The sequence below is a fragment of the Leucoraja erinacea genome, chromosome 18 (assembly GCF_028641065.1).
Source record: "Leucoraja erinacea ecotype New England chromosome 18, Leri_hhj_1, whole genome shotgun sequence".
NCBI classification, from domain to species: Eukaryota; Metazoa; Chordata; class Chondrichthyes; order Rajiformes; family Rajidae; genus Leucoraja; species Leucoraja erinaceus.
Genome location: NC_073394.1, coordinates 34,062,479 through 34,289,212, shown reverse-complemented (window position 1 = coordinate 34,289,212; position 226,734 = coordinate 34,062,479). Strand labels below are relative to the sequence as shown.

At 44.8% G+C, this 226,734-nt stretch overlaps 2 protein-coding genes and 1 pseudogene across 7 annotated transcripts in view; 1 reads left to right on the top strand and 2 right to left on the bottom strand.

The window, feature by feature from the left end:
- LOC129705896 (hatching enzyme 1.2-like) overlaps positions 1–25,328 on the bottom strand; it is a 117,893-nt gene extending 92,565 nt beyond the window's left edge. The window contains exons 1-3 of one of the 5 annotated variants that reach the window (XM_055649797.1): positions 25,168–25,328; positions 8,335–8,428; positions 8,221–8,251 (exon numbers count right to left, since the gene is read on the bottom strand). In XM_055649797.1, coding sequence (XP_055505772.1) covers positions 8,221–8,251; positions 8,335–8,403 — 100 coding nt within the window. In that variant the 5' untranslated portion in view covers positions 8,404–8,428; positions 25,168–25,328. The remainder of the gene's footprint in view (positions 1–8,220; positions 8,252–8,334; positions 8,429–25,167) is intronic. The other 4 variants (XM_055649795.1, XM_055649794.1, XM_055649793.1 and 1 more) reach the window with 4 other exon arrangements.
- Positions 25,329–54,011: 28,683 nt separating this feature from the next.
- LOC129705895 (astacin-like metalloendopeptidase) lies at positions 54,012–219,433 on the bottom strand. Of its 2 annotated transcripts, XM_055649791.1 has the most exons (15): positions 219,285–219,433; positions 197,779–197,880; positions 194,342–194,475; positions 194,187–194,265; positions 184,093–184,170; positions 173,996–174,145; positions 165,753–165,870; positions 132,315–132,493; positions 108,977–109,058; positions 90,795–90,922; positions 83,275–83,396; positions 72,307–72,529; positions 72,099–72,214; positions 69,651–69,882; positions 54,012–54,878 (listed from the first exon to the last, which is right to left on the bottom strand). In XM_055649791.1, exons 3-15 carry the CDS (start codon positions 194,408–194,410, stop codon positions 54,754–54,756), a joined length of 1,701 nt encoding a protein of 566 aa, XP_055505766.1. In that variant the 5' UTR covers positions 194,411–194,475; positions 197,779–197,880; positions 219,285–219,433; the 3' UTR covers positions 54,012–54,753. The 2 variants fall into 2 exon arrangements, with proteins under 2 accessions (XP_055505766.1, XP_055505767.1); XM_055649792.1 differs by lacking the exon at positions 173,996–174,145.
- Positions 201,863–201,976, top strand: LOC129706012 (U2 spliceosomal RNA; annotated as a pseudogene).
- Positions 219,434–226,734: the final 7,301 nt, after the last annotated feature.

Genomic DNA, 226,734 nt, shown 5'->3' with positions numbered 1-226,734 from the left:
GAGTCTGTGTGTGAGTGTCTGTGTGAGGTGGAGGGTGTGTGTGATCAACAAATAGTACAAACTAGCACAACAGAAAGCCCCCCCCCCCCCACTGGCCATTGGTGGAGGTGGAATATTGCGTTGGGTGACCAGCCCTCCCGTGTGATGCTGGGACCCAACGGGTCCCACTCAGTCTAGTATTCCCTAAACACCAATGAGTGTGCAGCTAAATTTGGCTCTAACTCCATCTATAAGTTTGCAAAATAATACCACTGTGGTAGGCTGTATCACGAAAAATGACGAGAGGTAGCACAGGAAGGAGATAGAGAATTTAGTAACATTGTGTTAGGACAATAATGTCTCCCTCAATGTCAGCAAGACAAAGGAGCTAGTTATTGACTTTTCAAGAAGCATGGTGCAGAACATGCCCCAATCAGCATCTCAAAGGTGCTGAAGTGTAAATGGTTTCAAGTTCCTTAGCATTAATAATACCAACAATTTGCCATGGACCAACCATACTGATGCAATTGCCAAGGTGGTACACTAATACCTCTACTTCCTCATAAGAGTGAAGAAATGCATGAAAATAATTATTCTTATCTGCTTTGAAAGAGGCACCACAGAGAGCAGATTGATGGATTGCATCATAGCCTGGTTGAGGAACAGTTCTGCTTAAGACTGCAAGAAATTTCATGTTACCCCAGGAGCAGCTATTCCCCTATTATCAGGCTTCAGAAGAGTCCTTCCATAAGCCAGGGTACTATCCAATTCACCTCCACCCCATTGTGGACATTGGACTTTGTCTATGGAACCGATGCGCTACAATGAGGAGACTTACATTTTGCACTCTGCATCTTCTCCTCTGTTCAGTCTATTGTACTTGAGTTTGTTTATTTTTAATTTTTAAAAGTTTTTTTATTTATTAGAAGTAATGTACATTACAGTGATATAAGCCAAAAATAACACAACACATTTCCTGTACCACTTCTTGTTTTAAACTTTAAAAAGAAGGAAAGTAGAGAGAGTTAGATAGGATAGTAAGTGCATGAAAGAGTGATCAAGAGAGACCCGTAGAAACGTAAAACACGAAAAAGAGATAAAAAGAAATCCAAAAAAAAATAGAGAACAGAAGATATAAGAAAGTAAAATAAGGTAAAAGGGATATACCTACTTCATATATTTACACACCTCTCACCAGGTCCTGAAACCATTTATTTTCAAAGTTATGTTGCACCCTATACTTGTAATAAGTCGATAAATGGAGACCAAATATTTTGGAAATGGTCTGGTTTGCCTGTTAGGAGGAATCTCATGTCTTCCAGATGTAAAATTTTGGACATATTTGAAATCCACATTTTTATCGTATATACAATATACAATACAATACCTTTATTTGTCATTTGAACCTCACATGAGGTTCAAACGAAATGTAGTTTCTGCAGCCATACAATAAAAGAACCAAAACACACACCAACACTATTCACATAAACATCCATCACAGTGGCTCTCCTCCTCACTGTGATGGAAGGCAAGTTCTTGTCTCTCCCCTGCATTCCATTTCCCTCCCGAAGTCGAGGTCAAAGCCCCCGGCTGGCGCTAGTCCGCGGCAAATTAAGGCCGCGCCGGGCATTGTAGGGCCCCCCTCCAGGTCACTCTCAACCCCGCAATTCGGGCGGGAGAAGTCGCAGCTGCCGGTGCCCTGCAAAGCAGCCTCCCACCGGGGATCCGTGAGCTCCCGGTGTCACCATTCACCGGAGCCGGGCCGCAGCAACGCGCCACCGCCGCTCTCCACGCCCCGAAGCCGGCCAGCTCCACGGAGGTAAGTCCGCAGCAGCTCCACAGCAGCTCCACAGGCTCCGCGGCTCCACAACAGCTCCCCAGCTCCACAGGCTCCGTGGCTCCACAGCAGCTCCCCAGCTCCACAGGGCTCCGCTCCACAGGCTCCACAGCAGCTCCCCAGCTCCACAGGCTCCGTGGCTCCACAGCAGCTCCACAGGCTCCGTGGCTCCACAGCAGCTCCCCAGCTCCACAGGCTCCGTGACTTGAGCCTCCAGGTCGTTCCGGTGGAGGCCGCTCCACGGCGCTAGGCCCCAACGGCAACGGAGACCCGACAGGGAAAAGGTCGGGTCTCCATGCAGGGAAGAGATTAAAAGTTTCTCCCACCCCCCACACATACACATTTAAAACAAAAACCGCTAAACCGCTACAAACTGAACCCTCAACAGGACAAAAAAAAACAAAAAAACACAGACAGACTGCAGAGGCCGCTGCGACACCGGTCGCGCCGCCCACAACACCATCGTTGGTGTAGGAGCGTTTTTCCAGAATTTAAGTATACGTTTCTTTGCCATTATTAAGCCGTAATTAAGGAAGCTCTTTTGGAACGAAGTCAGCTCAAAGCTGGCTTCCATTGTTCCAAAAATAATCAATTCTGCGTTGGATTTCAGTTTTATTTTAAATAATTTTGTAAAGATTTCAAAGATTTCATTCCAAAATGTTTGGATTTTTATACAAAAAATAAAGGAATGTGCTATAGTTGCTTCTTGGAATAGACATTTATCACAGATGGGTGAGACATTTGGAAAAAGTTTACTTATTTTAGTTTTTGAGTAATATAGTCTATGTAAAGTTTTAAATTGGATTAGAATATGTCATACATTGATCCAGCATTTGTGTACATAGAGCAAGTGTTTATCCCACCACTTTTTCGTAATTTTTATAGCTAGTTCTTGTTCCCAATCTCATCCAATTTAATATCATACTTGTATAATATCATCCAAAATATAGAAGTACTTGAGTTTGATGTGTGTATTTATGTATAGTATTATCTGATCTGATTGGATAGCATACAAAACAAAGCTTCTCACTTTACCTCAGTACACAAGATAACAATAAACCTAAACCTACTATTGGTTCAGATTATTTTTCTCCACCAACACTGCCTGGACATTTCCTGCAGTTCTGACCCATCTTTCACAAATATTACATTCCCCTTTGTTTTCCTCTTAGTAATAGCCCCCATTAACCTATTAATCAGATGGTTTTGTCAACAATTTCAATTGCTTACCAGCGTGCCTCACCGTAGAAAAGATATTCCTATCCCTCCTACATCCTTCTCTGAATTTAAAACTAATTTGATTTCTCTTTCCAAATTTTGACAAAGCATCTTCAACCTGAAATGATTACTGCTTCTATCCACAGATCCTGGTTGGCCTGCTCAGTGTTTCTTACATTTTCTTTTTAATTTCAGCTGTCCAGCATCTGCAGATTTTTTTACTTTAATAATCCAAGTCTAAAAGGCTTTGATCTGGAAAGCTACTGTGCGTCAGACCACAGCATATTTTACACAATTCAATAGAAAAGCTAACTTGGAGAAACGTGTAGAAGAATATTGGGAGACGTGGGGGCAAACTGGGGTTAATATAAAAGATGGTACATAGAAAAGAAAGGAACCATATGATTGTTTTAACTACAAATGTTTATAATCATATGGGGCAGTTTAATTAAACAAGTTACAATTAAGGATAATATAATGGCAGACCACTGCACACAATTTGAACATATAATATCTGCAAACTTGAATTTGAAATTAAAAGGGTAAAGGAAAGGGGGTGAAAATGCTCACCCCCACTGCCACCTATTTGAACAACTACAATTTAAAGCAAAAGCATACATATACACATACAAATTAGGACCACATGGGCCAAATGAACGCTGGAATCTGCTATACTATTCATTAAGATTATAATTAATCTAACTAATCAAATAGTATGAACAGATAAACTCTTCATTTCTTAAAATCAACAACGTTTTTTTTAATGAGATTAAGGTTTATTGATCACTAGACAAGTGAGACCCGTGGGGTCCGTCACACGGGAGGCCTGGTCCCCCAACGCAACGCACCAGAGGGGGGGAGAGGAGGGGGGGGGGGGGAGAGAGGGGGGGGGGAGGGGGGGAGAGAGGGAGGGGGGGAGGGGAGGGGGGGGGAGGGGAGAAGGGGAGAGGAGGGGAGGGGGGAGAGGAGAGGGGGGGGGGGGGCGGAGCGGGGGGGGGGGAGAGGGGGGGAGGAGGGGGGAGGAGGAGGGGGCGAGAGGGGGGGAGGAGAGAGGAGGAGAGAGAGAGGAGGGGGGGGAGAGAGGCAAGGGGGGTGGGAGGGGGGGAGGGGGAGGAGAGGAGAGAGGAGAGAGAGAGGGGGGAGAGGAGAGGCAGGAGAGGAGAGGGGGGAGAGGAGGGGGGGGGGAGGAGAGGGGAGAGGGGGGGAGAAAGAGGGGGACGAGAGAGAGGGGCAAGAGAGGAGAGGGGGGCAGAGGGCAGATGGGGAGAGGGAGGGGAGGGAGAGGGGAGGGAGAGAGGGGAGGAGAGAGAGGGGAGGAGAGGAGAGGAGAGGAGAGGAGATGAGAGGAGATGAGGGGGGAGGGGAGGAGGGGGGGGGAGAGGAGGGGGGGGGGAGAGGAGAGGGGGAGAGTGAGAGAGAAATGGAGAGAGACAGGGGGAGAGAGAGAGAAAGAGAGAGGGATGGGGAAGAGAGAGGTGCCTTTTTACTTCAATCCAAACCCAAACATCCATTTGCAGGCAGTGCCTTTTTACTTCAAACTAACCATATATTCATTTTCAAACCACATTAAGGGTACTCGCAGTGAAGTAAACATTTGTTCAGTGTCATTCAGAGCTCAGAGTGACAGAGACTAATTGACAGAGCTCCATCTTGCAGAGACTATTTGAGGCACACCACTTCCTGGTTTGATAGTCCCTCCCCCTCCAGCAGGGGCAGCAGAATGGTGAATTTTGTAAAAACATTAATATCTCTGTCATTATTTCAACGACGGAAAAATCCTCGACACACATGCGGCAGACGAGAGCTCTGAGCGAGGTGGCCAAAAATGACGGCCGTAGGTGGCGGCGTTCTCTCGGAAATCGCAGCACAGACGGCCAAAAGTGGTCAAGAACAGAGATTTAGTAATATAGACTAGACCAAGTGGGACCCGTTGGGTCCCGTCCCCTCAAAGCAAGGTTGCGGAAGGGCGGGAGCGGCCAGCATCGTCACACACACACACACTAACCACACACACACTCACCACCACCCCCCCCGACACACACACTAACCACCCCCATTGATATTATATTAATATTATTTATTCATTCCTTTTACCCCATCCCCTGCCCTATCCACTCACGCATAGCCCCCAACTCGCAGGCACGGCTAGAGAGGGAGGGGGAAAAGAGAGACACACACAGAGGCACAGAGAGGGACACAGAGGTGCACGGAGGCAGAGGGAGGGACACAGAGGCTCAGGGAGGGACACAGAGGCACAGGGAGGGACACAGGGGCACATAGTGGGACACAGAGGCACAGAGTGGGACGCAGAGGCACAGAGAGGGACACAGAGGCACAAAGAGGGACACAGATGCACAGAGAGGGACACAGAGGCACAGAGAGAGACACAGAGAGGGATACAGAGAGGGATGCACAGAGAGGGACACAGAGGCACAGAGAGGGACACAGAGGGAGGCACAGAGAGGGACACAGAGGCACAGAGAGGGACACAGAGGCACAGAGAGGGACACAGAGGCACAGAGAGGGACACAGAGGCACAGAGAAGGACACAGAGGCACAGAGAGGGACACAGAGGTACAGAGAGGGACACAGAAGCACAGAGAGGGACACAGAGGCACAGAGAGGGACACAGAGGCACAGAGAGGGACACAGAGGCACAGAGAGAGACACAGAGGCACAGAGAGGGACACAGAGGCACAGAGAGGGACACAGAGGCACAGAGAGGGACACAGAGGCACAGAGAGGGACACAGAGGCACAGGGAGGGACACAGAGGCACAGAGTGGGACGAGAGCGGGCGGTGCCGTGAGCGTGAGAGGGGGTGGAGAAGGAGGGATGGAGAAGGGGGGGGGGGGGGGGGGGGGAAGGGGGTGGGAGAGGGGGGGGGGGGGGAAAGGGGTGGTGGAGAAGGGGGGAGGAGAGGGGGGGTTGTTACCGAACTGAATTCACTGTGGAATGAATCCATTAACGGAGCCACTCTGCTGCCGGATTCCATGTTGGCCCTGCCTTCCCTCTGGAAGCCTCCTCCTTGTCCCCATCAGATGCCGAGTTCCCAGAGCCCTGGTTAAATGCGGGGGCCGTTCACGGTTAAGTCTGTGAAAGCTGCCCCATCAGAGACTGTGAGCAGCAGCAGGGTTCACTATAGGAAGGACCATTGCGCCAATTGTAGCGGGTGGCTGCTCGTTCCGTCACACCCCGGCCTTTACCCCGCCCGCCTGTCACCTTATCTCTTCTCCCCTGAAGCAGGTCGGTCGGGCACAGTTGCCAGCAGCTGAAAACTAAATATTGCAGCGGGAAAACTGCGGCTGCAGTTCTGGAAACAGCCGGCGTTCTGCTCTGTCTGGGGGAGAGGGTGAGTGGGGGTGAAGGGGGGGAGAGGAAGGCGAGGATAGGGGAGAGAGATGAAGGGGGGGGGGGGGGGGGGGGGTTGGAGTGAGCGTGTAGGCGGGAGTTCAGCTGCGGGAGGCGTGGCGCGAGCGTACTTGGAGGCATACTGGAGGCAGGTGGGCCTGGATTGGTCTGCATGTGGGCATTGTGATGTCAGCATCTGCTGATTTAAAGAAAACAGTAAGTTTTGTGAAGGATTTTATTGAAAATGTGTACAGAAAAATGACCAAATTTAATGAGGAGTGGATATGCGAATGTAAAAGTAAAATCGCTAGTGAAATGGTAAAAATCTCAGCGTTTTTGCGTCTGGTTTTCGCGGACTAACGAATCAAAGGCAAAATCAAAATGACATACATCCACGCACACAGAGGCTTAAAAGTATATAGATATATGATATGAAATAAGAGTCTTAGGTTGGAAGTTCTAAATGAGGTTAGGAGAAGAAAAGGCCAGGGTTTGAAGTTGGAGATGAAAAAAATGGTGAGTGGTGGCCCAAGCATAGCAATGAGATAATGATAGGGGTAGATTGCATTTCAAAGCCTTAATTAGGATTCTCTAGGCTCTGGTGAGTCAAGTGATCAAGACTTGGCCAGCAAAAGTAAGAATGAAAGTGGGATATTAGATGAGAATGATAGGAGGATATTAGGTGAGAAGTGAAGGTTAATAGCATGGATAATTTAAGTAAGGGTAAGAGTATTTGAACCACCTTTGAACCGGGAAGACCTTGGTACCTCAGACCTTCAATGCAAAATAAATTAATTCAGAAGAAAATGTGATGTTAATATAGTTACACATCTGCCTAATAATAAGTCTCTGCAACTTATGACATTTGTTATTGAGACATGTTTCTTATTTCTGCGCATTAAATTTTCTTCACATTCTTCTACTTTGCAAATTCTCCTGAAGGTTCTTACAACCTTTCCTCTATCGAAGTATAGATTATTTTTGTGTTGCTGTTAACTTTGCTATTGTATTCCTTTGCGCAAATCTAGAATAGTTTAAAATAGTTGTTGAGTGTAATGGCATTAGCATTAATTCCTCAGACAGACCTTTAATGTAAAATAAATTCATTAACACAATTAACTTTCTATTCCTTAAGGGCCTGTCCCACTGTACGAGGTAATTCAAGAGTTCTCCTGTGTTAAAAAAAAACAAACTCGTGGTAAGCACGTAGAATGTACGTAACGCTAACGGCTGGTACTCGGGAAACGCGGAAAGCTCGTGATGACTCGTGAAGATTTTTCAACATGTTGAAAAATGTCCACGATAGCTCCTGAGTACCTACGAGTGGCTATTACCGTAATTCTCCGAGTTCGAATCAGGGGAAACTCGGGAGAACTCTTGAATTAGCTCGTACAGTGGCAGGCCCATTAAACTAATCCATGCCACGGCAGTTCTTTTGATAATAACCAATGATCACAATCATTAACACAATATCTGCAAACCTCTTATGTAGCTGGCCACTTGCAAGAAATGAAGTTCCACTTATTTTTTAATAACTAAAATATGAATTTAAACCTTTTGTATGTAAAATGCTTCTGATAAATTGGAAAAGTATGTTACATTTTTAATTCACGATGAACCTTTTCCCATGGCAGATTTTTGATTTTATTATTTGTCACTAAACGAAAGGGTCATTAAAACAATTAGAAAATTGAACATACTGTCGTGCAATAACAATTGCTTTCATAATTAGTTCACTGGAGTGAAAAATAAATTATGATTTTACCATTATTTTTAGATTAAGCACGCATCACATTTCAAAATACTTAAAATTGAAATTTTATAGTAGAAACATACCTTTAAATAATTGTTTCAACAATTCTTCTCCCTGCATTAAAATAATAACAGGTTACAGAGGTCGTAAAAATTATGCTGATCTGTAACAATATTGCCATCACATTTTCTTCTTACCACAACTGCACTGCTCCACAAAGCACTCAATAGCGAGAAAGCCAACATTATTCCAGAGGTAAAGTTCATCTTCTGCTGTTAGCTGCACATCTACCTTATATGAAGAGACACCAAGATGTGAAACATTTATAGACTACTTCCTACATACTGTAACACTATTTTTGAAGAATTAGAATGTCAAACATACTGAATTATACAAGATGTTACAATTATCACATAAATTATCATCTTATTTTATTGCAACTTAACATGAGCATTGTAGTTTTTATGTAGGTCTGTTTAAATAAACGTAACGGTTATAGTCAAACTCATCGTTGTTTTTCAAACTGAGTCAATGATACAGGAAAGAAATGGGCCCTTCAGCCTCAGACCCCACTGAATCCACATCAATCCTCAGATACCCATATTTATAAACCTACTCCAACCCACTTTATTCTCTCCTCATGTCGAAGAATGAAAAGATTGAAATATAAATCATCATTTTTACTTTAAAAATAATGTAAATGAGAAAAACATCTGGAATAGTGTTTATTTTGAAAAATGAAGAACACATAATAAGAAATCATCCACAGAAGACATTGTCCCAATAAGACGCTTTAAAAGATATAAAATGCATTACTACAAATTTCCAGGTAACAATAGACCATAGGTGCAGGAGTAGGCCATTCGGCCCTTCGAGCCTGCACCGCGATTCAATGTGATCATGGCTGATCATCCCCAATCAGTATCCCGTTCCTGCCTTCTCCCCATATCCCCAGACTCCGCTATTTTTAAGAGCCCTATCTCGCTCTCCCTTGAAGGCATCCAGAGAACCTGCCTCCACCACCCTCTGAGGCAGAGAATTCCACAGACTCCCACTCTCTGTGAGAAAAAGTGTTTCCTTGTCTCTGTTCTAAATGGCTTACTCCTTATTCTTAAACTGTGGCCCCTGGTTCTGGACTCCCCCAACATCGGGAAATGTTTCCTGCCTCTAGCATGTCCAAGCCCTTAACATTCCTTTCTCTTCAGGTAGAGATACATTGGGTCAAGTCCATTCACTGTGAGATGAAGGATCTCAATCAATTTGCATGCTCAACATTGAAAACGTACTTCTCAAAAAAAGTAATCATTATGTGGTAAGTCAAACTTGATGTTTTGGATGAAAATGATCCAATTCACAAAATTAATTTTGGCACCTCCAATCCTTGTGTGCGCAAGATACCTGGCATGATATCATCAAAGTTCCTTTAGGCCATTTGTAAATGTAGTTGGGGCAAACTGTTATTTGTTATCACTGGTCACTCAAAAATTATGTTTTCATAGCACACAATACCAGCTGTGCTAGTTTGAGCTATTCAGCAATTCTATGATAATGCAATATACCATGAGAAACTGCCATTGCAATTTAGGCTTATGTTGGTTCCACTGTATGTGCCACTTAAGCTGGAGGTACAGGACAGGCATGAAAAGTAGGGTTTCATGCCTGGAGACCCTGAGGAAGATGGGAAAGATGTCATGTCCATACCACCCTATCCTTAAGAACATTCAGTGACCCAGGCTGCAAGATGCAGTTCTCAAAGCTTGAGGTTATCAAGCCAACTGACGTGGGGAAGGCTTATCTCTATTATAGGATCAGCCTATCCTCGACAGTACTCAACAAGGCACACACCCATCTGAAGATTTCCATGAAGCAGATTTTCTGCAGTTTATCCTCTATGAATGCAATCAAAGATGTGTACTTGAGCCCGCAGCATTTCAGTCACAGGTGGCCTGACAGAGGTCTGGCTGAAACTCTGCACAGCTAATCTTAAGATTAAGTTCACACTGCTGTCACCCTAATATTCTACTCAAAAGGGCACTGTTTCTTTAGCACATAGATCCTTCTGGTGCACGCAGATTTTTGAGGTATGTATAGTTTAGAGATACAGTGCAGAAACAGGTCTTTTGGCCCACGAGGTCCATGCTGATCAGCAATCCCCATACAGTAGCACTAGGGACAATTTACAATATGCAGAAGCCAATTAACCTACAAATCTGCATATTTTGGGAGTGTGGGAGGAAACCGGAGCACCTGGAGAAAACCCATGCTGTCACAGGGAGAACGTATAGACAGCACCCATAGTCAGGATCAATTCCGAGCCTCTGGTGCTGTAAGGCAGCAACTCTGTGACACCTATATCCCGTGGGATTATCAAAAGTATGCCCAGCCCCCTATCAGTTAATGCTCCTCTTAAGCAGGGCTTTGGAGTCGGAGTCGCGGAGTCGGAGCAATTTTGGTGCTGCTGGAGTCGGAGTCGGTAAAAAAGTCCCGACTCCAATCTCAACAAAAATTTCAGAGACTACATAAATCTCTGCCTTATCCACTGACTTGGCCTCCACCACCCTATGTGGCAAAGAATTCCACAGATTCACCACCCTCTGACTAAAGAAATTCTTCCTCATCTCATTCCTAAAGGAACGTCCTTTAATTTTGATGCTATGACCTCTAGTCCTAGACTCTCCCACAAGTAGGAGCAGACTTATGGGCCTGTCCCACTTAGGCGATTTTCCAGATGACTGCCGGCAATAGTCAAGTTGTCGGCAGTCGCCTGAAAACCGGCAACTGGAACGGCGACTGTCAGAGTGGAACACACACACACACACACCGCTTCCTTCACCAGCCCGTTATGGAAGGCATTTAAAGACTGCATGGATGAACTACAACAATTGTTCATCCCAGTTTGGCAAAAGAATAAATCAGGGAAGGTAGTGCATCCGTGGATAACAAGGGAAATCAGGGATAGTATCAAAACAAAAGATGAAGCATACAAATTAGCCAGAAAAAGCAGCCTACCAGGGGACTGGGAGAAATTCAGAGTCCAGCAGAGGAGGACAAAGGGCTTAATTAGGAAAGGGGAAATAGATTATGAAAGAAAACTGGCAGGGAACATAAAAACTGACTGCAAAAGTTGTTATAGATATGTGAAGAGGAAACGATTAGTGAAAACAAATGTAGGTCCCTAGCAGTCAGAAACAGGCGAATTGATCATGGGGAACAAGGACATGGCAGACCAATTGAATAACTACTTTGGTTCTGTCTTCACTAAGGAAGTATTACATAATCTGCCGGAAATAACAGGGGACCGGGGGGGTCAAATGAGATGGAAGAACTGAGTGAAATCCAGATTAGCCGGGAAGTGGTATTAGGTAAATTGAATGGATTAAAGGCCGATAAATTCCCAGGGCCAGATAAGTTGCATCCCAGAGTACTTAAGGAAGTAGCCCCAGAAATAGTGGATGCATTAGTGGTAATTTTTCAAACCTCTTTAGATTTTGTAGTAGTTCCTGAGGATTGGAGGGTAGCTAATGTAACCCCACTTTTTAAAAAGGGAGGGAGAGAGAAAACGGGGAATTACAGACCAGTTAATCTAACATCGGCAGTGGTGAAAATGCTAGTCAGTTATTAAAGATGGGTTAGCAGCACATTTGGAAAGTGGTGAATTCATTGGACAAAGTCAACATGGATTTATGAAAGGTAAATCATGTCTCACGAATCTTATAGAATTTTTCAAGGATGTAACTAGTAGAGTGGTTAAGGGAGAACCAGTGGATGTGTTATATCTGGACTTTCAGAAGGCTTTCGACATGGTCCCACATAAGAGATTAGTATGTAAACTTAAAGCACATGGTATTGGGGGTTCAGTATTGATGTGGATAGAGAACTGGCTGGCAGACAGGAAGCAAAGAGTAGGAGCAAACGGGTCCTTTTCACAATGGCAGGCATTGACTAGTGGAGTACCGCAAGGCTCAGTGCTGGGACCCCAGCTATTTACAATATATATTAATGACCTGGATGAGGGAATTGAATGAAACATCTCCAACTTTGCGGATGACACGAAGCTGGGGGGCAGTGTTAGCTGTGAGGAGGATGCTAGGAGGCTGCAAGGTGACTTGGATAGGTTGGGTGAGTGGGCAAATACATGGCAGATGCAGTACAATGTGGATAAATGTGAGGTTATCTACTTTGGTGGCAAAAACAGGAAAGTAGACTATTATCTGAATTGTGGCTGATTAGGAAAAGAGGTGATGCAACGAGACCAGGGTGTCATGGTACACCAGTCATTGAAAGTAGGCATGCAGGTGCAGCAGGAAGTGAAGAAAGCGAATGGTATGTTAGCATTCATAGCAAAAGGATTTGAGTATAAGAGCAGGGAGGTTCTACTGCAGTTGTACGGGGTATTGGTGAGACCACACCTGGAGTATTGCGTACAGTTTTGGTCTCCTAATCTGAGGAAAGACATTCTTGCCATAGAGGGAGTACAGAAAAGGTTCACCAGACTGATTCCTGGGATGGCAGGACTTTCATATGAAGAAAGACTGGATAGACTCGGCTTGTACTCGCTAGAATTTAGAAGATTGAGGGGGATTCTTATAGAAACTTACAAAATTCTTAAGGGGTTGGACAGGCTAGATGCAGGAAGATTATTCCCGATGTTGGGGAAGTCCAGAACAAGGGGTCACAGTTTAAGGATAAGGGGGAAGTCTTTTAGGACCGAGATGAGAAAATCATTTTTTTACAGAGAGTGGTGAATCTGTGGAATTCTGCCACAGATGGTAGTTGAGGCCAGTTCATTGGCTATATTTAAGAGTGGCCCTTGTGGCTAAAGGGATCAGGGGGTATGGAGAGAAGGCAGGTACAGGATACTGAGTTGGATGATCAGCCATGATCTTATTGAATGGCGGTGCAGGCTCGAAGGGCCGCATGGCCTACTCCTGCACCTATTTTCTATGTTTCTATGTTATGCAGGTGGGGGACAGGGCAAGCGGGGGGAGCGCTGTGTGAGTGAAATTCACACGGTGCAAAGCCAAGGTGACACAGACACACAACGCGATGAACAGGAAGGTTGGCGCTGTAATTAAGATGGCTAAAGCACAATACGGTAAGTCCTTTAAAAGAAGGGGGGGAGGGGGAAGGAGTGGAGCCAACTTTTAAGATGCCAGAGACACACGGCTGAGAAGTTCGTCGGACATTAACATTACCAGTCAGTTATCCTTGGTTCTGAAAACTACTGCTTACATTTTTTTCCCCAATGAGCCAATGAAATTCACCAGTCAGCACCGGCTACAACCTACGAGAACCTTCAACCTCCTGGCAATACGCTAGGACGTCCTGGCGACCCACCTACGGCACGAGAATTCTCGCTATTCTCCATGGCGGCTTCATTCTAGTCGCCGCTAGTTTTTCAACATATTGAAAAATTTGCGGCAACCATAATGAGGCCGCGACTAGGTCCCAGAATGCGGGAACTCCTCACGACCATGAAGATGACTCTCCGACAACCACCCGCGAACATGTGCCGACCATGATGCGACTGCATAGTCTCCTGCAGTTGTCTAAGTGGGGCAGGCCCATTAGGCCATTTGGCCCATCAAGTCTATACCACCATTCAATCATGACTGATCTATCACTCCCTCCTAACCCAATGCTCCTGCCTTCTCCCCATAACCTCTGACACTGTACTAACCAATTTCACTTTAGTACCATCTGCAAATTTGCTAATCATACCGTGTATGTTCTCAAAATGAATATATGGTAATAAAACTAAACTGAACAGAATCAGGCCATGCTGACCATATGTCTCGGTCCACATGACAATAAACTAAACTCTCCCCAGAAAAAGAAATAAGTTCAGCAAACATTAAGAAATTGCAGCGAATTGTGGACGCAGCCTAGACCATCACACAAACCAACCTCCCTTCCATTTACTCCATTTATACCTCACGCTGCCTGACTAAGGCAAGACTAAGAGCATAATCAAGGATGAGTCTCACCCTGACCACTCCCTCTTCTCCCCTCTCCCATCAGGCAAAAAGCACAGAAGTGTGAAAACGCACACCTCCAGATTCAGGGACAGTTTCTTCCCAGCTGTTATCAGGCAACTGAACCATCCTGGAGAACTGGATATTTTTAGTGCCTTCCCTCACAGTGAATTCTGCTGTGGGGGGACGTTTCTTGTTGATTTCTATAGTGTACTGTTCTGTGTCTTTTTTTCTTTTTCTCTTTTTTGTTTTGTATGGATTTATTGACATTTAATCTGTTCAATTAGTTTAATCAATCTCTGTAAAGCACTTTGGTTCAAATTGATTTTGTTGAAAAGTGCTATATAAATAAACATTATTATCCTACCACAACCAGAGAGCACTGCTGAACTACTATCTACCACTATGGTGACCCTCAGACTATCCTTGATTGGACTTTGCTGGCTTTACCTTGCACTAAACGTTATCCCTTTATCATGTATCTGTACACTGTAAATGGCTCAATTATAATCATGTATTGTCTTTCCGCTGACTAGTTAGCAAGCAAAAACATTTTTTCATTGTACCTCGGTACACGTGACAATAAACTAAACTGAACTGAAACTGAAGATAGACACAAAATGCTGGAGCAACAACGGGACAGGCAGCATCTCTGGAGAGAAAGGAGTCTGAAGAAGGGTCTCGACCCGAAATGTCACCCATTCCTTCCATCCAGAGATACTATCTGTCCCAGCATTACTCCAGTATTTTGTGTCTATCTTCGGTTTAAACCAGCATCTGCAGTTCCTTCCTACACATAAATTGAAACTGAACTGAACTACTGGAAACTTTACAAATCCCAGCTAGTTCAGTAAGGACGTTCGGGCTAAGCCTCAGCAGTGAAATCTGCACCCTGTTAGTTAGGAGTAGATCATAAATGCCAATGACACCATCACCAACCCCACAAATGATGACATCTTTAAAATATGCCCAACCTCTGGCGTCTAATCTCACACATTGCCATGCCGATAAAACCCTGTTGCTGCAAAGCAGCTACACAGAGAGAGAACTTCAGCACATAGGCTCTGTAAGGCGCTGGCTGGTAAAGCTTCATTTGGAGTTTTGTGAGAAATTTTGGGCACTATATCTGAGGAAGGATGTGCTGGCTCTGGAGAGGGTCCAGAAGAGGTTTACAAGGATGATCCCAGGAATTAGTATGTTGATCTATGATGAGTGTTTGTCGGCACTGAGCCTGTACTCGCTGGAGTTTAGAACTCATTGAAACATACAGAATAGTGAAAGGCTTGGGTAGAGTGGATGTGGAGAGGATGTTTCCACTAGGAGAGTCTAGGACTAGAGGTCATAGCCTTAGAATTAAAGGACTTTCTTTAAGGAAGTAGATGAGGTGGAATTTCTTTAGTCAGAGGGTGGTGAATCTGTGGTATTTATTGCCACAGAAGGCTGTGGAGGCCAAGTCGGTGGATATTTTTAAGGCGATAGATAGATTCCCGACTAGTGCGGATGTCAGGGGTTATGGGGAGAAGGCATAGATCAGCCATGATTGAATGGCAGAGTGGACATGTTGGGCCGAATGGCCTAATTCTATTCCTATCACTTATGACCTTAATGCATATATTGATGCATAAGAATATAAATATCATAGTTATTATAGCACAGACTATCACATATTGTTGTAGAATTTGGCTTTTGTTATGGAATAGAATAGAGCATAGAACAGTCCGGCACCGGAACTGGCCCTTCGGCCCAGTGTCCGTGTTGAACATGATGCAAATAACATCCAATTTCTTCATTTTATTCAATGTTTTTTCTTAGTCATAAAGCATGGAAAGATGCCATTCGGCCCACCTTGCCCACCCTTTCCAGCAACATCTTTCCTATAATACGGTGACCAAAACCGAACACAATACTCTATACTCAATGCTCTGACTGATGAAGGCCAATGCACTGAAAGCTTTCTTGACCACCCTGTCTACCTGTGACACCACTTTCAAGAAGCTATGTACCTGCAATGGAATTTCGATCACAAAAATAACCTGTTTTTAAAAACACAGTAGGCATCTTCTCCCACACACAACATTTAGGCCAATTATCCACAATAATAGGTAGAATGGGCAAGTGACTGTGCATCTACACAATCTATTCCTCCTATGATTTTACTCATCACCCCTCATCCTCCTGCGCTCCAAGGAATAGAGTCATAGCCAACACAAGCTCACCCTATAGTTCAGACCTTCTAGTCCTGGCAACATCCTTGTAAATCTTCTCTGTGCCCTTTCCAGTTTGATGACATCGTTCCGATAACATAGTGACCAAAATTGAACACAAAACTCTAAATGTGGCCTCACCATCTGCAAAATGACCGCCCAACTTCTATACTCTGACTGATAAAGGCCAATGTGCCAAAAGCCTTTTTGACCACCTTATCTACCTGTGATGCCACTTTCAATGAACTATGTTCCTGTACTCCTAGATCCTTCTGCTCGACAATACTACCCAGAGGCCTACCATTCACTGTGTAGGTCCGGACCATGTTGGACTTCACAAAATGCAACACCTCACATTTCTCTGTATTAAATTCCATCAACCATTCCTCAGCCCACCTGGCCAAGCGATCCAGATCCTGCTGCAATTTTTCAATCCATCTTCACTATCTGCAAAACTACCCACTTTTGTATCATCAGCAAACTTTCTAATCTTGCCCTGTGTGTTCTCATCCAAATCATTGATGTTGATGAATAGCAGTAACGAACCCAGCACTGAATCGTGACGCACACCACTAGTAACAGGCCTCCAGTCCGAGAAGCAGCCTTCCACCATCACCCTCTGCTTCCGTCCTTGAAGCCAATTTTCTATCCATTCAGCTATATTTCCTTGGGTATGTACCAACAGTAAAACAATTACATTTTTACAGTGCAGATTTACAGGCCTATTAACCCAATATACATAGATACCATGCAATAAACAAACATTCAATAAATTAATAACACCAATACTATTGCATAAAAGCCCTACAAGTGCATAACATGTTGAGGGGGATAGTGAACAGTGTGGATGGGGCATAGAAACATAGAAAATAGGTGCAGGAGGCCATTTGGCCCTTCGAGCCAGCACCGCCATTCATTGTGATCATGGCTGATCATCCACAATCAGTAACCCGTGCCTGCCTTCTTCCTATACCCCTCGATTCTGCTAAGCCCAAGAGCTCCATCTAACTCTCTTTCAAATTCATCCAGTGAATTGGCCTCCACTGCCTTCTGTGGCAGAGAATTCCACAAATTCTCAACTGTCTGGGAAGAAAACGTTTTTTCTCATCTCAGTTTAAAATGGCCTCACCTTTATTCTTAGACTGTGGCCCCTGGTTCTGGAATCCCCCAACATTGGGAACATTTTTCCTACATCTAGCTTGTTCAGTCCTTTTATAATTTTATATGTTTCTATAAGATCCCCCTCATCCTAAATTCCAGTGAATACAAGCTGTCTTTCCAATCTTTCCTCATATGACAGTTCTGCCATCCCAAGGATTAACCTCATGAACCTACGCTGCACTGCCTCAAATTAGGAGACCAAAACTGCATACAATACTCCAGATGTCGTCTCACCAGGGCCCTGTACAACTGCAGGAGGACCTCTTTACTCCTATACTGAAATCCTCTTGTTATGAAGGCCAACCCATTAGTTTTCTTCACTGCCTGCTGTACCTGCATGTTTACTTCCAGTGACTGGTGTACAAGGACACCCAGGTCTCGTTGCACTTCCCTTTTTCCTAATCTATCACCATTGAGATAATAATCTGCCTCCTTGTTCTTGCCGCTAAAGTGGATAACCTCACATTTATCCACATTATGGGGAGGTTGCACGCAGTTGAGGTTCACGACCCATGACCCGCACTGTTGCCAAGCAACGCCAACTGGAGTACACGCGATGAACTGCAGGTAAGCATTTACTATGGCTGCCAGCACAGCGGGCCCTTATTCTGGCCCAGCATCCGGACTGGTTGCACACTCGCGGACCCCGGGCCGTCTATCCCCGCGGGGGGGGGGGGGGGGGGGGGTGGGCGGGGGAAGGAAGAGGTCAGGGGTGTCGGTGCAGCGCGGATAGTGACTCTGGGTGGGCGGAGGGAGCAGACTGCCCCTAACTTTGCTGCAGCTGACGTTGCCCAGAGCCGCGGCCCACCTCACCCGGCCCCGCTCCACCCGGCGCCACTTCAGCTGGCCCCGCTCCATCCGGCCCCATGTGTGGGCGCTGCTGACCCACAGCCCGACAGTGCGGCCCACAGGGGGAGACGGGGAGGAGTGCGGCCATGGCCGGACTGCGCTGACCCCAGGGGGGGGGGGGGGGGGGGGGGGGAGAGAGTGGGGGCTGTCCAGAGGGATGCGCTCCTTCGGCCGCTTACACGTTGGTGCTCGGGTTCAGAGCAAAGATACTAGAGCATTTGGTTCTGAGCGCTCAGTAACCTAAAAAAAACCACCGACATTATTGCAATCAAATTGTTCTAACTTTTGAGTTTGCTTTATTTAGCGAAGGCTTATCGAGATGGTTCTGGCTCTCTGGACACGACAATGAATGCGGCTATTAGTCGCGGATTGTAAAAGACGCTACACCATGAGATAACACCAGTTTAAACACGATACCTCCCCGCTTTCAATGACAGCACCCACAATTATTACAGCGCAAAAAATGATAATTTCGGCGTTTTTTAACAGGAAAGAAAGCACGCGTTTCGTGCGTTAACAGTGTATACCGAGGCCGCCATGTCCTCCACATGGATTGAGCTGCTCCGTGCGTCATGCCCTTTGACACGATGACCGTACGTGCAACCCCCTATACTGCACCTGCCCACTCACTCAACCTGTCCAAGTCACCCTGCAACCTCCTAGCATCCTCTTCGCAGTTCACACTGCCACCCAGCTTTGTGTGATCTGTAAATATGCCGGTGTTACTTTTAACACCATCATCTAAATCATTAATATATTTATTGTAAATAGTTGTAGCCCCAGCACCGAGCCTTGCGGCACTCCACTCGCCACTGCCTGCCATTCTGACAGGGACCCGTTTATTCCTACTCTTTGTTTCCTGTCATCATAGCAGATTTAGAATTATTATACCTAGGAGTCAGGGTTGGAGTCGGATACACAAGAAATCAAGGAGTCGTAGTCGGAGGTTTTGGGTATCGACTCCACAGCTCTGCTCTTAAGAACACAGAACTCTATGTGCACAGCTTGCAAATGACCATAAGAAAGTAACATTTTATTATGATGTAAATAAGGAATGTGTATGCCTTTTATTGATATATAATCTGCCTTATTGTTGTTCAACATGAAAATCTAGATCATAGTATATAGATAAACATTTCTTCATCTTGTGGAAACCGTGTTGTAGTTTGCAGAAATCCTCCATAGCCTCCCTCTGCAGAATGGCAATGGAGGAAGAGATCAAGATCTTATGGGGAGACTGTCAACAGACAAAATTGAAGTGAGTACCTACCTGGATGCAATGTTGACTACTCCCTTCCCAAACCCATTCCAGGAATAAACTGGTAACTTGGAAATTGATGAGCTGCTTTTATATCACCTGATCTTGATGTTCAATATCCAAAATTTGATTTTAAGAAATACCCACAGTAGGATCCAGACCAAAGTAGAATTCATCTAGTCATTTCAGAAAACCATAACTGAAATCTTCCTTCAAAATTGTAGTTAGCTTGCAGAGCTGGCAATGACCTGAATAAGAGCCATTAAAAGTCACAATTCATCAAACAGCTGTGGTTGAGATAAACCAAAAGCTCTGATTACAATGGAGAACAGAACAATGAAATTCTTACTGCCAGCAGCTTAACAGATCTGCAAACAGAATACACAAAAAATATATATTTTAAATCAATAAATAACATAATACTAGGTAGTCCATAGTACAATCAAAGCCAGTCCACAGAAGTTTGTAGTTGCTGAGGTTAGTGTGTAATGTTGAAGAACCTGATGGTTGCTGGAAAGAAGCTCTTCTTGAACCTGGTAGTCAGTTTTCAGTACCCTCTTCGCCACGGCAGGAACAAAATGAGTTTGTGGTCAGGGTGGTGTGGGTCTATGATAATATTGACTGCCTTTTTGAGGCAGCACTTCCTGTGGACCTCTCCGATGACGGGGAGGTCAGTACCTGCGATAGACTGGACAGTATCTGCCACTCTCTGTAATCTCCTTTGTGCCTTGGTATTCAAGTTCAAGAGAGTATTCATTAATATACCGAATATCTTCAATCTTCCAAGGAGGTAGTGGTGTTATGAGCTTTCTTTGAGAATGCTTGGCCCAGCACAGATCTTCAGAGTTATGCACGCCCAGGGACTTGAAGTTTTTGACTCAATCCACTGCTGTTCCGTCAATGAGGACAGGTTTGTGGATCCTCAGACTTTTCCTCCTCAACTCCATCAGCACCTTGGTCTTGCTGATTTTGAGAGTGACATTCAATCCGAATTTCAGTCTCTTTCCTGTACTCTGAGTCATCATTTATCCAACAATAGTGGTATTGTCGGAAAATTTAAAATGCCGTTGGAAATATGTCCGACACAGAACAAGTGAAGCAGGGGACTGAGCACACAGACTTGAGGTGCCACAGTGTTGATTGTTATCAAGGAGGAAGTGTTGTTGCCAATTTGTACAGATTGTGGTTGCCGATGAGGATGTGTAGGATCCAGATTCATAGGAATGAGCAGAGACCCAGTTCTGCGTCTGATGATAGGTTTGGAGGGGACAATGTTGCTGTGCACTGAGCTGTGGTCAATAAATAGTAATTTGCCATTCTTATTGTCCAAGCGGCCCAGTGCAGTTTTACCCACAGCATTGTGCTTAAGGATTTTTCAACATACCCAGAGAAATCCTCGCCAAATATGTCCCATGGATAGGTCACACAATCCCCATAGCTTTCAGTCAAATTTTCACAGCACTCCATCACATCTGTTTATATTCTGTCCTAATAGAATGACCAGTGACAAATTGGTATAAAGGAATAGGACAATACATGGGACTTTTAAAGATGACTCTGGACTTTAAATCTCACGGGAAAGGGACAATTATCAGTTAAGAAATCTACTGCCAACTTCTATTAGGTGTCACTACTCGACATCGAACAACCAGTGGCAGTTGCATCTGCAGGAAGTAGACAGGAGGGGACCTTCAATGCCTATACTGATCCCCTCATGCATCCTGTACTGATCCCCTCATTCATCCCGTACTGATCCCCCATTCATCCTATACTGATCCCCCCCATTCATCCTGTACTGATCCCCCCAATTCATCCTGTGCTGATCCCTCCCCCCATCCATCCTGTGTTGATCCCTCCCCCCATCCATCCTGTGCTGATCCCTCCATCCATCCATCCTGTACTAATCCCCCCATTCAAGAAGAACAGTCTGAAGAAGGGTCTCGACCCGAAATGTTGCCTATTTCCTTAGCTCCATAGATGCTGCCTCACCCGCTGAACTTCTACCGCATTTTTGTTTACCCCCATTCATCCTGTACTGAACCACCCATTCATCCTGTACCGATCTATCCCCCCCATCCTTCCTGTACTGATCCCCCCATTCAACACCACTGACATCCCCCGTGCTCTCCCATCACAAATTTACATACTCCAACCAACACGTACTAATTCATCTGCCTCAATCCATCCATTCCTTCACAGATTGCCCCCCCCCCCCCCCCGCCATCTACCCACCCCGCACTGATTCACACACCACACCCTTGCGGTCCCTATTTCCCTGAAAATGTCTTCAGAGCGAACATTGATTATGTTTGGTAACGGAATGCAATCAAATGTGTTTTAATTCCCAATGTTATTCTTTGTTTTGACTCCTTTAAACATATACCAAAAGAATATTTGCTGCAGTTATGTCCTTTGGCCATCTCTTGTCAGTTAGTGTAATGTTTAACCTGTCAGATGGGTATAGTCGGTTTTAACAGCTATTATCATAAAATGCCTTTAGAAATTTCCTTGCAACCTGTATATTTTGTTATGGATAAATTATGTGGTAAGCGAGAGTGTTTCTGTGCCAATAGCAATAACGACCCATGCTATGGCCATGTCATGGTAATTTTCAGTCCTTCACAGAAAACATGCTTGCATCAATCTGTAGTGTGCATGGTTAAGCATATATGTTACCATGGTCCAGGATTTATTGACACAGGCTGATCATATGCTGAATAATCCAACCACACTTTTGTTTGGAAGTGGAAAGAACTAATATAAATTGCATTAATTGCAATGTGTAAAAAGAGTTAAGATATGGTATTATAATTTTGCTGCATGTCATTGTGGTATATATCATGTCTTGATTGGTGAATATGTTTAGTGTGTGAGTTATTTGAAGCAGAAATAATATGTGAAGGTAGACAAAAGTGCTGGAGAAACTCAGCGGATGCGGCAGCATCTATGGAGCGAAGGAAACAGGCAACGTTTCGCTCCATAGATGCTGCTGCACCCGCTGAATTTCTCCAGCACTTTTGTCTACCTTCGATTTTCCAGCATCTGCAGTTCCTTCTTGAACATAATATGTGAATGCTTCATTGAGCATAATTCCGACTGGTAACTACGCACTTCGTCCGAGCACATTATCGTACGCGTCATGCAAACCATTTTAAATGACCACCTAAACTGTCATTTGGCAACCTAAAAAGCTGTCAAGGTTGCCCGGCTGGCAACAGGGAAAAAAAGTTAAGCGAGAGCCCTGTTCTCCATCATATAATTTCAGCATCATTGATGCTGACTAGTGCATATACAACTCCCTGTTTTCTGAAGTCTTGCTGACATTAAGTGAGGCACTGTTGTCCTGACCCCTTGGTAGTAAGCTCTCTATCTCCACCTTGTACTGTGTATCATCTTTGTTTGAGATCAGGACCAGTACAATGGTGTCTTCTGAAGCTTGTAAATGGATTTAGATCAGAATTTGGTTACACAATGATGGGTGCATATGGCGCATAGTAAGGAGCAGAGAACGCATCCTTGCAGGGCATCAGATTGAGAATAATCGTTGATATTTTGCTGCCTATCCTCACTGATTGTTGTCTATAGGTCACAATGGCAAGGATCCAGTGGCAGGAGCGAGATACTGATTCCTAGGTCCAGGAGTTTAGAGATAAGTTCAATAGTCCTTTATTGTCACGGGCACCATTTAAGGTACAGTGACATTTGATTTAGCATACAGTCATGCCAGAAAAAAAGCAACAAGACACACAACTACATTAAAGTTAACATAAACATCCACAACAGCGGTTCCCTCACATTCCTCACTGTGATGGAAGGCAATCTTCTTTCTTTCCATCACAGTGAGGAATGTGTGGAATCCATTGTGGTGGATGTTTTTACGTAGTTGTGTGTTAAGGGCTTGGACAAGCTAGAGGCAGGAAACATGTTCCCGATGTTGAGGGAGTCCAGAACCAGGGGGCACATTTTAAGAATAAGGAGTAAGCCATTTAGAACGGAGACAAGGAAACAATTTTTCCTCACAGAGAGCGGTGAGTCTGTGGAATTCTCTGCCTCAGAGGGCGTTGGAGGGAGGTTCTCTGGATGCTGTCAAGAGAGAGCTAGATAGGGCTCTTAAAAATAGTGGAGTCTGGTGATATGGGGAGAAGGCAGGGACGGGGTACTGATTAGGGATGATCAGCCATGATCACATTGAATGGCAGTGCTGGCTCGAAGGGCCGAATGGCCTACTCCTGCACCTATTGTCTATTATCTTGTTGCTTTTTTTGGTATGGCTGTAAGATAAATTGAATATCACTCTACTTTAATTAATACACGAGACAATAAAATACATTTGATACTTCTACGGTTTAGAATATGGTGTTGAAGGCAGAGCTTTAATCCATAGACAGATCTTGTTTACCCATATATAGATATTATCCATACACTGATATGTGTAGGTAAAAATGAGGAGCCAATCTGCTAACATTGCAACATACAATGCACGTCATAGGCATACAAGATAGAATGGGACAGTTTTGTTCACCATTCATTTATACCAATCCTGCGCTAATTCCACTTTATTTCCCCCCCAATTCCATCAACACCCCCCTGGGGTAATTTACAATGGACAATGAACCTACCAACTTGCACATCTTTGGGATGTGGGAGGAAACCCGAGCACCCGTAGGGAACCCACATGGTTCACATGCAGAATATGCAAACTCTACATAGGCAGCATCACAGATGAGGATTAAATCCAAGACACTGGAACTGAGAGGCAGCAGCTCTATTAGCTATACCACTGTGCCACCTTGGAAAGGTAGCATGCAATAAAGTGAACTGCATGATCCCATAATCAACACCTGGATCAAAGCAAAATCCTATTAACCTGTCAGCGAGACAGGATCCCGATGCATTATTTAATGCTTTTGCCAACATTCTCTATTTAGCCAACAATCCCTAACATCTCATTCTCATTTGTGAACTCTCAATACTCATAAAATGGTTTTCATGCCAGCCTGTGTAACAGAGATAGTGGGCATTCAAACTACTGTTGTTTTCAAGGTACAAACAAATATGCTTTGTGGTAAGGAGATAAAAGAGGCTGCAGACACTGGAATCTGAAACAAAAATAAGAATCCAGGAAAAAGTTGGAGGCAAAAGGTGTACATTTGCAGATCGGGTAGAGACCATACAGAAGGCCTGAGACTGAATAGGGAAAAATGCCAGTGTCTAGGGAAGTGGGATAGAAGTGGGTACGTGACAGGTGGAACCAGATGGGGAGGTTCTGATGGAACCAGGTGGGGGAGATGTGAAAGGAGAACAAAAGCAGGAAGGCAGTCGCGTGTGGGTTACAGACATGGGTGGGTTGCCTGAAACAGTGTTGCTATCATCGGGCTGTAAACGGCTCAAGTCTGAGCTTGGAGATCCAGCGAAGAAACACGCTTGCAACCACAACGAGTCGGCCGCATGCTAGCGAGCCGTCGGCTCTGTCTGGTTGCAACGGCACCGAGTCAGCCCGGGCCCTTGGGACGGGAAGGGCTGCGCCTCGACCCGCGGCACCATCTCCCGCTGCACCGATTTCGATGGCACTGCCCTCCTTACCGATGGTGCTTCGCCAACACCCAGAACCTTCCTTCCTTCCTTCCTTCCCTCCTGCCTGCCTGCCGAGAGGATCCACCCCCCTCGCGCGCACGCGTCCTGGCGGCGTCTTCTACCCGCTCCACCCGCCGCTACCGGTACGCGCGGGCTCCTTTCAAACCGTCTCCCCCTTGCCGCGCGCGCGCTCCTTTCAAACCGCCTCCTCTCGGCACTAGCGTGTCATCGGCCAAACCAAAGAATGGTCCAACCCGCCCCGCGAGCACCCGCCAAGAGCAGGGGCCGCTCATCAGGGGCCAGAACCAAAGATCATGGCCAGAACTCTATGATCTTTGGCCAGAACAGCGCCCGGCCCTCCTCACACTCGCTGGACAGAGGCGAGCCCTCCCTCTCATTAAACTCATAGCATCAGAAAAAATGTCTCAACAGAAGCAAATTAAGAATTTCACTCTTCACAAGAATAAAAAGGTGTAGGCACTGGAAATAGACACAAAAAGCTGAAGTAATTCCGTGGGACAGGCAGCATCTCTGGAGAGAAAGAATGGGTTTTGGCGGCCTGAAGAACGACAACTGGGGTTTCCAACAGATCTTTATAGCAATGTTACAAAATTTTGAGATTTAAAAAATCAAGTCTGCAATTTATCCCATCAGATAAAGCATAACAATAAGTTTAATTTGACGCCTAATTCACTTTCATATCTCAAGTAATAAAAAGGTTATGGCCATTTTCATACACGGAAATTAGCATCTTGTTCCCTATTGATTTTCTATGGACATAACAAAAAAGCTGTGATTGTGGACAGTCAAAAGCCCATAACCTTCTTAAAAATTAAGAGAACTGAATGAAATTTTCAGTTATCATAGATTGAAGCATTCTGAAACAAATATCAAATAATCTTACTTGGATGACCTGAAATTAAAGCATATAATTATTTAGTTACCCAAGTGTAGCTAATTTCAAACTTCAATCACTAGATCTAAACATCTATCCATTTCTTAATAAATGATTAACATTTTTAAATAGCCCAAGTGTCCAAATAATATTCACAAATAATTCACAATAAAACATGATTTTTAAATCTCATTTACATCAATTTATAGGCCAAATGGAAGGAATTTAGTGTTCATTTGCTGTAAATTAAAGTCAATTTAAATCGGCTTTCTAGTGGGTTCCTGTGAACGCGCTGGTTTAGAACGTTCACATTGCGCTGGATTTGTGCCCTCAAGTGCCCAGAAAAATACTGCGGGATATAAAGAGCCCAAAATGAACTACTCGCTATAGAAAACTTTATATACAGGGTTATATACAAGCCCCATTTAATGTAAAAATAAGGTACATACCTTTAATTGTTTGCTTTATAAAACCCTGGGGCTGCGAGAGGTTGCGGAGTGAGAGAGTGATTTTTAAACTACTATAAATATTATACAAGGCCATAAAAACTAATAATACCTTTTGCGATGGGGTCTTTCAGCGATTTTCCGTTAATGATTTACTAGGCTGAACATTTTCAATTGGAACAGCCTAGTAAAAATCGCGTTTTAAACCCGCCCCCTCTAAACAGCGCCAAAATCACACACACGGGGTAGGGCAGATGCTCAGCCACGATTCAGGTAGGTTTTGTAACATACCTAATCTTTATTCAAAAGTTCATTTTCCAGTATACAGGTTCTTCGAACACGTCTGCCCACAAGGGTGGTCATAGGCCTTTCTCACGGGGCGACTTGACGCAAGATGTAACCAGAGTGAAGTGGTCGTGGTTTAGCACGATATCACACGATATAAGGGGGGGGGGGGGGGGGGGGGGGGGGGTAGACAAAGAGTTCCCACGGTACTCGGCATTTCTGTTATTTGTGCGAGTTACTTGTTCGTCTCCCGAGCTTTCCCGTTAAATCTTGAATGACATTGTAAACTGTCAAGTGTAATTAAATCATCACTTGGCACAAATTATGTAACTTTTTTTTCACACACTATAAATATCCTCCCTTGGTTGAATTGGCTCATTTGGAGACATGTCTGTACTAATGCTGTGACTTTACTGCAGGAAGATGCCACATTACTTAGGAGAGAGGGGGAGAGAGACAGAGAGAGAGGCACAGAGGCAGTGTGATGTACTTCGGGGTGACTGGCGGAAGAGCGCACATGACCTTGGTCTATCTGTGTGTGTGGGAGCGAAGAGAGACTAAGCAGAATACATCGGTCTTATTGTGTGTGGGGGGAGAAAGATAGAGGTGGGGGAGGGGAAGAAAGAGAGGAGGTGGGGGAGGGGGAGAAAGAGAGAGGTGGGGGGGGGGGGGAGAAAGAGAGGGGTGGGGGGGGAGAGAGAGAAATGAGGGGAGACGTATATACACACACAAAGCAGAGTTTTACTGTGTATGTGGGAGACACAGATGGACTGAGCACAGTACCTCGGTCTTACTGTGTGAGGGAGAGGGGGAGAAAGACGTACACTCACAAAGGCAGAGTCTCAGCCTGTGTGAGAGGGAGGGAGGGAGAGAGAGAGAGAGAGGCACACAAAAGGTGGATGTGAAATCTCACCTGCCTGTTTCAGTGACACCCGCCGCCAGTAAATGAAGACACCCCCATCTGTCTCCCCCTCCTCTCCCTCGACTCCCCCACCTTTCCCCCCCAACTCCAGTCCCATCCCGACCCCCTGGGAAACTGAAGGGAGCAACAATTAACTGCTGCCTGCCCGCTGAGTTAAAGAGTTCCCACGGTAGTAAGACGATGTTAGTTGCGCCCAAGTTTAAATTTCCAATGTGTGTTTCAGAGTAAAGAGTCAGCGCAGAATCCTTGATAATCAAAAACTGTCTGAATCAACAAGTTAGACACAAAATGCTGGAGTAACTCAGCGGGCCAAGCAGCATCTCTGGAAGAAAGGAATAGGTGGCGATTCGAATCGGAACCCTTCTTCAGACATCCTAATCGGAATTGAGTCTGAAGATGTGTCTCATCCTGAAACATCACCTATTTTTCTCCAGAGATGCTGCTTGACTCGCTGAGTTACTCCAGCTTTTTGTGTCTGTCTTCGTTTTAAACCAGCATGTGCAGTTCACTCCTTTACATGGGTCTCTGGAGAACATTGATTGGTAGCGTTCCGGACCCTGCTTCGGAAAGGCATCGATCGCTGGTCGGCGAGGACTCCGAGCTGTATCTCTCAAAGAAGTACATGTGAAAAATTTCTCACGGACCATAAAAATGCGGGACCTTTCAGTAAAGTCCCTTTTAAACATTATAGTTATTTTCTTGAATCTCATTAACATAACTCATGAATAAGTTGATGTCCATATGCGGATGCAAATCTTTATTTTTTAAATTTAATCCCACAGAAGACAATTTTTACTCACCTTCTGTCCCCTCTGTCCAGCTTCCGGGTTCACTGTTCGCAGGAGTTCCCACGGTACACGCAAGAGTCAGTACGGATATCGCACTGGCCACTACGTGCATATAATGTTTCAATGTTCAACCACAAGTGTACAAGTCACTCTTGGAGAAATTCAAGCTTGTTTGAATTTTCTCCCGAATCACCAAGTTACACGAGTACCTGCCGTTAGCGCCACGGTGGTCCACGAATGCCGTACGGTTATCGCAAGAGGTTCCCACGATGTTCAACTCTGGTTAACTCTTGCATCAAGTCGCCCCATGAGAAAGGGGTTTCAGCGCAGAAATAACTCGCGCAAGCAAAAACAAGCGGCCCCTCCCGAGTCACGTGACTGTGGCTTCCGAACGCCGGGTTCGATCTCTGCGTACGCCAGCAGGCGCCGCTACATGGCCCCCTCCCCAGAATCCGCGGAAACGCACGGGTAAACGGACGGTTCGACCAGAACGCGCAGTGCGATGTCGCGGGGCGAGTGTAACAGTAGGGGCCAGCAGAACAGGACCGGAGGGGTGCGAAAAACATGAACGAGGGACGGGCGTAACAGAGGGGACCGGCGAAACATGACCGGGGGTAACAGGTGCGGAGGGCGGTAAAACGGGTGGTGGACATTCTCGACACCGCGGAGTAGCCACTGTCACTGGGCTATCCTCATCGACGTGTGCTGGCTTAAGGCGGCTCATGGAGATGAACTCCTCCTTGCCACCCATGTCCAACGTGAACGTCGAGACACCACTACTGAGCACCTTGTATGGACCCTCGTACACCCGCTGTAACGGCGAGCGATGAGCATCGCTACGGAGAAAAACATAAGCACAATCCCATAACATAGTAGGCACATGCACCGAAGACGAACCATGCCGGGAAGTGGGAACCGGTACCAACGCGCGCGCCCGCTTGCGAAGGTCCGCTAACAACGCTGAAACCTGGACCTTATGGCAATAAGCCATAAACCAACTCGGCCTAGGAGGCTTTGAGATCCTCCTTAGGTGCTGTTCTGATGCCTAGGAGGACCCAAGGTAACTGGGCGACCAAATCTCAGCTGGTGAGTCGAGCTTTCAACGCCGACATGAGGTGCCTGTGGAAACGCTCAACCAACCCGTTGGACTCTGGGTGATAAGCCGTAGTCTGATGCAGCTTCATGCCAAACAGCTGTGCCATACCACAGCACAGGGAGAACGTGAACTGGGCCCCACGATTGGTAGTAATATCCGAGGGGACCCCGAAATGAGCGATTTAATTTGAGACAATGACCCTCGCGCATGCCTCAGCGGAGGTATCCGTTAACGGTATTGCCTCCGCCCACCTGGTAAACGTGTCCACGATAGTCAGCAAGAGAGTAGCCCCGTGCGAACACGGCAAGGGACTTACCAGGTCAACATGGATGTGCAGGAGGATGTTCATCCTGGGGGCATGAACATCGAATTCTCCCAATTTTGTTAGTCCTTGCTGTCTCCTCCCCTTCCTCAGTCCCCCTGCTGTCTCCTCCCATCCCCCAGCCTTCGGGCTCCTCCTCTTTTTTCCTTTCTTGTCCCCGCCCACGATCAGTCTGAAGAAGGGTTTCTGCCCGAAACGTTGCCTATTTCCTTCGCTCAGCCCAAACTGAGATGCTGCTGCACCCGCTGAGTTTCTCCAGCTTTTTTGTGTACCTATGGATGTGCAGGAACCTGCCATCCGGGGCGGCAAAATACTGGACCGGCGGGTGCATGTCTCTGCACCTTGGAGGTCTGGCATGGGATGCAAGAACGAGTCAATGCAGTGACCTGCTTCCTTAACCCGTGCCAGACGAACTTTGCCACGACCAAGGCAGACGTGGCGCAAATGGACGGGTGCGCTAGGCTGTGGATAGTGTCGAAAGTCCGCCACCGCCAAGCGACTGGGACAATGGGACGGGCTTTGCCCGTGGAGATATCGCAATGGATTAGCACGCCAGCGGCGCCACAGGGCACCTTAACCAGCTTGAGCCCTGATTCAGCATTGTGGTAAACCTCCATGCCGGCATCTGTCTGTTGGGCAGCGGCCAGCTCCTCATAATCGACGCCTAGGCTAAGCGCTGAGACTTTGGGCAGCGCTGGACAGGATAACGCATCAGCCACAACGTTCAGCTTCCCTGCCACATGCCGAATATCGGACGTGAATTCGGAAATGTAGGCGAGGTGCCGTTGCTGTCTGGCAGACCAGGGATCAGACACCTTGGTCAAAGCGAACTTAGTGGCTTGTGATCTGTGAATGCAGTGAAAGCGCGCGCCTCCAGAAAATAGCGATAATGGCAGATTGCTAGGTAAATTGTGAGGAGCTCCCGAACGAAAGCGCTATACTTCAGGGGCTCGCAGCTGCCTGCTAAAAAATGCCAGAGGCACCCAGTGACTGTGACACGCTGTTCGAGGACGGCGCCTAATGTGACGTCGGAAGCGTCTACAGTGAGGGCCATTTGGGCTGACGTCCTAGGGTGTTCCCGCATAGTGGCGGTGGCCATTGCGGTTTTAGCCCCCTCAATCGCCTTCTGTGCCTCCTTAGACCAGACCAGGTCTTTGCGCAACCCTGGGAAGTCGGTGAGAAGGGCTGCGAAAGGTTGCTGGATCTCAACTACCTCGTCGAATTGCTGTAGGGGCGTTGACAGATTGCGTGGCTTGGCAGGGCATGGGTCCAACACATGGACCATGTGTCCACCTCGCACATCGACTAACAGGGAGAATGCGCGCAAGAAATCGGCCCCCAGGATCGGTTGGGCAACGTCAGCAACGATAAACTTCCACCTGTACTGGCGGGAGTCGAAACTTAGGTTCGTGGTCCGCATACCGTAAGTGCGAATATCGCTCCAGTTAACAGCTGAGAGGATAGGTCCTACATTACCGGCGCAAATTTTTCAGGCGCTCGGAGGCAGGATACTGGCGGAGTCCACCAGGAAACAGTGGCCGGAATGGGGATCGCGGACGTAGATGCGTTCGTTTGGGCCGATTGCGTTCGCCTCTATGGACGATCGGCCGGGTCGTTTCCCGGATACGAGCAGGGGCTCCGACATCTTCGGGCTTCGGGTCCGTATCGTTGGTGGTAGTAGCACCATCTGCGTTGACTGTAGACCACAGGCCACGGCGATTCTTCTTCGGCGCTGGGCTTCTTCCTCCTCTCCTCGATGTTGGCTCGGCTGCACCTGTTGTGTGACCAGGGGGCGGGCGGGCGAAAGCGATAACGTTCCACCGCCTGTGCGCCCACAGTTCGTCAACTCTCTCCTCACGTTGTTGCGGGTCGCTGAAATCAGCTCTGGCGAGCATTAGCTGGACTTCGTCAGGCATCTGCTCCAGGAACGCCTGTTCGAAAAGCCGACATGGGCGGTGCCCGTTCATCAGGGCTAACATTTTCGCCATGATGGTGGATGGCCGCTGGTCGCCGACACAGTCCATGTGCAGCAGCCTCGCTGCGCTGTCTCTGCGGCTGAGATTGTAAGCGTGGAACAGCAGGGCCTTCAGCCCTTCGTATTTGCCGATGGACGGTGGGTCCCTGATGTAGGGCAACAACCTCAAGGCACAGTCCTGCGGCAAAGCCCCCACCACATGGAAATACATTGCGTCGTCTGTCACGATGCGATGAAGATGGAACTGTGCCTCAACATGGGCGAACCACACCTGAGGTTGACCAGGCCAAAAGCCTGGCAGTTTGAAGGACGGTGAGCCATGCCTCGTGCTGGCCGATTCTGCAGGAACACTCTCTTCCTGCATAATTCTTCTTGTTTAATGACGGCTAGATAGGTCGGGGTCATCAATTTGGCGGTCTGAAGAACGACAACTGGGGTTTCCAACAAATCTTTATTGAAAAGTTTGATTTCCAGTATACAGGTTCTTCGGACATGTCTGTGATCGCGGCTTCCGAACGCCGGGTTCGATCTCTGCGTACGCCAGCAGGCGCCGATACAGGGTGACGTTTCGGATCGAGACCCTTCAGTGGTTAGAGATAAGGGAAACGAGAGATTTAGACCAAAGATCCTATCGGTGTTGTGGAGAGATAAAGAACAATGAATGAAAGATATGCAAAAAAGTAACGATGATAAAGGAAACAGGCTGTAAGCTGTTTATAGGGTGAAAATGAAAAGCTAATGCGACCTGGATGGGGGAGGGATAGCGAGAATGCAGGGGCTACCTGAAGTGAGAGAAATCATTATTCATACCATTGGGCTGTAAGCACTGGAAATCTGAAATAAAACCAGAACATCTGGAAATATTCCGTAGAATATTTAAATAGGCAGAATATTAATATGGGATAATAATAGAATAAGGTAATAATTGAATATATTAAAATAGGCTGCATCGGTGGAAAGAAAAACAATGGAAAGAGAAATAGTTTATCATTTTGTGGTCTGGGACATTTCATCAGAACAAGCCAATTCGGTATTCTGAAAAACGCAAGAAATCATGGGATGTCAAAGGTCGTTCGAGAATCAAAAAAAAGTGAACGGGGTGCCTGGTAGTGGGGCAGAGCGGGGTGTAACAGCGAGCGAGAAGGAGGCAGATGCGAGTGGGAGACTGGCAGAGACGGTGAGAGGTGGGGGGGAGAGGTTTCAGTTAGACAGACAACCACTGGTAAAGCCGTTGATCGTTGCTTCTTGGAGAGTCGAGAAATTGTGCTTAATCGAGAGAATGCAACTTCAGAACCTCCTCGTCTCGACCACGCTGGAGATTTCCGAGCACAAGGAACAAATTACCTAAAGTTTGCATTGAGTGAACTGAGTGTTCTTACCATCCTCGTCGTACACAGGCGTTTTGTGAGAGTGGTTGGATCCCGGGATCGAGGAGCCAGCGCCCGACAGGTCAGCGGCCCTCGGTAGCTGGTGCCCTCGCTGCTCGCTGCTGGAAGAGCTGACACCTCTACTCTCCGGGTCGAACGCTGCCTCCTCGACCCCGCTGCTCGGCGGCGGCCGACTAGGATTCCTCACATCAGCTCCTGATCCCCCCAGATAATGTGACCGACATTGGTTGAACTGAAGCTGGGATCCAACCACTCTTGCCAGCCCGGGACCACCCCGGACGGGACACTCGGGAGGGGACGGGGACGGCCCAGCAGTGGCCGGTTAGGGACGAGGCACAGGTCTGCACCCATGCAGCGGAACGGCCGCCGAAAGTTTTATCCCGAGCGACCCTGTGCATGTGCAGTCGGAATACCAAACTGGCTTACTGCGTTCGGACTTTCAGCCAGGTGAAGAAACATATTAGTGGAACAGAACTTGCTCAGCCTCTGTTCCAGAATTGAACCTTTAAACCATCCTTAAGTGTGATGGAGGTGTGGAAAGACTGAATGACCATGGTGAAGATGAACTGGTTAGGACAAGGGAATTGTTGGACCCAGTTAAGATGTATGGCCCTGGAGCCATAATTTTAATTGCCCCTTGACAGCTACTATCTGATGTCAAAGAGTTCTACAGGTATGCCAAAGACAGCAATAACATCCATGGCAAGGATCCCTCCAAAGGTTATGCCCAGTTGCAACAGGAGCTGCAGAAGCCTGTAAATCACCTGGCACTCCGACTCCACAGAACCTACAGAAGTCTGAAATAAATCAGAACAACATTTCAGATTGGCATCAACCTAAAGTCAATGCAGTCATTTACCCGGACTGGGGGAATCAAGAACCAGGGGATATAGTTTTGAGGTGAGAGAGGAAAAATGTTTTAGGAACCTGAGGGGAATCTTTTTCACACAGAGGGTGGTGGGTGTATTGAATGAGCGGCGGAGGAGAAGGTTGAGGCCGCCGAGAACAAGGACCCAGCAGGCCGCCCACATTCACGGTTCACTGATGCGATGGGCCAGGTGGGCTGCTGCCTGCAGGGGAAAGCTCAGAAGCTCCGAAGGCCAGAGAGTCAGGCACGCTGGCTGAGACAGACACGAGGAGTGGGCTGGTAGGCGAGGGACCAACTGGGGTATTGTCTCCGGTGTCTTCAAGGTCGGCTACAGGCTTCACTGGAGCGGAGTGCCCCAGTACTTCCAACATGTGGACCGGACTTTAGACTTTGGGCAGTTTCTTTGTAAACGGCACCAAAATATGGCGACTTTGCATTTGTGGGTTGTGCAAAATAATTTCACTGTGCTGTGCATATGTGACAATAACGAATCATTGAACCATTGTGTTATGACAACTTTTAAAAGATATTTAGACAGGATAGGAAAGCTTTCGAGAGATGTAGGTCAAACATGGTTTGGTGGGTAAGTGTAGATGGGCCATCTTGGTTGGCATGGGCAAGTTGGGCTGAAGGGTCTGTTTCCATGCTGCATGACCCTCAAAGTAAAATTAATTTGAACAAAGATAGCTATATGTGGCAGTTAGAAGGTAACTTTGCAAAGGAATGGGATTTTAGGATTATCACCAGCAGTCCGGAATACTCCCAGTCGAACGGGCTGGCTGAGCGAGCTGTCCGCAGTGCAAAGGAGCTCATGGAGAAGTCCAGCAGGGCCAGGTCGGATGTGTTTTTGGATCTTCTCAATCTCCGCAACATACCACGTGATCCCACTTCTGACACCATGTGCAAAGTACTTATGATACAGTCATTATATATCATAACATGTACTTTATTTTGTATACATACAGAGATGAGTACTGTAGGCTCCGAATCATAAGTTAAAACTAAAACACAACATGGCTGCCCACTTGCATGAGGTGGTAGTGGTGTGGGGAATCTGACATGGATTATAGATCAGGTCATCAGCAGCAAAACCAGAGATGGTTCAAATCAGCAATACTGTTTGATCTACAGTTAGAAGGTAGGACTACTTTTGGGATAAGCAAGATATGATGAGGGAAGGAAAGCAGGTGGACTTCTTGACTATAAGAAGGATGAGGGAACTCTTATCAGGCTAATCTTGTACAAATCAATAATTAAGTATCACAATCCCCATTTAAAAACAGGATCTTGATGATTTATGGTGAGATTGTAGAATCTGTACAGAACTATTTTTATCTTAGAGACACAGTGCGGAAACAGGTCCTTTGGCCCACCTAGTCCGCACCGACCAGCGATCCCCGCATATTAACACTATCCTACACACATTAGGGACACTATCCTACACACATTAGACCCACATACACCAAGCCAATCAACCTACATACCTGTACGTCTTTGGAGTGTGGGAGGAAACCAAAGATCTCAGAGAAAACCCACGCGGTCACGGGGAGAAGGTACAAACTTCGTACAGACAACACGCATAGTCAGGATCGAACCCAGGTCTCCGGCGCTACAAGTGCTGAAGGGCAGCAACTCTGTTCGAAGACAAGCTTTTTCAAAAGTAATTCCTGTGCATGCGCGGAACCCCCTGCGCATGCGCGGACTTTATTAAGTTGTTAAAGGCACATTACACATATCATAACACCCCCCGTTTCCAAAAGCGAAAAACGTACTGATGTACAAAGTATGTTCAATTGGCATATATCTGTCCAAGTGAGAAAAGAACACTTTTATTTTAAAGTAAAGTTCCTTTCCTTCTCATTATCTTATTTACATAAACTTGGTTATCATACTTGCAACCTCATACAGGCATAACAATTGATAATGGTAAAATCAATGTGTCACATAGTCTCTGAGATACTTAAGCGGTCTCACAGCTTGACCTGAGCAAGTTTTCACAGTTTTGTTTATGTCAATGTCATTGTTTTTGTCAGTTCGCCCAGTAGCTGTTTTCTCTTCAGTATGCGATGGCTGCTGTTTCAATGCCTGTGTCGCGTTAGTTGTGGTCAGTGTTGTAGACGCTCACTGGTGGTCTGGTCGTGCTTCACGTGTTAGCGTGTGACTAGCTCGTCTGGTGGATTTTCGCAGGTCTTATGGGTAGTTTACACGGGGCGACTTGACGCAAGATGTAGCCAGAGTGGAGTGGTCGTGGTCTAGCACGATATCACACGATATAACGGGGGGGGTAGACCAAGAGTTCCCACGGTACTCGGCAATTCTGTCATTTGTGCGAGTGACTTGTCCGTCTCCCGATCTTTCCCGAATGAACATCGTGGACTGTAGTGTAGTTAATCACGTGGCACAAATGATGTTACTTTGTTGTCACACACTCTATTCGTTTTTTTCACCCGAGCTCTTTAATGAGCTGAAGAATAATCTGTTTTTTTAGACAAATGTTGTTTGGTGTGATGCACCTTCTCTCAATATGTGCAAGAAGTCGTCTTTTTATTTTGTCAAATATGAATAAAGACTGTATCTCACATTGACCGTGATTATTGTGTTATTTTATGATCTACTGAGAGGTGAAACTTTCAGTCTGAAGAAACTTTCAGCCCGAAACGCCACCCGTTCCTTCTCTCCAGAGATGCTGCCTGTCCCGCTGAGTTGCTCCAAGCAACTGGTGTCTATCTTCAAAGGACTGACCAGGACTGCCTCTCTCTCTCTCTCTCTCTCTCTCTCTCTCTCTCTCTCTCTCTCCCCCTCCCTCTCTCTCTCTCACACAGGCATGAATGGATGAACTCCGCGGGCCAGGCAGCATCTACAGAGAGAAATGGACAGACGACCCATTCTTCAGGCTGCCTTATGTCTCTCTCCCCCCCCCTCACCCCAACTCCCACCCACACACGCGAATGCTGGAGAAACTCAGCGGGTGCAGCGGTGCCGAAACGTTGTCTATTTCCTTCGTTCCATAGATGTTGCTGCACCCGCTGAGTTTCTCCAGCATTTCTCTCTGTAGATGCTGCCTGGCCCGCGGAGTTCATCCATTCACGCCTGTGTGAGAGGGAGGGAGGGGAGAGAGAGAGAGAGAGAGAGAGAGAGACAGTCCTGGTCAGTCCTTTGAAGATAGACACCAGTTGCTTGGAGCAACTCAGCGGGACAGGCAGCATCTCTGGAGAGAAGGAACGGGTGGCGTTTCGGGTCGAGAGCCTTCTTCACACTCTCCCTCCCTCACTCTCACACAGGCATGAATGGAGGAACTCCGCGGGCCAGGCAGCATTTACGTTCCTTCTCTCCAGAGATGCGGCCCGTCCCGCTGAGTTGCTCCAAGCAACTGGTGTCTATCTTCAAAGGACTGACCAGGACTGCCTCGCTCTCTCTCTCTCTCTCTCGTCTGTCCATTTCTCTCTGTAGATGCTGCCTGGCCCGCGGAGTTCATCCATTCACGCCTGTGTGAGAGGGAGAGAGAGAGAGAGAGAGAGAGAGAGACGCACACACAAGGTGGATGCGAAATCTTACCTGCCTGTTTCAGTGACAGACACCCACCGCCAGTAAATGAAGACACCCCCATCTTTCAGACAAAAAGAGACACACTGACATTAATGAAATGCTTAGCTAGTTTTATTAGATTTGTATGTAAATAGCAAACTGGCTGGATTCACTCTATCCAACTTCCGGGTTCACCGTTGGCAGGAGTTCCCACGGTGACCGCAAGAGTTACTACCGATATCGCACGGGACACTTTGTTCATAAAATGTTGCAATGCTTAACCACAAGTGCACAAGACACTCTTGGACAAATTCAAACATGTTTGAATTTTCTCCCGAGTACCCAAGGTACACGATTAACTGCCGTTAGCGCCACGGTGGTCCACGAATGCCGTATTGTTACCGCACGAGGTTCCCACGATGTCAAACTCTGGTTACCTCTTGCGTCAAGTCGCACCGTGAAAAGGGGGTTTCACGGAGATGTACACAATTGCGATGGTATATGCCAGATGGGCTCTGAACCACGTATGAACGCTCATCAAGCTGGCGAGAAACAGTGGCTTTCTCCCAACTATTCTTTCCCTGCACAAGGGGTTGCACTCGCACTGTATCCACTTTGTGAAGTGTGGAAAGGTCTTTAGCTGACTTATTGTAATTGTCAGCTTGCTGCTGAACGCGCTGCTTCATGCGTTCATGATCGTACACTGCTCTGGGTTTGAGTAGTCTCGCTGTCGTCGGCAAAAGTGTAGGGTGCGACAATTCGTGAGGCTCTGAGCGGGACTTGTGCTCAGTCCTTGTGAAGGCGTATTACGATGATCCAACATCGCTAGCTAGTCAAGTCAAGAGTCAAGTCATGAGATTTTTATTGTCATGTGTCCCAGATAGGACAATGAAATTCTTGTTTGCTGCAGCACAACAGAATATGTAAACATAATACAGAATAGGAGATAAACGTTCAGTGTGTCTATATACCAAAGACCATATATCAAGGCCATATATATACACAATAAATTCATTCAAGGCCATAAAGAAGCCAAGATTAAAAAAATAGCTGATGCTCCAGAGATAAGTAATAACCTGCTATTGGATGAGCTTGATTTGGACCCAGATTTTCTTATAGAAACATAGAAAATAGGTGCAGGAGTAGGCCATTCGGCCCTTCGAGCCTGCACTGCCATTCAATATGATCATGGCTGATCATCCACTCAGTATCCTGTACCTGCCTTCTCTCCATACCCCCTGATTCTACTTGCTAGAATTTAGAAGATTGAGGGGGATCTTATAGAAACTTACAAAATTCTTAAGGGGTTGGACAGGCGAGATGCAGGAAGATTGTTCCCGATGTTGGGGAAGTCCAGGACAAGGGGTCACAGTTTAAGGATAAAGGGGAAATCCTTTAGGACCGAGATGAGAAAAAAAATTTTCACACAGAGAGTGGTGAATCTCTGGAACTTTCTGCCACAGAAGGTAGTTGAGGCCAGTTCGTTGGCTACATTTAAGAGGGAGTTAGATATGGCCCTTGTGGCTAAAGGGATCGGGGGTATGGAGAGAAGGCAGGTACGGCATACTTAGTTGAATGATCAGCCATGATCATATTGAATGGCGGTGCAGGCTCGAAGGGCCGAATGGCCTACTCCTGCACCTATTTTCTATGTTTCTATCCCTTTAGCCACATTGATGACTGCATCGATGCTACCTCCTGCACACATGCAGACCTCATGGGCTTCACCAACTTCAACACCAATTTTCATCATGCACTTAAATTTACTTGGACCATCTCTGCCACCTCCCTCCCCTTTCTTGATCTCACAGTCTCCATCACAGGAAATAGACTAATTGACTGATGTCTATTACAAATCCACTGACACCCACAACTATCTCGACTACACTTGTTCCCACCCTGCTTCCTGCAAAGACTCTATCCCCTACTTCCAATTCTTCTGTCTACGCCGCATCTGCGCCCAAGATGAGATGTTCTATAATAGGCCATCCGAGATATCCTCATTCTTTAGGGAATGGGGTTCCCCTCTCCCATCACAGATGAGGCCCACACTCGTGTCTCCTCGGTACCCCGCAGCTCCGCCCTTGCTCCCCTCCCCCTAGTCGCAACAGAGACAGAATCCCCCTAATCCAGTGGTTCTTAACCTTTTTGTCACCAGTACATGCATACGCGAACAAAATACTGTATGTGGTATGTACCTTTGTTCCTAAACATGGGCTGAACAAATTGATATGTTATTTGTGTCCCATTCATGACACCAAGTAAAGCCCCAAACAACCCCCATTGGGGGCCACGACCCCCAGGTTAAAAACCACTGCCCTAGTCCTTACCTTCCACCCCATCAGCCATCCCATACAACGCAAAATCCTCCGAAATTTCCACTACCTCCAACGGGATCCCAACACTAGTCACACTTTCCCATCTCCACCTCTTTCCACCTTCCGTAGAGACCGTTCCTTCCGCAACTCCCTGGTTAACTCATCCCTTGCCACCCAAACCACACCCTCCCCTGGTACCTTCCCCTACAACCGCAGAAGATGCAAACCCGGTCGCTATACCTCCTCCCACCAGTCTGTCCAGGGACCAGCCATTCCTTTCAGGTTAGGCAGAGGTTCACTTGCACCTCCTCCAACCTCATCTACTGTATCCGTTGTTCAAGATGTGGACTCTTATACATCGACGAGACCAAATGCAGTCTGGGTGATTGTTTCACGGAACACCTTCGCTCAGCCCGCGTGAACCAACCTGATCTCCCAGTTGCTGGACACTTAAAAAACTCATCAAGAAGACTGGCTCTGTCCTGTGGGCGGAGTTGGATTCATGGGAGATGGTGTTGGAGGAGAGGATGCTCCTCATACTGTGGAGCATCTTGGACAACACAGCTCACCCCCTCCATGACATACCAGTGAACCTGAGGAGTACCTTCAGCAACAGACTGATTCCACCAAGATGCAGTACAGAACACCAGATTTTTCTTCCCTGTGGTTATAATGTACAACTCCTCACCCTTCTGTCATGGGGTAGACTGACTGACCCCCCCCCCCCCCCCCCCCACCCCCCCCCAACCCTCAACCCTCCCTCCCCCCCCCCTATGCCCATCCCCAATGCTTTTTGTCCCTTTAATTTCATGCTTCATATATTTTGTGTTTCATGACTGTTGGCAGATCAATTTCCCTCCTGAGATAAATAAAGTTCTATCGTATCCTATCTTCATTCTAGCCTGTCTTTTGCCCTATTACAGATCTTTCCTTTTCTATTTTCTGCCATTTCCCATCCCTCCTACCTATACCTCTGTATCTCTAACTTTTTCCATTTTCGACGAAACATGAGTTATGACCACCGATGAAGCATGATTTGCGGAATATTTCCAGTATCTTTTTGTTTTAATTTCAAATTGCTAATCAGCATTTTGTTTGCAATGTGCAAGTTGGCCCAATTTCTAAGCAGCTATGATTATCAATTTAAGTGTTCCCCTAGATAAATTCAAAGACGTTTACTTGGGGTATGGGCCACTTTCTTCAGCCATGGCTTATGATCACCCAAAATACCTGAGCACATAAGTTTAATAAGAAGGTAGACAAAAATGCTGGAGAAATTCAGCGGGTGAGGCATCTATGAAGCGAAGGAATAGACAACATTTCGGGTCGAGACCCTTGAGTCTCGACCCGAAACATCGCCTATTCCTACGCTCCATAGATGCTGCCACACCCACTGAGTTTCTCCAGCATTTTTGTCTACCATCGATTTTTCCAGCATCTGCAGTTCTTTCTTAAACATTAACTTGAATAAGAGTTATGCTCAGATAATAAGCAGCATTAAGCATCACCCTGCAGGATTGCTTAGAGTTTCTCAGTAAATTCAGGGGCCTTCCTTCAATGATCCCTAGCCAGGATCTTGTGAATACCTGGCAGAAATTCTGCACAACATCAACTGGGTGTGTAGAACACAGATTAGCAAAATGACATATGAATATGTGAAGAACAAATGAAGCTACGGTAAGAGCAGCAGAGGAAAATGCCTATCAGAGATGTTTAGATTATGCAGTTTTGGTGAACAGCTCTTTTCAGTAAAAATAAAACTGGCAGTTAATATTGGTCTTGATAAGCCCAGCTCCAACCCTCCATCACACTTTCTGTAACACTAAACACTCAGCCAACTTTTACATAAATTCCTCATAACAAATCAAGCTGAGATGTTCTATAAACACTGCATATCAAGATGCTTGAAGTGTTATATATTGTAATGTGCATTCTAAAGCAGTTACTTTACTTTAAATCATTGTGCATCCAAGTGTCAATACACAGGTCTAATTTAAAATATAATGATAGTTACTTAACCCATTACTTTTACAAGATGTTCTGTCAGCTGCTTCACAAAAGTGTAATGAGGCAGTGATGGATAACATGTAGACCCTACACACGGGCACTCTCCTCTGGTACTGTGAGGCTGCAAGGACATAGCTAGAGACCATGGGTCCTCTGCTGTTGGAAGAGTTACCAGGTCTAGGCAGTTTTCAGTTACCTTGCTGGATATTGACTGCCAAAATATATGGCTCCTGAAGTTCCAAAAGAAGTGGCAGCAAGAAAGCGGACATGTTGACACTGATCTTCAAAAATTCCTGCAATACCACCAAGAAAGGATGGGAGCAATATTAGGGAATGGTGCAGTAGTGGTCTGACATCAATGTCAGGACAACGATGGAGTTTATCATTAAGGAAGTAGGAAAAAAGGTACTTGCAAGATCATAGTATAATTAGGCAGAATTGACATGAATTTAGGAGTGGACTACCATGTCTCAATAAATTACCCATCTGCTATTATGAATATAAGAAGGAAGACAACGTCAATGGAAACTAGTGGCTGCTGTATGTTTTTTTATCAGGGTGGAAGAGACTTAAAGAGTTGGGGTAACATACACTCGTGGATAGAAAATGGACCAGAGTACAGAAAATTAATTCTGTATGGTACAATGAAAATCTTGCTTGCAACAGCACAGGCACATAGACTCAACAAAACAAAAACATAAGTCATACATTCCGTAAGACAATACAATACAAAAAATGAACAGGATATTAGGGCAAAACACAATTGGAAAAAAGTGTCCATGATAGTGCAAGAGGTAATCTGTAGTGTTTTGTTGTCAAGGTAGGATTAGAGTTGTGTGGGTTGGTTCAAAAACCTCAGGTCTGCAGGAAAATAGCTGTTACTGTCCCTGTAGTGACTTCAGGCTTCTGTGCTTCCTGCCTGATGGTAGCAGTGATAAGAGGGGTTGGCTCTGTTAGTGGGATCCTTGATGATAGTTGCCACCTTGAAACAGCACCTCATGTAGAAGCTTTCGAAAATGGGGAGAGCTGTGTCCACAATGGATCAAGCTGAGTTCATCACTTTCACCGTCTTACATTGGAATTGCCTTAGCCGGACATATTGCAATCTGGTATGGAAACTTTCAGGTTAACAGAATCTTATCAGTGGGCTGTCATAAGGATCAGGGTCATCAGTTGCTATGATCCATAGTAATAAACAGATGAAAGAATCTCAAGCAATTTTAACGTTGCTAATGAAGCAAATCTAGGTGGAAGTGCCAGGTATGGGCAGATATGATGCAAATAGATATAAACAGAATGAATTTGGTCTACAATTGTCCAAGCTCGCTCATCATTTGGACCACTGTTTGTTCCAATGGGATCTGGCTACAACCTTTCCTTGTAAGATTGTCTCCCAGCTGACCAGTGAGACATTGTGTGGTGAAAGCTGTTTCCATTCCTCAGTGGCTCAAACGTGTGGCGTGGCCCCCACCTGAGGCTGTCTGGCTGTCCACATTGTGTGGATCTGAAGCTCACAGTTGCACTGCAACAAAAGCGTGGTCCATCATCCAGCTGTTTACACTGCAGGCATATTACTGAATACATATTATACAGTTTACTCCAACTTCTACGAATTTGTCCTTTACAAGTCCCAATCCTGAGACAATCGAAAGCCTGACCACTACAAATGCTCCTATATTCCAATTTACAAATAGTAACATTCACCTCAGGGTTTAGCAGAAGTCGTTACAAGATGTCTACCAACATCTTGATGTCTTCTGCCTATTCAAGTTCAGCTCCAAATGACTCTCTGACATACCTGTAAGTAATTGATGATTATTTTAAAGAGTGCAGGTGCAATGTTGCTTCCTACCATTCAGGTATGTTTTTCTGTGTGTGCCAGGCATTGAATGATTTTTGCATACGTATAAATTACAAGCATACAAGAGATGTTAATTGTGTGTGTACAAGTATTAACATTACCCCTATGTACTCTGTTTGTGTTTATAATGCATTTAGAACCATTCGGTTGAAAGTTACATCATGCTGTTGTTGTTGAACAATTTTATGGATATTATTAAGCCTCTTCATGCATAAATATCATGGGCCGCAGCACTGAATTTCCAGGTCCTTTCGTTCACTAATTATATGAAGCCAATCCTCTCCCTTTAACGTCACATTCCATGAATATTTTCTCATGCAACTTCTTCTTAGACAGACCCGAGGGTGCAAGGATGACTTCCTTCCACTCCTAAGGTGGCTAATGTTGTTAACATGCAAACAGCAGACTTCCACAGCTTGGTACATAAAGTTCCTAATGGGGTAAGTGGATGGGTAGTGTTGTGAGGTAATGCACTCTCTTTGCTGATAACCTTGGGCTTCTGAATTTTGTTGTGCCCAGCTGTAGTCCTTTGCTTCACATGTCACATATGGTGTTGTTCGACATTTGTTTAATGAGTCTCAACTTCACTGGTATTCATTGAATATCAGTTTGAGAATGCTGTACTCTAAGTAGGATGGTTGCACTTACAGCCTCTTGCTTTCCTTCTGAGTTGTCACCTAAAATTTCAGAATTCTGTGAAGCTGTATGCTGCACAAAAACTCATCCACATTATAAATTATCCCTCAATCAAATGATAAGATTATCTTTTTTAAATATGTATGCACAACGGTTTACAAAGAGGAGAAAAAGACAGGTATACATTTTTTAATATTCAACAAATTAGGATGTTTGATGAACTGCTGGGATTTTACTTCGGAGTCACGTGAGTGACTTCGTGAAGAACCCGCTTACAACGCATGCGTGTCATTACGCTAACGCATTGCAACTCGTCATTGTCGGGAGGAAGGACGTTCCTCCCAAACGGCGGGGTTTTCGAACCTGCAACAGTAAGGTAAGTGAACATCGTTCTTTGCTTACCTTTTTTCTACAGAAGGCTGTTGGAAGCTGGCGGGGGAGAAGTCTGCAAGCAGCAGGCAGCCAGCTAACGGCCGGTGGCACGACAGTCTCCCTTAGCGGGAGTTTCGTGCGACTTCAGCTCCGGGAAGGAAATACCGACAAGGGAGCACTCCGGAGCCGACACAGCCCCAAAGACCGACGCTACATGGGCCTGGGGCTGTGGAACAGGTAAGAAAATTCCTTACCTTTTCTTATTTTTTCCAGGAAGGCTGACGAGCTGCCGTTTCTACAGCAGCAGTCAGCCAGCAACGGAAGTCGGCACCACTGTCTCCCATAACGGGAGCGAGTGCCGACTTCACCCCATACGGGGTGGAGGGAAAAACAGAGCCAACAACCCACAAAACAGTGGGTTGTATTAGGGCTCTGGCACTTTTTAAAATTAGCGGAGAAGGACCAGCCCGTAAACAGGGTGGGTCCGAGCGGCTCGAACCCGACACGGAGGGAACGACGTTCACCAGGGGTGAAATTAAGAAGTCGGGAAACAGCAGGTAAGAGACTCTGCGTTTTCCTTCCACTTACCCTTTAGGTGTAGACATGGACGGGGTCCATGTCAGCTGCAGAAAGACCGCGGAGTGCAGGCAGCCGGCAGGAGAACAGCAACGGCAGCCAGCTGGGGCAGGAGCAGCGGCAGGTGCAGCAGCGGCAGCCGACAATGGCAGGAGCAGCAAAGGCACTTCGATTCCCGGAGGGGAAAACAACTGTGCCCGACTTTGCTCCCGCAACAGGGGGCAAATTCATTTCTGGGGCAGTATGCCAATCTCGCTTTGGAAGCGATTCTGGCTTGAAGGAGCGCCGAGGCCAAGGACATTGCAGTGCAGTTGACTGGCTGCAATCCACCGTGAGGGACCAGTAATGTGAGTAACGGGGTCGGTCCCAGCGGGTTTTTTTTAGTTACAGGTATCGCTTCTTGGGCCTTTTTGACTAAGATCAACTATATTGGCTGTTATTATCAACTTTAATATTTTAGATGTCCCTTATCTAAGTACCATATAAGTAGGAGTGCCCAGTACTGAGGGCATTAGAGTGGGGTTGACCGGCTGCAACGACCGCAAGGGACCAGTACCGTCAGTACGGTGGTCGGTCCCAGGGGTCTGAGATAAAGGAGCAGCCAGGAGCGCTGAGAGCGTTGGAGCCGGGTTAAAGAAATGGAATAGATGGAATCAGCTCCAGATGTCCTCCACACCGGCCATATCCACTCCACGGAAGGAAGGACAAAGCTGAAGAAGGAGGACTGTGGAACAGCGGGCAGCCAGCAGCAGCCAGTGGCACTTGGATCAACCATAGTGGGATCAGCTGTGCCCGATGTCGGCCCCGCTCGGGCCAGATCCATGCGGCCGAGCGGTAAGGCTAGACTCAAAACAAACAAGGTCGTGGACTCAGAAGGGTCCGACTTTGCATAACCGCCGGCAACCAGCGCCCGAGAGCGCTGGAGCGGGAAGAAGCGGTGTATGGAGCCTTGCTCCAACGTGATAAACCCACAGCAGTACCTCTTTGAGGGCTGCACAATGCTTCTACCCCATCAGAGGGGAGCACTGTGGGTCAGTTCTGGGCTGACCTGCAAGAGGGGTCCGCAGAACAAAAGACAAGTGGGCAGCAGTTAAGCCCCACATGGGTACCCCGTGCGGGACCCTAGAGATCTCTAACTCTATAAAAAAGAGTAGGCAGGACTCTGATGGGCCAGAGCCTGGTAATACAGCATCCCATGATCCTAACACGGCAGGGACTCTGCTGGACATGGTGGCTGATTACTTTAACCAAGTCAAACATGGGTAGACTTGGATCCAGGATGGCAATAGTATTACTATATGTCTGGCCACAAACGCCAACAAGAAATATTTACAGAGACTGGCCAGACATCTGCCACCTGGCAACGGTGAGGCATTACAGGTGCCCAGTGTAAACCAATGCATTTGGCAGCATATGGGGACGAACATCAGGAACCAGGACCTCAAGATCCAGAGAACCTTAAAGGAATTGACGGAAGGCATCATAGCATACACCCGCACCCTGGACTAAAACGTAGGTAACCAAAGACCATCAAGACGCACTAGCTCTGTTTAGTAAGATGCAATATGACCGGAACTACATGTGGAAGGCTGCCATTCAGCCAGCACTGGGACCCCAAAAATGCTACCATTTGCAAACAAAGAGCCATGTGTGGACGAAGCCAAGACACTGGGGCTCATCAAGGCCAGCACAAGGGCCTATTTTGGAGCATGATACCAGCCACAGGCAAGGCCATAAAAAATGTGGCGCATACCAGTGGCAGTGCCAGAAATCCATATAACCCACAGGATCCTTTTTTAGGGTATGGCCAGGGCGGCCACCCGGGAAGATGCGGAAGCCTCAACCTCCCACACAACCCCGAACAAGAGATATCAAACCAGGACCAAGGAAATAACACTACCACCAGTAACCATGGAGATAGGTGGGGGTGGTTTTTCTGTTAAAAAGGGACCTACGATGGTGGGGGAGGGGAGGTTTGCAACACTACAGTCAGGTATGGTATATAATCACTACAGATTCATATAATCTCAGCAGTATTTAGGGTTATCTGATAGGATTTACTCATCCCAATAACCACAGTACAACATACACCAGAAGGGCATTTTGTACTTACATAAACCAAACAATCTAAAAACCCACATGGTGCTATAAAATTGTACACAAAAGGTGTGATTGAGCATACTTTCCATGGAACATTAGAATTTGTATCAAACATATTTATTAAAAATAAAATGGAGTGGGGTTGCAGGATTATCTTTGATTTTCAACCCTAAACACATTCGTTCAAGATATTCATTTTAAGATGGATACTCTTATTACTGATAAAGACTTGGTGTCAGCTGGGGTTTTTCTATATGGCAGGCATTGACTCAAAAGAGGAACTTTGGTAATATAGAGCTTACAATAGGGGCAATCATCAGCCCCAATATTATTTTCTAAAATTCTAAAACCAGCTTGGCATTGTTATGTAAACAAAGCCATAGGGTGATGTATTTCCCCCGTTCGGCCCCATCAATGGGGTACTAGGGAAAATTCAACTACACTCGGCATCTGGAACTCTCAGAGTACCCGACTGACCTACTAAATCATGGTATTCGGTCATACAGGGGATGGTGTTAGAACCATGTTCCCTAATGAACATAGCCAAAAATTATGAACATTCTGGCCGTATTGGAATTTTAACAAGCCTCCATTATGATAATCAATGGAGCTACAGTGCCATCAATAGTGCCACAAGTGCACTCTCCAATTACCTATCACAAGGAACGGAGCGGCACGCGGTGGGAACGCACCCCTGGTAAGAAAACCAGGTACTCCGAAATCTGGGACGTGGGTGTCGTTTCTCAACACGCTGAGGAGCTTGTAGCTCATAACAGCATTGTCACTTCAGCAACGGACCAGGAAGATGGTTATGCTCATGGTGTTATTTTCCGCACAACAAGTCCAGCCATTAAGCAAGCTGAGCCTGGACTCCCTGATCATCTCACCCGAGAAACTGGTGTTTGTCATACAGGGTTTAATAAAAGAAAACAGACCAGGTTCATCGGGTCAAGTGTTTGAATTTATGGTATACCCATATGACAAACGACGGTGTATAGCAAGACACATCTAACAATACATAGAATATACTAAGAGCATTCGAGGTCGGGGAATGGCGTTGTTTATCTCTTTCAAGAAACCGCATGAAAGGTTCACGACTCAAACTATATCAAGGTGGCTAAAATATGTCCTAAAGATGGCAGGAATAGACGCTAATGTTTTTTAACTCTCATTCCACTAGGGCTGCAGCAACATCCGCAGCAAAAATTGTACAGGTACCCACAGACCAAATCCTCAGAATCGCAGGATGGTCATCCATAAAGGGTTTTCCACAGGTTTTATAATAAACCAGTTATTTTTTGGAGCCATCATTGTATTCAGAAAACATTTTACGTTCAATATAATTTGCCCGAAAGGTTACAGGGCTATGATTCTCCATGTAAAAAATGTATATATTTTTTCGTTATACCACACAACTTTTTGTATAAGTGTGTTTTTAAACTTACTAATTATGCTCTCTCCCAATAGCCAAGGCAGTTGTGAAGCATGGACTCGTTCCACGGCATGAGGTCACAGAGCTTTGAAATCTTCACGAAGTCACTCACGTGACTCCGAAGTAAAATAGTAAGATTAAACGAGAACTTACCAGTTTGAAGTTTGATCTGTATTTTATGAGGAGTTACGATGAGGGATTTCGTGCCCTCCGCTCCCACCCTCTAATGATCATATCACAAACTGGTATATCTTTGATAATCTTACTATGTTAGATCATTATAGGTTCCTGTGACCTCACACCGCTGCTTTGAAGAATGACACGCATGCGTTGTAAGCGGGTTCTTCACGAAATCCCTCATCGTAACTCCTCATAAAATACAGATCAAACTTCAAACTGGTAAGTTCTCGTTTAATCTTACTATTATATACTGCATCCGGTTGGCTTTGTACTTCAAAATTACATGTAGGATGTGTTGTGAAACCTGACTAACCATGTATTGCACAAACAATTCAGCACCTGAGTTTTATGCCTGCAGTTGGATTAACTTCTTTAGGAAGTAACATGCATGTGATTTAAAGAATTATATTCCCTTGTGTTCAGATGCCTCAACGTTCCCTTGTGGCAATTGAGAGGAGGAGAGTACAGGTGGATTCAGTAAGCATCAGGACTGTGAGTGTAGGAATTAATTTTGTTCGTGAGGGAAAGGTAGAGGAGGGAAGTTTGCAGATAGGTATGAGTCAGGCCAGTTACAGGGACTCAATGATTGGGTGATGCGGGTAGATTTAGGATGAAAGTTGTTGTTCCGCAGGAAATAATTACTACTAGTTTGACGCCTGATATAGTGTTATGGTCAGTTAGTCAGCAGATAGTGCATTTTATAGAACTAATGGTGCTTTGTGGGAACATAGAGGCTAATGAAAGGAAAAGGCTTAGATATGTAGAGTTGGCAGCAGAAGAGGATGGAGGGCAAGAGTACATCTGGTTGAGGTGGGTTGTATAGTGAGTAAAGGTTTCATAGTGAGATCGATCATGTCGCTATTTGGAGAGCAAAGAATTTGCAGACAGAGTTTGTGTCAGGCTGTAAAGCAAATGTCAGAGGCAGCAGAGCAAAGCAGTATATGGATTTGGTGGAGAAGAAATAGTGTAAGTTGGGGGCAGAAAGGAAACATATGACATGTATTTCTTTATAATGGTAGTCTGTGCAAGTGTATCCCGATCTTATGCAAGGCGGATATTTGTGGTGTTACAAGCTAAATGATGGGTTAGGATTAGTGGAAGATAGGATGCAGATGTTTAGCATTTGTTAGTGTGAGCTAATTGACCAGCTTCCTTTATTTAGGTGATACATAGGTGGTGGGAGCAGGTATTGAGTTGGGTGGTTTGTGGTTCTGGTTCTGGTTCTGGTTCTGGTTTGTCAGAACCAACTGTTGAGCTTTCCTGAGGTGTTGTGGGCCTAAATGATACAAAAGTTGATAATCTTGCAGATAGTGGAGATGGTTGTGTAGATTACAGCAGGATCTGGATCGATTGGCCAGCTGAGCGGAGGAATGGTTTATGGAATTTAATACAGAGAAGTGTGAGGTGTTGCATTTTGGGATGTCGAACAAGGGCAGGACCTGCACAATGAATGGTAGGCCTCTGGGGAGTGTTGTAGAGCAGAGGGATCTAGGAGTACAGGTGCATGGTTCCTTGAAGGTTGAGTCGCAGGTAGATAAGGAGGTCAAAAAGGCTTTTGGTACTTTGGCCTTCATCAGTCAGAGTATTGAGTATAGAAGTTGGGAGGTCATGTTGCAGTTGTATAAGATGTTGGTGAGGCTGCATTTAGAATATTGTGTTCAGTTCTGGGCACCATGTTATAGGAAAGACATTGTCAAGCTTGAAATAGTTCAGAAAAGATTTATGAGGATGTTGCCAGGAATAGAGGGAGTGAGCTATAGGGAGAGGTTGAGTATGGAGTGCAGGAGGATGAGGGGGGATCTTATAAAGGTATACAAAATCATGAGAGGAATAGATCGGGTAGATGCACAGAGTCTTTAGCCCAGAGTAGGCGAATCAAGGACCAGAGGACATAGGTTCAAGGTGAAAGAGAAAAGATTTAATAGGAATCCAAGTGGTAACTTTTTCACACAATGGGTGGTGGGTGTATGGAACAAGCTGCCAGAGGAGGTAGTTGAGACTGGGACTATCCCATTGTTTAAGAAACAGTTAGACAGATACATGGATCGGACAGGTTTGGAGGGATATGGACCAAGCGCAGGCAAGTAAGACTAGTATAGCTGGGACATTGTTGGGCGAATTGGGCCAAAGGGCATGTTTCCACACTGTATCACTCTATGACTCTAAATCAATGAAACACCAATGAAGGGAGGTGCCCACTTGATAACCCCAATGATATACTTGCATCTACAGGATTAGTTTTTGTTTTAAAGAGCTAATTGAAATGTAGGTAGCTTTTTTTTTGCATATGGAGTCATTTATTGTGAGTTGGTGTATTTAGTTAGATAATACTTTGGTTTTGGGCTTAGCTTTCTTAGTTGAGTGCTTTTCCAGAAGTTATAGCACAAGTACTTTGTGTTTTAACTGTAACTAGACCAAGTGAGACCCGTTGGGTCCCTGCCACATTGGAGGCCTGGTGCCCCAACGCAATATTCCACCACTCACCCATAGCCCCCAACTGCGTAGGCACGGCTCATTTCCCCTCATCCCCAGCACACTTTCCCACTTCCTCTTCACCCTCCCTCTTCTTTCCCCTCTCCTCCTCCCTTCCCCCAATCCCTCCCTCCCTCTCCTTTCCCCTACCCTCCTTCTCTCCATCCATAACTCCTCTCCCCTCCTCATATCCCTCTATATCCACTCCTCACCTCCCCTATCCCCCCCACTATCCCTCCTCACCTCCCCCACTGCCCCCCCTCTCCCTCTATTCCCCGCTCCCTACCACCCCCCACATGACCCCCACTCCCCTCCCTCTATTTCCCCCCTCCTCCCCCACTCTCCCTCCTCACCTCCTCCCTCTTCTTTCCCTCTATTCCTACCCTCCCCCCTAACTCTCCTTTCTCTCACCCTCAGTCACTCCCTCCCTCTCCCTACCCCATCCTCCCCCTCCTTCCACACTCTCCCTCCTCACCTCCTCCACTTTCCCCTCCCTCTCCCTACATACCCCCTCCTCCCACTCAATCCCTCCCAGTCTCTCTGCTCACCTCCCCCACTTTCCCGCTTCTCCCTCCTCTCCCTCCACCCCCCCCTCCCTCCTCACCGCCACAGGATCTCAAGGTTGCCGCTCTTCTCCCTTCTTGCGTGCCCCAGAGGAGCATCTGCTGTTGCCGCCCTCAGAGCCAGGCTCAGCAGCCAGGCCTCGTGTCCTCGGCGCGGACCTGGAGGAGCATCAGCCGTCGGCGCCCTCAGAGCTAGGCTCAGTGCCCAGGCCTCGGGATCCTCGGCGTGGCCACAAAGCAGCAGCAGCTACGGCCGCGCACTGGCAGAGGCGTGCCGGTGCCGGTGACTGACAACGGACGCAACCTATCAGTGAGGCAATGGTGCAGGAAGGGGCGTCACTGTCCTGGCGGTGAAAGACAGGAGAGGAGACCAATCCGCGCATGTGTGGTTTTTAAGATTTTAAAATCTGAATAACTTTTAAAATATACCACCGATCGGAACAAAACTTGTTGCACTTGCAGCACAGAAGAATGGTAAGGTGACGAAAAATCATAGCGCTATCATGTACCGTTTTTGCACAAATGTAAAAAAACACACAAATCAGAAGATAGCAAGATGAGATTTTTAGTTATATATATATATAATAGATAGATATAGATTTAATTGTGTGCACTTTGTATGAGATTAATGGGATAGATTATATTTTTTCATTTATCTTTTATATTTACAAAGCAAAATGTGCTTGAAGTCTTACTTTATTAAAATAACATTTGATGACAATTAATTTCATGTAAATATTACAATGAGTTTACCAGCATAGTGAGAATAGTAAAAATAATATTACCTCGATTAACAAACTAAAATTAGTGATTTGATTCTAAACAATTAATTCCTTGGAGCTAATCACCATGTTCAGTTTGGAGTCAAAGTCACTTGGAAAAATTGATCAACCTCTTCTTTCCTTAACAGTCAACAAATAAAATAACTTAAAAACATATAGGTTAGAAATTCAGATGCATTATTGGTCACCAGAATATAGCATGGGCAGTGAATCCCTGATTACACCAACATTCATTGTCAGATTATTTTATAATGCAGTCAAATCAAAATCTCAAATTGGAGCAGCTGACTGAAAGATCATGGTTGCTAATGTTGCAGTGAAATTTGTGCATCTGGAGTCACATTGGAGGTAGGTATCAGGACTGTGGCTGCAAAAGAAAGTCGAGGTTAGGATCTAAAGAGTGACCATGTTCCAGTCTGCAGTTCAAGGTTCAAAAGGCTGCTATTGAGGAGAACAGTATCAGCTGTTGGGGGAAGAGGTTGTGGGAAGAAATGGGTGGTGCTGGTGGTGGTAGTTGGGAATGCTAGTGATCATGTCAAAATGAAGGGTGGTTAAATATGCGTGGAAGACGCTCTCTATCTTCTCTTAGCTACATCTTAGCTGGTGTATAATTCCTCGGGAGAAAGCCTGTCTGGAATTGAGGTCTCTTATTAGTACTCGGGGGGCTGCGGAACCTTTATGAAAGTGGGGGAGCTGAGCGATCACTGATCACGGGCCTCTGGGGTATCCGGTGAGGGAGCGGAATGACCGAGTGGGGGGGATGGTGTGGGAGGGTGACACAATTATTATTTTTTGTTGGGGGATAAAACTGGGGAATAATACAGGCCATCCCCCAAATCAAAAAGTGGGGTGCTATATTCCCCATTCTCTCTCTCTCTCTCTCTCTCTCTCTCTCCCTCTCCCTCTCCCTCTCCCTCTCCCTCCTCCCTCTCCCTCCCCCTCTCCCTCCCCCTCCCCCGCCATCTCTACCTCTCTGGGCCGACTCTCCCTCTCCCCCCCCCTCCTTCTCCCTCCCTTCAGCTCGGCGGCTAATCACACCGCTTCGTTCACTGCCCCATACCTTGACTGTGAATTGGCCTTTGAGCGGAGGAGAGGAAGGGTTTTGTTGAGGCAGTCGATTTCTGCCCTCGCTGGTCGTGGTTTTGCCACGCTCACTGTGCGCTTATTCTGAGATTCTGGATGTCGGAGGTCCTCAGAAAAAGAGAAAAATACGCCTGCGGGCTGGATAATTTCGGGTTATGAAGCGTGTCTTGCTAAAAAAGCGGAGGGGCTGCATGCCCCCCAGCCCCTGGTTCCGCGGCCCATAGTACTGTATATGGGCTAATGCCTGCTTTTGTGAGGAAAGATATAACTTTTCACCTTCCTAGCATGCTTCCTGCCAGAGTTCTGGATCCTCAGGAGGCCAGCCAGTACGGTAAACATGAATGTTGGAGAGCTGATCTTTTGAGCTGCATTAACAATTTTTGTTTTCTATCTCGACTTATTAAAATTAAAGAAAACAAAAGTAAATAATAATAAGCAGGAATATTTTGCTCTAGGATAAAACAATTAATGAAGCAGATAAAGCGCCAGATTTGTTCCAATATCAGGTATGCTTCTCTGTTTGATTCAAAGAGTTAATTGTTTTGTTTAAATAGAAGAGACTGATGTAATGAAAGTGTGATGTGCTTGTTCGTTCATACCGGAACATTAATTCCAAATTTATCTTAAATGCTTTTGGAACATATGTATACCTTTAGTTGTACAAAACAGATGGACTAAATTTCCATGGACAGATGTCAAAATTTTAGAAGTAGGGAAAAATGCAGAAATAAAGGATTGCAGAAGTTAGCAAGATGGGCGGCACTACTGCAAAACTGTTCTGGCAATTCCCGCCACTCATGTAAGTAATAACCGTAGGAGGATTTTTATCTGCAAAAAGAAAGGAAAATAAAACATAGTAATTTTCTAAAACTCCAAGAATCAAATTATAGCACAGATATAACAAAAGGTTTTGCTAAAAACCGAAAACAAAAATACATTTTCTAGAATTATTTTTCTCTTTTTGATGGTTTGGCATTCTCTGGTGGGGCTGTACTCTTGGAAATTACTTCAGTAGATATCCCTTCCTGTTGCCTTGTCAGCATTTGACTGGAGAGTCACTTGCTCGCCCATTGGCAGACCCCTGAGGAACCAGGTAATCTATTATCAATTGGTCTACTAAGATCTTCACTGTAACATATGATATCATGGGCACCCTACTGCTCCTATGGTCAACCGTTCTTCAGTTTTCATCACAACAGTCACCAATTCACATTGTTAACTCTCTCTCTCCACAAATTCTACTTAACCTGCTGATTATTTCTGGAGTTTTCTGTTATTATTTCAGATTTCCAACATCTGCAGTTTTATTGTCTTTTGATTCTTGGTTGAATTTACTTGAACAGTGACTCTCAGTATGTGCCACAGCTATTATGCATCTTGATATTAAAAGGTTCTGTCTTACTGCCATAAAATGAAAGATAGACATATTATTGGTCTCCTTCCGATGCATACAGGCAATTAACTGAGTGAAGCACTAAATATATGCAAAAATCATGATAAAGACATGACAGCACAAAGTTGGCTTGTGCTGGATTCCACTTCGTGGTCGTGGAATTGTTAATCATGCTCACTGCATCCATTTTATTGAGCTATTTTGAGAACCTGACTCTTCTTGGAATGACATCTATATTAACAATAAAATGCACTGGGTCCAAAATATGGCGTTAGAACATGCCTGCACATTGCCCATAAGATGTTTTCATTTGTGATCAAAATACAACAAAGTGGGTATGTTTTTCTTTAACAACAAGGAAATCTATGACAGGCAAGGTCATACGATCATAAGATCATGTGATAAGAGCAGAATTAGGCCATTCGGTCCATCAAGTCCACTCTGCCATTCAAACATGGCTATCTCTCCCTCCTAACCCCATTCTCCTGCCTTCTCCCCATAACCTCGGACTTCTGTACACAGCAAGAATCTATCTATCTCTGCCTTAAATATATCCACTGGCAGCCTCCACAGCCTTCTATGGCAAATAATTCCACATATTCACCACCCTCTGACTAAAGAAATTCCTCCTCATCTTCTTCAAGAAGAACATCCATTAATTCTGAGGCTATGACATCTAGTCCTCAAATCTTCCACTAGTGGAAAATCTTCTCCACATCTACACTATCCAAGCCAAGAAGTTAGATGTTATTTCATTAGCAAAAGGTTTATTTTAATTACTGCATATAAAGTTAAAGGCTGCATGTTACATTGTTCAACAAAGTATCATTGCACAAATGTCAATAGAAGCGATTACTAGTCAATTTCAATGCCAATTCTGGTTAAAGTAGCAGCCTTGTTCTTAACAGCCCATGGTGTGATTACTGCAGGGAGGTTAAAAGGAAATATATTTCCCCTACACTGTTAGTTAACCAACAAACCTTTCTTTGTTTGTCAATTTCCAAAGTCATTTTTAGTTACTAATTCCCACTTGTCCTCGGGTTCCCGATGAAATTGCATGATAATCTATTCAACACACTAAATGCAAATAGGTTTCCTGAATTTGTCACTCATAGTATATACAATTTGAATTATGGAAACACACATTATAGTAGAACTGCCTGCACTTAATGTAATATGTCACCTTCCCAATTCTCAAAGATTCAAAAAAGAGAATTAATCAAATGCTATTTATTTTCTAGAAGCCTGACCTAGTCTCAATCCGAGCCTTAACCCAGACCTAATACTGGTATAAAGGCAAAGTATTAATAATAATAATAATAAACTTTATCACAGACTCGAGGTCCAGACAAGGGGCAACATTACATAAATATGCATTGCATATTAAAAATATCATATAAAGTACATATAAAATCTTAGTATATCACTTATAAAAGCATCATAAATTATATATATTAAAAAAAACTGGGTGCCACCACAGAGACTGGAATACAACATTCGAGAGTGACATTGCAGTGAAGGTGTATTACATGGTTGGAGGGAGGCATATATCACCTTTCTGACATATATCTCTTGGCAGAGTTAAACCCCTGTCTCACGGTGCAAGTCCACCCACGAGTGATCCCAAGTTAAAAACAAATCAAACACATGGTAATCACATAGAATTAACATAGTGGGAACTCCGGAACTCGTGGACGTGGTCGTAACGCTAACGGCAGGTACTCACGAAACTTGTTAACTCGTGAACGTTTTTCAACATGTTGAAAGATTTCCACGAGTCAAATTTACTCTTGAAGGAAAAATATGAAACTTTTAAACTCATTGTAATACCGTAGTAGCCCATGAGTTTACCGTAGTAACTCATGGGTTTGGCCTGAGTGTCAGGTGAAATGCTGAAGATTAAGTCAGATCTTAATGGAAAATTTTACAGTGATTTAACAATTCATTTTCAGTGAGTAATGCCTTTCAATGATTGATGCCAGACCTTGAACAAATGCAGTTCAAATGGACACCTGTTGCCTTAGCACAGCATGGCTTTTGGTATTACTAACTCCAAGGGAAGGGCACGGATCAGTTAGTGATGCACCTCAATCAAACCAAACATTCAATGCAGGACAATGTTGAGTTGATGCAGCTTCATTGAGTTGTCCTGGTTTTCTTAGTAAAACGAGTTAAGCCTTTCTCAGATGCAATCTTAATGTGGTTCATCTCAAGTTAAAGAGGCTAATGCAACAAGTTTGAGCAATTTTGGAAGGATTGTTTCTTGAAACAAACTGCTCTAAAAGTTTGAAGGAAGGAATTGTTTAAACCAAAGATAGACATAAAATGATGGACTAACTCAGCTGGTCAGGCAGCATCTCTGGAGAAATGAAATAGGTGATGTTTCGGGTCGAGATCGTTCTTCAGGCTGGGTCTTAGCCGAAACGTCGCCTACTCGTTTTCTCAAGAGATGTTGCCTGGCCCGTGGAGTTACTCGAGCATTTTGTGTCTATCTTTGGTTTAAACTAGCATCTGCAATTCCTTCCTTCCAAACTTCCTTCCTTCAAATGTCACCGATTCCTTTTCTCCAGAAATGTTGCGTGACCCGTTGAGTTAACTCGGCAGCTGGACAGAGAAAAAAAAGGTCCGTAAAAAAAGGTTTGCCAAGTCTGCCTGTCAGGATCCCCTGATGCTGGAGACGCCTATGGGAATCTCACCTTGGCCTTTGGAATAGAGCGACCAACAACCAATATTTCCAGATTTCCAAGGGCAGGTCACTTCCCTTGTTTATGTGCCTTTCACATTACTGCTTCAGAGGTTTGATGTGTTATGTGGGGCGGGGAGGGGGAGTGAATGCATTCCTGTTTGAATAAGTGTAGGAAGGAACTGCAGATGGTGGTTTACACCGAAGACAGGCACCAAAAGCTGGAGTAGCTCAGCAGGTCATGCAGCATCGCTGAAAAAAAGAGTCTCGACCCGAAGCGTCACCTATTCCTTTTCTCCGGATATGCCGTCTGACCCGCTGAGTTACTCCAGCGTTTTGTGTCCCTCTCTTGTTTGAATAAGATTATTTGAAAATGAAATGATCCACACCAAATCTTAAAAATAAATCGCCTTTATGTGAAAAATATACCAATTGCAAAACTTTGCCAACACGAAGGGGAATATCCTTTGGGGTCATTCGCTACCACCGGCAGTCACGGATAAAACAGTGCAGGACATGATAACGTGGCCAATGATACAGGTGTGAGGCGAGATCCCCGAAATACAATCTGCCGAGCCATGAATAAACAGGGATGAGAAATGTACTAACCGTCAGCCTATATATTGAAAAATCCCAAAACTCGGGTTCAGTGAGTTTAAAAAAGTACATTAGACAAGAAACCTTTACAAATAAAGCAGAAAATAAAGCAGTGGATGTTGTCTATATGGACTTTAGTAAGGCCTTTGACAAGGTTTCTCATGGAAGGTTGGTTAAGAAGGTTCAACTGTTGGGTATAAATGCAGGAATAGCAAGATGGATTCAACAGTGGCTGAATGGGAGAAGCCAGAGGGTAATGGTGGATGGCTGTTTATCGGGTTGGAGGCAGGTGACTAGTGGGGTGCCTCAGGGATCTGTGTTGGGTCCTTTGTTGTTTGTCATGTACATCAATGATCTGGATGAAGGTGTGGTAAATTGGATTAGTAAGTATGCAGATGATACCAAGATAGGGGGTGTTGTGGATAATGAAGAGGATTTCCAAAGTCTACAGAGTGATTTAGGCCATTTGGAAAAATGGGCTGAAAGATGGCAGATGGAGTTTAATGCTGATAAATGTGAGGTGCTACACCTTGGCAGGACAAATCAAAATAGGACGTACATGGTAAATGGTAGGGAATTGAAGAATACAGTTGAACAGAGGGATCTGGGTATAACCGTGCATAGTTCCTTGAAGGTGGAATCTCATATAGATAGGGTGGTAAAGAAAGCTTTTGGTATGCTAGCCTTTATAAATCAGAGCATTGAGTATAGAAGCTGGGATGTAATGTTAAAATTGTACAAGGCATTGGTGAGGCCAAATCTGGAATATGGTGTACAATTTTGGTCGCCAAATTATAGGAAGGATGTCAACAAAATAGAGAGAGTACAGAGGAGATTTACTAGAATGTTGCCTGGGTTTCAACAACTAAGTTACAGAGAAAGGTTGAACAAGTTAGGTCTTTATTCTTTGGAGCGCAGAAGGTTAAGGGGGGACCTGATAGAGGTCTTTAAAATGATGAGAGGGATAGACAGAGTTGATGTGGACAAGCTTTTCCCTTTGAGAATAGGGAAGATTCAAACAAGAGGACATGACTTCAGAATTAAGGGACAGAAGTTTAGGGGTAATATGAGGGGGAACTTCTTTACGCAGAGAGTGGTGGCGGTGTGGAATGAGCTCCCAGTGGAAGTGGTGGAGGCAGGTTCATTGGTATCATTTAAAAATAAATTGGATAGGCATATGGATGAGAAGGGAATGGAGGGTTATGGTACGAGTGCAGGCAGGTGGGACTAAGGGGAAAAAAATTTGTTCGGCATGGACTTGTAGGGCCGAGATGGCCTGTTTCCGTGCTGTAATTGTTATATGGTTATATGGTTAAATAGCGAAGCTTCGCATATGGCAGTGCACGCACCTGGTGAAAATGTCCCAAAGGGCGGAAACAGGCTCTTCGGCCCACTGAGCCAGCCTTCAAACACTCATTTACCTCAAACTCATTTCTGCCCGCATTCACATCAATTTCCCACCTGAGCCCCATTCGACCACTCATCGACACATTGGGGGAAGGTGATTGTCCTTCAGGTGTTTTTGCCATTAATTTCTCATCGAGTCATTGGTTCATACAACACAGCAGGTGTTGCGGGGAGCATTCATACAACAAAACAGCGTGCGGGGAGCGAAAGGGAGCACTTGGGGGAAACTCCATCAAATAGTACCGGAGGTTAGAATCGATCCCGGGTCCCTAGAGCAGTGACACAAGCTGCTCAAGTGAACGTATAATGAAATGAATGAGGCCAGACAATAATAGATTAATTGAACTCATCAAAGGGCGTAGATTTAACATGAGCAGCAAGCGGAAAAGAGGGCATCTGATGATTTTTTTCTCAACCCAGTAAGTAGTCGTAATCTGAGAACGTGACGGAGGCAGGTTTACAAAGTATATGGGCCAGAACTCGAATAACGGTCAGGAAGGCTATGGTTGGAATGGACATGGTGGGCGGAGGAGCCTGTTTCTGTGTTGTATGAACCCATGACTCGATGAGAAATGAGTGGCAAAAACACCTGAAGGATTGTGAGATAATGATCATGGATGACTTAATGGAAAGTCCACACATACAGATGGACAGCCAAGAAGAACTTCATATCTACACTCAGATGGACTGGCAGATGGAGGAGATAGGAGTTGGGGAAAGAGAGGAAAAGCCCAAGAGAAATACAGGGAAAGGGATATTGGAAAAGACAAATGCTGGAATCCTGAAATGCATGTCAAAATATTTAAAAGGCATAAACACATAGCAAATAGGTGCAGAAGTAGGCCATTCGGCCCTTCGAGCCAGCATTGCCATTCAATATGATCATGGCTGATCATCCAAAATCAGTACCCTGTTTCTGCTTTCTCCCCATATCCCTTGATTCCGTAACCCTAAGAAATTTAAACATGGGAGGCTTTTTTGTACTTCCGGTGGCGCTGGTGTCAGCAGCCTCCACCTCCATCTTTTTGTTTTTTTGTTTATTTAGTTATGAAAAAGTGTGTTTTTTTGGTGTTTTTATGTGGGGGAAGAGGGCACGGTGGCCTACCTACCTGGATTGGCGCGGCCTTTCCTGCCGGGATCGACCGGAGCTCCAGCAGCGGCGGGACAGCGCTGGAACATCGTGGGGCTGGCGATGCCTTACCGGGGGTCGCCGTCTGGAGCCTGGTGCGCTGGACCTGCTGCACCGACATCCTGGAGCTGCGGTTTGCGGAGCTCCCAACGCGGGCGGCGCTGACGGACAGCGCGGGGTCCTGTGACTCTGCCCGGCTCGGCCTGTGGACCCAGGAGCTGCAGACTCCAGCAGCGGGAGGCGGCTGATCGGGAGGTCCGCGCCGCTGACGAGGAGGACGTTCACCGTCGGGGTTCGGCGTCGGCGTTCCACCAGCCCGGCGTGAGGGCCTGAACATCGGGCCACTCGGGGTGGCGACTGCAGGTGCTCGGAAGGCCCCGACCATGGATGAACACGGAGGGGAGGCTGGCTGGACTATGGTGCCGTCCTCACCTTGGTGCCATTTATGTTATGTTGTGTCGTGGACTTTCTGTGTTTGAGCTTTTTTTTTTTTTATTTTTAATGTTTTATTATTTTTTAAAATTTTTTTATGATTTTTATTTTTTATTTTTATTTTTTTAATGATACTGACTGTAAGGGAAATTCATTTCGTTGTCTCAAATTGAGACAATGACAATAAATTTGAATACAATACAATACAATTTTTATAGTGAAAAAGAAATTGCATGACTTCATTTTTACCATGTGATGATTTTTCCACACGTCGGTAGTCGTTGTTGGCTCAAGAGTAACTCGGGAGAGGAACTTGGTACATCGCAGAAATTAGAAGTAAACGGCAAATTTAGACATACACGTGGGAACTCGTTTAAACTCGTGAACATAAACTTGGAATCTCGTAGAAAACCACGAGTTTGATTTTTTCTTTCACTCAGGATCACTCGTAGGTGGACTCGCACCGTGAGACAGGGCTTATTAGACAGCAGCATAAATTGGCTACAACAGTGACTACATTTTAAAAGTACTTCATTCGCTCCAAAATGCTTTGAGGTACATGCAAGGATTGTGAATGGTGTTATGGAAGCATTTCTTCACTCAAGGAATGGTGCACAGGGATCAGGAAAAGGTGATTTGTGGCTGCTATTCCTTAAGAAATAAGTTCACACGTAAAGTCCCCAGATTGTGAATTAATTACTTTTACTTGTATTGTTGAAAACTAAAGGGGCTGTCCCACTGCGGTGACCTAAATGGCGAGTTTAGAAGAGTTTAGGAGAGTTTGAAAAAAAGTAATGTTGAAGACCTCCTTCGACTATGTAGAAGACCTCCTTCAACCTCCTTCGACTATGTTGAAGACTAGCTTCGACTAGCTTCGGGAAAATTGGACACCGAAAAGTGGAGAGTGGAGACGACCTCCTTTGATCTCCTTCGACCTCCCTTCGACTATGTTGAAGACTATCTACGACTACCTTTGACTACCTTTGATTACCTTCGACTACCCTCGATTACCTACGAATAACATGCCGACCTGCTACGACCTACTTCGACTTAACCTACGAGTAAAAAAAGTATCTATTTTTTCCATGGCGACCTTTTTTTACTCGCGGGCATTTTGTCAACATGTTGAAAAATACGCCGCGAACTAGCTGAGGCCTCGAGTACGCGGGGACTACTCTCGAGCATGAAGGAAAGTTACAAAGACCTCCGAGGACCTTGTGTCGACCATGCTGCGAGTATGAGTCGAGGGCAAACTTGTCTGAACTCAAGGATTAGGTCGCCGCAGTGGGACAGCCCCTTCAGGCATAATAAAGTTTAAATTACGACTTATATCTGCCCTAATATAAAAATCAGCAAACTCAACTTTAAAGATGCTCCTTTGTTCCATTGCAACCAGAAAGCCATCCTTGCCTACAGAGAAGATGAGGTGGAGCTGATCTCCAGGAATAAGACACTTGTAAAGTATCATAATGTCAAGCAATATGGGGAGCAATTTGAGAAGAGGGAGGGGAATACAGAACTGAAGGTGTTATATTTAAATGTATGCAGTATACAAAACACAAGCTCATAGCACAGTTAGAAATTGGCAGGTACGACATGTGGGCATCACAGAACCATTGCTGAAAGAGCTGAACAACAAAGTATGCACATCCTATTGAAAAGAGGCAGGTGGGCAGTGACGATGCAGTGGTTCTAGTGGTAAAGAATGAAATTCAATCCTTAACAAGAAATGACATAGGATCAGAAGATATAAAAGCTTTATGGGTAGACTTAAGAAACTACATGGGTAAGAAGACATTGATGGGAGATATTTTAGCCTTCAAAGAGTAGCCAGGATGTAGGATAGAAATTACCTCAAGAGACAGAAAAGGCATGTAAGAATGGCAATGTTACAGTGATTCAATGGTGCTTTATTGTCACGTGTACCGAGGTACAGAGAAATTTGATTTACCAGTCATACCAAAAAAGCAACAAGATACAAAAACTACATAAAGATTAAACATAAATAGCCACCACAGTGGCTTGTGAGAATCCCCAGGGCACACAGCATAAGCAGAGACCCGCTGTCATTCTCTCTGCAGTCCCTGTCCGCCCGAACAGTCAGAAAGCCATCTACACTCGCTCTAGACTCTGGGATGTCCTCATGGCGCGATGTCCCCGCAAACAGAGATCTGCACTCACAGCACTCCCTCCGAGTCCTCATCAGCGCAGGCAGCATGTCCATCTTGTTTTTTGGCCCCCTCACATTCCCCACTGTGATGGAAGGCAAATAACTTTTACCTTCTTCCTCCTTTTCTCCCGTGGTTGGGGCAATCGAAACATCGAAGCGCTCGCAGTCGGCGATCAAAGCCCACGCATCAGGTTGGTCGAAGCTCCTGCGGTTGGAGCTCCTGAAGTCGATCCCTAACAAAGGGACTGCTAGCTCCATGATGCTAGGCCGCAGTGCGGACGGAGATACGATACAGAAAAAGTCACATCTCCGTCGAGGGAAAAGAATAAAAATGCTTCCCCCCACCCCCGAGATAATACAAAACTAAAGATATACTAAAACATACAAGTAAAACAGACTAAAAACAACAAAAGAAGAAAGGGACAAGACAGGCTGCTGGCGAGGCTGCCACTGACCACGCCACCCAGTGGTCATGGAGGATTTCAATATGCAGGCAGGCAGCACCCCTACAAGCGGTTTGCTGAAACCGGGTCCGGTCAAGGACCAAGCCAGCCATTCAATGTGCGCAGCTGGCGCACTCCAGCAGGAGCACGGGCAAACAAACCCTTTCCACTCATGCATAACCCCCAACTGCACATGTTACAGGGCGGTTGGAGGAGAGAGGCTTCAAGGGGGATGAAATGACCAAAAGTAGACACCCCGGGGGAAGCCGGGTGAACTATGCCATCTGGAGTCATATGGGGTAGGAGAGAGGGGGGTAGAGAGCTGCTTTCGAGACGGCGTTCGCCAGGTCGGTGGATGATGGGCTCCTGTCTGATGTTGCGGCTCTCATGTCACGATAAACTGCCTGAGGGCTCCTTTCTCGAACTGCTATAGCCCAGGAACATCCACCATCTCAGACCTCGCAAAAATGAAGGAGCTGGATGACGAGGCAAGAACGGTCGGGCTCATTAAGGCACCAATGACCAGCCCTCGGAGGAGAGCGGTTTGCTGAAACGGGTCCGGGGGGCCAGCCATTCAAGAGCTGGCGGAGGAGGGGCAAACAAACCCTTTCCACTCATGCATAACCCCCAACTGCACATGCGCGGTTAGAGAGAGGTGGGCGTGGAAAGAGAGGGGAAGGGGGTAGAGAGGGAGAGAGAGGGGGTAGAGATAGAGAGGTGGAGGTTGCGGCATCACGGAGAGGGCTATTTCTCGAACGCTATACTCCACCACTCAGCCATAGATCCCAATATTCACCACTCCCTAGAGAGGGACGGGGGGCAGAGAGGGAGGGGGCCAGAGGGGGAGGGGAGGGGAGAGGAGGGAGGGGCAGAGAGGACGGGGGGCAGAGAGGAAGGGCCCCTTCTCCTCCTCCCCTCCTCCCCCCCCTCTCCTCCCCCCACTCTCCCCCCCCCTCTCCCCCCCCCCCCTCCATCAACCCCATCTCTCCCTCACCCTTGCCCCTCCCCCATTTCCCCCTCCTCTCTCTCTTTTTCTGGGGTAGAGAGGAAGGGGGAGGGGGTAGAGGCAGCACCTACCCAGGTCATAGAGCTCTTTGCGACGTCATCACTCGGATGCTCCTCAGGTTATTTCGGGTTCTGTCGGGAAACCTGAGCCCAGGCGCGAGCGTGCTTCGTGTTCAGTGGCTGGGCTGTTGGCGGGGCTGGGCGCTGCGCTGCGGGAGCTGAGGCGCGAGAGTACTTCTTGTTGAGCGGCTGGGCTGTGGACGGGGCTGGGCGCAGCGCTGTGGATGGCTGGGTGATGGCTAGATCTCACGGTGCGACCTGATGCAAGATCTCTCCCGAGTGAAGTGGTCGTGGTCCAGTAAGAGTTCCGCAAGAGTTCCGCACGATATAGCGGGAGGTAGATAAAGAGTTCCCACGGTACTCTGCAATTCTGTCATTTTTGCGAGTGACTTGTCCGTCTCCCGATCATTCCCGTTATCTGAATGAACATCGTGGACTGTAGTGTAGTTAATCACGTGGCACAATTGATGTTACTTTGTGTCACACACTATATTGGTTTTTTCCACCCGAGCCCTTTAATGAGCTGAAGAATAATCTGTGTTTTTTTAGACAAATGTTGTTTGGTGTGATGCACCTTCTCTCAATATGTGCAAGAAGTCGTCTTTTTATTTTGTCAAATATGAATAAAGACTGTGTCTCACATTGACCGTGATGATTGTGTTATTTTATGATCTACTGAGAGGTGAAACTTTCAGTCTGAAGAAGGCTCTCGACCCGAAACGCCACCCGTTCCTTCTCTCCAGAGATGCTGCCTGTCCCGCTGAGTTGCTCCAAGCAACTGGTGTCTATCTTCAAAGGACTGACCACCAGGCTGGTTGTCGGGGCTGGCGTGTTGCGTTTCACAGACCGAACTTGGGACGGGACTGGAGTTGGGAGGGAAGGGTGGGGGAGTCGAGGGAGAGGAGGGGGAGACAGATGGGGGTGTCTTCATTTAGTGGCGGTGGGTGTCTGTCACTGAAACAGGCAGGTGAGATTTCACATTCACCTTGTGTGTGCCTCTCTCTCTCCTCTCTCTCTCTCCCTCCCTCCCTCCCTCTCACACAGGCATGAATGGATGAACTCAGCGGGCCAGGCAGCATCTACGGAGGGAAATGGACAGGCGACCCATTCTTCAGGCTGCCTTATGTCTCTCTCTCCCCCCCCCCCCCCCCCCCAACCCAACTCCCACCCACACACACAAATACTGGAGAAAATCAGCGGGTGCAGCGGGTGCAGCGGGGCCGAAACGTTGTCTATTTCCTTTGTTCCATAGATGCTGCTGCACCAGCTGAGTTTCTCCAGCATTCGCATGTGTGGGTGGAAGTTGGGGGGGGGGGGGAGAGACATAAGGCAGCCTGAAGAATGGGTCGCCTGTCCATTTCCCTCCGTAGATGCTGCCTGGCCTGCGGGGTTCATCCATTCATGCCTGTGTGAGAGGGAGGGAGGGAGGGAGAGAGAGAGAGAGGCACACACAAGGTGAATGTGAAATCTCACCTGCCTGTTTCAGTGACAGACACCCACCGCCACTAAATGAAGACACCCCCATCTGTCTCCCCCTCCTCTCCCTCGACTCCCCCACCTTTCCCTCCCAACTCCAGTCCCGTCCCGACCCCCTGGGAAACTGAAGGTTTCCCGCTGTAATTAAAGACTTCCCACGGTAGACTGTAAAACTGGGACCCTGGTTCTGGACTCCCCCAACATCGGGAACATTCTTCCTCCATCTAGCCTGTACAATCCTGTAGATACGATTAGACAGGTATCTAGTTATTTAATTCAATTAATGATTTCTATCGCCCAGCCTCTCATCTTTCAATCGGGTTCGGCCAGGGAGGATCTGCAGATGCTGGATTAAAACGAAGATAGACACAACATGTAGCTCAGCGGGACAAGCAGCATATCAGAAGGGTCTCGACCCGAAATGTCACCCATTCCTTCTCCCAAAAGATGCTGCCTGCCGTCGAGTTACTCATTCTCTTTAAACCCGCATCTGCTGTTCCTTCCGACACATGCACAAGAAATAGGCAACTTTTCGGGCCGAAACGTTGCCTATTTCCTTCGTTCCATAGATGCTGCTGCACCCGCTGAGTTTCTCCAGCATTTGTGTGTGTGGGGTGGCAGTTGGGGGGAGGGGGTGGAGGGGTGTGTGTAGAGAGATAAGGCAGCCTGAGGAAAGGCTCGCCTGTCAATTTCCCTCCGTAGATGCTGCCTGGCCCGCGGAGTTCCTCCAGTTAGAAACTGCTTTCAGACAAAAAGAGACACAAACTGCTGGAGTACAATAGCTCAACAAGTGAGAGTATAATCGCTCAGCAACACTAAAAAATGAAAAAGAATAAAAATGTGATTATTTCACCTCCCTTCAACTATTTTGTGGTTCAGCATGAGAGGGATTATAACATTAGAGACATTCCTCTTGTAGTGATGTGTTAATGAAGAGTTGCAGACATCAATCTGATAGTAAAAAATATATTTATTTAACCTCACCTTATGCCCCTTCTGTCAAGCTTCCGGGTTTGCCATTTGCAGGAGTTCCCACGGTACTCGTAAGAGTCATTACGGATATCGCAAGGATATCGCACTGGCATCTGCACTCATACAATGTTGCAACGCTGCTCAAGACACTCTTGGAGAAATTCAAAAATGTTTGAATTTTCTCCCGACCTTACCAAGTCACACGACTGCCTGCCGTCAGCGCCACGGAGGTCCTCGGTGGTCCACGAATGCCGTACAGCTATCGCAGAAGGTTCCCACGATGTTACACTCTTGTTAGGTCTTGCTTCAGGTCGCACCGTGAGATCGCCCTTTAAGTGCTAGTCGACAGCGAGTCGGGAGGCGACAAAATGACAGTGATTCGGGGGGGGTTAACGTGACTCATTAGCTGCTTTAATCCAGAGCCGGGGGGGGGGGGGGGGGGGGGGGGGGGGGGGGAGCCATTGTAATGTCATCCAGCATTTCACCATTACCAGGGTCGGGTTTTCGAGGAGATTTGATTCAAAGGAAAAGTTCAAGCAAGCATCTCCCACAAGCGATTCCGCCGCTTGTAACTTTGCACGAGGACTTTGTACAGTCCATCCGGTGAAGGGAGAAGCCCTTGTGCTGAATGGCAGTCAGGTATGTCAGGGGTGAACCACATCTCTGTGAAACAGAGCACACAGCAGTCTCTCATTTCTTTGAGGTAAATCATTCTAGCTTAATTCATCTAGCTTAATTTCAATGGATTGCATGTTAGTCAATTGTATGCTGGGAAGGGGGGACTTCAATCCCCGTCGTTTTATCCTTACTTGCTGTCCGGCGCGCTTACCGCATAAGTTCTTTGTGCTGCTGTGGCTTTCACTATACCAGTGCTCATCGTTAGTGGTTGAAGAATGCACAAGTAAGGAGGAAAACGATTTCATGTTCCAATAACCATACTTCAGGGCCCTGTGACCCCAGAAAGATGTTTAGCAGCTGTGACTGCAAACCCTCTCTAATCTTTCAACAATACATTCGTATAAACCTCCAAAACCTCTGGTTGATTCCACCCTTTAAATCTGTCGTCTCAAATAATCTTGCATCTTGTACTGTGTCAATCACAGATAAGACCATCTCTGATCACTTTCTTGCACTACTCCTCACCCACATTCTCCCTTCCCCTTACAAACTTTATGTCTTTCCTTGGAACAAAATTTCCACCAGATTATGCAAACTACGTTCAAATTTACAACTCACTAAAAAACTACTTTAAAAAGATTTAAAAAAATTCCCTGTCAGATTTTCCATACGGATTCAATAGTTGATAATTATATTCTTTTTTATTCTTGTGCCTAAAGGGTCCAGTTTATCTTTTGAAATTCTTGCAAATTTGAACAATTAGGTGAAACACTCAATCTGAAGGTGTGGCCGTTTTGTGGGTAAAGCAAAGTTTAACATGAAAACAGCAAAATCCAGTCAGATTGCATTCAGTGCACACATTATGCCAAATATTGGGCAAACAGTATGGTAAAATGGCACAATTGAGCTTAAACTCCATGCTGCCAAATGTAGTACACAAATTAATACAAATAAATTGCATTGCAGCAGCCAAACCCGTGGTAATTCTACTGAATTACATCAATAATGGTCCTCATGAAGTTCATGAAGTTTAGCTTTTCTGGTATAGATTTGAAATTAGGTTTGTGCATTTACGATTTCTTAGTTGGACAATAAGACTAGGTATCAGCACGATTTTACAAGCATGTTATCATATATTATTAAAAGATCAAATGTTTGACTTTATAGGTTCCTGTAAGAAAAATATTTTTGTGACATGTGTTTTTCAGTACTCACTTTTAATAGATTTGTATTCAGCTGAAAATCCCCATCCAAGGTTTGCTTGTACATGAGCTAATTCTATTACAACAGTCCGTCCAGTTGAGGTAAAAGTGATTGGCGCATCTAACGATTCACAATATTTTGCAAAGGGTTTAGCTGGAATAGCAGCAGTGTCATAGATGGCCAAGTAGCTGTTTTCACAATTTTGAGTTGTGTCCAGGTTCACCATAGTTAATGTGAGGACTATCTGTAAAATGATTTAATGATAAAAAATAAGCTTATGAATGAAAAGCGAAAATGTTTAAAGCGAACATTTTCCGAGCATTATTTCTTTACATGGAAAATCAGCTCACAATCATAAATTAAAGTTAGTTTATACCAGAGATTATATTTGAAACACCTACTGATAACAAAAATAATATAAAACAACCTTTATTAAATGGTCTAGTGTTAATGCCTCTGACCAACCTTATAATGTACAAAGTTTACCTTTTAAAATTCTTGTGTATGCATGTGTATTCATTTATGCACCTACTAACTCCAATTGATTGTTTTGAATATTATATAATGAGTGCATGCACATTTCTGTGTTATTGGATATCTGAAAAGCACTGCAGACAACTCAAAAGTTCAACAGATATCAGAGGCATATTTGCTGTGCCATCTGCCACTGTGCTACTTAGACTTCACATAAGTATCATTACAACTCACAATATTACACATTTACAGGAATGGATAGACACAAAAAGCTGGAGTAACTCAGCGGGACAGGCAGCATCTCTGGAGAGAAGAAAAGGGTGATGTTTTGGGTTGAGAGACCGCCTCGTCCCGAAACGTTACCCATTCCTTCTCTCCAGAGATGCTGCCTGTCCAGCTGAGTTACTCCAGCTTTTTGTGTCTATCTTCGGTTTAAACCAGCATCTGCAATTCCTTCTTATGCATTTACAGGAAAGGAACTGAAATCACATTCTTAGTGAATCTCCTCTCATCATTTTTTATCCAACACCACCAACATGTCCTCCCTCTATTCCTTTCACCCTCAGGTACTTACCTTGCTTTCCATGAAATGCATCCATACTTTTCACATCAACTATTTTAGTATAGTTCAACACTTTAGCTACTGCTTGGTGAAGAGGTTTCCATCGAAAGCCCAACTGGAGTTTTTGTGGCTGTAATGTCTATGGTACCTGATTCTCAACTTCAATTAAACATTTCCATTTGCAGATATGTCTGCCTGTGAAACTTTTTCACTTTTGCCCTGTGAAAATAGGGTATGAATACTACACCAAGGGCTTTTGAACATGATGAGCACAAGGAGATAATAGCCCCAATACCAGAGCTGATATCTGCCATTGAATTTTCAGAATGTGGACAGATTTGTAGTCACAACTGGGAGGAAGGAGTGTGGGTGGATGCGTGACCTTCAGAACTAAGGTACAGGAATAAGGTTAGTTTTACAAATGGTGTCAAAGTATAGGATTGTGGACAATTCTGTGCGAGAGCTAGAAAAAATGAACATGGGCTTATATGGCCAGAAAGAGAAGACACAACACAAGTAGATTTGTGGCCTCAGCAAGGGACTGAGACTGTGAAGCCAGAGCTGGTGTTTGCCTATATGGTCAAGGTGTGCTGTTGGGAGTGGGAGGGGGTGGGGATGTGGAAGATCTCCAACTAACACTGGGGATCAGCGATACATATACATTTAAGGCCAGGATTGATAGTTTGATTAAAAGCAGTTTAAATAACTTACCTAATGTGAAAATATGTGAATCTAGTGGCACAGCAGGAGTGTGGGGAAATGGCTGAGAGGCAAGGTGGGAGGAAGTGGGTGCAGGCTCCTCTATATTTGCATGTTTGTTGGCAGGTACATGTGTGCATTAAGCAATCTTTCATTTAGCAAAATAATAAGTAAAATGTGTTTAAATAATGAAACAGCTCATTGCAATATTGTAAAACCTATATAATTAACAAGATTTGAACTTACTGTAACATTAATGCCACATTAATTGTATGCGTTTGTTATATCTTAATTAATTATGAAGGCATATATACCATTGCCAAGAAGCTTAAATATCCTAACTAATGTCAAAACAATGGCTGCAACAAGTATGTTGTGTATTTGTTCATGTGGTGAATGGCCGAAAAGAAGTGTGCTGGAACTCGGGTCACAGCTGAGAAGTTCAACAATACTCAAGAAGCTTAATATGCTGCGGGAAAAAAGGATCCTTTTGGGTGGTATACCAGCCACTGACTATAGAGCAACACGGTCACAGCATCTTCAAAACGCATGGGTCAACTTACTATTTATCCAAGAGAATTGTGTTGATATAAAATAATTCAGCAGCACCCCAGAATATTTGATATACATTTACTTGAGGATTCCTATATTTAAAACAGATATCAGTCTGCCATCTCTTTCCCATAAATGTACAGTATTGTTTTGTTTTTACAGAGCATTCATACCTTAAATGCTCTTGGTACTAGCAGCACCCACACACATTTTAACTCTGTCCCGTCGTTCTTCCAAGCTCTAAAATCAACTTCATCCTTTTTGTTTGTCTTTGTAGAACCACATTCAACTAGAAGGGAAAAATATATTTATTAAACAGCATATTGAAAAATATATATACAATCAAAAAATATATAATTTCTAACTGGATGAGAGTATTACCAAACTCAAATTTGGCACTGAAACCCTGCGCCCTCTGTGAACGTGAAGTGAAAAATTCAACTAATAAAGCTGCTCCAGATGATATTACTGCTGGATTCTCTGCACCACAATTTGGTCCATCAAGGACATGTGACAATGAATTGTCACCATCATAAATTACTACGTGATCAGAATAACAGTTTGTAAACTGTTCTACTTGAAATGTAGTAAACTGCAAGAAAATCTGTAAAAAAAACATAATCAAATCAGACTGGTTATGATTCAAATATACAATAACAGAACCAGAAACAATAAGCAGAATAATGTAAGGGCAACCTTTTAAAGAAGAAATGCTAGGATATCTTTATCATTGGAAGATTTGTGTCTTCAAATTGTCTGAAGTTAAAATATAATTGGAAATTCAGGCTTGTTCAATGGTTCTGGCCTTTCAAATAAATGTCTCCTCTCCACTTGTCTGGTTGGGTGCAGCTAAGATAATACAAAAGTTCATATGAAACAAAACAAGCAGACACTTGGTCAGCAGCCCATCAATCTCCAAAAATATCAATTTGCTCCACCACTAATGTACGGTTTATATTAAAAAACTCCAGCACCTCACCACAACCTTTTGGATAGCATCTCCCACAACTAATACTTTTACATTTATTAGCTCCCTAGGACATATTACAACATTAAGTGTTTCATATTTCATGAACACTTGAGAGTATTCTAATGATGAAGGGTAAATAAATCAGATGTTGTGGTCCACACAATTACCAACAATAATGGTAAAAACAGGGAGGAGATCCTGAAATTTGAATTCAGGAAGCTAAATCACTGTTTAACGAGTAGCACCTCTAAAGGCATAATCTCTAGATTACCTCTGTTGCCTTAAGAGTAGAGTGAGTAGAGAAATAAGAGGATGTTTCAGATGAATGTATGCTTAGAGAATTGGTACAGGAGGGAGGGTTTTAGATTTCTGGATCACTGGGACCGTATTATGGGAAGATGATGGCCTGTACAAGATAGACAAGTTGCACTTAATCTGAAATGCGTTCAATGTCCTTGCTGGGAGATTTGCTGGTGCGTTGGAAAGTGTCTCAACTTATTTGGTTCGGGAATAGGTTACAAAGCATATGACAGTTGGCATGGGCGAGGGTGAGTCAGTCTAGTTGGTAGAACAAACAGGGGCATGAAAAGGGCACATGGATGGAATGCAGGTTAAACTGATCCCATTTTAATGCAAGGCTAACTAGTAAGGCCAATGAACTGAAAGAATCAACCCGCACATGAGACTACAAAGCCAGGGATGAGAAAACAGCTAGATTGGCAACTTAGCATTCCAGTTTATAGAATATTCAAGTGTGATGAAGTTGGGGTACATAAGTAAGGAAGAGGCATTGCAATATTGATTAAGGTCTGGAACAATGAGGAAGGGTTGCAATATCATAAGGGAGGACCTGACCAAAGTAGACAAGGAACAGTTACTTGTTGGTCGACTTATATCTGATAAATGGGAGACATTCTTCAGAAGCTAAAACAAAGGAAATTCTGGGCCAATGTATTCCCAAAAACATAAAGAGTAAGGATAGCCAGTACAATTAACTCTGATATCAGATAAAGTAATAAAGGAGGGCCAGATAAAGTAATCAAAGGAATCATATGACAGATATAGAACACTGAAAACGGGTATAAAAAATGCAGAGAACAGATGGCCAAGAGGGAGGAAAATATATTACCGGCTAACAGGATTAGGGCAAATAAAATACTTTTCTAGTATTTTATAAGAGTCTACAATCAAGAAAGAAACAGTTATGTTCAAAAAGATTTAACATCCATCTAAGTGAGCATGGTTTTATGAAAGGTGACACATGTTTGATAACGTTGCTAGAGTTCTTTGAGTAGATAGCATGTACAGTTGATAGAAAGAAACTTGCAGATGTAGTGTATTTGGATTTCTGGATAAATACAGAAATCACAGTAGTATCACAAAGAAAACAATCAGAATAAATATTATTTACTATTTATATGAATGATCTGGAGAAGGCAGCAGAAACGTTAATTGGGAGGGCTCCTATTGAGAAATGGAGAAAGATTGCAGATGTGAAGTACAGAGGAATCCAAGTAACCCTGCGGAGACACGAGAGACTGCAGATGCTGGTTAACAAAAAATGACACAAAGTGCTGGAATATATTTTTGGGCCAGGCAGCATCTCTGAAGAACATGGATAGGTGACATTTTTCAGTGGTAATCAGGGGTAATGGGGAAAAGGCAGGAGAATTGGTTAAGAGGGAAAGATAGATAAGCGATGATTGAATGGCATAGATTTGATGGGCCGAATGGCCTAGTTCTGCTTGTATCACTTATGAACTTATGAATCTTGACCAAAAAATATGTACTGGAGGAACTCAGCAGCCCAGGCAACATCTGCGGAGGCAAATGCAAAGACGATGTTTGGGTTGGGACCCTTCTTCAGATTGATGGAGCGGAGGAGAAAAAATGGGTGAGAAAACCAAGGGGAAGGAGTGGGGCAAGTAACCAAGGAAGGGAGTGAATTGGAGACAAAATGGACAGATGTGGAATCTAATAAGGAAGAAAGATGGGGAGTGAAATGTAGAACCTGGAAGGGGGTGATAGGGATAAAGGAAAATGGGATTCGGCGAAGGGAGATGAGCAGATGGAGGAGGGGAAAGGTGCGTTCAGAGGTGGGGGAGGGAATTGGTTAGTTGATGGGGGGGGGGAGGGTGGGGAGACGTTTACCTGAAATTGAAAAATTCAATGTTCATGCCATTGGGTTGTGGCAAGTGGAGGCTGAGGGCAGAAAGGTTGGTATGGGAATGGGAAATGGAACTGAAACAACTAGAAACTGTGAGTTACAGCAGACCCTGGCGGACAGAGCACGGAGGTTTGGCGAAACAGTTGCCTAGTTTACTTCAAAAGCATCAAATGTAATGGACGAGGCGTTGCTGACAATTGTAGCTGTTACTGATAAAGACAAATGGCATATTGGCCTTAATTGGAATAAGATTGGAGTTTAGAAGTGAGGACGTTTTTTTTTTACAATTGTATAGGGTACTGGTGAGAATATACCTGCAGTATCGTACGTAATTTTGGGACCCTTATTTTAAGAAAGATTATACTGACATTTGAGCCAGTCAAAAATAAATGTTCTGTTTATTCCTGGGATGAGAAGAATGTTCAATAATGCACTGCTAAATAAATTAGATCCATATTCTTTGATGCTTGAAAAATGATAGGGTAAATGTAGGTATGTTACAAAACCTACCTGAATCGTCATTAGGAATCTGCCCTCAGCCAGGCCCGCGATTTTGGCGCTGTTTGGAGGGGGCGGGTTTAAAACGCGATTTTTACTAGGCTGTACTAATCGCACATGTTCAGCCTAGTAAATCATTAACGAAAAATCGCTGCAAGACCCGGTCGCAAAAGGTATTATTAGTTTTATAGGCCTCGATAATATAGTTATTAATAGTTTAAAATTACTGTTTCATCTCGCAACCTCTCGCAGCCCCAGGGTTTTATAGAGCAAACAATTAAAGGTATGTACCTTATTTTTACATTAAATGGGGCATATATATAACCCTATATATCAAATTATCTATAACGAATAGCTCATTTTGGGCTTTTTATATCCCGCAGTATTTTTCTCGGCACTTGAGGGCACTAATCCAGCGCGATGTCAACGTTCTAAACCGGCGCGTTCCACATGAACCCACTAGAAAGCCGATTTAAATGGGCATTTATTTACAGCAATTGAACACTAAATTCCTTCCATTTGGCCTATAAATTAATGTAAATTAGATATAAAAATCATGTTATATTGTGAATTATTTGTGAATAATCTTTGGACACTTAGGCTATTTAAAAATGTTAATCTTTCCTTAAGAAATGAGCGTTTGATTATCCAAGATCACAGCTTTTTTGTAATGTCCATTGAAAATCAATAGGGAACAAGATGCTAATTTCCGAGTATGAAAATGGTCATAACTTTTTTAATACTTGAGATATGAAAGTGAATTTGGTGTCAAATTAAACTTATTGTTATGCTTTATCTGATGGGATAAATTGCAGACTTGATTTTTTAAATCTCAAAATTTTGTAACATTGCTAGTAAATGTTAAGATGCTTTCACAGTGGTAGGATCTTGATTGCAGAGGCAAGATCAAGAGCAAGAGTGTTGTATTTTCATATGTCCCACATAGAACATTGAATTTCTTATTTGCATACACATTAAAAAAAACCAATAATAGTGCAAAAACACAAAACCAATGCACCCAAGTCTAAGTAGTTCAGATCTTATTGGAGGTTGTACTGATCAGTGGATAACCCTTTAAAACTGACATTTATGGGAACTTTTTACTGCAGAAGGTGGTGAGTCTTTGGAATTCACTAACCTGGAGAGTTGTGGTGGCTAGATCAGATGCAGTATTTAAGAGGAAGTATATACATTTGCTGACTGGATAGCATGCAACAAAAGCTTTTCACTGTACCTCTGTACATGTGACAATAAACTAAACTGAAACTGAACTGAATGTGGAATTGGCATAGATGAGAAGATGAAGCTTGAGGCAGAAGAGCCATAATTACATTGAATGGCAGGGTAAACTTGTCCTGCTCAAGGTTTATTTTGTTTTTAAGTACATTAAGGACAGGAGGGAGACAAATTAAAGTGTAGGGTCCATTTGGAAAACATGGAGCCAGAAGGTATTGGATCGGTCTAAAATAAATACATCTCATTTGTATTTGCTAACAAGGATTTTGAAGATGGAGAATTTGGGGTGAGGGGTGATGAAATTCTCAAATACATTATTATTAAAAAGGAGGGCAACATGTAATTGCTGGCTTCAAGCTAGACACATTCCCAGGGCTAAATAAGATATATCCTAGCTGCTATGAGAGATGAGGGGAGAGATTGCTGGGTGCCTGCGGAGAAGTTTATGTCTCCACTGCCACATGTAAGGTGTCAGATGACTGGAGACCAGCAAATTAGGTTCCTTTATACAAAAATGACAACAGTGATAAGTCAGGTAATTGTGGGTCTATTCATCCAATGTTACTGGTAAAATTCTGAGGAACAGGATTAAGACAGTACATACCTGGAAGGGCAGAGATTAACTAAAGATAATTAATACAGTTTTGTTCTGCGGAAGTCTTGTCTGATCAAATTTATGGAAATACTTTCAGTGGGAATAAAGTGTATTGATAAAGGCAGAATGGCTGATGTGATCTACATTAAAAGCAAAGTTCCACGTGGATAATTAGTCCAATAAGTTAGAACCTATGAGATCCATCAAATCCAAGGATCTCTGATTGTGCCAGCAGAGATAGATAAGATGGTGAAAAGGGCATATGGGATACTTGCCCTCATTAGACAAGGCACAGAATGTAAGGAGATTATGGGACAACGTAATAAGACATGGGTTACGTCACAGCTGGAGTGCTGTGTACAATTCTGTTTGCCAAACAATATGAAGAATGTAATTGCCCACGAAGATGCAGATAAGATTAACAAGGATGTTGCCTGTAATGGTCATGAAGGGTAAATGGCCTTTTTCTGTGCTGTATAACTCTATGGCTCTGACAATATTAAAACCAAACATCAGGTTGGCTGCTTAACCACTGATGTACAGGTAAATAACACTTTTAGTACTTCTATAAATTAACTCTTCCTTGAAATACTTTCCTTTATTGAATATGGAGATATCTGTAGAAAGTAATTTTATTTTCATCAGGGCAAAGTATATTTGTTTAATTGTCAAAACCAAGAGCATATTCCATTAAATGATTCATTTATTTGTAACTTCATTGGAGGTCATTTTATAATTTTAATTAACTCTTTGACTTGGGACATTACACTTCCTTAATTATTTTAAAGTAGCTCTTTGATGAAACCATTGCCTTTCTGTCATAGGAAGCTTGCAAATATGTTGTTTGGGGCAAATGACTATAATCAAGTAATTAAGGGTGTGTTATAGTACACCATAACATTATTACAAAATGAATGGAGGCTATTCAGTCCATTGAAAAAATACTGGTTCTATGGAAAAGCTGTCCAATTGGTTGTATTCCCTGTCCTATCCCCAATGCCCTGCAAATACTCTTCTTTCAGATAATTACCTAGTTCCTTTTTGGTTGCATAACTGAATTTGATTCTGCTACTATCGGTACTGTAATTCTGATCCTAACTAGCTACCGAATGAAAGTACTTACATCATGATTCTTTTGCCAGTCATCTTCAATCTATGTCACATCAGCCACTGTGAATCCTTTTATCTCTATCTGCCCCATCCTACAATCCTCATCATTTTAAATACCTCTGTTTAACATCTTTGCAATCAGCCTTGTTTCAAGGAAAGCAACCACAACATTTAGTCTATCAGTGTAACTTGTTCCTTATCCCCAAAATCTCTTCTGCGCTCTCCCCAAAGTGTTTACATTTTTCCTAATATGTCATAACTAGAACTGAACACAATACTTCAAATGTGGCAAATCGGTGTTTTATAAAAATCCATTGACTTCCTTGCAGGGCTTTTGTCAAATAGAATTCCCAGTTTATGCAAAAATATTACAATCAACATACAGTTTTTATAATCAATAAATGTGTGGCCGCTTATCAAAGATGGCATTCTGAATGTCCAAATACAATAATTAACTGGTTTGCCCTGATCTATTCAGCAAATTAAACTTCAAAACACCGATACAGAATTGTCAGGTATAATTTTATTTTCATAAATCCATGTTGTTTCTTCGAAATTATTTTAAATGTTGTTATAATTACATTTAATAATTTTAATAGGAAGGAATATTGCCAGACTATTGATGTCGGGCTAATTTGTCAATGTTTTCTGTGATTTTTCTCTCTGCTTTTTTTCATAAATGGTGGAGTTATACATGGTTCCTTTCCATCTGAAGGAACCACATTGGAATCTATGAGATTTTGGAAGAATTCACTGCAGCATAGAAACATAGAAAATAGGTGCAGGAGTAGGCCATTCGGCCCTTCGAGCCTGCACCGCCATTCAATATGATCATGGCCGATCATCAAACTCAATATCCTGTTCCTGCCTTCTCTCCATACCCCCTGATCCCTTTAGCCACACAGGCCACATCTAACTCCCTCTTAAATATAGCCAATGAACTGGCCTCAACTACATTCTGCGGCAGAGAATTCCAGAGATTCACCACTCTCTGTGTGAAAAAAGTTTTCCTCATCTCGGTCCTAAAAGATTTCCCCCTTATCCTTAAACTATGACCCCTTGTTCTGGATAATAAGTAAGCTAAAGGTCAATGAGAGGAAACATATTTACATTTTTATTCAGAGATATTAAAAAATGAAAAGGTAATTAAGATAAATTAATACAAATTTCCATAAGGGGAGTAATACATTTTTTGTAAGAAAAGAACAAGAGTTGATGATGATTTTGATGTAATTTGCCACCATTACATCTTGAAAGTGGCCGCAAGAATATGGCATGCATAATTAACTGGAATATCAAATTTTTTTGTCAGTGAGTCTCTTCAGATACAGATATTACTAAGGTCTTCAGCATAATATTCAAAGATCAATTCAATGGGTTTATTAAATCAACCTATTTTTACAACTTCATGGCCTTAAATAAGTTACATTTATAGAATGTATTACCCTGAAATGAATATTTCAGAATCTCATAGATATTTTTGAGCTTTGTGATATTTCACCTTGTATGTTCATGTTGATTTAGCCACCTTGAAATCATTTTTAAAAGTTTACAAAGTTAGTTGATTGGTTGTGTGTCTATGTTCTATTTATGTTCTGTGAAGATACCTCAATAAAATTGACTGGTTGGCATTGCTGTTGTTAGATGCTAAAGATTTACCTTCGTAATAGATGAGAGTAACTTTGCCAAAACACCACAAAGATATCTTGTGGGAAGGTTATTTGAAGTTATCATGAGTGTTCTCACTTTACTATAGACTGAAATATCTGAATACATATATTTAAAATTCTGTCCCAGTTCTGCTCTCTATGTTATACAAGGTTTATTATATATTAAAGATTAACATGGATGAATTCGGAACAGAATGTCCATACCTATCAGGAAAGATTAAACCTGTTTTCTTTCTTCTTGGCAACTTAATGCCCCCCCTCACCCCCACTCTTTTAAAGGACTTACCTGTAAGTGACCCTTCCCGTACACTGCTTTCACCATCTTAATTACAGCGCCAACCTTCCTGTACATCGTGGTGTGTGTCTGTATCACATTGGCTTTGCACCGTGTGAATTTAACTCAGACAGCGCTCCCCCCCTGCTTGCCCTGTCCCTCGCCTGCATAAAGGGCTGGTGAAGGAAGCGATGTGTGTGTGTGTGTGTGTTTCACTCTGACAGTCGCCGTTCCAATTGCCGTTTTTTCAGGCAACTTCCAGCGACTTGACTGTCAGACTTGGCACGGAATAGCCATACTTAATGGTATTTTTCTGTATTGGTGCACTATGCAATAATGATGCACATTGTTACCATGCTGTTAATATTTCAACAAATTTTTGTATCGATTATTGATTGATTATTCAGATTTCCATTTGATGTTACATCTCCTAATATATAGCAAGGACAATCCTTTTCCTAGATCCACAAACATCAGAATAACATTAATATCATTTGAAATAATTTTCTGAATTATTAATTAAATATTCTATATCACTATATTTTTTCATTCACATAAGCTATCTGTTTATGAATTTCCACAGCAACACACATAGTGAAGATCAATCTTTATTCCATAGGCAAACAGGAACATTCAATCTTCCAGCCATTCTCATCTAGCTCTGCTGGCTTGTGAGAGAGAGCAAGCGAGCTGGCTGACCTTGCTTGTGTAAAGCTGTGTAGTACCGTAATACCATGTAAAGGGTGGCATGCACATATGTGTAGTGGAGATTATAAATGGCATATATTAATAATGGTTAATCTACACTACCTGACTTTGCAATGCACGAGATATACTTTTCATGAGGTTCTGAAATATTCATTTGCAAAATGTCATCCTAACATATTGTGTTCTTAACTTTCACAATTTTTCCTTCAAAGCTCAAACTAATCTAATGCCAATTGTTTAAAAATGTTCTAAAATAAGCTTTTGGGTTTTTTTAATCAAGAGTTGACTGTCAAAAGGTTAGGATTGAGTTCCAACCAATACCAGAAAAAAATGAAAGTCATCACACTATTATTGGTTAAAACAAAAACCAATAAGAGCTTTAATTTGATACTGGCCAATGGGATAGAAAACCAGATTTTCAATGTTTTTAATGATATAATTTGATGATGTTGTACATGATGTCAAATATGCTATTGTATGCCAAAGTATTATTAATAGATTAAGAGAATATGTGAACTATGGCATATGGATTTCAATATAAGGAAAAAATACATTGTTCCTTTATTTAAGAAGGGAAATAGAGAGAATCCAGGGAATTTTAAGTTGGCGAACCTCACTTCAGTGGTGGGGAATCTATTGGAGATGATTCTTTGGGATACAAAGGCAGGGGACTGCATCCCAGCAAGCTCACCCCCCCCTTTGGGAACAAAGCGCTAACAACCATAGATAATAAATGATCATGCAATCATATTCAGTGTAGACATTGTCGGCTGAAGGGCCTGTTCTTGCTCCGTTCTATAAAGCATCTACTTTCAAGTGATATCTGGAACTCACTGCCAAAGTATGTGGTGTAATTAGATACAGTACATTCACTATGTTTAACAGTCATTTGGACAGACACTTAAATAGGTAGGGCATGGAATGATATGGACTTTGTGTGGGTAAATGAGTTTATTGTAGGGGGTAAAAAGATTGTGGTGGATGTGGCCGGCTCAAGGACCCATTACCGTGCTGTACAATTCTATAACTCTATAAGGGTGGCACGGTAGACTTGCTGCCTTGCAGCACCAGAGACCCAGGTACGATCCTGACTACGGGTGCTGTCTGCATGGAGTTTGTATGTTTTCCGTGTCACCTGCGTGTTTTTTTTCTGGCAGCACCAGTTTCCTCCCACACTCCAGAGATATACAGGTTTGTAGGTTAATTGGCTTGGTATAATTGTAAATTGTCCCTTGTGTATGTAGGATAGTGTTAGTGTGCGGGGTTTGCTGGTCGGCATGAGCCGAAGGGCCTGTTTTCACGCTGTATCTCAAAACTAAACTAAACTAAGCTTAGAAATAATGAAATTGATGGTGAACAATCAGAAATGCAGTTATTGAAAAATACTTTGTCCAAGTACAATAAATACTTTGTCCAATATCATATTGGAGATAATCATTATGGTTTATGGTAAAGTTTATAAACAAGATGGTAAAAACACATGCTATGAATGTACTAAGCCTTGGCAAGACCATGCTGGTAATACTGTGATCAATTTAGAAACTTCCAATTTATGAGGGATATATTAGCCTTGGATTGAATTCTTGATGAAAATGACACCAAGCAGAAATTTCACAAACCATGTGAGAATTTGTTGAGCTGAATGGTGAGTTGATTGAAATTTTCAAGATACTGACAACCGAAGGTAGATAAATAAAAACAATTTCCGATCAAAAATCTAATACCAGGGTAGATCATCTAATCATTAGAGCCAGTGCTTACAGGAGTCAACCTAGGAATAATTTCAATGCACATAAGTTAGAAGAAGTTTGAAACTCTCCTCCATCAACAACTGACTAATTTAAAACCGGAGCCAATGATGATAAGTAAAATTGGACTTTAGTTTTAGATTTTTGTATTTGGCGTGTATTTTTACATTTTGTGGGATTAATTAGCATTCAGACATCATTAATTATTACTTCTGATAATGTTTAATGATGGATGAAAATCATAATATAGTCTTTCTCAGTTCACTATTTACTAGAAATAAAGTAGAATTTTAAGATCTCAGGTGACATTCCACATGGACCTAATCATTTCTGTCACCAGTGGTTGACAATATATTGTTGTGGAATTACTTACTTGATTGCTGTAATCTGGTGTTCTAATTAGCCATTTGCAATTAAGATTATTTGGATATAATTGTGGAAATCCGGGAGAATTGAGTAGTCCATTATCCTCCATTAACAGTCCTCCACACTTATCTATAAAATTAAATTAAATATTATGAGGTTGAAAGTAATTTATCACAGATGCACTGCACCATTGTGACTACATCAATTATTTTAAGTTAGAATTCTTGGTAGCCATGTTAACATAATAGTTATATTACTGGATTAGTAATCAAGGGACTGGACAGATGATCTACAAGTGTGAATTCAAATCCAAATGTGGCTGCGGAAGCAATTATACTTAGTCAGAAATCAACATTCTGGGAACTTTATTGTATGGTATATAAATAATAAGCCAGGACCAACACTTGTTCATTAAAGTGGAGTAGTCTGTGCAAGAGCAGCACTAACTTTAACTAAGAATAAGACATCAACCTGATAGAGGTGAAAGAAAGGACAGCATGTCTACTAAGCATCAGAAGTACCATGTTACAGAGCTATGCAATAGCAAATTGGACTGAAGGTCTATTGATTATTGTGTGAACAATTAAACAACTAAGTCACAAACAGTTAATGATTAGAGTTCAGTGTGCAATTCTACTTGGAACTCCTCAGATAATGAAATGGCTTGTTCCTGCATATAGGAAAACATGGACAATACACCTTGGTTTAATAAATGGGCATGTGGCAATTGCATCACACATTGTCATATGTTGACAATGCCAATGAAAGTGTTTAATCATCTCGGTGTGACATTCACCTACCATCAATTCCCTCATGCTCACCACTGATCAGAAACTTAATTGGACCAGTGAAATAAAATCTACAGCCGCAAGGGCAGAAAACAATTATACTCCGTGAAAAGTGATTCGTTTTTTTAATTTGAAAAACGGCATGCCATTTATATTACATATTTTCTTGAATTCGGGTCTGGTGTCACTGCCCTTGTCAGTATTTCTGGCCCGTGCATTATTACCCTGAAGGTAATGATGAATCACTTTCTTAAACAGCTGCTGTACTTTTATAAGTGTACTCCAGTGTCAATGAAGAACTGGTGATTTATTTCCATGTCAGCATGATGTGCGACTTGGAGAGGAGGGGCCGCGGAGCGTTTTTGAAAGTGGGGGGGGCTGAGCGATCATTGATCACTGGCCTCGTGCATGAGTGTGTGTGCATGAGTGTGTGTGCATGAGTGTGTGTGCGTGTGTGGGGGGGGGGGGGGGGGTGCCCTGTCCTATCCTATCCTCACCCAGCATCCCGTGTGCGTATTCGCAGCCAACAAGTGTGTATCCAGATTCCAGCCTTCGCCACCCCGCGGCCACAGGGGTCGCTAAATGTTTCACCTGGCCGACAAGGAGGTCTGGTGCCGGCAGAATGTCTGGAGCTGTGGGCAGGTGTCTGGCATCAAGAGTGTGGCCGGCATTGTGGATCCCAGTCTGGGATAGAGGGGAGAGGCGGTCGGGAGCGTTCGGGGGAGATTGAGGATCGCTCCCGATCTGTAGGGCAGATATCTGGGTGACAGGGCGTGTTGGCGACCAGGGCTCCGGCTCTGGGACATGGGTGGGCAGGATGCTCCATATCTGAAGGACAGCGGTCTGGGACAATGTCCGGGGTAGCGATAACGGCGAAGCTGCTAGTTACTGTGAACGGGTCTCCCAATCCTCAACGTGAAGCAATCATGTACAATAATTATTTAAACACCAAACAGCGGCCTCGCAAGCCTGCGGGCAATCGATTGATCACTAATTATTGCATCGATATCTTACTCGTTGCCAATTTATAAGGCAGCTCCTCAAGCGGGAATATGTCACACCTCCCAAACCATGAGTTATTCTTGCTTTTCTCAATCGTTCTTGGATTGTCGGCGATGCAAAAGAAAAACAAACGTTTGTTCTTGTGGTCTTGAATGGAGCTGTTCACAAACCACACTGTGATGCTTCACAATAAAATACTTTCTTTGGCGCATCTGTAGAAGTTGATGAGAGTTGTTGGGGACATGCCGAACTTCTGAAGCCTTCTAAGGAAAGAGTTGTTAGTGTACTTTCTTGGCCAATGGTTCAATTTGGGTGGTCCAGGAGACGTTGTTGCTGATATTTACTCCTAGGAATTTGAAGTTTTAAACCATTGCTACTTCAGCGCCGTCTATGCAAACTGCAGTATAAGTACTACCTTGCTTCCTGGTGTCGAACACGATCTCTTTTGTTTTGCTGACATTGTGAGAAAGGTTGTTGTCTCATCACTAGGTCACGAGGTACTCCATCTCCTTCCTGTACTGTGTCTCATCATTATTTGATATCCAGCCCACAATGGTGGTGCTGTCTGCAAATTTATACATTTAATGGAAGTCACTGTGTGGCTGCTCCAGTTGAGTTTCTGGACAATGGAGACCTCCCCAGGACATGATGAGAGACTCAATGATGGTGAAGGAAAAGCAAATGGTTATGCTCTCTCTTGTTAGAGATGGTCATCATCTGAAACATGTGGCACAAAATGTAACTTTGCCACTTATCATGCACTGATCAGCCCATGCCTGAACATTGACCAGGTCATGTTGCATGCAGATGTGGACTAGTTTAAATCTTAAACCTGAAGAACTTCTGTAACACTGTCCTGGGGCTAGGATGGCTTATCTCTAACAGCCATTATCCTTTACTTTGTGAGAAATGACTCCTCCACTGACTTCCATATATAATATAATTGTGAATGGCTAATTGCCAGGAATTGATTCCACCCTACTGGCCTTTGACATCTTAGTGCTGCAAAAGGCATATTTCATCATTTAGCTTGGTCTAAAGGGATACAATAGGTCAAGGCAGACAATGAGTTAAAGTGGACCAATGGCTAAGGCAAATAAACCCAAGAACTCAAGGCAGGGCGAAGGACCTCACAGAGACCTCATTGAAACTGGATTATACCATTCTCAGTGAAGAAAGGAATGGCTATGTGACACCGGGTTGGGACCCTTCTTCAGACTGCTTGGTGTAAGGGGGAGAAAACTGGAAAAAATATGGGAGCGGGGCATGGATGTTCAGTAACTCTACACCTCCACCCCCCACCAGGAAGGTCTCAAAGCCCTCCGTTTCTTCCTCAACCATAGAGCCAGCCAATTTTCCACTACTAACAATCTCCCCTGCCTAGCAAAGCTGGCCCTCACTCCCACTCCTTCCAAATGAAAGACGTAGCTCTGGGAACTCGCATTGGAGCCAGCTATGCCTACCTCTTTGTAGGGTACTTTGAACATTCCCTATTCCAGGCCCTATCCCCGAACTCTATCTCCGTTACATATATAACTGCATCGGCGCTGCCTCCTGCACCCATACGGAACTTATGGACTTCATTAACTTCACTACCAATTTCCATCCTGAACTCAAATTCACTCAGACCATCTCTGACACTTCCTCTCCCCTTTTTTGATCTCACTGTCTCCATCACAAGAGATAGACTTTTGACTGGTATTTATTATAAACCTACTGACTCCCACAACTACCGAGATTACACCTTCCCACTTTACCTCCTGCAAAGACTCGATCCTCTACTCCTACTTCCTCAGTGTACGCCGCACCTGCGCCCAAAATTAGGGGTTCCATATCAGGACATCCAAGATGTCCTCATTCTTTAGATAACGGGGGTTCCCCTCTTCTATCATAGACGAGGCCCACTTGCGTGTCTCCATGGTACTCCATGGCTCTGTTCTTGCTTCCCCTCGCCCCAGTCACAATAGGGACAGAGTCCTCATCCCCAAAGTCCCCACCTTTCACCCCATCAGCCGTATCATACAACACATAATCCTCTGGCGTTTTCACCACCTCAAATGGGATCCACCACTAATCACATCTTCCCATCTCCACCCCTTTCTGCAGAGACCATTCACTCCGCAACTCCCTGGTTAACTCATGCCTTCACACCCAAACTACCCCATTCCCAGATACCTTCCCTGTGAACTACAGAAGCAACACCTGTCCCTACACCTCATCTGTCGGCTCTGTCTTGGTCTGTTCAGGTTAGCAGAGGTTCACTTGCACCTCCTTAAACCTCATCTACTGTATCTGTTGTTCCAGGTGTAGACTCTTATAGATCGGTGAGACCAAGCGTAGACTGGGCAATCATTTTGCTGAACAGCTTTGCTCAGTCGACCTTGGCCTATGTGATCTCCCGGTTGCCAAATTGGAGGAATGGCATCTCACATTTCGTTCAGGCAGCTTACAACCCAGCGGTATGAATATTGATTTCTCTATCTTCAAGTAACCCTTGCATCCACTTGTTCTTTTTCCCTCTCCCACCCGAGTCGTTGTACTAGTTTCACTGTTGTCTTGGTGAGTTTCATTATTTGCATAACTTGTTATCACTGAGCTCGTAGCCAACAATGGACTGTTTCTTTGATCATGGTTAGTTTTATTTGCATATCTTTCATTCATTTGTTCTATATTCCTTCTTTCCCTTTTTCCAGATATGCTGCCTGACCCGCTGAGTTACTAGTTTTTTTGTCTATTTAAGGGCAGGACAAAGCCAGGTAAGTGATGGGTGGATTCAGGTGAAGGTGGGTTGATTGGCAGTTGGGTGACAAAGGCTAGCGATGCAAATACACAAAAGGGTGTCAGATTAGGAGAGGAGTGAACAGTAAAAAGCCAGAGGGAGGGATATAGATAGAAGGGGACTGGGGGAAGAGGAGGGATAGTGGGTGAAATAGGTAGTCATGGGGGGAGGTGCAGGAAATAGAGGGGAAAGGGAGATTGTGTTTCTTATTGGAGAATTCAATGTTCATACCATTGGCTTGTAAGCTACCCAAGTTGATTCATGAAAGTTCATCCCAGTTTGGCAAAGTAATAAATCGGGGAAGGTAGTGCATCTGTGGATAACAAGGGAAATCAGAGATAGTATCAAAACAAAAGATGAAGCATACAAATTAGCCAGAAAAAGCAGCCTACCAGAGGACTGGGAGAAATTCAGAGTCCAGCAGAGGAGGACAAAGGGCTTAATTAGGAAAGGGAAAATAGATTATGAAAGAAAACTGGCAGGAAACATAAAAACCGACTGCAATAGCTTTTATAGATATGTGAAGAGAAAAGGATTGTTTAAAACAAATGTAGGTCCCCTGCAGTCAGAAACAGGTGAATTGATCATGGGAAACAAAGACATGGCAGACCAATTGAATAACTACTTTGGTTCTGTCTTCACTAAGGCAGACTTAAATAATCTGCCGGAAATAGCAGGGGACCGGCGGTCAAATGAGATGGAGGAACTGAATGAAATCCAGGTTAGCCGGGAAGTGGTGTTAGGTAAATTGAATGGGTCAAAGGCTGATAAATCCCCAGGGCCAGATAGGCTGCATCCCAGAGTACTTAAGGAAGTAGCCACAGAAATAGTGGATGCATTAGTGATAATTTTTCAAACCTCTTTAGATTCTGGAGTAGTTCCTGAGAATTGGAGGGTAGCTAATGTAACCCCACTTTTTAAAAAGGGAGGGAGCGAGAAAATGGGGAATTACAGACCAGTTAGTCTAACATCGGTAGTGGGGAAACTGCTAGTGTTAGTTATTAAAGATGGGATAGCAGCACATTTGGAAAGTGGTGAAATCATTGGACAAAGTCAGCATGGATTTATGAAAGGTAAATCATGTCTGACGAATATTATAGAATTTTTCGCGGATTTAACTAGTAGAGTGGATAAGGGAGAACCAGTGGATGTGTTATATCTGGACTTTCAGAAGGCTTTCGACAAGGTCCCACATAAGAGATTAGTATACAAACTTAAAGCACACGGTATTGGGGGTTCAGTATTGATGTGGATAGAGAACTGGCTGGCAGACAGGAAGCAAAGAGTAGGAGTAAGCGGGTCCTTTTCAGAATGGCAGGCAGTGACTAGTGGGGCACCACAAGGCTCAGTACTGGGACCCCAGCTATTTACAATATATATTAATGATTTGGACGAGGGAATTGATTGCAACATCTCCAAGTTTGCAGATGACACGAAGCTGGGGGGCAGTGTTAGCTGAGAGGAGGATGCTAGGAGGCTGCAAGGTAACTTGGATAGGCTGGGTGAGTGGGCAAATGCATGGCAGATGCAGTATAATGTGGATAAATGTGAGGTTATCCACTTTGGTGGCAAAAACAGGAAAGTAGACTATTATCTTGAATGGTGTCCGATTAGGAAAAGGGGAGATGCAATGAGACCTGGGTGTCATGGTACACCAGTCATTGAAAGTAGGCATGCAGGTGCAGCAGGCAGTGAAGAAAGCGAATGGTATGTTAGCATTCATAGCAAAAGGATATGAGTATAGCAGCAGGGAGGTTCTACTGCGGTTGTACAGGGTCTTGGTGAGACCACACCTTGAATATTGCGTACAGTTTTGGTCCCCTAATCTGAGGAAGGGCATTCTTGCCATAGAGGGAGTACAGAGAAGGTTCACCAGTGATTCCTGGGATGTCAGGACTTTCATATGAAGAAAGTCTGGATAGACTCGGCTTGTACTCGCTAGAATTTAGAAGATTGAGGGGGTATCTTATAGAAACTTACAAAATTCTTAAGGGGCTGGACAGGCTAGATGCAGGAAGATTGTTCGCGATGTTGGGGAAGTCCAGAACAAGGGGTCACAGTTTAAGGATAAAGGGGAAATATTTTAGGACTGAGATGAGAAAAACATTTTTTACACAGAGAGTGGAGAATCTCTGGAATTCTCTGCCACAGAATGTAGTTGAGGCCAGTTCATTGGGAGTTAGATGTGGCCCTTGTGGCTAAAGGGATCAGGAGGTATGGCGAGAAGGCAGGTACAGGATACTGAGTTGGATGATCAGCTATGATCATATTGAATGGCGGTGCTGGCTCGAAGGGCCGAATGGCCTATTCCTGCACCTATTTTCTATGTTTCTAAGGTCTACAGTCGGTTCTTATTCACTATTTCACTGTCATCCAAGGGAATCAGTCATAGTACCCAGCTATCCTGAACTTCTACCACAAATTTTGAAACATATTTTTGTGCTCTATGATAAAGCATTGGTAAACATCAGGAATGATACAGAATATTGAATGAAATTGCTTCCTTTCTGGAAGCTTCAACTATCAAAGCCAAATGCTGTACAATTCCCACCCTAAATACCTCTGCCTACATTATGTTCTTCTGTGCATTAAAACAGTTCTTAAAACCTATTCTGAAAAATGTTTAGTTACTTGCCCTAACATCTCCTTATGTGGTTCAGTATAAATTTTCTTTTATATTTAACTCTCCTATTCTCCACTTGAGTAAATTATGTTACAAGTGTTTCACGTCAATAATAATCTTGACAACTAACAGGGAACTAAGTGTAAAACCTCTATTTTGTATACATCTTGATTTTGATCAGCAACATAATTAATGTAAATTCAAGGGTTAATTATCAATTTATAGTAGAATGTTAATTTGCTATTCAGCAGGATAAACTTAGTTTATTTCGTTGTTAGGTACAAAAAAGTCTCTAGGTTCATAAAATGTTCTCAAAAAGCAAAGTTTACACTTACTGCAATTATACAGCTTGTTAACCTTATTGACATCTAGAGTGGACAATCCAAAACGTTGTCCAATAACTGCTTGTGAATCTGGTTTGGGCACAATGGTGCTGCTCTGGCCATCTTTAGAAAAAGCATATCTGCAAATAGAAAGACAACTATTTCAGCATTTATTTGGTATATGATTCAGATTTACTGTTAAAAATCAAAATGTGCTGGAAGAACAGCCAACTTGATTTTCAACTAGGTTGAGTGCTGAGGAAATTAAAAATTCTAATCTAATTTACCTCAACTACATCAGTAGACACAATTGGCATTGGCAGTGATAATAGTAAGATTAAACGAGAACTTACCAGTTTGAAGTTTGATCGTTATTTTATGAGGAGTAACGTTGAGGGAATACGTGAAGAACCCCGCCAGGACGCATGCGTGTCATTCTTCAAAGCAGCGGTGTGAAATCACAGATAACTGTAATGACTAAACATATTAAGATTAGAGAAGAGATACCAGTTGAGTATATGATCAAGGATGGGAGCAGAGGGCACGTATTCCCTCAACGTTACTCCTCATAAAATAACGATCAAACTTCAAACTGGTAAGTTCTCGTTTAACCTTACTATTTTACTTCGGAGTCACGTAAGTGACTACGTGAAGATATTAAAGCTCTGTGATTTCATGCCGTGGAAACGGGTCCATGCATCACATCTGCCTTGATTATGGGGAGAATAGAGTTAACATCATTAGACATCAATACGATATTGAAACCCAACGATAAATATATTAACACCAATTATTGCCCCTATTTATGGGGTAAATTATATTACAGAACTTAAATTTGTTTCTGCAAATGTTCCAGGTTCAATGACTGGTTTGTTATAAAGTCGTTGGAAAGTTTCCTCCGTTGACCATCCTGCTGTCTTGAGGATTTGGTCCATAGGAACGTCCAACTTCATAGCTGCTGATGTAGCTGCAGCCCTGGTGGAGTGAGATTTAAAAATGCTAGTGTCTACTCCAGCCTTTATTAGGACCTGTTTTAGCCATCTAGAGATGGTCTGGACTGTCACTGTTTTGAGTGGCTGTTTGTAGCTGATTAAAGTGACATTTCTTTCCCTCTGATGATCTTAGTATACTCCATATATAATAGTAAGTGTGTTACAATACAGAGACGACCATCTGTCGGGTAGGCCCTGAATTCTGTTTTTAGGCCTGCTGACCCCTGTCTGTTCTGTTTGACTATTTCATTGATGTGAAAAGTTAAATTTCCAGATGAAATAATCATGTTGTCCAGCCTTAGTTTCTGTAGTGACTGGACCCTTTGTGCCGTGACCAAGGCCATCAGCATGACTGTTTTCATAGTCAGTTTCTGTAGGGACAGAGCTGTAGCTGGAGGCCAGTTTCTTAACATGGTCAGTACAATGCTCACATCCCATATTTGGGAGTACCTGGTTCTTGGGGATTAACATTAAAATGCCCCTCATGAGTTTGGTTACCAGGGTGTGTCCCAACAGAATGCCGCTCTGTTCCTTGCCACAGGTATGTTGACAGAGCACTTCTGGCGCAGTTGATAGCACTATGACTGAGCCTCTCATCGTAATGGAGGTTTGCCAGGAATTCCAGAACAGATGGGATGTTCATAGATCTGTGGGTGATGTTTATTGTTGTGACAGTACTTCCCATTTCTTGAAGACACCAAGTACTGTTTTTTGGTGGACTGTTTGTGGGCCGCTGAAATAATATCCACTGTTCGGTCCGTCAGTCCCAGGTGTAGTAGAGGTGCTTTCAACTCTATAAATTAATAGGTTTATATAATTATGACATGGGTAACTACCCTATGTTGCGGGAAGAACCAGTAAATTAGGTCTATGATGGATGGTGATGCATGGTTCTAAAACCATGTCGTGTATCACCGGGACCCATGGTTGAGTAGGCCAATCGGGTACTATCAAAATATCAGACGCGGTCTACTGTATATTCCTAAATACCCGACTGATGAGGCAGAAGGAGGGAATGCATAAATAAATAATCCCCCAATGCAGCGAAAATGCATCTGTAGCCACTGCCCCAGGTTCTGGTTCCCATGAACATAATTCGATAACTGGTGAGAGCATGGATGCGAATAGGTCGATATCTGGTGTTCCAAACCATGCTGTAATTTCAGCAATACATTTTTTATCCAACATCCATTCAGTGTTTTTCATAGAATTAGCGTGACCTGTTGTCTGCCAATAAATCCAGTTTACCTGGTAAGTAGGTAGCTGATATCCAAATATCTCTCTGGATACACTATTGCCAAATTGTGTTGGCCAGATTGTCACACGATTTCGATATGTTTCCACCCATATGGTTGATATATGCTACTACGGTGGTGTTGTCAATTTGTAGTCTAACATGCTGGTGATATAACCCAGAACAATATGACTTAAAGCCATGGAATGCACTCAACATTCCCAGATAGTTTATGCCCAGTGTTTGTAACAATGATGCCTCCTGTGCATTCCATCTCCGCCACAGCTGGAGATGGAATTGGTAGCATCCCATCCAAGTGCATTGGCATCAGTATGTAGTTCCATAGACGGGTAGCTGATAATGTTTGGATCGGAAAAATGCCTAATGTTACGTTTCCACCATTTTAGTTCCATTGTGGCTTCTGCTGGTAGCTTCATTGGTCTGTCAGAATGACCCCCATAATTTTTGAGTGCACGAATGTTTGCCCTCTGTAATTTTTGATAATGTAAAGGTCTGATTTGTGTGGCTGGAAACGCAGCCACTATAATGCCAATTATTCTTGCTACCAGTCTGATGGATGGTTTGGTTTTGTTTTGCTGCAAGCCTCCATTAAGGCTGTAACCTTTTCTTTCGGCAAAGTCATTGACATGTGAACTGTGTTAAGGGTGAACCACAGATGATCCATTGTGTTAAATAACATCTGTGGTCACCTCTAATGGATACTGTATAGTAAGCATTTTTTTAATACGATGCTTGCCATGTAGTAACCTAGGAATCAATTGCTTAGCAGTAACAAAGGTTCCCATCTAGTAATGAATATAAAGTACGAAAGTATTCAAATTAGTCAAATCTATGATGATGTGGCAACCACCATCTATTTTATGATAAAGATGTTGGACACGAATTCCTGTGATTCGTGTTGGATATCCTCCATTACTCCTTTTTTATATGGGCACTGTAGTTCAGTATGCGCTTTTGATTTTTTCTTTGCCTGTAAGCACGAACATTCGGTTCGGTACATGCTGAACTGGAGGATTATGTTTTGTATAAATTCTATGGTATAACCCTATAGTTCTGAAAATATAAGTGTCGGTAGTTAATTTATTCCATGCATCCAGATAGAATTGTAATCTCCCACCAACCTCGTAAGGAACCAGAACCACCTTTCTCCATGGTTACTATTAGTAGGTTTGTTACTTTTTCGGCATCCTCCATGGACGTTGAGGTGCCGGTGTCTGTATCTGTAGTTGGGTCGGTGTTGAGGGTTAGCGCATTCCCCAGGAAGTAGTTTTGAGACGTTGCTTTAATGAGCCCCAGGGTTTTACCCTCTTTGTCAAGTTCTTTTACCTGTTTTGATAAGTTGCCTCCAAATAGTAATATTGGTGGTTTGGAGGTTCCATGTTTGCATAGGCCTGCAAATTAGGGTCTAAAGCCGGTTGGATGGCACTTCTTCCTAATGCTGTTTACTCGTATTGGTAGTTGCAAAATAAAGCCAGTGCATCCTGGTGATCTTGTGTCATGTCTTTTTTGTTTATTGTGCGGGCGAAACCCGTAATTCCCGCTGTTAGGACTTTCAGAACTTTCTATTGTTTCAAGTCCCTGGCCCTGCCATGTTTTCAAATACACTGGTTAATACTGGGAACATTCAGTGTTTTGCAGTTCCCTGATGATAAGTGTCTTCCAATAGGTTTTCTTGCACCCCATGTGCACTAGGGGTATGTTATGCACCCCTATTCAGGTTCAGCCCAGAATTGACCCCTATACTCCCCTCTGATGAGGGAGAAACACTGTGCAGCCCTACAAGAGGTACTGCTGTAGGACTTACTAGCTGCCCCCTGTGACTAGTCTCCATCTCCTGGAGCCTGCCACTTACCTGCTCCAACAGCCGCTCCAACTGGCTCCGATGCTATCGGGCACTGGCCACCTCATGGTCACTGGCCGTCGCGGCTGCTCCTGAAGCCGCTACTCCTGAAGCCGCTCCTGCTCCAGTTCCTGCAGCCGCTCCAACCGGCTCCAATGCTCATGGGCACTGGCCGTCGCGGCTGCTCCTGAAGCCGCTCCTGCTCCAGCCCCTGCAGTCAGCCCAGGATTGACCCTCCGTGCTCCCCTCTGATGAGGGAGAACACTGTGCAGCCCCACAAGAGGTACTGCTGTGGGGCTTACTAACTGCCCACTGTGGCTAGCCTCCATCTCCCGGAGCCTGCCACTTTGGAGTATTTCCTCCAGCAGCCGCTCCAACCGGCTCCAATGCTCACGGGCACTGGCTGTCGCGGCTGCTTGAAGCTGTTCCTCCTGCAGCCGCTCCAACCGGCTCCAATGCTCACGGGCACTGGCCGTCGCGGCTGCTTTGTTCCCCGCTCCCAGCTGCTCCAACCGGCTCCAATGTGCACGGGCACTGGCCGCTCGCGGCTGCTCCTAAAGCCGCTCCAACCGGCCCCAATGCGCACGGGCACTGGCCGCTCGCGGCTATTCAGAGTCGGACTCATCGGAGTCAACGACTCTGTTAGTTTTTTGCTTCGCTCTACCGCCCGGCCGTGGCCGGTGCGGGAGCGAAGTCGGGCACAGCTGTTCCCATTACGGGAGATTGGCGTGCCGTTGGCTGCTGCTGCCGGCTGCCCGCAACTCCGCGGTTCTCCCCCGCCAGCTTTTCCGCAGCCTTCGTGGATCTGGTCCATGTCTCCACCTGTAAGGTAAGTGGAAGGAACGCAGAGTCTCCTTACCTGCTGTTCCCGGCTTTCAAATTCTGGAACGCAGAGTCTCCTTACCTGCTGTTCCCGGCTTTCAAATTTTGCCGCTAAGGGGAACGTTGTTCCCCCTGCTGTGACTCGTTGCAATGCGTGTAGCGATATGGCACGCATGCATCCTGGCGGGGTTCTTCACGTAGTCACTCACGTGACTCTGAAGTAAAATTACATTAAAGGAAGTTATGAAGACAAATTTTCCAAGAAAATCTGCATAATGAAATAAGGATTCCCAAGGCAATTACTTATGGCCTTGGCAATACACCATTTTTGGTTATATTTCCTTCCTAACGAAATATGTATTTTCCATAGAGAAAGGTTCACGAGGATGGCTCCAGAGGTGGCACCTTTGTCATATGAGGAAAGATTGTGTGGACCAGGCTTGTGTTCTCTGGAGTTTTGAAGAATGAGTGGTGACCTCATTGAAATTTACAAAATGTTTGCAGGGCTCGACAGACTGGATACAGGAAGTATATTTCCACTGGCTAAGTAAAAAAAACAGGAATCACAGTCTCAGAATAAATAATTAACATTTAAAAATGAGATGTGGTATGATGAATACTTAGACTTCCCTAATCCAAAGGGCTGTGGAAGCTCAGTCATTCAAAACAAAAATCAATGGACTTTTGTACATTGAACAATATTTGGGATATGTAGGAAAATAACTTTACAAGTTGAAAAATTAGACAGAATATTCGTGAATGGAGAAAATTTAAAGAGCTAAATTACCTTCTCTTATTTATTACAGTGTTATGGAAGAGAGAGGCAGTCTAGTGATCCACCTGAATAGTGTATACAAAAATCAATTGATCATGAGGGTGACACCACCACTGGTGAGGGTGACAGAACCACCTTTAAGGTTTGTGGAACTAAACCTTTCTCTGCAAAGTGCAAGACAATTGCAAATTTGGTAGAATTTAAAAGTCATAGGGCCAGATTTTTCTGCTTTTAACTTGAGACACATGCATGCAGTGTTTTCTGGGACAAGGTAAGAAATAGCCGTGAACTTACTGGAGAAAAAAAAGAAGATTCAGAAGTGATAGTCAATCATCATAAGACATAAGATCAGAATTAGGTCATTTAGCCCATCGAGTCTGCTCCACCATTTGATCAAAGCTGATCTGTTTCCTTGTCAATTGCATTCTCCTATCTTCTCCCCATAATCTTTTACATCCTTACTAATTATGAATCGTCTTTAAAAATAACCAATGACTTGGCTTGCACAGCTGTCTGTGGTAATGAATTCCAGATTCACCACCTTCTAGCTAAAGAAATTCCTCCTAATTTCCATCCTGGATTTCCATGAGGAGGATTCGTGGGGGAGACGGGGCGGAGGGCTCCCCCCCCCATGTTTTGAGAGGTGGGGGACAATCCCCCCATGTACTTTGTGAAACATGTTGTAGCAAAACAGAAGCCTCTGAAGTTGAGTCGCAGCCACAACGCCACAAGTCAGCCAGCTCCGTGATGGTAAGTCCACAGGCTCTGCGACCGGAGACCTCAAGGTCGATTCCAGTTGGAGGCCGCAGGCTTCTAGAATCTAGCGGCCCGGGACCAGCTGCGGTTCCCAGGTCAGCTCGCCCGCCCTGGGACTGGCTGTAGCACCCAGGTCGGCTCGCTTGCCCCAGGACTAGCTGTAGCACCCAGGTTACCGGCGTGCCCCGGGATTGGCTGCAGTTCCCAGGTCAGCTCGCCTGCCCTGGGACTGGCTGTAGCACCCAGGTCGGCTCGCTTGCCCCAGGACTAGCTGTAGCACCCAGGTCACCAGATTCAGATTCAGATTCAATTTTAATTGTCATTGTCAGTGTACAGTACAGAGACAACGAAATGCATTTAGCATCTCCCTGGAAGAGCGACATAGCAAATGATTTGAATAAATAATAATAAGTGTCCGGGGGGGGGGTGGTGATTGGCAGTCACCGAGGTACGTTGTTGAGTAGAGTGACAGCCGCCGGGAAGAAGCTGTTCCTCGACCTGCTGGTTCGGCAAAGGAGAGACCTGTAGCGCCTCCCGGATGGTAGGAGGGTAAACAGTCCATGGTTGGGGTGGGAGCAGTCCTTGGCGATGCTGAGCGCCCTCCGCAGACAACGCTTGCTTTGGACAGACTCAATGGAGGGGAGTGAGGAACTGGTGATGCATTGGGCAATTTTCACCACCCTCTGCAATGCCTTCCGGTCGGAGACAGAGCAGTTGCCATACCATACTGTGATGCACCAGCGTGCCCCGGGACTGGCTGCAGTTCCCAGGTCGCAAAAACGAATTGAAAACAAATACGCCTGTGGGCCAGATGATTTCGGGTTACGGGCCGGATGCGGCCCGTGGGCCGTAGGTTGCCGACCCTTGCCCTAGATTTTAGGCCTCATTGTGCCCCGCCTCCATGTTTTAAAAGCGATTTCCACCCATGAAAGGTGTGTCCTTTTATTCTGTGTCTGTGCTGTCTGGTCCTAGATTCTCTCACTACGCAAAATATCCATTCTGAGTGAAAGGACATATTAAGAGACTTGATGAAGAAAGAGGCTTCAGATTTTTGGGACAGGGAATAGTTGTCTAGTCATACATCAGGGAAATGGGTCCATCGGTCCAATCTTATCCATGCCAATCAAGATGCCCATCTACACTAGTCCCACCTGCCTGATTTTGTCCCATATCCCTCTAAACCGCCTCCTCTGGCTGTTTGTTCCATGAACCACCAGCTCTGTGTGAAAAAGTTATCGCTTAGATTCCCATTACATTTTTCCCCTCTCACCTTAAACCTTTGTCCTATGGATCTTGATTCCCCTACTCTGGGAAAAAGACTGGGCATTCACCCTATCTCATGATTTTATACACCTCTGTAAGATCGCCCCTCAACCTCCTGTGGTCCAAATAATATTTTCTAGCCTGCCCAACCTCTTCCAGGAGCTCAGCCACTCAATTCCTGGCAACATCCTCATAAATCTTCTCGACACTCTTTCCAGTTTAATATGGTTCAAGGTTCACATTTATTTGTCACATGCACCAATTAAGGTACAGTGAAATGAGTTACCATGCAGTCATACAATTAAAAAGAAAACAATAAACAATAGAATTTAACATAAACATCCACCACAGCATTCTTCACTGTGATGGAAGGCAATAAAGTTCTTTATTCTTCCAAATCGTTATATATATGGTAAACAGTTGCGACCCCAATACCGAGCCTTGTGGCACTCCACTCGCCACTGCCTGCCATTCTGAAAAGGATCCGTTCACTCCTACTCTTTGCTTCCGATCTGCCAACCAATTTTCTATCCATGTCAACACCCTGCCCCCAATACCATGTGCTCTAATTTTAGTCACCAGTCTCCCGTGCGGGACCTTATCAAAGGCTTTCTATTCTATTAAGATAAAGATTCTATTCTATTCTATTCTATTCTTCTGAAAGTCTAGATACACTACATCCACTGGCACCCCTTCATCCATTTTACTTGTCACCTCCTCAAAAAATTCCAGAAGATTAGTCAAGCATGTTTTCCCTTTCATAAATCCATGTTGACTTGGACTAATCCTTTTACTGCTATCCAAATGCCCCATTATTACCTCTTTAATAATTGACTCCTGCATCTTTCCCACCACTGAAGTCAGGCTAACTGGTCTGTAATTCCCCGTTTTCTCTCTTGCTCCTTTCTTGAAGTTCCTGAGGACCCTGGGATGCAGACCATCAGGCCCAGGGGATTTATCATCCTTCAGTCCCATTAGCCTACCCAATACTATTTCTCGCCTAATGAAAATTTATTTCAGTTCCTCTACCCCCTTAGATCCTCTGTCCTCCAGTACATCTGGGAGATTGTTTGTGTCTTCCTTAGTGAAGACAGATCCGAAGTACCTATTCAACTCTTCTGCCATTTCCTTGTTGCCCATAATAATTTCACCCATGTCTGCCTTCAAGGGACCCACATTTGAATGTGCTACTCTTTTTCCCTTAACATATCTAAAGAAGCTTTTACTGTCCTTCTTTATATTCCTGGCCAGTTGCCCTTCATACTTCATCTTTCAGTTGCCCGTTTTGTTTCCTTCTGTTGTCCTATGAAAGTTTCCCAATCCTCTGGCTTCCGGCTACTCTTTGCTCATACATCTTTTCTTTTAGTTTTATTCTATCCCTAACTTCTCTTGTCAGCCACGGTTGCCTCCTACTCCCCTTAGAATCTTTCTTCCTTTTCGGAATGAAATGATCCTGTGTCTTCCGGATTATGCCCAAAAATTCCTGCCATTGCTGTTCCACCGTCATTCCTGCTAGGATCCCTATCCAGTCTACTTTGGCCAGCTCCCCTCTCATGCCTTCATAGTCCCCTTTGTTCTACTGCATCACTGCCACTTCCGATTTAACGTTCTCCTTCTCAAATTGCAGATTAAAGTTTGGTTTTAATGCTTGGAGATAATAGGAAGGGTATTATATAATAATAATGTAATAATCATATATTATGTAATTATATTATATATGCAAATAATCATTATATAATAATAATAATGGTTGAAGAAGGGCCGACCTGATACATTACCTATCCATTTTCTCCAGAGATGCTGCCTGACCCGCATAGTTACTCCAGCATTTTGTGCCTATCTGGGGTGTTATATAATGTTATTTTCTTTCTACTGATTTGGTATGCTATACTTGCAGCATTGGTCACCATTCAGATCATCATATGACCATGACCCCTGTCTTTTTAAGTCCCAGGGATAAAGATATGATGGATAGTCTGTTCTGCATTCTTTATTTGATCTGGATGCACCACATTAGATGCTATTGTACTTTTTGCTCTTTTCACTTAGGAAACAGAAATAGAATTAAACATTTGCACCTGTTCTGCCGTCCAAAGATATCATGGTTAATCTTTTTATCTCCGCTGTAACTTTTGAGAAGGATGTAGAGCTAATAGGACTTGATGTTTCAATCCCTGTAATAAGTCAGCACTCTTGCTATTTACAGTGGGATTGGAGTGGTGAAAGGTAGGGTCGGTACGTCATCGGGGTCGTCAGGTGGGCACCCTCCTTCTTTGACGTTTCATTGATAAGCCCACAACATCTCCAGAGGGCACAACGGTGATACCTGGCGTCCCAGTTACACCCCCCTCAATTCTATACCCTCCTGTCTTCATCTTGCAGCCCAATTGTTATCTCTCCTTTTGAACCAAATCCAATTGCTGCTTTTTTCTGCAGAATTTGATGATTGCTTGATGGAGGGAGCGACTCCTCACCCCCATTTTCTTTAATAGCCTGGTCATAGATGTAGCAACAAATTCCCTGCATCCCATTTTGACAGGGAAAATCTTGGTCTTCCAGCCATTCTGGGAAGCTTCAGTTGACAGTTCAGAGTACTTGGCCTTTTTCCTCATAAGCTCCTTCAACACCATCTGTTCGAACAACAGTATCTTCCGATTCAGTGAGGGTCATGACCAACCTTGCTTTAGTGCATTTTAACTCTTCTACAAGCCCTGCAATGGGCAATTCCAATTAGTCACTCCCATACAGTGCGACAGCACTTAAGCATCGTGGAAGTCCAAGCCACTGTTTCACATGTGTGCTGATCATTCTTTCCAGCTTTTCCACTTTGTTGATGGGGATTTCATACATAGTTAAAGGCCACATGATTCTTGGTAGTATGCCAAATTGGAAGCACCACAGCTTGAGTTTTCCTGGTAGCAAGGTCTTTTCTGATGCGAGCTATGTGCATGATGGTATCCTTTTTCAGTTGTTCAAACTGCTCAGTGTCCTTGAGCTTTGCATCATACCATCGGCCCAAACTCTTCACTGGCATTTCTGAAACAGTTGGAACAGGTATTCCGTCAATATGAAATCTTTGATCCTTGACTTGACCTTTGACAATGGAGATGCTTCTGCACTTTCTGGGTTTAATCTTCATCCTTGCCCATGTGATGTTTTGATGAAGTTTTTCCAGAAATCTCTTGGTGCAGGGGATAGTTGTTAGTGTTGTTATATCGTCCATATAGGCTTGTATTGGTGGCAATCACTGACCACACTGTAGTCATTTTCCTCCCACAACCCATTTTGATGCTCTGATAATGACCTCCATTGCCATAGTGAAGGTCAATGGGGAGATGGTGCACCCCGCCATGATGCCTACTTCCAGTGGTTGCCACGCTGTGGTAAAGTCTGATATTGTGAGACAAAATTGCAGATCCTGGAAGTTGTTTTTTACCAGATTTGTAATTGTTGCAGGCCCCTGAAAGAATTCAAAAGCAGTCCACAGTAGTGAATGAGGAACTGATCCAGAGGCGTTGGCCAGATCAAGGAACAAGACATGCAGATTATTTTGTTCTTTCATAGCAGTCTGGATTTGATGTCATATGATGCTGGTATGTTCAAGGCATCCCGAGAATCCTGCTATGCCAGCCTTTTGGATTGACTTATCAATGAAATGGTTTTGTTTCAGATACTTTGTAAGTCTTTTCACCACCACACTGAAAAAGATCTTGCCCTCTATGTTAAGAAGGTTTATTTGCTGAAACTGTTCAATGGTGAAAGAATTTTTTTCTTTTGGGATCAGCATTCTCCCCGCTCTCCCTGCCGTTAACAAGTCTTCCCGAGTACCTGCCGTTAGCGTTACGAGCCGCTAAGAGACGTTCCCGAGCTCCGACATACCCGCTACGTTCATTCTCCGTGCTTACCACGAGTTTGAATTTTTTTTAACTCGGGAGAGCTCTTGGAATGAACTCGTACTGTGGGAAAGGGCTCTAACCAGTTATAATTCGTTTTCCCTCTCCATCCTATCATAAATAGTGGAATTCCGTTTGCTATCTTTCAATTGCGAGAACCATGCTAGTTTCTGGAATTTTAGATGAACACAATTACTACCTAAACACACATTCAAGTCAAGACAACAACCTCTTCCCCAATGTCAGCAAGACAAAGGACATTGTGTTCAACTTCAGGAAGTGAAGCGATGCATTTACCCCGCTATGCATTGATGGTGCTGAAGTACAGATGGTTGAAAGCTTCAAGTTCTTAGGAATACAGATCCCCAGCCACATCAAAGCTATGGTCAAGTAAACACACCAATGCCTCCACTACCTTAGAAGACTTAGGAAGTTTGGCATGCCTCCAATAACCCTCACCAACTTCAACAGAGGCGCATAGAAAGCATTTTATCAGGATGCATGACAGCATGGTTTGGGAACAGGTCCATCCAAGACTACAAGAAATTGCAGAGAGTTTGGACGTAGCTCAGGCCGTCACACAAAACCACCTCCGTTCCATCAACACACTGCCTCGGCAAGGTGACCGGCACACAAAAAAAAAATGGCGCGGCCCTGTCCAGTCGCCGTTGTGGCAGCTCCGCGAAAATTGTGTGTGTTTTTAACTTTTAAGTTCCTTTTTAACTTATTTCTAAGTTCTAACTCCCTAGTACTAACAAAGTATGACAAAGAAACCCTCTTAAATCTAAACTCCAGGGCAAACGGAGACTTTTTAAACTCTGTACTTACTGATCCAGCATGGCCAGCAAAATCCCGTTTGATCCGTATTTATTAAATTGTTAATATAATTATTTAGCCTTCTAGCTAGAATCTTTGCTAAAATTTTCTGATCCGTATTTAGAAGTGAAATAGCTCTATAAGAACTCGGTTCATCTAAATCTTTATCTTTTTTTGGTATAAGCGTTATTGTTGCTTCTGCTAGGGTTTCTGGTAGTTTATTTTCAGTATAAGCCTGCGTGTATAAATTGAATAATCTTGGTACAATTGACTCCTGAAATCTTTTATAAAATTCATTACTAAAACCGTCTGGTCCTGGGGTCTCCCCTTTTTCAGTGAGTTTATTATTTGTTTTATTTCTTCACTAGTAATCCGTGCTCCTAATTGCTCTTGTTCTAAACTATCCAATTTTGGGAGCTTGCAATTATCTAAAAAATTTGTAATTTCGTATGTGTATGTGACAAATAAACTTGACTTGACTTGACTTGATAATCAAGGATCAGTCTCACCTTGGTCACTCCCTCCTTTCTGCTCTTCCATCAGGCAAGAGGCACTGGTTTGGAAACACATAGTTCCAGATTCAGGGACAATTTCTTCCCAGCTGTTATCAGGCAACTGAACCATCCTCTCACCAACTAGAGAATGGCCCTGACCTCACATCTACCTCATTGGAAACGTTTGAACCATCTTTAATCACACTTTACTGGACTTTATCTTGCACTAAATTATATACCCTTTATCCTGTAACTGTACGCTAGCTGGCTTGATTGTAATAATGTATAGTCTTTTTGCTGACTGGATAGTATGCAACAAAAAGCTTTTCACAATACCTCGGTACATGTGACACTAATTTACTAAACTAAAAGTTGTTATTTCCTGAGCATTTAACATGTTTCAATCGCATTAATTTTTCAAATACTCATTTTTGACTAATGTTAAATAAAAATAAAGAAAAACGATATATGTTAAAATTCTGAAATAAAATCACAAAATGCTGGAAATTCTCAGCAAGTCTAGGCAGCATCTCAGAAAGAGAAATGGAGTTAAAGTTTCAGGTCATTCACAGCCTGAAGTCTCTGATTTTTACAGCCTTCACCACCACCAAGCTTGATAACATGAGGAGACTTCCCTGATCCCAATCATTGATATTATTCATGAGACGTAGATGTACTTTGTGAGCATTCCAGTACTGTCTCCTCAGGCACCCTACTGGTCACAGGATACCAGTCTGAAAATAACCAATTTATCAATATTTTCCCAATTTTCAATCTATTCATCATTTCTCGATCCATGCCAGTATAATGCCTCCAATAATATGCACTTTAATTTTATTTGGTAATCTCTTCTGTAGCAGTTTATTGAAGGTCTTCTGAAAAACCAAGAATAAAAAATCTACTGCCCCACCTTAACGAATTTGAAAATTATAATCTCAGAAAATTAACAGATTTGTCAAACATGATTTCCTTTTCAAAAACCCACATTGATTCTGCATAATCCATTTATTATTTTCAAATTTTTCTATTATCACTTTCTTAATAATAGAATCCAGCGAATTTGTTTAGTGATGTCAAGCTAAAAGCCCTGTCCCACGGTACGAGTTTATTCAAAGATTTCTTCGGAGTTTGCCCTGATTTGAACTCGGAGATTGACGCTGGCTGGCTTGATTGTAATAATGTATAGTCTTTTTGCTGACTGGATAATATGCAACAAAAAGCTTTTCACTACACCTCAGTACATGTGACACTAATTTACTAAACAAAAAGTTGTTATTTCCTGAGCATTTAACATGTTTCAATCGCATTAATTTTTGACAAAGTTAAATAAAAATAAAGAAAAACGATAGATGTTAAAATTCTGAAATAAAATCACAAAATTCTCAGAGTCTAGGCAGCACCTCAGAAAGAGAAATGCAGTTAAAGTTTCAGGCCAATCAAAATTGGTAAGAAAACAGTGTGGTGCCATCTGGTGGTTGGGCCACTGGTTAATCAAACCCTCGTTCATAATGTGGTAAGAGGCACGTGACTGAGGGGCGGGGGTTAGAAAGGAAGTAGAGGGTGTGCCCTACTGCAGCGACACGCAGTTACTCAGGGCTCAGCAACACTGCTCTTGTTTTTGATTTATTTTTTGTTTAATAAAGCTCGTCCTTGAGTTCACACGTCTGACTCCTTTATCATGCTTTATTGGTGACCTCCATGTTTTCCAAACTGTAGTTTTGGATTGCACAAAGGAAACAGCTAACAGCCCGCCCCGCCCAATGCAGTCGCTGGCGGCCGCGGCTGGTCAGAAGAATCGCCTCTACGCCTGGGACCGTCATTCGGGATGGCGATTATTGGCTGACACTGGTGCGGAGGGCAACGTTTTGCCCGCAGTGGAAGTCGACACTCGATCCAGTAAGCGAGGACGCACTCTTATCGCAGTTAATGGGAGCTCCATCCGTACGTAAGGTTTTCGCACAGTCCCGCTTATTTTCAGCTCCTGTCATTTTACATGGAGTTTCACTGTGGCTGACATGTCCCAGCCGTTGCTGGGTGCCAATTTTTTACGGGCACAAGCCCTGTTGCGAGGGCAGCGTCTTGTGCATTCTGGCACTTTTGAGTCAATTTCTCTTCACCCCGCACCAGTTCCTCTGCCTCGTCTCGACCCAATTTCTGCTGTTGACAATATATACGTCCAGATATTGGCGGAGTTTCCTGCCATTCTTACCCCTCAGTTTCAGTCAGTCGTTTCCAAACATAGGGTTTTGCATCATATTGCTATCAATGGACTGCCATTTCACGCTCGTGTACACCGGTTGCGTCCTGACAAGCCAAGGATGAGTTCCGCCAGATGGAGGTGATGGGGATTATGCGTGGTTCTGATAGCCCGTGGGCCTCTCCACTGCACATGGTTCCTAAGGCAAATGAGGGCTTGAGGCCTTGTGGGGATTATCACAATGATGTCACGGTGGCTGATCGATATCCTGTTCGGAATATCCAAGACTTCACGGCCCATTTGAATGGGGCCAAATTTTTTTCGAAGATCAACCTGATGAGGGGCAACCATCAAATTCCAGTTCATCCGGTTGACATTCCCAAAACTGCTATCATTACCCCTATTGGGCTTTTTGAGTTAATCCCCACACCTTTCGGTCTCAAGAACGCCACGCAGGCTTTCCAGTGCCTCATGGACATGGTGGGTCGTGGTTGCGATTTTTTGTTTATATATTTAGACGATATCCTCATAGCCAGTCGCTCTCACCAGGAGCACTGTGCCCACCTCCGTGTGCTCTGTCAGCATCTCAGTGAATATGGACTGGCCGTCAACCTCGAAAAAGTGTCAGTTTGGTCTGAGTTCCATCACTTTTCTGGGGCATCATGTGGTGCTTCTCCCGAGTAAGGTTGAGGCCATTCGGCAGTTTCCTCAATGATCCACGGTGCGTGGACTGCAGGAGTTTGTCGGGATGGTCAATTTTTACCATCGTTTCGTGCCCGCGGCTGCTCGGCTTATGCGGCCATTGTTTAAGTTCCTGTCCAGCAAGCAGCGTGACCTGGTGTGGGATGATGAGGCCATGGCTGCGTTTGAGGGCGTGAAGGAGGCGCTGGTGAAGGCGACGATGTTGGTCCATCCGCGAGCTGATGCTCCGATTGTGCTGAGGTTGACGCCTCTGACACTGCTGTTGGGAGCGTATGCGAGCAGCTGAATGATGGACACTGGCGGCCTCTCACTTTTTCAGTTGGCACCTGAGTGCAATTGAACGGAAGTACAGTGCGTCTCATCGGGAGCTCCTTGCACTTTACTGGCCGTTCGCCATTTCTGGTATTTTCTTGAGGGCAGGGATTTTACCGCTTTCTTGGATCACAAGCCTCTTACTTTCGCTTTCGCAAAGATCTCGGATCCCTGGTCAGCACTGCGGCAGCGCCATTTGGCTTACATTTCGGAATACACGACTTGCGTCCGGCACATTGCGGGGAAGAGCAACCTCGTTGCGGATGAGTTGTCCCGCACCGACTTCCATGCCGTCCATGAGGTGGCTCCGGGTATTGATTAAACTGCTCTGGCGGCAGCACAGCGTGACGATGATGAGGTGCTCGCCTACCGCACCACTATTTCTGGATTGGTGTTGGACGATGTGTGTTTTGGTCCTGCTGGTGCCACGGTCCTCTGTGATGTGACAACTGGTCAACCGAAACCCATCCTTCCTACAGCTTAGCATCGCCGGGTATTTGATCTTGTTCATGGTTTGGCTCATCCATCCGTCCAGGCAACGATTGCATTGGTGGCGGTCAAGTTTATGTGGCATGGTCTGTGTAAGCAGGTTGGTCACTGGGCCAGAACATTTATCTCCTGTCAGACGTCTAATATCCATAGTCATGTCAGGGCGCCCGTGCAGCGTTTTGCTCTGCCCCAGCACCCTTTTGACCATATCCATGTTGATATTGTGGGTCCATTGCCCCCGTCTAGAGGGGTTACTCATTTGTTATCTATAGTTGATCGCTTCACTCGATAGCCAGAGGCTGTTCCGGTTGCTGATACCTCTGCTGGTACGTGCGCTCATCTCCTCGACGCCCATTGGATCGCTCGTTTTGGTGTGCTGGTGGACATTTAATCTGACAGTGGTGCACAGTTCAGCTCAGACTTGTGGTCTGCCATGGCCCGGCTGTTGGGGACTCAGTTGCATCACATCACGGCCTACCAGCAGCAACCCAACGGGTTCGTCGAGCGTTTCCAACGCCGTCTCAAGGATGCTTTGAAAGCATGGCTCACAGGTCCGGATTGGGCTGATGAGTTAACGTGGGTGTTGTTGGGAATTCGTACTGCCCCCAAGGAGGATCTGGCTACGTCCTCTGCTGAATTAGTGCATGGTACACCGCTTACGGTTCCTGGTGACTTCATTCGGCTGCGCGGGAGCAGTAGGAGCTGCCCTCCTCTGTGCTGTTGTGTCTTCGGGAGCAGGTGGGCACACTTTCTCAAGATGCTTATCATACACTGTTGCAACGCATGTATGTAGGCCCATTCCGGATGTTGCAGCACGGTATTTCGACTTTTGTGTTGGATGTGGGTGGAAAACCTGAGATTGTATCGGTGGCGTTTCTTAAGCTGGCTCATGTGAACATGTGAGCAGGTGGCTCAGCCTCACCGTTGGTGGCGTCTACCGTCTCAGCCCTTGTCGCCCGTGCCTGTGAGGTGGCCGAATGCGGATCTTGCGGTTACAAGATCAGGCCGTTGCATTCGTCCACCTTTTCGTGTTTGTTCCTCCGGTTCTGGGGGTGGGGAGGGGGTTGTCTGGCGCCATCTGGTGGTCGGGCCACTGATTAATCGAACCCTCATTCATCATGTAGTAAGAGGCACGTGACTGAGGGGCTGGGGTTAGAAAGGAAGTAGAGGGTGTGCCCTGCTGCAGCAACAGACAGTTACTCTGGGCTCAGCAACATTGTTCTTGTTTTCATTTCTTTTTTGTTTAATAAAGCTTGTCCTTGAGTTCGCAACGTCTGATTCCTTTATCACGCTTGAACATCTTGTTTTAAGTGAGAGGAAGGGAAGAGTGGGAAAAAACAAGGCATTTAGCTATGAAATGTGCAGAACAAAATAATCCAGGTGATAGTGCTTTCAAAGCCATCTAGATAATAGACGAATAAGGGAAAAGAGAAATAAACTTGCTGGAATGAAGAAGAGAGCAGTTGTTGGAAAGCGACAACAACAAATTTGAAGGATGTACTGAGTAATCACAGTGTCCGTAGATTGAATTAATGTTACAGATTTTATCAACATTCCCTGATCATGCCTCAGCATTCTAATCAATTACCTGCCGTAATGCATGACTGAATTATAATCGTATGGCATTCCCAGGTTATTGGTGTTCAATTTGAGAAAATTGTATCTTGCTTCTGTAAAATGAAACAGAAAGAAATAACTAAAATAAACTTTTTTCTCTTGTCAATTTAATATACTGATTTACATTCTTAATTTCCAGGCAAGCCGTTTAACTCACTGATAGTAATGTTAATTGTGGCTATCAATCCAGACAATGTTGTCCATTATACTTTGGAGCTGCTTTCTTTTCCATTAAATGTGATATATAACGCTGAAGTTGAATTTCATCCTCTCCACTTTAAACTGAGTAATGAATTCTCAGTTTTTGCCATTTTTAGAGTGCTGATATATATCTTATTTCAAATTATAATGCTACTTTTTGCTTATTTAAAACTGTTTGATTGACCTAGTAAGCATATTCCATTTATCAGTCTGAAGAAGGGTCCCAAAGGTCTTTCCATTTCCCTCCAACATAGAATAGTGATAAAATGTGGAAACAGGCCCTTCGGCCCAACATGTCCCAGCTACACTAGTCCCACCTGCCCGTGTTTGGTCCATATCCCTCCAAACCTTCCCGATCCATGTACCTGTCTAACTGTTTCTTAAATGTCGGGATAGTCTCAGCCTCAACTACCCTCCTCTGGCAGCTTGTTCCATACACTCACCACCCTTTGTGTGAAAACATTACCCCTCAGATTCCGAATAAATCTTTTCTCCTTTACCTTAAACCTATGTCCTCTGGTCCTCGATGCCCCTATTCTGGTCAAGAGACTGTGCATCTACCCGATCTATTCCTTTCATGATTTTATACACCAATAAGATCACCCCTCATCCTTCTGCGCCCCAAGGAATAGAGTCCCAGCCTCTTCAACCTCTCCCTATAGCTCAGACCCTCTAGCCCTGGCAACATCCTTGTAAACCTTCTTTGTACCCCTTCCAGCTTGACAACATCTTTTCTATAACATGGTGCCCAGAACTGAACACAATACTCTAAATGTGGCCTCACCAACATTTTATACAACTGCAACACGACCTCTCAACTTCTATACTCATTTTTGTTTTTTGCTCAGTATTCTAGCATCTGCAATCTCTTATGTCTGGATTTGGTCAAATACAACATGCCTTATCAACGATATAGGTCATTTGATGAAGGTAGAGACGTTGATGAGGAAAATACAGTTGATGTGTCATATGTAGACTTGCAAAAAATAGTTGACAAACTTATGTGTCATCAAAGTTGAAGCCCTTGGAATATCAGAGATTATAGCAACATGGAAGCAAAATTGGCTCAGTAACACAGAAACTGAGTGACGATGAAAGGTTGTTTTTCCAACTAGAAGAATGTACACAGTGGGGTTTGAAACAAGAATCATTGCTTTTATCTTATAATAATAATTAGTATTTGAATGTGCAGGACACAATTTGCAAATCTGTAAATTACATAATTTGGAGGTGTTGTGAATTATAGTACAGGTGCACAACCTTTTATCCGAAAGCCTTGGGACCAGACACTTGTCGGATTTCGGACATTTTCGGATTTCAGAATGGAAGATTTTTAGCGTAGATTAGGTAGGTAGCGCGGGCGGCTTGAAAAGTCTGGAGCAGCTGCCTCCTCCCCGGAGACCGGGAGAATCATTGCATAAATGTTAGTCAGTTAGTTTGGATGGATTTTATGTGGTGGTGGTGGTGTAGGGGTGAAGGGGGAAACTTTAATTCTTAGTCCCCTACCTACCTGGTCGGCGACTCCCAACCTCGCGGAGCTGGGGGCTCCGTCCGGCCGCGGGCGGCGCCGGTTGTAGCTCCGACCCCGGCAACTCTACCCCTGGCTGCGAGGCGCTCCAAATCCAGCGCGGCCCGCGGCCGGACGCCCCAGCTCCAGCGCGGCCCGCAGGCCGGACGCCCCAGCTCCGGAGCGCTGTGGCCACCTTCTTCCAACATTCGCGGAGCGTCGCTGGATTTGGAGCCGCGGAGCTGGGGGCTCCGTCCGGCCGCGGGCGGCGCCGGTTGGAGCTCCGACCCCGGCAACTCTACCCCTGGCTGCGCGGCTCCAAATCCAGCGACGCTCCGCGATGTTGTGTGTCGGCGGCCACAGCGCTCCGGAGCTTGCCGCACGGCGACCCGGTAAGGCATTGCCCGCACCCCGCTGGTATCCCAGCGCTGCGACGCCGCCGACTCCCGACATTCGCGGAGCTGGGGCGTCCGGCCGCGGGCCGCGCTGGATTTGGAGCGCCTCGCAGCCAGGGGTAGAGTTGCCGGGGTCGGAGCTACAACCGCCGCCGCCCGCGGCCCCACTGGCCACAGCGCTGCGGAGCTTACTGCACAGCGACCCGGTAAGGCATTGACCGCTCCCCGCCTCTCCGACCAGGTAGGGGACTAAGAATTAAAGTTTACCCCTTCACCCCCCTTCACATAAAAGCCCTCCAAACTAACTGACTAACATTTAAGCAATGATTTACAGATGTTTAAGCGTCTCCCGTTCTCCAGGGAGGAGGCAGCCGCTACAGTAGTACAGACCTGGGTTGACCGTGGGTCGTTTTGGGTCAGGTTTGGCGCCAAACGCGAGCTTTGGTGCGCAGACGACATCTGGAAAAAATGGCCGGTTTTCGGAGCTTTTCGGTTTCTGGAACACCGGATAAAAGGTTGTGCACCTGTAATACATTTATAGATAGACTACTGGAATGAGCCAAAGAAATTTAGTGTCAAGAGACAAGACTGTTTACTTGTCATATGCACTGTGACCAAATTTATGATATTCTTACTTGCTTTACAGGCAAATTAAATGCAATAATGCAACAATTTCTTGAAAATGGCATCGCAGGTAGTTAGGATGGTCAAGAAGGTTTTCAGATCATTGGCCTTCGTCATTAAGAGTATTAAGTATAGAAATGGGAGGTCATGTTACAGTTGTACAAGGCATTGGGGAAGCCACATTTAGAGTATTGTGTTCAGTTTTAGTCACCCTGTTGTAGGAAATACGTTGGTAAGCTGGAAAGGTTTCGAGGGATATTGGCAAAACGTAGGCAGGTGGGACTAGTGTAGATGGGGCATGATGTTTGGCTTCGGGAAGTTGGGCCGAAGGGCCTGTTCCATACTGTATGACCCTAAATAAATATTTTTATATTTAAGGCAGAGAAGTGGGAAGTGTTAGATTTTGGTAGAGAGAATAAAAGGTTGCAATACAAGTTAGAGGACACAGAACAAGATAAATGTTCACATAATACCCATTAAGCCACTATTGCAGAATCGTGTCAAGTTCTGTGTGCCACACTTAAGGATGGGTATAAAACCATTAAGAAGATTGCAGATGAGATTCAAGGGATGAGGAATCTTAATTATGTGGAAAGACTGGAGAAGCTCGGTGGTACTTTTTTAAGCAATGGCAAAAATGTTAAAATTAACATGTGGGAAAAAAGTCAGAAATACACTGCCAAAGGTAGCTGTGGAGGGTGGTTCAACTGAATCGCTTTGAATGGAAACTCACATCAGAAATTAAAGAATTTGTATGGCTATGGGTAAAAGGCAGAGATATGGAACTGGCGATATTGCTCTCGAACATATGAATTTGATAAAGTGAATGGCTTCCTTTAGTGTTGTAACTGATCTATTTATACCACGATTAGATCCCCTTGCAACCCCAATTAAAATAAATTACTGATCTAAAGTAAGGTAGCATGATAGCATCAAGCATATAAATCACTATCAATACTTTATAGGGAGGGGGAAAGTATATTAAGCCGAAGGAAAACTAGTGCAATGCTGGAAATCTGAATTAAAATAAAAAATGGTAAAAAATACTCAGTAGGTCAAGCCACATTCATACAGAGACAAACAGAATTTTACTTCGGAGTCACGTGAGTGATTCCGTGAAGACCCCAGCCCAGTGCGCAGGTGCGGCATAATCGCACAGCTGTGCAACACGCGGCCAGCGGGAGTCGGGCGCTCCCGCAACCAAGGAACGTGAGGTAAGTACTTACCTTAATCGGGCCTTGTGGTTTTTGCTCCAGGGGGAGCAAAGCAGCAGAGGAAGCGGCCCCCGTTCGACTCCAGCGAAGGAGCCGACAGTGGAGGGGGATAGGCGCAAACGGGACCGCACACGCTGCGGACCGCTGACAGGGAGCTGCGCTGATGCCGGTCCGCTGAACAGCTGTTTGGTAACAGCAGCGGACCGGAGGGAAATTTAAAAACCCGACCGGCAGCCCTGCAGACTCCTGACAAGGAGAATCGCCGCCCGGGAACCGCTACAATGCCGCCTGAAAAACGGCAGGCAGCCTCTAACTACAGGTAAGACAAAAACCTTACCAAAATTACAGGTTCTACAGGAATCAACTTCCTCCAACACTGGAACAGGTGGAGACAGCAAAAATAAGTATGTCTGTCTCCCCAAGCCAGAGGAGGTCATGGAGTTCAAAACCTCCAGGGAAAACGAGGGGTCACTGGCTGAATGCCAAGGGAGCTGACACTCCTACCCCAGTGCTATTGCACTAGCCATCTCCCTTGTCGAGGGATTGATGCAACAACGGAGTTTGAGCTATGCCTCCTCCAATTTATAGCACACCCTTTTGCTCCCTCTTTTGAGGCTAGCTAAGGAGGCCAGGGCTGGGCTGGCTTAAACGCTGGGCAGGCGGACGAGAACAGCAGTATGCCAGGGGAGCAGGATCAGGAAGAGCTACTGGGTGTCGTGGGCCACTACATGGCTCCTCCACGCGACCATCTTCCCAAACAAAGCCCTGCAGGAGTAGGCCTTTCTAGAGGTAAATCTGCAGGCAGCTGGGTCAGCAGACTCGCAGACAAGAGCTAAAAGCAGCGAACTTTGAAGCTCCTAACAGAGGGTCAAGATGTCACCGCCTTTGCTCGTTTTTTCCACGGATCATACTCACCTGGCAGGCGAGACGCCATGATCACCAAGGTGGTTCTCCCAGGATGAGACTATCCCGTTGCACTACGAGTGTGCTGACGCCTAAGATGTTTCTCGACTGACATTTGTGCATATAAGACCTGCCCGCAATCCCAAATATACGGGGCTATGCAAACCGCTGCTGCGGGAAGAGAGGCAGCTGAACCTGTGCGCCTCATGAGGGCAGGCCATGGAACGAGCAGGACATCGCATCCAACACCCAGCTGGCAGCACCCCTCGGCATCCACCAGCAAATATCGAACAAGGACTGGTGAAAGCCTGGCGACCGCTTCACATTACCCCCAAAGTTCTTTTTAGACAGGGGCCCAGAGCGGAGCCGTGGGAAAATGCGCCGCCCCACCGACAGCACCAGCATACCAGCAAAACTAAGCCTTCATGAAAAAACAATAAACATGGAGGTAGGTAGTCTGGTTCCTCCCAGTTTACACTAAATAAGGGTGTTCTACTAACTGCGGGGGGGGGGGGGGGCATTTACACTTGTTGATAAAGCATGGGGTGCTGTCACAAATAACTAATATATACTCAACAGTATTAGTGGATAAAAACTTGAATTCAAATTGGGCATATTACCGCCAGTTCAGCAATGCGCCCAAAGGGCATTTTCTCCCTCTAAGAAAGAGAAGTGAGAAGGTCAAGCTGAACTAGTAAGGCTCATTACTAAACGGATCATGGGAGTAAACATGAACCATTGGAATTTGTATCGAATATATTCACCAAAACTACAAAAGATGGTGAATGTAGCATCATCATTGATCTAATATCACTAAATAAATCTGTTGAGTATATACACTTTAAGATGGAGACGGGTTTTTTGTCACTGCCAGACATCTGATCTCCAAAGGATACCTTATGGCGAGCATTGATATGGAAGATGCTAACTATCTTATACCCATACACTAGGATCATTGTAGATACCTAAAACATTTTACCTGGATAATGGATATCCCGGTTAGGGCAACAATGGGAGTATAGAGCATTCCCAATGGTCTAACCTCAGCCCTAAACTATTATAAATATTAAAAATAGCCATGAAAATATTAAGAAAACAAGCATAATCATGGCATATATTGGATGATATCCTCATATTAGGGGAAACAAAGGAATTAGCTGTGGCAGCAGTTCTAGCTACGAAACAGCTCCCTAAAGCACTGAGGTTCATCCCACGCCCAGATAAACCAGAATTGAAGCCGTTAACTACCATGGATTATCTGGGCTTCAATAACAATTCCATCCATATGACTGTTACTTTGCCAAGGTACTTGGGTCACTATAATCAAATCATGAATGTACCCACTGAAGCTATATCACAATTACAGTGGTGGGCAGACATATATTTGGCATAGTTTTCAGCCCTATTATCATCACCAATCCCAACTTGGTTATTAAAAACCGATGCCAGTACTTTAGGCTGGGGAGCAACTAAACTCCATATCCAGCACAGGTAACAGATGGACCAATTCAGAATCATCGTTACTACACACACCGGGCATCAACTACTTGGGATTGGTGATCGCCTATTGGGCTAAAAAGCATATGCATTTCAATGCAGCACGTACATATGTGGTTACGGATTGATAATACTATGGTGGTGGCTTTTATCAACCATATGGGGAGCATAAAATCATTATTGTGCAACAAATTGGTCAAACAGATCTGGCAATGGTGTGTCAAAAGACATTTTAACTATCAGCTGCCTATTTCCTAGGAAGCTAGAACACAGTGGGAGACACCACGTCACGGGTAAAAATGTATGATAACATTGAATAGATGTCAAACCCAAAATATCTGCTAAAGGTATTAAGCAGTTTGAAAGCCAGATATCAATTTGGTTGCACAAGACGGAATCACCAGTAACCTATGTATGTGACTTAGGAACCAGATCAGAGGCAGCAGCGATAGATGCCTACACGCTGGAAGGGGGAATTTCTGCTTTGCCTTCCTCCCTTCTGCCTCATCAGTCGGGCACTTCGCAATACAGATGGAATCTGTCTCCGAGATATTGAACGTGCCCGACCGGCCTACACAGCCATGGTTCCCAGTTCATCACGACATGGTGGGCGAGTCACCTATGGATTTCCCTAGTGGACCATGGTTGCTGACTCAACCCAGTATCAGGCATAAGCCACCCATGCCATAAAAACATCAAACTCCTGGGTGCAGGTTTTGAATAGACCTTACCAGGGACTGGGATTATCCAAAGGAACCATTACCACCATGTCGGCATCCCTGCGAACAGTCACCAAGAGCATGGGAAAATACTGCCACGACGCAGGGACAACATACCAAACTATTCAACCACTGACGTATTGGAGTTCCTGGAACATCTACACCATGATTAAAAGGTGAGTTACAGTGCCGTAAATACAGCATGGAGCGCCTTGTCTGCTTATCTAAAAACAGCAGGACAGCAGAGCATGGGATCCCATCCACTGAAGATAAACTTATGAAGGGCAATTATAATAATAAGCCCCAAAACCCAGGTATACCCATGTATGGGATATCGGTGTGATATTGACATATCTCAGGGAATGGCACCAGCCAGATCCCTCAGTCTTGCTCAAACTATGTTAAAAACGCTCATGCTTATGGCTCTCGTATACGCTCACAGAGTCCAGTCACTCCATAAAACTAGACTGGATAACATGGTGATTACCCCAGACGCATCACGTTCATCGTTCTAGGTCTGGTAAAACCTAACTCGCAGGTATATGGGACTAGGCGAGATTATGTGTGCGGCACGGACTAGTAGCATCGAGATGGCCTGTTTTTTCCGTGCTGTAATTGTTATATGGTTATATGGACCAGGAACGCCCTATTCACTGGTGGGATTCCGGGCCTACCCACCAGAGTCCAGGTTGAGTGTGGTGACCCATCTACTACAATATATAGACACAACCCACAATCTTAGAGGGAGAGGAAAGCCTATGGGTCAACCACAGAAACCCCAAGACGGGGTACGAGCCAAACCACTCCAAGGTGGCTCAAACAGGTACTGAAAGCTGCCGGAATAGATAATAATACATTTAAATCCCATTCCACTAGGGCAGCATTGATATCAGCGGCTGAACGAATGGACATCCCGGTTGACCACATTCTCAATACGGCAGAATGGTCAAGGGAACGACGTTCAGAACATTTTTTATTGTAAACCGTTGATAAGCCTGATTTAATTGCAGAAAGAATATTACAACTGCAATATTAATTTAAGCTCAGGGGAGCTCTTTATGTTGTTATTGTTAACAAATACCTTTCTGTTTCTTGTGAAAGCAGATCCATTGGTTGATTACGATAACACTTCCTCCCTCAAAAACTTCGGCAGTGAGTGAAATAAAAACTGTTACACGGTTTGAAATCACAGACCTTTGAAGTCTTCACGGAATCACTCACGTGACTCCGAAGTAGAATAGTAAGATTAAACGAGTACTTACCAGTATGAAGTTTGATCTGTATTTTATGAGGAGTTACGATGAGGGATTACGTGCCCTCCGCTCCCACCCTCAATATATAGATCAAACTAATAAACTGATGTCTCATGATCTTTACTATCTTACTTCAAATATTGTGTCTATCCTGTGATTTCACACCGCTGCTTCGAAGTATGCCGCACCTGCGCACTGGGCTGGGGTCTTCACGTAATCCCTCATCGTAACTCCTCATAAAATACAGATCAAACTTCATACTGGTAAGTACTCGTTTAATCTTACTATTAATGTTTTAAGTCACAAATTTTACATTTGATGAATTTTCTGTAGGTTTGGATGAAAGTTTTTTTTGTTACTGTTGCTTCTTGATATACTGAGTATTTCCACGGCCGTGGGAGAGTGGGGGCTGTCCCGAGGGATACGCTCCTTCGGCTGCTTACAACTTCAGTCCGGATCAATCGTTGACAAGTCCTGCCCCCTTGGCGACGTCATGTCCGTTATTTGGCTTTTCAGCATAGCGGCCTTTAGGTGAGTTTGCTTTTACGCGTCCCACACTTTCGGTTAGTTGGCTTTTAGGCGTCCCGCCCTTTCGGTTAGTTGGCTTTTAGGCGTCCCGCCCTTTCGGTTAGTTGGCTTTTCGGCTTTGTTGCCGTTCGGTTATTTGGCTTCCACTTCTTTGCTTCGGCTTCTTGTCCTTCGACGCCACGTCTGCACACGGGGAGGTCATGTTGCATTTATATAAGACATTGGTGAGGTCGCATTTGGAGTATTGTGGTCAATTCTGGGCAGAATGTTATAGGAAAATGTTATGTTGGAAATGGTGCAGAGTTGATTTACATGGATGCTGCTAGAACTCAAGGGTCTGAGCTATCGGGAGATGTCGAGCAGGCTGGCCAATATATTAGTTTAGGTTATTGTCACATGGACTGAGGTACAGTGAAAAGCTCTTGTGCGCTAACAAGTGAGAGGAAAAACAACACATGATTACAACAGGCAATAAGTACAGGAGTAGGCCATTCGGCCCATCGAGCCAGCACCACCATTCACTGTGATAATTGTTGATCATCCACAATCAGTACATCGTTCCTGCCTTCTCCCCATATCCCTTGACACCACTTTCTTTAAGTTTCTGTCTGCCAACCAATTCTCTATCCATGTAAGTACCCTATCCCCAATACCACTGTGCTCTAATTTTGCCCACTAATCTCCTATGTGGGACCTTATCAAAGGGTTTCTGAAAGTCCAGGTACACTACATCTACTGGCTCTCCCATGTCCATTTTCGGAGTTACATCCTCAAAAAAATCCAGAAGATTAGTCAAGCATGATTTCCCCTTCGTAAATCCATGCTGACGCAGACCAATCCTGTTTCTGCTATCCAAATGTGCCACTATTTCATCTTTTATAATTGACTCCAGCATCTTCTCCACCACCAATGTCAGGCTAACTGGTCTATAATTCCCTGTGCTCTCTCTTCCTCCTTTCTTAAAAAGTGGGATAACATTAGCTACCCTCCAATCCGCAGAACTGATCCTGAATCTATAGAACAATTAAAAAGGATCACCAATGCGTCCACAATTTCTTGTGCCATCTCCTTAAGTACCCTGGACAATTACAATTGAGCTGATTCAAGATAAAGGGAATAAAGTGAATAACATGATCTTCCAACCTATATACTCAATACTCTGACAAGATAAAGCCTGTAAAGTCCGATCAAAGATAGTCCGAGGGTCTCCAATGAGGTAGATAGTAGTTCAGGACTGCTCACTAGTTGTGGTAGGATGGTTCAGTAGCTTGATAACAGCTGGGAAGAAACTGCCTCTGAACCTGGTGTTGTGCATTTTCACACTTCTATACTTTTGCCCAATGGGAAAGGGGAAAAGCGGGAGTGGCCAGGGTGCAACTCACCTTTGATTATGCTGGTGGCCTTGTTGAGGCAGCAGGAGGTGTAAATTGAGACAATGGAATGGAGATTGCTTTGTGTGATGGTTTGGGCTGAGTCCACAATTCTCTGTAATTTCTTGCTGTCTTGGATGGAGCTGTTCCCAAACCATGCTGTGATGTATCCCAATAAAATGCTTTTTATGGCACATCTGTAGAAGTTGGTGAGATTCCCTGGAGCGCAGGAGGATGAGGGGTGATCTTATAGAAGTGTATAAAAATCATGAGAGGAATAGATCGGGTAGACACACAGAGCCACTTGCCCAGAGTTGGGGAATAGAGAGCCAGAGGACAGGTTTAAGGTGAAAGATTTTATAGGAATCCGAGAAGTTAACATTAACACAAAGGGTGGTACGTTCTTTTATGGAACAAGCTGCGGGAGGTAGTTGAGTCAGGGACTAGCGTAACATTTAAGAAGCAATTAGACAGGTACATGGATAGGACAGCTTTAAAGGGACTGGTGTATATGGGACATGTCGGTCGGTGTGGGCAAGTTAGGCCTAAGGGCCTGTTTCCACACTATGACTCCATGACATAAAGAATTTCCTTAGTCCTGATAAGTAGATATTGGTGTGATTTCTTGGCTGCAGTGTCAATATGGGTGGATCGCTGATGAGCCAGAGACTCTTCGGATGGGGCAAGGGGTGGCTGATAGGCCAGTGAGAAGTTTGTGCGATGATGTACTTCTTCCATCACTTATGCAGTGCTTCGGATTCAAGACTCTCAATACCATCCCAATTGCTCCTTCTATACTTTGAATGGCCAAGGGTCAGGTATTCCAGAAATCAATGAAAGTGCTGCATGTCTTCAAGGAATCTTGGGCACATTTTGAATCTTTTCTTCTGCATGTAACTTTCTTCAAGGCAGAGTTTGGAATAGAATGAAATAGATCAAGATGATTTGCCTTAATTATCACATCTATCTTATTTGTGCTAGGTATAACCATAGTTTCACCCAATTTCTTCAAATTGATTAAATTTTTTTATAGCATTTCTTGAATCCAGTTCTGTTGCCTTGTTGTCAATGGCAGTTGTTCTCATATTATCTTTGAAATTGAGCTAATTTGTGCACTTTTGTATTAGCAATACTTAATTTCAGTATAACTACATTTTTATTTTCTAAGTGTCCTATTATCATGGCCTTAATGAGATTCGTACATTCCTCCGTTTCTACTGATACAAAATTAACACATCTATAATTCCTTTTATAGTCTCCCCTTTTATGGAGTTTCATCTGCAATCTTCAAATTCAAGAGGGAATATTTGGAAACATGGAAATTATGCAAATTGCCTCTTTTAAAATCCTAGTGTAACTTATAGCAGGACAGACAAAGGAGAGTCAGTAGATGTTGTTTACCTAGATTTTCAGAAAGCCTTTGATAAGGAAGATGAGAGCCCATGATGTCAAAGGGCAGATATGAGCATGGACAGCATGTTGAATAATAGAAGGCATAGAGTGGCAAGAAAATACTTTTTTTCTGGTTGATTGTCAGTGACCAGTGGAGTTCCGCAGGGGTCGGTGCTGGAACCCCTTGTAATTTACGTTGTATATTAAATATTAGGATGAGGGAATTGAAGGCTTTGTGGCCAAGTTTGCGCATGTTATGAAAAAAGGTGGAAGGGCAGGTAGTGTAGAGCAAACAGGGACTCTGCAGAAGAAATTAGACAGTTTGGGAGAGTGGGCAACAAAGTGGCAGATGGAATAAGATGGAGGCCAAGTCATAGGATATTTTTAAGGCAGAGATATACAGATTCTTGATTAGTACAGGTATCAGAGGTTATGGGGGTAAGGAAGGGTAGATAGATCAGATATGATTGAATGGCGGAGTAGACTTGATGTGCCAAATAGCCTAATTCTGCTCCTATCACTTATGACATGACAGTCCAGGAAATTTCCCAGTTACTATGGCTATTTATGTTTCCAATATTTCATATTTACTAATAACAATAGTGTTCTAATTCTTATCAGACCATTAGTTATTGATAGTCTCCTTGTGTCCTCCACTGTAAGGCAGAAAAGAGACTAAAATCATAATTGTGTTGGAAAATAAGTGATAGACAGGAATGTGCATGAGACTGCACCTACTTAAACTGGTGCACATACCTCATGCAATTATTTTAGATTCGACTGAGCATAATAATGGGGAGCAATTTCCGGAGTAGCTGTCCCTAGCTAGGTGCAGCTGTTGGTATGTGTGTGTGGTGTGATTTGTGTCCTGTGATATATTCAATAACTAATCAGTCACGCTAATATGTCTGTGAGTATGCTTAGTGTAGTTTTGTAAAAAAAAAGACCCACAATGACAACTGCTTGTCTGAAAACCTGTCTTTGTTGCTGTCTACTTGCTATTACCGTAATATCTTACAGATATTATGTTGTATATTACAACAGTAGTAATGGAGACTAAAAGAGAAATCGGACATGCCTCATAGCACAGAAAATCATGCAACATCAAAATTAATATCAGTGGGAGGAAGTGAGCAGGTGGACAAAGACAGGGCTTGGTGATCCAATTGGCAATGGTAGAAGGATTACCCACGAGATCAGTGAACACATCTCACAAGTGAATCACTACAGTCGCACCTTAAGTCGCACCTTAACGTCAAATCCTTTTTAGCAAAAGGATTTGAGTATAGGAGCAGGGAGGTTCTACTGCAGTTGTACAGGGTCTTGGTGAGACCACACCTGGAGTATTGCGTACAGTTTTGGTCTCCTAATCTGAGGAAAGACATTCTTGCCATAGAGGGAATAAAGAGAAGGTTCACCAGACTGATTCCTGGGATGTCAGGACTTTCATATGAAGAAAGACTGGATAGACTCGGCTTGTACTCGCTAGAATTTAGAAGATTGAAGGGGGATCTTATAGAAACGTATAAAATTCTTAAGGGGTTGGACAGGCTAGATGCAGGAAGATTGTTCCCGATGTTGGGGAAGTCCAGAACAAGGGGTCACACTTTAAGGATAAGGGGAAAATCTTTTAGGACCGAGATGAGAAAAACATTTTTCACACAGAGAGTGGTGAATCTCTGGAATTCTCTGCCACAAAACGTAGTTGAGGCCAGTTCATTGGCTATATTTAAGAGGGAGATAGATGTGGCCCTGTGGCTAAAGGTATCAGGGGGTATGGAGAGAAGGCAGGTACAGGATACTGAGTTGGATGATCAGCCATGATCATATTGAATGGCGGTGCAGGCTCGAAGGGCCGAATGGCCTACTCCTGCACCTATTTTCTATGTTTCTATGTCTATGTTTCTATGCACCACATCCCCTTGATCTGATATCGACAGCTACCAGTTCAGACACTGGGACTCTATGAAAATAGTTTGGAGCTTTTCAATATGAGGATCATACCGCAACCTCTGCTATGAGAAGTGAGATTGCAACACAACACATCCCTAAAAAGCGATGTTTAAGTATGTTAGGCACACTTCTTGAAGCTCTGAGTTTCTTGAAACTGCTCCTCATGGAGTTTTCTTTGCTCCAAGCATACACCAATCACCACTTTGAGACCATTGTATGAAAATATTGGGGGATGCAAAGCCATCGGAAAGACAGGCACAAATAGTATACAGAAGAATGATTAATTAAGCCATGGATATTGTTTTGATTTCAATTGAATGTAAAGCGGCACAATGGCACACAGAGCCAGAGACCAGGGTTCAACCATGACTAAGGGGTGCTGTTATGTAGGGAGCTTGTAAGTTCTCCCTGTGTCTGCGTGCGTGATGACGTAGATGTAGGAACAGCATGGAAACAGGCCCTTCGGACCAATGAGTCCACGTTGACCATCCATCACCCATTCACACTATTTCTATTATCCCACTTTCTCACCCAGTCCCTACATAGAAGGGACAAATACAGTGGCTAATTAACCCTCAAACCCATATCTTTGGTGTATGGGAGGAAACCGGAGCACCCAGAGGAAACATACGTGGTCACAGGGAAAACTCCACGCAAACAGCATCTGAGATTAGGATCAGACTCTGGTCTCCGGCGCCGTGATGCAGCATCTCTACCAGCTGTGACACTGTGTCGCCCCAGAACAGGTTTGTTTTCTTGAACTGATGTATCATATGATGAAGTAAGTATCACGATACTCTGAAATATGCAGCTTTTAAATTGTTACTAGACCAAGTGCAGACCCGTTGGGTCTGCTCCCCCAATGGTGTGTTCCCCCAACCCAATATTCCACCATGCACCCGTCTCCTCCAATGGAACTGAAGCCGTTCTCAAAAGTAAGATTCCAGCACTGCCCTGCCCTCAGCAGTGGATTTAAAAAAAAATCCAATGGCACCTCCCCTGCCTGCTGCAGCAGTGAAAAGTTCAGAGTGTTCCTGTCTTGCAACTTTGTTTCGAAGTGTGTTGGAAGCTGACATGTAAATGGAGGCGCCAGTTTATTTTTGAAATACTCGGGGGTGGGGGAAGGGGAGAAGGATTTGATTAAAAACGTATACTTCAACACGACGAAATGTAATGAGGAGCGGATACTTAGAAAGAAAAGCGAAATCTCTACCGAAATGGAAAAGATCTCAGAGATTGAGCGGCTGGATTGGGCGTGGCAATGAATCAAAGAAAGAAATGCAGCCGGCAGCCGTACATGCAAATGGATCCATTCCGATTGGACATCTGCGAGCATCGGCCATTCCGATTGGACATCTGCGAGTATCGGGCAAGAATCAAAAGGCAGAAAGGGATCCGGAAGGCACCCGGACGGATAGCCCCAGAGTTGTATAGACATATAGATATAATGTGGCTATTCAGCAATGGCATTGCCTCTGTTACTACAGGTGCACAACCTTTTATCCGACGATCCAAATAACGAAAACCTCCGAATAGCGACATTTTTTCGGTCCTTGAAGAAAGGTCCTTGAGAACGTTCACCGAGGGCGGCCCGCAGAGGTGACAGCGGAACCTCCGGTCGGTCCTCGAAGAAAGGGGAACTAAATCCCCATTCATAAAAGAGAAGATGAGGGTATATTGCGCGGGAGGGTTAATAATTGACAATATGCTGCTACCTGCCAGCTGCGTCAAAAAGTTCCCACGGTAGACTCGCGATACACAGTCTCAGCTCCAGTCCAGGGGGGTGGCCGGAGACGTCAGGACCAACGGGACAGCGACCCCCAGGCCCACTGCAAGCACGGAGATCCCAGAGACCCACAACCAGCAGCAACTCCAGCCCAGCCCCGCTCCAACTCCAGAGGAAAACGTAGGGGCAGAAGCTGATGGTGTGCAAGGTGTTCTTGGGGTGGCGCAGCTCGGGCTGTGGGCAAACTGCCACTTGTCGCCGTAGCGGCCCATCGGGGAGCGGATTCCTCTGGAGTTGGAGGGGGAGGGGGGTATTGTGCTGTTTGATCGCCCCCTGCTATCCCAGGGACAGGGAGACACAGCGGCTTTTTAGACTGGTGGGCAATCACTTCCAAAGTTCTGCCCACACAGTCAGTACACCTCTCCTACACTGCATTTCATACAAACATTTATTCTGCAAAAAAAAACCACATTGAAGACTCAAGCTCGCGACCGAGTAACTGCCGGGATCGAGGCGCAAACTCGCGACCTTGCGGATATGAGCCGAACACTCTACCACTGAGCCAGCCATTAAAATCTACGCAAAAAAATTCCATTCCGAAGACCGACAAATTCTGAATTACGAAAAGTGTCTGGTCCCAAGGCTTTCGGATAAAAGGTTGTGCACCTGTACTGACATTCCCAACACAACTGTCACAAACTATGATTTCTTGTGCAATTGTATGCAGACATTTATGTTCCAAACATATTGAGATGTCATTGGCACTGACATTCCTACAAGGACTGACTTCAGCATAAATTACAATTTTACTTCGGAGTCATGTGAGTGACTACGTGAAGAATCCCGTCCAGCCGCACGTGCGTCATTACGTCAGACGCATTGGTGCAGGTGGCCGGTTGGAGCTGCAGAGCTCCTCCAGCGGGTAAGTTTAAAACACCTCGAGGTAAGTGGCAAACTTAGTCTTGAGGTCACTTTCTGTACTGGTGGTTGTTGGAGAAGTTCCAAGATACAGAAAGCAACGAAGGTGAAGGCGAGGCGACCCATTACGAAAAGTTTGGAGGGCCGTGGGAGTGCGGGTAGCGGGTGCCCGCCTAGCTCACCAATTCTGTCGCAAGCAGGGGGGCTTGCGACTGCAGACACATTGACTGGGAGCAGCGTTGCCGCGCCGGTAGGGCGTAAGGCCACATCTAAGTCTGCCAGGCCCATTGACCCAAAGTCGGGCAAGGAGGATTCACCTCCGCAAGGGAAGTCCGTTTTCTCACGACTCTCACAGATCGAGCACCTAATGGAGAGGTTGCTCGAGAAGGACGCACTCCGGGAGGAGGAGTGGTGTTCTCGCCAGGCTGTTGGAGAGCCTGTGGCAGCAGCGCCTGGAATAGGGCTGCATAATCGCCCCCTCATGGAGGAGGAGGGTGTGCTGGGTCAGGGGTATACTGATGCCGAGTTAGTGGCTGAAGAAAGCCCAAAGGGTGAAGGGCAAGAGGTTTTTATACCTAATTTGGCTGCTAAGTTTGCTTTCCCCAGAGAAGCAGGGGAGCCATTGTGGGAGTAGTTGGCTACTACCATTAATTATATGCTCTCCCATCAGCTCCAACTGACAATGGACGATACTGCTAAAAGGTATGAAACACCGGTTAACTGTGGGTTGTTGAAGGTGCCGGTGGTCAACCATGTTATATGAGGACAAATGGGGATAGCAGTGCGGGCACAAGTTAAAGCTCCAGAGGGTGCTCAAGTTGCTTGCAGCAGGAATCACTGCGTTCTCCAGAACGGTGGACGAGGGGCACATGACTGAAGTTCATCAGGATGCTTTGGGGCTTCTGTGCAGTGCACATTTTGAGATGAACTGCCTAAGAAAAGTGCCATACGCCCCACCATTCACCCAAAATTTGCAGCACTCTGCAAACCTAACAATATTCAGCCGCCGAATCTGCTGTTTGGGGAGGACCTCGCAAAGTGAGTGAAACTTGATGAAGAGGCAAAAACTGTGGGCCTCATAAAAGTACCAACAAGCAGCAAAATGGGCAGGAGGTTTTTCCCCTATCGACAGGGTGCTATCACAGGGGCTGGTGAAGGAACGAGCCGAGCCGTTCATTCCTGAACAGGTATTCTGCCACAGGCACAAGGGCAAAGATGATTTTCCCTACGAGGGGCCGGGGGCAGCAAGTTCTGTCAGGAAATGTGCAGGTAAGACATTTTGAAACATGTTCAAGTTGGGGGCAGGTTACACTTGTTCCTCAAAGAATGGCAGGAGATAACATCAGATCCGTTTGTGCTGGGCAGTATAGAGGGGTTTCGAATTGAATTCTACCCTACTGTGAGTCTGCCCACTCAGCATGTCCCACGTCGGACACTCAAAGAGAATATGCAGATGCAGGCAGAGCTTGAGATATTGTGCAAAAAAAGGGTTATTGAGAAGTCGGTTTGTTAATCCCATCAGTTTGTGTCAAGTATTTTTCATAGGTCTAAAAAGGATGGGGGGTGTAGAATCATTCTGGACCTGACGAGCCTCAACCCTTTTGTGCAGTATAGACATTTCAAAATGAAAACCTTTTCTACTGCTAAACAGCTGGTTTCCAAAGGGTGTTATATGGCAAGCATAGACCTCAAAGATACATATTACTCAGTGTCTGTTCATTGTAATGATCGGAGATATTTGAAGTTTAGTTGGATGAGTCAATAATGGCAATTCAAAGCACTGCCTGATGGATAAACCTCAGCTCCGAGATTGTTTACCAATTTGTTAAAACCAATTCTTGGCTTACTCCGAACTCGGGGTCATGTGGTAATGGCCTATTTGGATGATATCTTGATTGTAGGGAACACTCGGGAGGCAGCTGAATCATCTGTTTCAGTTGTTAAACTCACCATTAACAGCAGTTATTGATTACTTGGGCTTCACCATTAACTCAGATCACATGTTAGTAACTCTGCCGAGTGATAAAAGGAAGCAGTTAATTGATGAAAGTGTCAAGCTTATTGAGGAACAACTACCCTCAATTAGACAGGTAGCCAGCTTGATTGGTAAGCTGGTGGCTGCTTTTCCAGCTGTGCAGTTTTGGCCTCTGCATTATCAACAATTACAACAAGCAAAAGACCAAGCACTGAGGGCACATGCAGGCCATTTTGACAGGCCTATGAAGTTGCCAGCAGAAGCCATTTCTGAGATACAATGGTGGATTATGAATGTTGCAACTAGCTCCAGGGAAGTTTTGGTTGACCCACCTTCCATAGTCTTACAGACTGATGTCAGTGGCCTAGGTTGGGGTGCTACTGATACGTTTTCCAGCTGTGGAGGCAGATGGAATAGCGATGAGGCATCTCTTCTGCAATTGCGAGGGATCAATTATTTAGAGCTTTTGGGAACATTCAATGGACTTATTGTTTTACCAAAGGTCAGGTGCATGTGCAGGTTCAAATTGACAATACTACTGCAGTAACATATCTGAATCATATGGGTGGAGTCAAGTCGAAAGCTTGTAATAGGTTGGCTAATCAGATCTGGAGCTGGTGTATTGACAGAAACATTTGGATTTCAGCAATCCATTTACCAGGTAGATTCAACATAGTCGCAGACACAAGGTCACGACAATTCAATGACAACATAGAGTGGACGTTAAACCATGATATATTTGAAAATGATGTTGCTCGGTTTGGGATGCCAGATATCGATTTGTTTGCATCCAGACTAAACCACCAGTTGCCTAAATACGTTTCGTGGGAACCAGATCCTGGGGCAGCAGTTGTCGATGCATTCTCGCTGCACTGGGGTGGCATGTTCATATATGTATTTCCTCCATTCTGCCTCGTCTGTCAATGCCTGAAAAAGATCAAGCAGGACTATTGGCGGTACCTGACTGGCCTACTCAGCCATGGTATGCTCATGTTTTGGAGATGGCTACTCAGCCTCACGATTGTTCCCAAACACAAAAACCTACTGGTGAATCCAGTAACTGCCGATCAACATCCTTTACATGATCGTATTGATCTGTTAATTTGCAGATTCTAAGGAGACCATACCTGGGGAGAGGACTATCCAATCGCACCGTGGATGTTATCACTGCGGCCTGAAGGGATAGTACCCAAAAGCAGTACATCTCTTCGATAAGAAAGTGGGAGGTGCTCTGCTTACGGCAGAATATTTCATATCAAACTGCAGGCATCCCAGATGTGCTAGAGTTCTTGTCAACTCTCTATTTCGATCAAAAGTTAAGCTATAGTGCGATCAATACAGCCAGAAGTGCTCTGTCTTCATATTTACCCATGGTGTCAGAATTACATTCAGTGGGGACACATCCGTTAGTCTCTAGATTTATGAAGGGAGTTTTTAATTCCAATCCTCCCAAGCCCAGGTATTCGGTTATCTGGAATGTAAGCAAAGTTCTTATGCTGCTTCGCTAGTGGACTCCTGTCATAGTCCTATCTCTAGCCAAACTCACCATGAAGGTGGTCATGCTTATGGCGTTGGTATCAGCCCAACGTGTGCAGACATTACAGAAGCTGTGGCTAGAGAGGATGGAGGTATCAGCAGATGCCATCACTTTTTATGTTTATGATCTACTCAAGCAGAGTAGAATAGAGGCGTCAGGGTGTAAGATTATCTTTTCGGCATACCCCAAGGATTCCCGCCAGTGTGTAGTGTCATGTTTATACCATTACATTGAGGCTACCAGAACCCTGAGAGGAACAATGTCAACATTGTTCATTAGCCACATAAAAACACATAGTAAGGTGTCGGTGCAAACAATTTCAAGGTGGCTAAAGCAGGTTCTGGTAAGCACTGGGATTGACATAATTTTAAATCTCATTCCACCAGGGCGGCATCAACTTCAGCAGCCAGGACAATGAACGATCCTATAGACCATATCCTCGAGGCTGCAGGATGGTCCAGTGAACTGATGTTCCAAATATTTTATCATAAGCCAATTGCAAGGCTGGGGGTATTTGCCGTTTTAAGTTCAGTTATATAGTTTCCCCCTGGGATAGAGGTGTTACTATTGTTTTTTTTGTAAAAATAAACCATTAATTTGTTTAAAGCAATGTTATAGCTGATGCATTATTGATTATTTGATTATGTTGAGTCAATCAATGCAGTGAGAGGCCGGGATTTGAGTCTGTGGCATGAGCTTTGAAATCTTCACGTAAAGAGATTTTGACCGCTGGTCAGTTTTACCGCTATCCCTCGTGGGCCGGATAAATCTGGTCAAGATGGTCATCCTACCCAAATTCCTGTATCTTTTCCAGCACGTCCCTATACTTATCACTAAATCTTTTTTTGATAAATTAGAAAGGACAATATCTAAATTTTTATGGGGTAGCTAACCGGCTAGAATCCGAAAGACGATATTGCAGTCTCCTAAGAGTGACGGCGGTTTGGCACTTCCTGACTTTAGGCGATACTATTGAGCAGCTAACTTGCAAAAACTCCTGTATTGGATGAATGATGATTGCGACCACCTACCGACCTGGTTATACATGGAAAAGGCGAGTTCACATCTCCCGTTGCGGTCTGTCCTATGCTCCCAACTCCCCCTTCCTATAACATCTGTGGGTGCAGGCCCAATTGCGTCCCTCTCGCTCAAGATATGGAGTCAACTCAGGAAAAACTTTGGTTTACAAGGCCCTTCCATCTTGACCCCACTGCTTAAAAACCACATCTTTAAACCTTCAAGTACAGACCACGCATTCAAAACCTGGCATAGCAACGGTATCAGTAGTATCAAAAACCTATACAAGGATGGCATCTTTTCGTCTTTTGCGGAGCTCTCGTCCAACTATAGCCTCCCAAACTCCCACCTTTTTAGTTTTTTCCAGATTAGGGATTTTGTGAAGAAGACATTCCCCCATTTCCCAAATCGCCCCCCTGAAACCCTGACCGATACCATCTTAGCTCTAGATCCCAACCGGAAGAAATGCATCTCTGTTTTGTATAACTTGTTAGGGTCGGTTATATTGAAACCTCATACCTCATTAAAAGCTGCGTGGGAGGGTGAGCTGAATACGAAACTAACAGACCAGCAATGGGACTCTGCCTTGGATTTGATCCATTCTTCCTCCATATGTGCCCGTCATGGCCTAATCCAATGCAAAGTCCTTCACAAAGTCCACTACACAAATGCAAGATTGTCTAGAATTTACCCCGCTGTTAGGGACACCTGCAACAGATGTAATCAATCCCCTGCCAACCATAGCCATATGTTTTGGTCTTGCCCTAAGCTAGCAGCCTTTTGGAGGAGTGCTTTCGACTTGATAAGCAGAGCCTACGGCCAGACTATTCCTCCAAACCCACTGTCAGCCATTTTCGGTACCCCTCCCAACACCAACCTCTCTGTTGCGGTGAAACGGGTTCTAGCTTTTACAACCTTGTTAGCCCGGAGACTGATCTTGCTTAACTGGAGGCTCACCTGTCCCCCGACACACACCCGCTGGATTAAGGAGGTGCTTTACAATTTAAAGCTTGAAAAACTTAGGTTCTCTCTCAAAGGCTCTACCAAGACATTCCTAGATACATGGAACCCTTTCTTGGAACTTGTTAACTCTCTCAACTTGTCCCCGGACTCGGAAGAGGACTGAGTGCTCTCCACCATTGTTCTGCTCTACTGCAGCTGCTCTCCCCTTAACCCCCCCCCCCCCCTCCCCACACTTATTTATTTAATTACTTACTTTTTTACTGTTATTAGTGACCCCCTTTTTAAAAAATTTATTATTATTTTTTTTTAGCAGTTTTTGTTTTGCTTATCTTACCATATTTGTGTGGATGTGTATGTATGTGAGTGTTGTTTGTCCCCGTTTGGTTCCGACCTGATTCGGGTGGGTTGAAGGTGGGTAAGGGTAAGGGCTTTGAGGGTCGCTTACATACTGTTGCACAATTATGCCTTGACTGTCACTGTCTGTTATCATTGTATGTATGCAAATTGCTGTGAAATTCAAATAAAAAGATTTAAATCAAAATCTTCACGTAGTCACTCACGTGACTCCAAAGTAAAATAGTAAGATTAAACGAGAACCTACCAGTTTGAAGTTTGATCTTTATTTTATGAGGAGTTTCGATGAGGGACTACGTGCCCTCCGCTCCCAACCCTCATAAATGTCATCTGGTAGTTCTAGTCTTCTTTTATTTTACTATTATACTTCAGTCACTATTACCTGTGATTTCACACCGCTGCTTTGAAGATTGATGCACGTGCGGCTGGACGGGGTTCTTCAATTAGTCCCTCATCGTAACTCCTCATAAAATAAAGATCAAACTTCAAACTGGTAAGTTCTCGTTTAATCTTACTATTATGCTGGGAAGTCAACTCCCTTTAAGATCAGATGCTCTTTCCAGTTATCAATGTAGCAATGTCATAAAAACCGTTGGCTTTTCCAGCAGCTTGTGAAGGGAACATCGGTTACTTTTGGGCATATGATTCAAAATGAAAATCGCTACTGTATTTGTGTGATTTTACCAGTTTCTGTGTGGATCCTAGATGCAGCCAATGTTTAGTATACTTAAAAAAGGGGGAAATCCATTTTATATATTCATATCTATGAGAGATTGATCAAACTAAGTCTAGCTGTTAAAGGAACTATTAGGAATGATGAGAATATATTTATTATCCATGAATAAATTAGTTAAAAATTACAATGTACACTTGTAAATGTGTGATGGTCTGCTGTTTACCTTCTGTGTAGAGCCAAGATTGACACAGCAGAAAAGTTCCACCATTAGCTCAGGGGAATGATCTTTTACCAATAAGTAGTGATCACCTCAATAACTAAGTTAGCGATAAGTGAGGATAAATGTTCCTTATTCCTAGGTATCATAAATATCAAAACATAATGTCTTGCATTCTCTAATCCAATCCTAGCTACATTTTCCTGAATCTATTTATTTGCAACTAGTACATACCAGTAAAATGCAGGAAATACCAATTTATAATATTTTACCATTTATTAATGATCCCAAATATTTACTTTTCATCACTAATTAGCCATATCACGTTTAATGTTCAACAGTTGTAAACATAAATTTTAAGCATTCTTACCTTTGATAATCTTATCAAATAGGATGGTCACGTATGTATCACGGTCACTTCTATTTTGCTCGTGATTAAAACCAATAGTATGTAATAACTCATGTTGTATTATCCCTCGAATTGTACAACCATATCTTTGGAGTGAAGTAACCTGTATTCGTCTATTATATCCTATATTTGACCAGCAGCTAAAAAGGAACAGTTAAAATGAAAACCTAAATTAATATTTGTATTTTTGAAATCTTAATTAATTTTTCTTTAATACCAAAATTTGTTCTCAGCTAGTTAGTTCCTCAATTTGGGAAACATGAGGTACCGATGTTACAAAACCTTCCTTCAGCGGCGCTGCAGTTCTGCCTGCCACTGGCCTTGGTGCGACTCTTGTGACCTTTGAGGGGTGAGAGGGGGGCGGGATTAAAATCCAGGTTTTGTACTGCTTGTCGGAGGCGGATTTCCTCAGGCTGCTAGCTGCTGAAGAAAAATCAATCGTTCTCGTTTTTTAATCATTTTAATAATTTAATAATTGGATTAAAATAAAAAGCGACTTCTAATGCCCTCAACGCCTACAATGTGACGGATCGCAAGAACTGGACAAAACAAAGGGTAAGTCGTATATATTTTACATATAATCTTGCTTCTTGGGATGACTTTAATCTAATTTTACGTTGCGAAAATGTTATTTGGGCCCCATAAGAACCGGCAGTGTCTTTCCTGCCGATATGTGGTTCAAATTCTGAAAAGGAATTCCAGAAGGACAATGAGGAATATTTTACCAGAATATAAGGTGAGGTCACTGCAAAATGCTCACTTAAAACAATACGCCGTCAACTCAGGATTGTTTCTTAGCCCTCTGACAGGTATGTCAATCTAACCTCGTAGCTCGCTGTTAATCGATTAATAGCTATTAATTTTCATTCCTGGTCCATTTCGAACGTCACCAAATGTAACGCTTCAAGTTACGCTTCTTGTGCGGTGGTCAGGGGGGGGGGGGGGGGGGGATGCTAGGATAAAATACCATATATTTGCATTTATATAGCGATCCTGCTGCTAAATATTTGTCGAAAGTTTTGTATTTTATTTCAGTGGGAATTGGAAGATAGGGACAAAGATGCTACAGAGATTTTGATAGGAAGGAAACGTTACAGCAGCTGAGTAAAATATTAGTCAAATGGTAGGTTCAATGAAGATCGGGCGAGGGGGATTGGGGTGGGGGAAAAGTATCTATAGCTTGGGACTTGCCTAAATGAGTACTGAGATGGATTATCATTCCACACAAAATTTCTTAGACAATAATACATTTTATGCAATTATCACAACATTTTGTTGGATATGGATCAACCTATGGTACACGCTCGCAAATGTTCTTTAAGTACTGTTGTTTCTGGGATGGGATTATTGATAACAAATAACCTACATTCTATATTTTGGCATAATGTGGCTGAAACAATGGCATATTTTGTGATATTTATTGATAGAAAGATACAACTGAGTTTGGGCAAGGTATTACCTTGCAACATTCTGTATGGCTGATAGATATTGTGAAATGGAACTCAGAAATTATGGGAGGATTACATACAATTACAATTCAAAGGTAATGAATATACAGAGTATTCTTATTTCCATCATGAACATTGTAAAGAGGAGTCATAACACACTGTGTCTTTACTACTGTTTATTCATGATACACATACGTTGCTGCCCTAGCTGTTCGTGGTCTGTCACCGGAACTAGAGAGAGGGACCAATGGGTTGGAAGGTTGTAATTATACGTGTGGGGAGTGGTTAGTAGTGGTGAGGTCACTATGTTAAAGGTACATGCACATGTCATCTACATCCTTCCCCTTGGAAATGAAAAGCAATACAGTAGTGACAGGGCGACCACGTCTCATACGCTACGAGCAGGTAAGCAAACAATTAAGCAAAATCACCACAACGGACAGGCGGCTTGACCACCCGCACGGACAGGGTAAGCAGCTCGCCATCTCCCCCCTCTGCAGGAAGAACAGGAGTAGGAGCAGGTGCAGGTGAGCGAACCGGGGACCCGGGAGGAGATTGAGAGGATGGAGACGGGGGAGGGGAAGCAGGCGCAGCAGCGGGAAGACGGGCAAGCAAGGGAGGACTGGCTGTTGGAGGGCGGGGCTGATAGAGCTGAGGAGGCAGGGACCGAGGCATGCGTGGAGGGGCAGGCAACGTGGCAGACAGCGGGGGGGCAAAGGGGTCGGCAGGCGGTGGTGGGGGCTCGTTGACAAGCTGCAGATGTTGGCGGGACCGGCGGTAAATGGTACCGTCATGGTCGACTAGATAGGACCGTGGCAAACCAGCAGTACCGATGACGATGGGAAGCCTGGAATGACCGGAGGGGGACTGCATCCGGACGACTTGGCCAGGGAACAGATGCGGGAGGTGACGGCAGGACTTGTCGTGGGAGCGCTTTTGGATTTCTTGCTTGAGGGCAATGTGCTCCTGGACGGCAGCGGGCTGGAGAACAGAGGGCACGAGGGACTGCTGGGTCACCGGGATCGGAGGTCTCGTAGTGCGAGACATCAGTCGCTGTGCTGGCGAGCCCAAGGCAGGGTTGCGGGAGATGTTTCGAAGGTTGAGGAGGGCCAGGTAAAAGACAGAATGGGACAGTCTACAGTGTTCCAGCAAGTCCTTAACACTGCGGACAGCGCGCTCTGCCAAGCCGTTGCTTTGCGGGCACTCTGGGCTGCTGGTATAGTGTCGGAAGTTCCAGCTGGCAACGAAACTCCGAAATTCGGCACTTGAGAACTGGCTGCCGTTGTCCGATTGAAGACTTGCCGGGGAGCCAAAGGTTGAGAAGTGGTGGCGCAGCTTCCCGATAAAGGCCGAAGAGGTGAGGGAGTGCAGCTGGTCAATCTCGAACCAGCTGGAGTACGAGTCAACAAGGATCAGGAAGTGCTTGCCACGCCACTCGAAAATGTCAGTGGCGACGGCCATCCAGGGCAGCTCGGGGGCAGGCTGTTGCAGAAGCGGCTGCCGTTGCTGATGGAGAGCGAGGCTATTGCAGATAGAGCAGGCGGAGACCCTCTCCCGGATGTCTTGGGCCATGCCGGGCCAGTAGAACAGACTCTGGGCCTGAGACAGAGTGGCCTCGGCCCCAGGATGACCGCGGTGGCCGGTCTGAAAGTATTGGTCCCGCAGCGCAGCAGGCACAACGACCTTGTGTCCCTTCACGACCACGCCATCGTGCAGCACGAGCTCGTCATGGACCAGGAAGTAGGGCACGGTACCAGCCGGCTAGGATGAACAACGGTCTGGCCAGCCCTGCCGGGTGACGTCGGCAAGATGCTGCAGGGCAGGGTCCTTGGCAGTGTTGCTGACCAGGGACTGCATCTGCTGGGAAGGTACAATGTTAACGTTAAGCACCATCAGGTCAGACGATTCATATGGATGGCGATCGGTGGACGTTAGCGGTGCGCGAGACAGCGTGTTGGCCATGAACATGTCCTTGCCCTTGCGATATACAATTCTGAACGTCAAACGCTGGAGCTGTAGCATCATGCGCTGCAAATGGGACGAAGCAACGTGGATCGGTTTGTTGAGGATAGAGACCAGCGGCTGGTGGTCGGTCTCGATCGTGAAGCTGTTGCCCAGAATATTGTCCTAGAACTTGGAGCAGGCAAACACCACAGCAAGCAGCTCCTTCTCTATCTGAGCATAGCGCTGCTCGGCAGGGGTCATGGTGCGGGACGTGTAGGAAACAGGCAGCTGCAGGCCATCATGGAGCTGTAGGCAAGCAGCACCAAGACCGAACTTGGAGGCGTCGCAGGTAAGAACAATGGGACGCTGTAGATCGAAGAATTGGAGAGTGGGGGTACTGGCCAGCCTGGACTTCAGAACGTCAAAAGCTTTCTGGTGATGTGGGAACCAGGCCCAGGCAGTGTCCTTCTTGATCAACTCCCTCAGGGGTGCGCTCAGCTCGTTGAGGTCGGGGATGAACTTCCCCAGGTAATTAACCATGCCCAGGAAATGCTGCAGGCTGGGCACGTCGGTGGGCGAAGACATCCCGGAGACCGCAGCCGTCTTCTGCGGGTCAGGCTTCAGCCCCGATGCCGTAAAAACGTGACCCACATAGGTGACCTCCGGGACGTGGAAACGGCACTTCTTTGGGTTGAGTTTGAGGTTGATTTCACGGGCCCGGTCCAGGACTTGACGGAGGTGGAGGTCGTGCTCTGCAATGTCCTTACCGTAGACCAGGATGTCGTCAACGATGATGGCACACGGTAGACTGGCGAACAGCTGCTCCATCGTCCGCTGGAAGACCTCACTGGCAGAGTTGATCCCAAATGGCATGCGGAGGAATCGGAACCTGCCGAAGTGCGTGCTGAAGGTAGTCAGGTAGGAGGACCGCTCGTTCAGCGGTATCTGCGAGAAGGAGCTCTTGGCATCGAGAAACGAGAAGACAGTGGCCGGGCCAACCTGTGCAGCGACGTCCTCCACTGTTCACATGGGGCAGTGTGGGCGTCTGATGGCAAGGTTCAGGTCCTTGGGGTTGATGCAAATGCAAATTTCACTTTTGTCCTTTTTCGCAGCAACAACCATGGTGGAGACCCACCAGGTGGGTTCGCTCACCTCCTTCAGGATGCCCATGGTAACCATGTTGAGCAGCGTTGACTCCACCTTGTCCTTCATGGCGAAGGAGACGCGGTGTGTTGGACGGATCACAGGTTCAGCACCGAGGTCGACAACGATCTTGTAGCTGCAGGGCAGCTTGCCCAGCTTGTCGTCAAAGCGGTCAGGGTATTTGCGCAGGGGGTCCATAAGGGTCCGCACCTGGTGGATTTCACGGTGGAAAGAGACCAAGCCGAGCTCCTGGCACGCCCGGGTGCCCAACAGGGTGATGTTGTTCGTATCCAGTAGATAAAAAGTGAGGGGCCGAGAGGCCTGCAGTACCTTGCAGTGCAGGGTAGCCCTCCCCACCGGAACGAGCACGCCTCCCCCGTAGGCATGCAACAGGGAGTTATCGGGGGTAACTTTCTCATCAGTCCTTATCTTCCTGAAGAGGCTTGTTGACATTACATTGGCCACGGCCCCCGTGTCGAGTTTGGCGGTGAAGGTCGAGCCGTTGACAGTAACACGAACCGAAGGGTCCGTTATCAGTGCAGGTGCATCCAACAGTGAAAATATGCTGGTCTCCCCCTGGGAGGAACTTGTATCAGACAAAGGGAGTTCGTCAGGCTGGTACTGTGAACCAAGCGCGCTATCAGCTTGAGCAAGGTTGTTTAACATTCGCCGTGGAGCAGGAACTGGCTTCCCACGGGAGCGGCAAGCGGCAGAGAAATGGTTTAATTTCCTGCAAAAGTTACACGTTTTGCCCAGTGCAGGGCACACATTAAACTGATGGGAGGCAAAGTTGCAGTTGGGGCAACGCTGTGGGCTGCTACCCCCGGGTGCAGGGGAACCCCGTTGCCGTTGCGGGCCAGCGTACTGCCGGCGGACAGCAACACTGGTAAAGTTAATGTCATGATCGGCAGGCGACACCGCCGAGGCGACAGCCTCAGCCATGCGGGAGGCGTGCAGAGCCTTGTCCAAAGACAGGTCGTGCTTCCGCAGAAGTTCAGCCCTTAGTTTTTCATCCTGAAGGCCATACACTAGAATGTCCCGGGTCAGTTGATCGGGGGTCAGCGCGTCCAGGCGGCAACGCAATGCGGCGATATAGTTATCGATTGACTCTCCAGGGATCTGACGCCGGGTGAACATTTTAAAACGCTCTAGAATGCAGTTAGTGGGGATGTCGCACATTGCGGTAAACTTAACCATAAGACATACCGGGTCCCGAGCATCTTCACATGCACCATAGACAAACGACTAAGACCGTTCCAGGGCATCGGTACCAGCCAGGTTGAGAAGCAGAGAAGCCTGTGTCGCAGGGGTGGCAGCAGGATGGGCGATCGTTACATAGTGTTGGAAGTCATGTCTAAAGACACCCCACCGATGGGCAATGTCTGAGTCGAAGACAAGCATATCGGGTTTACGGCAAGAAATAACCATGGCACGGGAGATACAAAAAAACACAATGGGGAACTGGGTCAAAAGTAAAGAAAACCCGACAGATGGGAGGCGCAAAGGTAAAATTGTGACACTATGTAAAGAGGAGTCATAACACACTGTGACTTTACTACTGTTTATTCATGATACACATACGTTGCTGCCCTAGCTGTTCGTGGTCTGTCACCGGAACTAGAGAGAGGGACCAATGGGTTGGAAGGTTGTAATTATACGTGATGTGGGGAGTGGTTAGTAGTGGTGAGGTCACTATGTTAAAGGTACATGCACATGTCATCTACAAACATACAATAGTGATATAGGACACCAGGTCCTACTACGGTAAACCCACGAGCTACTACGGTATGACTTTGTGTTAAAAAGTATCAAATGTTTACATCCTGAGTATATTTTACTCGTGGACATTTTTCAACATGTTGAAAAATCTTCACGAGTTACCACGTTTCCCGAGTACCTGCCATTAGCGCTAAGCAATGGCATGTTGGCCTTTATAACAAGAGGAATCGAATATAGGAGCAAAGAAGTCCTTCTGCAGTTATACAGAGTTCTAGTATAACAACACCTGGAGTATTGTGTGTGTGGGGGGGGGGGGAGAGAGGGGGAGAGTCCTGGCCTGTGGCGGCTCCTGATAAGTGATATGTTCCCTCCGCGGGTGCTGCCTTGCCCGCTGAGTTCCTCCAGTACTCTGTGTTTTTTGTTTGGCTCTGAAGTTGAAGATGGACCCCCCTGTGTCTACCTTCAACTCCCTGTCTGTGGTGGCTCAGTGACGGGCAGGGGCTCCGGGGAGGGGGTTGCGGTTCTGGTCGAGACCCTTCTTCAGACAATCTAAAGTACTCTCACCGACGTGAGTTCAGTTCAGTCTGAAGAAGGGTCTTCTCTCCAGAGTCACTGCGCTGCCTGTCCTGCTGAGCTACTCCAGCTTTTGTCTATCTTCAATTTCAGAGTTAGATAAAATTGCAGACTTGATTTTAAAAATCTCAAAATTTTGTAACATTGCTAGAAAATGTACCTGCATCTTGGAGGCCGAAGGTTAGCTTGTTAGCCAAGAAGGATAGACTTCGTTATCCCTCAGTACAGCAACATCAAGAACGATGTTGCTGTACTGAGGGATAGCCAAGTCTATCCCTCATTGCTAGCAGCTGATGGGAAGCGGCTGTAAAGTGGGAAGCGGCTGAAAAAGGACAGCGCTGCTGGGGGGGAGTTCCTTTCAGAGGTGGTCTGTCCTAGGGTAAGGAGGGCAGGAGGGTTGAGAAGGAGGGGGTCGGCCGGGGATTATCCAGCTCAAGAGCAGGTCAGCGGGCGATGGATAATAGGGGTGCGGTGAGACTCCATATGGGGGTCAATTGGTTCCTGGGGATTAGCTCCCCGCTCAAGAGACCCACTCCGGTCAGCTTTGGGCTATGATGGATAATAGGACAGCGTGCGGTGGAGCTTACTCCATATCGGGTCGTTGTCGTTGGGTGCGAGGAGTCCAACCTCAATTGATCCCTTGTTCGCGCTGGACACAGGAGTAAGCTCCACCGCCCGCTGTGATGTTATCCATCGCCCGCTGACCCACTCCGCTCTATGATCTTGCAGTGGAGAGATAAGTTTTTTTTGGCCTTCCATCACAGCAATGTGATGGATGTTTATGTAAATTATGTTGTGTCTTGGGTCTATTTGTTTGTAATGTATGGCTGCAGAAACGGCATTTCGTTTGGACCCCAAGGGGTCCAAATGACAATTAAATTGAATCTTGAATCTTGAATCTCTTGAGCTGGTCCCCTCACTGTTCAGTCGGAGAGCACTGCCAGAGGTGAGCGGTCTGGCAGAAGGCACTGAGATGGCAGTCGGTTCCGCTGGCCGGTGATGGAGGCCGCTCGTAGCCACGCAAGCTGCTTCCCTCCCCGGCCACAATGCGGTGGGGCCCGGAGCACCGTAGCAGCGGTGAGTGAGTGTTACTGGCATGAATCCGACCCTCTCCTTCTCAACGCTCCTTCCCTCCTCGCAACTTTACCCCTGGCTAGACTCTCCACATGCTGTGAAAGGAACCCTCCCCCGAATTGTCATGTTACTCACGGCACGTGACTCATTTATAATTATTTATTTATATTTCTACAAATTTTTATCCAATTGGGCCCCGCACCTCCTAAGGCCGGCCCTGGTGGATGACATGCATCAACTCAAGTCTTATAACGATCTGCTGGTACTTGTGACTAAATTTGCCATCCCTTATGGGATAGGAGAACCGTTGGAGGAAAAACTGGCAAGTAGCATTGGTTACTTGACTTCTCATTAGTTGATTGAGAAGATCATGCAGGACGCTGCTGGATAGTATGCTAGTCCTCACTTCTGCCAGACACTGGACGTCCGTAGGTTAATGCCACTAATTGGGGCTATCTGAAGGGTAAAACAAAGTCAAAAGGCCTTAAACGCCAGCAAGCTCAGAAAATTTGCAAATGATTACGGCCTTTGCAAGGTTGGTGGAGAGAACTCAGCTGACTGAATTGCAGTAAATGCCTTAACACTTTTCTGTAATACAGTTTAAACTCAATTGTGTTAGGATGGTATCGGCCTGAGATGAATCCAATATATGCTAATTTTGTGCAAGGCTAGTATGTGCAGTCTGCAAGTATATCTTTGGAGAAGACTTGGGCTAGCAAGTAAAAGACTTGCAAGAGGAATTCAAGGCTGCGGTGAGTGTGGTAAAGACACCCTTTGTAGGTAAGACTCCCATTTACCTGCATGCATATCATCCCTACCAAATGAGTGGCAGATACCGCTACACCGAGGCTGGTCAGAGTACCAGGCTACAAAATTAAAACCAAGCCAGATGGGCTTTTTATTCGCAGGTTTTAGCACTCACCATGGAAGCAGCACACTCCACATATAATTCCCCAGCTGGCCACGATGCCTGAGCCAAGGGGACAGAGCAAAATCTAGGGTCTGTTGAGGCTACTGATCATCCGCCTAAGGCCATATTTGGTGGTGTCAGTCTCAGGGGTTGCTGGATCTTGGTGGCAGGGGATGATAATCACCTTTTGTCTATGATTTTATTGGCAGCCTTGGTGGTTTTTATAGCAAGTGCTTACTTAGAAACTACCTTGATCACATCTACAGCCACCATCTGTCTCGTCATTTGGACAGCAAAGCGACAATGATGTGGAGGCCGTTGAGGTATGTGAATATTATTCCATCAGATGAGATGTGCTGACGATATTCAAGTCGGAGATAGGTTGAGGGTTCAACAACAGATGGGGACAGATAACCTCCGATCTTTTCATTTTACAAATCATAAACGCTTATAAGATTCAGTTTCTGGCTGATTAATTTTCTCAGCGGCAAGAGAAGCCAAGATTTACGTACATACAGTCTAAAGAGAAACCTATGGCTATCCAAGTTGAAACGGAGACATTTCACAAAAGGATGAGCAGTCTGACCATGAACAAGAGGGGTATATTTCTAATATTTTCTCAAGATTGAAGAAAAGTGGAGGATGCCTGGGCTTTGGCTAGTCTGAACATGTGCTTGGTATAACCATTTTAAGATGGATCATTTTAATTCAGCAAAATAGCTGATTACAGAGGATTGCGTTAGGGCCTGAATCGAACTCGAAGATGCATACTTTTCCATATCAATACACGAGAATCACAGGATATATCTGAGGTTTATCTGGCAAGGCCAGTTGTGGAAATTTTAGGCTCTACCTAAGGGGTTGACTAGCCCTAGGCTATTTACAAAGATTCTAAAGTCGATGTTGCCCTACTCAGATCTAAAGGGCATTTTGGCATGGTGTTTATAGAGGACATGCTTATTGTAAGGAAGAGATCAGGTGTCACAGAGATAGATGTCTCAGCAACCAAGGCTCTCCTAGAATATCTAGGGTTTGTTATTCATCCACGAAAGTCCATACTAGAGCCGGCATTATCTATTACATATTTAGGTTTTGTCCTAAACTCTGCAGATATGTCTCGGACCCTACCCACAGATAAGACTTAGGTATTTAACAGTAGATGCCTCCTAAGATAATTCAAGACGAGGCAACATGAATGAAAGTAGTGCCAAATTGGCCTATTCAACCTGGGCTTCCATTGTAAATAAGTCCACTGAAAGAAGCTCCTATATTTGCTCGTAGACACGGGCGGTGGCGAGTTCAATCTATTTCTCGTGCATCTATTACTGCATGGTTGTATGGAAAGTTTTGTGAAGAAACACATGATATACTTTTAAACAGAAGTAGCAGAGGTTTGTGGTTTTCTTTCAGTTTGGGTTTAAGAGAAGCGACTATGTTATAGCGCAATTGACACTGCTTGTACTGCTTTGTCGTTGTATCTAGTACTATAAGTGGGACAATAAATCATTGGTTCTCACCCACTGGAAACTAAGGTTATGGAAAGTGTCTTTTATCTGAACACTCAAAAGACTAGATTTAAAGTAGAGTGCAATGAAAATCAGTATACATTTTTATGCAGATTATCATCAGCAGTATCCCTAATGTTGGAGCAGTTACTTTTAAGTTAGTCATGCTTATGACACTGATTTTAGCACAAACAGCACAGTCTTTACACAATCTCCGTCTGGACCTCTCGCTCATATCTGACATAAGTGTAGCATTTTATGTGAACGAACTCATAAAACAAAACAGGCACGGTTGGGTACAAGTTGGACGACAACATACCCACCAGATCAGAGATTGGGGGTGTTTATTATGTAAAAAGATACACTGAGGTTATTCAGAACCTATGAGATGAAGGAGAGGTTTCTTCATAGTTATATAATAGATTTGCAAGAGTTGTTGGTGCAGACTATTTCAAGATGGATAGAGTGTAAGCAGCTGAAAGCAGGAGTGAGTACAAATCATTTCAAGTCTCACTCTACCAGGGCAGCTGGCTCGTCAGCAGCCATTAGAATGGATATTTCCCATTGATCACTTTCTTGCAACAGCAGGAGGCTCAGATAAGCGCACTTTCAGAAGTTATAAAATTTTGTTGAACATGTCTGGACAGATGCAGATAGAATTCTGAACAGTGTTGCATGAGCTATTGTCTAACCCAAAGGCAATTGGGACTGTGGTTCAATTAAGGGCAATGTACATCTATGTAAAGGTAGCATCATATTGTTAATGTCCATGTCTTTTGTACCATTTATGGTTTATCTGTTTAGTGTTTTCACATAGATTGGTTTACTGCATGAAATCAGAGCTTCGAAGGCTACACGAGACTTCGATATAAAATAGAAAGATTAAACGAGAGTTTACCATTTGAAGTTTGTTTATTTTATGAGAAGTTGGAGTGAGAGACTATATGCCCTCCACTCCCATCCTTGAATCTCATAAAGATCATTTGGTAAGTCAAGCGTTATAATCTTTCAATAGTTTAATTTGGTGCAAGTGGTCTGCGGTTTCATACAGTTGCTTTGAAGATTGACGCGAATGCGAGTTGGCTGGTTCTTCACGTAGTCTCTCACACCAACTTCTCATAAAATAAATACCTGGAATCTAAAGGTAAATCCCCCATACACATTATTTTATAGCCCTTGAACCACAATCCAAAACTAAAAGCTAAATTTGTCTGATCTCCTCCAATACCTGTTGCAAGGTGGTGGAAGGTTGGCGAGATTCAATGAAGTGGTCAGCTGTATCTAGCTCTTTCTGGAAAGTATCCAGAGAACCGGCCTCCACCGCCCTCTGAGGCAGAGAATTCCACACACTCACAACTCTCTGTGAGAAAACGTGTTTTTTTTCTCCATACTAAATGGCTTTCCCCTTATTCTCAAACTGTGGCCCCTGGTTCTGGACTCCCCCAACATCGGGAATATGTTTCATGCCTCTAGCATGTCCAAACCCTTAATAATCTTGTATGTTTCAATAAGAACCCCTCTCATCCTTCAAAACTCCAGAGTATACAAGCCCAGCCGCTCCAATCTCTCAGCATATGAAGTCCCGCCATCCCTGGAATTAACCCTGTAAACCTACGCTGCACACCCTCAATAGCAAGAATGTCCTTCCTCAAATTAGAGGACCAAAACTGCACACAATACGCCAGGTGTGGTCTCACTAAGACCGTATACAACTGCAGAAGAAATTCTTTGCTCCTATACTCAACTCCTCTTGTTATAAAGGCCAACATGCCATTTGCTTTCTTCACTGCCAGCTGTACCTGCATGCTTACTTTCATTAACTGATTAACAAGGACCCCCAGATCCAGTTGTACTTCCGCTTTTCCCAACTTGACACCATTTAGATAATAATCTGCCTTTCTGCTACCAAAGTGGATAACCTCACATTTATCCACATTAAACTGCATCTGCCATGCATCTGCCCACTCACCCAACCTGTCCAAGTCACCCTGCATACTACTCCATCATCAAGTTCATTGACGACACCACTGTTGTGGGACGTATCACTGATGGGGACGAGTCAGTGTATAGAAGAGAGATCGACCGACTGACCAAATGGTGCCAGCACAATAACCTGGCCCTCAACACCAGCAAAACCAAGGAACTGATTGTGGACTTTGGAAGGGGTAGGATGGGGACCCACAGTCCCGTTTATATCAATGGGTCAATGGTGGAGAGGGTCAAGAGGTTCAAATTCCTGGGCGTGCACATCTCTGAAGATTTCTCCTGGTCCGAGAACACTGATGCAATTATAAAGAAAGCACATCACGCCTCTACTTCCTGAGAAGATTACATGACAATAAACTCTCTTGAACTCTTGAACTTGGACTCTTGATAGGAGTTAAAGTGAAGTAGTAATACCTGGGGTAGGGGCTGAAAGTAGATGAGTGACCACCAGGAAAAGGAATAAGCACAGAGTACTGGAGTCCCCTGTGGTTATTGCTCTTGACATCGGCATGCTATTTTGGATACTGTTGGGCACCAGTACTCAGGTCGGTAACATCAAGCCTGGCTTTGAGGCACAGAGGGGAAGGTAAAGTCAGGCAGAGCAATAGTGATAAGAGACTCATTAGTTATGGGCACAGACAGGAGATTCTGTGGCAGCGAACAAGACTCAATGATGGTATGTTCCTCAGGTGCCTCCCTGATGCCAGGATCCAGTGGCTGCATGACAATCTTAAGGGGAAGGGGAGCAGCGTGAAGTTATTGTACATGTCAACACAAAGGACATGGGTAGGAAAATTGATGTCCTGCAAAATCGTGGGGAGTTAGGCAACAGATTAAAAAAGACCTCCAGGGTAGTGATATTCAGATTACTCCCAGTACCACACGCTAGTAAGAGTAGGAACAGGAAGATAGGACAGATAAATCCGTGGTTGTGGAGTTGGTGCGCAAGGATTCAAATTTTTGGACCATCAGGATCTCTTCTGAGGCAGAGGTGACCTGTACAAAAGGGACAGGTTGCACCTAAACTGGAGGAGAACCAATATCCTGGCAGGCAGGTTTGCCAGTGCTACACGGGCGAGTTTAAATTAGATTAGCAGGGGGTGGGATCCAATGCAGGACTGTGACAGGGCTGTAAATTGGTACGGAAGGTGATGAAATGAAGTTCAGTAGACAGGATAGGCAAGAACAAGCCATGGAGTGAGGAAGGACTATTGCATTGAATTGCATTGATTTTAATGTGAGCGGCCTGATGGGCAAGGTGGATGAACTCAGGACATGGATAGGTATGTGTGACTGGCACATTATAGCCATTACGGAAACCTGGCTAAGGGAGAGACGGGACTGGTAGCTTAATGTTCCAGGAATCAGGTGATACAGATGAGACCGAGGTCAGGGTAAAAGAGGAGCGGGAGTTATTGATTAAAGAGAATGTTTATTGATTTAAGAGATGTAAAAATAACCAACCTACCTTGCCTTGTCCCCTACATGAGATCCGTCCCGTTGTCGGGGTTCGCGGCTTTAGAGGATGATTTTTAATCTACTCTAACAATTAAATAACCCAATTTAGTTTATAAATACCTGCAGCGAACGAATTTCGCAGCGATTTTTCATCAGCAACTAAGTAGGCTGAACAACATCGATTTCAACAGCCTAGAGAAAAATCGCGTTTTAAACCTGCCCCCCTCTCAAAGGCGGAAAGTCGCGCACACGGGCAGCAGCAGAACTGCAGTGCTGCTGAAGGTAAGTTTTGCAACATACCTACATTGAGATAGTCATTACCTCAACTACCTCCTCTGGCAGCTTGTTCCATACCACCGCCACCCTTAGTGTGAAATGGTTATCCCTCACATTCCTAATAAATCTTTTCTCCTTCACCTTAAACCTAGAGTATATCCATTCACCTACTCTGGGCAAGAGACTTTGTGCATCTACCCGATCTATTCCTCTCATGATTTTATACACCCCTAAAAGATCATCCCTTATCCTCCTGCGCTCCCAGGAATAGAGTCCCAGCCTACTCAACCTCTCCCTATAGCTCAAACCCTCAAGTCCTGGCAACATCCTCGTAAATTCCAGTTTGGGTTCACTGTACCCATTCTAGCTTGACAACATCTTTCTTAGAACATGGTGCCCAGAACCGAACACAATACAGCCTCACCAATGTCTTATACAACTGTAACATGACCTCCCAACCTCTATTTTCAATACTCTGATTGATGAAGGCCAATGTGCCAAAACCCTATCTACCTGCAACTCCACCTTCAAGGAACCTTGTACCTGTACTCCTAGATCCCCCTGCTCTACAACACTCCTCAGAGCCCTACCATTCACTGTGTAGGTCCTGCTCCTGTTAGACGTTCCAAAATGCAACACCACACATTTCTCTGTATTAAATTCCATCAAGCATTCCTCAGTCCACCCAGCCAATCGATCAAGATCCTGCTGAAATGTTTCACAAACATCTCACTGTCTACAAAACCACCCACTTTTGTATCATCTGCAAACTTGATAATCTTGCCATGTATGTTCTCATCCAAATCATTGATATAGATGAGAAACAGTAATGCAACCAGCACCAAATCCTGAGGTACCCCCTAGTCACAGGCCTCCAGTCCGAGAAGCAACCTTCCACCATCACCCTCTGCTTCCATCAATGAAGCCAATTTTCTATCAATTCAACTATAACTCCTGGGATCCCATGCGATCTAACCTTCCAGAGCAGCCTAGCATACAGAACCTTGTCAAATGCTTTGCTGAAATCGATACATACAACATCTACAGCTCTGCCCTCATCGACTTTTTTAGTCACGTCTTCAAAAAATGTAATTAGATTTGTGAGACACAACCTCCAACGTACAAAACCAGGTTTACTATCCCTAATCAGCCCTTGTGTCCAAATGCTTGTATATCCTATCCCTCAGAATAGTCTCTGGTAACTTTCCAACAACAGGTGTTAAGCTCACTGGCCTGTAGTTCCCAGCATTTTCCCTGCAGCCCTTCTTGAATAGAGGTACAACATTTGCCACCCTCCAATCTTCCGCCACCTCTCCTGTATTTAAAGACGACTCGTAAAGGTAGGAGAGAAGGAGCAGCCAGAGCTAGTATTGGCTGGAAGTCATTGAGTCAGAGGGAAAGAAGATTGAAAAAGCGCACCAAAAGCCCGATTCAAATGTTTTCTGTGAAGGTAGGAGAGAAGGAGCTGCCAGAAGCAGCGAGAGCTGGTCTTAGCTGGAAGTCAGTGAGTCAGAGGAAAAGGCTGAGAGGTCAGCAGCAGGTGAAGGAGTGCAGGGATTGGCTGAGGAATTTAATTCGCAAATTGGTAAATTGGCGAATTAAGCAATTCATCAGTCATTATTTAAGGTTGCTCTAGGGGAGCAGTCACTTTTGTATCACCTGCAAACTTGGTAATCTTGCCATGAACGTTCTCATCCAAATAATTGATATAAATGAGAAAGCGGCCTAGTCGAAGGAAGTACCTGGTGAGAAAAGTGCGAGTTTTTTTCTCAAGAGTCTTCGGCGTGGAGGCTGAGGAGAGGAGACTATGCCAAAAGTTGTAGAGGACTGGACGTGGTGACGATATGACGGATAAGCTGATAGTGTGAGGCTTGCAGGATGTGGGCGGTCAGGGACACTGATGGTGCCTTTGACTGCTACAAATGTGGAAAGTGTGACCTCAGGATCATCCTGGAAAATTAGTTTCCTGGACAGGACCTATAGCGAGATCATTACATCGAAGATACCCGAAGAGAGGTGGGTGACGATGGGGAAGGGAAGGAAGCTTGTAGTACAGGAGACCCCGGGGGATGTACCTCAAGAAAACAGGTTCAACCTCTTGGAAGCTGTCAGGACGGAAGACACTGCCATTATGACCGGGGAACAGGTCTACGAGTCAAAAGGTGAGGCAAAACCGAAGAGACCAACGCCAGGCAGAGCCGTGGTAGTTGGGGACTCCATTGTGAGAGGTACAGAAAGGTGTTTCTGCGGCAACAGGCGGGAGTCAAGGATGGTGTGTTGCCTCCCTGGTGCCAGGATCCAGGACGTCATGGACCGATTGCAGAGCATCCTCAAGGGTGAAGGGGAGCAACCAGAAGTGGTAGTGCATGTCGGCACAAATTACATCGAGAGGTAGAGGAAAGACATTCTGCAGCGTGGCTTCAGAGAACTCGGAAGAAGGCTGAAAAACAGGACCTCCAAGGTGGTTTTCTCCAGTTTGCTTCCAGTTCATCGTGCTGGTGAGGGCAGGAACAGGGAGATAAGAGGGTCAGAATATGTGGCTGAGGAGCTGGTGCGGGAGGCAGGGATTTGGATTCTTAGACTAGTTTGGCTTTACTTCCAAGAGAAGTAAAGCCAAACTGGTTATCTGTGGAGTTAACAAACTCATTTTTTCTATCCAGCAGAACTTTCTAAGACTTTTGACAATATGCTGGCTAAAGCTATGGGCCTGTAATTATTTAGGCTGCCCACTTTACCAGCTTTGTCCTTAATGACCGGCACTAACAGGACAGACAACATTGAGTCTGGTAACAAGCCAAGTTCAAGTTCAAGTGAGTTTATTGTCATGTGTCCCTGTATAGGACAATTAAATTCTTGCTTTGCTTAAGCACACAGAAAATAGTAGGCATTTACTACAAAACAGATAAATGTGTCCATATACCATGATATAAATATATACACACATGAATAAATAAACTGGTAAAGTGCAAATAACAGAAAGTGGTTATTAATAATCCGAGTTTTGTCCGAGCCAGGTTTAATAGCCTGATGGCTGTGGGGGAAGTAGCTATTCCTGAACCTGGTTGTTGCAGTCATCAGGCTCCTGTACTTTCTACCTGAAGGTAACAGGGAGATGAGTGTGTGGCCAGGATGGTGTGGGTCTTTGATGATACTGCCAGCCTTTTTGAGGCAGCGACTGCGATAGGGTTAGGGTTAGCAATCATGAAGCCAGTAAAACAAATAGCGAGGAGAGGAGCTATCCTCATACTCGCATACTTAAGATGTTCGGCAGAGATATGATCCAAGCCACTTGCTTTGTTGTTGGACAGCTTGTTCATGGCATGATACACCTCATGTGACATAATCACCATCGAGTCATTACTCTCAATATTTTCCACCTTATACAAGTCACCTTGGACACAGTTGAATAAAGTGCTATAATGTTGTCGCCATAACTCCGCGAGAAAAGCTGTTCCGGAGATTCCATCTACAGTACATGGTAGAGATGTTTTGCAACTGCTAAGAGCTCTCACCTCCTTCCAAAAATCTGTAGCATTGTTACTTAGCAGCTTCTTAGCCATGGAATCAGCCCTCATAGCTTGCTCATTTTTACAGATGAAGCGAACAGCATACGTATACCTTGCATTAGTGAGCTTCTTGTGCTCAAACACAGGCCCGTCTGGGTCTACCTGCCATAGCCCATGATTTGGTGGCTTCACGGGCTTCAGTATGATACTCAGCTACATACTTATTCCAGCCAGGTCTGATGTTATGTATCTTATTTTTATGCTTGCAGTAAGGCTTACTGCCTACATATAAGGTGCTTACTATATCATTATACATGGAGCAGATATCTCTCCTATGCTTCATATCTTTACAATTAACATTGCTACATATTATTGGTAGATTAATATTGCTTAAGGATTTATCTGTATGGGCATAATAGGCTAGGATGTCTTGCTTTGTAAGCGTTGACCAGTCCAGTTTTTCTGTATTAAAGCTATTTTTATCTCTGGATACCACAGGTATGTGTTCAATATTTATTGTCATAGCAACAGGTATATGATCAGTCATTGCTGCCCCGTACAGAATGCTCATACACCTCAATGAGGCATGTGCATCAGCTGTACTAATGCAGTGGTCCAGCCATGATGTGGTGTGCCAGGCCTCACTAATATAAGTATAGCTATCTGTAAGTAAAAGCACTTTGCTTGACAATATTAAATTATTATCTTGACAGAACTGAGCCATATGAGTGGCAAATAATTAATTAAAGATAGCGGAGTCAGGGAATATGGTGAGAAGGCAGGAACGGGGTACTGAATGTGAATGATCTTCGGTAAATATTGAGGAGAAATACTAATTGAGGATTTTGACCATTTCCCTTAGCTCCACACAGAGCTGACTGCTTTGATTCCTAAGGGGTCCCACTCTCTCTCTAGTTACCCGTTTCTTCCTTATGTATTTCTCTGGGAGATAATATTAAGGAAAATCCAAAAAAGATTTTCTAAGTACATTAATGAAATGATAATAACTAGAATGAGAACAGGGCCTCTCAGAAGCAAAGTGTGGAGCCGCAAACAGACAAGTTCTGCAATATTTCTCCTCTGTTTTTAATGTGGAGCAGGACATAATGACTGGGGAACCTGGGACAGTTAATAGATATATCATGAGGACAGTCCATATGTAATGGTCGAGAAAGTGCTAGATGTCCTAAGGCGTATGAAGATAGATAAACCTCCTGGCCTGATCAGATATATTCAATGACACTGGAGGAGGCTGGAGAACAAAGGCAGGTGCCCTGGCTAACATTAGCCACAGGTGATGCGCTGAAAGACTGGAGGGTTGGTAATGTTGTGCTTCCATTTAAGAAAGGCTGCAAGGAAAATCCTGGGAACTTTAGACCAGTGAGCCTCACAATTGGGGTAGGCAAATTTACTGTAGAGGATTCAGAGGGATAAGATCCGTATGCATTTGGATAAATGGGCTGATCATGTATAGTCAGATGGCTTTATATCATGCCTTATCAATCTGATTGAGCTTTTTGAAGAAGTAACCAAAACGGTTGGTGAGGGTAAACCTGTATATTGTCTACATGGACTTCATCAAGATATTTCATTAGGGTCCACATAGTAAGCTGCTCTGGAAGGTTAGATCACATAGGATCCAAGGAAAGCTAGTCGACTGGATAGAGATTATCGTGCGGGGAAGGAAGCAGAGGGTGATGGTGGCGGTAGGCGGCGCGACTCTGGTCAGCAGCGGCCTCTGCAGCCTGTCCGCGTTTTTATTATTTTTTGTCTGTGTTTTTATGTAGTTTTTGTTATTTTATGTTGGGGTGTGTGTGGGGGGTGGGAGGGGGGGGGAAACTTTTGAATCTCTCCCTGCACTGGAGACCCGACCTTTTCTCGTCGGGTCTCAGTTGTCGTTGGGGCCGCAACGAGGAGCGGCCTCCAACAGGAAGAAGCCGGGGACTCTGGTGCCGACGACTCACCGTCACCGTCGCGGGGCTGGCCGAGACCGGAGCGGGTGGAGCGGTGGAGGAGCGCTGCCGAGCTGAGCGCTGCTGCTGCTGCTGCTGCTGCTGCTGCTGATGCGGGGGCTGCTACTGCGGGTCTGCGGACGGCGGCACCGGGAGCCCGCGGATCCCTGGAGGGAGACCGCTTTTCGGGGCTCCTGCAGCGGCGACTTCTCCCGCCCGAGTTGTGGGGTCGAAGAGCTCCTGGAGCGGGGCCTAGCACCACTGCCCCGCGCGGCTTGGAACGGCCGCGGGACTCTGCGAGCGCACACCGGGGTCTTTAACACCAAGACCCGGTGTGCGACCTCGCACCACCCGGCGTGGCTTTGATGGCCGCGGGACAATTGCCATCGCCAGCCGGGGGCTTTGACTTTGACTCTGACATCGGGGGGGAGAGAGTGCAGTGGAGAGATAAGTTTATTTGGCCTTCCATCACAGCTATGTGATGGATGTTTATGTAAAATGTAATTATGTTGTGTCTGGGGTCTATTTGTGTGTAATGTATGGCTGCAGAAACGGCATTTCATTTGGACCTCCAGGGGTCCAAATGACAATTAAATAGACTATTGACTATTGACTATTGAGGTTGATTTTCGGACAGGATGCCTGTGACTACAGAGTGACTTCGTTACAGAGAAAGGTTGAACAAGTTAGGGCTTTATTCTTTGGAGCGCAGAAGGTTAAGGGGGGACTTGATAGAGGTTTTTAAAATGATGAGAGGGATAGACAGAGTTGACGTGGAAAAGCTTTTCCCACTGAGAGTAGGGAAGATTCAAACAAGGGGACATGACATGAGAATTAAGGGACTGAAGTTTAGGGGTAACATGAGGGGGAACTTCTTTACTCAGAGAGTGGTAGCTGTGTGGAATGAGCTTCTAGTGAAGGTGGTGGAGGCAGGTTCGTTTTTATCATTTAAAAATAAATTGGATAGTTATATGGATGGGAAGGGAATGGAGGGTTATGGTCTGAGCGCAGGTATATGGGACTAGGGGAGATTATGTGTTCGGCACGGACTAGAAGGGTCGAGATGGCCTGTTTCCGTGCTGTAATTGTTATATGGTTATATGACTACTGAGGTGCCTCATGAATTGGTGATGGGCCCATTGCGATTTGTGGTTTGTATCAGCGATTTGGATGAGAATGCACAAGGCATGATTAGTAAGTTTGCAGATGACACTAAAGTGGGTGGTATTGTAGATAGCGAAGATGGTTACCAAAAATACTGCAGGTTCTTGATCAGCTGGGCAAGGGGGCGGAGGAATGGTTGATGGATTTTAATGGAGATATATGCGAGGTATTGAATTTTGGGAAGTCAAACCAGGGCAGGTCCTTCACAGTGAATGGCAGGACCTTGGGGAATGTTGTAGAGCAGAGGGACCTAGGCATGCAGGTACATAGTTCCCAGAAAATGGCCTCACAGGTAGATAGGGTGGTGAAGAAGGCTTTTGTTACATTGCCCTTAATCTGTCAGAATATTGAGTAGAGAAGTTGGGATGTTATGTTATAGTTGTACAGGACATTGGTGAGACCGCACTTAGAATATTGTGTTCAGTTTTGGTCACCATGCTATAGGAAGGATATTGTTAAGCTGGAAAGAGTGCAGAGAAGATTTACATGGACGTTGCCAGGACTTGAGAGCCTGTGCTATACGGAAAGGCTGAACAGGCTGGGACGTTATTCCTTGGAACACAGGAGGATAAGGAGTGATCTTATAAACGTGTTTAAGAATAGATAGAGAGTGAATGCACAGTCTTTTTCCCAGGGTAGAGGAATAAAGACATAGAAAACATAGGTTTAAGGTGAGAATTAAGATATGAACCTGAGGAGTAATATTTTCACTCAGAAAGTGATAGGTATATGGAATGATTAAGAGCTGTTTACGAAGGAACTGCAGATGCTGGAAAATCGAAGGTTGACAAAAATGCTGGAGGGTGAGGCAGCATCTATAAAGCGAAGGAAATATGTGATGTTTCGGGTCGAGACCCTTCTTCAGACTGATGTGAGGGTGGGTGGGAAGAAGAAAAGAAGAAGGTGGAGACTTTGGGCTGTGGGAGAGCTGGGAAGGGGAGGGGAAAGAAAGAGAAAGCAGGGACTATCTAAAATTGGAGGTCAATGTTCATACCGCTGGGGTGCAAACTACCCAAGGGAAATATGAGGTGCTGCTCCTCCAATTTACGGTGGGCCTCACTATGGCCATGGAGGAGGCCCAGGTCAGAAAGGTTGGATTTGGAATGGGAGGGCGAGTTGAACTACTGAGCCACCGGGAGATCAGGTTGGTTATTGCGAACTGAGCAGAGGTGTTTGGGTGAAGTGATCGCCAAGCCTACCCTTGGTCTCACCGATGTAGAGCAGATGACACCTAGAGCAGCGGATGCTATAGATGAGGTTGGAGGCGGTGTAGGTGAACCTCTGCCGCACCTGGAAAGACTGCTTGGGTCCTTGGATGGAGTCAAGGGGGGAGGTAAAGAGACAAGGGTAGTATTTCCTGCGGTTGCAAGGGAAAGTGCCAGGAGAGGGGGTGGTTTGGGTATGAAGGGACGAATTGACCAGGGAGATACGGAGAGAGCGGTCTCTGCGGAAAGCTGAAAGGGAAGGAGATGGGAAGATGTGGCTCCCGTTGGAGGTGGCGAAAATATCAGAGGATTATTTGTTGTATGTGGCGGCTGGTAGGATGGAATATGAGGACAAGGGGATCTTTGCCCTTGTTACGAGTGGGGGGGGATGGGGAGTGGGAGCAGAGTTATGGGGTATAGAAGAGACCCTGGTGAGAGCGTCATCTATAGTAGAAGAGTGGAACCCCCGTTTCCTAATGAATGAGGACATCTCGGATGCCCTGGTTTGGAACACCTTACCCTGGGTGCAGATGCGGCGTAGACGGAGGAATTGGGAGTAGGGGATGGCGTCCTTGCAGGAAGCAGGATGGGAAGACGCGTAGTTCAGATAGCCATGGGAGTCAGTGGGTTTATAGTAGATGTCGGTCAGTAGTCTGTCACCTCTGATGGAGACAGTGAGATCTAGAGAAGGTAGGGAGATGTTGGAAATGGTCCAGGTGTATTTGAGTGTCGCATGGAAGATAGTAGTGAAATGGATGAAGTCAGTGAGTTCCGTATGGGTGCAGGAGGTAGCACCAATGAAGTTGTCGATGCAGCGGAGGTAGAGTTCGGGGATCGGGCCATAGTACGCCTTGAGCAAGGATTGTTCAATGAACCCTACAAAGAGGCAGGCATAGCTTGGGCCCATGCGCATGCCCAGATGGAATGGTATATGGAATGAGCTGCCTGAGGAGGTAGATGAAGTCAGTATTTTAACAGCATTTAAAAGACACATAACGGGTAGCTAACGAGTAAAGGTTTAGAGTGATAAGTGTCAAATGCAGGCAAATGGGACAAGAATACATTGGGCATCTTGGTCGACATGGGCAATTTGCGCTGAAAGGCCTATTTCTGTGATCTTTGACTCTGGGAGTGGATCTAACCAGAGAAGCAGTTAATCTACAGCAACTACGTTTCAGAACCAAGAACAACTCCCTATCCCCCGTATCCCAGGAGCTGAGGTGGAATATGCAGGTGACATTTGTGTGAGTGCATGTTTCACAGTTCACCATGGAAAATATGGACCATGGAAAAAATAAACAACTTACATATCTCAGGAGCTACATTTAAGGATGCACTCAAAGCCCTTAGAAGAAATGCAATAACCGTACTACAGCCTGTAAATCCTTGACCTCAAAGCTTTGAGGCCATATATAAAGGACACAGGAATGCTGCCTAAGAGTCAGAAAGAGTGTATCACCTCGCATGCTATCCACCAACTTTCCCCAGCAGTTGCATGCCCTATCTATAGAAGGGCTTCTGGTTCCAACAATGGCCTCATTAGTCACATCAGAACTCACTAAACCATATCTGAGCGTTATTTGCCTATGAAGTTGTGTTGACAGATATCCATGCAGCTACACGTAATCTCCTGTCATCTCATATTTCTTGGAACAAGATCTTAATCTGTCAATATGTGTATTAGTTGATGAGGAACAACCACTTCAGCTGTGTTGGCTCAAAGGGCCAAATGGCTTCCTCCTGCACCTATCTTTTTCTCTGGACCAGGAGTCCCATGAGCAGTCTGAAGAGCGGCAGATTTGAATGCTGGTCATAGAGTGATACAATGTGGAAACAGGCCAACTCGCCCAACATGTCCCAGCTGCACATCCCCACCTGTTTGCACTTGGTCCATATCCCTTCAAACTTATCCTATCCATGTACCTGGTCTGCTATCATAGCTCGGGACCTCAGACACTTTGATATTGACAATACCACACTGAATGAGGCATGACAGGCAGAAATGCTTTGCTCATAACAAAAAAAATAATTAGAAACAGGAGCAAAGTTGATTATTCCACCCCTTGGGCCTGCTTTGCTTTCATTAGAGTCAATGTTGCATTTCTCATGCCAGAAAATAACGGATTCGTAACCGGCGTGAAATCACAGAGCTTTGATATCTTCACGTAGTCACTCGCGTGACTCCGAAGTAAAATAGTAAGATTAAACGAGCTTACCAGTTTGAAGTTTGATCTTGATTTTTGAGGAGTTACGATGAGCGATCACGTGAAGAAGGGCCGCCCGTCTGCGTGCGAGTCAATCTTCAAAGCAGCGGTGTAAAATCACAGATAAAAAAGAAGACCTAAGAATAGTAAGATTGTGAAGAAACTAGAACTTCCATATGTCCTTGATAGTATGAGGGTGGGAGCGGTGGGCAGGTAATCGCTCATCGTAACTCCTCATAAAATCAAGATCAAACTTCAAACTGGTAAGTTCTCGTTTAATCTTACTATTTTACTTCGGAGTCACGTGAGTGACTACGTGAAGATATCAAAGCTCTGTGATTTCACGCCGGTTACGAATCCAGGCGTCACTCACTGAATGGATTGACCATGGATGAGTATAGTCCTTAAAGCATTCAGACATAACGTAGTTAAGTAATGACACTGATGCTTTAAAATGAAAAGAACATTTTTAATAGTTACCCCTCCCAATCTGGGGGGAAACTAGGAAACAGAACTTAAAACGGTACGTGCAAACACCCCCAGTCCGGTTATAGGTTTATTGTAAAACCGGTGGAACATCCGTTTATTTGCCCATTCTGCAGCCGCTAGGATGTCGTCGAGGGGCACGTCCATTGCTCTTGCTGCCGACGTAGATGCAGCCCTGGTGGAGTGAGATTTAAAATGTCAATGTTCACTCCCGCTTCCGCCATAACCTCCTTTAACCATCTGGAGATGGTTTGAGTTGATACCTTCTGATGAGGTTTTTTATGACTGATCAGGACCGATAGCTCAGAGTCTCTGAGGTTCCTCGTGATTCTCAGATAATGATGTAAATGTGTTACCACACACAACCGTGGGTCCTCAGGATATGCCAAGAGCTCTATCTTAATCCCTGGCATTCCTGGCCTGCTCTGTTTTATCAAGTCCCTGATGACAAAAGTTATCTTGTTGATATTGGTGGTCATATAGTCCAGTCGCAAATTTTGCAGAGTCTGGACTCTGTGCTGTTACCAGCGCCATCAGGATGACCACCTTCAGGGTGAGTTTTGATATTGGTAAGGCCATCGGCGGTCTCCACTGTCGAAGTAAAGTTAGCACCACACTCACATTCCAGTACCTTGGCCTTGGAGGTATAGAATTGTAAATACCCTTCATAAATTTGATTCTGAGAGGGTGCGTTCCTATCGACCTATGCCCTGCCTCCAGCATTAAATAGGAGGATAATGCACTTCTGGCACTATTGATTGCACTATAGCTTAATTTATGGTCATAGTACAGGGTGGATAGGAACATCCGTGTACATCCGTGATTCGAACTGTGTTGTATGAAATTTTGTTGGCCATGCAGAACATTTCCCACTTCTTGATATGCGAGACGTACTGTTTTTTTGTACTGTCCCTCCATGCCGCTGTGATCACATCCACAGTTCGTTTGGACAGTCCAAGACCTTGGTATGGCCTCCTCAGAATCAGCAAACCAATAAATTGATTTGGTCATGTAGTGGATGGTTGCTCCCCGTAACTGGGTGCACTAGGAGGTCCCTGCTCTTGGGTACAGCCATTAATGGCTGGGTTATAATTCCCAAGATATTCGGGAACCAGGCTTGTGTAGGCCAATCTGGCACTACCAATATGCCTGTGGCTTTATCTTGCTTGATTTTTGTCAAGCATCGGCTGATGAGACAAAATGGAGGAAATGCATACATGAAAATCCTCCCCAATTGAGGGTGAAAGCATCCACTGCCACTGCTCCTGGATCTGGCTCCCAGGACACACATTTGGGTAACTGATGGTTTAAATCTGGATGCAAACAGATCAATATCTGGAATGCCAAATCGTGTGGTTATTTTGTTGAATACTGCACGATTCCACATCCATTCTGTGTTGTCATTAAATATCCGTGACCTGGCATCTGCCACCGTGTTGTATCTACCTGGTAGATAGACAGCCGTGACCCAAATATCCCTCTCGATACACCAGTGCCAGATAAGATTTGACAATCTGTCACAAGATACAGATTTAACACCACCCATGTGATTAATATATGCCACCGCTGTAGTGTTATCTATCTGAATCTGAACATGCACATGTTGCATGTTGCTGCACAAAGCCTTGAGCCCATAATGTGCCCCCAACAATTCTAGGTAATTGATTCCATGTTGTTGAAGAATTACAGACTCCTGCTCATTCCATCTACCCCCACAGCTCTTGACTGTGTCAGTGGCTCCCCATCCTAAACCACTTGCATCGGTTTGTAGGACCACCGATGGGGTTTCAAGCAAGATTTCCCTTGAGCTATGACATATGTTCGTCACCCACCATTGTAATTCAACAATGGCCTCAGCTGGCAATCGCATAGGTTTACCAAATTGACCCGCATGGGATTTGAGTGCTCGTTCCTTTGCTCGTTGTAAACTTTGATAATGCAAAGGCCTGTAACATACTGCTGGAAATGCAGCTACTAATTTGTCAATCACACTCGCTGTCTGCCTGATAGACGGCTTATATTTGACTATAAGGTCATTGCAGGCTTTTGTTAGATCTAGTTGTTTGCCCCTGGGCAACGTCACTAACATATGAACTGTGTTAATTGTAAACCCGAGGCAATCAATAACCTTGGTAGGTGTCAATTTTGATTTAACTGGATGGATGAGGAAACCAAGTCTCTCAAACATGGTTTTAGTTGCTATGTCTGATGATTCTGCCAATTCTTTGGTGACCCCAAAAATAAAAATGTCATCCAAATACGCCATGACTATGTGATTCTGAGACCGTGATAGACCCAGAATTGGTTTCAGTAGTTTTGTGAATAGTCTGGGGGCTGACGTCAGCGCATGTGGCAATGCCTTGTATTGTCATAATTGACACATCCAGTTAAACTTCAAATATCTCCTGTGCTCTTTGTGAATAGACACCGAATAGTGTGCATCCTTAAGGTCGATGCATGCCATATAACCATTTTTGGAAATCAACTGTATAGCTGTTCCAAAATTATCCATTTTGAAATGTTTATATTGCACATATGTATTGAGTTCCGTAACACTTGCCTCTCCCATGGAATAGATGAGCTCAGAGTCGGGGGCAATGTCGACATGCTGAAGGATATGGTTGACAAGGGAGTGCTGGAGCCTGTCAGCGAGCCCACCGAATGGGTCTCCACCATGGTCGCCATGATGAAAAAAGGAAAAAAACGAGATACGGGTATGCATCGACCACAAGGACTTGAATTTGGCGATTAGGCGGCCCCACTACCCAATGAGGACCGTTGTAGATGTTACCGCCCAGGTCGGACAAGCCACGGTGTTTTCCGTCCTCGATGCCAGGAGTTCATTTTGGCAAATACCCCTGGCCAAACACTCCTCGGACTTGACAACATTCGGTACACCCTTCGGCAGGTTTAAATTCTTGTGGATGCCGTTCGGCATCAACTCCGCTAGTGAGGTATTCCAGCGTTCTATGGAACAATTGTTTGCAGGTCTGCCCTGTGCGATTATTGTGGAAGACATTCTGGTCTACGGCAGGGATGTGGCTGATCATGACCGCCACCTACGAAGGATTCTGGACCACGCACGGCAGATCAATCTCAAGCTGAACCCATCAAAATGCAGGTTCCGGGTGCCTGAGGTCCCGTATGTTGGCCACATTTTCACGGCCAACGGGTTGAAGCCTGACCCGCAAAAGACTAACGCCATCTCCGAGCTGCCTGCCCCCACAGATGTTGCCAGTCTACAGCGCTTCCTGGGTATGGTCAACTACCTGGGCAAGTTTATCCCAGGCCTCAGCGAGTTGAGCGCACCCCTGAGACAACTTACTAAAAAGGACATTGCCTGGTCCTGGTTCCCACACCACCAGCAGGCTTTCGACCTACTGAAGAAGAAGCTGATCAGCACACCCACTCTGCGGTTCTTTGATTTACATCGTCCAGTTGTAGTTACGTGCGACGCTTCTCGTTTTGGACTGGGTGCTGCTTGCCTGCAGCCGCATGATGATGGTTCGCTGCAGCCTGTCTCCTATGCCTCTAGGACCATGACTGACACGGAGCAGCGCTACGCGCAGATAGAGAAGGAGCTGCTGGCAGTTGTGTTCGCTTGTTCCAAGTTTAAAGACTTCCTCTTTGGCACCAGGTTCACCGTGGAGACGGATCATCAACCCCTGGTGACAATCCTTAACAAGCCTATACACATCGTTCCAGCCAGGCTACAGCGGATGATGCTGCAGGTGCAGCTGTTTGACTTTAAAATCATCTATAAGAGGAGCACCGAAATGCATGTGGGTGACGCGCTGTCCCAGGCCCCCCGGACCTCTTGCGACCAACACCCATTCGAGCAGGAAGACCTACAGGTACTGAACGTGAACTCCGTCCCTTCCAAGCAGCTCCAGTGCCTGGTTGAGCACACCGCCAACGACCCTGATCTGCAACAGCTTGCTGCTGTCATCAAGCGTGGATGGCCTGTCAAACGCAACTCTTTATCTGCTGGCGTTCACCCTTTCTTCCTGGTTCGTGATGAGCTGGTGCTCATCGACGGTATTATCATCAAGGGCCACAAGGTGGTCGTCCCTGCCTCGCTGTACAGCTTGTACTTCAATGCTGCCCACTTGGGGCATCCTGGGGCCGACGCCACCATCTCGCATGCCCAGGAACAATACTATTGGCCGGGCATGGCGAAGTACATCAAGGCCAGGGTGGCCTCCTGCCCGGACTGCAACTCTCTTGCCCCGCATCAGCAGCGACAGCCGCTGCTGCAACAGCCTGCCCCTGACATGCCTTGGTCATCGCTGGCTGCCGATATTTTCGAATGGCGTGGAAAGCAGTACTTCGTGTTAGTCAATTCTTACTCGAATTGGTTCGAGGTGGACCTTCTCCCTGCCATCACCTCAGAGATGGTCATCTGCAAGCTCCGACGACACTTCGCCACGTTTGGTTCCCCCGTTCGGCTGCAGACCGACAACGGCTGTCAATTTACTAGTGCTGAGTTTAAAGCTTTCGCTGCGAAGTGGAACTTCAATCATTACACCAGCAGCCCGGAGTACCCGCAGAGCAATGGACTGGCTGAACGTGCTGTGCGCAGTGCAAAGCACATGCTTGAACAATCCCATCTCTCAAATGGTGATTTCTACCAGGGTCTGTTGAACCTTCGAAATATCTCCAGGGACAGTACCATGCGATCCCCTGCCCAACGGCTCATGTCCCGCGTCATTCGCCCTCCGATGCCGATCGCCCAGCAGTCCCTGGTGCCCAGGGTCCTACAGCCTGCTGCTGTCCAGCAACGGATTACTCAGAAGCACGAAATCCAGCGCCGCTCGCACGACAAGTCCTGCCGCCCTCTATCCCCACTGCTGCCTGGCCAGGTCGTCCGCTTACAGACGTCTACCGGTTTCTCCCGGCTCGCCACCGTGGTTGGGGTCGACGGTTCGCCACGTTCCTACTTGGTGGACTTTGAGGGGACTATCTACCGGCGTAGCCGCCAGCACCTGTTGACGGTCAACGAGCCTAAACCACCTCCTGCTGTTCCTTATACCCCTCCATCGCGTATCGAGCCCTCCTCCGCTAACTTACCCTCTGCCCGCTGCATGCCACGCTCGGTTCGCTTGCCCCGGTTTCCTCCCTCTGCTCTTCCTGGTTTCGCTTCTCTGGCCTGTTCGCCCCCTGTCAGTTCTTCTCTCTCTCCGCCTTCTGCTCATTCTACCCCTTCTGTTTCACCTGGTTCACCTGTGCCTCTCGGTTCTCCTTTCAAGCCGGGGTCTCCGCCTGACTTTTCTCTCCCTCCTGTTCCTGTTCCCGTTCCTCCTCCTCTTCTTTCGGGTGGGGAGGATGAGGGTGCTGTGCGCACTCGCTCTGGTCGGATTATCAAACCTCCGGCTCGCTACGGAGACTTTGTTTAGCTTTGCAGGTGCTATATAATCAACCTGCTATTACTGTTACTTTGTTTAAATTGTAAGGGAAAGGATGTAGATGGTTTATGCATGCAACCTATAATGTAGCTACCTCATCACCATTAACACGCCCCATCATATCAGTATAACTACGATATCCTCCCCTTGTTTCCTCCCATTTGGTCCCGGTATGCCTGAAGGCTGGATGCAGCCAGTGCTGGGACGTGTGTACCATGTGCTTTAATAAACGCTTTAGTAAAGGTTAGTGTGTCAGACTAAGCACCTTTACACATAGCACATCAAATGTTGAGTTAATTGATGGCCTTATTGCGTTCTTACGCAAGCAATTAATCTCAAAATGGGCATTGCATAATAATGCAATGGTGTTTTGCTCTCTATCGCTGAGAAGTCCTCCTTCCACTCCTTTTGCGAATGATGTGATGCCAGAAGCCACTAATTTTAGTACTTTTTGGAATTTCATCTCCTGATTCCAAATTGAACTCAATTTTGAACCCTTGTATACTGTGCAGCATAACTGGTCCAATCTGTCCCCAGATGGCATGATTCACAGCATGGATATTTAGGGAAGCACAGTTTGCAGGTGGGGGGGTACCTGTTCATGGTTTCTTCCATGGCCAGGTCTTTTAACTGATGGGCTGCTAAGTAATTGATGTTGCTAGCCAGATCTTCATCCAGGGGGGCACCCAGTGGCGTTGTAATGGGGAACCTGGATGACTGCAGTGGCACTTCCTCTCCACGTCCCTGGGAATGTTCCCCCACTGTGCTTCCATATTATGATTCAGGATAATGTCTTCCTGATGAACTTCCCCCTTCAATGGAGAAGGTATTATGTTACCCCATATAAGGGTCTGCTGGCACGGTCTGCTGTGGAGACCCGTGCTGATACTGCTCCCTCCTACGGAGCAGATCATTATGGAGCAACTTCTCCACAAGTTGCTCCATGTGGGATAGTTGTCCACGGACGCTTCCCTCCTCCCCGGACTCATCTGAGTCAATGGGAGACTTATGTTTGGCTTTACGTCCCGCCGGGACCACCACAGTGCTCTCCTCCCGCACCAAATCTGCTTCTGCCGGCTCTGCTGCCGGCGGCAATGTCGGCGAAAGAGACAGTCGCCCGCTACCCAGAATACCGCGGTCTTCGGTAGCTGACTTCCCCACTGACCGTCTCTTTACTTTGGACATCTCGGGTTCCTGAAAATACAACAATTTTCACACCCGCAAAAGACCGCAGATAAGTTTTAAAAATTTACCTGCCGCTTTTTAAACCCAACCGTTGGGAGGCCGCAGCGCCCCAACCAGTTGGTCGTTGCGCGTAGCTTTCAGACGTAATGCCGCGCATGCCGACGGACAGCCCTTCCTCATGTGACTCCGAAGTAAAATCTCTTAATTTCAAGGTGGAGAGTGCAAATTGTATTGAAATTGATTTTCAGAGGGGCAGAGGGAGGAAGGAGAGGTAGATAGATAGAGAGAGAGAGAGAGAGAGAGAGAGAGAGAGAGAGAGAGAGAGAGAGAGGTGGATGGAGGGGGGTGGAGAGGTAGAGAATGAGGTAGGGAGAGAGGTAGGGAGAGGGATAGAGACATAGGATAGAGAGAAGTAGAGGGAGAGAGAGGTAGAGAGAGAAGAAAACTGATTTTCACGAAGCACAATGCTAGGGCAGGAAATTATGCAATTTCCTGGGTGTGATGGCAAGGAATTGGTAGGCAAAACACATCATTATTTTCATTCTGATAAAATATTTGGAGTAATCTTATTGTCAACCAACACCGTTTGTTTAAAGAGACGTTGCTTCATTTCCACACCCTAAACCAAATACTTGCATTTGTTAGATTATCTCATCTGAACAAGGATGGAATCTAACAGACACTGATGCCTGTTGCACTGACCCACTGCCCAATTTGCTCCATTATCTCAATAAAACATACAAAACATCGTTTAATTGGCTATATGCTTGGAGGATGTTTCCCCTGGCTAGGGGAATCTAGAATCAAAGGTCAGAGTCTCAAAATGTAGGGTAAGACCGATGGTCAGTAGATCTTCCTTTTCATCACTTGCAAAAGATACCCAACACCTGAGATCCAGAGTGAAATAATAACAATAACTTTATTTGTATAGCATTTTTCATACAATTGTATGTAACCTAAAGTGCTTTTTACAAAAACCCAGGTCTAAACAAAAATACAATTTAAAACAGTAAGGGCATAGACAGTTAATGACATAAAAAGCACAAATTTATCTAAAAATATAAAAAATTAAAAATTAAGTGTAAAAGGACAAAAAATGAATTTTTGGTGTGTGTTCAGAATATGGCTGGAGGGAACCACAGCATTTTTTATAACCTGTCCTCTAGCAAATCACAAGAATATGCCACTCGTGTGGCACGGATGTCCTAGCATTTTTCAAGAATGGAGCGTTTTAAATCCATCGTTGCCATTTACTGATTTCCTTGCCTTGAAACAAAGCCCCTCTTAGTCCCAAACCTTTCAATGCTAACCTCAATAGCCACCTTCAAGCTCCTCTACTTAAAGGAAGCAGTTTGTCATTGCCATGTTGCAGCCACTGAGATAAGATTGTATTAGTGTGCTGGATAGGTTTCTATAATAAAGTGACCTTTTATTTACAAATTTCACAAGAAGAGCACTGGTTTCTATTTCCACCTTGTGACCAAATAAGTTCTGTTTTGGGTTGCAACAACGGCAAGGTAAAGTGGGTTATTTTGGAATGGAGAAATGAAATTTCCGCTCTCCATAACACACAGATAATTTTCTTTTCCAACGATTGTCTGCATGGGGCATTGGATGTCTTCTCTTTCTTCTCTCATCAATTACCAGCTCTTCAGCTAGGTTCTATTCAGCCAGCCATATTAGGTAGCGTGTAAACTCTCTTCAGCATTACACATTATAACAGTTAGCAACTGAAGAATTCCACAAGCATCAAATTCTTGCAGAAGAACTGAGCTGGAACATTAATCAACAAAGGAACAGCATGTCAAATCAGCTTCACGTGATGATTGGCTTCAGTCTGAAAACCCTGCACAAAACCAGTGGTTATTGAGTGTAGCTGTTAGATTATAATTTGCAGTCATAATTTTCTGGTAATATCATTGTGGATCGCTATGTCAAAATTTTTTATCCAGTTTTGCTATACCAATGATGACATTGTCAGAAAGTATCTGGCCTTTCCATGAAATTTCGAGGTTCTCTCTTCAAAATCTGGTATCACTTTCAATGATTATACTGTAAACATAGGCATTATTTTCTCTGATAACATGGATAATTTGCTAATCTTACAAATATATCAGAAGATTATTATTTACAAATATGTCAAAAATTATTATTTTTGAATGAAATATGGCTTGTTTATTATTGAAATATGACTTTGTATAATAATTGCAGTGGACACAACACAATATATTTGAATATCAGCATTCTTCAACTTACCCGTCTCCTGCGATAATTTTAATATAGTTCATTTGATGCCGTCTATATATGAACTTTATGCACGTGAGATCATCAAACTCCTGCATGGCATCGTATATAGTCTTTTGTTGCTCCTTGGCTATAGTTATAAAATATAATAGAGCATGTTTAACTTGTCTGCACAAGCATATAATTTGCAAGTTTAGTTTAGTTTAGAGATACAGCGCGGAAACAGGCTCTCCAGCCCACCGTGTCTGCGCTGACATTACCCTCCACACATTAGGGACAATTTACAATTAAACCAAGCCAATTAACTAACAAACCAGTCATGGTTGAGGCAACAGTTTTTACCACTCTCACTCTCAATCTCACACGACTCTACACAACACGACACGGATGCAACAGTTAGTAAGAATGAAAAGTTATAATTTGTATTGGAATAAGAAATACTTGATATGAATTACTTCTTTGTTTGTACAACTTCAATAAAAGACTAATTAATCATGAAACAATGACTGGAAGAATTGTTCTTACTATCGGTGAGTGTGTAAGCTATATCTTCTACATCCCTGAGTAGTAATGGCAATCAAAAGTTGAACATTGTAAAGTTATGAAATTGCCATTACATTAAAGTAAAAACTGTTTCTAGGAGTGGAACTAAAGAAATCTGAATCTCTATGAGTGAGATAAGAGATTGAAATCCTGGAAAAAAGAATTTGCCAGTTGCAGGGAAATAGACACGGTCATGACCTGTGCTATTTGAAGAACGAAGATTGAAAATTTCGAAAGCCAGGAATCGTGAGTTGAACGGCTATATTAAGTCGCATTTAGAAAGGCTGAGAAGATATAGATATATATAGATATAGATAGATATAGATATAGATAGATATGCCATTTATTGTCACTGTACATGTACAGTGAAATTGAAAGCTGCTCGTACTCAGTGCATACATATAATTTAGTACAAAAAACAAGAAACAGAAAAACAAAAAACAGAAGGGAGAAGGGGGGGGGGGATAGGTGCACAATTCTGCGGCGCTATATACATATATACAGATGGAAGTCCGGGTGTTGGGCTGTGAAGTCAGTGCATGTGTGAATTTGAATTAAGAGTAGTTACAATTTTCGGAAAGCAACTATTTCTGAGTCTATTTGTCCTGGATTTGATGCACCTATAGCGCCTTCCAGAGGGCAGCAGGTCGAACAGTCCAAACGCAGGATGGGAGCTGTCTTTGATGATATTCTTTGCCCTGCTAAGGCAGCGGGAGGTGTAGATATCCATCAGGGAGGGGAAAGGGCATCCAATGATCTTCTGCGCTGTCCTAGTTACCCTCTGAAGCCTCTCCCTGTCTGCCATGGTGCAGCTGCCATACCATGCTGTAATGCAGTATGTCAGCAGGCTCTCGATGGACGAGCGGTAGAAGGTCAGCAGCAGGTTAGAGTCCAGGCTGTGCTTCCTGAGGACCCTCAGGAAGTGCAGCCGCTGCTGAGCCTTCTTGATGACTGCTGTCGTGTTGTCCGTCCAGGAGATGTCAGCAGCGATATGGACGCCGAGAAACCGGAAGGTGTTGACCCTCTCCACACACTCGCCGTTGATGTGTAGGGGGACTAAGTCGGTGCTGTGCCTCCTGAAGTCGACAATGAGCTCTTTTGTTTTCCTGGTGTTCAGAGCCAGATTGTTTTCTGAGCACCAGGTTGTCAACTTCAGGACTTCCTCTCTGTAGGCTGCCTCATCTCCCTTTGAAATAAGTCCGACTACAGTAGTGTCGTCAGCAAATTTGACGATGCGGTTGTTGTTGTGGGCCGGACTACAGTCGTAGGTGTAGAGACAGTATAAGAGGGGGCTTAGCACACAGCCCTGTGGGGAGCCGGTACTCAACCTGCGAGTGGAGGAGAGGTGGGGGCCGAGTCTCACAGTCTGGGGCCGGTTGGTGAGGAAATCTTTTATCCAGGCACATGTGAGAGTGGGGAGGCCGAGAGTGACCAGTTTACCAATGAGAATGTCCGGAATGATTGTATTGAAAGCTGAGCTATAATCCACAAAGAGCATCCGGACGTAGCTCTGCCCCTGCTCCAGATGGCTCAGCACAGAGTGGAGAGCTACGGTAATGGCGTCTTCTGTGGATCTATTTTGGCGATAAGCGAATTGGTGGGGGTCGAAGTCTGGTGGTAGATAGTCCTTGATTTGCTGGAGGACCAATCTCTCGAAGCACTTCGTGATTACCAGAATGAGGGCCACAGGACGGTAGTCATTAAGTCTGGTGATGGGAGACTTCTTCGGCACTGGGACGATTGTGGCTGATTTTAGGCAGGACGGAATAACTGCCTGGTCCAGGGAGAGGTTGAAAATTCTGGTGAAGATGGCAGTGAGCTGGTGGGCGCACGCTTTGAGCACCTTACCAGGTACTCCATCTGGGCCGGTAGCCTTCTTGGGGTTCACTGCCAGGAGCACCCGTCTGACATCGTGCTCCCTGACAGTGAGTGGGGTAGGAGCCAGGTGAGGGTGGGAACAGGGCTGTAGCAGGTGAGTGCTGCTGTTGCGATGTTTCAAAGCGGGAGAAGAAGCAATTTAGCTTTTCTGCCAGCGGCACACTCAGGTCTTCTGACTTTGTGGCACAGCCTCTGTAGTTGGTAATGTCTTGTATTCCCCGCCATACCTCCCGTGTATTATTGCTGGACAAGTGGGACTCTATGCTCCTCTTATGGTCCGCCTTGGCTTTTTTAATGACACTTTTCAGATCGGCTCGAGCAGCCCTGTACAGAGCTCTGTCACCTGACCTGAACGCAGCATCGCGGGCTCTGAGGAGTGTGCGGACCTGGCTGGACATCCAGGGTTTCTGGTTTGGGAAAACCCGTATGTTTTTGTCCACAGTCACGTTTCCGATGCAGAACTTGATATAGTCCAGCACCGATTCTGTGCTTTAAAGTCAAAAACTGCAGCAGTAAGCCAGACAGAGAATGACCAAAGCTTAATCTGGAATCTGAAATCGCAGCCAATGATCCGAAAATCAAGCAAGACATAACAGTGAATATCATTGTCAAGAATCCATTAGACCCAACAAACCATTTAATTACGCATTTCTCATCATGGAATAAGCTGAAGACTGTGGTGGCTTGGTTTCTTAAACTAAGGACAATGTTCTTGCTGTTGGCTCGAAAAAGGAAGGAGATTGCTGAAGGTATCTTTGAAAAGGATCCTGGCAAACTAAAGGAAAACGTTGATAAAAAAGATGCAAGTCTTTAAAGCATCATACTGCGGACAGTGTTTATGTACTGATGATCTTCTTAACACAGAAAATGCAGTTATCTCTTTCTGTCAAAGACAAAGATTCAAAGAAGGGCTGTCAACATTAGAAGCTGGTGCACATGGTGTCGAAAGAAGCAGTCATTTCTACAAGCTAGATCTGGTATTGAATGAAGGACTTCTGAGAGTAGGTGGTCGCCTGAATAGACTAGCGATGCCTGAAGAGGCTAAGCATCCTATTATTCTCTCAATGGATTTTCACATTTCTATGCTACTGTAACGACATATTAATGAACAGATCGGACATGGAGGAAGAAATTATATGCTGCCGAAACTTCGTAAAAAATACTGGATTATCAAAGCTAACGCCGCTGCAGGAAAGGTAATAAAAGATTGTTAGGTGTAGACGACAGCGTGGAAAAGTTGGAGAAAAGAAAATGGCAGACTTACCTCTGGAGAGGGATTTACCTAATAAGCCTCCATTTGCAGATGTCAGAGTAGATTACTTCGATCCTATCAAGGACGAAGTCTTGTAAAAAGGTATAGTGTCATTTTCACTTGCATGGCAAGCTGAGCAGTACATCTTGAAGTTGCATCTACACTCGACACAGACTCCTGCATTCATGCATTACGAAGATTCATCTGTCGACGAGGTCAAGTTTCATCTTTAAGATCAGATAATGGCACAAATTTTATTGAGGCAGAAAGAGAAGTGAGAGAAGCACTTAAAGGCTTCTTCAAGATAAAATCCAGCAAGGGATACGATGGAATTTTAATTCCCCAGCGGGATCCCATCACGCCGGTGTTTGGGAACGATTGATCCGCATGGATCGAAATGTGCTGCGCTCTGTTCTTAAACAAGTTCTGAACGATGAAGGAATGCAAACTTTATTTTGTGAAATTGAAGCAATTTTAAATGATCGACCCATTACCAGGCATTCTGATGATCCTAGGGATCTGGAAGCACTTACACCGAATTATCTTCTGTTGAAGACCAATCCAAAACTACCACCTGGGCTCTTTGTGAAGGAAGATTTCTACATTAGACACAGATGGAGACAGGTACAATATATGGCATATCTTTTTTGGAAACGGTGGACACAAGAATACTTGCCTCTAATCCAAGTACGACAACGATGGTCAAGGGTTAGAAGATATTTTATTCCAGGTGATATCGTTTTGGTGGTTGATTCAACTGCACAAGGTTCCTGGCTAATGGGCAGAATATTGGAGATCATACCAAATGCTAAAGGTTTGGTGCATACAGTACGACTTCAGACTAAGAACAACATCTCGGTAAGACCGATAATAAAGATATGTCTGCTCCTAGAAGCTGAAGTAGAAGATAGAGGAATTACTAAAGAAGTTTGAATGTTAACATATACTGCATATTTCTTTTGTTTTTGATAATATGTCAAGCTTTTATAGCTCCATTTAATGTCTATTAGTAAATGCTTTGTTATATACGTGGAACAATTATGGGCTGGTGTGTAGGAGCCATTTATGCTAAAATCAGTATATTATAGCCATGTCTAGATATTTCTAGTTTTATCTTTTTTGATATGTTTATGGGTGGGATTATATACGTAGATGGGTGTGTCTATATCTGAGGAGGCTAGGGTAGCCAGAGATTGGGAGTCATTTTAGACTCGAGGGATGGTTGAGACAACAGTTTTTACCACTCTCACACGACTCTACACGACACGGATGAAACGGTTAGTAAGAATGAAGTTACAATTTGTATTGGAATAAGAAATATTTGATATGAATCACTTTTTTGTTTGTACTATTTCAATAAAAGACTAATTAATCAAAAAACAACGACTGGAAGATTTGTTCTTATTATCGGCGAGTGCGTAAGCTATATCTCTTCTACATCCCCGAATAGTAATGGCAATCAAAAGTTGGACAATGGAAAGTTAAGAAATTACCATTACATAGGCCATGATGCAACTAGTTAATATGCTCTATACTATACACTTGTACAATCAAGAGAGTATTGTTGATATATCAATTCTCCTTAACCTTCTAAGGAAGTAGAGGCATTGATGGGTTTTCTTTGTGATTGCATCAAAATGCTGGGTCCAGGAACTTTACTTCGGCATGCATGCTGAGGAACTTGAAGTTGTTGACTTTCCCCACACGTCGATGATGGCAAGATCGTGGATCCTCAGCTTTCCACTTCTAAAGCCAACAATCAGCTCCATGGTCGTTTGTTGAGAGCAAGATTGGTGCTCTGGCACCATTCAATCAGATGATCAATCTCCCTCTTATACTTCGACTCGCCGTTACCCGGAATTCATCTAACAACGGTGGTGTTGTTGGCAAATTTAAAGTTGGTATTCGGTTACACAGTCATAGGTATAGAGTGAGTAAAGCAGGGGACAGAACACATAGACCTGAGGCTTTCTGGTGCTGATAGTTATCGAGTGGGAAGCATTGATGCCAATTCGTACTGTCTGCAGTCTGCCAATGGGGAAGTTGAGGATCCAGTTGTTTAAGAATGAGTACAGACCCAGTTCCTGGAATTTGTTAACAGATTTGGAGGGGATGATGGTGTTGAATGCTGAGCTCTCACTTGGTTTTGTCTTGCAGGAACTGATGGGGTGCAAGCCCTGCCGAATGCCCATCTCACTCTCCAATATAGTGAAGATGTCGCTCAGCCTGTCTCATGACCTTATATAGCTCATATCTGGACTTCCTATATAAACCTGCATCACCAGATGTGCATGCCCGAGATCTGGTCCTCAATAGATTGAGGACCTCCTAGTTCATCCAAGGCTTCTGGTTTGGACACACCAGGATAGTTTTGTGGGAACACGCTCCTCCACATATTTGCTTGTGAAGTTAATTACAACTGTAGCACATTCATTCTGAGTCCTTTTTTTTTCAAGGAAGTTTTGAGCACATCCTTGAATCTTTTCATTTATCCACCTGTTAATTGTTTCCTGTGACATGGCTGGGAATAGTCCAGCTGTTTAAGGAATCTGGTAGACACAAATAGCTGGATTAACTCAGCGGGACAGGCAGCATCTCTGGAGAAAAGGAATGGGTGATGTTTCGAGTCGAGACCCTTCTTCAGAGTGCTGGTGTTGGGCATGCAAAAGACAGAACCGACCCAACACAGTCAATTGAGTATAATTGGGGCTTTGTTATTGGAGCTCGTAGCTTACAAGACCATGGCATTGGTTCACTTATCCTTCCAGTAAAGTTAAATAATTCTGCACAGAATGTTAGTGATACCTTTCCAAAGCTTCGAGTTGCCTGTTGTATATATTCAGAGCTCAGTGATGCAGGTATCACTGCTGCCCAGTCAATCATCAGTTCTACACCTCGAGTAGGATGGTATCCACACTTTGATTCAAGTAATAGCTCTCCACTGGGAGAGAGATAGTTGAGATATACTTGAGCAATAGCTTTTCCTGTTAAAAACAGAAGACTTCTCTTGGACCAGTGCTTTGGTACTGTGGTTGGCTGCTGAAAATATCCAGGTCCAGTTTTCTCAGGAAAAAGCCATTATGTCTGTTGTCTGGAAATATGGCATTAAAAGTTCTTAAAAGTTTGGAATTATTAAAAGGATCCTTTATGGACACAAGTGCATTCAATTATTGGTTGAATTAGTGAGGAGTCAGAAAAGCTGGTGGATCCCAGCACTTGATATATTTGCTCCTCACTGAAATCATTTTGTCACAAGTACGATGCATGGGTGACTTTCTTGTGCAGTTATAACGTGCAAATTTGGATATGACAGAAATCTGCCATTGCCACTTAGAAATTCCTTGCTAAAGGACCTTTCTATGTCAATGTGATCAGTAAAGCACAAAATTATGACTGGAGATCTTCCTGCAGAACATTACAATGGTAGCAATGGAAATATTGATCCTGATCCACGCTGAAATACATTGTTCTCAAGAGAGGTATGTTGGATGAGGTTGGTCTTCTTAATGGGCATTTATTTTCATAATCAAAGGAGATAGGTAGCTCAAGATAAGAAAGGTCGCTTGATAAATGTCACATAATTGAATCATTGAAATCAAAGCCAGCATGATTACAAAACTGCCCAATATGCTGAAAGCAATAACTGGTGGTGAATTTGTTTTGAAGGAAATGTGCAGTATCAGACCACAGCTCCTTTTTTCATATTTGCTAACTAAACTATTACCACAAAATATCTGAGGGTTTTCAAAATATGCAGTTGAAGTGATCTGGAACAGCCCAACCCTTTAAAATATTTTAGTCTTTAAATACCTTCATATTAGTGCATTTGTTCCTGAACTTTCACTTAAATGTCCTTTTTATATTTCTTGATGGGCATTATTATCAATTAAGCTTTCTTATGTATACATTGAAATCGTGTCTATTATCATTGAGAATAAGGCATTACTACAATACTGGTTGAACAATGATTTTCCGTCCATTTATAGTAAGCCCTTGTTATAACAGACTATAGCGGAGGGAGTGATGAACATTACTGCCGATGACTGCAGATGATGGTTAATAGACAACAGGACTGCTGGAGTAATTCAGCGGGTCAGGATCTCTGGAGAACATGGATAGGTGACATCAAGACATTTCCTCAGACCATTGACAGCAAGAAACAGCAGCAGATGAGAGGGGCTCGCTGGTGCACCTTGCAAGGCAGGAGTGGGGGAAGGAAGCAGGGGCTCTAAACGGCCGGGGAGACAGTGGGAGCCAGGGATGGGTCGGCAGGTCATTCCATTCACATACAGTTTACATTGCCATCTGTCCCCACTCAGGGAATTTTGAAGTCTCATAATTTTGCAAATCACTTGCTAAATCTGTGTTCACCCTATTGTAAGCAAATTGAGTTCAAAGCCTTGAATCATACCTTAATACCAAAACCTTAACATATACTTTATATATTATAGCAGTAGGAACTAGAAGCAACACGTAATAAATCCGGGTTTAAAACAATTAATTTGCTACATACTATTTAATCACAACAAATAATTTTTTTTTTTTATCCAGACCAAATATTAACAAAAGCAGTATGACTTACTGAAGTAAGTATCAAGTGTGTATGGTATATAAACATTTCCATCTCTTGAACGAGGCCACAAACAAGACTTAGGACCACGGAGACACTTAATGGCATTTTTGGAATTTCCTGTTGCAATATCTCCATATTCAACAAAAGATTTTGATGAGCCTACAAAATATAAACATTCCCTTTTCAACAGCAAAATTATGTTGATAGTAAAGTAAAATAATGTAGGTGCTGGAAATTCAAAGTTAAAACAGGGAATTCCAATTTCAGCAGGTTAGGCAGTTAACTAACATTTTAAGCAAGTAATGAACAATTATTGAATTTGATTTTAAATGATCTACTTTAAACAATTTGGATTAAAGTTTATTTCTTCAATGTCATGGTTTCATCAGCTATGTAATTTTCAACCTAATTATGATGTTCCTTGAAAAAACATCAATAGAGTAACTGATTGAGAACCATATATTCTTATATATCTTTTTAATCTCCAGATTTGAACTACTACTTGATTTCATCCCACATTCATGCAAGTTCATTGAAACATGTTTGACAATGTTAAAATTTTGTTTTGGGGTTAAAAGAAATATCATACTGGATGGGGTGTAAAGGTCAATTACACATGAGTAAAAATTGATTTTTAGTTTTCCTTAGCTACTTTCTTGTCTAAAGTTTAAGGCCTCAATTTTATGGCAGCAATGACAACAAACGACTAATTTGTTTGCTTTCATTCCTTCATGGAACACAGTAACGTCATGATTTTTATATATGTGTATCCCAACAAGGAATTGACTGACTGTGCTTTGGCACACGTTCACATTCTGAGCTGTTTGCAATCCTCTCCAATTAAATTAAGATAAATGTGAGGGGTTTGAGTTTCAGGTATTTACAAAAGAGTCTATTATTAAATATTATCAAATCCGCATGCTATATTACCAGAGTTCTGCAAATTTTATTTACGTATATGGCTAAGCAAAATATCTGACCCACAGAAACTAATTTGCTCAATTTGTCTTTTAATTTCATTTGAATGGCTCAATAGAAATGATTCTAAAATAAAGTTTTCTTTTATTTCATTTTCTACTTAGATCATAAGCATTCTGCCAAATATTAACTAAGATAACTGAAGGTACTTCCAGGTTTCCAGTTAAACAAAAACTCTCATTTGCTGGTTAATCACATCACAATTGCTGGACCCCAGGGGCCTCTTTAAACTAATACCAAACGTTTTTAGAGTGCTCATTATCTTTACATGATGTGTCTTTCCCTAGTCTGCAGAGAACATTGTTGTAACTTACAGATTCTGGTCTATATATCTAGGTGGCAAATAAAAATATATTAAGATCACTTGTTTGTTCGCTGAGGACAATTTATTCCAGAGAATAAAAATAATCCACTAAATGAGCACATAATTGCACTCATTTCAGTCAAACATGTGGGAAACAGAACATGGAGAACAACTATGTGCCTGGATCAGATATAGATGGACTCCTTAGATCGCCCTTGATGCCTCAATGCTGCAGCTATCCTCTAAGCTGGAGCGGTCTACAAAAAAAGCAAACCACGGGATCCTGAGGCCCTATACACAATCTCCCTGTTGCCTCGACAGTTCACTGACGATCAAAGACATTTAAAAGCTGTTCATATTTAAATATTATTTTAAAAACCTTGAAAAGATCTTCCTAACAATTAAGTAATCAAGAAAAAAACATTACCTGCCCTTTTCAAACAAGCACAGAGAACTATTTAAATGAGGTCATGCAACATATGCTAACTTAGGGCCCGAATGCAAAGAACATTTGCCTCCTGAGGTCAGGATACATCTGCTTCATCTTTGGAATGAGCAATGCTTCCAGTGTCTGAACAAAACATCAAGTGTGTGGCACTCATCTCTACAGAACCAATAATTAATTTAATTATGTGTGAAGCCACAGGAGATGGACAAAGATCCTGAATTAATATTTCTCTGTTTTTTACCATGGAAAAATACATGAAGACTAAGAAACTTGGGAAAGTCAATGAAGATGTCTTGAGGATTACCTCAGGCAATCTCCCCATTGACAGCCTCCAACCTTATAGTTTCTCAACTCGTACTGCCCATTTCTCCTTCCCAAAATCCACAAACAGGACTGGCAGACAGAATCAGGCAGGCTGCCTGCTCCTGCCCCATTGACCTAAATTCCAAGTACCTTAATTCCATCTTGTTGCCCCCCCCACCCACCCCTCCTTGTCCAGTCCCTCCTGACCTACATACAAGACACCATACATGCTCTTCAACACTTTAAAAGCTTTCAATCCCTCGGTCCCCACTGCTTCATCTTTACCATGTATGTCTAGTCCCTTTACACCTTCAATCGCTCAGGGCCCCTAATCCACCCTTCAACAGATACTCAATCAGTTCCCCATATCTAGCACTCTCCTCACCCTTTCAAATCTGGTTTACCCTCAATAACTTCCCTTTTGACTCTTCTAACTTCATTCAAGTTACACAGTCCAGACTGAAATGAGGCGCAAAGGGTCTCATCTATTTCTTCAGAATAACACTGTAAGATTTTGTCAATAGGTTTAATTGTCATATGCACTGGCAATGGAACAATGAGATTCTTACGTGCTGCAGATTTACAGGCCCATTAATACAATAACAAAAATATTTAATAATCAATACAATAAATGAATAATCAGTAGCACTCAGTGACCAACCCATAATAGTGCAAAATCAAAGTACGTAGAGCAGGCAAAACAAAGTCCATGGCAGGTCATAGTTGCTGAGGTAGGTGTAATTAGTGTTGCACAATTCAAGAGTCTGATGGTTGCTAGGAAGAAACTATTATTGAACCATCACGGTGTTTAGGCTCCTGTACCTCAATCCCGATGACAGTAGCAAGATGAAAACATGGTTAGGGTCGAGTGAGTCTTTGATGATATTAGTTGACTTTTTGAAGCAGTGCTGTGGTGGGGAAATCAGTATCTGTGATGGACCGGGCAATGTCACCCACATTCTGCATGATTCTTCATTCCTGTGAATTTGATTTACAGAATCGTGACGCAACCTGTAAGTAAGCTCTCTATCACATACCTGTGAATGTTCACCAGCATATTTGGTGACATAGCAAATCTTCTAAGAAAGTAGAGGTAATGATGTGCTTTCTTTGTAATTGCAGCAATGTGAATACAAGCACAGGTAACACCTATTGCTCTTGATGTAAATACTCACAGGCAGACATTGGAGTGCCAACATGAACTTTACCTGGTCTATTCCAAAACCATGTAGTGTAATCATCTACCATCAATTCACCAAATATAATCACTCTATCGTAATACAGAACCTGACTGGCGTCCTCAGGACTACTCAGTAGAATGTATACTAGATTCCTTTTATCATCGTATAGTGACATGAACCTCCTCTAGTGAGCTTGTGTTTGACCAGATTATACAGCATACAGCAGATAATAAAGTATTCCATCATCTCAATGGGGCTCTATAGGCATCCCCTTCCAGTAAAGGCAATTGAATGTCATCTTGTGCTCTTACTGTTTATCACTTCTCATGGACTCCAGATGGCTCCGTAGCTCTGATTGTGTCATCACTCAGCACCTCTATCTGGAACCTTGACACATACATGGAGCCAAGTAAGGAGAGATTGATGTTATCCTCAAGATCCAACCCTTCACTTCGGCTAAGTGCTGAAACTGGTAGTCGTAGCGCACGACCGGAGACATAAGCTACAATCAAAATTCATTTCCAGGATATGGACCACTTGGATATAGGAGCCTTTGTCCCCAGAATTCCTATGGAATTCACCATTCATGTAGGGAGCTCACAGTTTAGTTTATTATTGTTATGTGTACAAAGATACAGTGAAAAGCATTTTGTTGAATGCTATCCAGTCAAAGACTTACATGATTACAACATTTAGTGCAGGATAAAGTCTGATTAAATAAGTTGGACTGAAATGAATAATGGACTTTCAAGAATCCTGCAATTTCATATTAATTTGCCTATGACTGCTGATTTCTAATCATGGCAAAGGTGATAGTAAATATAATAGTAAGATTAAACGAGAACTTACCAGTTTGAAGTTTGATCTTTATTTTATGATGAGTTACGTTGGAGAGTACGTGAAGAGCCCCGCTCGCGCGCATCAATCTTCAAAGCAGCGGTGTGAAATCACAGATAACAGTAATTGAAGTATCATAGTAAGATCAGAAACCTAGAACTACCAGATAACCTTTGTGAGAGAGGGTTGTGAGTGGAGGGTACGTACTCACCATAAAATAAAGATCAAACTTCAAACTGGTAAGTTCTCGTTTAATCTTACTATTTTACTTCGGAGTCACGTGAGTGACTACTTGAAGATTTTAAAGCTCTGTGATTTCATGCCGTGAGAAACGAGTCTACACAACCACAGCTGCTTCATTGACAGATGAGGGAAACATTCATAATGCATACAGTCATGACATAGATTTAATACATGCTGATTCTGTTAAATGAAGTAATAATAATAGTAACACCACTCATCCGGGTGGAACTATAAATAAAACGTAAAATAGAGTTGACAAATACCCTTGGTCTGGCAATGGGTTATTATAAAATGTTTGGAAAATCGTTCCTTTGACCATGCCGCAACCGTTAGGATGTGGTCCAGCGGAACGTAAATAACCCTTGCTGCTGATGTTGTAGCAGCCCTGGTGCAGTGAGATCTGGAAATCAATATCTACTCATGCATAAATCAACCCCGTTTTATCACCTGGAAATGGTTTAACCAAATACGTTTTATAAAGTTTTTTGTATTAACAAGCATTGCAAGTTCAGAGCCTTGAAGGTTCTTGGTGACCTTGACGCATTGTTGTATATGTGTGCCCTCACATAGCTAAAGGTCCCTGGGTATTCCTTGAACTATTTTGAGACCTGACACCCCTTCTGCTGTGCTTAAGTAATTATAAACATAAAATATTATGTATATTATTTACAGATGTAATCATCCTGTCCCTTTGCAATATGTAGCGAGTGTTGCGCTAAACCAGGGCCAGGGCCTTATGAGAGGCGGCCAAACCTAAAGATGTAACTGGAGCCCCCTTTTGTTATAGTGTTAACACAATGTCAATATCCCATACTGCATTGTACTTGCCCTGGGAGAACTTGTGTTAAAGATATCCTTTACAAACTCGATATCCGGGGTGAACCCGACAGAGTGGGTCCCGTTTGCTGCAGCAAATATGATGGGAAAGCACGTTGGCACAGTTAATGGTCCTATAACTCAATTATTGTCAAAAGACCATTTAAAATGAACTCCAAGACGTCAATAACCTGTACCGTTTTAAATGTAACATTAGCATTAAACAACACTTCCCATCTCCTGAAAAAGAAATGTACTGCTTTTTCCTTTTTTGGTGCTATCTCAGCACTCTGGAATGAACACATACAAGGATAAGTGTGACAACCCAAGCCGTAGGGGCAGTCTATTCAGAATCTACAGAGCATAAATTGATTTTATCATGCTGGGCTGATTTCACGAGCCACAGCCTGAACCAACAACATTTACGTTTAGAATAACCGTATAAGGTTGTATTATTACTCCCGACAAATCGAGAATCTAAGCTGCATAGGTCAATCAGACAGTAGGAAAAACCTAAAGCGGGATCTTGATGACTTTATTTGAAGACCTGACTGACTAGGCAAAATGGAGGAAGATATAAAAGACCATTCCTCCTCCTTGTAGCGAGAATGTATCTTTCGCCACTGTTATGCCACATATTTTTGCAACCTGTGAATAAGCATGAAAGCAACATATCGATATTCGGTGTTCCATAACCAGAAATTCATAAATACTGTGTGATCCAACACCCATTCTGTGTTGTCATTGATCTGTACTTGATGATACACCAGAGGCAAATGAGATTAGGTAAACTATTACAGGATACTTTTACTTGGTTGACTAACATATGCCACCATCATAGTGTATCAACCTGAAGTTGAGCATGCAGATTATGCATATTCGCTCAATCACTCTTTAACCCATAGAATGTACGTAGGGTCTATAGATAGTTGATACCAATAACTGAAGAATTGGTAACTCATGCAAATCTCATCCATCTCCAAACTGGAGATGCCATTCAGCAATTTCCCATGTTAGGGCCATTAGCATTATTTTGCAATATAACTGAAATATTTACTGACCAACTGCTGGAGCAATTCTGAATACTGTTTGTCCATCATTGTGACTTTGATAGTTTCAGCTAGTAATAGCATAGGTGTATTAACAATGACCTACATGGCCCTTTTAGAGTTTGCCATTTAGCATGTCAGTTCTCCCACTTGCACAGCTGAATCACAGCTATTATATTGCCAATTAGCCTTAATGAATAGAGGCTGATTATAACAACAAGGGTGTTACAGATTTCTATTAACTCCAATCTGTTGCCCAGGGTGGCGTCATAGGCCAATTAATAGCTAAGGTAAATCCCAATGACCAACAAGTCTATTTGGTAACAATTTAATTTTAATTGGATAGAGGAGCCCAATTTCTTATATATAGTTTGAGACTGAAACTGTGGATTTTAGCAAAAATATGGCGTTAAAATATCATCCAGACAAGTCATCACAGTGTTTTTGAACTCTGAGTAGTCCGCTTTAAATACTTATTGTCATCATACTGTTATTATTGCCTTATCATAGCAATTGCCTCCTCCAAATATCTCCGATGATCCCTGTAAATGGGAACTCCCTGTGAAAATCAGTTGTTAATCAGCCATCTTTCATAATGAACAGGCCACGCATGCCATCATTTTGTGCCTGCCTTGAACGGCAACTCTGACCCGATTTACGAGCCTATCTGATAATTCTGCCCTGTCTTAAAAGACAACCCTGGCCATAATTCTGACCCAGTGTCGAAAGACAATTCTGGCCCCAATTCTGACCTGCCTTGAAAAGACAATTCTGCCCATTTTTCCCAGCCTGTCTCGAAGGCAATCCTGGCCAAAAATAATGAGCCTCAAAACACAATTCTGGCCCAATTCCGACCTGCTTGGAATGCTAGTATTGTCCAATTTTACATGGTTAGATGCCTCTAAGGAGATGATAATGTCTTAATCATTTGTGTATTGTGCAACCAAGTGTAAATCTTACCAACTTGTAAGTGGTCCTTAGTTGTAGAGTAGAACTGGCAGAGTGCGTGGAGCCTCTGGCCAGCTTTCATGCTGCCACCTGCTTCAGTGAACCGCTTACTGCCGATGAAACGATGAACCTTTGCTCATTGTTGGCCTTGACTGGTCCAACAGCTTATGCTTCGTCCTCCAGGTTTTCCCTGTTGAATAGGTCTTACCTGAATAGAAGATTTGGCGGCTGTCTCTAATGTCCCCCTGAGCGGTGTTCACTGCATTGTGTTGGAATGGCAAACCTTGCTGCCAGGAATGGTACTTCTGACACGTGCCCTTCATCCCTTGGGGTATGCTCCACAGCTATACCCTCAGACTCGGCGTCAGACTTATACTGACCCGCTATGCTCTCCTCCTCCTAGAGGAAGACATTAAGCAGCCCTGTTACAAGGCGCTGCTGGCGCGGCTCCCCCATCGGTCGGCGCTGCCATAGACTAGGCATCAACATTAAGCAGCCCTGTCCAAGGCGCTGCTGGCGCGGGCTCTCCCATAGGCCCGCGCTGACATAACTCCCTAGTATATCTAGATGGAGCATCCTCTCCATTAGGAGCTCCATCCTGGCCAACCTCCAAATTTGTATACCTTACCGGAGGAGAACCATCCCGGCACTAGGGCTGACCATTCTGGTTAGTTTTATCCCATATCCTGGGGACCACTGCGGTCTGGGAGCCTCATTGCTGCTGGATTTCCCCCACCCCGGGAACACCAGTATATCTTACAACCCTCCTGGCACTACCGTTCTAAAACAGAGCATCCAGAGGAAACTCACATTGTCCAATAAGAACGTACAAATTCTGTAGACAGTACCAGTAGCTAGGATTGAACCCGGGTCTCTGGCACTGCAAGGCAGCAACTCTACCGCTGTGATGCAGTGCCACCCAAATGGGATATTTCCCCAGCGCAACTGGAAGTCACTGACCGTGTTGTCAGTGACTGAGATCGCGAGCCCGACATTCCACAGCTACCCGCTTTCGCAGTTAGCACCGGGGTCTCCCCACAGCCCGTAGCTGGTTTCCTCGTCGGCCTTCGCGAAAACACCGACAGGAAACCTCTGTAAAAAGAGGTTCCTGCACGGAATCAAACACAGGTAAGAAATAGTAACTAGTAACCTTGCCTTTTAGTTTAAACTTACCGCTGGCAGGAGCGCGTGCCTGCTGGTCCAGTACTTCACCATGTGAACGACGATAATGACACGCATGCGCACGAGCGGGGCTCTTCACGTAGTCACTTACGTGACTCCGAAGTAAAATAAATATTTTCCATAAGTGCAAATATAGCACAGCAGTGAGCTGCAGTTCATGACATGGTTTGGAACAGTTGCCATTGTCAGGAATAGTCCAGAAGCTATGGAGTTGAAGGTGTCACTGATCTTCATTTACACTAAAAGAAAGTTTATGGATCAATGTAGGTACAGTAAATAGCTGGAACCATATCTGAAGAAAATGAATGGCCTCTATTTCCCAAGCTTTTACAACATTCGCCTGCAGGTGCCTTGCTCTTGAGATAGCTGGCTGTAGGGGGGTGAATCCCTATATATTCTTGAGGGGATGGGTGTGTAGGGATGAGCTCTTCTATCCCCTTTCTTTGGGAACCGTGGACATGTCCATCCGCCTAATGACTCCATGGTCCATCTCTCACTGAGGAAGAACACTGCCAAAGTCTGAAGCAATTAAGACATTTGTCACTTTGGAGTTCCCTACTTTTATGGCAGCTCAAAATACCCATGTATTTCATAGCAAAAGGATTTGAGTATAGGAGCAGGGAGGTTCTACTGCAGTTGTACAGGGTCTTGGTGAGACCACACCTGGAGTATTGCGTACAGTTTTGGTCTCCTAATCTGAGGAAGGACATTCTTGCCATAGAGGGAGTACAGAGAAGTTTCACCAGACTGATTCCTGGGATGTCAGGACTTTCATATGAAGAAAGACTGGATAGACTCGGCTTATACTCGCTAGAATTTAGAAGATTGAGGGGGGATCTTATAGAAACTTACAAAATTCTTAAGGGGTTGGACAGGCTAGTTGCAAGAAGATTGTTCCCGATGTTGGGGAAGTCCAGAACAAGGGGTCACAGTTTAAGGATAAAGGGGAAATCTTTTAGGACCGAGCTGAGAAAAACATTTTTCACATAGAGAGTGGTGAATCTCTGGAATTCTCTGCCACAGAATGTAGTTGAGGCCAGTTCATTTGCTATATTTAAGAGGGAGTTAGATGTGGCCTTTGTGGCTAAAGGGATCAGGGGGTATGGAGAGAAGGCAGGTACATGATACTGAGTTGGATGATCAGCCATGATCATATTGAATGGCGGTTTCATGCTCGAAGGGCCGAATGGCCTACTCCTGCACCTATTTTCTATGCTTCTATGTACTCCATTGCATGCCTAGTGAAGTGATAGAGGAGCTTTTTAAAAAGGGTTGCTGCTATGAAATGAGTATATATTAAAGTTGCCTCTTCTAAGTATTGCTCAACATTTGAATAATTAGAAAAGTTTGATCCACTTTCACTGGTGGATGTTCAAAATCACCATAGCGGAAATGATGATTAAGGTCTTCTGTGCATATGCTATAAATGTCCCCTCTGTACATGTGCAACATACCGTATATTCATAGTTTTGCAGTCTGCACAAGATCTATAGTTTTATCATGATGCACACTCAAAGCAATCAAAATGTATTTGCATGGCAGCAGAAATGTAAATAAATTTAGAGACCACAGCATATCATAGCTTTTTGTAAGATTTTACTTTGCACAAATTGGTCACTACTTTTCCTGCATTATACTTTTATTAGTCCTAAAGTGTGTTTGGACATCTGAGAGTGAACATGAAAGATACAACATAAATGCCAATGGCTCTTCTGACATGACGCTGCAGTCATTGCATTCACATTACAATTTTACTTTCATCGATTTAGCTAAGCAGTCAGTTACAATTTCCTAAAAATGCATATTATGATTCTTACCCAATCGTTTGTTAATTTCTGCAATCTTGGTAAATATATCCACCTCGTTGGAATCTGGGATCTTTCTTTGCAAATTACCTGCAATTCGCAATAAATTATAGTTACTTGAAAAATCATAATAGTACAGTATTATTTTCCAATTTACACCTGCAATTTTAAGAATGTATTTCTCCCTTATTTACTACAGGTACTTCTATGTGTGAGATTTGATGTATCAATTTCCTTTCATACTTTAATGAAACCACATGGTTGGCTTTCCCTCAAACTACCACAAAGTGCCCAATAAGGCTCCCATCAATTTTCTGAGCAGAAAAACAAGGGCCTGTCCCACTTACGCAACCTCTACAGGCGACTGTCGGCACCCATGATAGGTCGCCAAAATTTTCAACATGTTGAAAATTCAGCGACGACCAGAAAGACGTTACGACTCTTAGGAGACCTCTCACGACCTTAGGAGACCTCACACGACCATACAGGCTGTGTGGTCGTGAGGGGTTTCTTATAGTCGTGAGAGGTCACCCGCGACATGTCGCCAGGGGTCGCCTGTATGGTTGTGAGAGGTCTCCTATGGTTGTGAGAGGTCTCCAAAGAGTCGTAGAGTCTTTCTGGTCACCGCTGAATTTTCAACGTTGAAAATTTTGGCGACCTATCACGGGTACCGGAGGTCACCTGTAAAGGTCGCGTAAGTGGGACAGGCCCTTAATAATGGTGCCCAATAGTTCCATCTGACAGCCATGAATTCCATCTGATAATATAACTATTTGTCATGACAAGGGCAGCTTTAATTGGCTTAAGTTCCACTTATTCTGGTAAGTGACCCCTTCCAAATTTTCGTCAAATGTTCAAGATGAAGTTAGTCGCACGTTTTCCATTTTGCAATTAGGTTGAATATAGTGAACAGTGATTTTTTTCACTTATTCATAAGTGAGGATCATAAGTTGGATATTTTGTAAGTGAGGATCAAATTTGCACATGTTCAGGTTCAAATCCAAACACTGACACAACCTTTGGAGCAGGAACAAGTTGAGCCTTCCTTTCTGATGGAGAAGCTTTCACAAATTCCTACCAGTCAATTATAAACTGGACCTCAAAGCAGCCATTACTTCAGTGATTGTTCAGAGTAATTCATGGAGTTAGTTGAGCAGTAGCCAAATTCATCTCCCACTCTGATACTTTGCTTGCTGTCTCTCGGCAAATATATGAAAATACGTTTTGTGAACATTCGTGTTATAACTATATTTATGAAGAAAAATAGATATACTTCCTCCACAAAACTTTAGGAGACTTCTCCCACATCAACACATTTTCCTCAGTGCTTTTGCAAAACATAATGCCTTGTTTAAGAAAGAAGTGCAGATGCTGGAAAAACTAAAGGTAGACTAAAATGCTGGAGGAACTCAGCGGGTGAGGCAGCCTTTATGGAGAGAAGGAATAAGCGACATTTCGGGTCAAGACCCTTCTTCAGACTGATGTCGGGGAGGCGGGAAAAATAAAGGAAGAGGTGGAGACAGTCGGCTTGTGGGAGAGCTGGGAAGGGGAGGGGAAGGAGGGGGAAATCAAGGACTATCTGAAATTCAATGCTCATACCACTGGGGTGTAAACTACCTAAGCAAAATATGAAGTGCTATTCCTCCAATTTGCGCTGGGCTTCACTCTGGCAATGGAGGAGGCCCAGGACAGAAAGGTTATATTCAGAATGGGAGGTGGAGTTGAAGTGCTGGGCCACCGGGAGATCAGGTTGGTTAGTGCGAACTGAGCGGAATTGTTGGGCGAATAATCGCCGAGCCTGCGCTTGGTCTCCCTGATGTATTGAATTTGAACCTGGAACAGCCGATGCAGTAGATGAGGTTAGAGGAGGTGCAGGTGAACCTCTGCCTCACCTGGAAAGACTGCTTGGGTTCTTGGATGGAGTCGAGGGGGGAGGTAAAGCGACAAGTGTAGCATATTATGCGGTTGCAAGGGAAAGTTAATCCTGCACCATTTTCGCCACCTCCATCGGGATCCTACCACTGGCCACATATTCCCATCTGCTCCCCTTTCTGCTTTCCACAGAGACCATAACTCTATAACTCCCTGGTCAATTTGTCTCTTCCCAGCCAAACCACCCCCTCCCCGGGTACTTTCCCTTGCAACCACAGGAAATGCTAGGCACAGGGACTCCATCCAAGGACCCAAGCAGTCTTTCCAGATTGTAGATTAGTGAGTCGTGTTATAAGTCATGCATTTGTAGTTATGCCCACTAGCTTGATAGCATCTTGGTCTGCTGCATTCCGTTAGTTTAAAGTAATCTCTTAAGAGAGAAGTTGTATTGCTTGTAATCAATAAAATCTATCCATCCTGACATGGTGTAAGGAAACTGTTATTATAAGGACTACAAATCAACATGGTGTCAGAGTGTATGGACTCACTCCTCAATTGATTCTATTGTTTTTATCATAGCTTATTTCTTTAACTGCGGTTATGGCTGCTGCTGTCAGGAAACCGGAGATCTTGGTGTTTGATGCAGACCTTGCAGAGCGATGGTGTGTATTCGAGGAGGATTTCTCAATCTTCATTGAGCGGCGGATCCAACTGCTGACCCTGCTCTTCGTGCATCAATTCTCCTAAATTTCGTGGAAACTGAGGCTCCTCGATGTGCCAGAAGATTTCACTGTGCACCGGCTAGGGTCGACGCTAATGGTGTACAGATTGCTGCAGAGTCTAACCGTGATCCCGAATGTCTCCTACGTAAATTCCAACAACTATGTGAGTTACGAGTTAGTGTGAGCATTGAACGCCATAAATCTTTTTCAATGTGTCAAAAACAAGGAGAACCTGTGGAGCTTTATGTTAATGCACTAAAGCATGTCGCTAGTCGATGCGATTTCAGAGATTGAAGATAGTTTGATATGAGACCACTTGATACATGGCATATTGAATGATACACTATGCGAGAAGTTGACCTGACCTTAGCTGCTGTTGAAAACCGCTGTCGTATAGCTGAATTAACCAATGCTCACTTTAAATCACTGACACATTCTGCTGCTCGTGAAGTCAATGCAGCCAGCGCGTCTAATCAAACTCCTCATCGACTGTTACAGGGGCCAACTAATAACCCAAGATGGATTGCTAACTGCTTTAATTGTGGCGGTTCACACACTGCAGTTCGCGACCGGTGCCCTGTGTAAGGAAAACTCTGTAGATTTTGCAATAAAATAAACCATTTTGCCAAATGCTGTCGGTCACACGGTAACAGATTTCAAATGAGAGCCTGTCAACTCGTTAAACCAGGATGATTGTCCAAGCTCCGAGTTCGCGCAAACAGATGGTGATAACACAGTAATTGATGTACATGCTTTGTCTGGCTCAGCGTACAAGCTGGATCCCAAGGTCGGTTTGCTCATTAACGACAAAACTCTTTATCTCAAGTTTAATAGTGGAGCACGCTGTAATGCTATGTCGCTGGCTGTCTTTCAATAGCCACAAAACACAGAAACTCTAACTCAGACAACTGCATCACTTATCTTGTTTAATCGTTCTCCACTACACCCTCTCGGCCAAGTAAAGTTACATTGCTACGTGGTACGTGAGAAAGTACCATCCATACTGGGTGCCGATGCATGCCATGACATGGGTTTGATTTCCTTCAGCCCTTCTGTCTGTCCGCTGAATATAGGTTGTGATTTGACACATCACATTTTAACACAATACAAGGATTTGTTTAACGACAAGCTGGGCAGGTTGCCTGTGAGATACACGATTACTATTGACCCTGACACAACCCCAGTTGTTCGTCCGGCTCACAGGATTCCCTATACTATGCGGGATCGTGTACAAAGTGAACTTAACAGAATGGTGGCTCTTCGTATGATTACTCCCGTAACTGAACCCTGACTGGGTCTCCTCAATGGTTGTCGCTACTAAGAAGAACAGATGAGATACGGATTTGAATCAACCCCAAGGACTTTAATACAGTAATTAAAAGACCGCGATATCCAATGTGTTCTGTCGACGAGATTGTGTCGTAGATGGCTGAAGCGACTGTATAGACAGTGCTAATGACAAGAGTTCGTTCTGGCAGATTCCACTGGAACATAAATCTTCCAAGCTGACAACTTTCAGTACTCCGTTCGGACAATATAAATTTCTGAGGATGCCCTTTGGTATACGTTCTGCCACTGAAGTATTTCAACAATCCATGGAACAATTGTTTCAAGAGTCAAGAGAGTCAAGAGTCAAGAGTCAATTTAATTGTCATTTTGACCCCTTGAGGTCCAAACGAAATGCCGTTTCTGCAGCCATACATTACAAACAAATAGACCCAAAACACAACATAATTTACATTTTACATAAACATCCATCACATTGCAGGCCAAAAAAAACTTATCTCTCCACTGCACTCCCCCCCCCCCCCCCGATGTCATAGTCAAAGTCAAAGCCCCCGGCTGGCGATGGCGATTGTCCCGCGGCCATTAAAGCCACGCCGGGTGGTGCAAGATCGCACACCGGGTTCTTGATGTTGGAGCCCCCGGCGTGCGCTCGCAGAGTCCCGCGGCCATTCCAAGCCGCGCGGGGCGGTGATGTTAGGCCCCGCTCCAGGAGCTCTTCGACCCCGCAACTCGGGCGGGAGAAGTCGCCGTTGCAGGAGCCCTGAAAAGGCTTGCAGTGTACCCATGCTCTATCGTGGTACACAATATCCTTATTGCTGGAAAAACGGTTGAGGAGCACGATGCCAATCTGACAAAAGTGTTGAAGCGTGCCGAGGCCATCCATCTCAAGCTCAATCCCAAAAAATGCAGATTCCGAGTGAATGAGGTAAAATACTTAGGCCATATTTTTACCTAGGACGGCCTGAAAACGGATCCAGCGAAAACCAGTGCTATTAATGAGCTTCCAGCACCCACGGATGTGCCCAGTTTGCAGAGGTTCCTTGGCATGGCTAACTATTTGAGCAAATTCATTCCGGATTTCAGCAAAATATCAGCCCCATTGCGCCAACTCACACACAAAGACTCTGCTTGGACCTGGCATGAACAACAACAGGCAGTATTCGACACTCATAAATGGCAGATGTCTGGCAATCCTACTCTAGCGTACTCTGATCCTAAACTACCTATTACACTTACATGTGACGCCTCACAACACCTGCTGGGCACTGTATGTCTTCAGAATGATGGCCATGGCAATAGATCTGTCACCTATGCCTCGCGCACCATGTCTGACACAGAACAACGATACGTCCAAATTGAAAAAGAGCTGTTAGCGGTTGTGTTATCCTGCAAAAAGTTCAACGATTTCATGTTTGGCCGCACTATTACAATTGAAACCGACCACCAACCTCTGATCAGCATTCTCAATAAACCTATTCAAAGCTCTCCAGTGCGCCTACAATGGATGTTACTGCAACTTCAAAAATATGACATAGTCCTGAACTACAAACGTGGAAAGGATATGCACCTGGCGGACACTTTTTCACGTGCACCTCGGAAGACCTGCGTGGATCTCCCCTCGCAGGATGACGACTTTATTGTGATGACTGTATCCTTCATCCTTTCATCTTGGATGGAGGATCTGGTTGCCCACACTACCACTGACAAGACCCTATAGTCGCTAACTTCTGTCATTAAGCACGGCTGGCCAGACAAACACTACAACGTTCCATTGCCAGCCCGGCCATTCTTCCCTGTTCAAGATGAGCTAGTGCTACAAGACGGTATTGTTTTAAAAGGACACAAGGCCGTGGTTCCTGTTTCGTTGCATCACCGGTATTTTGACGCTGTTCATGCAGGACACCCAGGTGCTGAAGCCACTGTTTCACGGGCGAAAAGCATGTTTTACAGGCCTGGTATGGCCAAATACATCAACGAAAATGTGGCAGCTTGTGCTGTGTGCAATAGTCTTGGCGCCTCATCAACAAAAGCAACCACTTCTGCCACATCCTGTACCTGCACTCCCATGGTCTACAGTGGCAGCCGGTTTATTTGACTGGCACGGCAAGCAGTACCTGGTGCTCGTGAATTCGTATTCAGGATGGTTCGACATTGATTTTCTCAGCAATCCCACGTCCAGCGGTGTGATTTCGAAATTATCTCGTCATTTTTCCGTCCACGGATCTCCAGGCAAGCTGCTGACTGACAACGGTAGTCAGTTCACCAGCCAACAATTCAGAGCGTTTGCTAGACGCTGGAATTTTCACCACATCACCAGTAGCCCTGAATATCCACAGTCTAACGGGCTGTCAGAACTGCGAAACAGCTCATGGAACGCTCTAACAGAGCTAAATCTGACATATTCCTGGATTTACTCAACTTACGCAACATTTCCCGTGACCCTGCCTTGGGTTCACCTGCTCAAAGATTATTATCAAGGAAGACCCGTACCACACTGCCCATAGCAGAGCAAGCATTAATCCCACAAGTTTTTTCCACCTGAGGAGGTTCAATTCAGGTTGCAACAGAGAGGTGACACTCAAAAGAAATAGTTCGACAAGGCTAGTAGGCCACTGCCACCATTGACCAAAGGCCAACTGGTCCGCTTACAGACTGACAAAGGCCATGACCTTATTAGGATAATTTCTGGCCTTGCTTCGGAGCCACGCTCATACATTGTTAGAGCCTATGGCGGCACCTGCCGACGCAACAGGCAACATCTTCTGCCTGTGAACAAGCCAATCCCTCCTCATTATCCGGATCGTACAAGTTCATTTCAATCTGCATCTAGTGACCCTCGCATGCTCTTGCCAGCACAACAATCCATGCCTGTGACAGTCCCTCTGTCTGTTCCATCTTCGCCTGCGCCACAGGCTCCTGCTTCGACTCCAGGGACGTTGGTCCACTACCCCACAACGGTGAAGACGCCTGCTCTTTACCTGGAGATAAAGAATGAAGATGGCCTCTATCGTACAGGTGCTGGTCGTGAAGTATCCGGACTATGTTTAACTTTCCACCAGTCTGTCATCGGTTGTGATACTTGCTTTGCTTAGTTATGGGTATATATTGTTATTGATTCTTTAAGAGGGGGGTAGTAGATTAGTGACTCATGTTATTTGTCATGGCATTTGTAGTTACGCCCACTAGCTTGTTAGCATTGCGGTCTGTTGCATTCCGTTAGTTTAAAGTGAACTCTTAAGAGAGAAGTTGTATTGCTTGTAACCAATAAAATCTATATATTCTGACATGGTGTAAGGTCACTGTTACTATAAGGACTACAAATCAACACAGGTGAGGCAGAGGTTCACATGCACCTCCTCCATCCTCATCTATTGCATCTGATGTTCTAGGTGCCAACTGCTCTACATCGGTGAGACTAAGCGCAGACTTAGCGATCGTTTCGCCCAATACCTCTGCTCAGTTCGCATTAACCAACCTTTACTCCCGGTGACTAAGCACCAACTCCTCCTCCCATTCCAAATCCGACCTTTCTGTCCTAGGTCTCCCCCATGGCCAGAGTGAGTCCCACCGCAAATTGGAAGAGCAGCACCTCATATTTTGCTTAGGTAGTTTACACCCCAGCGGTATGAACATTGACTTTTCCAATTTCAGGTAGTCCTTACATTCTCCCTCCTTCCCCTCCCCATCCCAGTTCTCCCACAGCCCTGTCTCCGACTTTTCTATTCTTCTTCCCGCCCCTCCCACCCCACCCCCACATCAGTCTGAAGAAGGGTCTCGACCCGAAACGTCACCTATTCCTTCGCTCCATAGATGCTGCCTCACCCGCTGAGTTTCTCCAGCATTTTTGCCTACCTCGGATGCAGGTCAATAGAGATTGGATAAGGGGGGGGGGGGGGGGGGGGGGGGGGGGGGGGGGGGGAATAGAATGGAACCATGGTCCTTGGAGACAATCAGAAACTTTTTCACAGGGTGAAAATATCAAAGTCCAGAGGGCATGACTTTAAGCTGAGAGGAGAGAAGTTTAAAGAAGATGTGCAGGGCAAGTTTTTAATTTTACAAAAAGTGGTGGGTGTCTGGAACATGCTGTTCAGGGTGATGGTTAAAGCAGGGAATATAGTGGCATTTAACAGGCTTTTGTGCATATGCAGGGAACGGAGGAATATTATTCAATGCAGTAAGTCCACCGTTCTTTTCATTAATGTGTAAGGCCACCACAACTCCTTTCTTAATCTTCACAGTTGGACCTATAGTTTTTTCTTTAATACCCAAACTTCCTTCTAAAATCCCAAATTCTTCTCATTCAAAAAACTCTTGATTTTCAATTTTCTAAAATCTATACATAACTAGTTGGACATTATGATTGGCACAGACATTTTGGCAAACGGAAACGAAGGCCTGAAAACACCAATCAAAATCGGGCTGCAGTCAAAAATAACATTAATACAAAATAATTTCCACCATTTTTCATTTTTATATCAGTTCTATTCTCTACCCTTTCCCCATCGACTTTAAAAGCTTTCCCTGGTGACTGACATGGCTAGCCGGACTCTATTGGAGTTACAATATCAGAGTAAACAATGTCATTAGTACAAATATGGAAATGCACACTGCATGAGTTTCACACAAAAGACTAATTAACAAAATAGAGGCCCATAAAATTAATGGATGAATAGCAGATGAATAAGAAAATGGCTTAAATCAATGTACAGAGACGGTGCTAGCCTTTTTACAAAGTGGAAAATGCTTTTCCACAAGGGTCAGTGGAGGTGTATTTTTCATTATACATAAGCAACTCCTTTCTTAGTCTTCACAGTTGGACCTATAGTTTTTTTCTTTAATACCCAAACTTCCTTCTAAAATCCCAAATTCTTTCATTCAAAAAACTCTTGATTTTCAATTTTCTAAAATCTACACATAACTAAAACTCTGATCTTGTGCTCTTCTGGTTTGTGTGGTTTTACTATTTGCGCAAAAACAGTGCGCGTTAGCGCTATGAATTTACGCCAGCTTACTCACTGTCCTCCTGTGCTGCGAGTTTTGTTCCAACTGTGGTATATTAAAAACGTTAGCGAGGTTTAAAAATCTTAAAAACCGCGCGTGTGCAGATCGATCTCTTCTCCTGCCAGTCAGCGCCACGAGGATTGGTCTCTTCTCCTGTCACTCCACGCATCATAGTGTCTTTACTGGAGCTGAGGGACGCTGTAGGTGGCCGACGGAAGTCTCCAACCGGACACATTTTTTTGTGCGGCCTGGCCCGGCGCAACGCGGAGATGTCGCCAAACGGAAAGCGGAGAATCTGATCCCGGCGGAGACCATCCAGCTTCCTAAACACACTGCCATCACAACTCCAGCTCCTTCCCCTCTGTTCCCCCTCGCTGGCTCCAGCCCCCATCCCCGTGATACTCCTCTCTCCCCCATGGTACTTCCCCCGTCTATTCTCCGAGCTCTAATGCCACCCCCACCTCCCTCCACCCGCACGCCGGCGTGGCCGTAGCTGCTGGTGCATCCTGACGGCTGATGTTCCTCCGGTGCACACAAGAAGGGAGAGGAGTGGCAACCACGAGATCCTGGGGAGGGAGAGTGGGGGTCGAAAGGGGATAGAGGGAGAGGAGGGGTGTAGGGAGGGGAGAGGAGTTATGGACGGAGGGAGTGACTGAGGGTGGGGGAAAGGAAAGGGGAGGGAGGGATTGGGGAGGGTAAGAGAGGAAAAAGAAGAGGGAGGAGGTGAGGAGGGAGGAGGTACAGTGGGGGAGGAGGGGAATAGAGGAAGAGGAGAGGGGGCAGTAGATGAGGGGGAGTAGAGGAGGGGGTAGGAAGTGGGGAATAGAGGGAGAGGAGGGCAGTGGGCGAGGTGAGGAGGGATGGTGGGGTGGATAGTAGGCGGTGTGTAGTGGGGAGGTGGGGGATAGAGGCATAGGAGGGGGTAGGGAGGAAGGAGTTTTGGAGGGAGGGAGGGAGTGACTGAGGGTAGGGGAAGGGAGAGGGACAGAGAGGTGAGTGAGGGATTGGGGAACGGGAGGATGAGAGGTGAAGATGAGGGAGGGTGAAGAGGAGGGGGAGAGAGTGCTAGGGAAGAGGGGAAATGAGCTGTGCCTGTGCAGTTGGGAGCTATGGTGAGTGGTGGAATATTGCGTTGGGGGACCAAGCCTCCTGTGTGACAGGGACCCGACGGATCCCACTTAGTCTAGTATTTGCTTTATTTTCTGTTACATACTCAAGTTTTACCTTGAAATTCGTAAATATCTGGATTTATATTCTGTGCAAGAAATAAACCTTGTAATGTCTGTGTCGTTGAACTATTCACCTGCATTAAAAGAAATCTGTATTACAAAAATAATGACAAGTAACTAAATATAGCTTGCAACTTATTCTCCTCTTACCATTACTGAACTACTCCATGATGTGCTCATCAGGGTTAAGGCCATTGCTGTTCCAAAGATAAATTCCATCTTCGAATGTTACACCATTATTTGTACATCTGCCTTGAATGAGACTCTTAGAATGGGGTATTGCTCTAAATAAATGACAGCACGTCATTTATAATAAACATAGTATCAAAAATATATGCTTTTAGATATTCTAATCGTGTTACTAAGTATTGCTAAAGACAAAAAATACAGTTGTTCAAAATATACATGTATATTGACCGCTATAACCTTAAGAAACCGCTTAAAAATGTAAGTATCTTGGGCCATGTTGAATTTTGCTTTTTGCAGTGCCCTCCATTATGTTTGCGACAAAGACCCATCCTTTTTTTATTTGCCTCTGTACTCCACAATGTGATTTGTAATAGAAAAAATAGCATGTGGTTAAACTGCACATTGTCAGATTTTAATAAAAGGTATTTGTATACATTTTGGTTTCACCATGTAGAGCTTACAGCAGTGTTTAGACATAATGCCCCCCCCCATTTCAGAGCACCATAATGTTTGGGACACATGGCTTCACAGGTGTATGTAATTGCTCAGGTATGTTTAATTGCCTCCTTCATACAGGTATAAGAGAGCGCTCAACACCTTAGTCTTTCCTCCAGTCATTCCATCACCGTTGGAAACGTTTATTGCTGTTTATCCACATGAGGACCAAAGTTGTGCCATTGAAAGTCAAAGAAGCCATTATCAGACTGAGAACCGAGAATAAAATTGTCACAGACATCAGTCAAACCTTAGACTTATCAAAATCAACTGTTTGGAACATCATTAAGAAGAGAGCACTGGTGAGCTAACTAATCTCAAAGGGACTGGCAGACCAAGGAAGACCTCCATAGCTTATGACAGAAAAATTCTCTCTACAATAAAGAAAAATCCCCAAACACCTGTCCGACAGATCAGAAACACTCTTCAGGTATGGATTTGTTAATGACCACTGTCCGCAGAAGACTTCATGAACAGAAATACGGAGGCTACACTGCAAGATGCAAACCACTGGTTAACCACAAAAATAGGATGGCCAGGTAAGTTTGCCAAGAAGTAATTAAAAGAGCAACCACAGTTCTGGAAAAAGGTATTGTGGACAGATGAGACAAAGATTAACTTATATCTGAGTGATGGCAAGAGCAAAATATGGAGGAGAGAAGGAACTGCCCAAGATCCAAAGCATACTACCTCATCTGTGAAACACGGTGGTGGGGGTGTTATGGCCTGGGCAGGTTGAAGATACTGTCTCATTTATCCTTATTGATGATACAACTGCTGATGGTAGTAGTATAATGAATTCTGAAGTTTATGGACACATCCTATCTGCTCGTTCAAACAAATGCCTCTACACTCATTGGCCGGTGGTTCATTCTACAGCAAGACAATGATCCCAAGCATACTGCTAAAGCAACAAAGGAGTTTTTCAAAGCTAAAAAATGGTCAATTCTTGAGTGGCCAAGTCAATCACCCGATCTGAACCCAATTAAGCATGCCTTTTATATGCTGAAGAGAAAACTAACGGTGACTAGCCCCCAAAACAAGCATAAGCTAAAGATGGCTGCAATACAGGCCTGGCAGAGCATCACCAGAGAAGACACCCAGCAACGGGTGATTCCATGAATCACAGACTTCAAGCAGTCATTGCATGCAAAGAATATGCAACAAAATACTAAACATGACTGCTTTCATTTACATGACACAGCTGTGTCCCAAACATTATGGTCTCCTGAAATGGGGGGACTATGTATAAACACTGCTGTAATCTCCACATGGCGAAACCAAAATGTATTAAAAAACCCTTTATTAAAATCTGACAATATGCATTTTAGCCACATGTGATTTTTTTTTTCTAATACAAATCTCAAATTGTGGTGTACAGAGGCAAATAAAAAAATGATGGGTCTCTGTCCCAAACATTATGGAGGGCATTTTTTTGCATAAATTTAGAAGACTCATTTGTTGAATGAGCAGAGGGTATGCAAATTGTATTTTTAAATGTTTGATTGTTGTAATTGATCTTAAAAAAATCAACAAATTTATGCTTTAATTATTTTCAATATAATTTTCAATGCATAGTATTGCAATGCAAATATTATTAACGTTAAAACTAAGCTATATTTGATTGACTTTTTCTATTTAAACGTTCATTGAATGCACTCAAATAACAAACTAAAATAGTAACAAATAACTCATCACAGCTGCACAGCAAATGGTTCCCATAGAATAAATTAAAGACCATTATTTCTAAACAATATCAACCATTGACAAAATTATACATGACTGTCAAGTTTTCAACTTATTCATTTACATACTAGAGATATTAATGAAAGTCTAAGGTAGACAAAAGTGCTGGAGAAACTCAGCGGGTGAGGCAGCATCTATGGAGCGAAGGAAATAGGCAACGTTTCGGGTCAAAATCCTTCTTCAGACTAATGTGAGGGTGGGGGAGGAGGAAGAAAGGAAGAGGTGGGGCCAGAGGGCTGAGGGGGAGCTGAGAAGGGGAGGAGAAAGTAAGGACTACCTGAAATTAGAGAAGACAATGTTCATTCAAAGGTACCGCTGGGGTGCAAACAGCCCAAGAGAAATATGAGGTGCTGCTCCTCCAATTTACAGTGGTTCTCACTCTGGCTATGGAGGAGGCCCAGGACAGAAAGGTCGGATTTGGAATGGGAGGAGGATTTGAAGTGCTGAGCCACCGGGAGATCATAGAACTAACAACACAAAAAAAACGTCTATTTCATCCTGTCATATCTATTCTTGCACACATTTAATTGTATGCACTTCAATGATTATACTCCAATCAATGGTTTATTGATCATCCCACATTGGTGTGTGGCCATTCATAGCCCATACAATACAATACAATACCTTTATTTGTCATTTGAACCTCACATGAGGTTCAAACGAAATGTAGTTTCAGCAGCTATACAATAAAAGAACCAAAACACACACCAACACTATTCACATAAACATCCATCACAGTGGCTCTCCTCCTCACTGTGATGGAAGGCAAAGTTCTTGTCTCTCCCCTGCATTCCATTTCCCTCCCGAAGTCGAGGTCAAAGCCCTCGGCGGGCGCTAGTCCGCGGCAAATTAAGGCCGCGCCGGGCGTTGTAGGGCCCCCCTCCAGGTCACTCTCAACCCCGCAATTCGGGCGGGAGAAGTCGCCGCTGCCAGTGCCCCACAAAGCAGCCTCACACCGGGGATCCGCGAGCTCCCGGTGTTCCATCCACCGGAGCCGGGCCGCAGCAACGCGCCACCGCCGCTCTCCACGCCCCGAAGCCGGCCAGCTCCACGGAGGTAAGTCCGCAGCAGACCTCTATCAGGACAATGGATTGCACAGGGGAATGTCCACACATACTAAAGATCATGTTTTTATCCTCCCCAACATTTCCCCTCACCTCTACAGGAGCTCTGTGGCTGCCATGAGGATGGATCCTTTAGTTTCACCTTTCCTCTGCAAAGCTTGTCAAATAAGCAGCAATTACAATAGTCTGCAGCTTCTGTTGGGGGGAAAAAACAAGACTCTACTTAGTATATGTTTCTTCTTGTAAGCTAACTGTAACTGTTTCAAATATATTTTTAGCCAATTTTAAAACTTTCATAGGTTCCTCAAATCAATATCATCTCTGAACCAAGTGATGGCTGTGCACCAAAAATAGATGAAATGCTGCTTTAAAAAAATGTGTATTGCTGCTGTCTGGCTGCTATGGGACATTTTACTTTAAAAGCCATGGCCTTTTACTTATTGTTCCACCGTAATATTTCAGAAGTTGTGTCGATTTGAGTGCTATCCTGTTTTAATGGAAATTTTGGGGATAAAACATTCTAACACAATTATTGATTTTTCTTTGTCCAATTTTGCATTTTTGTCAAGAAATTTAGCCTGAATGCCAAAAGCAACAATGTCCCAGCATCTGCATCCACAGCTTCCAGGGAGAAATTTTACATAGATGAATGGAGAAATTCCTTCTCATCCAAATCTTAATAGTAGACCCTTTATTCCAAGGCCTTCAATTCTCTGTTCCCTGCAGCGGTCATGCAGGCCTTGACTATGTAATGCACAATCCAATGCAATCTTACTTCATGACACAGCTCTTCATTCCTGGAATTTATCTAGCAAAGCTTTGCATTACCTTCTAGGCAAGCATACACTTCCAGAATCAATAAGATCAAAATGATACAGATATAATCCAGGAAACCAAGGTCCAGTTATAAAGTCACCCCTACTTCTATCCTCCATCCATCTTGCCAGAAAGGCATTCAATTTTCAAGATACAAGAGGGTTTATTGTTATGTGTCCCAGATAGGACCATGAAATTCTTGCTTTGCTTCAGCACAACAGAATATAGTAGGCATAAATAAATACAGAACAGATCAGTGTGACCATATACCATTGAATATATATATATATATATATATATATATATACATGATGTTCCTCAGGGATCGGTGCTGGTGCCACTGCTTCTTATCATCTATATTCAACCTCTTGGCAATATTCTCCGTCATTTTGGAATCAATTTTCACTGCTACGCAGATGATACACAACTTTACCTCTCCACAAAACCAAACACCTCCCTTCCCCCAACTGCCCTCACCACCTGTCTTCAAGCTATCAGCAACTGGATGTCACTCAACCTTCTAAAACTCAATGGAAATAAAACAAACATCATGCTAATTGGCTCAAAGTCCATATTCTCCAAAACCCACCCGTTCACCATTTCAGTTGATGGCTCACCCATACCCACCTCCTCCCATGTCAAAAGTCTCGGCGTCATTCTGGACAGTACACTTTCCTTTGGCCCCCACATCAGCAATATCACACGCTCTGCATACTTTCATCTCCGCAACATCTCCAGACTCCGCCCCTCCCTCTACAAAGACAATACAAAAGTCCTCACCCACACTCTGGTCACATCCCGCATCGATTACTGCAATGCCCTCCTCACTTGCACCTCCAATAAACTTCTTCTTCGCCTCCAATGCATTCAGAACTCTGCAGCCCGGATCATCACCCGCACCAGATCATCGGACCACATCACACCCATCCTCACTCAGCTCCACTGGCTCCCTGTGCACCACCGGATTAACTACAAGATTTTACTGCTGACCTTCAAAGCCCTACACCACCTTGCTCCCCAATACCTCTCTGACCGGCTGCTACCATACACTCCTTCCCGGTCACTTCGTTCCTCCTCAGCTGCAATTTTAACTGTCCCCACATTTAGATTCAGCACCATGGGTGCCAGAGCCTTCAGCTGCTCTGCCCCACGTCTCTGGAACACTCTCCCACCTCCCATCCGTCACCTGGACACTATCGATCAATTCAAATCACAACTCAAAACACACCTGTTTAGGTTAGCATACCCGACATAACTTCCACCATGTGCACCCTGATGCTAATGACTTAAAATGTTTTGTGTATTTTTTTTTTTGTTTTTGTTTTTAATCAACTTGATTTTAATATTGATAAATGTATTGTGATTTTATGTCCTGTAAGGTGTCCTTGGGTGTCCAGAAAGGCGCCAGCAAATAAAATGCATTATTATTATTATTATATATATACACACACGCACACACATAAATAAGCAGATAAAGTGCAATGGGCTATTAATATTCAGAGTTTTGTTCAAGTTGAGTATAATAGCCTGATGGCTGTGGGGAAGAAGCTGTTCATGAACCTGGATGTTGCAGATTTCAGGCTCCTGTATCTTCTACCTGAAGGCAGCGGGGAGATGAGTGAGTGGCCAGGATGGTGCGGATCTTTGATAGATCCCCTTGATGGTAGGGAGCTCAGAGCCGATGATGGACTGGGCAGTGTTTACAACTTTTTGCAGTCTTTTCGCTCCTGGGCGTTCAAGTTGCCGTACCAAGCCACGATGCAATGCTCTCTACTGTGCTCTCTACTGTGCACCTGTAGAAGTTCGAGAGAGACCTCCTTGACATACCGACTATCCATAATCTTCTCAGGAAGTAGAGGCGCTGATGTGCTTTCTTTATAATTGCATCAGTGTTCTCGGACCAGGAGAGATCTTCAGAGATAAGCATGCCCAGGAATTTGAAGCTCTTGACCCCCTCCACCATCGATCCGTTGATATAAACGGGACTGTGGGTCCCCATCCTGCCCCTTCCAAAGTCCACAATCATTTCCTTGGTTTTGCTGATGTTGAGAGCCGGGTTATTGTGCTGGCACCATTTGGTCAAACGGTCGATCTCACTTCTATACCGACTCATCTCCATCAGTGATACGTCCCACAACAGTGGTGGCGTCAGCGAACTTGATGATTCCGTCCCAATTACTTGCTGTATCTATGCTAAGATTTTGTGTTTTTTTGTGTGATACAGATGTTTATGAACAGCAGCATTCATTAGTCTCACACAATTTACCATTCTGATTTTACTTCGGAGTCACGTGAGTGACTTCGTGAAGAACCCGCTTCCAACGCATGCGTGTCATATCGCTACACGCATTGCAACGAGTCACACAGGGGGGAACGACGTTCCCCAAGCGGGAGAATTTGAAAGTCGGGAACAGCAGGTAAGAGACTCTGCGTTCCTTTTTTCTACTTACCTTTTAGGAGGCTGCGGAAAGCTGGCGGGGAGACCCGCGGAGTGCGAGCAGCCGGCAGGAGCAGCAACGGCACGAGTTCCCTGGAGGGGAAAAACCTGTGCCCGACTTCGCTCCTGCACCGACAAAATTCACTTCTCGGCCCAGGAAGCAAAGCAAAGAGGTCCCGTATGCCAGTCTCAAGCGAGACTGGCTTGGGAGCAGTCGCTAGCGGCCAGCACCGAGGCTGCAGGACAGAGAGCAGGGACCAGCGCTGTAAGTACCGGGGGTACACAGCAGGGCTGGAAACGCTCAGCGAGTGCAGCGGCACTAATGGAGCAAAGGAACTGGGGACGTTCGGGCCGAAAACCTTCTTCAAAAGGTAAGCACCGGGGTTGGTCCAAGGGGTCCCTAGGAACAGCCGGGTTTTACCGGCTGCGGAACTGCCACGAAGGACCAGGCCCGTGAACACCGGGGTCGGTCCGAGCGGCTCGAACCCGACACGCAGGGAACGACGTTCACCAGCGGGAGAATTAAAAGTCGGGAACAGCAGGTAAGAGACTCTGCGTTTCCTTCACTTACCCTTTAGGTGCAGACATGGACCGGGTCCATGTAAGCTGCAGAAAGCCGGCGGGAGAACCGCGGAGTGCAGGCAGCCGGCAGGAAAGCAGCAACGGCAGCCGGCAGCGGCAGGAGCAGCAGCGGCAGCCGGCAGCGGCAGGAGCAGCAACGGCACATCGAATGCTGGAGAGGGAAAACACCTGTGCCCGACTTCGCTCCCGCACCAGGGGGGAAAATTCATTTCTCGGAAGCAGCGCTAACGGCCAGCGCCGAGGCCAAGGACATTGCAGTGCAGTTGACTGGCTGCAATCGACCGCGAGGGACCAGTAATGTGAGTACCGGGGTCGGTCCCAGCGGGTTTTTTAGTTACAGAGATCGCTTCTTGGCCTTTTGGCTAAGATCAACTATAGTAGCTGTTTATTATCAGTTTTAATATCTGATACGTCCCTTATCTAAGGACCATATAAGCAGGAGTGCCCAGAACTAAGGGCATTAGAGTGGGGTTGACCGGCTGCAACGACCGCGAGGGACCAGTACCGTCAGTACGGGGGTCGGTCCCAGCGGTCTGAGATAAACGAGCAGCCAGGAGCGCTGAGAGCGTTGGAGCCGGGTTAAAGAAATGGGCTAGATGGAATCAGCTGTGCCAGATGTCCTCCACACCGGCCATATCCACTCCACGGAAGGAAGGACAAAGCTGGAGAAGGAGGACCGTGGAGCAGCGGGCAGCCAGCAGCAGCCAGCGGCACTTGGATCAACCGTAGTGGGATCAGCTGTGCCCAATGTCGGCTCCGCACCGGCCAGATCCATGCGGCCGAGCGGTAAGGCTAGACACAAATCAAACAAGGTAGTGGACTCAGAAGGGTCCGACTTTGCATAACCGCCGGCGACCAGCGCCCGAGAGCGCTGGAGCGGGAAGAAGCGGTGTATGGAGCCTTTCCTCCAACGTGATAAACCCACAGCAGTACCTCTTTGAGGGCTGCACAGTGCTTCTACCCCATCAGAGGGGAGCACTGCGGGTCAGTTCTGGGCTGACCTGCAAGAGGGGTCCGCAGAACAAAAGACAAGTGGGCAGGAGGTAAGCCCCACATGGGTACCCCGTGCGGGACCCTAGAGATCTCTAACTCTATAAAAAAGAGTAGGCAGGACTCTGATGGGCCAGAGCCTGGTAATACAGCGTCCCATGATCCTAACACAGCAGGGACTCTGCTGGACATGGTGGCTGATTACTTTAACCAAGTCAAACATGGGTAGACTTGGATCCAGGATGGCAATAGTATTACTATATGTCTGGCCACAAACGCCAACAAGAAATATTTACAGAGACTGGCCAGACATCTGCCACCTGGCAACGGTGAGGCATTACAGGTGCCCAGTGTAAACCAATGGATTTGGCAGCATATGGGGACGAACATCAGGAACCAGGACCTCAAGATCCAGAAAACCTTAAAGGGATTGACGGAAGGGATCACAGCATACACCCGCACCCTGGACTAAACGGAGGTAACCAAAGACCATCAAGACGCTCTAGCTCTGTTTAGTAATATGCAATATGAGCTGAACTACATGTGGAAGGCTGCCATTCAGCCAGCTCTGGGACCCTAAAATGCTACCATTTGCAAACAAAGAACCGTGGGTGGACGAAGCAAGACACTGGGGCTCATCAAGGCCAGCGCAAGGGCCTATTTTGGAGCACGATACCAGCCACATGCAAGGCCATAAAAAATGTGGCTCATACCAGTGGCAGTGCCAGAAATCAATATAACCCGCAGTATCCTTTTTAGGGTATGGCCAGGCCGGCCACCCTGGAAGATGCGGAAGCCTCAACCTCCCACACAACCCCGAACAAGAGATATCAAACCAGAACCCCCTTTTCAAAAAACCAAGGAAATAACACAACCACCGGTAACCATGGAGGTAGGTGGGTGTGGTTTCTTTTGTTAAAAAGGGACCCACGATGGTGGGGGAGGGGAGGTTGCAACACTACAGTTATGTATGGTATATAATCACTACAGATCCATATAATCTCAGCAGTATTCAGGGTTATCTGATAGAATTTACTCATCCCAATAACCCCAGTACAACATACACCAGAATGGCATTTTGTCCTTACATAAACCAAACAATCTAAAGCCCACATGGTGCTACAAAAATTGTACACAAAAGGTGTGATTGAGCATACTTTTCATGGAACATTAGAATTTGTATCAAACATATTTATTAAAAATAAAATAGATGAGGGTTGCAGGATTATCATTGACTTTTCAACCCTAAACACATTCGTTCAAGATATTCATTTTAAGATGGATACTCTTATTACTGATAAAGACTTGGTATCAGCTGGGTTTTTCTATATGGCAGGCATTGACTCAAAAGAGGGGGAACTTTGGCAATATAGAGCTTACCAAAGGGGCAAACATCAGCCCCAATATTATTTACTAAAATTCTAAAACCAGCTTGGCATTGTTATGTAAACAAAGCCATAGGGTGGTGTATTTCCCCCGTTCTGCCCCATCAATGGGGTACTAGGGAAAATTCAACTAGACTCGGCATCTGGAATTATCAGAGTACCCGACTGGCCTACTAAATCATGGTATTCGGTCATACAGGGGATGGTGTTAGAACCATGTTCCCTCATGAACATAGCCAAATTTATCAATTCATCCAGTGACTGGGGGCAGTCATCCATGCCATAAGACTATGGATTTATTGATTTGTAGAGTCTAAAAGACCCACTACACGGCATGGGGCTGTCAGACAGGACGATGAATCTCATCTCATCTGCACTAAGACTGTCAACACGGAAGCAGTACCTTGGACACATCAAGAAATGGGGCATATACTGCTTGGACAACAACCTCGACCAAAAGGCCAAGAACATTCTGGCCGTATTGGAATTTTAACAAGCCTCCATTATGATAATCGATGGAGCTACAGTGCCATCAATAGTACCAGAAGTGCACTCTCCAATTACCTATGACAAGGAACGGAGCGGCACACGGTGGGAACGCACCCCCTGGTAAGAAAACCAGGTACTCCGAAATCTGGGACGTGGGTGTCGTTCTCAACATGCTGAGGAGCTGGTAGCCCATAACAGCATTGTCACTTCAGTAACGGACCATGAAGATGGTTATGCTCATGGTGTTATTTACCGCACAACGAGTCCAGCCATTAAGCAAACTGAGCCTGGACTCCCTGATCATCTCACCCGAGAAACTGGTGTTTGTCATACAGGATTTAATAAAAGAAAACAGACCAGGTTCATCGGGTCAAGTGTTTGAATTTATGGTATACCCATATGACGAACGACTGTGTATAGCAAGACACATCCAACAATACATAGAATATACTAAGAGCATTCGAGGTCAGAGAATGGCGTTGTTTATCTCTTACAAGAAACCGCATGAAAGGGTCACGACCCAAACTATATCAAGGTGGCTCAAATATGTCCTAAAGATGGCAGGAATAGACACTAATGTTTTTAACTCTCATTCCACCAGGGCTGCAGCAACATCCGCAGCAAAAATTCTACAGGTACCCACAGACCAAATCCTCAGAATGGCAGGATGGTCATCCAAAAGGTTTTTCCAAAGGTTTTATAATAAACCAGTTATTTTTTGGAGCCATCATTGTATTCAGAAACCATTTTACGTTCAACAATATAATTTGCCCGAAAGGTTACAGGGCTATGATTCTCAATTAAAAAAATTAATATATTTTTTCGTTATACCACACAACTCTTTGTATAATTGTGTTTTAAAATTACTAATGATGCTCTCTCCCAATACCCAAGGCAGTTGTGAAGCATGGACTCGTTCCACGGCATGAGGTCACAGAGCTTTGAAATCTTCACGAAGTCACTCACGTGACTCCGAAGTAAAATGGTAAGATTAAACGAGAACTTACCAGTTTGAAGTTTGATCTGTATTTTATGAGGAGGAACGTTGAGGGAATACGTGCCCTCCGCTCCCACCCTCTTATGATCATATCAAAAACTGGTATCTCTTTGATAATCTGTTTTGCAAAAACAGGATAATCTGATAATGTTAGATCATTATAGGTTCCTGTGACCTCACACCGCTGCTTTGAAGAATGACACGCATGCGTTGGAAGCGGGTTCTTCACGTATTCCCTCAACGTTCCTCCTCATAAAATACAGATCAAACTTCAAACTGGTAAGTTCTCGTTTAATCTTACTATTTTCTTTTTTAAATTTGTCCCATCATTTCTTCGTTTTATGTTAATTTACCATTCTTTTACCCATTCACTTAACCTGAATACATTTCAAGGCAGAGATTTTATGTCTTCATTACAATTTACCAACCAATATTGGGTACAAAAAATACCTACCTGGATTTCATTAAAGGACTTTGAAACAAAAAAAATGTTCAAGTAAATCACCAAAGTAAATTGTGAATAGCTGAAGCTTCCATATCCTGTCCATTCTCTCAAATCCTACTTAAAGTAACCTTACATCCCTACTCTGTTTACTGCTTGTTACCCCTTCTCGATGTTGAAATCGGCAGGCCACGGTTGGAGCGCGATGCCAGGCAAGGGATCGCAGGCTCCAATTGTAAGTCCACAACCCCATGATGGGGCTCAAAGTCAATCTCGAGCAAGGCTGCCAGCTCCATGATGTTGGCCCACAGAGCGATCGGAGATACCATCCGGAAAACAATAGCATCTCCGACAAGGTAAGAGATTGAATTCTGTTTATGATTAAATTAATTGACCTGCTCCCGGTATTGCCTTGGTCATCTGAGGAAAAGTGAAGATTAAAAGCCAAATACCAAAAATGCTTGGAATGCTTAGCAAATCAAGCAGCATCTGAGAAACAGAGTTAACATTCTAGGTCAAAGACCCTTTATTAGAAGTGGAGGACATAAAAAAAACAAGAGAAAATTAATAATAAACTGCAGATGCTAAAAATCTGAGACAAAAGTAGAAATTGCTGGAATTACTCAGTTAGTCAGGTTGTCTATGGGGAGACACAGAGATAAGATTTCAGGATGAAGACCCTTCATCAGAACTGGGAAAGAGACAAAAGCAGCTCATTGAATTTCAGGGAGGATGGGGAAGGGGGGATGTTTCTGAGTTGGTAAAATCGGGGTGATCATGTAATAAGCAGAAAACAAGATTATTTAGCCAATGAGTGACTGGGGATGTTAAAAAGTGAGAACGGACAAAATAAATAGACAAAAGAAGGTAGGTTGCAAAATGTACAGCAGGAAGATATGGTCATCAGAAAAAGGAAACAGAATAGCTGAGCCAATATTCAGATATATGACTGATACAGAGAGAAATCCTGCAATACTTCTACCTATCAACTATAGCTCCAGCTTCAACAGCATAATCCCATTCAAACCAATGTCCAAATTCCTGGACCTACAAATCAGCACATTCATCTGCCAGTGGATCCTTGACTTTCTGACCTCACAGACCACAATCAGTGGACTCAAGTGCCAATACTTCTTCCACAATAAGTCTCGACACTGATGCCCCACATGGAAAGGGGACAGTGAGGGGACAAATCATCCTCCAAGATCATCCTCAACACTGATGCTCCACAAGGATGCGTTCTCAGCCCCGCCCCCTTCTTTACTCCTTGTACACCCATGGCTGTGAAGCCATGTATAAATCTAATTCAATTTATAAATTCACAGACGACACCACCATTGTGAGCCAGATATCAAATAACGATAAGACGAAGTACAGAAAGGAGATTGTGAACCCCATGTCCTGGTGTCAAGACAACAACCTTTTTCTCAACGTCAGCAAGACAAAGGAAATAGCGATTGACTTCAGGAAGCGACACGGTACAAATAATAATAATAATAAATTTTATTTATGGGTGCCTTTCAAAAGTCTCAAGGACACCATACAGAATTTAACATGAGTAAAAAACATATAATCGGAGTAAAATAAATAATAAAGACATCACCAATACACAAATTAAAGACAGAATTTGATCCAAAGACAAAAAAAATCAAAAGCACAATGTGAAGAGAGAGCAGCGGCAGCTAAACCGCACCAGCGTACAATCTCCCTTCCGACAGCCATCTTGGACACAAACTAAAATAATCACTTACACACAAAAATCATCCCCCCACAATGGTTACCACTTGCATTGATGGTGTATAAGTAGAGATGGTTGAAAACTTCAAATTCTTTGGAATAAATATCACCAACAACTTCTCCTGGACCACCCATATTGAAGCAATGACCAAGAAAGCACACCACCACCTCTACTTCCATAGAAGGCTTCAGGGTCTGTCGCACTTGGGTGACCTAATCCGCGAGTTCTGGCGTGTTTGCCCTAGACTCATACAGGATGTCGCAGGATGGTCGACACGAGGTCGTAGGAGGTCTTCATAACTCTCCTTCATGCTCGAGTGTGGTCTCTGTGTACCCAAGGCCTCAGCTAGGTCGCGGCATAAGTTAAAAAATGCCCGCGAGTAAAAAAAGGTCGCCATGGAAAAAATCGATACATCTTTTACTCGTAGGTTTAGTCGTAGTAAGTTGTAGTAGGTCGCCATGTTACTCGAGGGTAATCGAAGGTAGTCGAAGGTAGTCGTAGATAGTCTTCATCATAGTCGAAGGGAGGTCGAAGGAGATCATCTTCACTCTCCACTATTCGGCGTCTATTTGCCCATAACAGCATTGTCACTTCAGTAACGGACCATGAAGATGGTTATGCTCATGGTGTTATTTACCGCACAACGAGTCCAGCCATTAAGCAAACTGAGCCTGGACTCCCTGATCATCTCACCCGAGAAACTGGTGTTTGTCATACAGGATTTAATAAAAGAAAACAGACCAGGTTCATCGGGTCAAGTGTTTGAATTTATGGTATACCCATATGACGAACGACTGTGTATAGCAAGACACATCCAACAATACATAGAATATACTAAGAGCATTCGAGGTCAGAGAATGGCGTTGTTTATCTCTTACAAGAAACCGCATGAAAGGGTCACGACCCAAACTATATCAAGGTGGCTCAAATATGTCCTAAAGATGGCAGGAATAGACACTAATGTTTTTAACTCTCATTCCACCAGGGCTGCAGCAACATCCACAGCAAAAGTTCTACAGGTACCCACAGACCAAATCCTCAGAATGGCAGGATGGTCATCCAAAAGGGTTTTCCACAGGTTTTATAATAAACCAGTTATTTTTTGGAGCCATCATTGTATTCAGAAACCATTTTACGTTCAACAATATAATTTGCCCGAAAGGTCACAGGGCTATGATTCTCAATTTTAAAAAATGTATATATTTTTTCGTTATACCACACAACTCTTTGTATAATTGTGTTTTAAAATTACTAATGATGCTCTCTCCCAATACCCAAGGCAGTTGTGAAGCATGGACTCGTTCCACGGCATGAGGTCACAGAGCTTTGAAATCTTCACGAAGTCACTCACGTGACTCCGAAGTAAAATGGTAAGATTAAACGAGAACTTACCAGTTTGAAGTTTGATCTGTATTTTATGAGGAGGAACGTTCAGGGAATAAGTGCCCTCCGCTCCCACCCTCTTATGATCATATCAAAAACTGGTATCTCTTTGAATAATCTTAAAAACTATCTATGTTAGATCATTATAGGTTCCTGTGACCTCACACCGCTGCTTTGAAGAATGACACGCATGCGTTGGAAGCGGGTTCTTCACGTATTCCCTCAACGTTCCTCCTCATAAAATACAGATCAAACTTCAAACTGGTAAGTTCTCGTTTAATCTTACTATTTTTCTTTTTAAAATTTGTCCCATCATTTCTTCGTTTTATGTTAATTTACCATTCTTTTACCCATTCACTTAACCTGAATACATTTCAAGGCAGAGATTTTATGTCTTCATTACAATTTACCAACCAATATTGGGTACAAAAAATACCTACCTGGATTTCATTAAAGGACTTTGAAACAAAAAAAATGTTCAAGTAAATCACCAAAGTAAATTGTGAATAGCTGAAGCTTCCATATCCTGTCCATTCTCTCAAATCCTACTTAAAGTAACCTTACATCCCTACTCTGTTTACTGCTTGTTACCCCTTCTCGATGTTGAAATCGGCAGGCCACGGTTGGAGCGCGATGCCAGGCAAGGGATCGCAGGCTCCAATTGTAAGTCCACAACCCCATGATGGGGCTCAAAGTCAATCTCGAGCAAGGCTGCCAGCTCCATGATGTTGGCCCACAGAGCGATCGGAGATACCATCCGGAAAACAATAGCATCTCCGACAAGGTAAGAGATTGAATTCTGTTTATGATTAAATTAATTGACCTGCTCCCGGTATTGCCTTGGTCATCTGAGGAAAAGTGAAGATTAAAAGCCAAATACCAAAAATGCTTGGAATGCTTAGCAAATCAAGCAGCATCTGAGAAACAGAGTTAACATTCTAGGTCAAAGACCCTTTATTAGAAGTGGAGGACATAAAAAAAACAAGAGAAAATTAATAATAAACTGCAGATGCTAAAAATCTGAGACAAAAGTAGAAATTGCTGGAAATACTCAGTTAGTCAGGTTGTCTATGGGGAGACACAGAGATAAGATTTCAGGATGAAGACCCTTCATCAGAACTGGGAAAGAGACAAAAGCAGCTCATTGAATTTCAGGGAGGATGGGGAAGGGGGGATGTTTCTGAATTGGTAAAATCGGGGTGATCATGTAATAAGCAGAAAACAAGATTATTTAGCCAATGAGTGACTGGGGATGTTAGAAAGTGAGAACGGACAAAATAAATAGACAAAAGAAGGTAGGTTGCAAAATGTACAGCAGGAAGATATGGTCATCAGAAAAAGGAAACAGAATAGCTGAGCCAATATTCAGATATATGACTGATACAGAGAGAAATCCTGCAATACTTCTACCTATCAACTATAGCTCCAGCTTCAACAGCATAATCCCATTCAAACCAATGTCCAAATTCCTGGACCTACAAATCAGCACATTCATCTGCCAGTGGATCCTTGACTTTCTGACCTCACAGACCACAATCAGTGGACTCAAGTGCCAATACTTCTTCCACAATAAGTCTCGACACTGATGCCCCACATGGAAAGGGGACAGTGAGGGGACAAATCATCCTCCAAGATCATCCTCAACACTGATGCTCCACAAGGATGCGTTCTCAGCCCCGCCCCCTTCTTTACTCCTTGTACACCCATGACTGTGAAGCCATGTATAAATCTAATTCAATTTATAAATTCACAGACGACACCACCATTGTGAGCCAGATATCAAATAACGATAAGACGAAGTACAGAAAGGAGATTGTGAACCCCATGTCCTGGTGTCAAGACAACAACCTTTTTCTCAACGTCAGCAAGACAAAGGAAATAGCGATTGACTTCAGGAAGCGACACGGTACAAATAATAATAATAATAAATTTTATTTATGGGTGCCTTTCAAAAGTCTCAAGGACACCATACAGAATTTAACATGAGTAAAAAACATATAATCGGAGTAAAATAAATAATAAAGACATCACCAATACACAAATTAAAGACAGAATTTGATCCAAAGACAAAAAAAATCAAAAGCACAATGTGAAGAGAGAGCAGCGGCAGCTAAACCGCACCAGCGTACAATCTCCCTTCCGACAACCATCTTGGACACAAACTAAAATAATCACTTACACACAAAAATCATCCCCCCACAATGGTTACCACTTGCATTGATGGTGTATAAGTAGAGATGGTTGAAAACTTCAAATTCTTTGGAATAAATATCACCAACAACTTCTCCTGGACCACCCATATTGAAGCAATGACCAAGAAAGCACACCACCACCTCTACTTCCATAGAAGGCTTCAGGGTCTGTCGCACTTGGGTGACCTAATCCGCGAGTTCTGGCGTGTTTGCCCTAGACTCATACAGGATGTCGCAGGATGGTCGACACGAGGTCGTAGGAGGTCTTCATAACTCTCCTTCATGCTCGAGTGTGGTCTCTGTGTACCCAAGGCCTCAGCTAGGTCGCGGCATAAGTTAAAAAATGCCCGCGAGTAAAAAAAGGTCGCCATGGAAAAAATCGATACATCTTTTACTCGTAGGTTTAGTCGTAGTAAGTTGTAGTAGGTCGCCATGTTACTCGAGGGTAATCGAAGGTAGTCGAAGGTAGTCGTAGATAGTCTTCATCATAGTCGAAGGGAGGTCGAAGGAGATCATCTTTGCTCTCCACTATTCGGCGTCTATTTTTCCCGAAGTTAGTCGTAGCTAGTCGAAGCTGGTCTTCAACATAATCGAAGGAGGTCTTCTACGTAGTTGAAGGAAGTCTTCAACATGACACTTTTTTAAACTCTCCTAAATTCTTCAATTAGGTCGCCCAAGTGGGACAGCCCCTTTAGGAAGTTTGGCATGTTCCCAACAACTCTCACCAACTTCTACATATGCGCCGTAGAAAGCATCTCAGCTTGGTGTGAGAACAGCTCAATCACACAAACCAACCTCCCTTCTATTGACTCCGTTTATACCCCCACGCTGCCACGGCAAGACCAGCAACATAATCATAGATGAGTCACACCCTGGCCACTCCCTCTTCTCCCCTCTCCCATCAGGCAAAAGGCTTAGAAGTGTGAAACCACACACTTCCAGATTCAGGAACAGTTTCTTCCCAGCTGATATCAGTTAACTGAACCATCCTCCTGCAACTAGAAAGCAGTCCTGAACTACTATCTACCACACTGGTGACCCTTGGACTATCTTTGATCGGACTTTGCTGGCTTTATCTTGCACTAAACGTTAATTTCTTATGATGTATCTGTACGTTTTGAAAGGCTCGTTTGTAATCATGTATTGTCTTTCCACTGACTGGTTAGCACACAACAAAAGATTTTCGGTATACTTCAGTACAAGTGACAATAAACTAACCTAAACTAAATTGAAGGATGCGTTCTTGATCCCCTACTATACACTCACGACCATGCAGCCAAATTCAGCTCTAACTCCATCGACAAGTTTGCAGGTGACACCACTGTGGTGGGCTGTATTACGAAAAATTATGAGACAGTATACAGGAAGGAGATAGAGAACATCCAGTCGAGGACTGAAGTTCGTTTTTATTAACAGAGTTGATGAAGGAATGGGCAGAATAAACAGCAAAGTGGGTTATCATGGCAGCTACAAGCAGATTATGCTTGTTGTCTGTTATTTGTTGTTAACAGCAGGCCAAGTGATACAAATTGAAAGAAAATTCTGAGCAAAGAGATACCGACAGCAATATCAAGTTCTGATGCTTACAGAAAAAAAAAATCAATTCAAAGTCCAGTAACATGCTGTAACATGTCCATAAGTATTTTGTTCCTCAAGCTTGTTTAGACTTTGCAGTAACATTGCGAAGGGCGACTGACGGGTAAATCAGAATGGGAGTAAGATGTCAGGGCTCTAAATTAACAGTTGCCTGGTTGCCAATGGCCACCTAAAGTCATGCCGGGCAACCTAAAACCCGTGTCATTTTGCCCGGCTTAGCAAGCAAAAAAAAAAAATCAAGTGGATCGGAATCAATCCCTGAATTAGGTAGATGCAAATTCCTGGGATTGGGATAAAATTGCCCGTGTACGGGCGAGGTTAATGAATAGGGACGGGGGACGGTTGCAGTCCGGCGGTTGCAGTGCAGGATTGGGATGATCCTGGATTTCTGGGCACAGGGATGGGATTTACCTCGTTTTTGGCGGGCGTCTGACTCGCAGCCGCGGCCCTGGTGCTTTGTTTTGGCTCCGGGCCCGTATCTAGATGTGGTACGTTGAAAAGCTCAAGATAGAGGAGCATCACTCAGCACTGGACAATTTAACATTTTTATCAAGCCAATTAATCAAGCCAATTAACTTACAAACCTGTACATCTTTGGCGTGTGGGAGGAAACCGAAGATCTCGGAGAAAACCCGTGCAGATAACGGGGAGAACGTACAAACTCCATACACAGCATCCGTTGCGGGATCGAACCCGCGTCTCCGGCGCTGCATTTTGCTGTAAGGCAGTAACTCTACCGCTACGCCACCGTGTCGGCCGCACTGCTGGCACCCGCGACACCTACCGTTCAACTCTGAGCGGGTACCCCTCTCTATCTCTCTCTCTGTCACTCTCCACCTCCCATCCGTGTCGCCGGGTCTCCACTCTCCGGCCGCTCCTCATCCGCCGGCACAGCCGGCCGCCTTGCACATGCGCACAGCCACGGCCTACACATCCTGCCCCTGCACATGCGCAATGCCTTGGCCTGCACATCCTCCACCTGCACATGCGCAGTGCCACGGCCAGCACATCCTCCCCCTGCACATGCGCACAACCATGGCCAGCACATCATCGGCCGCTCTGCACATGCGCACTGCCATGGCAACTGGTCGGCGCTGGGCACTTTCTCCCCCCCTTTGCGTTGTGGGAGATCTGGCAGCCATTGCTGTCCGGTCACCGCCTCGCCGCGACCGCTGAAACCAAACGCAGAATCACTCCCTGAAGCTGAAGTAACTCCCTGGAGTAACTCTTGCTTCTTCATTTCTTGGTCCTCCAAAAATATTCCAAATGGAATTTAAACTGGAGGTGGTGAAGGGTGGACTTAAGCAAAAAAGGGTTCTTGCGAAAAAAGAGCTGCCTTAAATTTAGTTGCGTCTGGTTGGGTAACTATGGTAAGGTGAAGACATTTCCATGCTTTACTTGTGTGGGGGAACTCCATGGAGCAGCCAGCATCTCTGGATAGAGGAAATTGGGTGACATTTCGGGTAGCGACCCATCTATAGACTCCCTCTGGTTTTAGTGTTTTTAGTTTAATTTAAAGATACAGCGCAAGAACAGGCCCTTCGGCTCGAGTCCACGCCGACCACCGATCACCCGTACACCAGTTCTATCCCACACATTAGCGACGTAGGCCAAAAGTCAAGAGTGTTTTATTCTCTCACGTCCTAGTTAGAACAATGAAATCCTTACTTGCAGCAGCACAACAGAATATGTAAACATAGTATATAAATAAAAATATATATTATATATGTGTGTGTGTGTGTGTGTGTGTGTGTATAAACATATACACACACACACAATTTCCCTCTTGGGATTAATACAGTTCTATCGTATAGTATTGTGTGTGTAGGAAGGAACTGCAGATGCCAGTTTAAACCGAAGATAGACACAAAAAGCTGGAGTAACTCAACAGGTCAGACAGAATCTCTGGACAAAAGGAAAATATTACGTTTTGAGTTGGGTCTGAAAAAGGTTCCTGCACACCCTTGGAATGTGGAAGGAAACAAGAGCACCCGGAGAAAACCCATGCGATCAAATGGAGAAGGAACAAACTTCATACGGACAGCACCCATATTCAGGATCAATTCTAGGTCTCCAGCACTTTCAGGCAGCAACTTTATGGCCAATGTACTGCCCCACAGTCTTGAACTGTATTAAAACATACAGTAGCTGTAAAGGGGGACATAGCGTGACTTAGAGATTTGAGACTGAAAATGGATAGTTTATTTTTTTTAATATCCAAAGTTATCAACATATAATTGTTTGTGTGTTGTAAAACTAAATATAGTGGCACAGCTGGTAGACTTGCTGTCTCACACGCCAGAGATCTGTGTTCGATCCTGTCCTCGGGCACTGCCTGTGTTGAATTTGCCCAGCAGAATGCCATCTCTCTTAAGCTGCTCATTTTCTGGCCGAGGCCCAGTTCTACATTAGACGCATCATGGCTGATGACACTAGGTACGCTGGATCAGGGACGGCCGGTCACCTTGTCGGTTACCTATGTGCTCCGCCGGCTGAGGACAAGTATGATGGCCTCAAATCGCTCCTCCTACGTACCTTTGGGCTCAGCCACCATGACTGAGCAGCGAGGCTCAGCGATCACAAGCCGTCTGTGCTGATAAGCAAAATGCTTACCCTAATGGACGGTCATCAGCCCTGTCTCCTATTCGAACTTGTCTTCCTGGAGCAGATGCCGGACGACATCCGCCTGTTCTTCGCGGGTGAGAATTTTGATGACCCCCTGCAGCTAGCAGAGCAAGCAGATGAGGTGTGGCAGTCCAAGCAGCAGGGCAGCGCTTCAATCGATCAGGTGTCGGCAGTGCCTTGGAAGGCCCAGTGACCTTGCCCTGTTTGGCTGTGCAGCCAGCCGGTCCAGGGCGACGCCGGTAAGGGGAAATGGTCCTACTATCATCAGCGCTGGGTTTTCGCGGCCCGCCAGTGCCGCCCGCCATGCTCTTTTCCGGGAAACACCGGGGCTGTCCGCCAGTAGTTGCTGCAGCAGACGGCCAGAAACACCACCTCTACGCTTGGGACTGACATTCGGTACGACGGTTCCTCCTTGACACAGGTGCAGAGGTTAGCATTTTGCCCCCATCGGGGGTCAACGCTCATTCTGGGAAGCGGGGGCTCTCTCTAACCGCAGTAAATGACTTCCATCTGGACGTATGGGCTTTGCACGGTACCGCTCATCTTTGGCCTGTCATTTTACCAGGAGTTTTACAGTTGCCGACGTCTCCCAGCTGTTTCTGGGCGCCGATTTCCTTCAGGCTCAATCCCTGTTGGTGGATGTGAGGGGGCAGCACCTTGTTCATGCTGCAACGTTTGAATTGATTTCCTGCTGCATCCGTAGTGCCACGCCATGACCCAGTATCTTCCCTGAACAATGTTTATGCCAAGATATTGGCGGACTTTCCTGACATACTGACCCCCCAATTTCAATCAGTCATCCCCAAGCACTGAGTTGTGCATCAAAACCTCACCACAGGACCGCTGCTCCATGCACATGTGCGCAGTCTTCCCCCTAACAAGCTCCTTATCGCCAAGACGGAGTTCCGCCAGATGGAGGCCATGAGAATTGTACGGTGCTCCGACAGCCCATGGGTTTCTCCACTACACATGGTTTCCCAGGAGTCTGGGGGCTGGAGATCTTGTGGAGATTACTGATGCCTTAATGATGTCACAACTGCAAATGTCTACCATTGGTTCATACCCACAGCGGCTCGGATCATGCGGCCGTTGTTTCAGTTCCTGGCCGGCAAGCAGTGGAACATTCAATGGTACGACAAGGCTGTGGCCGTTTTCGATGGTGCGAAGGAGGCGCTGGCATGGGCGACAATGCTGGTCCATCCGCAAGCTGATGCCCCAACCACCCTGACAGTGGACGCCTCTGACTCTGCTGTGGGTGGCGTGCTGGAGCAATTGATCGATGGACGCTGCCAGACCCTGGCCTTTTTCAGCCGGCAGCTCAGCTCAGCGGAGCGTAGGTACAGTGCCTTTGACCGGGAGCTCCTCGCATTGTACCTGGCGGTGAGACACTTTCGTTATGTCCTTGAGAGCTGGGATTTTACTGCCTTTACCAATCACAAGCCCCTCACCTTTGCTTTTGCGAAGGTGTCGGATCCCTGGTCCTCTTGGCAGCAGCTTCAGTTGGCGTATGTCTCGGCGTTCACGACCTGCATCCACCACATCGAGGGTAGGAGTAACAGGGTCGCTGTTGCGTTCTCCCGCCCCACCATCAGTGGGGTCCTTGATGTGGCCCCAGGGATTGACTATTCCGCCTTGGCGGCTGCTCAACTGGAGGATGGGGAGATGTTCGCCAACCGCACCGTGCTTTCCGGCCTGGTGTTGGACGGCTGTTTGGTCCTGCTGGTACTACGGTCCTGTACGATCCCATCGTTCCTGCCGCCTGGCACCATCGGGTGTTCGACATCATCCACGGGTTGGCTCATCCTTCCAAGCGATGGCTGCGTTGGTGGTGGCCCGGTTCATGTGGCATGCCTTATGTAAGCAGGTTGGTAACTGGACCCGGGCGTGCATTTCATGCCAGACGTCTAAGATGCAGCGTCAAGTCCAGGTGCCTCACGAGCGGTTCGATCATATTCGTGTGGATATCATGGGTCCGCTTCCCCAGACCCGGGGTGGCACTCATCTCCTTACTGTGGTGGATTGTTTCACGTGGTGCCCGGTGGCTGTTCCGCTGGCTGTTACTTCTGCTGTGACGTGTGCCCGTGCCCTCACTGCCCACTAGATCGCTCGTTTTGATGTACCGGTGGACATCTCGTCAGACCGGGCAAGCTCAGTTCACCTCTGAGTTGTGGTCTGCTATGGTCCACCTGTTGGGGGCTCAGCTCCATCACACCATGGCCTATCATCCACAATCCCATGGTATGGGAGAGCTGTTTCACCGTCATCTCAAGGCCACTCCGAAGGCATGGCTCATGGGCCCGGAGTGGATGGACAAGTTGCCGTAGGTTTTGTTGGGGATTCGTACTGCCCCAAAAGAGGATTGGCTTCTTCCTCAGAGTAATTGGTTTATGGTGCTCCGCTTACGGTTCCGGGGGATTTCATTCCGATGGCACGTGGTATGCCAGAGCCGCCCTCGTCTGTGTTGGTTCGTTTGCGGGAGAAGGTGGGCACGCTCTCGCCTGTCCCGACATCTCGCCATGGGTAGGTTCGTTACCACGTTCCGCCTGCTCTCCCAGACTGTCTTTATGTGTTCCTGTTTCTAGATTCATTTATGGGAATTAAACATTAAATTCCATCCATCAGGCACATGTTCATGACAGTGAGATTTAAAACAGCATGTTACTGTATATTGTGAATTTCATGTGTGAATGGGATTAGTTTGTTATTTCAATACTTAAGCTATTTAAAACAATTATCCTGTTCTGAAGAAATTGAATCTACAGGACATTCTTAATGGGATCGTAGTGGGTAGAAAGGCATGTCATGCATGGTTTGAAGAGCAAAATCTTGTAGTTTACAATGGTAAATTGAAAAGTTGAGGAAAAACAGAGTTGCTTATTGGTTACAATCTGAGGAGTATGATGATGCTATTGATTATGATATGTCAATGTACCAACTAGCAACTGATCTTCTCCATAAAGACTTGGTCTATTGCTAAAAATTGTGATTTATTTACCTATCTGTTACAGACTTGCAGCATATAATACAATAATATTGTTCTGATCTTGAGAATATCACATTTTGAATTTTCAAGGAAGTCTGGGTGTTTATTACTATTTCCATCACAACGGTCAATTTTGTAATTAGCTACATTTAAATAACTAACTAATTATAGGCTTTAATTTCAGGTCATCCTAGTAAGATGTTTTATATTTGTTTCAGAATGTGTCAATCTGTAATCTGAAAATTTCATTCAGTTCTCTTAATTTTTAAGAAAGTTATGGGCTTTTGACTGTCCTCGATCACAGCTTTTGTGTTAAGTATGGAAAAGCAATAGGGAACAAGATGCTAATTTCCGAGTATGAAAATTCCATAACTTTTTTAATACTGAAGATATGAAAGTGAATTAGGTGTCAAATTAAACTTCTTTTTATGCTTTATCTAATGGGATAAATTGCAGACATGATGTTTTAAATCTCAAAATTTAAATAAAGGCTAAATAAAGGCTCCAGAATCTCCTGTCCTTTGTCATCAAACCAATCCCTGTGTTTTTTGATAGAGAAAACAAATGTCTCAGTGTAAAACAGTATCATGCGAATTTTTAAAATGCAAATGCTCAACATTTTAATTTAAAAAAGAGCATGTTGGAAGTACTCAGCAGGTCAGACAACATATCCAGAGAAAGAAAAACGAAGTTCATGTTTCAGGTCAAAGACCGTTTGTCAGCATTGCGAAAAAAATAAGTTTTTTTTAAAAGCAGGGGACGGGTGGGTAAAATAATCCACCTGGCAGGGTGAGAGGGGTGTTGCGCTGGAGATATGTTGCAGAGATCCTGCAGGCGATGGATGATCGGAAACAGAGAGAATGAACACATTCCATGAGACGGGGTGGTGAAAGAGTGATCCGGGATCAGACCGTCCCATGCCCCACTCCCTTGAGTCCCATTACCAGTCGACTGCAGGCCCCGGTCACGGTCACGGTCACCGCCACCGCCTCCCGCCGCCGGCTCGGTCACGGTCACCGTCCGAACACTCATTTCAAACGCTCTGTCAGCTCGCGCCCAACCGACGTCCTCGATGCATCACCAAGCGCACAGCCCCGCCCGCCCTTGCCGTGTCACATGACAACCCAGATGCCGGCGGCTCGATATTCCAATCAAAGATTCCAATAGCGTCACAGCCTAACTTTAGCACTTCAGCGTAATATCATCACAATTCCACCACTACGGCATTATATCCTATCATATCTCCGACAGTATTACATCTGCCCCCAGAAGAATTACATCACTGTCCCATTCACAAAATGTTAAAACACAGCCATTTCTCTGTAGTCATGTATAGTGTTTGAGGTTTCAAAAATAATGTCAAATTATTTGGTTTCCATCCTGGTTTAATGACTATCGAGGATGCAACGTTACACTTGCAGACCTGCCAACTTTCTGCCAACGCTCTGTCGTGAGACATTCTATGATCAACGAGAATTTCAAAACTAATATCAACTGCATGGGCCGCGGGTGTTGGAGAGCCGGGGCGGAGGGAGGGATGGAAGCAGAAGCAGCGGCGGGATCAGATGCGGACGGGGAGCCGGGGCTAGCGAGTGTTTGCCGGGCTGGCGAGTCGCTCGCTGCAGCTCCGGCCATGGAGCAGCCTCAGTGCAAATGTCCCGTGTCGCCGGAAGCGTTGCGCCGCTGCCGTGAGAGTCTCTGTGCCGATTTCACCTTGGTGACCGGCATGGACCAGGCTGCGGCTCGGTGCATCCTGGAGGACAACCAGTGGTTGCTGGAAGTAGGTACCAAGCAATGGTGGAAGATAGTGGCCTTCAAATGGGGGTGGTTGGAGAAATCATCCTGCTTGCCTGATAGATTTTCACTTACTGTAACTGCAGGAAAAATGTTCCTGATGTTGGGGGAGTTCAGAACCAGGGGTCACAGTTTAAGAATAAAGGGTAGGCCAGTTAGGACTGAGATGAGGACAAACCTTCTTCACCCAGAGAGTTGTGAATCTGTGGAATTTTCTGCCACAGAAGACAGTGGAGGCCAATTAACTGGATGATTTCAAGAAAGAGTTACATTTACCTATTGGGGCTAGCGAAATCAAGAGGTATGGGGAATAAACAGAAAAGAGGTACTGATTTTAGATGAACAGCTACGATTATTTTGAATGGCAGTGCCGGCTTACGTTTCTATGCTCGAGTATATGGCAATGAAACTCGACCATTTGATTTTGAAGCATTCATGCATGGTGGAGGTGTAATGTAGTCATAGAGTGATGCAGTGTGAAAACAGGCCCATCGGCCCAACTTGCCCACACCCGCCAACATGTCCCAGCTACACTACGTGCTTTTGGTCCATATCCTTCCAAACCTGTCCTATCCATGTATCAGTCTGTTTCTTAAATTTTGGGATAGTCCCTGCCTCAACTACCTCCTCTGGCAGCTTGTTCCATACACCCATCTTTTGTGACCTGCTCCTCCAGCAGTTTGTTCTTTCATTTCTTGCATCAAAAACCTCCTCAATCACCACATTTAATCTCCACACTTTGCACAGCAGAGTTACATTAGAAACGTTCCCAGAATAGTTTTATATCGCATCAAATCTCCCCCTACAACCCCACCCTACAACATTACCTCACAAGCACGAGCACTGGGGACTACATTAGCGATGCCTCCACCCAATGCATTATTCTGTCACAACAATTTCCACTAAGCACTGCTCCATTCCCACACAGTGTATCCAGTGTCACCCTGCATGACCACCGTTATCGGAGCATCACGTTAAAGGTTCTTCCCCATTGCAGTGCGCCCACTGCCAAAGTGTTACATCACAATGATTCCAGCTGTTTCCCACAGCAACTTTATTTTATTTCCAGCCTCCTATTCTCCCCCAACAAGCCATGCTGCCTCCTATCCTGCCCTTTGCAAGACCTTATAGTATGCACATTGGAAACCTGTAATAAACACAGAAGGTGCTGGGAATACTTTGCAAGCCAAGCTGCAATTGTGAAGGGAGAAACAGAACTAATGATTCAGATCAAGGAATTTTCATCAGAACTGAGGAAATTGGAAACAAAGCAGGTTCTATGTTGTTGAGTGGGAAGGGGAGGAGAGAATATAAGAAAAGGTTTATGATAGGACAAAAGCATGATCAATTAAATAACAGATGGATTATGCAAGGTGTGATAGGGGGATAAGTAGTGATGCAAAGGAACAATCTGTATATGGAAGGTGGAATCATTTCCAGAAGGCAAAAGGTAAAAGATGGTTTGTGTAACAGACTGATTGGCCACGTCAGGCTGTGTGCTCAGTCCCCTACTCTGCTTCTCTTTATCTATGATTGTGTAGCCAGATATAGGTCCAACACCATTTTTAAATTTGCAAACAATGTTGTCATGGGTAATGAGAAGTCAAGAGTACGGGAGGGAGATTGACAATTTGATTGATCGGTTGCAGAGCAACAATTGTGCCCTCAATGATAGCTCCTAAAGAGCTGATTGTTTGCTTTAAGAAAGGAAAGCTGAGGGATCATGCACGTGTCTTATTGGGAGGATGGCGGTGGAGAGAGTCAACAGCTTCCAGTTCCTAGGCATGCATATCTCTGAAGAACTGTCCCGGTTGCAGCTCCTTCATCCGATCCCAAAGAAAGCTCACCAATTCCCCAACTTCCTCCGACTCTGTTTCACTCTCCACTGATACTGCCAGACTTGCTAAGTCTCTTTACAGCTGTTCAGTCCTGTTGTATTTCATGGTTCGCTGCAGTGTTATTTCAGATAACGACCCCGGTGTGGGAACTTGGGCCAAAGGGCTTGTTTCCACACTGTATCACTCTATGACTATATTGATTTTTATTTTACAATGTCCATGTTTAGAATGCAGTGAACTTCCTTTGTACAGTCACACAAATCAGCAATTATCATGACTAAAGTTCTCCACTTTGCAGACAAATATAACACTATGTGATCTTTGCAGCCTTTCACAGGATGAAGTGTGCCGATTTTACTGTATAAGAGGGCTTCAGAAAATTCAACATCAATGTCACCAGAGGTGAGTGTAGAACTCTTCAAGGAACATGAATTTCAGCTTAATGGAGACAAATAAATGTCATAATCTCACACCAATTAAATTCACTCTTTCACACACACACAGATATCATCATTGGCGGTCGCTCAAAACGAGTATGACTGTTCTCTCCATAGGGTCGTCTACTTGTGGATCTGCAGATGTCTGTAGAGGCCGATCCGCGATCCACACATCTTGGTGCAACGTGGCAGTGGAGACTGGCAGTGGTTGGTAGTCGTCAAGCCCCCTTCTCTCTCTCTTTACGGTGTCTCTGGTGTCACCCTAGTCTGCAAGTCTCTAGATTTCCAGAGCGTTATCTGTCCACCAAGAGTTCTTAAACTCCCTCACTCGGCTCTGGACGTCCACCTTGGGTCTGGAGTGAGCTGCACTTTCAGCCTTGCAGGTTACATCATTTTGCCAGACATGAAAGGCTTTACTTTTCTTGGAGATGAGCTGTTCTACCTCTGTGTCGTTCTCATCAAACCAATCCTAGTATTTTCTGGATTTGCACCCAAAGCTGTTTTTACAGGTATGAAGGATATTCCTGTTGGAGGCTTTCCCCAAGAGAAGCCTGAAATCATTGCTGGGTGTCAGTTTCCTCCAGGCGTTCAAGGTTTAGCCTTGGCCGGATCTGCTTTGTTTGAATCCTCCTCTTCCTCTTGAGTTTGATGGACATAATGGAGCGGATGAGGCAATGACCTGTCCAGCAGTCATCTGCATCGATCATGGCCCTTGTTATGTTCACATCATGGCGGTCCCTGGCTTGTACAATGACATAGTCAATGAGATGCCACTGTTTGGAGCGTGGGTGTCACCAAGATGTCTTTAGTTTGTTTTTCTGGTGAAAGAGGGTGTTAATGATGATGAGGTCGTGCTGAGCACTTTGCTGAGAAACAGAGCTCCATTGGAGTTGTTGTTCCCGATGCCTTCCTTTCCTAAGGTACCCTTCCAGAGATGTTGGTCCCAGCTGAACCTGGCGTTGAAATCTCTTAGGAGAGTAATCTTATCCTTCCTGGGGATTTTAGACAATGTCTCGTCCAAGCAGGCGTAGAAGGTCTCTTTTACTTCCTCTTCAGAGTCTAAAGTAGGGGCATAGACACTCACAACTGTTGCCATCTGATTGTTGGCAAGCACTAGACCCGTGGTCATGAGACGCTCACTGATTCCCACAGGAAGTTCAGAGAGGTGGCTGATGAGCTGGTTCCTAATGGCAAACCCAACACCATGGATCCTGGACACATCAGCAGCTTTTCCTTTCCAGAAGAAAATGTAGCCACCCTTCTCCTCCTTCAGTTGTCCTTTGTCTGCCCGCCGGGTTTCAGAAAGGGCAGCTATGTCAATCTGGCATCTTCTCTTGCGATGATCGCGGTTCTCTTCTCTGGTCTGTTACTGGTTGCACTATCCATCAATGTGCGCACATTTCATGCTCCAAAGTTCATATTCATATTCCTGTGTTTCTGACCGCGTGTGAAGATACCTCTGGATGCGGTAACCCATTCGGTAAGTTTGAGGCAGGCTATTTTTAGGGCACCTTTTCTAGCCCTTTCCCCAAGTAGGGTGAGCAGAGTGGATCCTAAAGAGGACTGCTCAGTCATGGGTGCAGCTGCCGAAGGTCTCTTCTACTTCGTTCCAAGAGTCCAGCGACTGAATCTAGCACCCACCGCCTGATGTACCAGCCTGTGCGGGACTTTGTTTAACGTGGGGAGACTGGTGCACAGACAGCCATCACATGGTTCTTGACAGATCTGGGTCAGGATCCAGTGGCATGGAGTCCAAGACGACTGGAGACCCTTTTCTGCTGCAGCCTTCATCTGCTTTCCCAGCCGTTGTGACACTCCACTAAAGTGTGCCATCATCCTCCGCCTGTTCCACCGTTGAGGTCTTGGTTGGATTGTTTTTTGTCAGACACCTCCCCTTCGATCTTACCGCCATGGGTGGCCCTACCAGGAGCATAGCACCAGACGGCATCGCTCTCAGGATCACACAAGCTTCTCCACCAGTACAAGGTGACAATCCACGGAGAAGACACAGATATACCACATACAAAACCCCAGTTCCAGTCCCACACACAAACAGATAGTATATACAAACACATTCTCTGTCTCGCACACAGAGAAATACAGTGGCACACATACATACTGATGCACATAAATTGTTACTCCATTCATGCACCCCACACTCCAACCTTGATTTTAATCTATCCTTGGTTTACTCTTCTTCCTCTCCTCTCACAGATGAAATCTTCAAATAGACATTAATAGTCTACCTGCCGACCTAGACTCACTGCAGTTCGCCTACAGAGCTAACCGATCCACAGAGGACGCAGTCTCAACAACACTGAACCTCGTACTATCACACCTTGATCGGAAATATACTTATGCCAGGATCCTCTTCATAGACTTCAGCTCTGCTTTTAACACAATCATTCAGCAGCAGCTGGTGGAGAAGTTGGAGCTATTGGGGGTTGATGCTGGCACATGTAACTGGGTCCTGAACTTTCTATTGCAACGGCAGCAGACAGTCAAGGTGGGCAGTAGGACATCAAAAACCATAGCCGTGAGCACTGGCTCGCCCCAAGGCTGTGTCCTAAGCCCCCTGCTGTTTAGTCTGCTTACACACGACTGTACTGCTAGACTCAACAACAACTTCATCAACAAGTTCGCTGATGACACAACAGTGGTGGGTCTCATCAGTGACAATGATGAGTCGGCGTACAGGATGGAGGTGGAGCTGCTCACAGGATGGTGCAAATCCCACAACCTCATTCTCAACGTGGGAAAAACTAAGGAGATGGTGATTGACTTCAGGAGGACGGGAAAACAACACCATACACCTCTGCACATCGATGGAGCTGATGAGGAACGGGTCAGCAGCGTGAAGTTCCTAGGACTCCACCTGTCAGATGACCTGACGTCCACGACCAACACCACAGCACTGGTCAAGAGAGCCCAGCAGTGACTACACCCTCTCCGAAGACTACGGAAAGCAGGTCTCCCCACTACACACCTACGAACTTTTTATAGGGGGACAATCGAGAGCACATTAACCTACGGCATCACTTCCTGGTTCGGGAGCTGCAAGGCGTACGAACGGCACCATCTAGACAGGATTGTGAAGACCGCAAGCAGGATTATTGGTGCTCCACTCCCTTTCCTGCTGGACATATACTGGAAGAGATGTATCAGCAGAGCCATCTCCATCATCAAAGACCCCTACCACCCATTGCATCACATATTCTCCATCCTGCCATCTGGGAAGAGGTACAGGAGCATTAGCTGCAAAACCAGCAGGATGCTCCTCAGCTTCTTCCCGCAGGCTATAAGACTGATAAACGGACTTTGCCCCCTGCCAAAGTATCGCGCACCAACCACCAACCTGGACACACTGCAGCAGAGCCACTGCCGATCGGAACGCCTGTTGATGTTTAGTAGAGAGTAGAGTGTTTAATTTTATTCATGATGATATATGTATTTTTATTTCTATTTATTTTTTACTGCACACTGAATGGACACTGGTTGAGCAACGTTTTTTGTTTTCTCTGGGTATGTTAGTACTCAGGAAAATGACAATAAAGATATACTTGATAATGAGAAGAGTTTAGAATTACAAGGGTTGAATTCATCCTTTTTGTCTCCCCATTAAGGTAAAAGCAATGAGGGCGAGCGGTGGCCACAATCTTTCTCTCCAGCCTGATCTTTTACAGTATTATCATAGGTATATCATAGGAATGGTCTTCATGGGACGCTGCAAATTGAGATTGAGTTCAAATGGTGACATCCTTTGTGCTATCCACTTTCTCAAGCATTCATATTTCCTGCAGCAATGGATTAGGTGAGAGGGTGTTAGTGCCATGTTTTCCCTCATAAGTAATCACTTTTCACTGCAATAATCTGCATCAACTGGTGTGGGCTAATTAAAGCTTTTTACTGCAGAGAATTCATCATGCCTACCCCATTGCATGCTTTGAAAAGGTCAATAGTTGCACTGGTTTAAAATTAATTTCAATTGCAGTTTCCTGGGTGATTTCCAATGTTTCTCCCATTCAATGAATCTGAATCAAGGATTATGCAGTTATGTGCTTTTTTCTCAGCCATATACGCAAAAATGCTGCTGAGGTACCATCGTTATTGAACAGAAGATCCAAGCGGTCAAAATCTTAGTACCCACAATGTTAATACCTGCAGAATGGAGCAGATCTGAGAAATATATATTTTAATGTGGAGTTCACTCATCAACAAACATAAATGTAATAATTGAAATAAGCTGTAGATGTTGTAAACATGGATTTGAGTAAGGCATTCGACAAGGTACCGCATGGTAGGCTTCTCTGGAAGGTTAGATCCAT

Bases quoted from the DNA above. Each gene is read 5' to 3' on its own strand.
- LOC129705895 (XM_055649791.1), bottom strand. From the start codon at position 194,410: ATGGAATTTATCTTTGGAACAGCAATGGCCTTAACCCTGATGAGCACA. The intron at 174,146-184,092 runs GTAAGAATCATA...TATATTTTGTAG, and splicing joins AGAAATTAACAAACGATTGG to GCTCATCAAAATCTTTTGTT. The intron at 72,530-83,274 runs GTAAGTAATTCC...TTTTTTTTACAG, and splicing joins CACCAGATTACAGCAATCAA to ATTTTCTTGCAGTTTACTAC.